Source organism: Sebastes fasciatus, chromosome 8, assembly GCF_043250625.1.
Source record: "Sebastes fasciatus isolate fSebFas1 chromosome 8, fSebFas1.pri, whole genome shotgun sequence".
Classification (NCBI taxonomy): domain Eukaryota; kingdom Metazoa; phylum Chordata; class Actinopteri; order Perciformes; family Sebastidae; genus Sebastes; species Sebastes fasciatus.
The window spans coordinates 14331998-14575790 of NC_133802.1; the positions used below are offsets into that span (position 1 = coordinate 14331998).

The 243793-nt window shown below is 40.1% G+C and overlaps 1 protein-coding gene across 1 annotated transcript; it reads right to left on the reverse strand.

Moving 5' to 3' along the window:
* Positions 1-17926: 17926 nt before the first annotated feature.
* LOC141772572 (metabotropic glutamate receptor 4-like) lies at positions 17927-243208 on the reverse strand. Its single transcript, XM_074643692.1, has 11 exons — positions 242849-243208; positions 181367-182357; positions 94765-94981; positions 68018-68153; positions 63581-63735; positions 62071-62211; positions 44597-44797; positions 35418-35554; positions 32188-33123; positions 26027-26273; positions 17927-20596 (listed from the first exon to the last, which is right to left on the reverse strand). The coding sequence occupies exons 2-11, from the start codon at positions 181889-181891 to the stop codon at positions 20547-20549; spliced, it is 2745 nt and encodes a 914-aa protein (XP_074499793.1). The 5' UTR covers positions 181892-182357; positions 242849-243208; the 3' UTR covers positions 17927-20546.
* Between the last annotated feature and the right edge of the window lie 585 nt (positions 243209-243793).

The following is a 243793-nucleotide window of genomic DNA, read 5'->3' on the forward strand; positions in this document are numbered from 1 at the left end:
CAGTGATCCAAATGGTTGGAGGCTGCTCATTAATATAGATGGGGTTTTTATAGGAATGGCTGTTGGGCTAAATTATTCAGAGGGTTCAGGGAGACATATGGGCTGGCCCCTTCAGTAGCACAGCTAACTGAACACGTAAATACCTACTGTGGGGCAGGTGAAGCAGAGCAACGAGCAGGGAATCTGGTGTGTATGAGAAGAGTAATGGCATGGAGTCTTGACAGTCCTAAATCATGAGCTGTAACAGTGTCACCAGGCTAGCAGCAACCATATACACATACACACAAAACACAATAACCACATTTGTAATCTAATAAAGGCCGGCAGCATGTGTGTGACATCTATGTGTGAATGTGATGCATGCTAATGATTTTGTGACCTGGATCGAGTGGCGGATCTGGAGAAATATTCATGGTGTGGCAACAAGTTTGCATGGAGACTTAAAGAGGTGGCAGAAATATATATAAGCCTATATGTTGATTTAATCACAAACAATTACACTTATCAATATTTGTTTGGAAAACCCCCAAATTAAGATATTTTAACTCAAAAACATTATTTTTTAAAGAAAAAAAGACAAAACCTACATGTCTTTTTCATTGAACATAAGCCTATCACTTATTGTTTATTTTTGAATTAAATTCAATTTACGGATCAGACCAATCTTAGAAGAGTGAGGGATCAGTTTCTGTAAAAATGGGAGCAGAAGAGAACAGCACATCCCTGACTAACGGCAGAGGCCGTAACAGACTCTCTCAGGTACTAAGCTTTGAATGAACACTTTGTCACTGCACTTCTGACTTATGTAGCTGTTTGTTTGGGGCCTGGAGTGAGTGATTTTAGTGCCTTTGAAACTGGGTGCTTTTGTATGCTAAAGTTTGGACATGTTTGTCTGCAGAATGAGCAGTTTCAGAGATGTTGGTAGCTGCAGGCAATCGGGAGACACTCGCAAGCACCGCTGAATATCTGTTTTTTTAGGTTTAATCTGTCCCTCACACAATCGAACACAAGTTACTAATAGGCCTATAACAAAACAGGTTTCAACAAAACAACCGATCGCCACCAGCCATCTGCACTGTTCTATATTTCTACTAGTGGAAGTTTGCAACCCAACACACACATTTAGCAGGAAAAAAAACCGTCAGCATCCGTCATGTGCGGCCGGTATCAGGAGAGGCTGCACAGAAAGCTGCCGGGAGAAAACGGAGCTGCAACCCGGTGCCCGCTGCAACCTGGAACTGCTATCAGCAGCTGTGTGAGTTCGGTCTGGTAACCCTGTGTCCTCTCGCGCATCCTGGTAACCACGCTATGGAGTCTAGGGGTTGGGAGCGTCATCTCTGGCTGCATTCACTTGCACTCGGACGTCGGAGTTTCTCTCTTGTACATTTCTGACCGTTTCCGACAACTCATATTCTACTTTCCACCATCATAGTCTAATAGTTATTGTGAGTGTTTATATTACATTAGGGCTGGGGGCGATTCGTCGATGTAATCATCGTCATTGATTACAAAATTTCGTTGATTTGCCTAACGTGCGTCGGCAAGAATGGCTGCCGCCAGATCAAAGCATGGATTCCCCCTGACAACAAGCTGCAGCTAAATTAACTGTTATAATAATCAGGAATTTAAAAAATAATCTTTAGAATAATCAATAAATTAGTCGTTACATTAATCGATTTATCGATAAAACAATCATTAGATTAATCGATAGAAAAATAATGGTTAGGTGCAACCCTACATTACATACTCACTTCACTGGGCTCTTGAGGTCATTTCTCACAAATATACCTGTATAGACAAACATAAATCAGAGTGTATGTTTACAGGTTACGATTTTATGCATAAATACTGAGCTAACATTATGTGACAGTGACTGTGTTTCCCGAATTTCAGATCAGATTCCTGCTGGAACATGTTCAATTGTGACTATTTCCATTTAGAAGCATTTTTTTTTTTTTTTAATTCACGATGGAAACTCCGGTACACGAGTCTCTGAGCAGTGATTCCCCGACTGCGATGTTGATGCCGATAGCGCAGATGCGGAAGACCGGAAACACTGACCAATCAGAGCAAACTGGGCTTTTTCAGTAGGGCTTGAATAGACAGGCTCTAAAACGATGTTTCAGAGAGAGGGTAAATTTAGGTATATTCAGTTATGAGAAAAATGAAGTGTTTTATGCAATAAAGCATGTAAACATGTTCTAGTAGATACCTAAAAAGTATGAAGGTGAAAATGAACATAATATCTCACCTTTATATCTACAGTTCAACCTTAAATATTGCTCCTCTGTCTGGATGTTCCAGTTAGATGATTATGTGCAAACCAGACAGCGAAGCAGGACAGAAACAGACAGCACAAACAGCTGTGCAGACTGGTTAAAAATAGCAGCGAGAATACTACTAAATTCCTGTCAGGTCATGTACACATTTGATTGACATTTCCTCACAGACAACAGACTTCTGCAAATACAAACACAGACAGTGTGGCTATTACCTGGCTTTTCATCCAACTGGCATGCACTGCACACAAATGCACATAAAGTAGCTCATACACACACACTTGCGCATACTTGGGAGATAAATGATGGGTCTCATCCAGTGATGTGCTCCATTAAGTCATCCTGTCAGTGTGGGCATGCTGTTATTATTGTGCAAAGAGTGATGGTAATGTATACATGATTGTGTCCCTTGTACTGTAACGTGTAAGTCATACTGTGTTGGCAAAATGCACGTAAACTATCAAAAGTAAAAGGACTCATTCTGCAGCAGAATGGAACCTATCAGGGTTATAATATTGGTATATATCGTAGTATTGTATAATTATGCATATCAATGCATTAATGTAAAAGCAGCATTTAAATATTGTGATGAATTAAGTTGACTACTTTTAATTGCTTCATATACTGTGGGGTCAATTCATCATAAAAAAACAGTTCCTATTTTATTAACTGATCACATTTTTGGTATGTAAAATCATCTTCATCTGCAAAGTAACTGAAGTTGTTAAATACATATATTGTAGATAGGGTTGTCAACGTTAACGCGATAATAATGTGTAATAATGTAAAATCGTTTTAACGCCACTAATTTCTTTAACGCAATCGATTTTCCGGAGTCATGACCATTTTCAAAGGGGTCCCTTGACCTCTGACCTCTAAATATGTGATGAAAATGGGTTCTATGGGTACCCACGAGTCTCCTATTTACAGACATGCCCACTTTATGATACTCACATGCAGTTTGGGGCAAGTCATAGTCAAGTCAGCACACTGACACACTCACAGCTGTTGTTGCCTGTTGGGCTTGAGTTTGCCATGTTATGATTTGTACATATTTGTATGCTAAATGCAGTACCTGTGAGGGTTTCTGGACAATAGTTGTCATTGTTTTGTGTTTATTAATTTCAAGTAATAAATATACACATACATTTGCATAAAACAAGCATATTTGGCCACTACCATGTTGATTAGAATATTAAGTACTTGACAAATCTCCTTTTAAGGTACATTTTGAACAGATAATTAATTGCGATTAATCATGGACAATCATGCGATTAATCACGAGTAAATATTCTAATCAATTGACAGCCCTAATTGTATATTATACATATATAATACTTCCCTCTGTGACGTAGTGGAGTAGAGGTATAAACTAGCATCAAATAGAATTACTGAAGAAAAATACAAGCACCTCAAAATTGTACTTAAATACAGTACTTGAGTAAATGTACTTACATTCTTCTATTGGTATACAAATGTATTCAAGTGTGTTTTATATTGTAGTCAGCTTGTATTTTGAAACTTTGGGGAACTGTTTCAGGGGGTTCAGTTTTGAAGAATTTCCAACAACAAATGATAATTATATTCATGAATTACCTCAAGATCTTATTATCACGTCCATTTATATAATTCCAACCTTGAAAAACCGGTGAGAGCTTTAAGTTTGTTGCTTGCACAAACTTGTAGACTGTGTTTGTCTCTGCAGCTTTAAAGAGGGAGCCTTGCTGATGGAATATTTATCTCTCCTCAATAGGGTTCCATTATGCTGTCATGCAGTTAGTTAAGATTATTTGAGGTCCAGGAAGAGGCTGCTATTAAGCATAATGACTTTCTCCCTGGGTGATTTAAGTGTGTTTGTAGTACATATGTGCTCATTTGAATTTCAATTATCAGATTCCAGTGTGGAGGCTTTATCCATCTGATTGTTTGATGGAGCATGTCCATAAACTCTTCAACTTGTTGGGAATAATCACAATAAAGTTGCTGTACACATATAATGTATGCTAAAATATTGCACGTCATCTTAAGATACTCAAGCCCTTTAAACATTCATAAAGAAGCAGGCTGATGCTCTTGTTCAAACAAATTGAACAAGCATTGCTTCCTGGGGGACTTGGGACATGCATTAACGGATAATGCCTTTCCTTCAAGACGAACTGCTTGAGTAACTAATTCTTGTGACTATTATCAGGGTGTTGATGTCTTGTTTCCTCTATTTGCTGCTTTTAACCCCAAAAATATTCCCGTCAGGCTACATACACTACTTTAACAACATAGTTGCAATGTCCAAAATACACGTTTCATGATTTAAACACCGTGGACGGCCATCTGTAATGACTCTGTGCTGTAGCATGGCACTTTCGATTTGGAGGCTGCTGATCTATCACACACATCTGTCCCGCTGCCTCCAGGTGGCTGAAGAGAGAGAGAGAGAGAGAGAGAGAGAGATACGGATGACATGATTTACTATTATTCTTTAGCTCTGTGCAGTGTGTTTCACTGACATTTCTGTTATACTCACATTAAATATTTAGTTATAGATGCTGATTTAAATGCATCCACGGGTTGGAGTGTGTTAAATGTAAATTATTTACATTAGCATTTCCCATAGGGTTTTATAATTACTATGATTTTATAGTATTTTTAGTTGCTTTTAACTTATGTCAGGAAGTAATTTGTTTTTGTATTAATTTTATTTTGACACTTTTAATCGTATGTTTCTTATGTAAATTGACTTAACGTTGTATTGTGATTGTTTTGCCCTTGTTGTGAACCTTATTTTCTCCAGATATTTAGTTCATGTTTGTTGATAGAACAATGATGAATCATGGAGTGATGTGCCAGAACAACCCTTTCTCCTAGAAATAACATTTATATACTTCTAATTTATTTTCCCAATTACGCTGTGGTGAAGCGTACAGCTAGATTAAAGCATATGCCATCAAGAATCTGTTGAGTGCCCACACAAATATTTTCATTGGTCGCGCCAGTGTGTCAAACCGCGCCCTGTACTCCTCCTCGAGCGACATCACAACCATAAAACATACCGGTAATTCAAAATGAAGAGAACTAATGATTGTTTTACGTCAAGAAAAATGCTGCAGTGCCCGTTACAGCTGTTCCCGGCCCTGAACGGTCCAGCCTAGACCCGACATCATCTCCACCGCCTGTCTCCCCAGTCCTCGGTAAAATGCCTAATCCTGATTAGAGGCGCCGGATTCATTTTACAAGTGAGGAGAGTAAAAAGAGTACATGTGCATGTGTGTGTGAGACACTACTGTACGTTTAATAACACAAAGCAACTTTACCGGGAATTTCTTCTCTGCTCAGATGATCGCCAAACAGGTGATCTACTCTGAGCACATCTCTCTCTCTAACTTGACCACTCACTCGCTACGCACACATTACATTACGCTACTCTTATACCAACGTAATATGTAAACGTGGATACGTGACGGTACCGTAGGTAGACTGTTAATCTCACTATCGACACATCCAGGGGACCCACTTTATTTTTTCCCTGCTAATGTTACATTGTGAATAACAGATCCATGTTGAAATCGGCAGGACGAAAGCTTAACGGGAGGTGCCATCGATTCATATTATGATGCATTCAGGCTCTATTCAGTTAACATGAGTGTTGGGATATGATAAATTCTAACGTTATCATGATGTGTTCAAATGTAAAATGTAGTTTTTGGCGAGAAACTTGAATAAATCCAGTTGTTTGAAGGAGATGTTTTCACAATCTATAAAATTGATAATAGAGAGGGAATTATGACCTGTTTAACTTCCTAAAAAGAACAGTATGCAAACAGTAATAAAGGAGTGTAGGTTGAAGTACATGTTTTTTATTGTTTTACTTTTGTTTTTCACCGTGGTATCAATTTGGTATCGAGGATCGTGGAATTTCACTGGTATTGGTATCAACTACTAAATTTCTGTTATTATTACATCCCTAGTGTAGGCCTATATGGGAAATGACAAAACGTTTAAAAAGTATTATTGCGCCACCTAAATGATGTGCTGGTGCACCTAAATGAAAAAGTTAGGCGCACCAGTGCAACCAATGTAAAGATTTTGTCTGGAGCCCTGTCTTGGCTTTTTTCCTGTATTAAACCAAGATCAGTCAGGAACAGACCGGGTTGTCAGACTTTATTTGTAGGGCATCGTCTAAGAACAGATTGTCATCTAAGATACCTAAACGTCACATTGGAATGAACCTTTCATTTGTTTGCATCTCTTCTTCCAAATACCTAACAGATGGGCATTTTACCATCAGGAGTATCTCAAACACAGGAAGAGCTAAATGACATACATAGGACGTTCTAGGCTGATTTTGATTTACCATAGAGGAATAATATGTCCTTACACTGTTCAATTATGCAGATTGGTCACAAGGGTGTTTTTAACTCTATTCAATTTACTTTTTAGTTTTCAGTTAAGTTTTGAGCAATAGCACTGTTCTGAACGTGTATTAGTATCAACTAATTGAATTGATCATCTTTAGCGACACAAAGTTTGCTGCACATATCCAGCTCTCCTTAAAAACAAACTAATTGGCCTAATGTGTTTACAAGTAGAATATATTTCACACAAGACTGGTATTATTTCTTCAAAACCTGGATGGATGCTGCATTGTAACAGTCTGTTCTGAAAACACTCTGGGCCATTGATAACCTTTCAAACTGTTGTGTGTAGTTCAGTTGTGCCTGTGGCGATGAACAGATTGATTTCATGACAGACATTTTGTACCACAGTGCTGAACCACCAGAATCCTTTATGTGCTGGCTTTATAATGAGGTTCACTGTACGCTCACAGCCAGTGTCGAAGGTTAACCTTAGGCGTTTGACATTTTGTTGTATGTTACAGTTCAATGCTACTTTCCCATCAGATAATTGTCATCCTGGAGAAAGGACACGGTGAAGACAGCAAGCCACCCCTTGAGAAGATTATTTCATAGTGATTATTACATTTTTGTGACTAGTCAAGGGAGGTCCCAAAAAAAAATCCTGCTACAGGTTCGCTGCAATGGGCCACAAAACAGTGTATAGGTTGTCTCTGTGATTTATTGTGCTACCTGGGAAAGTTTCCCCCTTGCAGTCTTTTGTTTTATTTTTCCTTCTTAAGAAGTTTGTACAAAAGTAGGTTAAAGTAGGTTACATGCAGTGTGATAGAGGCATTTCAGAGTGATGAATACAATGCAAAAACTTAAATAAATGAATAAAGTAGTATAGTTTGTAATACGGATGTATTTTGGGATGTGGAACCTAATATTTTTACTCAAAATCTATACATTATATCTTCTTTATATCATGAGAATTCACAGCCCTACATAGCAAAGAGGTAGTTCCAACTTGGCCTAGTTTCATTCCTTTTGTCATTAGAGCTTTGCAGCCTTCTTGCTCCATCACTCTCAGTAAACTCCTGTCTAGTTCCAACATTAGTTGACAGAAGCTGCATCAGTCACACAGAGAGAGACACATGTGCATGAAGTTAAGATTAATGGAACACCGCATGCAGCTGTTAGGACGATCATAGTGTTTGAGAAAAAAGGGGACAACCATAGGGTGTTTGACTACAAAGAGACAGGAAAATGGTGTTTTTGACCTCATTCGTTCAGCACATTGTACTTTATGATGCACCACAATCCATCCAGTGTCAATTTTCTGTAACCGCTTATCCTATTCAAGGTCGCGGGGGGCTGGAGCCGATCCCAGCTGACATTGGGCGAATGTAGGGTACACCCTGGACAGGTTGCTAGACTATCACAGGGCTGACACATAGTGACAGACAACCATTCATGCTCACATTCATACCTAGGGCAATTAAGAATCAACAAAACCATTCAGACCGGGCATTAACATGCGTCCTGAGTGATCCAATCACAAGTGGACAGCTTTAAGTACGTCCTCACCTGGCATTAGAATGCGTCTCTATGCGTTTCCAGTGACCACTTGTGATCGGATCTCACTTCCCCGCTTCCTTGCTCTATGTGCAAATAAACCTGCAGTAAACACATGGCAATACAGCAGAAGTTGTGATGTAATATTACATGAATGTCAGTAGTAATATCCTACATATTTGTGAATTCTGCCACATTTATTATTCCTTTTATTAACCTTTGCATGCCTAGTCTGATGAGTCAGTAGATATGTAGCCTATAGATAAGATATATTTTAATAAAATACAGTTGTACCGACAGGATATAAACTGGAAAAACAAAGTTCGGAAACTTGGGTTTGGTTGATTATTTCTCTGTTGTTACAATATTAATTGGCATTGTATTTTACATCGTTGGAAAGCCTGTTTATTTACCTTCGCAATGATGTCCAACTTGTAAGGATCATGCATTTGTGGGATGAGCAACACAGCTGATTATGTGGGTAGCGCCCAAGAATAATTTGCCAAAATGCTTCGTCAATGGTAAACAGTGTATTCTCCTGTTGGTATTGACTTGTTTTGAGTTGTTTTTGGATTGGATGATTGAACTCTCTATCAGTAACAAGGAACAAACAAGACATATTGGTTATTTTACACTTTATTCATTTAACACACCGTCAGGAGCCTCAGTAGCGGTGGAAGATCCATACGCAGCCACAACAGCCTGGCACCTCCTCCTCATGCTGGTCACCAACCTGGTCACATGTTTCTGTGGGATGGCGTTCCATTCCTCAACCAGGATTGGTTGCAGGTCAGCCAACGTGGTTGTGTTGGTCACTCTAACACGTACAGCACGCCCAAGCTGATCCCACAAGTGTTGAATTGGGTTGAGGTCTGGACTCTTGGCAGGCCGTTCCATTCTCTCTACTCCCACATTGTGGAGGTAGTCTGTGATAACCATGGCTCTGTGGGGGGGAGTGTTGTTTCTTGGAGGATGAAGTTAGGTCCCAGATTGTGGAGATATTAGATCGCCACTGGCTGCAGAATCTCATCCCGATATCTCCCTGCATTGAGATGGCCTTCAATGATGACAAGCCTTGTTTTGCCAGTGAGGGAGATGCCCCGCCACACCATGACACTGCCCCCACCAAAAGCTCATCGGTTCAACAATCAGCATAGCGTTCTCCATGTCGTCATCATACTTTGACCCTGCCATCCAACTTTGGCAGACAGAACCTGGACTCATCACTAAACATGACATTCCCCCACATGTTCAGGTTCCATTGTCTGTGTTGTTGACACCAGCGCAAATGGGCCTGAAAGTGAAGGGCAGTCATTGCAGGCTTCCTGGTAGCGTTATGAGAATACATTGTTTACCATTGGCAGAGCATTTTGGCAAATTTTTCTTGGGCGCTTCAAATGCATGATCCTTACAAGTTGGACATCATTGCGAAGGTAAATAAACAGGCTTTCCAACGATGTAAAATACAATGACCATTAGCATTGTAACAACAGAGAAATAATCCACCAAACACAAGTTTCCGAACTTTGTTTTTCCAGTATAGTAGAGCACAGAAGCTGTTTCCATGCCGCGAGGCAGACAAGCGCTCACGTCTGCCTTGTCTGTTCACCTGAGGAGCGCAGTGAGACACCGCGGATCCAAGCCGTTCTTTATGTGGCCCAGGAGATCGGATCTCAATGCGTCCTCAAGAAGTGTTGAGTGCGTTCACACCTATACTTAGAGCTGTCCACTTGTGATTGGATCACTCAGGAAACATGTTATCTGAACAGGGCCACAGTCATTGGACTGTGGGAGGGAGCCGGAGAACCCGAAGAAAACCCACACTGACAAGGGGAGAGCCTGCGGACCACACAGAAGGCCCCAAGCCGGCCAACGGGTTTGAACTAGGTTTGGGCGATATGTTAAAATTTTCCAACCCGCCATCAATTCATTCGAACTTGACAGAAATAAAATAAAACTCACCAAAACCGTCTTTGTTAGTCTTTCCAACAATCACCAACTCTGGTTTCGTCTGAATAAACCCTTATTTTGCCGAGTTAGATTGGAAAATATGCCGGTTCTACACATTGTTTTCCCCCGCCGTATCTCTGCCCGCTGAGCAGCGACTGAGCGGCTCTCGTTCTTTGGAGGCAGACCATTAAATTAGCAAAGTAAAATGACAGACATCGCCCAAAAAATCGCCCAAAAGAACAACCGCCAATGCACTCAGCCAATCGCTGATCACCGATATTTTCGTCCAGTCGTTCAACCCTTGTTTGAACCCGGAACCCTCTTGCTGTGAAGCGACAGTGCTAACAACTGCACTACCGTGCCGCCCCTCACCCACACCACCATCCAGCAGTGGTAAATCCAATCTACCCTCGCCTTTAGCATCTGGGCAGTGTCTTCACCACATTCAGAAAGAAACAAACACCACAGCCACATATTAATGCTTTTCTCCTGGGGACAAAATAAAACACCCCCTCGCTGGTTAGAGCAGCAGAGTGGAAATATTAAAGTGATATTTCAAATGAGGAAAACCTTTTTATTTTCAGCATGTATTCCCAAAAATGATCTCATGAACAGTACTTATTAATTTGCACAATGGGAATGTTGACAGGGTAATATTACATTTAATGGGGAAATGTTCAAAAGATGTGGCGTTTTCTTAGTAATTTGTAGGAAATGATACAGAGAATAGTGCATCCTGGACTGATAAACCATGCATGACAAATTGAACAGGAAAATCCAATTCAGAATCTCATTGCTTACTGTGTGAGTACCATATACAATGGGTAACTAGTGTTAACAGGTTTAGAAATAATTCAGCAGTGGTTGGCATTTAATTCTAAGAATATTAAAGACCTTTATATTAGCAGTACATTCTTCATAGCAACCAAATACGTAACATCTAACTAAGATCTATCTTCTTTTAAAAACAGTGTTTTCCTCTTCCCTAACCCATGCCTGTACCCATCCCATTATATATATGCCACCTTCGTCTTGAACTGATTTCACCCACTCAGACAAACATAAGTGCAAAATCCATCTCTGAGGAAATGTGGATAGAAAGGCTGTGATTTAAGTGTAAATGCTTTTCCTTTGTAAAGACAGGACAGCTTTCAGGACAGAGAGAGAAATAATATATCACCAGTGAAACAACTCCTTGATAAAGCTTTTAGCACAGGAAGCCCTGTGTGACTTCTACTTGACCCCTTTAAGAGTTGCCATTATTTTACTCTGCTTCGGGTACAAATTAGGATGTCTAACCAACACCAGCTTGATAATTACATCTGACATCAGGCCTGTTTTTCAGGCCAGGTAGGTCAATGAGATAGGCCCAATCCCAATGTCCACACTCACAGTCTTGTGTTCCCGCAACATCCGTGAGGGTTTATGGCTGTCCCGCTGCCAAATCGTCAAGTCCTTGAAGGGCTCTCTCGCAGACATTTTGAGCCCTTTGTGAACACTTTCTGTAAGTCTGCAGACTTTGCCTGAGGGAATTACCCACAATTCATAGCATTGTGAAGTTCGTGACCCTCTAAGCCCGGAGGCGTAACAAAAAAGGTAAACAAAGAGGATGGCACAGTGTTCAGCCAGGTATATTTAAATTTACACAGAAACATTAACATTAAGGATTTAAGATCGAAGCCTACATAAAATGAAAACTTGCACTGGACTATATTACTTACCTGGTTTATTCATCAAACATTTCTTTTAATCTTGATAAAAGCTGAAGTAGGCGAGATTGGAGCAAATATGATTAAAAAAAAGTTATTTTTATAAAACGTTTGCTATATCGTGACAGTAGTACATGAAACAGGTAACCTGACAAAAAAGGAGGAAAACAAGCTTATCTGAGGTCCGCTGTCCAGCTGCCGTCTATGAGCGCCGGCTGTCAATCACTCGCGAACTCTGACCAAACGGTCAAACTAGTCAGCGCTGATCAAATATGAATCAATATTATGTTACCTTAATGCCTATTTGTTTGTTTTCAGAATCATCTAGTAGTGCACGGTTTACCTATAAAATGAGAAAGTTTGTGATGCCGCCACCATTGTGAAATCTGGTGAAGGAACGCCAAGTTCTGGTCACATGACCGGAGCACAGCCAATAGGAACGCTCTCTCAATGAAATTACCTGTTATTGGTGATTTTGCCAAATACATCATATGCAAAGTAATTTTTTGTCTGTATGCTCCTCGTTAATACATGTTTGGCTCAAAATCTGGCTTTGGAGTCCGCGTGTACCATTAATTGAAATGTCCTGGGTTCAAGTCTGGTCATGTTTTGTTGCATGTCATCCCCTCTATCTCTGCCCCAAAATGTCCTGTCACTGTCTTCTAGCTTTGACCTAATAAAGTTCCCCAAAGTCATTCCAAAATACTTATATTACTGTGCTAATGTTATGAGAATAAAGCATGATATTAAAGTCAGTTGTAATGTTACGACAAAGGCTGTCATAATTCTACAGAAATAAATGAGTTGCAACAGAATGTCCTACACGTCAGTGGGCGCTAACCATTTTCTGATGTAATGACTCCCGTTTTAATACTTGTCTTCGACTCGTTGGCAAAGCTGTCTGCAAGAGTCCCCACTGAGCCTTCAAAACACATCAGGTGATGAAGGCAGGCATCTGCTAATTGGTTTAATTTATGATGACAAATGATCTCATAGCAGTTCCTAACAGACGTATGTCTCCAATGGCAAGTGGTTATCAGACAGCACGCAGACGGCATGCTAACAGTTGTGTTTGTATTATGGGCTATACCTCTTTCTGTAGTCGTCTTGCATCATCAGTACTTCGGGGACCTGCTCGCAGTCGCAGTGGCTCTGGTCTGTACCTGCTTGACAAGTAAATTAGTGTCCTGCAGTGAAAGTGTTCTACAGCAGAACAGTTCATGCTCAGTCATGACAAAGACGGCAATATGCTATGGCAGTGATGTAGAGTATTAAGCCGGCTGGATGTGGTGTGGCAAGTTCATTCCAATTTGTCTCGGTGGCCAAACATGGTATTGCGACAGAAGTTGTCTTGCAGACAGTTGGACATGTCTTGGCAGGAAAATCATAGGTGTGAGTAATAACCAGTCCAATTGAGGCATTCATGTTCCAGGACCCTGGTATGCATGGATGCTCACTGTTGGTTTCTGAGACACCTAAAAGGAGTGAAGCCATCATTAATGATATTACTAGGGCTGCCAATCGATTAAAATATTATTATATTGCCCATATTTAATCATGATTAGTTGCAAATTAATTGCACATTTTTTTTATCTGTTCAAAACGTACCTTAAAGGCAGATTTGTTAAGTATTTAATACTCTTATCAACATGGGAGTGGGCAAATATGCTTGCTTTATACAAATGTATGTATATATTTATTACTGGAAATCAATTAACTGGAATTCAATATTGACCAGAGATGGGAGACTCATGGGTACCTATAGAACCCATTTTCATTCACATATCTTGAGGTCAGAGGTCAAGGGCCATTCTTAGGTTAGGTTAGGTCCTTAGGTTTTCTAATTTAAAATGATGCCAGTATCGTCACTCTAGCTTTAAAACTGAGCCCGCTACAACTTCCGGAAGATAGTGTTAATGCGTTAAAGACATTAGTGGCCGAATTTGCATTAACGTGATATTATCGTGTTAACTTTGACAGCCCAGTTATAACTTGAACCTGTGTTTTTCCGGCTGTGACAAGTAAAATTGTCTACTGTGAGAAAGTTTTATTAAGTGGCGATATTATTTGTTTTTTACCTAGTCCAATAAACTGATTATATTTCATTGTAGGCTCACTGAATGACACCTTGCTTGCTGCTAAATTTATCTTGGATGGTTGGATCTAATAGAAGAGCTAGACATTTATCACTATATCTAGTTGAATACAGCAGTGCATTTCTAATTTTGTACAGGAAGGTTGCCTTTGATAATCCACACAATGATGAAGCTCTTATTTATTAGTAAAACAGTTCAATAATGAACGGTTAAATAGTTCATTGTGAACTGAAAATTTGAACATTGTAGTTTATAGCCAGAAGCTCGAGGCTTTACTGATTAATTACTTCTTAATAGATGCCATGGGAAAACTGCACGGCTGTTAATATTGAAAAGAAGTGTGTGCCAAGTCAGACTGCAGGCAAATCTGATTTGTTTCTCAAATCAGATCTTTAAGACAGACTGTTCGTACTGTTATTTGCAAGTGATCAGATGGGATTCGTGTGTCCAGTTATCACCAACTTATCTGCATAGGTTGCTGTGGTAACTACGTAGCCGTCAATAACTACGTAGCTGCGCTGGTGACGCGGCTTTCCAATGCGGAAGCACTTGATCTCGAAACAATCACGCTGTCTCCTCCTCCGTCGCACCAGAAACACTCAGCGACGGAGGAGTTCTGCACCACGACTTAACAGCGCGATTGTTTCGAAGACGAATGCATCCGCGTTTGAAAGCCGCATCACCTGGTATTGGCTGGTATACATTGCGATGTTAGGGGGAAGCAGCCGAAAGTGAAAGCAGAGGGAAAGTGCCAGCAGACAATTTATTTCGGCGTCTGTCCGCAGACTGTTGTTCTCCTCCATAGCGCTCTGCTCATAGCAGCATGGATTCTGCTCAGCACTTCCACACTTTGAATTTGAGCTGCCAGAGCGTCCGGACTGAGACGTATCTGAAGAAATCATATTGGAATCCCATTTCAATCCACCTCCAAATGTGGTTTGGAACCGATTTCCAAAAATCCCATTTCATGTGTTTTTTTCTTGCTGTCCAGACTTTCTAAAATCAATCTGCATATGCCAAAAAAATGGATTTGAGCTGGCAGCCTGAACAAGGCCCAAATAAACTGCAGATTAAGGGCCCACCTCTTACCGAGTTGTGTTTTTCATTAATCTTGTGGTCATATTAGCTAGAACAATATACTGGCTTGCAAAGAAAAAGGCTTTTGCTTTCACAGCAACAATCCTTAGTTTGAGGGACCTGTTTTTCTATTAAAATCTGGAAATGCTTCCCAGTTGTCTGGGGAGGGTAGCAACAGGGGAGGAGTGACTTTATTAGAACTTGAGAAATGTACATTTTCTCCTTAGGAAGTCTCCTATATATCACAGCGAAAGAGAGACTATACAATTTTGTACATACTGCTGTGTTGCTAATTGTGCAGGGCAGGGGATTCACTTGGAAAACACAGGGCTAATGATAGTGCCGTATCAGTGATCACCCAGGTGGCAAATTCAACCCTGCAGTAAATGCACTATAAAGATACTTTCACCAGCTCTACTTTTCATTTAGAGTGGCTCATAATTCTGTCAGCTTTTATAGATGGTATGATATTTTCTCAATTTGTTCAAGGCTTATGCTGCAGGTGTAGCTGACCATATTGATCCACCATTAAACCGAGGTTAAGGTCGTGGCTCCTCTGATTACTGGTGCACGGGCAGTATTACTTGTTTTCATGTTTGACAGTTTTCTGTTGTCAATATAATGACACGGGGGCACTTTCAAAAAGAATCTGCTCAATGGCGGCCTTGAATTCCTCTCTGTTACTTTCCAATTTTGTATTTTTGACTGACTGTGAAATCCATTTTTTTCCCAGCCCCCTGACAGCTTCTCCTCTGGCAAATCACATGGCTTTATGATTCAGCAATAAATATGAAGAGATGGAAAATCCTGATTATTTCATGGGACGTACATGTCTTAGCTCTGGGCCATCCCAATGGTGAGATGTTGTATGTGCTCTGAATGTGGCCTTCAAATCTTTGTAAATCATGTTGATAAATTATCCATCAGTCTCCAGGAAGCAGCATCCACATAACCTCAATTTAACATTCCATAAAAGCTATTATGACAACAAGGTCATTTATTCTCTAACACTTACTACAAGTTTACTGTTTATTATGCATTTCATGATCATTTGCATCGTTGATTAATCCGTCAATTATCCTTGATTAAGTGATTAATCATTTAGTTTATAGAATGTCAGAAAATACTGAAAAATGCACGTTAGAGTCCAAGGTGACTTTTTTTTTCAGTGTCGTGTTTTGTTTTACCAACAGAAAAGACAACCAACACATCCTAACATTGAAGAAAAATGGGATTAGAAAATGTTGTGGAGTTTACGCGATAACGCGTTTAACGCAAATTTGTTTTAATGCCACAAATTTCTTTAACACATTAACGCAATCGATCTTTCAGAGGTTGTAGCGGGCTCAGTTTTAAAGAGAGTGAAGATACTGGCATCATTTGAAACTAGAAATCCTAAGGAATCCATTGGTACCAACCACGTCATACTAAGTCATGCAAAGGAGGCTAAATTACGCTCCAAACAGACATGCCCACTTTATGATAATCACATACAGTTTGGGGCAAGTCATAGTCAAGTCAGCACACTGACACACTGACAGCTGTTGTTGCCTGTTGGGCTGCAGTTTGCCATATTATGATTTAGAGCATATTTTGTATGCTAAATGCAGTACCTGTGAGGGTTTCTGGACAATATTTGTCATTGTTTTGTATTGTTAATTGATTTACAATAATAAATATATAGATACATTTGCATAAAGCAGCATATTTGCCCACTCATATTGATAAGAGTACTTAATACTTGACAAGTATCCCTTTAAGGTACATTTTGAACAGATACAAAAATTTGCAATTAATTTGCGATTAATCACGATTAAATATTTTAATCGAATGACAGCCCTACAAAATAATTGCTCTCTGTCAATCGACTAATCGATTGATTGTTTCAGCTCTGATTATAACAAAAATCTGAACACATCTGTCAAGCCTCGTAATTCATTTTCAATGAGATACGAGTGGACAGTTAGGGAGGGGCAGGAGGTGTGGCAGGTGGAGCAACAAATGGGCGCAATCACGTCAAAATGTCATGGTTGAGTTTACTTTAAAACACACCCCCGCCACGACGCGAAGTGCAAATCAATGGATGAGAGACTGATCCATGCCGTTCCCTGGAATATATAATTGTTTTCGGGACATAAACAGGAGCACACAGGCGTTCGAAAGGGAGAGCATCGGTGCAAGAACGAACGTTTCTGGTAACGTTACGTATAGTTTAAATGACAATCCTAATTTAGCTAACTTTAGCTATCAACAATAACAGTCTGTGGTTGGCATCAAAGACTAGGATTGCCACCTGTCAAAACTGATTAGGGATACATACAGTAGTGCACAGAAGCCGTTTCCATGGTTGCCACACATAGCGCCTGGCGTTTACTCGCAGAGCGCTTGTCTTCCTGTCTGTTCACATGAGGAGCGCAGTCAGACCCTGCGGATACAAGCGAGTGTGCAGGCAGAGTGGGCCGCTCTCCATCTGAAAAGCCCTTTTAATTGCTCGTTCGAATGTCCGTCCCAGGACAAACATCATTTCTGTGCTTCAACGTGACAATTAAAATCACATAGCATGCAGTTTCCTTAGTCTTGCATATAGCGTCACCTTGGAGAATGCAGTAATAAGGATCACTGATAATGATGATTGTGATTGTTACCTGGTACTTATGGAAACGCTGTTCTTTGGTGAAACATACTGTTTTGTACTTTGAAATGCTGTTGAAAAATTCAAAATAAGAAGGAAAAGCCACAGTCTTAGCAAAACAGTCTTTTATTAGAAATATCTTGTATAAAAATGAACATGCTCTACACATTTGTATTTTTTTTCTATAGATAATTCATAAATATCCAGGCACTGTAATTCTTTTTTATCTTTTTTTTCTTTTTTTTCTTTTTTTAAATAATTCAGTACATAAAGCAGACAGGATCAATCCATTTTAATAACGTACATTAACTTGCCACTTAATTTCAGTCAGCACTTACATATTCTATTTTGTAACACAGACAAAGTGTTTTTTAGAAAAATAAAGGGGAGGAAGAGGGGTTGTGGCAAAAAAGCAGTAAATTATCATATTCACAAACACAAACAATCCCACAAACAATACTTTATCAACTGATGAGAAAACAACATTTGCGGCAACACCCTAGACTTTTGTTGAAGCTGAGAGCTGAGAGAATCATTGATTAAACCAAAGTATTAGTTATATATAATCCTCTGCAGTAGTTTTCCTTCTGGACATTACACCTTGCTCTCAAATTGTTCACATGACTTGTTATGAGTTTTGACATGCAACATACATATTTTTGCATCGCTGAGGATAACATTTAATGAGACAAATTCCAGAGTTACTGTTTATGACAAATACTTTAGAGACTGGAGACAGAAATGGAGTTTACACACTTAATTATAAATTGTACATTGAGTCCTCTCTTCCTCATGTTTGAACAGAATACACTTGAAAGGTAATGGATGCAACGCAAACGACACCGTGAAGGGTCCATGGAAAGAATGGCAGGAGTAGTTTAATGGGTATGAGGCACAGAATGAAGGCACTGGCCTTTATTTATCAAGCAGCTGTACATCCTCACATTTCATCTAAAAATGAAAGGTTGTCAATATTACTCTGAAAATCAATTAATGTGTGTTAGACAGAATGAGAAGTAATTATCGATTGTAGAAATTTAAATATGAATGCTGCTAAAAGCTGCATCGAGTCGTAGATTTTAGTGTTGATTCTCAGTGGGATCCACACTGTCACTTAAGTCCGCTTTGGCTAAATTAAATGACTATTTAATGTATTTATATGTGGAAATCTGACAATTACCAAAATACTATTCTCTAGGATTGTGGGGAATATTTAAACAGAGCCCTAAAATAGATCGTATTGGGTCTGTTGAAAGGTAAAACACTCCTTAGGAAATCCTATGCATGTCATCCACCTAATTATCTTTGAACATGTATGCCCTTTGATGGAACTGAGCTTGCACCTTCTCCAAATGGGTCTTCATGCTGGGTAGCTGCAGGAGCTTAATTTTGTACCCAAAATACTATTAAAACTCTCATTAATCATTTCCACTGTAGCCTCGAAATGCATGACCCAGAAAAGGAATAAAATCCTAAACAAGGAACAAAGATTACCTGTGCATCTTTCACAAATCATAGAAGGTCCCCATGCGTTACTGTCATCTATGATCTATCATAATGTAAGCTTTAGAAATAATATACTGTATCTGGTATAACAGACTGATGTGTAGTTTTATTCCTTCACAAATCAAGTGTTTAGGGACAGAATATAGTGTCATTCTATAGCTCAGCTGCTATGAAAATTAATATTTGTTTTGAAAATCTATATCTCTAAGCATCGAAGTAGACAAATACAGAAAACACAGGATAATATTGACTTAACCGCTGGTGTAATTTATAGGAGGGAATGACAAATTCAAGTGCGTTGTCATTAGGTCTAGAATTGTACCTTTTAATGTTAGGGAAACAGGATTTCTCGCAATCCAACCAGTTGAATTTGCAAAAGCTTCAACAAGCGCGTGATAAATGAAGGCCAATAAATCAGGGATGTTTAAAATATGCATCAACATGTCTTTTAAATACTGGCTGACATTTATGGAGTATAGTTTAAACTATGAAGGTATTCCATGGTAATTTGCTTTTAGATGTGCTCCTTTTTGGGTTTGAAATTGCTCTTTATCCAGCAGAGGGTAACCCAGTGGGTAATGGTCCAAAATGACATCTCCACTGTGAATGACAACCATGACAAATGTTGCATTCCAAAGACGTTGACAACACAGCACAGTACACGTGATGCTCCCACAAGCATGCTCTGGGACTGTACACTAGGTTTGCCAAGATGATGGCAGCATCATCATCATCATCATCATCATCATTATTATGAAACATAAAAAAACAAAAAACTGGGATGACCCACTGCTTTATTTTTAGGTGTTTTAGATATGGTTAGTTTATGTAGGAATACTGAATGTACTGTAGTAAGGCATGTACAGTTTGAAGAGTACCGCAGCTTTCAACCCCAATAATACCAGTAACCAAAAATACTCACTATTTTTATACCGTTTCATCTTGTTGACTGCATTTGACTTGAGCAAAAACAGAACACATTTCCCTCCTGTTTTTGTTGTAATGAAACGATTCAGCCTCAGAGAGAGCTGAAATTGTGTGCTTTACACTTCAGAAGGAAAACATACTGTAGACTCCAGGAAACGTCACTGCCCAACGCTCACTCGTATCTCAGAAAGGGTGGGAAGAGGAAAATTAACTGTCCAATCTCCCTTACATCTCCCTCCTGCAAATCTCATTTCTCATAAATTTGGCATTCAAGCCTTTACCTGATTCTCTAGAAAAATATGACATGCTTTCTATTCACGGAGTGACGAATTCCCATCTTTCCACCCTAGTCCTCCTCTGCTGTTGCAGCTTGGAAGTCCTCCAGTATTTCCCCAGTATTCCCCAGAATCAGGTGATTTCTCCTCAGGCAGGTCCTGGCTCCGCTTCTACTGTTCGTCTCTGGCTTAGATGGCATGGTTACTGTAGCTTATGTATGTCTGCTTGGAAGCCAACACTGCAAGTGAAGGTGTAGGAGACAGAAGGAAAGGGTTAAAAATGCAACGGGTGAGATTCAAATAGGCGTGAAACGGTAATCTTTCAGAGCACATGTTGTCAAGATTGATGGGTAGTTCTATTTATGGATGACTTCGTCAAATGAGTGCAGGTGGAACCAATCATAATAGCAGGGTGTTGTCATGTGAAAGCTGTATTTACAGGAATGATGTCTCCTTTATCTTTGTATTGCATTTAGATAGAAATGTATCATTTGCGAAGCTGAGAAGCCGTTTCACACCAAGCACGGATTTTAGTCTGGAAAATTGACACTAAAATTTATAAAATCAGATTTTGTGGGTTCTTATAAATGCTTGCACACCCAATGAAATTGACCGATGAAAGCCTTTGTTCCAACTGATTTCCATCATTCTGCATAATAAGTAGCCGCATGCTTCTGTTTGTTGCACCAAGAGTGTGTATTTGGGGAGCAATGGGCCTCGGAACAATGAGCGTTTGTTTTCGGGGTGGCGGACGAATGGGCTTTTTTTCGGTCCAATGGGACATTTTTTGCACTATTGGTGTTTTGGAATAACAATGGGCCGTCCCCTTCTCAACACCCAATAATATACAACAAACACTACTACCTCAACAACCAAATAAAGGACTATTTAACTATATTATATGATATATGGTATGAGATCAGCCCAGCAGCTGGGATACGATGAAGATGGTAGTGTAGCTAATATGCACTTGCCATGTTATATGTTGGACACGTAACGGGCTAGCCGCAACAGCTAGAGTCATCATCAAATTTGGGGTCTGATTAGTTTATGTATTGTGTAGTTAACATTAGTTAAGTGGACTCGGGCACTATTTAGGAGCCTCATTGGCAAAAATGGAACATAATTCACACCGGAACCGCTTTAACATAGTTGTCAGATGCTGTGCGGAAATATGCACCGCATTTTCGCATCGAACTGGTGAGAAACGGCTTGAAGACAGTAGAAATGTGACTGATTCAGAATAAAATATTTCAATGATGCAAAATAATATTGATCTAAATAGATTAGGGCTGTAACTAATGGTTACTTTCATTACTTTTCCCAGAATCTGCCAATTGTTTTCTTGAATTAGTCTATTGTTTAACCTCTGAAATGTTAAAAACAATTGTGAAAAATCTATCATGCTCATCACAATTTCTCAGAGCTCAAAATGATATCTCCAGACTTATGGTTTTGTCTGAAAAACCCCAAAACTGAAAAATATTCAATCTCTACAATCATAGAAAACAGAGAAATCATAATCGAACTAGAGAATATTTGGGATTTTTGCTTGAAAAATTAATGAAACGATGAATCAATTAACAAAATAGTTACTTTTTAACGATTAATTTTCTCCCGATGGACTAAACGATTAAACTAATCGTTTCATCTCTGTAAAATATATTTTACACAACTCCCTATAATTGGGGAAAAGAACTACTGTTGATTGTTGCAACTAAGTGAATCATTGATTGCTATTGTACATGGTAACATTGCAGACATTTTAACAACATATCACCATGAAATATTGGTCAAGACAGTGATGCAGATGCAGTCAGACTCATAGGCTGTGGCAATGGTCATATCAATGTAAGTACCTGCTATCACAGTACCATCAATGAAATCAGGGAAACCTCTGTCAACATGTTTTCTTCACAGCCGATTATATCATTTAATTGTATGAAAAATTGCATAATATAGAGCCACCAAGCAGATCACAGCAGTGGTATGAAATGCATTAGTAACCATTCAAATGCAAGTCCTTTACTACATGCAAAGACCTGAGATTTCTCTGTGCACCAAGCAAAACATGCAGTCAGCGTATTCCAGTGACATTTTCAATTGTAATATTAGACAATATGTGATCTGACTTGGCACTATAAGTGTCGTCATCAATGTTTGATAATAGGGCTCATTATTCTTTAACATCCTTTTCATGTTTCATGGAATTTCATATCAGCTGTGAATAAAACACACAAGACAGATGACCGGAGGGCGGACCGCAGTGACCGTAACAAGCCCAACCCGCTGGTGAAACACGACTGTCATACAATACAGTACCTGTGTGTGCATGTGTGCGGTCATGCTCCGATGCACACATAGTATGTCTGTGTTGCAAGTGTCAGCGTGTATGTGTGTGTGTGGCATTTTTTTTAAATAAAACTATCCTCAGCGAGCATGCTTGGCGTGGTGGTAATCACACTACCAATCTGCCAATCTGCCCACAGCAGCCTTGGCTGATTGAATATGTCAGAGGGGATGAATCCAATCAGAAGACCGCTGAAAGCCAGAGTCGGGGCGAAAGTGCTGTAGAGGAGTGACATGTAATGGTAAATGTTTCTGTGTATTTGTCAGTCGCCGCGTTGGGTGTATGAATGGGGGACGGCGTTCTCACCATTTCATCCAAAGCATCTCTTCCAAGAGAAGCATTGATAAATGAGCCTTATTTGAATATGTATGTGCTGCAAGGCCAAGATAAAGAATAGATGGTCCAGAAAGAATTGGAGCTGGCAGACCCATCTGTCTTATCCTGTTCCCTCTTATTGTTGTTGTTGTCCCATTACCGCAAATTCCTTCTTTTGCAGGGGACACATGGCTATCGCTTGTCTCCTGCACTCAGACAGAGTGGTGTCATCTTCCCACATTAACGGGCTTTGCCATGCTGATTGGCCGTTTTACAGTACCGCACACCAATGTTGTCTACCCAAGTTGATGTCTGTTGGTCACGGGTGGATTTGTGAGGGTGTGATTGCTGCCTGGTGTCATTCAGGGTGATGTAGTTTAGCCAGGGATGCTTTGTGCATAGTATGGGCAAGCACAGGGTGTTGTGGTGAACATTAGCAGAAATTAACAGGAAAAAAAGTGGTCACAGATAATAAAAAGGCATCGTCTAATCAGGTTACCTGAGAGTCTAAAGTCCCTCACAAGGCTCCCCTCCCTCAACACAGTCTGACACATAAGCACAAAGAGCAGTCGTTAGATTGACAGTTCAAACCAGAGGGCGAGAATCAGCACCTATAAATGGGCTCTGTAATGGGCTACTCCATTCTGAATTGACTCCATGTCGAAAAAAGGCATTCATGCCAGTGTGGGCGCAGTCTTTTTAGTCCTAATACACATAATTCTACCCTATTCAGCCTGTCACAGTTTAAAATCAGGACTTTCAGTAATCAGAACATGTGGGGTTTGCTTGATTGGATTTAACCATTCCCCACACCGGGACAGCCTACTCATATACTTTATCTTGGTGATTGAAATATCCTCTTTTCCAACACTGAGCTACCCGTCTCCTTAGTCCCTTTCAAAATCAGAATAGTGTGGGCATCCTGTCACACCTGCTGATTCACAAATCCAGTGTGGTCGGTGTTTGTGAGAATGGAACTAATTTTTTTTCTGTCCCATGTGTGCAAAATACAGGATTATCCTGGTGAAACAGGAAAGTTAATTCCTGCCTTTTTCAAACACATTTTTTTTTGTATTTCGATTAGGGCTGTCAAAGTTAACGCGATAATGATGCATTAACACAAATTGGTTTTAACGCGACAGTGAAGATTCTGGTATTATGAAACTAGGAAACCTAAAGAATCCATTGGCCATGTCGTACTGGCTTGTTAAATAAGGAGGTTAAATAACGCTCCTAGCTTGTGCTAAATTTTGGGGAGGAAAAACTGCAATGGACATTTTCAAAGGGGTTCATTGTCCTCTGACCTCAAGATATGTGAATGAAAATGGGTTTTCTGGGTACCCACGAGTCTCATAGTCAAGTCAGCACACTGACACACTGACAGCTGTTGTTGCCGGTTGGGCTAGAGTTTGCCATGTTATGATTTGAGCATATTTTATGCTAAATGCAGTACCTGTGAGGACAATATTTGTCATTGTTTTGTGTTTCCAATAATGAATATATACATACATTAGCATAAAGCAAGCATATTTGTTCACTCCTATGTTGATAAGAGTATTAAATACTTAATAATTAAATCTTCCTTTTAAAAGGACTGTTTGTAACTTCTTACACGTATAAATCACCCAGGTCGGTGTCCCATGTGCGCTCGCGTGTGGCTACGCTGTTCAGACAAGACTCCAACACAAACTACACGGAAGCACCAAAACCGCAAAGTTATATCTAGTGAAGCCCGTCAAAACAGTGTTGGCCGCGGTCGGATGACGCGGTGGAGACCGTAGCTTTGGTCTCCAGGGCCGGAGTCTCTGCTGTACTCTGCTCCTCTGCCTGCCTGCCTTCACTCACACACCGCGCGCATTCTTGCTATTTCGCTCCACTCTAACATGCATGTGCGCACACTACACACTGCAGAAGAGTTAGTTTAGCTCTGAGAATATCTAGTGAATGTACAGTGGACGTTTGTGCAGAAATAAATGCTGCAGCTCCTCCAGACCAACAGAGGTTCCCCGTGTCTTGTGAAGTGACGGGGCTCTGCAGCGAGTAACGTTATCGTCTCCGACCAAAACTCCTTTGTCTCCCCTGTTTTCTCCGGCCGCGGTCGGGAGGCTGAGGCAGGAATAGCCAACACTAGGATCAGCAGTGATTCGTGGAGACACCTTTGTCTGGTCAGCTAACATTACTGCCAAGCAGGTGAAATATAGAGTGATATTGTGGTTTTAGCTGACGTGTGTCGCCTCACTGTTTTGAGCGATGCTCGTTCATGTCTATGTAGAGCGAGCACAAGCACGAGCCCGACGCTGACTTTCGTTGACTTAACGGCCAGAGGTGTCGCTGTTCACAAGCATTTCTGATTCTTACAAACAGTCCCTTTAAAGGTACATTTTGAACAGATAAACAATGTGTGATTAATCGTGATTAACTATGGACAGTCATGTGATTAATTGTGATTAAATATTTTAATCGATTGACAGCCCTAATTTCGATATAGCATAGTGGAACATACAAAACTTTAAAAAAATAAATATGATTGGATCTTGCTTAATCTAAGAAGAGCAATATGCTGTAGTCTGTAGGCTATAAGTATTACTTTGACCTTTTATATAATGGTGAATTTGAAAACCTCCAGAGCTATGATAGCTAGAGGCTAAGTTGAAATCAGTTCTAATTATTCACACCGTTCTGTTTATGTCATCTGCAATAGCTCGTGTTCAAAAAGAAACCATAATATAACACCACTTTAGTTGGCACTGAGATGGCATCCTAATTTCTTGTATGCTCTCATAAGGTTTGCTAATTTCCAGAACTGCTGAAGTGCAAAATAACACTGGCATCAATTATGTTCACATAAAAGGAGATAATTCTTTTCAAGTAGACATGTGTATTCTATAACTGCTTTAGAAGCAGCTCATTGCATCAGCCTAAAAATCAACTCCTGGTTGAGCTTCTCTGGAACACATTTCATTCTTCCTTTTCTCTTTACTATTCCATGAGGCGCGATACCAACCTTGTGTTTCAAGACTTTCACAGAGTTCAGACTTGGCCTCTCCGTTGGGCCTCAGGCCTCCTTTGGGGTTGAACTTGTTGGACATGGTGGCTGCCGTGACCACAGCCTTCAGGCTGCGCTTGCGCTTGGGTACGTTCTGCTCCGGATGGAAGAGAACCACGTAGACCTTGGGCATGTAGAGCATCCCCAGAGAGACCGACGCACTGAGGCTTACAGAGATGGTCAGAGTTGTGGTCTGGATGTACATCTGTATTATGGAAGAGACAGCAGCAAACAGAATCATTTGTTGAGGCTGCGCCGACTGATGGACAGTGATGCTCTAGTTATAGTATCTCAGGTTAATCTGAGCACACTTACTGTAGAGCCTGCACAGTTTTAATAAGTCCATGAAGGAAAATCAAATTCATATTTTTATTCTGAGAGACAATTTTCTAATAAAGCTGCAGTTCTGGGGCATGTGATGAACAAGAATGTATTGCTTTCAATAGTCTGAAGCAAGGACAGACGTTGCCTTGCAAAAGTAATATATAAATAGTAGAAGGTAATATTGTAGAAGAACTTACAGTATCACATAATAAGACATTTTGATGGCATACAGCACCCCTTATTCACGTTCTTTTATGTTCATGGGCTGGGTTCACCACTCCTGAGCTCTGATTTCATTGCTCTGTTTGTTTATTTATGATACACGACTAATAGAAGTGCCCCCTTGATAGGTGTCTATGTAGTCTGCGTATGGATGTTTTTTTTGTTACCCTGAGGTTTTGCGACAACAGCATAAGGATTGTGTGCCTTCTGAAGCCAGTGACAGCTGCAGCTCACAGCTGGGTAGCAGATATATAGCCGCCGGCAACAGCCATGGAGCGGAGAGAAACATCCTACAGCATATTAAAAGTGCCTGGAAGTGATATTTCATTTATGATAATCATCCCAGAGCTCAGACAGAGTCCATGTTCTCTGATTTGTTGATGTAGGGAATGTGGCGAGTCAGCGCACGAGATGTAAAACCTATAATTGGTAGATCATGTTTGATATTGACACATGCATATGAGATGAAAATATGATTTCTTCAGTTTAAAAGTGGACTTCCATAAACAAACATAATGAATTTGAGGGGCTTGCTTCACAGTGATCCTACTCCATCTTTTCCCAGTAACTCCAGTATGAAACCCATTAATTAGAAAACAGAGAAAGAAAAGAAGAGTTGACTTTGCCTCTCGGTGTAAAATTGCCGAGGTCTTCTGAAGTTGATGAACACAAGGCGAAGAGTGTTCAGTGAAAACACAGCTGGCACGACATCCTTCAAAGAGATTTGCCTGAGGTTTTGTCTGACATTACATTTACAGACATCACAAATGACTGAGTCTTTTGGCATGGGAATAGCCCACAGGGCGTTGAACCACTAGCATGTCAACACTTATAAATTATGTTTCCCAGCATGGGGTCATGACATATGGTGTTTGTTTATCAGCTTGTACCACATTTATCCTCACATCTCAAGATGCTTACAGATTTTCTACAAACCTTTGCAGTGGAGGTCGACCGATAGTGGGATTAGTCCGATATAGTAACGATAGGTTGGAGCAGGAAAAAGCCGATAACCGATTAATCCAACGATAACCCCTATCCCCCCCAAAATAATATTCAACACTGTCTGAAATGAACAATCTTTGACTTTGTTACAAACTATATAACTAACCACTCTTACAAACCATTAATGATCGTGCATATTCCTGGGGTAAGGAGGATCCTAAAGTGTGCATTTAATTTCATGACTGGATAGCTACGTGGCCGGACTATTTAGAAGAGAGAAGGCCAAATTGGTACAGTAAGCAAGTTAAAGTGAAAGGTTGAATGATTTCTTTGCCTCTCTGTCTGCCTGTCTTGTATCGTGGACAAAGACCTGATACTGTTGCGTTCTACAGATATAAGAGAGATAACTTTTTGGTGGAGAAATAAACTGAAAACGAGTCAGATATGACATGAATACCGCTTGTCTGTTTGCTGTAAAATCAGCTGTATCCAGCTGTGGACGCAGAGTTTTAGCCCACCATTTCTAACACTATCGCCAGAATAATGCGTTGAAGGTTTTTTCATGGAGTGGAGAATTGCTTTCTGAAAAAGTAGGCGATCTCAAGCTATCTAAATAATAAATATCTAAAATGTAATTTAAAGTCTGTCGTGTATTTATGGCTAACCCCCCCAACCCCACTCCCCCTCTCCCGATCTCGAAGTGTGAGTGCCATTTCATGGGGTCTTTAACAGTTGTTAAGATTATGATCAGGAGGTAATCATATGCCGCCAAGGAGCCAAGTTTCACCAATAACTATTGTTTGTAAAATGTCCTATCGGCGCCGATTAATCGGTCAACCTCTACTTTGCCGCACCATAACCATCTAAGCTGCAGCTATATATCCATTAGTATTAATCTGACTAAGATAGGATATGATTTTCAGCAGGGCATTTGTGTAGCATTCTTTTCACTTTAGTGTCTATAAGTAGGACATTATCTTGTAGTCGATCAGTCAGTTCAAGTGGGAAAGCAACAATGTATGAAATAAATAGCATGACCTGTCAAACAGTGACAAATATGTTGATGTAATAAAAAAAAAACTATAGCGAGGCCTAGCACAAATTAAGTTCCCTAAAGCCATGTCAGTGAAGAAAACAAGATAACAGTGCAAAATGGAGGCGATAGGGCATTGTATTCTATCACACTGCAACGCTAGCATTCCTGGGTGAAGGAGGGGGAGTCTTGTAATCTCCTGAGAAGATTACACGTGGCCTGTGGTGAGTTCGGAACAATATTGCTTCCCCTCCGGAGTACAGAGCAGAGTCACTCCGCGAGGGGAGCCAAGACCCTTGTCCACCTCCATCGGCCCGGGTGACATAAATTTTCTCTGACACGCCGATATGATTGCCAATCTGCTCCATGGGTACAGCGAGGGAACGGGGCTGGGGACAGGAGCCTCACAAGGCTCAGCCATTATGAAGTTTCTTTGAAGCAGGATTGCTCCTTTTATGTCATTAGGCATCAAATCCCTTGTCCAGACAGCTGCCAGAGCTGTCCCTACCTACACGCAAAGCATGCCAACAGGAACACAATCCCACAGCTCTTCCAAGTTCTTCTACCCAAATATTTTGGCCTTTGATATTCTGAATATAGACAATTTAAATAATTTACCATTTCTTTTGGAATGGGACGACACAGTTAAAGTGTCCAAATTATGGTAGGCCATAATATATCATGCTTTCAGTTGTTAATACACTTTCTATTGAATAATGGGTATTTTAATTTAACTAATAGTCACATTTAACAAGAATGAATTATTATTTAATGGTGTATATAAGAGAATATTTAATAAATAAACAGGATACAATTCATCTGGGGAAATAAAAGTAAATTACTTCTCTGTAAACAGGAAGGGCCTTGTTTTATCCTGATAAGGTGTTCCTTGTAATAGTTTATAGTTTGCGGTGTTCTTTTACAGATAGACTGTATTATTTCACGGTGTAGTGTAAATTAATTTGTGATAACAACACTTCGATTTGTGTAAGCGCCACTTGGATTGGATTGAAACTCTGTTAGACAGAGAATGAGTTCTCCACCTGCTCTTCAATGGCGGAGATACAAGTGAATAATAGAGGTTATTTGTATTTGGATGCTTGATTCATCAATGGCTGTGTTTACATGCATGGAGTAAATTAGTTATTGGCCACAAGCTGTTAACATGCCTCCTGAAAGCCTTAAATTGAGTGTCCCTATGCCATCATGAACCTGTTGACAAAATATTCCTCGCTGCCTGTTGATGCTAAAGGGCTGCAACCAAATCTAGAGAAAACACATCTGGCAAAGAGGACCTAATGGATTCTGCCACAAGCTTATTCCAAATGTATGGGCATGTTAGTTAATGCTAATGTTAAGATTTGAGTTGCTGTGCTGTTTATTTTACCGTATTGAACACGGCAGACAGAGAGCAAAGGAGTTGTGCCCCATTTTTATCAAATTTATTGTTTTAATTTCGAGCTGTCAAAGTTAGCATCATAATGCGTAAAAGCAAATTAATTTTAACGCAATTAATTTCTTTAACGCATTAACGCAATCCATCTTCTGGAGTTTGTAGCGGGCTCAGTTTTAAAGCTAGAGTGAAGATACTGATAACATATAACGCTAGAAAAACCTAAGGAATCCATTGGTACCAACCATGTCATACTAGCTTGTCGCAAAGGAGGCTAAATAACGCTCCAAACTTGCGCTAAATTTTGGCGGGGAAAAATGGCATGGCTATTTTCAAAGGGGTCCCTTAACCTCTGACCTCAAGATATGTGAATGTAAATGGGTTCTATGGGTACCCACAAGTCTCCCCTTTACAGACATGCCCAATGTATTACAATTACATGCAGTTTTGGGGCAAGTCATAGTCAAGTCAGCACACTGACACACTGACAGCTGTTGAGTTTGCCATGTTATGATTTGAGCATATTTTTTATGCTAAATGCAGTACCTGTGAGGGTTTCTGGACAATATTTGTTATTGTTTTGTGTTAATTGATTTCCAATAATAAATATTTACCTACATTTGCATGAAGCAAGCATATTTGTCCACTCCCATGTAGATAAGAGTATTAAATACTTGACAAATGTCCAATTTTGAACAGATAAAAAAATGTGTGATTCATTTGTGTGATTAATTAATTATGTGATTAATTGCAATTTAAATATTTTAATCAATTGACTGACCTAGTTCTAATGCAGATAAAACACTGAGCATCAGCGCTAAGTATTTTCTATTAGGAACTTCAATCTTCTTAGTGATTAATTTGTGATTAAACGCGATTAAATATTTTAATCGATTGACAGCCTTTGTCTTAATATTACTGGTTCACTACATATTTTATTAGGAGAAAAAAGGGTAGTCTATATCCTTCACTAAAGTTTGTCCAAGAAACACTGCTTATATTACATTTTTTTTTTTTAAGGTGTTATGCATTTGTCTCTACTATTACTGTACTAGAACCAAATGTCCATGCACACTCATACATTACGTTGCCTTTTAACAGAGTCTTTTTTATGCTGTTGGCAGTCTAAAGGCTGCTATTAAGTCTATTATTATGCAGCGCCATACAGTAGCACTCCCATACTGATGCTTCTACTGCTATCAGTAGTTTGACTTCTCTGCACTCTGCTTTTTTAATGTACATCTGTGTTGAGCAACCTCGAAAATTAGCACTCGTGAGAGTTTATTTGTGATTCACTTTCAACTGACAAGAAACATCAACAGCCACAGCAATTTTGTGCTACTTCACAACCTGGCGTTATCTATTTCCGCGTGCCTGAATGTGCAGTGATTGAATACTCGGTATTCTCATCCAGTGAAGCTGAATCAAACACACACACACACACACATACAAACACAGAAACACAATTAAAGAAAACATATCCAAGCAAACTTGAGGTGAATGAATTCTCCTCACAAGACGCCTGTTAAAGCCTTGTAATCCCCACAGTGGAGCACAAAGCCCATCATCTCATGATGAATAGTGGCAGCGTCCGCAAACACAAGAGGCTGATGCTACACAACAAACATCATTTGAGTGGCCAATTTCTTTACAATGAGGCGCAAAGGAAATATAAAAGACTCTCCAAATGGAAAACGGACATCCAACATGCACAAGTGAATTTAATTGACTTGCTGCCGTTGTGCTCTTTTTATATCAGTACAATTTGTGAAAGCATAGTGACTGCTTTGGCATCTGTGAACAAATTTAAAATAGGGCTGTCAATCGATTAAAATAGTTAATCACGATTAATCACAAATTAATTATTATCATAAAGTGGTCATGTCTGTAAAGGGGAGACTCGTGGGTACCCATAAAACCCATTTTCATTCACATATCTTGAGGTCAGAGGTCAAGGGACCCCTTTGAAAATGGCCATGACAGGTTGGTTTCAATTGATTCCTTAGGTTTTTGTAGCTTTAAAACTGAGCCTGCTACATCCTCCGAAAGATGGATTGTGTTAATGCGTTAAAGTAATTAGTGGCGTTAAACAAATTTGCGTTAACTTTGACAGCCCTACTTTAAAACAGTTCATTTGTAAAAATAGGGCACAACTTGGTTGGTTATTTTGTACTTCCACTACATTTTAAATGGAATATTTACCTTTTCTGCTGATTGTGAGGTCCCAAAGAAGATGGGGATGAAGGCGAGCCATACAATGCAGGTGGTGTACATGGTGAAGCCGATGGGCTTGGCCTCGTTGAATGTCTCGGGAACCCCTCTGGTCTTGATGGCGTAAACTGTGCAGGTCACCATCAGCAGCATGCTATAGCCCAGCAAACAGATGAGGGAGAGATCCGATATATCACATTTCAGAACGCCACGGGACATTTGGGGATTGGCTGTACGCTGATCCTCATAGTCGATGATGGCTTGCGATGGGTCAACGCCAAACCAGATACACACTCCGAGGAGCTGCACTGATATCAGGGTGAACGTGAGGACTAACTGTGAGGCCGGGGAGATGAATCGAGGGGCACTGACCGACATCTTGCCCTGCTCAAAAATCCTGTAGATACGATTTGTCTTGGTCAGCAGCGCTGCATAGCTTATACTCATACCCAAGCCCAGGAAAATCCTCCGCAGGGAGCATATCACCACATCAGGAGTGGAGATCATGAGGAATGTCGTAGCATAGCAGAGAAAGATACCCGTCAGCAGCACGTAGCTCAGTTCTCGACCCGACGCCTTAACAATGGGTGTGTCATTGTAGCGCACAAAGGTGACGACCACAAACAGAGTAGCCATGATGCCCAGGACGGAGAGAAGGACGGGGATGACTGCCCACGGGGAGCTCCACTCCAGCTTGACAATGGGAATGGAATCGCAGCCAGTGTGGTTGGCGTTAGGCCGCAAATCAAAGCGGCACATCTTGCAGGTGTAAGTGTCTGCCTGATACTGGTAACCGTCGCAATTCTCGCAGTGCCAACAACAGGGAATTCCCTTCACTGTTTTTTTGCGCTGCCCGGGGCGGCAGGGCTGGCTGCATATAGAGGAAGGGACTTCTTGTGATGCACCAGGCCACTGCATTTCGTTTGTCTGGAGGGGAAAGTATAGGAAATGAGAAAAGTTTATTCCACCTCGCCATACTAACACTGTACTCATATACTCACATCCCTGAAACCCAAACAAGGAACATCAATACTGTGCAATTACTCAGTATTATCACATTTAAACAAGCTCATAATCAGAATTAAAAAAGCACCTTAAAGGGTAAGTATAGCAAAAACACAAATTACTACGTATTGTTACACTAGTTACATAATGTATAATGCATGAGGACCCAATTCAATTAACACTTGGTAGATTAGTTTACACACACAAGGGCGTGATCGAATGAACAAACTGTAAATGGGATATTCACCACATGGAGGCTGCAGCCTTTTTATCAAGACATCATCGAATTATAACTCAACAGGAAACAACTTTGCTGTTTAATCACTTTCAAGGAATGCTGCACTTACTGGAGGAAAGAAAGTAAATAGAGTCCGCGTGGTGCTGCAGTCTCAATGATGCAGTAATCGTGCGCCTGTGCTGCTGTTGCACTGACGTTATTTATTTTTATTATAACGCAGTTTGCTTAAGAGGCCTTATTAAAGTAAGATGGGGTGCGGAAAGGGGATAGGGAATATTCAATTATTCAAATAAACATCTGGATGATTTAGATGATTTGGTTTTGTGTTTGAAAAAAAAGAAGAAGCTCCATATGGCATTATTGCTGTTCCTTGGAGATCTCTGCCATGCAGGTGATGCTGATAAGTCGATCAGTGTGCAGCAGTAACTCGGGACCTTGATGTCTACAATAATCTTATGCCATGCCTGCAGTATGTGAAGCAACAAAATAAGAACACCTGGGGGCTCATGTATAAATGATGCATAGCAACAAAAGGATGCATACACATTGTTCCTCACAAAGTTTGGCATTTAAAACAAAGGAATTATGATGTAAACTTATGCAAAACTACAGATTCCATGCTCCATGCATATTTATATATTGAATCAGGAGCTGGTATATTACTGTATCATGTAATGATGGCAAATGTCAAAATAAGGTTAATGCAAAACGATGGCTCTTTACTCCATTGGATACCTACTTATTTGGGCATAATTGTGAGTGGAAACACACTCTGTATTCACCTAAACTATGTGTTAGCCTACGTGTCTAAAGCCAAACCAGAAAAGGGGATGATTTATTATTAATATTATTCCGTCGACTGTTGCCCTATAAAACCTGACATAAGCAAGATGTATTCAGCATCATCTTTGGTAACAGTGACAAGTTATGAGGAGGTGAATAAATGAAGCTCTACTACGTGTAGCAATATTAGAGTTGCTGTAAATGTCAGACATAATGGTTAAGAGGCTGCTTTGGCAGAAAATAAACCCAAACGAGAACATATACTGAATTTCAACACAGTCTCACGGCAGTTAGTGAAATAGTTGCATAATTTAATCTATTTGATTTGTATACATAGACACGAATTTCCCTTTTTCGTTACGCCCAGCACGACTTTCAACAACGTATTTTTCATGCTTTTTCCTACAAATGTCCAGCAACATGTGAAGCATGCGTCAATTTCCGCTCCAGTCATTTCAAAACAAAACTACTTAGTTAGGCTTAGGAAAGGATTGACTTGGTTAGGTTTAGGCAACAAAACTCCGTAGTTAGGTTCAGGGAAAGATCGTGGATTGGGTTTAAATAACACCGGAAGTGTCGTGACTTAAGTATGAAAGTTGCCTGACAAATAAATCAACTTTGACTTCTGGTTTCACACCAGACACGAACACCGGTCTCCTGGGCTAAAGTCTCCTTCCACCCCAACCTCCTCCCTATGTGGCATTCGCCGCTCTTTATACTTCCTGGTTCAAAATTACGCGGATTACATACTTATTGATTTTGTGCTGACCATCATTAAAGAAAATCTGATATTCATGTCTATGTACACACATCAATACATTCAATTTCGTGACTATTTTACAAACTGCTGTGCAACCGGGCTGTATATATTTTGTCCTAATTGATGAAGGGGGATTCCTCCTTTCAATACCTTTCTACAGGACTCATGGTCACAGCATTTGTCTTTACAGTTGGTGAAGCCGAATTACAGTTTTAATACCAAGTGTTTTTGTAGTTTCTTGTCAAGACTAAATGGGTTGAATTGGTAATGAAATGCTAAACAGCCAAATATGGGATGTCTGAAGAATCATATTGGCTGATCGTCAAAGTCTGATGGTGATATTGAGCATGATCACCAGCACAACAATCTGGCAGTAGAAAAGTCAAGCATACAATCTTTTAGACATATTTTAAGTCATATTTAAAATATCCATACGTCTAAGTGGAGCTGATCTGTCCAGTGACCAATGATCTTGTATTCCGTGGTGTTGTTTGTGATCTGGTATTGGTAGATTTCATAGCGACCAGGAGCATCTCCATTCACGTTGAAGACCACCGGGGTGCCAGCAATTCCTGAGGATGACAAAAAAAGTAGTTTTAAAGGGCAGATTGTCACACCGAGGTGAAGTCCAAACAGTGTTGGACAACACAGTACAAACTCAAGGAGTTCCCATAATGCTCTGAGATGAAATGAGGCTGCAGGGGGACTTCAAGCTAATGCTGTTATAGTGTTAATGATGGGAGCAAAATAGATGTTGACAGCCATGTTGTCCTGGTCCTTTGAGGAGGGCCTGTGCTGCTGTCTGTTCATGTTCCCGTATCATTTCACACTCCTTCATTCTGCTTATTGCCCCGCTGCTTGTTATCCACAAGGTCCCCGCTCGGAGTGCTAACGAATGACGGCACTGATTTTGATTACCACTTTGAGGTCTCTGTCATCCCTCTGCTTCCCGTTTCTGTGCCAACCTACAAATCTCTCAAGCTTCGCAACTTGTTATAAAATTGTGGTGTGAGATTCACAGATTTAGTCACGAGAGCCCACCACGGAGCGTCTCTGAGGAAAAGGACCATTAATAGCATCCCCTTCTCCGTCTATTCGCTCCTACCAAATTTACTTTCCTTCAATGCAATCCCCTCACACTTAGCAATTCTGTAACATGTCGAAATGAGGGTTGAAAAGTAAGGGAAAAAATTTTCTTAGTTAAGTTGCAGCTGAAATGTGTTTTGGATGGCCCACAGTTGATATTTGGATGTTGTGTACAGTATATTCTAGAGCTACATCAGAGGGATAAGAGTGCAACAGAAAAAGGATATTCATCATGTCCTGACACCAGACTCAGTGTTTCCCTGCATTAGGGAGAGACTTGTTCGTGTTCCAGGAGTATTGACTGCACTCCTCTGTCATAAGAATAAAAGGAATTATTTATTCGCATGTGTTGTTAACTTGAATAGGTCACAGTATTGATTGTTTTGGAACCTGTGAGTCAGAGTTGGAAACCTGTGAGTCAGATTTATTTTTTCCCTTCTGCAGATTTTTTTGTGTGTCGGAGGTCTGATCAAAACCCATAGGATTTAATTGCATTAGTATAATCCTGCTGCATTATCTAGAGGGCATGTCTAAGACAACAGCAGGCAGTCATGTGCAATTATGAAAAATTTCCTGCCCATCTCAGCAATACCGGGAAATGAGTGGGATGCATGTTTCTACTAATTTGATCGCCTTAATCGATTAGTTTCACCTCTTAACTTGCAAAAAAGGCATCGCAAGTTTCATGCACAGCCAGCAAAAAAAAATTAGCTGCTTGTTTAATAACCAGGTCAGATTTTTGAGGAAACATTGCATAAGAAGTGAACTGAAAAAAAAAAAAATCTACTACTATCAGCTGCTTCTCTGCCCAAATGCACCAAAAATGAAATGGTCACAATACATTTGTCTGTCAATTTAAATGGCTGTTTATTGGCAAGAATCTGGTGATACGATACGTATCATGATAGAAGGGTTACGATTCAATATATCACGATATATTGCGACGTTTTAAAATCTAACTTTAGGAAAACTGTCATAGTATTAAGAACACATGCATACAATCTGAGTAAAATGATCCTCTGTCTGCCGCAAATCGTTGAACGTAAACAATTGAAAATCAATAGTGTTTTTGAGCAAGATAATATCGCGATACGCAAGAGTATACATTTTTTTCTTACACCCCTATAATTTAACTCTAAAGTGTGTAAACTGGGTTTATAACAGTGTGTTTAAAACTCTATATTAATGCTTTGAGAGCTAAATTAACACAACTGTACTGTGGAGATGACAGAGGGAGTGTGTAGGGCAGTGTGTTCGTACTGTCTTTTAACGTGCGTGCAAATTCAAATCAGATGGAAACAAATTAACATATATAAACATGATTCACGTTTACTCATTGCTTTGAAACTGAGCTTTTATTGTTTGTGATCCTTAAAGTAAAATGTTTCTCCATCCTCCCAGCAGTGAGTAGTCTGCTAGTTGAAATTCCAAGCCAGTTTATGTTTCTTCTTGATTTTAAAGCTGTGTAACGCCACTGCCAACACCCGCTCCGTGTCTTTAACCCCTTTTGTAGTGTTTTGCTTATGATAAATAGGATGCAAGGTCTCCTGTGCGCGATTGGCTCTCCCTGCTGAGGCGTGGCTCATCTGCCAATGTCTGACGCGCCGGGGATTCTGATTGGGGCAGCACCTGCTCAGGCGCTCCAATCCAGGGGGGGCAATTTGGGGACTGAAGCATTAAATGTCTGGCCAGCTCGACAGCCGTGGCGGCTGGGATTTCACTTGAACAGCTCGCCAATCTGCCTTTGGTGATTCCTAGTCAATAAATGTTAACTGTGTTTAACTCTATGAATCAAGATTTAAGGTATTCGTCAGCTACCTGGGGACTGAGCCAGGATTAGTTTCAAAAACTCATTACTCTCACTCAGAAAATGATGTGTTTAGAGATCACTAGGTGCTGCTTTATCAATACAACACAGCTAAAGCATCACCTAGAGATCATTAGGTGCTGCTTCAGCTGTGTTTTATTGATAACAAATATTAAACACATCCCATTCATCACATAAGCAAAAAACTACAAAGGGGTTAAACCCACGGAGTGGGCGTTGGGCAGTGGCCGTAACAAGATGGTTTATTGAGGGAGACTCATTTAAAGCTCTACTTTGCTTCTCTTAAGAATTGATAATGTATTCAAACAAAACTAATTTCCTGGATGTCACGGTTGCAGTTAAAAACAATGACCCTTCCACTCCATTAAAAGCCATTAACCACAGCCACGAGAAATCTAATGTGTTTACAAATGTTGCATAAAAACGGATCAAAACAAGCTGCTGTTGAACTCTGAAAGCACAGAGGTGGCTTCAGTGAACTCAATATCTTTAATGAAGGCATTTTGCTAAAAACCTAACAATACAAGTTAAAGGAAACATAATTACCACACTTTCCTCATAAATACAAAGCAGCAATATTCCTAGTTCCCTGAACGGCAAGATACTATTAAACAGTATACACATTAATTTGAAATCCTTTCACAGGCTGGTGTAATGGTTTGCATTGGTCTGAGCAGAGAAATACATTTACCATATAGCATAATATATGATCCTGTGACTGAGGGCTTCCTGAAATTAAAGCAGTAATCAAACCTCTGAAAACAAGCAGATTTAAATGACTGTGTGTAAACCCAAAGTCACAGCCAACCTTTAATCACACTTTTAACACAGCTTTACTATCAGGTTTATATCTTGCAAGGTTACTTTATTAAACTAAATGTCCTCAGGACCACTAGCATTAAGTACCACTGAGTATGCACCATTTCTGAATATAACCAGCGGCAACACTGGGATCACAATCTTAATGCCATGCATCGATAAGAATCACCTTCATCTACAATATCTGTAGTGCTTGGGTTTCCTCTTTCCTTTAGTCAGCATGGACGTCTGAAGAGAATTCCCAGAATACACTTGGATCATGTGGACATTCCTGTCGTTTTTTCCTACAAACCTTTTAAATTCTCCATTCCTCCGTGCCGAAAGACTCTTAAAAGCAAGGCGGCATTCCGGTAATGTGCTGCATTGATTTCCTAGCCGTCCCTGTAGTAACCCCAATGGCTTCAGTGCTGCCAAGCCATCCAGTAACATAAAACCATGAATAAAGGAATGCATAAAGAACTGAAGTTTAACACAAGCCTGCTATACGGTACTTCAGATTGAAGCTTTAATGTTACTCCAGTGCTGGGAGAATCGATCCATCTCGTAAAACTAAACTAATACGACTTCAGGATACAACTCTAAACAATTTCTTCTTCTTTTTTCATTTTACACAAATGAGTACTGACCTGCTTACATAGTAATAAGCACACTCAGTGCAGGTAAACAATGTTTTGACTTTGAAGCCGGGGCCTACAGTAAAACACTGCTGAGCGCTGCAGAGTTTCCTTTCAATATCCATTAGGGAGGAAAACTAGCTGCTGCAAACATAAGTGTCAAGTTAACCTTTATTATCCCCAAAAAATAAAGGTTACGTTGACTATATTATTAAGAGAAATCCATCCATTTTAAATAAATAAATATTTTTCGCTACTTTGTCTCGACTTTAAAACTCTCTTACATAAATCTATAAAACCAAACCACCTCTGAGGAAGTAAATGCCAAATCATGCCTTTTCCTTTAACAGTTTTGTACATTTTCTCAAATATAACCTCAATTTACCTCAATTTATTTACCAACAAAACTGATCCCTGTTGCTGCCATCCCACTAACAATAATATTACCATTAATGTTACTGGCTGCATTCTGAATTCTTGAACAAATTCATTTGTTTTGCTTGATTGCGTGAACACTTGTATGAATCATACATCACTGTAATCCTCAGGATCAGAGGAAGAGAATGACATATAATTTGTTGGTGTCTGTGTCATGTAAGTACCTCAAATCTGCCGTTTTAGGCGACAATAGGATATGCTTTGGTGAAAGACTTTGACAAGAACATAGATTTATTTAGTCAGTGTGACCACAGTGTGACGGTAAAATGTGTAGTTTGACGGCTACGTTTCACCCGCTCTGTCGGTGAGTCGAGGTGCGTTTTAGGTGCGTTGGAGAGCTTGTAATTTCTAGATTCCAACAATATCAAGCATGATATGACTGATGAGAAAAATGATGGTGAATCTTTTGATCACAATCTGTTCTTATATTTACGTAGTTTAAGTCAGTGTGACTTTATTTTATACATAATTTGGACAACATACAGTAGGTTTACATATTCTGAAAGGTAAAGACCTCAGATTCATTTACAGTATATCTTCTATAAATAGATCATCTTCCATCGTGACTTTTTTCTAACTACGCCACAGAGTAAGACCCGTTTCGACCGGGTACCGGGTCCGTTGGGCTTAAGAGGTTAACGTGGTTAATAGAAGCAATAGTTTGTTAAGGTTAAGAAAAGATTGTGTTTAAAAGAAACCAATGTTGACTGTTGGTAGAAAAATGGGAAACAAAGGTTTCGTCAGTCCAAGTCACATGGTTTGTTGACATCCGCCCACGCCAACCTCCTCCTTTACGAGGTTTTGTGCCTCTAGGGTCACTAACTGCGTAATTTCGTTGACAATGACAATTCGTCCCCCAAAAAGATAAAGTTAGGGAATCGCTAATGCAGGACATGATCTATTGCTTCCCAACACCAACACCTCCAGCTGCGTTCATTGGAGCTCTCAGCGAAGCTGCAAACTGATGCTGGCAACTGAACTGTTGTTTCTGCAGCAAGTGTTTTACTTCATCCAGAAGTTCCTTTATTTTTCTCATTTAACATAAAATTATTCCTGTCGTGTACTTGCTGTGGCGTGCCTGCCCCTCACCCAAAGATCCAACCCTGTAATTGTCATACAAATAAATGTATCCTTTACTGTATAATCATCTGTGAGACTGGAGACTATGTCAAACTGCTTGCATGGGATTCTACTTGATTGCATGAACACTTTGACCTTCTACTCATTTGACGTATAATTAGCTCAGGTTGTTATAACAACTAACGCTGACCTATGTTAGACCCCGTTCTGCGTACTTTTCTATTATTTCTTCACAAGCCAGCAGGTTAAAGTCGTGCACATGCTGCTTTCATGACCTCCTTATGCATGTATTTTGCTTTTACCTGAAAGTCTATAATTAATTTTCAAAGTTTCAAGGTGCATCTTACTTGTTGCTATGTTATAATGTTACATATGTATAATTATGCATGTGTTGAGGCTGTAAGTTAACACCTAACTTTCCACCTTCTAAATATCTACATTCTTTAGCTGAATATTTTCTAATGTTCATCATCTTCAAGACTGCCAAAAGCAGTCGTTAAAGATGAATAGCCGAAGACAAAACACTGTGTCTAAAACAGTTAAGCTTACAAAGCTATTCCTGTGCAAAATCCACAAAAAAACGTATGGTCATGGTATGTCAATTATTTATCCACACATACAGAAACCGAGTCCAGTCAGTCTTTGTTCAGTATTTAAATGTTGTAGTTGTTCTTATCCAGGACGATTGTCGATAAACAGTACAAAATAAGGTGCAATTTCAGCCATGAAATGTGTAATTTTAACATTTCTCGCCTTACATTGGCACCACAACACCAGTCGAAGGGCAAGTGATAACGGCAGCACTCAGGACTTTTGCCTCAAACCAAGTTTGGCATTTCTGTACTGCAATTTCTTTTTCCTTATCGGCCAACGTGTACACCGATACGATACATCTGCAATGAGCTGATATAACGGCCTGGCTGATTTATTGACCTAGCTCTAGTAGTGGATGCCAATTTGTCTTACAATATGGAAAGTAAACTCTAGGAACTGGATTTTTTTTTTTTCAGAAAGACTGATGAAAGAAATGCTCAATGAGGGATTGCATTCAGTAACAGAGGCTAGGGAACAGAGGCTAGACACGAAGTGATGTGAAAAACTTTCTTTTGCTAATGCTCGTGTGAGTGACCTGTGTGTACATAAGTGTATTTAAATGATACATATTTGAGATGACCCACTTTATATGACAGTAACACAAAAAATAAATAAATAGGATTTATGTCTACATAGGACAGCCACTGGAAAACTACTGATGCCTGTTTTTGATGGTGCTCTGCGTTAACTGTCTTCCCCCTCTCATTTATGCACAATTTTAACTCTGCTGCCGTTGCACTTCAAGCAGGAGATCTCTTGCGTGGGCAATTGAATGCTGACAAGATAAGGCGGGAAATCTCACAAAGCACAGCTCCTGCACATCATCAACTATGATAAAACGCGCTGTTCTGCTGCTGATTGTCAACCCTCCTACGGATCTCAGCCTCTTGTACTTGTTCAGAGTAATTTACATTCAGCAGCCTGATAATTGGAGACCACTGTACACTCGAAGCCTCTGCATGAGCATGTTTGTGAACCCAAAAATAAATAGGACACACAAGTTGCTTCAAATAGCAGTGCACAAATGCCTCAGAATGATGCAGTTATACAGTTAAGATTGCTTTGATACAAATAAACAGATTTCTTATGATACCATACATATTATAAAATCGATCAGACAGCTGCAGCTGATTCAGAACGCTGCTGCTAGAGTCCTCACTAAGACCAAGACAGTGGATCACATCAGTCCAGTTCTGAGGTCTCTACACTGGCTGCCTGTCTCTCAGAGAATTGATTTCAAAATACTGCTGCTGGTTTACAAAGCACTAAATGGTTTAGGGCCAAAATACATTTCTGATCTTCTGCTGTGTTATGAACCATCCAGACCTCTCAGGTCATCTGGATCAGGTCTGCTTAGTGTCCCCAGAGTCAGAACTAAACATGCAGAAGCAGCGTTCAGTTTTTATGCACCAAATATCTGGAACAAGCTCCCAGAAACCTGCAGGACCGCTCCAACTCTCACTTCTTTTAAAACAAAGCTTAAAATTTTCCTGTTTGCGGGTGCCTTTTATTCTGACACTGCACTATAACTTTTACTCTTTTGAGTTTTATGCAATTTTAGCTTTTATCCTAGCTTTTATTTTTAGCTTGTTTTTATTTTCTAATCTTTAATGTTTTAATGTTTTTATAACTGTTTTAATTATTTCTTGAATGTTTCTGTAAAGCACTTTGAATTGCCCTGTTGTTGAAATGTGCTATACAAATAAAGCTGCCTTGCCTTGCCTTGCCTTGCCTTATGCCGGATACGTGCCATTTTATATACACTACATACTTTCAGTTGAGCCTACCTCTTTGGAGTTAGGGGCTGTTCGCATGTCGTGTCTGTAATTTAGCAGCAAGCCACACTGACTAAACTAGACAACATCAAAAAACGATAAATGGATTTCCAGTACTGTAAATCCCTCACCGTAGCTTTACTGCTTGATTTTCCTGTATCAGTTTGGCTGACCTTTCAACCTGATGTTGTTACGGAAAGGGTGAAGCAAGTAAAATAGTCCGTGGGACAGATGGTAAAGCTAAAATATTCAATTCATTTCTCTTAAAGGGACTATTTGTAACTTTCAGAAATGCTTGTTAACAGTGACACCTGTGGCCGTGAAATCAACGAAAGTCAGCGTCGAGCTCGCGCTTTCTCGCTCTAAATAGACATGAACGAGCATCGCTCAAAACAGTGAGGCGACACACGTCAGCTAAAACCACAATATCACTCTATATTTCACCTGCTTGGCAGTAATGTTAGCTGACCAGACGGAGGTCTCTCTATGAACATGATTTAGATCTGATCCTAGAGTTGGCTTTTCCTGTCTCAGTGCAGGCTGAGGTAGTGGGGCTCTGCAGCATGTCTCCCTGCTCTCTCCGCCCGCAGCCGGAGAGAGCAGGGAGACATCGGCAACCGGTCGGTAACGAGACTACAACGTGTTTCTCACAAGACACGGAAAACCTCTGTTGGTCTGGAGGAGCTGCAGCAGTTATTTTTGCACAAACGTCCACTGTACATTCACTAGATATTCTCAGAGCTACGCTTCTGCAGTGTGGAGTGAGCGCGCGTTCACGTCTAGAGGTGGAGAGCTGAGCGAGAACGCGCGCGCTATCTGAGTGAAGGCGAGCAGGCAGAGCAGGAGAGGCAGCGGCTACACGCGAACGCGCATATGCGAGCGCGCATGTGTCCCGACCCGCTACATATATACGCTTAAAAAGTTCCCTTTAATTTCCAGATATAAAGTAATTTACAACAAAGGTTAAGTGCTGGCTAACAGCAAAACAGAGCTGTATCCATTTTTAGCAAATTGTACTCTAAATTACTACGGTATATTGGTGTATATGTATTAGCATATTGTGGTATGTGTATTGTGTGATGTGTATTTTACTGTATTTCTGTATTTGCAGTGTATTGTGGTTTTATCATGTAGAAAGTTGTATATTTTAATTACACTGTGCATGTGAAAGTCCGACTAGGGACAAGAGTTTACAAAATTTAGCAATAGCTATAAACTCTCTCTGCAGCACATCAGTTTCATGCCTTGTAATGGAACTATGTTAAATTGCATCGTCCCTATCTAATCAAATCTTCCACTAGACTGATATTTACGGAAGAAAGAATTGATTTTGACGGCGCCAAAAATGCAGTATGTGAACGTCCCCTTAGGCGTACTCACCTGTGAAGTTGACATTGCGGATGTACTTGAGCAGCAGTGTGCCGTTGATGCTCTCCATCTTGGGGCAGAGGCCGACTTTTCCAGGGCAGAGATCTCTGTGCATGTTATGTAGAGCATGAGCCATGGCATAAATGGCATCGATCACAAACTGAACCTTCCCCTCTTGCTCGTAGGATGAGTCTTTCCCGATCCGCTCATGGTCTAAAAGAAAACATGACAGAAATACAAAAAATTACAACTCAGAGAAATGATGCCCCGCATGGGACTAACTTGATGAATTCATAAATACAGAACTGCAACAAATATTAAGATTTTAGTTTAACTTATATACAGTATGCTCCCATGCTGTGTTTTACTGGCTGGAACCATGACCAACAATCAAGAAGACTAGAATATTTGATATGACTGTCATAATATTCAGAACAAAAAAGCTGCTCCACAATCAGTCAAACATGTAAGAACAGAACAATGATTGCTACAGTGTAGAATCAAGCAAATTATAGCCTTTCAAGAGCCTTGATTACTCAATTGTGAACCCATCATTTTTTCCACCACATTTAATTTATTTGGAGATTGGCGTTGAGTTGTGCGTGTTGATTATATGCTTTTTTCTTTTAGACATCAATCACAGAATCTCCCAAATGGTCTCATGTGCAGCCTTTCTCATAATGGCTCGTTGATCACTGATAAGACCCACTCAAGATTATCCAACAAGACTCTTTTGGTGTCATATATCCTAATCTGTCTCTCCTGAAAAATAAAACTTTTAAACTAAGCAAAGGTTCAACAATATAACTGGAAATGTGCTTCAATAAGGTTGAGAGCTTTCTCTGGACGCTCTCAGGTCTTGTTTATCTGATCTCTTAGTGTTTACCCCCACAGAGTCACGTGCCACCTCACATCCATTAATCAAGAGTGCAGAGTGTGATAGAGTGGTAGAGGGGGAGTGGAAGACACAGCAAGACAGGCCTAATCATTCTTCAGTATTAATGTAATTAGTTATGACAGGTGTATATTAATCATGGCTGGGTTCCTTCTAATGCTTTGAAAGTGTGTGAACCGCTAAGAAAGGTTTCAATTAGCAGCGTAATGCTTTAGATAGCCAATGGCCCACCTGATAGTTTGAGAGACAGCAGGATACTGTTGTACTGCTTCAGGAAACAGCAAGAAGCAAGATTGGAAATGTTTCATACTTTAGAAGTAGCTTGTGTATTGCTTATACACCCCTTCCAGACATGCATCTCTTTACATTAATTTGATGGCAATCTAACATGTCTGTCACATATTATTCAGCCCACTCATTATTATTCAGTCTTCTACCTTCGGGTAAAAGATTACGCAGCATCAAGACGAGATCATCTAGCTTCCACAATGGCACTTATCCCGAAGCAATCTGCATCCTAAATGCTTCACCGGTGGTACAAACAAGCACATGCACTTTGACTTGTCACTTTAAGGGCATGAGCCATCTGGTTGCACTATTGTACTTATTGTATGGTTACTGTATTGTTATTGTGACAGTGTGTTTTTGTCGTGTGTGTGTTATGTGATTACATGTTTTGTTGTTGAGCGCACAGAAACAAATTCCTAATTAACCTGCTGTTTTTTCCGCTCGCAGTGTGACTGGGGCAAAAAAAGGTTAAAAGAAAAACTCTTCTCATAACCACAGTAATAATCTGACCAGTTTTCATTGCAGCTCCATGGATGAATGAGTCAATGGTATAATAATTTAAGCACCTTGAGATGTCGCTGTATTTTACAGTGTGCTATATGACTCAAATCCAGCAAAACGCAAAAAGCTCATAGAAATAGAAATAAAGCGAGAGAGTCCTAACTTAACGTCCTGTCTTTTATTGCTTGTTGTAAGAGCCACATGAGCATATTTAAATTTGGTTAAATGATTTATGTTGACACATTACATAAGTTCTGATATTTAAGTTTGTGCCACAGTTTTCGTATAGTTTGACTAGCGACTATGTAAGGTAATGTTTAGGGCTTAATCGCATGATTGTCCAGATTAATCGCAAATTAATCACATTTTTCTCTGTTCAAAATGAACCTCAAAGGGAGATTTGTCAAGTATTTAATACTCTTATCAACATGGGAGTAGGTAAATATGCGTGCTTTTTGCAAATGTATGTATATTTATTACTGGAAATCAATTAACAAAACAATAACAAATATTGTCCAGAAACCCTCACAGGTACTGCATTAAGCATAAAAATATGCTCAAATCATAACATGGCAAACTGCAGCCCAACAGGCAACAACAGCTGTCAGTGTGTCAGTGTGCTGACTTGACTATGACTTGCCCCAAAACTGCATGTGATTATCATAAAGTGGGCATGTCTGTAAAGGGGAGACTCGTGGGTACCCATAGAACCCATTTACATGTCAAGGGACACCTTTGAAAATGGTCATGACCGTTTTTCCTCACCAAAATTTAGCGTAAGTTTAGAGCGTTATTTAGCCTCCTTTGCGGCAGGCAAGTATGACGTGCTTGGTACCAATGGATCCCTAATGTTTTTCTAGTTTCATATGATACCAGTATCTTCACTCTAGTTTTAAAACTGAGCCCGCTACAACCTAAAACTTGCAAGTTGCGTTAATGTGTTAAAGAAATAAGTGGTGTTAAAACAAATTTGCGTTATTATCACGTTAACTTTGACAGCCCTAATTACGTTTCTTACTGTTTTCTTATTATAAAGTGCTGGAAAAGGAATTTTATTATTTACAACAGGTAAAATGCTGTAACGCAATTTTTGGTTTAAATGGCCAAACAAGGTTTGGGAACGTGGTGTTTGGAAGATGCCGTGAAGTCTGCGTAAGTCTGGATCACAACAAGTTACAGTTACAGCAAGTTACAGTGTGTAATAACGTTTGATATCGCGTAGCCTATTTTTGGAACATCAAGACTTGCCGGGCGAGATGTAACTTGGATGAGAATCACCTGCCATGACTTTGTAATTAGAAGCTCAAACAAACCCTCGTTCGAGATTCCCTTGCCTCCTGCTGAGAGAACATTGAGTCTTCACAAACTTGATTGGAGTCAGAACTGAGATACTCTGCAGACTAAGTGGCTCAGGAACTCGGAGCATGGTTAAACGGCCACTACACTTGTATGCATTCGTTATCATTATCAAAATATATTGGTGGATTCACTTTGAGAAGCAGAGACGATTGTCTCTCCTCGCAGTCACGACGATGGTCATTAATCAAGGCTTCAACGGCAAAATCGCTTTTAAAATCCATTAGTGAGGCAGACTGTGAGAGAACAGAAAACAGTCTTCTTTGCTATCATAATATTTTTAACTCTCAGCGGTTCTCTCACTCTGGTGTACAACTGGTGGCAAATATGGCACAAGCATTGTGACTCTTTCAGTAAATGTGCTGTCATGTCTGATTGAAGCCGATAGATGAAGTTAGTAGTTCCATGTCTAAAAGGGCTGTTTACATACATCAGTCAGTTTGTTGTATGCAGTGGGATACATTAATATAGGCCTATGTGCATAAGATTTGCTTGAATAACTTAGGTGCAAGTTATGACCTGATGGTTATTTTGAAACTCTCCTTGCGTCATGTCATAATTATAAACACATGAAGTCTTTTTTTTATGGCTGTCAAAGTTAACGCGATAATAACACATTAATGCAAATTTGTTTTAACACCACTCATTTCTTTAACGCATTAACGCAATATTAGCATATTTGCCCACTCCCATGTTGATAAGAGTATTTAATACTTGACAAATCTCCCTTTTAAGGTACATTTTGAACAGATAAAAAAAATTTATTAATTTGCGATTAATCACGATTAAATATGGACAATCATGAGATTAATGAAGATTAAATATTTGAATTGATTGACAGCCCAACTTTGTTTATGTATTTATTTTTCATAACTTGATTCTTAAGGGTCAAAATAACACAATTGTGAGAGAATTGGCAGAACAGGAACAGGATAAACACTCACAAACTCACACCTCAGATCTATCACAAATTTTAGTCCTGGTGCAGCTGTGATGAGGAGGGCTGAGTAAATATAGACACTCTACATGTGCACTGATTTAACCATCTTTTATTTACAACCCATTTGAACATCTCTTTTCCTTCATTCTAATGTGTTGCTTATTTCCCTCTTTCTCAATGAGGACTACAGGATGTGTACAATCTGAAATTAGTTAGCTTTGTTATCTCCCTAAATGTGACCGAAAAGTTGTTTGAGTGACACTTAACAACGTTTTAAAAGCATTTGAATTGCAAGACATTGCAAACTAATTCCCCTTGGAAAAATACAATATATTTTGCAGTGAGAAATAAGGAAGACAAGTGATCGTTGAATCGACAGATAACATTTGACACTTTTTTATTATTTGCGAAAATGTCTTAAGAGCTTATTGAAGTCAAACCAAAAACACTGACACCCTGTAATGAAGGTTCATTTGTATCGGCGCAGCAGATGGTCTGTCAGTCTGTTTTCTTGTGCTTTGAAGGTTGATGCTTTTTTAGAATAATTAAATCCCCTCATTTTGAACCTTACTCATCTTGAGGGGAAAAAAAATGTTTGGTAGTAATGAAGTACTTTGTATTACAGTACCTCATTTCATCCGTATCATCAAAGAATGACTTGAAAGAGTAATTCTAATTAATAGCTCATGTCAATAACACGTAATGTGGAAAGAGTGACCATAATCAATTTGGTGTGCTAATGTGTGTGCTCTAGTGAAAACTGGTCACTCTGTGCTTTTGCAGGCTGTTTTTCTAATTACTGAAATGTTGTTATTGCTCTGACATTTTGTAATAAGCATCTAAGGGCATGCTATTTACCAGCTATCTGTAATGTTCCTATATTTCATGATACTAACTAGCTTTTCATTTGGAAATTACTTTATCAGCTTAGGTTGTGAATAGGGATGGGTACTGAAATCTGGTATAAAACGGACAACGGTGCTAAATTATTAAAGACCGTAGTATTGATAAGCTCTGACGTTATTTGTTCTTTTATCGGTACTTTTTAATGTTTTCGTGTGATTTATTATCACACTGCAGCATCTCCTCTGCTCTCTGTGTTGGGGCTGAGTTCCTCCACACACACATTGAGTGAAGTCAGTGAACAGCGTTGGAGACAGTAAAATAAACCAGGTGAAGTAAACTCGAAGATCACTCCAGTTGATGGCAACTACGCTTGTTTCTCCAAGTGCAATAAAACCTTTGTGAGTGAAAAGTCAATACTTTATCAATACACCTGTTTAACAAACATAAACATGATGTAAACATGTAGACTGCACTACACTGCTCTGTTCACAGTCTCTTATCCACCGCTGCTACGATTTACACAAGCACAGAGCGCTAGCACGGCTAATAGTGGGTCGATACAAACAAGCTCCAACAAAAGCTGTCTGTATGTAGTCTAACCGTTCAGCTTAGTTTGCCACATGTCTTAAAATTTGGCAAATTCTTGTAAACTGGCTGTCACAAAGCTGCCCGTCCTTTGTCTGCCAGAAGTACCTGCAGGCAGTGAATCATATCAGCAGAGGAAGGAGGACAGAGGACAGGAGGGAGGACTGATAACTGATGCCTGTGTTCTTCGCTCTTCATCAACTTCACTCAGAAATATTATTTATGTTATTGACATTTTAGATATGTTTTCAGTGAGATAGTATTTAGTTTATATAGTGACTTTGCTGTTGTAAACATCACTGTTGCTGCTCTAGAAACAATATTTAAAGGACCAAAATGTAATATAGGTATTTACTGTAATAAATCATGAAATCACCATGATATGGCATCAAAGATTAAGGAAACATGCTGAATTGAAATACTGGCTTCTCTGACAACAACGCTATTGCAAGTATGTTCTCCTTTTGAAATTTCCATTCCGGTCCGTAACTTCTGTTTTTCTTTGTTTGTAATCCCGTCCACTGCCCATTTCACATATGAAACAAATTGGCACCCACACACGGCTGTCTGCAGCCACTGTAGCAAGCTCACAAAGGGATCAACAGATAACGTTAACGTTAGATTCTACCCGACCTTAAACGCCTCGGCACATCTCTCTGTGGTCCGTGTGCAGCTGGGTTATCAAGGCAGCGAATATTTGAGACACACAGCCGGGAAAGTGATTCTGACTACTGCTGACCAGAGGCGGTCATGTCTAGAAGGTAATCCTCGAATTACCAAAATTTGCGGCAACTGCTGTCAGTCAGGAGGAGGTGACGGGCAATGGCTCCAATGTTTTGAATTAGAACTACTGTTACCCATTTTAAACGCTTGCTGTCCGTGCTACATAATGCACGTTAACTATATTTAAAATATTAAAACAATTCTAATCCTGTTCTTAATTCTTTTTTTTTTTAAATAATATATTAAAAATAAACTATTTGGTAATGAAAAAGAACCGATTTGTGTATCGATAAGACTAGTAGTAGACCTTTCGATAAAATCCTAATGATACCATCTCTACTTACGAAGCAACCAATGCCAGATCCATGCGGCATAGCTAAGTTACAGCTAGCTGGCTAACCTTTGCTTAGCTTAGGTTACAGTTATCTAGTTGGCATGGCATTGCTCTTGCATTGCTCTTGGCTAGCCCCGGGGGTCTGGATGAATTAGCTGACGGTATCCACTCAAGACAGTATTTTGCCACGTTAGCTACGCACTGTTGGTGCTGTAGGGGAGCTGAAGGCTACGGAAGTGCCGTAGATGAAGCTGACCATCAAGAAAAAAAATGGGATATTTGTGTCTATGTACACTAATAATCAATCCAGTACATTACATTTGGTAACTGTCTCAAAAACTGGGCTGATTATACAGATAGGTGTTTCTGTCTTTTAACCTGCCCTCATTGATATAAATGTTGTGGACAAAATATAGAAACACAATGCATTCAGAAAAAGATGGTTAGGTTTAGGCAGCAAAAGCACTGCAGACTTTTTCTGCATTAAACCAAAGCGATTCCCAACCTTAACCAAGTGCTGTGAGTGCCTAAACATAACAATAAAAAGGTAAATAATGCGGTAGTTGGATTTTGTATTGAAAGATCTGATATTTTGGTGGAAAACAAATTAAATACTTGTCATTGAACATTTTATTGATACTGTACATTCAATTTCATAATTTTTGCGACTTGCCTGATGTTAAATAACAACATTTCCTCAGGAGCGCGCATAAACGTCACATCCTTTGGATTTTCCTGGCAAAACCGAGTCCACAGGCTGTTATAGGTAACTGAGAAAGTCGGGGAAGGTCTTATGTCATGTTACGATCCGTTCACACATTGCCAATACAAAGTGATTAATACATGTAAATTGTTCCATATAGTACCATTATGGTTAAGTTACATGTTACTCAACAAACGCTTCACGTTCTCATTCACGGGTTCGTTGCAAGACGAGCACAACACAAGACGATGTAAACAGTGAATCACGATCAGATAACAAAAAGTGACATGAAGCAGTTGATAAAGTGAAATCAGGATTTGTTTGCTCGTCTTGTGAGACGTCTGTGGCAGCCATTTCTTATCTCGACAGACACTTCATCTTTACAAGTGCTAGCTTTTAACAGATGAATAGTTTTTGTTTGTCTTGTTGTTATTATCTATATGCTCCCCCAGTATTTGCTCGCTAAGAAGAGGCAATTTAACATCAGTGACAAGGCTGTGAATGTTTAAGCAGCTTGAATATCCCCAGTGATTCTGTAAATGTGTGCTATAGGCAAAGTGAAGCATGGACATGCAGTCTGTCTCTTTTTGTGGCTGTCACAGCCTCTCTTATTTTAATGTCTCTCTCTCGCTCTTTCTCTTTAAACCTATCTCTCTTTTACACATAGATATACAAAGACATTTGGCCTATTAATGACAAGATGCCTCAGAGGTTTTCACTACCAGCTAAAAGCCAAAAGGTCCTGTATAAAGTTTGAATGTTTGTCCAAAGACATACAGGTCAGGAAGACCAGTGGTTCCCCACCGTTTTGGCTTTTGGCCTGTTAAAATGAAGCAATATATTCTTGTGATCCCTTGTCATAGGTTATGACATCATAAAGTTTGGGATTTGAAGGATTTTTATGGGCGTGAACAGGTAAAAGTATCCAGTATTTCAAACGAAAAAAGAACACTAACATAATTTTGTAGCTACAACAGAAATGTTTTTTTTTTTCCTTTCTGATTCTTTCAGTTGTGTGACTCCTTAGATTTCAGTTGGGAGCAATGCAGGTAGACTGAAGATTGTAATTTGTATGTTCAGTCTGTATGGGTGTTTTCCCAAAGCTTTTTTACCGCTGCCACATTTTCTCCCACCTTTTTCACTAGCACACCTGTTCTACCACGAAGTACAGTAACCATAGAAATGGAATAGGAGTAGAACGGACATCGTCATGCAAATCAACTTATCGGGATGGTCAGAGCAGCGGCCCTTTTTTATGTGTACCGTTGACATTGCGACCGTTGTCGCGGGCTAACTTCCATATAAACTAAACCCACTTAAAACGAGTCGTGGACTCACTGAGGTGAGGTTTTTGCCGTAACAACCAAACGAGCAGTGGAGTAGTATGAAGCATGAAGGGGCATCTTTTGTGCACCATCTCTGTTGCCTTGCTGCTAGAGAGGAATTGAGGGTCGCTTGATGACGATCAATAAGAGACAGACAAAAGGAAGGTACCGGTTTGTGTGACACACTTTACGACCCCACTGACGTGTGTTGTCACCATAACAACCAACAACGATTGTTTTTGACCTATATGACCACGGCAAACTCTTCAACTCCTATTCTATTTCTATGACAATAACTCTGTGGAGATGAGAGGTGGAATAGTGAGGAAAAGGAAGAATGAATGAGAAAAATTCATGGTCATTTGTGACAATTAATGCTATGGGTCTTTTTCACAGCAGATACTTTGACTTGTAATTGTAGGAAAAGTACACATGTTACTAACAACATTAATGATGGCTCTGTTCTATTCAAGGCTGCCAGTGAGAGTGACAGTGGGCCAGCATCTACAATACCAGGATCCTGAAATCAAAGCAGCTAAATGGAATTCAGACATCATTAATTTTATTATTTACACTTGTGCTTTTTCTACTGTGACAAGTCAAATGTCAATGCCATGAAACGGGCCTATTTTTTTTAATCAAAAAATGGATATTGGCTGTTCATAATGTGGCTCTATCATGGATCATGTTGCACTCCCACTGTAAGCTCTGTAAGCTTTTTTTTAAACTATTTACAGCTGTCTAATTTGTTTGCGTTGTCTGTGTAGAAATATGACTAAATGTTTTTGATCCTACAGTTCCTATGGATTAATACATCTTTAATAAAGTGTCCCCTTTGATGTTTACTTTTAGCAGATATCATCCTTCCACAAACACACTCACGTTTATACACACGCTTTATGTTTTACAGAATTCATTCCACTCAAACGCGGCTCCATTGGCTGGTGGATGGAGATAAAGGACAGTAACTGGATGTTGAGATGGGCCATGGGAAGGTTAGTCAGCACTGCAAAACAAGCATTGATGTGAAGGAAAATGAAACCTTGTGACTATCTTTTTTTATTAGTGTGCTTTTCATCAAGGCAAACCTTGAGATTCTGAAAGAACACAACAATTCAGAAACTCGAGGTCACACTGTATGCTCTTGCTCGCAATATTCCTTTGAACGGAGGCAAATTGGGTCTTTCTTGCGTCCCTTTCATTCGAGGTAGGGGGGGCGCAAAAATGTCGTTTTATTACTCACGCACACTGTGATTTCTTTCTTTGGGGTGCTGAGAATTAGAGGCAAACTCTCCAACTAATGTGCTTAGATGATAGAGCTGACTGGATGGTCCTTTTTGGTAGGTGCACAGTTAAATTGGACATAATGGGTTTCTCTGTGGGGGGGATACGGTCGGCCCACTGTTCAAAATAATGCACAATACAAACATTTGATGTTTCCACCTTTTTCAAATGTTAAGATTTGCTACTTTTGCATGTTTTACATAATAGTAAATGTCTTTTGGGTTTGGGGTTTTGGCCTGTTGGCCGGACAAAAGAAGCTATTTGAAGCTGTCACCTTGGGCTCTGTAAAATTGTGATGGCCGTTTTCACTATTTGGGAAGATCGAATGATTAATCAATTATGAAAATAATTGTTAGTTGTAGACCTCGTCATGTGTATTTAATTATTTCAATCAGGAGAGACCCTATATCGAATGAACAATAATTTATTACATGGTGCATGATACGAAGAATAGCGCAAAGTCTTTGGCGATTAGACTCCATCGTGACGTAGTATATCAAAGGAGGTAATGAGGCTGTGGTGAGATTAGGTATATTTCCCCCTGGAGTCTAGACACTGGTGGTGGTGGTGGAGTAGCTGAAGATCCAATGAAGGGATGTAGAGCAGGACAGGGCACTGAATAGGATGAAGACTTGAGGTGATGGGGTGGAGGCGGGTTGCATAGGTTAGCACTGAAATGACAACTGACATCAGCAGAGAGGAGAACAGTTTTAAAATTTGATTGCAACAAGATGATTGGCTCAGGGAGAGCGTGGCAGAATCTGCTTTGTTATCTAAGAGTGAAACACCCACAGTCAGCTGATAGAGTAGGAGCCAGTAAAGAGAGAGACAGAAAGGTTGTGAATGAATGAGAGTGTAAGGAGGGTCTTCCTGACTGAACTTCAATCCAAAGTCTTAGACTGTCATATCTATAAACTCAATGTTATTCATCATTTTTACCTCTTTTAGATGTCCAATCAAATTATGCCACTTATGCTACAAAGATTACAGTTTTTGCTACAGTGCCTCACTGAACTGAAATTATGCTGATGTATCAGTAAACTGTATCAAAAAACTTACAATAATACAGTCCTGTCAGCCTCTGCATGAAAGTCTCCAAAATAATAGTTAAAATGATCTCCTAATGTGGCCTCAGTGAGGAGTTTGACAAACTTTGGTTGACAACCATTACAAACCCCTCCCATTTTCTTATTCTAATTAAGGAGATTGGGCATCATCACCCAAGGGACAAAAATAGACCACAGTGCTTGTCATCATAGCTTCCAAAGTCACAGTTGCTCAGATGAAGTGAACTCATTGTTGCAGCTGCAAGCTATGGACAGCAAATGAGTTTAAACTGCCTTTAAAAAAGAATTAATTAGAGGAAATGTCTAAGGTAGGAAATTGAGGATAACATATGTGATATATCTTCCCCATTGCTATCATATCAGTAGGGATGCTAATTTAGATTTTTTTGTAGCTGACCATTTTTAACTGATCATTAACCAACAATATTAGTGCCTTGGTTGGGAGTATCTAACAAGCCACCCAGCTGCAATGATAACCCGATGCACAAACAGGTTAAATCCATTATTTATGACCAGCCGCAGTGTATGCTTAAAACAGGCAATTGAGCCTCTAGTTCACCTGTCCGGGAGGGTTAGCAACCATAATGTAATGCAGCCACTTTCCCAGTAAGGCTCCACCGCATCAATTCATTTAGCTACGAGGTTGTCAGCTGTGTGTCTGCCTGGTCTTCTCTGTCAGGGTTTCCGCCACTGTATTGCAAGACCAGCGGCCCGCCGTGTGTGTGACGAAGAGTATGAAGTTAGCAGTGATGTTATAGCTGTGAACGTAGCAGTGTAGTGTGTGTGTACAGTTTATTTGTCGGCGAATTGTCTTGCTTGCTACCTGCTGAATAAAGTGAAGGGGGTTAGCCCTGAAGTAAGCACCAACTTCGGCTCACCCAGGCTCACTTAAAGTGGGCTGACCTTTAAGGTGGAGCAGCTTTACTCAGCTTTTATAAAATGTATTTTTCAAAATATATTTTAACTACTTAAATGATAACATTAATCGGTCAAAATTCGTATTGACGGTTAACAGTCAATTATTAACATCCCTCATACAGAGTAATTATTCTAAACCCCTGCAGGTCAATCATAATTTCTCCACAGTGAAGAGAGCATCTCTTTGTTGTTGTTGTCTTATCTTTTACTTGAACCTTGATATTTGTGTTGCATCTTTAGGGAATCAAAGTGCTGAGAGAACATTGCTTAGTTGCCTTTAGTGTCCTTGATCTTTTCAGTGAGCAATGGACAACAGACAATTGAGCAGGCATGCAGGCATGTACTCCTGTCTGGTAGCCTTGATGACTCATGTCTGCAGGGATGCAGAGCAACAGAGTGACTCAGGCCAGTTTGCTTCATTCAAATTTTGAACCTCAGTGTGTGCTGAAATCACGAGAACAGGAGGCACTGCACCTGCAGACGCTTTCATCTTTACCAACACACCAGTAAGACAGAAAACTTTGATAGGAAATGCTGCATGAAATGGCCGGACTGTTGGCATATTGCCCTACTCACTACGTCTACGTTTCATATTTCAGGATACAAAAAGTAAAGCATTAAACAATCTCCTGTCATGCTTTTATGCAGCAGCTTTTTCAACAAGGCAGTTTGTCTGCTCACCCCAAAGTAATTATGAGTGATGTATCAGCTCTGCTCATTTATGACCGATGCAACTGTGATGAGAGAGGAGAATCTCATGCCACGATACTGTGCAACATTTTTCTATGATTACCAATTTGTCTCTCTTTCCACAAGTTCTCGCTTGTATCAGCCAATTCTCGTTCATGGTGCTCTGCAAAACAGGATCGTGTTTTATGGTTCAGCAGCGTGAAATAGTGTGATGTACGGTGAATGGTCTGAGCAGACCGGATAGCAAACTTGAGAATTATTGGATTCTACACAGCAAACAATTCACATTTGAACCAGTGAGAAGAAAGTAAAACTTCTGTTTGTATTTCCTACCAACCTCACACGTAAAATTGGTACCTATAACCAGGAGTTTCTGTGGATCCGCTTATTCTCCTGTAGAAACCATTGACTGTATATAGAGATGGACGACATAACAGCTCCCCAAAAGTGAAGCCAAAACACCTCGATTGCCCCCTGGTGGCTGGCAGCAGTATAGGTCATAAATCCCACCCCCTCCATGTTAGTAGATGGGACATGGGCCAAACTAAAAAGTCAAATTACATTTCATGATTGACAGCTGCTCTGAGTGAAGTAGTCACGCAGCCAGAGGCTCAGGAATTGTACGAGAGAGGAGATGTAACTTTAACTTTCCATAATTGTCACGAGTCTGTGTAATAGAACATGTGTCAGTTTTGACCATAAATGTAGTTATAGAGATATTATAGTTAATTGTTGTCTCTTTCTAGCCAAACAGTTACCATGTTGCTAACGCAGCAGCTAGGTGGCTCATGCTAACAAGCTGTGGCCGTGCTCGACTCGCGATTGGCTCGGGCGGGTGTGTGGGCGGGATCTCGATACCGCAGCTCCAGTCCTCTGATAACTACTGCGCAGATTCTGGCTCAAAATTACGTAAAAATCTCAAGGTGGCAGCTCCCATATCCGGGATATTTTAGCTTCACTTTTGTACAGTTAAAAGAAGTGGAGACGTGCTGTCTATCTATACATACAGTCTATGGTCGAAACCAAAACCATTTTGTTTTTATGATACTGATAGAAAGGTCTTACTGTCCTTTTGTAAGCGTAATAGCTCAGTTTTCAAAGCTAAGTAGTAGAGTGGAATTGACTGTTCGCTAAACCCCTCCCCCCAAAAGTGATTGTCCAATCATAGCTTAGCAACCGTAATGCTGAATCGGTGTACATGGGGCTCTATTAGAGCGATGTTTGTCATTTAAAGCGTTTTGAGTCTTTCTCTGTTGGATTTGGAGTTCACACTCATGCAACCTCAGCCAAACTTGTTAGCTGAGATAACGCTACATTTGCCAAACTCGGTTAGTTATTATCCTAAAAGCAGATATTGACAGATATTGTATGTTTCCTTATCAATACTAGGACTAACTAGCTCTACACTGCAGTATAAGAACAATGCTGTTTCTTTATTTACATGTCTTCTGCAATGATCATCGACTGGTTAGGATACTGTCTCTTTGCACCTTGCATATACATTTGGTTACCAGTTTACACTTCGCTAAAACTAACACAGTCTATTCAACAGTCCTACAATAAATCCTCCCTTTATGGAGGTTACAATGTTACATTTTTGTTGAAACTGTTTTGGAGAGGTTTTGATTCAATTTTATGATCATTTTGGAGGATGTAGTTTGTGGGGTTGTTGAATTGTATTGCGTTATACTGACAGTTGTTTCTCTTTATTATGCAGTACAGTGGGTGTACTTTAACAAGTAAGGAGGTTATGGTCAATTCAGGTACTTGAGATAGTATTTTTGCAATATCCACACAGAGCAGTATAATGATCCGTGGGTTGGGGGTTACAGTGTTCATCTGAAGCTACAAAGTAAATCTTGGCCTCTGGGGCAGCAGATACAAGAACACTGGTAAAAAGAGCATCAATAGGACCTGAATTATACATCTGCACTGTGCTGTTTTCCCTGCTGTCTAAGTCAGATACACTTTAATGTCTCAGTCCATGCTACATAAATCAGTGACTTGCATTGTGCGATTAAAAGCTTTGATACCACACAAATAGAATAATTACATGCCCATCTAATCATGTTAGTACTTTAAGAATATCATTTCCCAATCCCTGGTGGTTGATTACAGCTTTACACAGATTTTTCAAGACAGGAAATTACTGTTTCCTACTTATTAAGGGTGTTGTTAAATAAAAAAAAAAATAAAAAACTGTTGACATTGTATAGGCTACGTTAATAAAATATAATTACAGGAATTACGATTTTGAGGTTAAAAGTTCTCTTATTTCTATTTCTCCTATTTCTATTATATTCCTATATAATAGAATAACTATATTCTATATAATAAACTATAAATAAATAATAAACTATATAATAGAATAACTATATTCCTATTTCTATTATATTCTCCTACTTGATGTATTATGCATAGTCTATACAATACAGTATTATAGTGGGTAACAGACAGCAGAAGTGGGGACAGGAAATGATGGTGCTTACAAGAGGAACAATGGAGAGGATAGTAGTTCTTGCAAAAGGCTCTTGAGTGAATTGATTGTACCTCTTGCCTGTAAAAAAATGACTATGCCCTGGAGGCTACTCTGAGGAAGAAAAAAGGCCTGCAGCAATTAAGGCCAAGAGCAGCCACCATGACAACTGATAAATACAGAAATCATTTAAGATTACGTATTCTACTGAAACCTGCAAGTGTGGATTGTTGGAAGCAAATCTCTCTTTTGCCAAGGGACGAGCTGTTGTTTTGAGAGGTGACAATTGAATCTTAATTCTTAAGCTTTGCCCGTTCATCTGTTGTACCAATTTAGCATGTCTCCTATGGTATTTGGTGACATTTTGAAGTTGCAGTGTCCAATAGTGGTTGGATTAAAAAGGCAAATATAATAATTCTAATCAAAACAACACAACAAAACAGTAATTTCAGAAAAAAAAAATTCCACAGAGCTACGCCATCTGTTCTGCACATTGTTTTGATAAAACATCTTAATATGAGAGTGCCACAGTATCTCCAGGAGGCTTACTCAGCAACTTCTCGTTTCTGACTATGCTATTCTGTCTTCCTTACGAGGGATCACAAAAGGAATCAAGCACAACTCATGCAACGTCTGTACTCGAAATCTCAAAAACTGTTGGGATTGAAGGCTTTTTCCTTCCAGAGATAAAGGGTTCTTTTATGTACCATTCAAAGTAATTCCTCACCACAAACTCTCAAACTGGGATGAGAACTTTTCTTGTATTTTACATGAATATTATATGGTGCTTAGAGCTGGTTCAACAATAGGCTATGGAACGATATTGTCACCCATATTTTCAACTGAATGTCAGCAGAACTAAATAATTGCAGTTGGGCGGCAGAAGCTATTGGTTGGTAAAACAACTTGAGTATTTCTTTTTTTCTTTTATTCAGATTGTTAGTTTTGGAAGTTGCTATCTAAGATTTATTTACTTTTGCCATTTTCTACTTTTGACCTTTGGATAGTTGATGCTCCATAAAGGAATGTGCTGTAATGATTTATGTTGGATTGCATTGTAACATGGTTGATGAATAGGCACTTTGTTTCATTTCATTTTGGCTTTAATATGATGTTTTCTTCAACTATAACCTGGATGGTAGTGTGTCTGTGTGCAATGTATCCTCATACAACGGTTCATATAATATCTTACGAAAAGTTATTCTTCATTTTTTGTGCATTTTCCTACGAATGTCCAGCAACACGTGACACAAGTGTCAATTTCCGCTCCAGTTTTTAAAAATTAAACTTCCGTCTTCATAGGAAACTACTTAGTTAAGTGTAGGAAAGGATCGTGGTTTGGCTTAAAATGACTCCAGAAGTGGCGTTACTTAAGTGTGGAAGTTACGTGACAAATAAATCAATGTTGACTCCTGGTTTCACACAGGGTAGCAACACCCGCCTATCCAACCTGACCTCCTCCGGCGTTTGTCGCTCTTTATATTTCCTGGTTCACAATTGGATTACATTCAAATTTTTTTTTTGCATTACTTTTTGTAGGTACAGCTACGAATATCTGTGGTCCTCCGATTGGATAATTGAGGGAGCTTCTATGTGTTTATATATGAAACTTTTGTGATGCTTTCTTGTATACCTGATGAAGATCGTAAAACTCCAAAACATCAATAATAAATATTCCAGCAGTAAGCGAGACTTTGTGTCGGGAGTTTTTTCATTTGTATTAAAATATAAATGAACATGAAATTTCTACCCTCTCTTGACGATTGATAGCAAACTCTTCATAACACTATCACACTGGTACTGTGTTTACTGGAAATATCCTCCACCTGACATTTGTTTAGAATAATGTGTATAACTGAATAATATTTTTGATGTTTCTGTAAACAGCACACAGTTTCTGTGGACTTGACTCTTAACACGAGCAGCATTAGTTACCAAGGTTCGGCCAGTGAAGGACAGGTGCAACCCTACAAACAGATCGACTTCTCTCATTAGTAGAGAACATGCTGCTTCCCCAGCAAAGCTTTTTGTGTTGTACGATACTCCAACATACATATGAAGAATTTATTGCCAGGAAACATTACAGGTGCCAGCTTTAAATCTGTCAGTCTAGACTACTTGAGATGCAGCGTTGTACTGCACACTGGAATGAGAGGCAGGCCTGGAGAGCCTACTGATTTTAACGACCTGAAAGCTTGTTTCTAATGGTCTGATTGGATTTACTATTGATTATGTTTTCAGCGCATGCGGTGGCATAGTTTTGTGATTGCTATTGTCGCCCACTGCAAATTGAAGTAGCCAACAGACTAATAATGGGAACATTAATTTCTCTCCGGTGAAATTAGAGATTCCCATTCACTTATCTACAGCCATTACATTTAGCCTAAATTAGAGGAGCGGGATTGTTTTCTCCCTGTTGACTAATACATTTACCAATGCATACCAAGTACACACACGCATAAAGTATTCACAGCAGGTCCAATCAATATACTTGGTCATTGATTGAGTGCTTTCCATTGACCGAGTGCCTTCTCTGCTATGAAGTGTAGACTCACTTGTGCATTTCTTGATGCCGGATCCTTTCTTCACAGCGTGCCGACTAAGCTTGCATTGGAAGTTATTCTCCCAGAATTCTGCGAACCAGATATTCCTTCTGTTGTTCTCTAGCGTTCGGCTGATGAAGTAGCGATCAAAACCTGAAAAAAAAATAAGATGCTGTTAGAATTTAATCTATCACGTTTTTACATTTGAATATGCCAAGCAAAATGTGAACTCTTTTAGGTCTCCGTTCCTTGTGGATACCTTTGGTGATGATTCTGAGTATTTGCTCAAAGCCCAGCTAGAACAGAAGTTCCGCAATCAAAAATACCAGCTATCCAAATTCCCTTTGGTTTGCACTAGCTAAATAGAAAAACAGTTCAAATGAAGTCACATCTTTGAGAAAGATCCAATATCTTTTCACTGTGCTGACTTTGATGAATTATTATGCTATCATAAACAAACATATCAAAAACATTTTTACTCAAACTTCTTCTGCAGGATTTTCTAAAGCAATGCAGGAGTATGTAATCATTCAATGACATTGAAACATACAGTTAAAATATGTTTATATTGTTTTCACATGGCTACATTATGCTATGGTCTGCATAAGGAAAATAGTTGGGGCGGCTGTGGCTCAGAGGGTAGAGCAGGTTGTTCGATCCCCGGCTGCTCCAGGTCACATGTCGATGTGTCCTTGAGCAAGACACTTAACCCCAAAGGCATAGCCACCGGTGTGTGAATGAGTATTTAGATTAGATCCTGATGGGCAAAGTATGCACCTTAGCAGCCTCCGCCATCAGTGTATGAATGTGTGTGTGAATGGGTGAACATGTAGTGTAAAGCGCTTTGAGTCGTCGGGAGACTAGAAAAGCGCCATAGAAATGCAAGGCCAACAGTCCAAAGGTTACCTGATATGGTACAATATTGAATATGAAAGGTAAGAAAAAGCGATGACGCCTGTAAAGGCCTTTACACACAAAATTTTTTCAATTCAATTTATTTTTATACTGTATAGCGTCATAACAGAAATTATTTCGACACGCTTTTTATATAGAGCAGGTCTAGACTGTACTCTATAGTTTAGAGACCCACTGGGGTCACACACTGGGGCATGACGAATAAATGACACGGAAATGCGAAATACTTGCCTCTCTAGGGCTTTTATTGTGAAAGGTAAGAACGGAAGGAGCGGACTGGTCTGCACTATCTTTGTCAAAGACTGTTCGGACTACGGAGCCTCCGTGTTGTTGTTTAGCCGCAACTCAACCAGTTCCGCACAACATGATTGGTTGATGTCTTTATTCACGGTGCGAAAGCACCGAATTTTGACCTTGCCCCTGGTATGTAATGGCCTTACGCAGTAGAAAACAGTAGACATTCTTAATGGTCAATGGAGATAGGATTAGTGTAGGCAAACATACATTACAATAAGCAGAAAAGTAAAAAAAACAAAAACATTAATGTAAGAAAATAAACCATTATGAGCCTTCTGTAAGGTAAAGTTTGGATGTGTGTTATGAATACCTTTAATGGATTGCCGTTTGGGTAGGATGGTAACGGCACCTTCTGCCATTTCTTCCTGGTTCAGTATTGGGGAGATTTTGGAGCCCCAGCTGTCTGAGCCTACCCAGATGAAGTGTCCGGTTTGATTGGCCTTCTTAGCTGCTAGAAGAAGCCGCCTTCGGGACAAAGAAGGAGAGCAATGTTTAATTCTACCATATAATGTTATGTTGTCAGTGTTTCCTTTTATTTTCTGTATTTACATGCACACACAGTGATATATTACCTATGAAAGAAGTCTATTTTAAATACACCATAAAGAAGAAGTGTAGCTGTCAAACAGGTGATTCCATAACTAGAATATTTCTACTATGAGTCTGGACAAAGTTGCACTGAGGCACTTTAATAGAATTGAAAAGCCACCATAGACACACTATCTATTCCCAGTGCAGAGTAGTTCTTCTTGGCTGTGGCAGAATGACACCCTTGCCACATTTGTCCAGGCTTGTTGCCAAAGGAAGTAAGTTTGGGGAGCTGTAAAAAACTGCCAGCGAGCTCTGCTGCAGCAGCAGAGCTACATCAAGAAAGCTTGAGCACAGCCACATAAAATTTAAACACAGCCACCTGGCATGTGATGTGAAGTATTACCAACCGTCAAAGATGCTGGAACAAAAAAATACATATTAAGCATCTTATTGTATTGTAGACACCACATCGTAGACTTTTTTTACATGGCATATACTGTCTTAACATCTCACAAAAGACGTTGTAGTTGCATAAAGAATGACGTATAACTTAGTGAAATAATGACTACAGTTTTTGTAATATGTGAGGTGGGCGAGAAGTGAGTCATCCAACTAACTTTATGTCTCTTTACCTTAGTTTTATGACCCGAGGGGCTTACGTTTGATTGGTAATGATTTTTCGCCGAGTCTGGTCTCTAGAAGTTTAATATAATGAGCATGTCTCGAGATCCAATTATGTGCTCCATGTAGGAAAAATGAGAGAAATAGATTTTCTCAGTCAGAAGATTACATAACAGAGACAGGACTAGACAGGCTGACAAGTTTATCACAGTGAGAAGTAAAGGTGCTGCTTCGAGGTCGTGGATGGGCATATACGATGCATTTCCCTTAGACTTCGACAGCCCTGTTTCAGTCGCACTCACATTAAGTTCTTTGTCTTTACTGTGAGAAAAATTGTAATTATGTTACAAGAAAACTTCACTATAACTTTTGTCACGTTACGGTATTATATTGATTCTTTGGACAATGATACGATATTTGCCGATATCATATGCCCATTTAACGCAATCAGGTACATTTATATCAACTCACAAAAAACAACTAAAATATGATTTAACAATTATATTACTGGGCTCTTTCAGACAAAATAGGCCTGTTGTTGGAGGTGTGCTTGCTGGTCAGTGCTGCTAACGGGACCTTGGCTTGGGCCTTGAGGAGTTGTAGCATTTGTTCACCGACAAAGATCCTAAACTGTACACACACTGCCCTGCAATAATGTTACTGCTACTCACTCACACACTCTTTCTCTCTCTCTTGATCGACCGCACACTCGCCAATGTTATGCTGCTAGCCCCGCTCACTAACGCCGCTTGCACTGCTTGAATGTTTTGGAACCTGGTGTGCTTGGACGGAAATGGTGAAACGTACGTGCCATGGGAATTTTAAAAAATAAAGGCGTATCTAAAAAATCACATATATCAATGTTTACACTTTAGGTCATAATTGAAAATTACATGTGCAATATGTGTAAAATAATCAGGTGGAGGAATAAAATGTTCACATTATGAAAGCGCACAGTACAAGATGTTTCATTAAATTTTCTTAATGTTATGAAACCATGTTTTCTCACAGAGCAAACACAGCAAAGGACAAACCTACCTACCTGGCTAGATTATGAAAAGCAAACCCACAAACATAATGTTTGTGGGTTTGCTCGTCTCTATTCTTTATAATTTTATAACGCTGAGACGAGGCATTATCACATTAGAGGGCTCTATCAATACAGCTCAAATCTCTCATACTTTCTATGTAGACAATTTTGGGTTCTTATTAGCCTGCTGCCAGCTCACATTGACTGGGTTCAAGGATAGAGCAGGCATGCAGCGCTGAAATCCCCCTGGCTTTCTGTAATTACTATATATCCAGACTATTACCCGTTATCAGGACCGGATTAAGTCAATGAGCACTGGGACTTCTGCCCTGGTCATCATCAAGAGACCGCTCCAAATCACTGCCCACTTCCACTAGGAATACACTGGCCTACTAGCTGGTTGCTGGGAAACATTTTCCCTTACAAAGCCACAACAGTGCTGTGTGTGTTGACTCAGCCTACGACTAATTAACTCGTTCTTAATGCAGACTATCCGTCTTATTAATAGATAATGAATTTTAATTGATACATTTGTGTCCCCGCAAGGAAAGCAGAGACACTGTTGTTGTACTTTCATATAGTACGGTCAGATTAGATGGGGACAACAGACTAGATGTCTGATAGAAAGGACACAGGGGAGTGGACAGCAACCTTTCAATAGAATGCAGCTCAATGGGACACCATCTTAGCATATGGCCTCAAACATGTCCATGGAATGCAATCAACCCCTCTCTGACACAGTCTCTACAAAAAATAAAGTTGTATAGCAAAGGTAGTATCAGTGGTCATTTACTTAAAGGACCAGTGTGTAACATGTTGGGAGATCTATTGGCAGAAATGGAATATAATATTCATAACTATGTTTTCATTAGTGTATAATCACCTGAAACTAAAAATTGTGTTTTCGTTAGTTTAGAATGAGTCCTTCATATCTACATAGGGAGCGGGTCCATGTTGCCCACGCCATGTTTCTACAGTAGCCCAGAGCGAATAAAACCAAACACTGGCTCTAGAGAGAGCCTTTCACGCTTTTACGTTACCCGAAGGCCACCATAGTTCTCCTGCAGTAACGTGAGCTGCAGAGTGCAAAACTGTGATGCCGCCAGCCGCCGTCCGTTGCTCCTAAAGTAGTGTTATTATGGTAAGTATGGCCTCTGAGAGGCGAACGGCGTTACCGCGGTTTTACACTTTGCACTCACGTTTCAACAGTCTGGGAAAGGGAGGGGTGAGCGGAGGGGTACTCAGTCCTACACACTGTACCTTTAACTAAAAGTAGTAATACCACAGTGTAGAAATACTGTTAAAAGTAAAGTCTTGCGTTCAGAATGTTCCTTAAGAACAAGTACAGATGTATTATCAGAAAAAGTAAAAGTATGCATTATGTAGAATCACCACTTTTCCCACATTTCCCTCCAAAAGTCCAACTAGAATAAAATGGAAATCCTCAAGTAAAGAGCAAGTACCTCACAATTGTACTTAAGTACAGTACTTGAGTAATGATTTCCACCAATGTGAAGTAATTATTTGCGCAGCTGTCCCTTTTTTATTGTATTAGATCATCACACCATTTCTTGGTGTCTTGCCATGTCCACACATACACAGGTATTTTTGTTGATGTAGCTTTTTCTATGCATTTTGGCCTTTGTCCACACCCAAACTGCCGTTTTAAGTCACTGAAAACGGAGCTTTTGTCAAACTCCGGCCATGGTGAAGATTTTCAGAAACTCTGTTTTCAGTGTTCGCGTGTAGACAGGGAAAACAGAGTATTTGGTTTGTAACGTCAGAGTGTGCAGTGTTATCTCCTTTGCGAGACGTCACTAATGAGGCGACATGTCGTGCAACAGTGGCACAAATACATCCATGAACAGCGGACATGGCCAAATAATGTTGCTAACAGGACATTTTACATGTTTACACGTAAATGTACAGTTACTCTTTAACGATATTGAGGAACAGAGGTGTCACAGAGGTGACTGCTATCCATTACTCCCACGACGCCGACCCCGCCGCAAACGTCGCTAGTGTATTTGTGTGTGGCCCAACCTGCATACTAAACCTTGACAGTGCTTCAATTGTGTTTTTGCGTTTTCATCTGGACAGAGACTTTTTTAAAACAGTGGAAAAACGCTGTTTGAAAAAACACGCACGTGTACATGTGGACTAGGCCTCTGTTTAAAACTACTTCACCTAGCTGTAAAATACCTGTGGCAACATCTTCGGTGACGAAGCTTAAGAAAATGTGAATACACAATATAATCGTATTTGCCATTTATAACTCATAAATATTAACATGAGGGCGGAAGACTGTTTTTCACAAGGAAAAGGCAATTTAATTTATTTATGCACACAGGAGACATGTGCAACATTTTAATGCCAGCTGCAGAGACAGCCTCAGGTAAAGACATTACCAAACAACATTTAGCACTTTAGACAGTGTATTTTCATATAAGGAAAAATGGCTGGTAAATGTTTTAAAGGGAGTATCAGTCAGTGGTTAAAGTGGTTGAGATAAGTCAAGTTAAAAGTTCTATTAACTGACAGCAAATAGGGTTCCACTGCACTCACCTGATGTCATCCTCGTTGGCAAAGATGATGACTACTCGGGCGTTAGGGTTCTCACTCAGCCGGCGGATGATCTTGTCAAACTCTCCAGTTTTTGGTTCACGGGGTATTTTCACCGACTGGGAAATGCACAGACCACCTAATTGGAAGACAAAAAATAAAAGATTCCAAATTAAACAAGTTTAAAGGGACTGTTTGTAAGTATCGGAAATTGCTTGTTAACAGCAACATCTGTGGCCGCTAAGTCAACAAAAGTCAGCGTCCTGTTGCTCGGGCTCGCGCTTGTGCTCGCTCTACATAGACATGAATGAGCACCGCTCCAAACAGTGAGGCGACACACATCAGCTAAAACCACAATATCACTCTATATTTCACCTGCTTGGAAGTAATGTTAGCTGACCAGACGGAGGTCTCTCCATGAATCAATGCTGATCCTAGTGTGGCTTTTCCTGCCTCAGCCTCCCGACCGCGGCCGGAGGGAACAGGGGAGACACCGGAGTTTTGGTCGGAGACGATAACATTACTCGCTGCGGAGCCCCGTCATTTCACAAGACAAGGGAAACCTCTGTTGGTCTGGAGGAGCTGTACATTCACTAGATATTCTCAGAGCTAAACTAACTCTTCTGCAGTGTGTAGTGTGCGCGCATGCACGTGAGGTGGAGCGAAAAAGCGAGAACGAGCACGGTGTGTGAGTGAAGGCAAGCAGGCAGAGGAGCAGAGTACAGCAGAGACTCCGACCCTGGAGACCAAAGCTACGGTCTCCCCCGCGTCCTCCGACCGCGGCCAACACTGTTTTGCAAGACGGGCTTCACTAGATATAACTTTGCAGTTTTGGTGCTTCCGTGTAGTTTGTGTTGGAGTCTTGTCTGAACAGCGTAGCCACACGAGAGCGCGCATGGGACACCGACCCGGTTGATTTATACGTGTAAGAAGTTACAAACAGTCCTTTTTAAGAAATGAAACCTTGTGATGCGTTTTGTTGTGCAAAACATGTGAACATATCTCATTCACAGTTTTTTTCCTTCAGTCTTTTAGCCCACACAAATCTTTTTCAATCCTCTGGACTTTTTTATGATATGTGCACAGGTGCAATATTTCACAGCATGAGGGATGCAAGGTATTAAAAAAAATCTTTCCTTGGACCACAAGGGGCAACTTTGAGACATGGAGACCCATCAATTCAGTTTATGGTCCTGCCAGCGAATCCAGGGGAATTTGGTAGCATTTGGAAGTACATAAATTGTGTAATTGTGAAAACTGGTTCTATTTGTTCAGAGTCATTTTTTCTTATTACATAGTTTTCCTTTTGTTCAGAGTCAAAACTACTGCTTACTAAAATTCTTCTTGCCTGAAGATTGAGCCCGTTTTAAAAGAAACAGAAAAGAAACACAAAATACATTACTTAAATTTCCAATTGTATCAGTCAAATCACATTCTGGTAAACCCACATTATTGTCCAGTGGCATTGATTATTTTAGTTTAGCTTGTTAGGCACTGGCCAGCACAATACCTACAGCCTAATTCCCCATGGACCACTTTAAACAGAGCCCCTTAGCCTCTTAGAAATGCTCTGGTATTGAACACAAGTCTAAAGGCAGCAGAGGACGTCCCCTGGTTACCAACAAGCAAAGGCTTTTTAATTCCCAATGCAACATTTCAGGATAACTCTTTTGTCGCCCTGCCAAAATGCCACAGAGACTATGTGCATGCTAATGAATTTCCCTTTCGTGACCCAGCACGAAGCCAGCCCAATGAACAATCAATGCAGGAATAATACCCTCTAGTTCAGTTCATGGCAGCCAGACTCACACCATAAAACAAAGCCTGGCCCCAGCTCAGATACTAATAGGTTGGGAAACTGGAAATATGAGTAAAGAGTAGGGGATGCCATTAAATTAACAATGATGTGGGACTGCTTCGCTCACGGGTACAAAAAGTCACTTCCGGTTAAGTCAGCGAGGGGCTTCAGTCAGTGGCCTGCAACATTGTTCTGATTGTACACCGTGGATGAATTTAATGATGTTTCCTCTCTCCTCAAACCCGTGCTTTTGCTATTTCACTGGGGCTGTTTTTGTTTTCCCCCAGAAAGGCAGATAGGTTTCCTGTGGTGATTCATGTCACAGCTAGAGCACGACACTTCTGACTTATACGTTCACTTGGCTGGTTAATGGATTAGCAGTTCCTTCACTGGAGGAATAGACTCATTCCTTTGTGTGTACTGGCCCATGTCTGTTGTTGGGGGATGTTTCCTTTTGCACTCAGACAAGACAGTTCTCTCTTTTCATCACAGCTGCATCAAACACCTAATATACTTATTTTTCCATTTCTTAAACCTAACTTGAACATCACAGTTCACACAGATTTCATCAAGAGTCTGGAATTTCAAAGATTGCAACATACATATTATTTGTTTGTTCTATTATTATATATTGCAACATTATACTTAATGAACCGGTGCCAGATGTATAAACCATACATATAAACAAAAAACATGCATTCGCCAGTGCTCGGCTCTGATTGGTTGTTTTGGTTTTGGGGTGCGGTGGAATCTTGCAAATGATATTAGGAGCTCTAGGAGGAGGCAGAGGAACCAGATTTTTTTCACAGATTATCTGTCTCATGCACTACTGTCAGGATATAGTGACAGCTTTATAAAAATATATTTTTTTCACATTTGCTCAAAGTTTCCAACTGCAGTTTTAAAACTACATTTGACAAATGAATGATACGTGTGATATAAATAGCCAAATCCGTACATACAGTAATAGTCACGACTACGAAATTCCTGCTTTTCTCTTGATAGTGTTGAGACTAGTGTCGCAGGCACAATTACTGATATGCAAATTGTGTGTTAAAGGCGTGCCTACGTATATGCATTTAGGGCCGCAGGTGTTTTACTGAACAACAAATTAAACTATGGAAAATATGCAAGTAAACCATTTCACAGTCCACAATATCTGTGTTCTTTTCTGCAATCTGTATTGTTGAGGCTTCTGTTAAACTGAAGCAGAGTTTATCTGTCTACCTCTCTGTGTCATTACACTTACACTATACCCAGACAGGCACATGGGAAATTTAGCAGCAGCAGCATAGCAGCAGCTCTCTGCTCTCAGAGGCTCTATCAATCATTAGAGTCTATGTCTTTGCCTCGCTGGTACTTCAGTCCCACATTCCCCCAACATCTGCTGTGTGGAAACAGAGCACTCATCCCTGCCTTTCCTTCTCTTCTCACATCACCAGCAGCAGGCTGCAGCATTGCTTAACCTCTGGAGAGAATAGCAGGAGGACCAGGGGGGATCAGTTCCCGGCCTGTGGGAGTTGAGGCACGCTGAACACGGCCCTCTACGGACCAAGTGTTGTAACTCTGTTAGTTGAAGGGTGGACACGGCAATTTGTTTTATTGCTAACACTAGCCATTCATCCATACATCTGTCCATCCATTCCTCTATAAAGACAGGATGGTCAAGACATGGTCCCTTGATTCGAGGGCCTTAATTCAAACTCCGTGACAGGGAGCAGCTACGAAACAAGACACTCAATCCCTGCTCCAAGTCTAAATTCCTCTTTTTACAGTGTTTTCACGACACACACCGATACATACAGCGTTTGCATGCTGAAATATCTTTCACACGTTGATTCAGCTACGCTGTGAAAGGACATTTTCATACAACCTAAGTGGCTTTTAATTGGCCATGGTAATTATAGGTGTTGCTCATTACAAATTTTATATTAATTTTAGCTAATGAAACAAGTCTCTTAAGAGGTATCAGATTTTCAATAAAACACTTTGCTGGATTAAATTTTGCCGTCGGACAGGATGCAATTAGGGAGACTTCCCCCTCCTCTTGTCTGCACACTGCTTCTCATCAGACTTCCCTTAAACTGAGCCAGACCACCATCTCCCACCTAATTTTACTATGATTACTATGTTGTAATCACCAGAACATAAAGAAAGACAATTATAAAGCAATTAATTACAAATGTGTAGCAGCCCTGTAAAACAACACCCTTTACCTCGTGTGTGTGTCTGTTGATTAATTACAATTATATATCAGAATTACCTGAAAATTATGCAGATTAACAATCATTGGCTTGTGTAAAACCAAACTGGGTTGTACTTTAGGTCTCACAAAGTGAAAAATGAATCAAAACATTAATAATATTCACGCTAGTTTGATCATTTGCCAAAACCCCAATAAATGATCTGTACATACAAGTTTAAGGGCAAAGTAAAATCTTCTGATATAGTGAAGCATCCTTTATACTGCAGCTACTGCTGAAAACTTCATGAGCAGCATGTTTCTCTCCCAGCACTCATCCTATACCACTCTTAACATCTGAGCCACGTCTAAAACACCTCCTCTAAAAATATCCGTTGCTGAGGAGACTGCGAGCCTCCTCTCTTGTGTCTTCCATTGTCATCCTCAGTCGCTGCTCTGCTAATAGCTCAGAACACTAATATTCCCTCTCATTTGACACCCGTGGGAGAGACGGCGCTGCCATAAACATTAAATATTCCCTGGCACTGTGGCCGATTGCAGCACAGCTCCTGTGCTCGGTGAAACAAAAAATAGTGCAGAAGCACACAAAATACACCCAGGTGGGCGTTGTGGGGAAGGTGCAGGTATATAAATAGTCTGTTTATTGGGCTGCCCTGAGTGGAAATACCTGCTCAAGCAGGCTCAATTTGCAGCTGGAGAAAATTACTATCAACGGATATACAGGGATCTAAAACTAAATTAATGCTGCTTCTACAGTACTGATGGTCAATTATTTTTTAATGCTACAGGCTTGAAAAAATTAAAATTTCTTCAACACTGAATGAAAACATCAACGCCGCAGCTGCGACTTATTTTGGCAGCAAATGAATTGTTTGGGTACAGACACAATCAGTTAAAATGACAGTGTGTAACATTTCAGGGGATCTATTAGCATAAATGGAATATAATATTCATAACTATGTTTTCGTTAGTGTATAATCACCTGAAACTAAGAATCGTGTTTTTGTTAGCTTAGAATGAGCCCTTCATATCTACGTAGGGAGCAGGTCCTCTACACGGAGTGAAGTGTTTCTACAGTAGCCCAGCGCCATGGATGTATAAAGAGAACTGGATACAGCGTCGAAGGTGGGCTTCCGTTCATTCCTATGAGAGTTGCTCAGTGGCGCATGAAGCCAAAATGGCTCGACTGCCGAGTGATAAAGTACTCGTACCATCCATTGATCTTCCGCATCCATTGGGCCAATAACGCAGGCACAGTAGCATTTCCTACAACTCCGCCTCCTAGCCCTCGCTCCAGCCTCGGTCTGGGTCTCATTCACATGAACGGAGGAAGGGAAATAACTCTGGCTTCGGCTATTAGTGCATTTTACAACTTGTAAATGCACTGATTTAAATAAGGGCTAATCAAGTGTTCATACTGGGAAGTAGATTTTCCTCAACAAAAAAAAATCTGCTGAGTTACAAACGTCTCTTTCCCAATGTTAATCTATGGGGAAAAGTCTTTTTGGGCCTAATGGCATCACGTGACAAACACGGAAGTTGTTATTCCACCGTTTGGCCACTACGAAAATTTGCTTCAAAGCCTGCGGCGCTTCCTGTGGGCTTGCCCAAAACGGACAAACCAAACACTGGCTCTAGTGAGAGCCTTTCGTGTATTACGTTACCCGAAGGCCACCATAGTTCTCCGACACGCTTGTTAAACTGCCGTAACGTGAGCCACTGAGTGCAAAACCGAAGTACCGCCAGCCGCCATCTGACTTCTGTTGGTCCTAAAGTAGTGTTATTATGGTCAGGATGGCCTCTGAGCGAGGCGAACGGTGTTACCCAGGTTTTGCACTCGGCGGCTGACATTACCGTAGTTTTGGAAAGGGAGGAGTGAGCGGAGGTGGTAGTCAGCTGGTTGCAATCTGCAACCACACCACTAGATGTCGCCAAATCCTACACACTGTCCCTTTAAGAAATAGAAAAGCCTGTTTGAGCTGCACAGAGCTTTGAATTCCCATCTGTGTTGTTGTTCTATCAATTCATTGATAGTCCCCTATATACAGTCTGGCTGCTGACTGGTAGCTTAATGTACAGAACAGCCTCAGTGGTGTGATCACAGTGGGTCACATGCAAATATTTTCAGATTTGATCAAAGTAATGAGAAATGTGAACCAAAACAAGATAATGTGCGTAGCACTAAATAGAGAGATAAATAACATCCCCCTCTGATTTAGTAAACTATACCAAATGATTTTTGCAAATCAGATGATCAGAGGCCTGCGATAAACTGGCAACCTGTCTAATGTTTCTCTGCCTTCCATCCGATGCATGCTGGGACACGTTCAGGCCACCAAGAGGGAGAGAAAATGGATGGAATTGATTTTTAGGCGAGAAAACAACGGTATAGGTAAAATCCTAACCAATACCTGGAAGCAAAATGTTACCATAGAGGAACTGCAGGAAGTGCGCTGTGTTTTAATATTGGTACATTATCTACAGATTGTGTTTTTCCCCACTTATCAGAAATACAGCTTCGGGTGAGTGGGAGTGAAACACTGGGAGGAGAGAGTGGGCTGAAATCATTAGGGAAACTGACCCTGAACCGAACAGTCCCAGGTTGAGTCCCCTGTTCCAGCAAAACCCCTCCCTGCTAAAGTGTCCCGGAGCAAGACACTAAATCCCCCACAGTCCCTGAGGCTCTGTTCTGTCGCTGACTCTGTGCTCTCACCTCACCCTGCAGGGCCGAGGGGATAAAAAAGAAATGAATTCCTCCTCGGGGGATCAATTACAGTATAATGTGCCATTATAATTATTATAGACTGCTGAGCCACAAAGATAGCCCAAACTACCAAATTCCATCCCTGCAGGATTATGAGGATTGGCTCAGATAGATTTAAAGACTGACCTGCTCCTGCCTGCAACATGGGGAAAACAACACAAATGAAAAAAATATATATGTTGCGTGTAACAACTACAAACTACTTGCATCAGCATTTGGTAGAAGTTGCAATTTATTTGAACCACAGGAATGATTTTCATATTAGAGGGGAGAAGATGAATGACCCAGATTCCACCTATGTATCATTGTTATTTGTCTCAATCAGGCCGAGCATGTGTGTCATCTATAACATTCGATCAAAGAGGTCTTTCCATAGTGTTTTGTACAGTGTATATATGTGTGTATACAGTGTATTTTTCATTTAAAATTGATTTCAAACTAGGGCTGTCAATCGATTAAAAATATTTAATCGCAATGAATCGCAAATGAATCACACATTTTGTATCTGTTCAAAATGTACCTTAAAGGGAGATTTATCAATTATTTAATACTCTAATCAACATGGGAGTGGGCAATAGTCTTGCTTTCTGTAAATGTATGTATATATTTATTATTAGAAATCAATTAACAACACAAAACAATGACAAATATTGTCCAGAAACCCTCACAGGTACTGCCTTGGAAAATATGCTCAGTGTATTGACTTGACTATGACTTGCCTAAAACTGCATGTGATTATTATAAAGTGGGCATGTCTGTAAAGGGAGACTCGTGGGTACCCATAGAACCCATTTTCATTCATATATCTTGAGGTCAGAGGTCAAGGAACCCCTTTAAAAATGTCCATGCCAGTTTTTCCTCACCAAAATGTATCTTAAGTTTGGAGCGTTATTTAGCCTCCTTTACAACAAGCTAGTGTGATATGGTTGGTACCAATGGATTCCTTAGGGTTGTTTTATCTTCATATGATACCATTATTTTCACTCTATCTTTAAAACTGAGTTGCCTTAATGCGTTTAAGAAATTAGTGGAGTTAAAAAGAATTTGCGTTAATGGGTTTTTATCGCGTTAACTTTGACAGCCCTATTTGTGTCTTGAGTGCATTTTCTGCACAGCCTGGTTAACTTATCAGGGACTTGCGGAGTGATGAGCCCTGGGTTCACCGCGAAAATGAGGCTGAACTGCGGTTAAATGTGTGAGGTTGGTGAGAGTTAAGTTTCTCCTCAGATATCACTGAGCAGTACACAAACACATGCTCTCTGTCTGCCTTTGCTCTGCTAATGTACCAGCAGATTAGATATATACTGAGAGACCAGGGAAATAGAAAGTCCTGTATTATATAAGGAAATGCAATATGAATAACTGTATTGAAAATGTTTTTATTGAGTGTTTTGAATGTATTCCATGATGCTATTTAAGGCTGCACTCTGTGGTGGTGCTGAATTGGTCTGTATTATATTGAAAGATATATTTTGCCTCTTCATTAATAAAGAAAAATATTAGAGGACTCGGACAATATAAGGCATGGATAAAGAGCCATACCACTAATGTGGCAAAAAATTATTTGAGTGATGTTTACTCAAAATAAGGATTGCACATTTCCCAAAAGACCACCCGAGTCAGTTTCAAATTTCTCAGCTACAGCAACTTTACAGAATTCATGCTGTATATTTTCATTTATCCTGTTTCAACATCTGTAGATTATATAAAGTTTTACCGAAATGTGTTACGGATCTAAAGTCAACAGAACAATTAAAACATGTAGCACCACTTTAAGTATCATGTAGGTCAAAGCAAATCAATTCACGATGCAGAAGCAGCATTTTTCTTTTATACTTAGTTCCAATTCTATATTTATGACATTTGAGGACACTGTGAAGTGTAAGATATAAGTATAATGCTGTTGTACTGTATGGTAATTGCTAACTTTAACAAATGTACCACAGTCTGATGACCTTTTTTTATTTTTCCTTATCGACAAGTACACTGCACCAATGCTTCCCAATATCTAAATGAAACATAAATAATGATTCTGAATAATAACATGGCAACGTTACAACACAAATGAGTCAAATTAAAAAATGTCTCCTTACAATATGGTTTGAGAATAGCAAAGGGGTTATGGACATCTATATTATTGGTGTGTCCTTTAATTTTCGCCTCTCAGTGAATTTTCTTTAGCATGTAAAGACAGCCGATTAGACTGTTGTCAGGCTATTAAATAGGCGTCATCAGTCGCTATAAGCCCCATAGATGTGGGTCAGTAGGGGCCTACTACACCCACTAGTAGGTTTTATCATCTATTCACATGGTAGATCACCGAAAGAAGGTATACAAGAACACGGCTACGACCTCTAGCGACCGTAGTAATTATGACAGGAGCAGAATTGGAAGTCAGGCGCTGTTGTATAGACAGTTTGAAGCTCCATAAGGGACAGAGGACGGGACGGTGGATGGTACACAAAGACGATGTTTTTCCCTAAACTTCACTAGGTATTTTTTTTTTTTTTTTGCCTAAATCTTAAAAAGTTGTAGTTTTCTTGCCTAAACCTAAAGAGGTTGACATTTTATTTCCTAAATCTAAAAAAGTCAGAATTGTGTTGCCTAAACCGAAATAAAGTTGTAATTTTATTTCCTAAACCTAGCTGTTTTTTTTTTTTTATTGCTTAAACCTAAAGAAGAAGACGTTAGAATGTGTTGCTTTTAACCCACATCTACAGTATGGTGCTTATAGCGACTGATAACGCCTATTTAATGGCCTGATAACAGTTGAATATGGTGGTAAAGAAACCAGTAATCAGTGCAAAGAACATGCAAGCCTTCGTCGTATTTTCTAGCTGTACACTTCCTCTGTAACCTGGCTTTGCTGTGCCATTGAAAGAAAGTGGTGCTGCTGAATATGTGTGTGTCAAAGAAGCAGGAGATGAAACAAAATGAAAGGGAGCAATTTTCTAGCTTGCTGTGTACAGTAGTCATTTATAATGGGTTTCAAATGTACTCATGGGAAGATGATCTGATGTTAATAAGAGAGACATCTGCATGGTGGTGTGTGAAATTAGATTGGATTAAAGATTGCTGTGATGCATCTTCCCATATGTTTTCTGTAAGCCGTTTCTATCAAGAAAATACCTAAAACAAAAGCATGTTCTACAATCATGTACATCTTTGCGGCCATCAATAATTATATGACTATAATGAATGCTTGTTTTCATCTTACCCTCAAAGTACCTCTTAATTAAATGCATGGTTGCAAACATTATTTTGATGAGTTGTGTTGACATAATATTGCTGGTGATTACATCGACTTAACATTGTGTGGAATTTAAACAAAAAAAAATCTGCATTAATTGATTTAAAACAAAACTCAAGTTGTAGTAACTTAATTAAATTGCCTTGACCCAAGGAAGTTCAGTGAGAAATCTATACGGGACATATTTATTGGTACTGCATCATGTACACACTGTATAGTGTATTGAGAGGGAACCCTTACACCGCCGAACGGCATGCTGGTAGCAGCTTGTAAGGAAATGCAGTGTCGAGTGTGAAGTTGTTTGGATGAGCCAAACAGGCCCGTTTTGAATGGGCTCTGCACTGTACAAGGGGCTTCATTGGTTGAGGTGCAGGGCCAGACTGGGAACATAATTCAGGCAGGGAATATAACATCAGTCCAAGCCAATCTCCACACATTCACAAAACATTTTTTTCTGTTTGCTGTTACCAGTAACATAGCTTTAGTTTTAACTACTGCTTCTCCTTTTGCTCAGCTCTACCTTTTCTCACTCTCTCTTTCTCTCTTTGCGCTGTCCAGTTTTTCTCCACCACACTCCACACACTGAATGAACATTGTGTCAATGCGTACATGCATGCACGACCAATCAGTGATGACAGGCAGAGATTATACCATCAGGTTAAAGCAGGCGGGGGGATGACGATCTACAGTGATATGACTGTATCTACCTTGCGTTGTTCTCGCTTTGATTTACCCATTACATTTTTCATTTTTAACACTGGCCATGCCACTGGGAATTGGTCTGGTGCTACCGATGGCCGGCTTGGGCTTGTTGAGGTGTGTTGATTCATGTAGCAGTGTGACAGTGAAATATGAGGTCCAGTTTGAGGGATTATGCTGCTCTAGAAAGTTATCACGGCAACAATCATTTTATCTTTTCATGTGAGGATTGCTAGGTAAGCAGTGCACATACGGTATGTACCTACTGTTGAAATGAATGAGGGGGGGGGCTATGTATTCTCACACGGGGCTTATGGCGCTCTGAACACGGTCGGAGACGTAGCGCCACTGTAATTTGCAAGCCAATCCACATGCAGTTAGTGCGATAATGAAGAAGTGGGGCTGTCTTGATGTAACATTACCAAACCATTAAACATTTAATGGGCAGATTTTGATGTTAGGTGATAAATGTGAAGTTCAAACTGCTACAGCTGACTGACTGTTATCTTAACAGCATTAGTGAGCTCATTACTTCCCATGTGAACTTCTGTCTGTTGGCTCATTCAGTTAAAGCTAAAATTCACTATATTTAGAATTTCTATATTTTGTTGTCAGTAGCTTTTCTACTGGTATTATGTTATAAAAAAATCCTTCCACCAAGAGCTGAGGCGATTAATCTAAGACTGACTACCTGCCTTTATTATAATAAAGGTAAGGAAAGGGAGCAATGAAGCAACTTTAGTGCCCCAACAGGTGCTGTACTCTGAACTAGCTTGTTAAATTGAATATTATGAACTGCATGGGTCTAATCTTTGGTCTCTGAACCAAAAAAATGATCCACTCAAGCTTGTATTGATGACTCCGCTAACAATCTGCGAAAGAGAACACAGCAGGGTGGAGATGTAGTTACACTCTGGCCTTAAAGTTGATGGATCAACTGAAAGTATTTGTTGGCATGGCTATTTTCTTAAGCCAAATGGCAACCAGTCCTGGTATTACATCTGTCAGCAACTCTGCTCCGATATCAGCGCGCTCTAAGTCCCGGAGGGGAAATGGACCCACTCTCTATTTATCCCCACAGTGCAGTGGAAGCTCATGGAGTGCAAGAGGGCCGCAGTGACGGAACATGTTATTTCACACATATTATTCATCCCACACAGTTCCTTCAATTTGGCGCATGCTGGGAATATATATATATATATATATAGTATTTTTACTGAAAGCACATTATCATTTTGAGGGAGATCTGAAATTTAGAAATTAGATATTGGCTAGTTACAGTTGTCAACATCCAATACGACTGATATGATGAACTCTGATTGCATGCTGTGTTTTGTATAAATGATCTGCACTATTTTGACCAAACTCCTTATCCGAAATGGATTCACTTGCAACAATCTGAATATTTATCATGTCGTTACTGTGTTTATTATATTGGCTTAAATCTAATTTTAGGAGGTTTTTAGTTTGCACTTTAAATATTTCATATAATTTGTAACTAGGGCTGTCAAAGTTAACGCGTTAACCCAAATTAGTTTTAACGTCACTAATTTATTTAACGCATTAACGCAACTTGCGATTTTTAGGTTGTAGCGAGCTCTAAAAAAAAATAAAACTAGAACACCTAAGGAATCCTTTGGTACCAACCAACCATGTCATAATAACTTGTCGGAAAGGAGGCTAAATAACGCTCCAAACTTAAGCTTAATTTTGGAGAGGAAAAACTGGCATGGGCATTTTCAAAGGGGTCCCTTGACCTCTGACCTCAAGATATGTGAATGAAATCCCATGCAGTTTGGGGCAAGTCATAGTCCAGTCAGCACACTGACACAGCTGCTGTTGCCTGTTGGGCTTGAGTTTGCCATGTTATGATTTGAGCGTATTTGTTATGCTAAATACCTGTGAGAGTTTCTGGACAATATTTGTCAATGTTTTGTGTTAATTGATTTCCAATAATAAATATAGACATACATTTGCATAAAGCAGCATATTTGCCCACTCCCATGTTGATAAGAGTGTTAAATATTTGACAATTCTCTCTTTAAGGTACATTTTGAACAGATAAAAAATGTGATTAATTTGCGATTAATCGTGATTTAACTATGGACAATCATACGATTAATCACGATTAAATATTTTAATTGATTGACAGCCCTAATAGTAATTCAGATAAAACACTGAACATCAGCACCAAGTATTGTCTATTAGGGACTTTAATCTAAAGAATCAGTCTGTCAGACCATCGATAAAATGCACATAAAATCTGTCATCGTCAGTACAACTGTTTTCCTCAAAATAAAAGATTAAAAAAATAACTCTGAAACATTGCTGCTGCTGAGAAGGATGAGCAATGTTTAATTGACAACCATGACATTACATTAGAAACTATTATTTCAACTCAGCGGTGTAAGCACAAAGGATTTGTCTGCGTAGGCAGGAGCTTGAGAAATCCAATGCCGTCCTATTTTCCAGCAGCTGCAAAGTTCTGAGCCGTGTTAATAGCAAAGACTTTTTTGCACAAATGTGAGTTTGACCTGAGGATACACACTTCACATGCAGACGTTTTGATAATGCTTTTTATATTCTTCAGAAGGGAACAGTAAATGCATGTCATTGTCGACCATTGAGCGGTTTTGCCGGAGAGCATCTTGTTTATTCAGTTCCCAGATCCTGAATTTTAGAAAAGGTACATGACAACAGGTTCTGGGGCAACAATAAATTAGATTTCAAAATGACTGAATGACATTTCCTTCTCAGTGCAAGTGATTTATAAATCAAAGACAGGCCTCTAAGCACTGTGAAATGAGCTTTTCTGCACTGTGGTAAAGTGACTCACCTGACAACCATGGGACTTTCCTCTTACCATGAAGAATCTACATTGCAAAGCTCTTAACAAGAAAATGTTGTTATGTTAAACCTTAGCTGAAGAGTGAAGTGTATACTGCTTCCTCACATGAGGCAAAGCAAACACTAACTGTGCTGTCTACTCAGGCGTGGGCACAGGTGAAGAAGAGCTAGCTGCAGCAGGCCTTGAGGTGCACATTCTCACATTGTCAAAAGAGCTGCTGGAAACTTCCCTGCAACTACATTTGATGTTAGACTGTCAGGCTCTGTCTGTTGATATGTTACCTTCAGTAGCTAGCATACTTTTCTGACAACAGACAAGTGAAATAATGGATGACATTCTGAATTTTAAATCTTTCTTTTTTCATCCCCTACATCACAATAGTTTCTTTATCAGTGCTCCAGATGTGATGAATAGCTCCTTGGCTTTGCCGGCGTTCTTCATTGTAACCTGCTGATACAGCCGGCAGCAACTTCTGTGCGGTCGCAGGCGAAGAGCTGTAGCAGTATAAATGGCCAGTGGCGTTTTTTGTCTTTGTGAATATGCTTACTACTTCAGTTGCTAATATTCATCCTGCTATATGTGACTTGGCTCATTTTGGTGTGGTCCTATTATTTGCGGCTCATATTCCACTATATCACTTCTATTCAATTAAATTAAAGATAAAAGTGCTCAAGAGTAGAGCTGTAACAAATTGAGAGATTAATTGAGAGATTTGCCAGTTTCAGTTTCTCAAGTGTGAGCATTTGATGCTTTTCTTTGTCATATTTAATAGTAAACTGAATATCTACTGTATGGGTTTTGAACCATAAAACAAGCATTTTGAAAACATGGCCTTGGTCTGTGGGAAATTATAACGGGCATGTTTCACTATCGTTTTTTGACAAAATGATTGATTACTCAAGAGAGTAATAAGATTAATTGGTAATTAAAATAATCATTAGTTGCAGTCCCATTCAACTAGAGATGCACCAATTACAATTTTTCTTGGCCGATTCCAATTTTTCAAAAATCTTCAGATTTTTTTGCCGATTTAGATTTTCCTTGTAAGAACTATACTTGACTGTATGGCTCCAGACTAACTATTTCACCGCCATCCCGAAAAATAATTTCAACCTTCCCAAAGTCAGTGTAAACCGTCCTTTGACTTTGTTACTCTAGTCTATAGTGGTTATTTCAATAAAAACACACAATTCAAATGAGTAGGAAATACATGATTGTATTTTTATTTAAATATTAGCTTTGATTAAAAAAATCTTCAGTAGTTTTAATGATGTATTATAAGCTGCTTAGAGCTAGAGCTAGAATTAGGAAGTTAAACAGGTCATATTTCTCTCACTATTATCTATTTTATATATTGCTGTGAAAACATCTCCTTCAAACAACCTCTTAAAACTTAACTGTTAGCTCCGTTATAAGCAGGACTTTGCTAGGGAGAGACCTTGTGCTGTCGGCAGACAAGCCACTTGGTCACTGCGATTATTCTGCGCAGCATGCATGGGAATGAATCACAACATATTTAAGTGTCTGATTAAAGGTAGGGTCGGTAGTTTTCTTCAAAAACATTTTTTGTTATATTTGTTGAAATTCTCATTACATCCCGACAGCAATCAATAAATCAAATGCTCTGACAAAAAAAAAAAAAAAAAAAAAATCCAGGATCTGTGGGTGTCGCACGACTGTAATAAGCTTGTCCAATCATTTCATTCAGCCCAAATATAATGATTGGAAGAATGGAATGATTCCCCCCAGAAAAAATACAGAAATGTGACACACTAATCCTGAAGAGGTTACTCAAAAACACTGTTATACTGTAGGTGTGAAGATGTCTTCAAATTAATGGGCAAAAAGCAAATCTGGCTAATTCACTCTCTGGGGACTTGTGCAAGAGAGCTCTAACTATGAACACCAGTGCAAAGTCTTGTTATTGGATGAAGATAAAAGTTAGTTTCTGGACAAAATCGTATTCTCAGAAATGCATTTCAGGTACATGTTTCAAGTATATGTAACAGATATACTGCCCATTCTTGCCTCTTTTCCAAAAATGTGCTGTGCCATCAGAATGCACCAAGGTTCACAGGTGCCCCCTAAGCTGCAGCAGGATCCAGCTACTTGAAGGTTCATCCATTTTGTGATAAAGTGTCTTCACCTTTAATATTGCCTCCGGCAGGCCCCAGGACAGCCTCCTGCAGAGGCCAGACCAGCCTTACTGGGCAAACCACTTCTCCAAGATACAGTAATGAACAATCCTCAGATGGAGGCTCCATTTTGTTACATTGTCATGGTGCCAAAGTAGTGGTCTAAAAGCTTCTGGCTTCAAAGTGGGCAAGGCTAAATATTGCAGGATCAGCTGGAATTCTTTCAGTAAATAACAACTTAATTGTTTTAACTAAAAATACAAAATATCTTATTTGCACATTTTGCAGAATAGATCACCTTCCCCTAATCACATGTCACAGATAAAAGTGTGTAAACTGCTAAACTGTCAACAGAATATTTAAAGCAAACACAGGATTAGAGAGAATAACTGAGAAACGTTAAGCTAGATCAACCAAACCCACAGTTTTGAGTTTTTATGTTCAGAGCAGGAAGTTTGGGATATTCTGTCTTGCAGTGTTGGCAATACTCTGTGACATGATTGAGATAAAGCACATTATGCAAATAGAAGATCTGTGGCAGAGTCTTGACAATCGTTCTCTCTGTGCACACCTGCAGCTAAAACCCTTCATTGATTTTCAAACTGTCTGAGGAACCAAGTTCCAGGTGGTTGCAAGGAACATAAAGCAATCCTTGGAAGTGTAGCCGTGACAGTTTTAAAGACATGAAACCATTTGCGAAATGCTGCAAACTGCTAATCAAACAAGGTAATGAACAGTGGAAAATGGAAAAGATCTAAATGGGCAGAGCGGCATAACAACGTAGCTGAAGTGGAGAGAGTAAAAGAGGAAATTCAATCAAAATGTTACTGTTTGGGTTTAGTAAATTAACTCTTTTCTATATTTGTAGAAGTCACAACAGGGCCTCAGTTGACTCCCCGCCGGGCTCAAGCATCAGGGAATTATGTATTTTTAAGGATGCTTTTTAAACTAAAATGTGTTACACAAGTAGCAAACTCCTTTAAGGAATAACTCGTAGGAAGTGCATAGGTTGTGTGCTAAACGTTAGGGTCAGTGTTTACGGTTGAGAGAGAGAGAGAGACGAAAAGAGAGAGACCGAGGGAGTGTGTATGGGTGACAGACTGACGATGAGGATAAAGTCTGCAGCAGCCATGAGGGCAGCAGTGCAATGTGTGTACAGTTTATTTGTCGTTGAATAAATGCTACAACTCCTCAAGACACAAGCCAAGTTCCTGTTTCTAGCTTGCCACAGTTTGTTCACTGAAGGGGTTAGCCACAATTTTGGCTCAGGCTCGCTTAAGGTGGGCCAACCTTTAAGGTCAACCCTCTTTATATTTTTAGTTAGTAGCAGTGAGCTACCTCCGGGTCTGAAAAGTGAAGCCAAGTGCGTTAAACTTGCATTCTTTCTAATAGCCAACAGGGGGCGACTCCTCTGGTTGCAAAAAGAAGTCTGATTGTATAGAAGTCTATGAGAAAATGAACCTACTTCTCACTTGATTTATTACCTCAGTAAACATTGTAAACATGAGTTTATGTTCTCAATCGCTAGTATCAAGTCTACTTCAATACAGCATGATGTTCATTTAGTACATTTTTGTCCCATTTAGAGTCAAATAGACCATAAAGCAGGGTATTACCACCGTGTTGTCTGGTCTGGGAGTTGTACGTGTTTTCATCTTACAACTTTAATCCTTTCACAGTGTGTTTTCAGTTCATGAAAGTTAATTGTAACATTTTTGGTCACCTAAAAATGTCTTATTTAGCGTTCAGTTGTACTTAGCTCCACCTTCTCGTGACACTTCTGGTTGCAAAGAACCAAGCTGGCGACGGCCAAAAACCAAGATGGCAGCGGCCAAAATGCCAAATTTTAGGCTTCAAAACAGCAGTCCAAAAAAACAATGGGTGACGTCACAGTGACTATGACTACTTCTTAGATACAGTCTATGGTTCAGATGTTGGCTTTATTTTGACACACGTCTGAATTCTAAAGTTCTAGCTTCTTTTGTTTCGTCATAACATATAACATGTAGCTGTTGACCACGTGAACTGCTCTGAGGCCTGAACAGCAATATCCCCACATGGCTCACAGCTCTATCTGGTGTCTTTTACCACCGGATGGACATGCAGAAGTATGAATAATGCTAGCAGGTGAACAGTGTCGAGGTAATAGGTGAAACACCAAAGATAGGGGTGGCTGCACAGTCAAAGTAAATTCACCTCTCGTCTCGGCGTCTCTCTCTCTTAACCCTCAGAGGCCCAGCACGGCATTCATCAGGACTCAATGAGGCCTGAAGCAGGATGAGCAGCTGTCTGAGCCCTGACAGGGATTTCCTGTGTTTGACATGTTGAGCCAACAGGACATGAACCCCTACCCTCCTTCCTCTCCTCATCCCTTCCCTTTCCTTTCTTGTACACAAAGTATAATTATAATAAGAAAGAACATTAGACAGGAAATTCTATTGAAGCTACACATTTGCATAAATGCTAACACCTTATTTATTGAATTGTTCTGGTAATTCCTTTCATCATTGCAGCATAAGGCTTTAAACATGAAACCAATTCATTACACCGACTACAGTTCTTTGTCTTGATCATTTTTATATCTTAATAGCTACAATATCATAAGCACATAAGGTGCATTTCCATAATAAGTAATTTCCTGTTTGTATTGCCCACACAGAACATTTAAAAATAATACTGAAACCTCTTCTTTCAGATGGTATTTTTTCACGAGCAGCGTTTCAGGTTAATGAGTATTCCAGTCACTCCTCCTGACATTTCCCTCACGACAAAAGGGTACAGTACGCAACCCTCATTTCTAACATTTGCATAATCTCCCTGTCATCCCTGTGCTGCCGCGTGCTATCTTTGCCCTCCGTCTCCACCTCTGCTTCAGCTGTCATTTAGGAAAAGAAAAAATCTGATTAATTACGATTTGTAATTATGCATCCAACAGTTTGTAAGTGTAAAAAAAAAAAATAGAAACAAAACTGAAAAAATGTTGCGGTTTCATTTTATTGGATGTACCTGAGATACTTTCTTTTAATAGTTTGATTTCGAAGTGTGTCGCCACCTGAGACCGTAAAATCCAGTAAATTTGATTACATACTGGGATATAATAGTGTGCAATATCCACTGGAGAAAAAAAAAATCACACTACTTTTTACAAGGTGAGAAAAAAAATGACACGGTGCGTCAGCCTCCATTACTGCAGAGGACCGTACACCCTCTAATAAGGACACTGGAGGCTCCGCAGCTTTTCAGAGAGGAGGACAAACAGAAAGAAAATCTACTGAGGGAGCAAAAGACTTGTGCATCAAGCACAGTCTTGCATTTCAAGGCTGACAACGGCGAGACGTCGCACTGAAAAAGTGTTTTATCCCTCTTTTCTTGTAATCATCTCCCATAATGACACTCCAGCCTTAATCCCGAGGGGCGGTTTGATAGATGTTACACAATGGGAATGACCCAAATGAAAATACAGCTTTTTTGAAAACAGCTCTGCATCTCTTGAAGGTGGAACGTTTCAAGTGGCAGTCCAGCGACTGCAGATGAAACTATGTCGGACGTATTGCCATCTGAAAAACTGTGCTGATGGCGACACCGTTCAGCAAATTCAGGGGGCTGACACACTTTGGAGACCAATGCAAACAGGTTCTGTATGTGAACTAGCTTGCATGGTCTAACATTAAACATTCATGCCTCTCTTCCCTCTTCTGCGTCTTCACTGCTGAGAAATCTTTTACTGGATCTGCTGTTTCTTCTTCCAATGAAAACAAACTAGTAAATAAGCAAAAGCTCTCTTCCTCTCTTGTAGTTTGTGCTGTGTTTTTGTATGACTACACTATTTCCTGCATGGCCTCCTTTTGGAAACAATGTGAATCATCTTCAATACTTAATATTTGAATTCTTAATATAACCAGTTGGATATTTAACCTGACATGACATTATAAAATGAATTAACATGACAAGCCCCCCTAGTGGCGCAGCTCCAAGAATACCAATGTCGGTCTAGCATGGCTGTGCTCTCTCAGTATTCACATCATGACCTACTCAGTCAATAAAATGAGTGCCTTGAGTGCCTTAGACTTGCATTCTTTCTATTAGCCAGGAGGGGGCGACTCCTCTGATTGTATAGAAGTCTATGAGAAAATGACCCTAATTCTCACTTGATTTATTACCTCAGTAAACATTGTAAACATGAGTTTATGGTCTCAATCGCTAGTTTCAAATCTTCTTCAATACAGCATGATGTTCATTTAGTACATTATGGTCCCATTTAGAGTCAAATAGACCATAAAGCAGGTTATGCTTTATGGATATGCTTTATGGCTTTATGCTCTTCATATATACAGTCTATGATTGTATCATATAATGGTTCATACTCAATATGAGGTCAAATGATTTTTTTGCTTTGCCGACGAAATAAATCCAGAGACTTTCAAAAAAATCCCTATAAAACAAGAGAAACAGAGCAGTAGATTGCTAAAATTCCCACCCCTTTGGAATGCAGCTGAACATGACAAAACACAAAGTAAAAATGAAGTTATCTTCTCCTCTTAGCAGATTCCCATGTGTATTAGAATAGTATCAACCACTACACTTCCTGCTGACAAAAAGTCATGCTTTTTTAATCATAGAAAATAAGATTATCTCTCATCCAAGACGAATGTTGAGGTCAGCGAAATTTAAGAAAGTCGAAGGCAGCATTCAGAAAGAAATCCAGTGAACAACAAATGTAGATCATGATTCAACTTCTATTCTTAGCAGAAACATGCCAGTCCCCCCACCCCCCCGCCTGATTGTCTTAATTGTTATTCTCACTCTTTTCAGCTCCAGGTTCATGCTTGTTCTCACAGAACTCTAAAGGTTATTTGCAACCTCCTCTGAGATATCGACTGCCCCAGTGTCAAACTGTTTCCGCTCCGCGGTGCCGATACACAAGTCCAGCCGGTCTGATCAAACACTCTGCAAGTTTCCTGTTTAATTCTGTTTCCACTTGAAAGCCCAGTGAGCTGGGATCAAATGATATCAGTCTTCTCGCCAGCAGGACCTTATGTCATCTTACATGTAACACAGCCCCTCAACACCCCCCAGTATACTTTTTTTAATGTTTATTTGAACAAAAATTAAAGCAATCATCCTATAAGTTGGACTTTGTGGAATGTCAGATTCTCATTATATCATCCTGTTCCCTTTTGCCAGGAAGCAAATGGACAGACAGTAAAACTAAATGGATATTGTAAATGGCCGGAATACTTTTGATATTTGAATAATTCTGTCTTTTTTTTATCACATTATGGGGTACATTTTTACATTGTCCTCCAGCTAGCCTTAAACCGAAACATTAAACTGCAGAGCGCTGTAAAGAAAAGGCCAAATTTAAAAAAAAAAAGAAGCTATAATATCCATTTATGAGCTGTGGACTGTGCTGGAAATATAACTGAATCTCAACATAGAAACACCAGCTGCAGTGTGTTGATGTGCGAACCCCACAAGCATATGGTCTGTGGGTCAACACAGCAATAGATAAAGATAAAGCCCTTAAAGTTCAACTGAAATTCTTCTCACTTTTTGTTCAAGAAAATATATAACGACACTGCAGTTATTGCGCATTCTTAAAATCCATTTTAAGAGGATAAAACAGCTGACTTTTTCCAGTTATATTCAGTTTTCAAGATTTGGATAATCGTTGCCACAACTGTGATTTTTTTTTTTTCTTGCCTTACTTCAACATACTGCCATTCAAAGCTAAAGTCAGTATTCCTCCACACAGTGAAAACAGGACCAGTGTGATATTGGGTGGGCGAGACTGCCGCTCAGTATGGCCTTTGGCTGCTTAATGAGATAGAACATTTGGCCAGTTCTGATCTGGCTGTTTTATTATGTGAGCAGACAACTGCAGAACCCATTTAGCAGCCAAATACCTGTGGCTTTGGTTTTGACAGAGCCGCCTGCCCGTCCTCAGCGTCTCTGTCGTATAATCAATCACAGCCTGAATTGGAGGAAAAGACATGGGAATCAAACAGTACTTCAGCATGTAGAAAAAACAGACGTGTGAAGATGTTTTGCAGCAATCACTCCAGTCGGCAGATATAAACGAGATGTAGGCAGGAAGACTTGACAGATATTTGTCTAAAATTCTTGTTTACAATTGTGAGGCAGTGAAAAGAGTGCAGTGTGTGTTTGACGGTTTTTGCCTGACATGCTGTTTTTGGCTGTCAGGGAGTTCAATCAAGTGGCAGCGGAATTTGAGTAAGTGTTCAAAAAAAAAAAAAAAAAAGTCGCGCCCCATCAAATGTCTATAAAGACAGAGGTTTGACCTTCTGTGCTGAGACAGTCAAAACTAGAAGCCTCCTCTTCTTTTAGTTTATCGTTGTCTTGACATTGCTTTAATCTTTGTGACATTCAGGAAATGTTCATCAAACCAGGCAGGGATGAGGCTGAGGCACCGGTCAAACATATTGCCCTAGAGCCATATATGTATTCTGATATGCGACTAATAGATTACTTTTACCATCACTGCATAATTATTTCTTCAGTCTACATCAGCAGAAAATAGTTTTCTTTTTTTATTTACCGTTTAACTCAACCTGCAAACTGAAAGTGAGTGAATTTGCATTTCAGACATTTGACCATGAGTTGTATCGTACGGCATTAAAATAAGACGTAAAATGCATGTGGATGTACATGAACAGTCATAAGATGCGATTTTAAATTGCTGAATGACTTAAGCGGTTTATCACTCTTATGTGTACCTTGTTTCCTTGCTTTTTTTGGTATCAAGTGGACTCTTTATGCGATATACTATATTGTATTTTGCAATATATTATACTGCCTTACTACTACAGTTACCACTACTGATAACATGTTAGAGTAATTATTTTTATCATACTTTAATCAAAACAATTCTAATGGTTGCACACGCACAGATGGTTAAATTTAAACCCTTTAAGGGTCCTCTGGCCCCAAAAAGTTTGAGAACCCCTGGCCTAAATAGTCAACGTATCCTCATACAACAGTTCGTATGATATCTTACAAAAAGTTATTCCTCATCTTTCATGCGTTTTCATACCAATGTCCAGCAAACCGTGGCGACGTGTCAATTTCGACTTATATACATACAGTTTTTTTCAAAATAAACTTACGTCTTTACTTAGTTAGGAAAAGATTGTGGGTTAAAATAACTCCTATGTGGCGTTTGTCGCTCTTTATACTCCCTGGTTCACAATTACGTGGATTACATACAAATTGATTTTGGATATGTTGTGGAAGTTACAGTGCATTGCTTTTCTTAGGTATAGCTACGAACGGTGTATGAGAACTGCCTGAAATAGTAGTTTGACTATAACTCAGACAAGTAAACACAATGGTAAAACTATTTCAAATTTAGTCTAAAACACCGAAGTTGACAAACAATTGCTGTATTTTGTGAGGAATACTGTTTCTGAGGATACTTTCTAAATGTATCCAAGAACCTACAATAGTTTTTAATTTGCAGAGTAATAAGGCTCCCAAAACACTGATTTAATCCCAACACAACATAACACCCAAACCACCATGTTAAAAATACATGTGCCTAACCAGCATGATGCAACAAGCATGTTCCCCCTTGGATGCTTACAAAACCTGTCTAATTAAGGTGTGACCTCAGGAGGAACGCTAGACTGTGAAATGACATCACTAAGTGCAATAAAATCCCTCAGAAAGCATCAGATCTCTGTAGCTGGATACAGAACAGGTGGAATAAGGATAAGTTTGCAGGGCTTGAAGCATTCTTGACTCAGTTATGGTTTGATTTAATGAAAGGCTGCGCTGAGTGGATTGGAGGCACCTTTAGGGATTCTTCACCTGGGCTCAGAGTGAGACATTTTGATCATAAGAAAACAACAGATCCAGAGACATCTGTGGGTAGCAGGTTATGCTTCTGAGTTTTCACTGTCAAAAATACACAGATTTGTTTATCACTAAAATACATTGTATAATCACAACCTTTAAGGCATAACAAAGTTTTTAAATACCGTTCCTATTTCATAAAAGCCTTATTTTGATGTTTTTAAATCTATTCTATTTTCACATTTCACAGATACCTACATGTGTATAAAACTGCATTTCATTCCTATAAAGCAAAGATTTAAACAGATAATAGAGGGAATCACACCTACCAGTCTGTAGGGGATTCATTTGAGAATCAGCCACCCATTGCTGCCATTGAGTACCAATAGGTTTTCTCCTCTTTGGGCCCTATTTAAACAATTTTTAGTGCATGGTCTAATGTGCATTGCGCAAGTGCATTTAGGGCGTGTCCAACTGCACTTTTGCTAGTTAAACGGTGCATAATCAGGACGCAAAGTAAGGCGCAAGGGGCAAAGGGGTTGTATTTAGTCTCTTAATTAATCATAGGTGTGTTTTGGGCGCAGCATGTGTGATGAGTGTCATCTCCTATTCCCATCTCCCAGCTGCGCCCGCACCTATCACATTGCTATTTAAATGGTGGAATTGGCAAATTGAATTCACATTCTCAACCATTGACTTCAGACCAGGTTTTTCTTGGTCAATGGTGCAATAGCTTTCTGCTGCCTCAAGATAGCAATGCGCCAACAATGCGCCTGGCCACACCTTATTTTAAGACCAACACGCCCATGGACGCACAGATGGGTGCAAGTACATTTGCTACTTACACAACGTGGGAGCTGGGCGTGAAAATGACAACTGCTTCAGTCTGAAACGAGCAATGACGGCTGCACTGCGCTGTGCGCCGAGTGAAAGATAAGAGCCTTTTATGTCTGTCCTTTCTGTGGGAATTTCGGAATTCTTATGAACTGATATGCCAAAATATTTAAATTTATGTGCAAGGTTAGGCCTTAATTAGCATTAAACACCAGTATCTTTAAAAGTAGGGGAATATTTTTTTTTTCAAAGGGAAAAGGCTCAAATCATACTGGAACTGTCATGTTGGGTTTTGAGTCCCTTTTGCATGGGCTGTTAGGCAAATAGGCAGCTGAGCTAGCTGAGCTGGACAGACTGGCGGGCTCTCTCTGCAAGAGTAATCTGCTACTGGTGCCTCTCCAGGACGACTGATGATGGGCAGCAGCTTAGAGCTGGCAGGAAAGAAAGGGACGCAGTGGCACAGAGAGTACTGGACATGTCGGTAGTGATTACATTCTGCTTCAGAAAGGGTCAGGGGTCAGGCTGAGCGTGTGCCGGCAGCTCCCTGTGCCAAACGGACTGTATTCCCAACACTGTACAATGCCATCTCCTTGTGTTGCTCCGGGCGTGCTCTGCAGCCTCACTTTCACACTGTCACTGCTTCGCAATATTTGAAAATCAAGTTCAATTAGCTTTGCGTCACTTGTGTAGCAGATACAAGTATTTCCCTGAAGACGGGAGTTGAGAGAGCTTAGTGAAAATTCAGATTTCAGGGAAAGAATTAAGACTTTAGCATAAATCCTACCCAAGGGTCTCTGTTTTCTAAAAAAAATAATAAAGTTGCAGTGAACATTTACATCTTGAAGTCCTGGTGGCACCAATAAGTGCTACTGTGAAATGTCTTTATAGTGTAATGGAAAATTACATTGTATGTAATGATGTCTCTTTATGCAACAGTGGAAAGTTACTGTCTGTGTGCTCTTCGTCTCATGTAGTGGGAAAGTACTGAGTGTTGACTTTTACTGGGACACTGTTTGAGTAAAACAACTCCTTTTCTCACAGTCCCTGTTGTAGATTTCTATATAGTCACATTGTAATAATCTCCTGCAGAGCACTCTTCTGCAGACTTTGTGTGACTCTGTATAACCAGTGCCTCTTCTTGCAAGAATTAAATACAACAAAGACATTTCATCTGTTTGGGATCTTGATTTCAACGTTCATTAGGACTCATTTTGGAATATTGACAGAATTTCCATTACAATAGTGCAACAGAAGCCAGCTACCTCAGGACTAGCTTCTGGTACACAGGGCTTTTGGACTGCACTTTTATTTTACAACAGAAGTATTGTATGGGCTAGTATTAGCTAAAACAATAGCTTCCTCCATTTTTAATTCTTCAGTGTCATCGTCCCCATAAAGATCAACACAGATAAGGTGCCATTGGTCAAAGTGGAAATGTTTGTTCTTCACAAGTGAAGCCTCTGATTTCTGCGATTCCATTCCAGTTAATTTAATTCCTTCATGTTAGACTGATCCGGCCCTTAGTCTGTACAAGTTATCAACAAAGTTAAAGAACTAATACAGCTGTCCGTTTACTGGCCAGTTTCCATGTGTTGCAGCGTTATTTGCCAATAGGATTGCATGAGCTACTTCTTCATATTCAGTTAATCAAATACAAGTAATGGTTTACATTCCCACATATAAGCACAGGATCCATCAGCAACAAACAAACAAACTGCTTCTTTCTAAATATCAACTCCCAGGTTAAATCAAATGTAGCACTAAGCATAATGAAGTACATCATTGAGTATCTAATTGAATCGATTTGTCTACAGAGTAAGTTCGCTTACTGGATGTTGTTTAAGATGTCCAATCACAGGGAAACACGCAGAATGAGATTCACATAGCAAGAACCTCTTTCACATAAATCTAAATTAGAAATTGAAGGCGTCATCAGATCTGTTTGTTTATATCAAACTTTAGCAAACTTGAAACTGGGCGTTATTTTCCCATGCTTCACTACAATGAGACCATCCTGTGTCGCAATTATTATTAATCCCTTGATATGGTTTGTTTTGTTTGAGTGGTCATCCTGTGCGTGATCCTTTTTATCATATCTTAGTCTACATCAGGGGAGACGTCTCCCTGACCTGGGTACTATTTCATGCTTTGTTCCAACTGTTGTTTCGTCTCAGTTCCTTTCCTGTAGATGCTAATCTTCTCCATCTTAAGTTGACCACACTCTTGTTGACAACAAAATAACAGGATCTCACTCCGGAGCATACATAGTTCATACTTAATCAAAACATACTGAGTACACAGTATGCATTACATAACACTCTTTGCTTCTAAGTTAAAGGAAATCTCGAAAAACTTCCACACAAACTCCAGGATGCTTTGATGGAACGTTTGAAGAAAGACTCACCGTCCTCTCGAGACTTTTGAATGAACGCATCAACGCCACTTTCTCCATAGTTTCCCTCAGAAGCTACAGTGGAGACATAGTTCCAGCGCATTGCTTTGACGATGTCCACCATGGCCTGGGCCTGGTAGGTGTCCGGGGGCACGACCCGTGAGAAGAAGTCGTAGCGGGTGTTATCGCTCAGCTCCGGAGCTGTGGAAGCGTAGCTCACTTGAGGGATCTAGGGTAGAGGAATAAAAAGAGAGACGAAAGATGTGGTTACACACTGTGAAATGTATGAATAATATACTTTGTGTAAGTGCATTATATGTTCAGCAGGCAGGTTCCTTGCAGTTTCACGTACAAACGCATGATTATAATATGACACCTCAAGGAGAGGAAAACATGCACATTCTCAAAATTGTTTGCGGTGGTGCTGGGAGTAGATCCCATAATATGACACCTAACATCTGCTGAATGCTCGTTGGTTTTTATTCACCCTCTACAGTCGGCACACTGTTGCTTTAAATAGTCCTGATGATCACAGGCGTAGCTGTAGCTAAAATATACTATCCACACCAGTCAAGCAACACTAATCTGCTCATGAATTCACACTTGTCTCTAACATAATGTGAGGTCTGTTTGGTGTTGAAAAAACACAAAAGCACAAGATGATCTGCCTCCAGAGCTGCAATAATATCCAGTGTTCTTGTCAGAAATCATTATTGTTTAATGGGACAGGCTAGAAAACATAAATATAATATAACCTTATTGTGTTACTTACAACAGTTGGAAGAAGTTAGGTAAAATGCTCAGGGATAACTTGAGAAGATGGAAGATAAGGAAGTCAAGCTGCTGTATAAGCCATGTGTTTACTAAGTGTTTATTTGCATATGGGGTGGGGAAGTGAGATCGGATCCCAAGTGGCCACTGATGTGTGTGGAGACGCATTCTAATGCCAGGGGTGAACAGACGTACTTAAAGCTGTCCACTTGTGATCCAATCACTGACGACACATGTTAATACCAGGTTTGAACAGGGCCTAAAAAACATGTCACGAACGTCACTAACATAACTTACAAAACAAATGTCACTAACATAACTTACAAAACAAACGTCACTAACATAACTTACAAAACAAACGTCACTAACATAACTTACAAAACAAACGTCACTAACATAACTTACAAAACAAACGTCACTAACATAACTTACAAAACAAAGTCACTAACATAACTTACAAAACAAAGTCACTAACATAACTTACAAAACAAAGTCACTAACATAACTTACAAAACAAAGTCACTAACATAACTTACAAAACAAATGTCACTAACATAACTTACAAAACAAACGTCACTAGCATAACTTACAAAACAAATGTCACTAACATAACTTACAAAACAAACGTCACTAGCATAACTTACAAAACAAATGTCACTAACATAACTTACAAAACAAACGTCACTAGCATAACTTACAAAACAAACGTCACTAACATAACTTGCAAAACAAATGTCACCAACATAACTTACAAAACAAACGTCAGTAACATAACTTGCAAAAACAAAGTCACTAACATAACTTACAAAACAAATGTCACTAACATAACTTACAAAACAAACGTCACTAACATAACTTACAAAACAAAGTCACTAACATAACTTACAAAACAAAGTCACTAACATAACTTACAAAACAAATGTCACTAACATAACTTACAAAACAAAGTCACTAACATAACTTACAAAACAAAGTCACTAACATAACTTACAAAACAAAGTCACTAACATAACTTACAAAACAAATGTCACTAACATAACTTACAAAACAAACGTCACTAACATAACTTGCAAAACAAATGTCACCAACATAACTTACAAAACAAACGTCAGTAACATAACTTACAAAAACAAACGTCACTAACATAACTTGCAAAACACCGGTCTTGAACACCGGTCTCCTGGATGAAAGTCCTGTCTTTATTGGACCCATCCACCTTCCACCACGTCCGCCATAAGCAGTCTTTCTCACTTTTTATTCTATGTCCCTAGTTCTGGACATAGCATATTCAGGCGGATGCATTTACATTGCAGTCAGTACAGACTACATGGCGTACAAATGACATGCAAAAATGCAAGAACGGCATTCTTATTGCAGGCTTTTGCCTTGCGCATTATTGTGTCATTCATACACCTTTTGGTGCGACCAGGCTGGCAGGCGAGTGCAATTTTAGTGTTCTGCTTGTCTTTACATGATGCTGTTATAAAAGGTTTAACTGTTCTTAGAAGTCTTTCAGAAGCTGCCTCCAGCAGGAGAATCTTAGTTTGTATGTAATCTCAACTTTTGCTTGCTCAAGTTATTTCAGATTTATGGCTGTCACAGCTTCTGGGATCTTCCTATGGCTTCTGTGCTGCTCAGTTTGGAAGTTAACTGACCAGATTTTATGACATTCAATAATGTGTTTCATGGTTTAACTTCAAATATGGACACACTTTTTATGCTGATTTTTTTTCTTAGTCCTGATTCTCCAGGGTTAATGAATTCAGGCAGTACACGTAGAAGGCAGAGTCACAGCTGCTTTAAACCAGAATAGAGTTGGACTGCGTATGAGTCAGTGGGTGAACATCTTCTAATGTGCATGACCCAGCTCAGTATTATACTGGACTACTTTTCCTTAAGCCACTCCTGCAGCCTTTTAAAGACATCTTAATCTGAGAAATCGTGTATCTTTTTTTACAGTAAAAACATAAATGTAATACACAACAGAACACTGCTTGAGGATATTGTGTAGTTTTGGGAGTCATGTGAGCATTTCCTAAATGTACATTTAGCCACATCCAGCACCCTCTTATGCTATAAGTTGTGTGTTTATTCTGAATTCTAAAAACATGTTTTTTTTCAATGATAAATGAGGAGGTCAAAGTGGTTGACTTTGACTGTGCTCTTTTCATCTGATGACTGACACTTGAATGAAATGTTGCTCATCCTTTTTGAAATACTATTTGTCATGGCACCTAATCGCTGCTCTGGGGATTTTGACAAATACTGTCACCTTTCTGCATCCCTGCTGAGTTGGAAGGACGTGCTGATGGATAGATAAGCTGAATATGACAATGAAAAACACTTAGAAACCTGCAGTATGACAGAACAAAATTGGTTACAGCTTAGAAGATGCATGCTTTTATGTATATGAGCTTTTTATAAATCTGAATTTGAAAATGTTATGTTTTGGCAAAAAAAAGTTACCTTACAATTAAGGGGGGAGAAAAAATCAATATAGGATAGTATCGCGATATTTTGCGTGGCAATGTTGTATTGATACACGGACGTCAAGTATCAGTCTTTTATTATATATACTAACCTCAGAGTGAAAATGCTGGTGTCATATGAAACTAAATCTAAAAACCTTAGGAATCGATTGGTACCAACCAGGGCTGTCAAAGTTAACCGATAATAACACGTTCACGCAAATTCGTTTTCACGGCACTAATTTCTTTAACAATTCAAGTTGTAGCAGGCTCAGTTTTAAAGCTAGAGTGAAGATACTGACATCATATGAAACTACAAAACCTAATGTACCATAGAGCCTAAATAACGCTTCAAATTTATGCTAAATTCTGTCAAGGAAAAACTGGCATGGCCATTTTTTAAGGGGTCCCTTGACCTCTGACCTCTAGATATGTGAATAAAAATGGGTTCTATGGGTACCCACAAGTCTCCCCTTTACAGACAGGCCCACTTTATGATAATCCCATGCAGTTTGGGGCAAGTCATAGTCAAGTCAGCACACTGACACACTGACAGCTGTTGTTGCCTGTTGGGTTTGAGTTGGCCATGTTATGATTAGAGCATATTTATTATGCTAAATACAGTACCTGTGAGGGTTTCTGGACTATATTTGTCATTATTTTGTGTTGTTAATTGATTTCCAGTAATACATATATACATACATTTGCATAAAGCAAGCATATTTATCCACTCCCATGTTGATAAGAGTGGTAAATACTTGACAAATCTCCCTTTAAGGCACATTTTGAACAGATAAAAAATGTAACCATGGACAATCATGTGATTAATCGCAATTACATATTTTAATTGATTGACAGCCCCTATATAAACCTTATCATGTTTGCTTGTCGGGAAGACCGCTAAATAATGCTCCTAAGATATGATAAATATTTGCGAGGAAAAACTATCATGGCCATTTTCAAAGTGGTCCCCTGACCTCTCGCCTCAAGATATGTGAATGAAAACTCTGAGATGAACAGAGTAAAAACTGTATCTTATTAGATATGTATTAGATATATGATGTTGACAAACTGCATCATTTTCAGTCGAAAAAAGGTAATAAATCGCAAAATATATCACTACATATCTTATCGCAAAATGTTTAAAATCGCAATAAGATTGTATCGTGATTTAAGTATCGTGATAATATCGTATTGTGATTCCCACACCTTCTTTCATTCCACCATGCTACATCGAAGTAAACTTTACCCAGCAACACTTTCCTTTACTTGACCAATGTTTACTCCTCTAACTGCAGGCAGACCGCTGTGGCAGTGATACCGTCCCTTCCTCTCTCCTTCACTTCACACAGCGGAGGCCTTTGATGTGGTCAGCTGTAGCGCTGCACTGATCCTGCTACTACTGTGCTCCCTGCATGTTGCTGAAGCCTGTGTTAGGAGCACAGCTGTTCAATCTGTACCCATGACCTACCGCTCCTAACAAGTCACACAGACTTTCTTTTTGCCACAAGGATCCTCTGGGTAAAGCCTGAACGGGGGGGCAGGGAGCAAGTGCAGAACTTGGCAATGAATGAATGTAAAACATGTACCCTTGTGTCATTTTATTGTAATATGTTAGAGGCTTTTCTTTATACTGTAGTAGGTAGTGACTCGTGATGCGGCAAACATGCCAGTCAAAAGCAGCCTTGTTAACTCGATTCCCTTTCAGAGAAGAGAAGAGAAAAGGGTTATCTTGTGTGTGCGCTAATGGGCCATGTGCATGTTGCATGTCAGCCTCCCGGTCGTCCCAGGCCATCACACTGTGGCGTGTCCGTGCAGCATTTCTGCGTCGGCTGTCTTGTTTTGAGCTTGTGCAAATTGCTCTGCCTCGTGAACTCTGAATGACATCAATGTTGGAGGTTGACATGCTTCATGCACGTGTTCCTCCGGGATGCTCTCAGAGACACGGACCTTGACAGGATTTGTGGCATGTTTTGCACCCTGCGGACTGGCGGAAGTCAACCAACTTGTTGATGTAACACCTGGTGGTAACAGCAGGCTACGGTACACCTGACCCCCCCAAGTTTGCTCACTTTATTTCTGCCTCGATGCCAGCAGGCAGAACTTTTCTCCCTTTTACGTCTGCGTTTCTCTCCCTCTTGGTATCAATTAAAGTGTGATCTTTTCCTCGCACTGCTTTGACGTCATAAGGCAGGATCTAGCAAGTCTGAAAGTGTGTTGTGCAAAGGTGTTTGGAAGGTGTTAATTATGTCTCCTTTTAGAATATTTCAATGTTCTAGCACGCAGCAGCACGGTGATCCTTTCAGCCATTTGCACCTTCAATTCACCCTTTAATTTTTAGTGATACACCTGCTTATATTTGTTAATTTTGCTAAGTAAGTACAGCATGTTCTTTGGAATAAAATATGAGGTGATGGCGCACACATCTTCTTCCCATGGCACCCACCAGCATTATTGAAATTCTCCTCCCAGAGGGGCAGATAACATATCATCACGAATCCCTGCTGATAGGCATGACTGCACCTGCTAGTTCTGCGCCTGTTATCAGTGTATTACAATAGCTGTTCAAAATCTTTTCAAAAGGGCTGACGAAGGAACACTTTTTTTTAGGTTAAATTGTGGGGTGCAAAATTCACTTCAGTTGCTGAATTTGACGCATTATAAAGTAGTAGGTAGCTTAGTAATGGTTTTAAAAAATGTTTTGTTTGTCAGCAAAACCGTGCAATACATTAAAATATCTAAGTAAATGTTTTTCCTGATTTGAGATATCCCTCTCTCTCTTTTTGTGTTTTTAATTTTGCTGCTGTCATGTATTGTGGTGCTGCCGCGACGTGTCTAGTCCCATATCTGCCAAATAAGTGGGAGCCGCAGTGAAGCTACCCCGTGTTGTGTTTTTTTCACCTGAGAGATTTCCACCGCTGTAACAATCACACAATTTCAGCATTCTGTCGAGAACCGGGATAGGCAGAGCTTATCATGTTTGTGTTGGCGAGATTTCTTGCTCGCTGGACTACAGCGATAGTCCTGAACAGTGTGCTTCCTCTAATAGAACACACTCACTTCTTAGCGCTGACTCAAGAAATTAGATTCCTCAGGAAAGGCCCCCTCTCTGATCCCCCTATAGAGAATCAAAAGGAACAGAGATTGCGAGGGAAAAAATAAAGACGTGCTGTGTTGTGAAAAGAGAATATGCCATATGCAGGCGAGGAGAGAAGCGTTTGACGTGTGAAAACCGCACTGTACAGTTGAATTCAGGATGGCTCACTATGCTCACAGCCAGATTCAATGGTAAAGATCTTAGTAGGTTGTTAAGAAATGTTCCTGTGGCTCCATTTTAATGAAACTGTATACAGTCACCATCTTTTCAGGCTGAGGCTAAAGCAGCTGAGCTCTTTGTGACCCCGTCCCTTCATACAGAGTATTCCAATTCACTATGTTCCCCCCACAAGTTTATAGAAGTGCTTTAATCTGCACCCCATCACCCCGGCACTATCCATTTAATTGCTAATGGGCTTGGGAAATATGCTTAATTGCTGTGATGTGAGTCTCAAGCAGATTTTTGATGCAGATTTAATGTTCAAATCGCTTGCTTTAAATAACTGTGCCTTCTTAAAAATTCAATGAGCTCATTTGGCACTGCATCAATGCAGGAGTAATGATGCTCATTAGAACTGTACAGAAATATTGTACATCTGTACTGTTTTCTGGGGAAGGAAAAATCAAAAGCTTTAGTCAGGCTCTGGAAATGTTCCAGTAAATACTTCCTGCAAATATGTTAGGAGTATATTTCCCATCTATGAAAACGGAAAGAAAAAGTTGTGCATGAGTCTTGTTGACGGTTCTGCTGTTGCTGTGTGTGAGGTGTTGATATTTTATCTAAAATAGGGTTGGGCGATATGTTAAAATTTTCCAACCGGCCATCGTCAGCCCAACAACCGGCGATTGAGATGATTGTGTGAGTGTGCGGCACAGCTCACACCCCTCCCCCCTGAGTGGCTCTCGTTTTTCGAAGGCGGACCATTAAATAGGCAAAATAAAATAACACTTTGCACAAAAAAGTCGCACAACAAAACAACCGCGATGTACTCAGCCAATCGCCGATATAATCGTCCTATCGCCCAACCCTTATTTAAAACTATTATGAGGTAAAACGACAATTGAGACATAAAAACCATGCATTGTCAAGGATGACAACTGACGTTCGCAAAAGCCCTCCCCGTACAGTGATAGTCCAATCATAGCTTAGCAACTGTAACCTGTGCCTCGTTAGAGTTACTGCAGCCCCAAGTGGTGTGCATGGGGCTGCAGTAAGAGCAATACGTGTTATATCAAGACTTTTTATTTTGCCTTCCCAATATAAAAAACACAACAAGAAAATTGTAAGGAATGGATTAAATAATGTGTCTGTCTGCTCTAGCGTAGGCTGCAACGTTCGCATGATCGGCTAACTAGCTTGTAGTAACTTAGCATTACTTCCAATGCAAAGGAGGATATCATTAGCTACATTATATTATGGGATTGCAGGTTAAATTCGAAAAATCCCCCTTTATATACCTGTACCTTGCAATACAAGAAATGTATTAATTCTGCATTTTTTGCCTGAGACATAGAGCTTTACCTTTTTTTTTAAGCATTATATGTGTAGCCATCACATACATATTTAAGAAACATTTAAAGGACCAGTGTGTAGGATTTAGTGGTGAGGTTGCAGATTGCAACCAACCGAGTAGTACCCCTCAGCTCACGTTCATGTCTAGAAGGTAATACGCAAATTGCGAAACTCTCGCAAGATGGTTAAGGTTAGGCATTGACATTGAAGGTTGGGATAGGTTGTCGGACAGCGAGTCTCGCGAGAGTTGTTGAAAGTCTACGCAATTTATTACCATCTCGACATGACCTCTGTTCACCCCTCCCTTTCCAAGCGTGTCAGAGAACTACGGTGGCCTTCAGGTAACATAAAAACGTGAAAGAATCTCTGTAGTGTTTGGTTTGTCTGTTCTGAGCTACTGTAGAAACATGGCGGAGCAACATCGCGGACTCCGTGAAGAGGACCCGCTCCCTATGTAGATATGAAGGGCTCATTCTAAGCTAACAAAAACACAATGAATCTTAGTTTCAAGTGATTATACATTAATGTAAACATAGTTATGAATATTATATTCAACTTCTGCCAATAGATCCCCCTAAACCCTACAGACTGGATCTTTAAGTTTAAAACTAGTTAGCTAGAAACACAGAGTTAGCATTGATTAGATTGCTACCTAATGCTGATGACATCAGATCAGTTGTCATTCCAGCTGACAAAATCAACAGTATTTGGCTAAAAATGAGTAGCCAACTTCTGTTGACTTCTGTGTGAAATCTGAGAACCATTGTCTCAAAAATGACTTTACATTTTCAAGTGGTAAATGCGCCACTTTTATCACTGTAAACAGCATATGTACAGTGCTAGAAAGGAAAGCTTGACGTGCGTAGCACCAGTAACTAAGAGGGGCAGGGCTTAACCTGTTGGGTCAGTTCCACCTGACTCCTTCGTCTGTCTGTAGATCCTTGAGGGGAAACTGTACCCAGTAACCCCAATAATGGTGCTGTAGCTTCTAATTTACAGAATGGTTCTCACGTTCAGTTACAGGCAAATGTAGTTACTGTGTTTGCTCCCACAGGAGCCCAGCAGAGCCAAACGGCTGTCACTCGCCAGCACCTTCAGGCACACAGTGTAGACTTCACCGTTCAATTAAGAAGCAGCAGAATATAACACTGGATGTTATCCAAGGTGAAGCCTCCAAGTCAGTGAATCCCCACAGTGTAGATTTCCATTCTCGCCCGGTGATAAGTTAAACAATGCTCTTCCTGGCATACTGATTGATCAAACTATTGTGTGGGTAAGAATTTTTCATGTGCTTTCTTATTTTCAGCCACTCGACAGTTTCAGTGTTTTTGTCATTAAGACACTTTGTTTCTGCCAAGTAAAAAAAAAAAAAAAGGTTGCTTTCTCTATAGCTTGGCCTGACCCTGTGACTAACTGCAGAACCAATTTGCTGAGTCATAAAGCGCATTGAGATCTTTCAACCCATTGTTACTGAGATCAATATGGGGAGACAAAAGTGAACAATGCAAGCTCTGCACAGATGCTTGGGCCAAGGATCTGACCCCCTCCCCTCTCTCTGCAAGGTATCACCAAGGCTAAATTCATATTTTCGCACATGCAAGAATCTCTAAACTTTCCTCTACATTACATGAACAGCCTCTTTGAAATTATTTGTGCAGCCTTTGACCTGCCACGTGTCCTTCATATAGTATAACAGGCTGCTTTCATACACTATTCGCAGCTACGAAAAGTGATGCACTGTAATTTTTATATATCCCACAAAATCAATTTGTATGTAATCCATGTAATCGTGGAACAGGAAGTATAAAGAGTGACAAACGTCTCACAGGAAGGAGGTCGGGGTGGAAGAGTGGGTCAAAAAGTACCGGGGTACCAGGAGACCAGTGTTTTTACCCCGCGTGAAACCAGAAGTTAACGTTGATTTATTTGTCACGTAACTTCCGTTCTTAAGTAACGCCATCTCCGGAGTTATTTTAACCCAAACCACTAACTTTTCTTAAACCTAACTAGTTTTGTTGCTTAAACCTAACCTAGTCAATCTTTTCCTAAACCTAAGTAGTTTTGTTGCCTAAACCTAACCAAGTCTATCTTTCCCTAAACCTGACTAAATCGTTTTTTGCCTAAACCTAACCAAGTTGTTTCCTGTGAAAACAGAAGTTTATTTTGAAAAGACTGTATGCATGTAACGAGCGGAAATTGACACATGCGTCACGTTTTGCTGGACATTCCTAGGAAAACGCACGAAAAATGAGGAATAACTTTTCGTAAGATATCATACGTTGGATGAGGATACGTTGAGTATAAAGCTTAACCCTAAGGTGGGATCCGGATGCAGAACAAACGGTGGAAACCTGCGCCCTCTTTTCACTGAAATCTGCTATTCCAACAATAGGAACCACTAATAGCATGCCAACCTCCATCCATTTTTGTGCATATGTATATTAATATAGGATGAATGGAATTTACTAACAGCAATCTGTCATGTTATTATTGATCAGTAACCAGCTTTAGTACATGGCATGAAATGACCAAACTGTAAAAACTGTTTCTGGACTACATCTAGCAGTGACGGATTGTATCCCACTGCACTGATTCTATCGCGGCCATAAAAAGTGCAGAGTAAATGCTCAGTTCAAAAATGGGTGAAATAACTTTCAGATTAGAGACTATTAACTCTATTAAGTAATGTGTTTATCCTCGTCTTAACAACTCATCCATTCTGCTTTGCTCTTTACACTTCCTTCTTAAACCACCTTTAATTGGGTTCAGGGCAGCCAGTGTCCCTAACTGAAAATAATGAGGCCAATCAACACAAAGGAGAAAAAAAAAATCCATTTGATAATGCTCTCGATTTAATATTGTTTAATATTATTTTATGTTATATTATGAATCATTATACTTCTATATACCAACCAACCTTATTAATACTTTCTTTTGACCCTCCTCTTGACCTAGAAAAAAACTACAATACTCTCTACTCATTATCTTAAGATATTTACAGTATTGCCATTGTAACAAAATTTTAATAATACACCCACTGTCTATTTTCTAATAAAGAGCTGCTACGGGCGCAGGCTTCATCTCTGTGGCTGCTGAAGGGCTTGAGCAACACAACATTTTTCACTGCACCCTGATCTACAAATAATATACATCCAGATAATGTTGTGGCTTGATATGCATGAAATTACATCCTACAGTCCTGCTGGGGACATTTCATCCAGACAGCTTTTCCAAAATATTATACATATATCAAATATATAAAAACGCACATTAATACTGTTGGTAAATTGAAGTTCAGCGCTCGTTGACGCGCAGAAGAGAGAGAGATGTGTGCAACATGAGCTCTTATTCTATTGACCGCTCTAAGTTGTGTTACGCACAGCCGAGTTGGCTTTTACACACTGCGACTTGAACAGTTGTTATAACTGTTACTGAATGAGCGAGAGCGAGCGACATATGAATTAGATCAGGTGGCATTGTACCCTGATGTACTGTATAATGACATCAGATATCTTTGACCATCAGCTGCAAATTCAAAGCAGATTTGATGGAGCTCGAGGCTGACGACGGCTGCTTTTTTCCAAAAGATTTGACTGGATAGGCTTGAAATCTCTGAGTTACAGCTCATCTGTCTGATTTGTTGAAAAGTGCAGGATGTAATTTGCCATTAGATCCTGACCGATCCTGTCACCGTAAAGGGATAATTAATATTTATAAATTGTTAATGAAGTTAAGTGTTGCTGTGCCACTGTGCATAAAAAAAGGCCATTCTTAGTTTGGAGAGATTCGTATCGTTCATGCTGCTGTATGATGGGTACAGGTATAATAATTCATATATACTGTACATAAATAGATTATTGAACATAATATAAATATGTGAACATAATAGGTTTATTAGATAGACTGTATACAAGAAGTAGACGTAGTTACAGTAACGTCACCCATAGATATGTGGACTGCCTTTTTGAAGCCGCGCGTTTGGCATTTTGGCCGTTGCCATCGTATTTTTTTTGCAACCATAAGTGACACAAGAGGATGGAGCTAAGTACAACCGAACGCTGAGACATTTTCAGGCAACCAAAACGGTTTAAATGAACTTTCATGAACTGAAAACACACTGTGAAAGGGTTAAAGTTCTAAGACGAAAACACGGACAACTCCCAGACCGGACAACGTCGTGGTAGCAACCTGTCAATCACAAGGTAGCCACGCCATAAAGCATACCCGGCTTTATGGTCTATTTGACTCTAAATGGGACCATAATTTACTAAATGAACATCATGCTGTATTGAACAAGACTCGAAACTAGCAATTGAGATCATAAACTCATGTTTACAATTGATAATTTCATCATTTTCATAGACTTCTGTACAATCAGATTTCTTTTTGCAACCAGAGGAGTAGCCCCCTGCTGGCTATTAGAAGTTTAAGGCACTTACGCATTGGCTTCATTTCTCTGACCCGGAGGTAGCCCACTGGTTTATTATCTAAAGCTTTATAGATTGTGAAATTATAGAACGTGTAGAAGTGAACGAGGCCAAACTCAACATTCAAGACAAAGTGATTTTGGAGAGGTCTGTGTGTGCAATTCCACCAACTAAAGCCATGCAAATATTGGCTTTTGTCTTCGAGCTGGAATGTGGAAAGGAGCCTGGCGTTTAGGTGTATTCCTGTGTGAGCAGGCGCTCCAGTTAACTTCTACAGCTACTGGACATTTTTTATTAAGGTTTAGTTTTGTGGCTTTGTTTTGGCAGAGCGAGAGACATAGCTTGAAAGCAGGTTTATCACAGTAATAACAATATTAAATCGAGAGCACAAATCACTAATTTGAGAGCACAAATTAGTGATTTGACTCCATTAGCCCTCCCTGCAGTCAGCAGGTTTAGCTGGCTAGCAGCACAACATTAGCGGTAGATGCCTCAACTTTTGTGTTCTTAATAAAATTCAACTCTTTATAGATTCAGGAGACACTAAAGCCCCAGACAGACAGAAATTGTCAGACATTACCGTCAACAAATGCATTTATTGTTCTCAATGGATGGAAGCAAAGCGGAGACATTAAGAGCTGTGTTAAAACACTTTGGCTGTGCTCCCAGCTTCAGTTCACAGTGAGAGTCCACTGACAACGCTCTCAGAGCTTGACTGCGGATGTGGATGTTTTGTGTGCGTGGAAGTATTGTGTCTATGAGAGTTAAACCGTGTCCGAAATCACTCCCCGTTTGCTACTTAGTGCAATACATTTACCCTTCAGCATTTTATTTTAGTTCAAAAGTTAGTAAAATAAGTGAAAATGGCCCTGGCATGAACACTACTATTCACAACCACACAGTTATTTGTGTCACATTTGATGGATATAAATATTAATGTTCTACACTACACCTGACAGTGATTATGCAAAATGGTGATTCATCTCAATTTTCTGCTCACTGTAGAGTAAAATATTGAGATTAGTTTACGTTTAGTTTTAATTTAGTTTATTTGCACAGTAATGAACTTTATATCCTAAAAGCTGGCAAAGACGATAACGATTTCCGTGTCCTAGTCAGTGAATTCCATAACTGTGGACCTCTACATTTGATACAAAATGAATGTCTTGATGTATGACCATAAGGTAAATGGAAATCATTGCTAATCCAAGTTGAATATGAGTTAATATCTGAAGATAAAATAAAAGAATTATAAAATGTATCAGGGAGATCTTGCTTTCCATGACAGAAGTATATATATTGTCTAAACAGAGGTGCAGATGTGTTAGAATGTGAAATCATTCCCAAAGCCTCTTCTGAATTACAGGTAATTTGGTAAGATATGATGGATATAAAACATCCCAAACAATATTGCAGTAGTTGATCTTGGGAAAATTAGACTATAATAAAGAGTTAAATGAGAAAAAGGATGAATCAAAGAGCAAACTTTTCTCATACCAACCATCTTTGTGGACCTCTTGCATACATGTTGAATATAGTTTTTCCAGTTTAATCTTTCATCTATAATAATTCCTCAGAATTCTGTATGTGGTACTTGGAGAATTTCCGTTATGAATATTTTAGCTTCATCCTTAGATTAGCATTTGTTTTTGTTGCAGAAAATCATGAAATTATATTTTCTGACATTGAGAGTAAGCTTATTCGTGTCCTTGGGCAAGATACTGAACCCCAAATTGCTTCCGAAGGCTGTGCCATCGGTGTGTGAATGAGGATTTCGATTAGATCCTGATGGGCATGTTGGCACCTTGCATGGCAGCCTCTGCCATCAGTGTATGAATGTGTGTGTGAATGGGTGAATACTGACATGTATAAAGCGCTTTGAGTGGTCGGAGGACTAGAAAGGCAATATGTAAATGCAGGGCCATTAACCATTTATTCAGCTGAAACCATTTGAAAACAGCAGACATTTCCTCAGTCACACACTCTATTAGTGTTTTGAAGTCATTGTGTGAGGCTATATGATTAGTGTCATCTGCAAATAATAGGCCTATAGGGAGTTGATTTGTACATGTCTTAAAAAATCATTATTGCATATCAAAAATAATAAAGTGTCTGTTATAATAGTGACTTTTAGAGGGTATTATTGTTCACTCCAATATCATTTTGTTGGATGTTCTGAGATCATGATGCACTAACAGCATGCACATGAAAATGAGAACTGGCTGGCATTTAGATTAAAAATAAAAAATACAAATGGATTTCTTAACGTATATTTGAAATTACAAAGAGCAGAAACATTTCTCCACAGTCTACTGTTAAAGCCATTACTGAGCAAGCTTATCACTTAACCATGTTGCATTAACTTTATAGTTTCATGTCTTTGATGCTCTGAAATTGGGTTTGAAGTTGTATATCTTCACGAAACGTGGTTCATAAGACCCAGACACACATAGAGGCAGTATTCACAAATGAATGGCCAAATACTTTACTACTTTATTCCTACTGTTCTACTAACACAAACTACATTTCCTCTCCATACTGTAGCTCAGAAAAAAAAATCATTCAATCAAACTGGCAAGCTTATTATGTATTCATAAATGTACTGAGAAGCACTAAAAATAATGTGCTACATCTCAACGACTCCCTGCTTCTCTCTCCTCACACAGCCCTTGGCACGTATGATGTTTAGATCCATAAGTGTGACATTCATGTTTACAGGGTACAGTAATGGCAGATGTTCCTATGTGCTGCATATTAAATAAGGGCCTTTGATGAATCTTCTGCCAAACTGAACTCGGTGGGATTCAGTGGAGACGTTTTAGAGACCATGACAGTAAAACACGAAAAAAGTTAGCTAGGTTGAAAATGCTGTGGTTCATTTATGGGCTTCAATAATGACTGCCAAGAATATTAGGCTCATAATTTCAATTATTGAGAACAAAAGTAAAAATGGCAGATCATTTGTCCTCTTTGAGTGTGTGCCTCAATATGAAAAAATGAGTGGAACTTTTGAAGCGGTATTTTAAAATGCGGTTGGTGGCTTGTCATTGACGGTGATGTATATCTGTTTGTAATGTCCTCCGTGTCACTGTTGCCCTTGCGGTTATATATTGAGTTGCAGCAAATGAGCCCCAGAGTTAGATTTAAAAGCTTTTAGTGATGACACATGAATTTAAATGGTAAATGGGGTGCACTTATATAGCACTTTTCTACCTTAATGGACAATGCGTTTTACAATTTGCTTCTCATTCGTCCATTCACAAACACATTCACATACCGATGATGGCGGAGCCGCCATGCAAGGCGCTGGCTTGCCCATCAGGAGTAACTTGGGTGTCTTGCTCATGGACACTTGGACATGTGGACAGGAGGAGCCAGGGAATCAAACTGCCAACCCGGCAATTACAGCCGCTAGCCACTTCCATTCAAACAGTCTTAAATAACCAACCCTGTCTCCTACAAGATTACGTTCCAATACAACTAAACTGCATTCTCAGTTTAAACGATTTTAAACACTTGGTTAACATTGTAAATTGAAACAAAACAAAAATGCAACAAAACTACTTGGTTAGGTTTAGTACAAAAATAAGTGAACGTTGGTTTTTAATTTCACCTGGGTGAAAGTCCTGTTTGTTTGACCCATCCACCACATCTCCCACCCGTCCACAGCAGACTTTCTCACTTGTTATACTCATTATTATACCACATAACTTTCAATAACGTTATAATACCATGTAACTTTCATTAACAGTAACAACAAAATATGTTTTACTCCAAACATCATTGAGGATAAAGTTTAGTTGTATGGGAACGTAATTTTTAGGAGACAAGGCCGTAAATAACACCAGGTTGCGAAAAATTTCTAGATTAATCAGTGAATTTGTTGATAGGGAAAACAAATCTGAACATGCTTAATATTCAGAACAAGTGAAACATGTTGGCTTTTGGTGTGCCTTTTATTTTTTCTGGAGAACAGCACATTTTCTTGTTTCGGGGTTGGAGCTTAATTGATGAATGGGGCGATGTGTAAGCTCCACCTTATTCTCCACATTCAAACTAACAGTCGTTTCACAGATTGATTTGCATTCTGGCACCAAACCTCCTCAAGCTTCTTCCTCTTCAGTGTTCCAAGACCTGATTTACAAGTTTTGCAGCTGTGAAAGCCCTGGATGTGATATGACATACAAACCAGTCTACACAACTGTTTTTGTCATTGTTCGTTTATTCAGTTGTACACACACACACACCGAACGCAGTGCAACCGAGTAGCCAGCAGCCATTTCTGCATCGTTACAGTTTACATAAATCTTTGTATCTCTGGAAAAAGAGAACAGACAGGCAAAACTAGATTAAATGTATTTCCTATTCCTGCAGGGGTGGGCTGTTCCATTTCATTTTCAACCTTTTGTCACAAATAGGTAGCTCATTTTTCATACTTTGCCTTAAAAACAAAACAAAACAATGTTGCGGCTGAATTAAGTATTTGATTTGCTCTGGCACTTATTGTTTATCCCATATTCTGAGAGCCACTCTATGCTGTTCCTGCACAGGGCTGTTATTCTATTTGTTAAGCTGTGGCAATCATTAATTTGGACAGTGGCAACTGTGATTAATTATCTCATTACAAATTGAATTATTACTCGCGTTAAGCATGCAAATGATCTCAACTAAAGGTTGAGAATGTTGGGAGATTTGAACGAAATGACGTTTGTGATTAATGAGTCAATGCATAAACAATAATGCATTCGTTCACCACAGAATTTGGAAGGAAGTTGTAAAAAGTGCAATTAATTTAATGCTCAGGTCTGACTGATCCTCCCCTGGTTGAACTGAATTAGCATTATAACCCCAGCATTAATAACCACACAAAAAGTTGAATATGTGATCAGAAATACCATTGAAACTTTTCAAATGTGGACACAAGAATTCATCTTCGTCTCAGGTGTCAGTTTTATCAAGTAGCACAAAGCTATGAAGAGCCAGACTCGAGTTGAGAGAGAGCTCTGGGAGATCCACAACAGATGATTAATAAATGTGAAATATAATGAAACGTCTGGATGTATTTGCAGTTAACACAATGGATATCTCTTTCTTATTCAACATCCCTGAACCGGTGCCCTCCTCGTCTCCTCTCCCCAGGCAACAGACATTTTCTACTGCATTGGTTCAAAAGACATCAATGAAGGGAAAAAAAGGGAAATCTCAACAGTGCCTTGGGATATGAATGGATTTAATATTTCTGGGGAAGATTCAGAACGAGTCTTCCACGCTATGTCAGATTAATACTTAATTCATCGATGCAGGCCAATCTTGAAAGTGTCTCAAACATCATGAGGTCAGTGGTCCCCCTAACCCATCTACACCATATGGGCTGCCTGTTGTTCCAGCATGCAAACCATAAATTCTTGAAGAATTTCGTATAAAATTTATGACAATGCTTCACCCCAATGAGCGCTGCCAGTTTTGTTTGATGGCGCCAGGGGTTGAACCAATGACGCCTCAGCAGGGACTGTTTTTTTCCCCTCTCTAGGCCAATTCACAACTTCTTTGTGTAATTACATGCCTGATTCATTCTTCTGTGTCACTGATTTATGACCTAAAAGAAATCCGGCCCGAGCCAGTTCATTAAAGTTTTTGTATATGGGGCTCTAGTTTGCTAGCAGTAGCAATAATAATCATCAGCAGCAGGCACAAACACGTGTTGACAGACAGCAGGGTTATCTGTAGAACCAGTGATAACGGGCCGAGAGGACGGAGCTAATTAAAAATAATGAGTTCACATCAAATCACATTTTCCCAAGCATGCACCCTATAACCTGATGGGAAATAGCATGTTTAAAAAGAAGAAATGTGTCTCCTACACATTAAAATAGGCTAATTTATAGTATTTAAGTTCCGATGTGGCTTATTTAAACCAGTTCCATTTCCTCCTGCATAATAAGCATGAAATGTATTCTGAATTATTAAATGTCAGTGTTGGAAAAGTAGCAGCGCATATGTTTTATAATACAGCAGGACTGAGTTCAAAAAAATATATTTTCTTAATGTCAGTAACCAATAGCCTTTATAGCCAGTTTTCCAATATTTGGATCCATCCAGTGAAGAAAACATTTTTACAGGCACATATTAAATATTAAAAAAAAATAGCTGATTCAGTTTTTTGGTTAGAGGCAAGCATTAAGCTGGTAGCAAATAACAATTATTGTATTTCGAATACATTTCTTTCTGGAGCTGCACAGGATGGGGTTAGTTTTAGAGAAGCAGTTGTATTAGTATGTTGGGCGAGTCCCTACACTGGCTGGGAAACAGTGAAGCAATCACCACTGATCATCAGTGTGGTTGCTAATATATACAAAACAACACTATCTTGCCTATTATTGCTTTCTAACAAGATTATTTAAAAAAAAATATTTAGCCATGCTGATTGTAGGGATGACACCGTCACCATCAGGCTCATACATCGTTGGTAGCTATACCTACGAGAAATAATGCACTGTAATTTGTATATATACCATGAAATCAATTTATATGTAATCCATGTAATCATGAACAAGGCAGTATAAAGAGGGACAAATGCCATGTAGGGAGGAGGTCGGGGTGGATGGGTGGGTCAAAAAACACCAGACTTTCACCCAGGAGACCGACGTTCGTAACCCGTTGGAAACCAAAAGTCAACCTTGATTTATTTGTCACGTAACTTTCGTACTTAAGTTACGCCACTTCCGGAGTTCTTTTAACCCAAAACACAACAAGTAGATTTCTTGCCCAAACCTAACTAGTTGTGTTGCCTAAACCTAACCAAGTTGTTTCCTGTGAAAACAGAATTTTATTTTGAAAAGACTGTAATGTAATGAGCGTAAATTGACACCTGTTGCTGGAAATTCGTAGGAAAAATGAGGAATAACTTTTCAGGAGATATCATATGAAGTATGAGGATACGTTGTGTCCATCCATCTGCCAGTTTGGTTGGTCCACCACTTTGGTCTAAACTGAAATATCGCTACAACTATTGGATGAACTCATGACATTTGGTACAGATATCCATTGTGCCTAGAGGATTAATCCTCTTTTAGGGATCCCTTGACATTTCCTCTGGCGCCGCCAGCAGCAGTTATAACTTTGGTGATCCTCTGACTTTCCATCGAGTGCTATTATCTGGTCAAAATTCACTGTGTCCAGTTCTTTGGTTTATGACTTAATACCTGCGAAATCAATGACCGTTGTATTGACGCTAGCATGCTAAAATACTAACCTAAGATGGTGAACATTGTTAGACAAAGTTATTCTTTAGCTCAAAGCACTGCTGTGACTAAGTACAGCCTCACAGAGCTGCTAGCATGGCTGTGGACTCAAATTTCTGTTCAGATGATATATGCAAAAAAAAAATCTTCTTAGTGGTTTCCATGTTTTAAAGACTGTTTGTAGAGGTTGAAATGTCTGACTGTGATGCCCCCTAGTAGTAGTTTGAAAATACACTGTAGCAGACAGCTGCAAAATACAGTACACAGATGATACCGTCTGTTAATATGGAAAGATGGACTCCATGAATAATTCATAACTCCACCTCGTATGTAGAAAAGTGACACCATTCATCCAATTTAGAATAGATAAAGACATCACCATCTAAAGTGATTGGACATTCAGATAAGTTTTCCCTGCAGGTGGACCACAGGGAGCCACTAACAGAATTTGGCTTCATCAGCTCCATTTAGAGAGGGTATGTCCCAAATCTTTTCACTATCGCGCCTTCCTCCTTTCTCTCACCACCACTTATTCGGTTTCAGGAATGAAGTCGGGCGAGACGAGAAAAAGGTAGATGAGAAAGAGAGAATGAGTTAACTTCTCTGCTTTAGCATGAAATATGAGATGTCATTTAATGATGTCTATGCTTCTAAAGAGCCTCTAAAACATTTTATTCAGTATATATTTAGGTACGTTGCCAACAATGTTCAAGTTTATGTGGAAACTCTTGACTTACAAATGTCTCATTGATGTCTATTCAGCCATATGGACGTATTTTAAACACAAATAACACTGCATCTACTTATATGGAAAATATCCAAGTGTATTTAAATGCTTTATATTTTTATGCCTCTGCACCGGTGACACTTTGGCATGATTTGGGGTTTTCTGTATTATACATACAGTATATGTACGTCCCATTCGTCCGTCCTATTCTTGTTAACTCAATATATCAAGAACGTCTTGAGTGAATTTCTTCAAATTTGGCATCGTCCACTTGGACTCAAGGATGAACTGTTTCGATTTTGGTGGTCAAAGGTCAAGGTCACTGTGACCTCACAAAACACGTTTTTGGCCGTAACTCAAGAATTACTTTGCCAATTATGACAATTTCACACAAATGCACACGCGCACCTCTACCCAAAACAAACAGCGATATCCATCTGAGAATATCTAATAATAATGAATGTTGAATATGAATAATATTACGGTATTATTCCTTATTTCAAGAGCTATTTGGGGATTTATACATTATTATTACATACTTATATATATATATATATAAAAAAACATTTTTAAAAAAAGCATTCGAATACTGATTTAGAGGTTGATTACCATGGAAACGGTCAAAGCTTCGAAGCATTCAGGTCAGCCCTAATTTACTGTATGTCTTTCGTAATGAACTGCTGTACATTTTTATTATTTCATCAAATGATGCCATTCATCACTGGAATTAGCTGATTGATCATCTATGAAATGTGTCATTGTATGGAATAATAATGAAGAATTCAACATGGTAGCATGTTTTTGTTTTGTTTTTTGCCTTTGACTTTCACCATAATAGTTGCTCAAAATAACTGTCTCTCTGAGTGGGTGTTAATCCGCACATGTGAGCAAATTACGTTGAATTTTCTTTTTCCTCAATTTTCATGCACAGTGGGATACTGTACCAGGCTAGGTGAGGCTATGTGCGTTAGTTACAGTTACAGACAAACACTGGGGACGGCGCCCATGAAGTCCATTTTAAATTTGAGTGCTATTACAGCTATACAATTTTCAATAGATGTAGAACCTTAAATATATTTCCATTCAGTCTTTTTAAATCTGCTCTTCATTACAGTACAGATACAGTAGATCTGAATTCAGATTTTGCATATTCCTTGTGTAAATAATAAACTCCTGTGAACTCCGTATCAGCGTAATGATCAGAAAGTATATCCGTTCCATTATTCGTGTTTGTCTAAGGCAGCATATTCTATTCATTAAGTTTCCCAACAGGCTTTGATCAGTCAGTTTATGACTGGGTAAACATGTAAAATGTGTCAGAGAGCCATTTCCATAGAGGAGAAAATGATCTGAGGGGGATAGAAGGCTCATTTCAGAGGGAGGACTTAAGACAAATAGAGGTCAGAGAGAGACCACTGGTGCCCAGTTGTTTTGTTCACAAAGACACACTAAAAAGCCAAGCAAAATTGAATCTGGGGTGTAACGGGAAGACATGTCCCAAGCGAACAAGGTAAACAAGTGTTGTTGTTGGTGTGAAGAGCTGAAATTGGAGCTCAGTTCTATAAAACAGCAAACCCGACTCAAGCACCTCTTGATACAACTGTATCAGCAGGGAAATGTAAACCCCAGCAGAAAATAAACAAACAGGAGAGGGCTTACTATACTGACTTAATTATTCCCATTAGTGGAGAACCAGATTTTAAAACAGCACATAAGGTATTTCTATAATTTCCCACCTACATTTTAAACTAAAATCATTCACCGCATAATTGTACCTGCTGGATTCGGCAGTACTGAGGTCAGATATAACGAACAAGTGCACTATATTTTCTGTGTTGATCTCATCAAAGATTTATGTAGACCTACAGTACATGCCTTATGCTGCAACTTTTAAATCTGTAAGGGAACAAACAACACGGTTTTGATCTAATTTAGTTCTGTAATTGTGGGAACACTTAACTCCAGGCGACTTCCTGCTCCTTAAACCATTACGTTAATTGTGTTTGCTTTGCACTGCAGTAACCTAAAACCTTTTGCAATTTGGGAGTTTGTTCAAGAGAGGCTGTGCTTTAGTTAAGTGTACATATAGACAATAAGGTTCACTTTATTATCTGGGATGTATCCCCATGGAAATTATGACATGTTGACGTGAAGATTAAAAGAATAATGCATCACCTAAAAAGCGTCTGAACACAGTCCCTGTAGCTATGAATCTATCTTAAAAAATGAGTATGTCCTTTTCATGATCCTTACCTAAATGTTCAGGAAGGAGCCCAGACTCAAAGCTATTTAACCATAGAGTGGTTATTATGCAGTATATTTATGATGTTATTCCACTTTATTTCCTCTTCCCCTGTCTACATATAAAACAGCTCCCATGTGAGGTATAAATTAGAGTTCCTTCAGAGACGCCAGACAGATGACTACAGTAAGAACAAAAACACTCTTTTGAGGATATGGCTTCACCGGTGTAGTCATATCACTTGTTTCGTTATCCTCTGTTAATGGATGTCCACTGATGAAAGATACTAAATCAAAACCGAAGGATCTGATTTAAATCCCTTTTGTAACTAAACCTCGCCCACATATTCCATTTCACTTGGAAATGCAGTCAGTGCCAGTTTATCAGGTACACCTGGCTGAAAGTGTTGCAGTCTAATACAACAGTCCTGTAATGAATCCTACCATCATGAAGGTGATGATGTTCAGGTTTTGTTGAAACTGTTTAAGGGAGCTGTTTTTGGAGGATTTAGTTTGTGGTGCTGTTGAATTGTATTATTATATTATACTGACAAGTGCTACTCTGATTCTTTGAATCACACAAAGAACACACACCTAGCTATCCAACAATTAGCTATAAATAGTCAATTACTTGACGCAAGTGCAGGGTTCCCACACGTCCTGAAAAACAATTGACCAGTTTTCCAGTCATTGGAAACACATGGAAAATGAGAGAAAAAGAAAAAATGTTCCGCAAAATCTTTTTCATCGATCTCCTATTTTCTTTTAGCTGACAACTTTAGGCTTCCTATCAGAGCTCCCCAAAACAAATGTTTAAAAGTTATGTTCAGGATCATATTAAAGGACAACTGCGTCCATTTTCAAAATTAATACATGTTATTCCTATGGTCTTAGACAGTCCAAAAAATATTAGTAAACATGAACAACTCGCTCCCAAATCCAAAAAGAATGCTAAAACTCAAATTTGTGATGTCATGGGGTGTAATGCGTGGAACTGCTCCATAGACAATGAATTAGGAGAGATGTTATACAGTAGGTGACACTGAGAGCACCCAGGGGAATGTTCTGAGTATATATGTACATTTCTGTATCAGAACAATACAATAGAATAAAAAATGACCATGGAAATAACATATTGGAATTCTTGATTTCCCCCTTTAATGTTCAACGCTGCTCTCTGTTATGTTGTGGAAACGCTGTGCATACACCCCCAAGTCACGTCACATGGTAGTATGCAGATTGGATGACATTACATAACGTTGCTTTCTTCTCACCTTGTTTTTGACGGTTAAATAATGTTAAACTGGTCAACATGTTTGGTTCAGTTGCTAAAATTGATGTGTTTGCTTGCTTGTTTTTGTGATTCAACTCCGGCTAGGAGCAGTGGTTTCAAATGTGTTTTGGGAATTGTTGACAGAGTTGGTTAATAATGAATGAGAAGCCAGGGTCAAAACAATGAATGGGACCCCAAAACACCGGCTAAATACTGGCTAATGGTATTTTTTTTTTTGCTAGCGTTGTCTCTTCAAACGCAATGTCATAGACTGCACATCTTTTAAATCAGACCTCTACAGAGAGGAACACATTAGTGTATGGAGTGGGAGCCCTGAAGTGTCTCTGAGAAGGACTCATTAGCTGATTATATATCTCTTTTAGCACTATTGAGACATGTTTTATCACCCTCTACAGCTCCATTGGAGAACAAAGCACTAACCTTGTGTTCATAAGATCACTCAATACCTTTTACACGGAGACCTGTGTTTCTCATGTTGTTTCTCTGTAGATGAATCTGGAAATATGATGATTGGATGTTTGACGGCTCTTTGTGGTTGCTCCTGAACAGAAGTAGTATCTACTGTTACAGTGTAGTTATAGCCAACATCACTGGTCTCATAGAAACCCTTTTGAAAACATAAAATCATAATCTGATATTTAATTATTTTAACCTTTAGACACATATGTTATTAGTCATCACTGAGCAGTCCTCATACATACATTAAATTAAAGGGAAGCTCTTCATTCTTTGAAAATGTAGATGAAACGTTAACGTCTTCAATAAAGTGTCTTTGTGCAGATTTGTGCTGAGGATTTAGAAAAAAATGTTTAGATGGATGTCAGCAATCAGTCGTCTGGGCTCCATGTCGGGGCTAGACGTGCTTTATTCTCAACTGATTATTTGATATGTAATGATTAGGGCTGTTGATCGATTCAAATATTTAATCTCGATTAATCACATGATGGTCCATAATTAATCACAATTAATTGCACATTTTTTATCTGTTCAAAATGTACCTTAAAGGGAGATTACAACATGGGAGTGGGCAAATATGCTTACTTTATGCAAATGTATGTATATATTTATTATTGGGAATTAATTAACAACACAAAACAATGAAAAATTGTTCAGAAACTCTCACAGGTACTATACTATATATGTATGTATGTATGTATATATACGTATATATAAATGTGTTTATACTGTAAAAGTATATATCTATGTGTAATTATATATATACTGTATGTATATCAGTTATATATTGTTATATATAATTAAATGTTTTTGGGACAAGGATATCATTATATCTCTTTCGGCACTATTGAACAATTTTTCAAAATCATATTATTAATTACAGAACACAGCGGGTGACGAGCCTTTCCTAGAATGTCCCCAAGCAATTAGGTGTTTATTCCAAATTCAGGTAAGATTTTGCTGCAATTAACAGACAACTGTCTGATCAAAAGCAATTTCTTATAGCGAAAGAGACACCGCCATTCAGAATCTGAGAACAGGATCAAGGCTATTTTCAATTAAAAAGCACATAAAAAGCATTAAAAATCTCGTCAACTTGCTGCTATTCATATGTTCAGAGTGTTCTCTTGACTTACAATGAACTCAAGTATACATAATAGTGCATGTAAATAACAGTAACTTGTATACTTGCTAAAAATTTCAAGACAAAAAACAAGTAAGCCAAACCCTATGTGCTTTTGCCTACACTAAAAATAATCAGGTGCATTTGTTCCTCTGTATCCATTAAAAAATCTGATAATTGTAAAATCAAGACAGCTGACTGCAAAGCATCAGTCTCTATAGGGAACTAAAAAAATCATTAATTGTGAAAAAGAATATTAGCAGTATACAATCATTCCACAATGTACATATGGAAAATCTGTTCTCTATTTTAAGCCTCCTATTCATGTACAGAATGATCAATATTGAATAAACCAACAATGAATGTATCAAACACACTCACAGCAGCTTCCAAAAAAGACCCATTGACCAGTAGCCGGTGTCACAGACCAATAGATGCAATTATGTTGTTCAGCCAAAATATTTTAAGTATATTTTGTTACATCCATCCAATTTAGCTTTCAACGTCAACAAAACATTTCCTTTTTCTCGGCTGTGATTCATTCTGTGCGTAGACGAATACGGTGTCTAAAATCAGGTGTATTAAATGCAGGTATCATACGTTTTGTGATCGTCACACTGTCCTCTGTGACATGCAAATCCCAACAAATGATGCATCTTTCTACAGATGGACTATTCACCCCTCCAGGGCTTTCCAATTCGGGGAAAACTCCCTAGCTCAGCAAAAAGCAGCCGAGATATGGCTGTAAATAAAAAAGTAATGCAGAAACAGGGAGGAGGGATGAGTGCTGATGGGCAAGCACAAGCTTCTCCTTACAAGACAGTTCATTAAACACCTTTCACAGCCACCGTGGCACAATGCCTGGAATGAAAAGCACGATATAAGCTTGTGCAGGTCAAGGGGTCAACCTACTATAGGAGTCCGCTGATAAACGCTGAGACAGGAGCAGGGAGTGAGGAGCCACACAAGAAGCAACCCGAGGTTATCAGAGTCACAGGCTGCAGTACATTTATCTAGAGACCACTTTATCTCCACTGAAAAACATCTGGCCCTCCACCTTGTTCTGTCCCTCATATCTTATCTCTCTACACTTGAACTGAAGGGAAGTAATGAAAATTAAAATAATAATAAAAAAAAATCAACATATAAGACAAGTGGGCTTTGTCCTATTTTCCATAGCAGCCAGATATAAAATGTTATATCACTGGAAACACTGTTATGGGATAATTTCATTTTGTCTGAACTTCACACACAAGAAACAAAAATAAAGAGGGTCATCTGTCTTATGGGCTTCTTGCGGCATTTGTCATGACACGGTAATTAAATGACTTCTTTCTAATGAGAATTCACTCGGCTATAATTTCTAGTGTAGCAAATGTAGCAGTATAGATAAGCAGCCTGCAAGTTTTGATGGACTTTTTGTGGGGCATACCACTGACAGAGAGGCAAATTAATGACCTCCCTGGAGAATAGGGCTGGTGTATGGGGAGGCTTATAAATAGAGCAATGGTATGATGGAAAGTCTGTGAGATCTGTGTGTGACTCCCACTGATTGTAGACGACCCACTAAGTGAGACTGGAGAAAAACTCCTTTTGGGCAGAAGCAGGTACGCTATATACTGTATCGTTTTTTAGAGTTAGTCATAGCTCAAGAACCATAAAATTCCTGTTAATCTCAGGATGGTGGATAGAGGAAACACATTTACTGAACCAACAGAATAACTAAGCATCGAGGCCTGATGATAACAACATTGTTTAATTAGGCAAAATGTTGCAGCAAAATCATCCATTTCATTAGAATTGCCACAATCAATCGATTCGCTCACAGTGGTGAAATAAAAGTCGTTTTGCACCAAGCACGGGTTTTGGTCCGAAAAACAAGTTCAATTTTGGTGAACTTTGACTGGCCAGAGTCAAAAATGGAGGAAACTATCGTAGCTTATTGTGTAGTACCATCAATTATGTTTAACCTCCTCTGCAGAGTATAAATAGATCCACAAAAGATGAATGGTTTTCCAAATATACATCTTTTGAATTTAAACTATATGAACTTATTTCCCCGTTGGCAACCAAGCTAGCGGGCCTGCTAACTGATGGCAAGAAGAGGAAGAAACCTTTATATGTCATATGCATACAGGTACATACATGAAATTTGACCTCTGCATTTAACCCATCCTAAGTATTTTAGGAGCAGTGGGCTGGTGTAAGAGCCCAGGGAGCAACTTGGGGTTTTTAGTGTCGTGCTCAAGGACACTTTGACATGCAGTCTGTAGGAGCCGGGGATCGAACCGCCAACCTTGCGGTTAAAGGACGATCCGCTCGGAGAGTTTTTTTCCCCTGTTTAATAAAAGTCTTTATTGAACTAAATGATGTACAATCCTGAACACAAAATACTAGAGCTAAATCAGAGTAAATGGCACAGTACAGAGAAAATAGAAAGAAACTCTGGGAGCTATTGTTACTGACAAGCGCTAGTATGTCTCAACTGGCTAGCGCGTTAGCTGACCAGCTACATTAGTTTTCACCATCTAGCCCTGTGGGTCGTCATTAAACTTCTAGACCCATATATATTGTGAAGACTTTCGGATGAATTTGTCTGTACCACTCTCTGGTGTGACCAGGCCTTTAGGATTCATGGATGGTTTCATTTCTATCTGATCTGTTGTCAGTGGAAACCGTGTCTGACACTGTGTAGACTCACACAACAGTACAACATGGTGTGGGATTGCCAATTCATCTGTGTGGTAGTACTTCAAGCATATTTTGTCGACATGTCTCACATTACAAGCAGGAACACTCCCCGCTCCATTTCAAAAAGTCTAAAAGAATCCAAACCCCGGCGATCTTAGCCAATTCAATCTGAGGCTCTACTCTTGTGACGAATCAATATACTTGAGGGTGGAGGACGGAGACAAGGGGACTGGCAGTTAATAGGAAAGTGAAATGAGAGTCTCCTTAAGTACCTCGGTAACCCTGTGTGCACAACAGGACTAAAGTGGTCCCCGAAGAAAGGTTGTCAACTTTTCTGTGCCTTCTTCGGTGGGTAACAGCTCAAGAGCTTTTACTGATATCCTCCAGTCCTCATTAACATGTGTATATGGTTCTGCATTCATTAGATAGGAACAAACACACTGAGTGTAGGCTTTGTTTTTGTGTTTCATAAAAGTAAATACTTCTTACCTCTTGGGTCATTGCATTTGCATAGCAATTTGTTTTACTAATATTAATTTCGGTGTGACTAAAAACACAACAAAATCACGAGGCTTATGCTGCATTAACATGGAATCAGGCAGACGGTCGACGGTCAACCAGATATCATTTAGTGGACGAGAGCAGGATGGTAAAATTAGGTGAGACAGGCAGAGAATCCCATCAACAATAATGGTAGACGGCATTGCTGTTTGTTATCTGTAACCGCTTATGCTAAACGGGGTCGCGGGGTGGCTGGAGCCGATCCCAGCTGACATTGGGCGAAGGCGGGGTACACCCTGGACAGGTCGCCAGACTATCACAGTGCACTGCTGAAACAGAGACAGACAACCATTCACACTCACATTCATACCTACGGGCAATTTAGAGTCAACAGTTAACCTAACCTGCATGTCTTTGGACTGTGGGAGGAAGCCAGAGAACCCGGAGAAAACCCACGCTAAAACGGGGAGAACATGTAAACTCCACAAAGATGGGCCCTAAGCCGGGTTTGAACCTGCAACCCTCTTGCTGTGAAGCGACAGTGCTAACCACGACAACATTTACAACCAGATGTTACCTAGCTCCCTTACACAAGTAGAGTTTTTAAAGTTTGCAATAGAATATTAAGAGAAAGCTGCATTTTATAACTACATGCATTACTAGAAAAAATATTAGAATTATAGACATACGATATACGACATCACCATAGCAACATATCGTCATGCGGTTTCGTTTTGCCGTCCTGCCATTCCGTTGTACTGTATGTTTGTTTTTCCTGTGCTGTTCAGAAGGTGTTGTCCGTCTGCCGTCTACCGTCTGATTGCAGTATTATTCAATTAAATACACTCATGATAATGTAAATGTATTAAGATTACAATTTAGATTGGTAGAAAAGGAAACTTTCTTTCTTTTGTTCTTGAGAGTTGTCTGCTATTTGAACTAAAATGGCACAATGGAAATGCAGAGTCAAGTTAGAGCAAGAGTCTGGGATTGATATGAAATAGGTGTCGTATATTTCATATACGGGTGTCAGATAGTGAAATGGGATTGTCTTTCAGGTATATTGTCTTTATTATTCAATGACTATTTTTAGTAGCGTAACAAGCAAGTCTTCGCAAGAATTACTTTCTGAGTCCTTCCTGCAGAAACAAGCCAGGGACCAGGGAGCTCTAGTCTGGAGCTTGTAACAGGCTTTGTCAGCAGTTGGTGGAGCTTGTTACCCTGCATACTTTCACCTTCTGTAGCACAAGTGGGGTTGACAGTATCAGTATCGTCGAAATACAACCAAAGAGATTTGTACAAAGTTTCTTGCAAATCGATCTAAGGCTCACAAATCCTTTACTTTGTGAGGACGGTGTAGTGTACAGTAAAATCTGAAGCAGGGGGGAAAAACTATAATTAAATCCACTGCGTTCTGTCTGATATTTACTTTCCTAATATTGGAATGGATCAAAGCTGGCATGAAGCACAACCAAAATCAATCTCCTCAAAGTCACAGCCTTGCCTTATCAATACTTAAAGCAAATGCAATGTGCCATCCAATAAGAGCCTTTACAGTATGCTAAGGAGCCCAGCTCTTTACCAAAGAGTCATTTAAGTAATGCCGTTCATTGTTCTGCTGCAGTTGATGGATGTTATACAAACGATAAGTTAAAGATCCACAGTGAGAGTAAAGGAAATGATGCACAGATAGTTCTCCCATGGTGCTGGGATCTCTATCAATGATAATCTGTAGTTCAAAGCATTTTCAAAGGCATATGTGGGCAGTCTAAGACAGAGCGCACACACACACACAAGACAAAACCCACAAAGCTGCAGCGCGTTGTTTACTTTAATGATTTTGGTTAAAGATACAGATGAATACATGGTCTGGGACCCACACTTGATAATCACTGCCATGAAATATGAGGAGGTAGACTGAGTCTGTCATCTGTAATTTCAAAAGCAGGGTTATTAACTGTGAATGCTGTCAGTGAAAGCCAAGGCAATCATTGTATTCGGATTACTTTTGCTTTTGACACGTTTCCATCAGCAAACAGAAAAACTGCAAGAGAAATCAGAAGCTATAATCCTGCCAGTCTTTTATAACGCGTTGATCCTTAATGGAAGAGACCTTTGTGTGAACCTCTGAACATTTCCCTCTCCTATTCATTCCACACAACTACACTTCAGCGAGTCATATCCCTTGATATGGTAATTGGCCATCAGTAAACATTATTTATAATGTAGCTGCATTTGGGGAAATTGCAATTTGAGCAAATCCTTCTCTTAAAAATCTGTTTTCATTGTGCGGCTTTGTTGGGGGAGAAACACGACCACTGAGCTCAAACCACAGTTAAAGGGCCCACTGCATCGAAAAGGACTGAGGACAATGAGGACTCATTTCTGTCTTTATTTCCCTCCCGCTGTTGGAAATAACAACCTTTTTAAGCCCAATTCCCCCTTTCATAGAATGTCTGTCTCTCTGTGTGTCTGTCTGTGTCTGTCTCTGTCTGTCTGTCTGTCTGTCTAGGCTGCAATCGCTTTCTGTCCCTGGTGGGAAAGAAATCTTGAGCCACATAACTGGTAAACAGGCTTTTCTGGCAGCTGCATAAGAATATGAGGATTCTTATTTCACAAGGCTGAGTAAGAATAAATAGACACATTATAGGAATGCTGAAAGCACTCACATAATCATAGATGGATTTTGTTAAATAGAATAAAATCAAGAGTGCAAGGAAATGAAACCTAGCAGAATTTAGGAAGTTTCATATGGAAAATATATGTTCTGTTACAACTTGATAGTATGTCTCTACAAAATTTAATTGAAAGGAAACTGTATTTTTGTCTTTTCAGAAGTCTGGCTTTATGATTACACAACTAGTATTCAAGCCACTGTGCTGCAGCCTAATGTCTGATTCATGCTTGTTGATTGCTGGCCCAGTAGTTGGACTTTGATGGAAGTGACTGGTCACTGATTAAATTCACCAAGCAGCCAATGTACTGAAATGAAGTGTTTTTCTTTAGCAAAGCAATATTCCCCAAAACTAGTTATGTAAGTAAAGGCATTTTTCACACCGGGGGCGTGACGAATAAACAACAGGAAAATGTGAAATACTCGGCTGTGAATTTTTCATCAAAACTATTCATACCGGCAACGATGTGAATTTTCGACAGTTGCAACGCTTTTTTAATAAAAGATTTGAATAGATTCACGCAGGCAGAGGCCAAAACCAGTAGTTACGGCAGTCTATCTGAGGTAAATCCACGGTTGTTGTGCACTGTATTGTACGTTTTGAATATATCCGCTCCCCACAATGTGATTACTTAATGCCTTTATGAGCAGCGCGAAAGATCAGAAAAATGTACATAGTTCGGAAAAAAATTGTCGCTTTTTCACCACTTATTCGCTTTCTGTGTGAAAGTACTCATAACAACAACAACGGTTCAAAAAAATAAATTGACTTGCAAATTAATCAAACAACATAAAAACGCCCCCGGTGTGCAAAAAGATATTTTGCATTAAGTCCCTTTATGCTCTGTACCTGTACATGCCTAAAACATTACCTTTTTATGGTGCATTTCACAAACTAACATTGTATCTACACTGGACATCATCGTCTATATAACATTTGTGTGATGGAACACATCACTTCTATTTTCAGCATAGCGGCAGATGTCTTCACCTGGTGTGTAATCTCTGGCGCTTTAGCTCTGTCGAATCTATTTAAAACTTTAACACAGAAAAAAGAAACATTTCACCCCATTCTTCCTTGATTATCCTCGAAAATATTTAGATTTTCCACATTTGCCCTTGCTATCTTCTAACTAGGGCTGGAAATCGATTAAAATATTTAATTGCGATTAACCACATGACTATCCATAGTTAATCGTGATTAATTGCAAATGTATCTGTTCAAAATGTACCTTAAAGGAAGATTTGTCAAGTATTTAATACTCTTATCAACATGGGAGTGGGCAAATATGCTGCTTTATGCAAATGTATGTATATATTTATTTTTGGAAATCAATTCATAACAAAACATTGACAAATATTGTTCAGAAACTCTCAGGTACAACATTTAGCATGAAAAATATGCTCAATCATAACATGGCAAACTCAAGCCCAACAGGCAACAACAGCTGTGTGTCAGTGTACTGACTTGAATATGACTTACCCAAAACTGCATGGTGATCAAGTCTGTAAAGGGGAGACTCGTGGGTACCAATAGAACCCATTTTCATTCACATATCTTGAGGTCAGAGATCAAGGGACCCTTTTGAAAATGGCCATGCTAGTTTTTCCTCGCCTAAGTTTAGCCTAAGTTTGGGTTTCGCGACAAGCCAGTATGACATGGTACCAGTGGATTTCTTAGGTTTTCTAGTTTCATATGATACCAGTATCTCCACTCTAGCTTTAAAACTGAGCCTGCTACAACCTAAAAACTAGGTTAATAATGATAATGTGTTATTATCACAGCAGCCCTACTTCTAACACATGGTAAAAAAAAAAAAAAATACTTGTCAAGAGAAAACACTATTTCCTGAAGAGTTGTTTTTGTAGTGGGGCTGAAGAAACTTTTTCCTTCAGACTAGTTGACACGACGTCCTACATGACACTTTCTGATGGTTTGAGACCCATTGTCCAGCCAATGGGCTTTCATTATACATCTCCCTCCATTCTAGGACATATTTTCACACATGCTTTCAGACGTGCACAGTCAAAGCCGACCATGTGGACTCCAAAACAACACCATTGTTCTGAGATAGCAATCCCCACGCACCGCCTAGTTGTCAGCGTATTCCAAACACGCCTACAGAGAGCGTTGAAAACAGCTTCAGCGCTAGTAGTGTCTTACAAATGGAGGGCCCGTTAATCAATACGCTGCCATGCTTCTGTTTTCCCAAGAGATGTAATGTATGCTTGGTGCTGAGGTGCTCAAAGCAGAGCGCTGCACATATAGAAGATATCGACAGCAGCAGCCTGTCTGGGTCTTGTCATCCAGCAACTAATGCCGCCCTCAGCCGTGTTGTTATCTCAGCCACTGGAAAACCATATGTTCTGTGCATGCTCTGTAACATTAAACATGGTAAGAACAGACGCATTACAACATTTGATGTACCGTATCAGTTCAGCCTTAAAGGATTAGTGTTATTTTGTGTGACATCTGCATGACCTTTTATTTAATGTGAGCCAGTAAGATAAAAACAGGATTATTTTATCAAACAGAAGCAATAAAGTGGCTCCCATGTGCACTTTCTCAATATACACTCACAGTGGCCTTAACCACTCTGACTGTTGTGCCTTTGTTTAATGGAGTGATGAGGGGAGAGCGAGGACTAGAGAGAGAGAACTGTAAGTCTGTGGTCAGAGAGATCCCTCTACGGCTACAAAGAGCGATGACATGTTTGATTACATTTATGTTTGATTGAGTTCAGTGCTCCCTTAAGGTAGCTTGGAGAAAATTAGATTTTCCCCTCCCAAAATATTACTCTGCATCCCTCTTCCAAACCATCCATCAAGGTCCTATACAGTTTACCACTTTGCCAGTTTTACAGATCCCATCAGGCACTCTCTGCCTTATACCTTCTCTCATTGCACCGATGTGACCAAAGAAAGCCACCAAGACATAATAATGATCACATTCCTCGCTCGTGCAGCGTTACAGACTCTCCACGTGTTCTTGAGCGCTGTAGAACAAACAGCTCTTTAATTATTTACATAGCAACATAAATTCCAGCCGTAACGAGAGGCTGTACGCACTTACAGCTCAGCAGAAATGCATGCCGCTGTGTTGCGGTAATACATTACAGTCCTCACTGTGCAGCAGCAATGTGTCACAGCTTGAATGTGGCAGCCTACTCCCAACAAATGGCAAGAAATACTACACGCCACTCACTCGCTGTTATCTGCCATTAAAATGAGGTAGAAACTGCCAACGCAAATAATGAGGGAAGGAAAATCAGATCTTTTAGTGCATGCTGTGTTTATTTTTTTTGCTTTATTTGTACTTTTACTTTTGCCTTTTGAACTGTGAAGGGAAGGGTGCAAAGCAAAGACAAAAGTATATTGCCTTTGCTTGCATCAGGCAGCATGTATGTGCTCTCAATCTGTCAACCTTATTGTAGACATCCGTCTGTCTCTTATCTCATGGCTGCAGATTGTATACTTGTATGAAAAACTCATCGCCTTTTTGTATATATATTAACCTGTTTAAACGTGTTCATTGATTCTTCAGTTTAAATCTCATTGTGTTTCATCATTGAGTTAAACTGTGTACATGTCTGATGTTTACTCCCACAAGTACCCATAAGTACACTCATGTACCTGGTTTGTACAGAAATCAGCACTGTTTCATTTTTGGCTCTATCTCACTTTGGCAACATGTTTCCCCTCACCGCACAAGAGGATTTATTATAGTGTTGCTTTCCACTATTACATAATGGTCATTTCATTGATAATATATGTGTAGGTATAATTTATTCTCTCATATGTGCATCATTGTTATGCTACCATGCTGTACTGTATATATGTTGGTAGCAATCTGTAAAGTTATTTACTCTTAAAGACAAAAAGTTGTTAATCAAATCCACTTTAATGGTTACTATCATTTAATTCTTTTGAGACCCAATAGGCTACTAACCATAGACTGTATACAACAAGTGGGCGTAGTCACCGTAAAGTCACCCATTGGTTTGTGGACTGCCGTGTTGAAGCCTCGAGCAAAGAGTATAGAAGCAAAGAGATGAAATTCCAGTGTTTTTTTACAACAGCCGCTGCCGCCATTTTGGACTGAAAACGCTTATATTTATAATATTTTTTTTTTTTCAACATAGGCCATTTTGGTAGAATGTGTCAATGGAATAGAAAAAAAAGTTTTACTTTTGTACGGCACTTTTTAGGCGGATGATTTACTTGCGTCCGGTAGTCGCTTTCAGTCCAAAATGGCAGAAGCACAGCTTTGCTGCTGGGAGCTGATGTTGCAATGGAATGAACAATTGACTTTCACTTCTTAGCAATATAAGTTTTTTGCCTCGAGTTCGGCATTTTGGCCGTCACCATCTTAGTTTTTGGCCATCGCCAAAAATAAGTGTATACAGTATGAGCTGTATGTAAGTGGATGTCGTCACCCATTGGTTTTTGGCCTACCGTTTTGGAAACCTCGAGTTCAGCATTTCAGCCGTCGCCAACTTGGTTTCTGGCCGTCACAATCGTGTATTTTTGCAACCAGAAGTGACACAAGAGGGAGGAGCTAAGTACAACAGAACACTGAATAAGACATTTTTAGGTGACGAAAATGTTAAAGTTAACTTAAATGAACAGAAAACTCACTGTGAAAGGGTTAAAGTTGTAAGACCAAAAAACACAACTCACAGATTGAACAACACCGTGGTAGCGAGCTGTCAATCACAAGGTAGCCACGCCCTAAAGCATACCCTGCTTTATGGTCTATTTGACTCTAAATGGGACCATAATTTACTAAATGAACATCATGCTGTATTGAAGAAGACTTGAAACTAGCGATTGAGACCATAAACTCATGTTTACAATGTTTACTGAGGTAATAAATCAAGTGAATAGTAGTAGTAGTATTTTCTCATAGACTTCAATACAATCAGACTTCTTTTTGCAACCAGAGGAGTCGCCCCCTCCTGGCTATTAAAAATAATGCTAGTTTAAGGCACTTCCTCATTGGCTTCACTTTTCATTGCCCACTGTCACTAACTAAACATGGGAAGAAAAGATTAACTCTCTAAGGAAAATCTTTAAACAAATGTTTTCCTTTGACGTTGTCACTCATTTAATTTGACTCACAGCATCTGTGTGCATGCTGCAACATATGCTGTATGGTTTTCTGCACATGTTTTGTTTGTGCATATGACCAAAGGACGTTATGAAGTCTACATGACCACCTTAAATCAAAGGAGAGGTATGAAAGAAAACGTCTCTCAAGGGAGAGGCTCATGTTGGGCTTGTATCTGTGGACTGGCATGTGCTCTCAGTCATGTTGCCAGCCCTTACTCGACTTTGTTCTTCCTGGACTGATGCGTCTCTCTCCACCGATAAAGCCAGATGCTGTTGGTTACCTTGACACGAAGGACGTACATAAAAACACATTAGTCTTGGTTATCGTTTTCTGTTCTGTGTGTGCCATTGCAGGTAGTGTGGAAGTCATTTTGACATTTAGACTCCAGAGATTGTCTTCACATGGATGAAAAGGAGTCAGTAAAAAGGAGTAAACAGTACTGGTATCAGTAAAAGAGTGACATATCCGACTTGGGTTCAAAACAAGGGCAAAGATTAAATTTGGAACTTTTTTTTCAATTTTACATTTCTCTGATATATACCATATATACAGTATGAATGCTGAAGGTTATCTCTCATGGACTCATCCTCTCACCAGTGTTAACTGGTGAGTTTCTTGTAGTGTTTAGTGCAGCTCCTCTGCCTCCCTACAGCAGCACAGTTTGGATCTCTTTGATCATGTCTCAGCTGAGGCTCCTTGGCTCTCTGCTAGAGATGCTCACAGATTGTCATCATATACAAACTCCCCCTGGACTACTTGGGCAGGGGATTTGATTAGCTTATCATCTGTGTGGAGACTGCCATGCAAGTTGGTGTGATTATGCCACATCACAGCAACAGCCCCGGGTGAGTCTAGACGTCAGCATCACCTGATATCAATGAGGAGTAATCAGATGCAGCTCACATGCTGCAATATAACGTTTCCATGTGATCTTCACATTCATGTCAAGACTTTTTAATTAACCTGGCTTGATACAGAAATAACACTGACATTTAATAGAGGAAAACCTGTGCGAGTTCAGGGAGAAAACCCAAGCCCACAAGAACCGGCTTTAACATTATAACTCGTCCTATTAATCATATCCAATTCCTGTTCTGTTATTTTGCAGTTCTACAGAGGCGAAATAGCTCTCACAAGACAGGCTGGGTAAACAAATGACTCCAAATTACGCAATCTATCAATTCAAGAGGGACCTGCAAATACCAAGCTGTCAGATCCAAATGAAAGCCATTAGTTTGCAGCGATTTGAATACCTCCGACATAGACGACCTGCCGGAGTGCAGTCAGCAGCGATTCTATTAATAACATCTGTGATGGCACCTGCCACACTGAGACAGCGATCAAGGTCATGGAGCTTACAGGTGTTCATTGTGATCTGTTATTAAGTCTGTCTCAGTGTTATGCTACATATCATTTCTGATTTCATCATTGGAAAAGTGACAGAACTCCAAAAAATGTCCACATGCATGCGGACTTGAAGTTTCCAATTTCTTAAAACAATATTTTCAAAAGAAGAATTCTTGGTGTAAATATTAGGGCTGTCAAAGTTAACGTGATAATAACTTTATGATAACGCGTGTAACGCAAATTTGTTTTAACGCCTCTAATTTCTTTAACGCATTAATGCAACTTGCAATTTTTAGACTGTAGCAGGCTCAGTTTTAAAGCTAAGCTACGTGAAGATCCTCATATGAAACTAAAAAACCTAAGAAATCCATTGGTACCAACCATGTCATTCTAGCTTGTCGCAAAGGAGGCTAAATAACGCTCCGAACTTACGCTAAATTTTGTGGAGGAAAAACCTTCTTTTTTTTCCCAGCCGTTTTCAAAAGGGTCACTTAACCTGAAAATGGGTTCTATGGGTACCCACGAGTCTCCCCTTTACAGACATGCCCATTTTATGATAATCACATGCAGTTTTGGGCAAGTCATAGCCAAGTCAGCTCACTGACACACTGACAGCTGTTGTTGCCTGTTGTTGCTTGAGTTTGCCATGTTATGATTTGATCATATTTTTTTATGCTAAATGCAGTACCTGTGAGGGTTTCTGGACAATATTTGTAATTGTTTTGTGTTGTTGATTGATTTCCAATAATAAATATATACATACATTTTCATAAAGAGAGCATATTTGCCCACTCCCATGTTGATAAAAGAATTAAATACTTGACAAAATCTCCCTTTAAGGTACATTTCGAACAGATTCAGATGAATCGCAATTAACTATGGACGATCATGCGATTAATTGCAATTAAATATTTAAAATGATTGACAGCCCTAGTTTATATACTACAAATGCTAAATATGGGAGTTAACAAAGTGTCACTTTAGCAACATTTAAAAGGAGTCCTAACTGTCCAGCTACACATATTATCTGAAATTTAAAAAATCCCTGACATAGGGCAGACAGAATAGTTTTTTCAGTCCTTCTCTGTTTTTCAGAACCTGCTTTACCAAGAGTGTGTGCTGAATACTGCCAGTATCTTCCACACTTAAATCTTTTAAATCACCTGACTAGGGATTCACATATAGGAAAATATTTGACTCTATTTGAACTCATCTAATTAAAAGAGGGAAGCGTGCATTCTTTTCTCCTTATTGAATGAGCGTTAATTAAAAACTCTGTATGTCAAACCCACATTTGAATCCCTTGGAGCATCCCAAAAATAACTATCTACCGTCACCCAGAAACCATCCTAACCGTATGTCTCGAAGGTCTCCGGGGCTTTGCTGTTCAGTATCCAGTTCACCATTTTGAGCTCCTCATCTAACCACGCTCCTATTTTCTTTCCACATTGTTTGATTTAATTATGTTATCTATATTTGTCTTGTCTGGATTTTTGTGTGCGCTGCAGAAGATAGACTCTTTGTTAAAGTAGGGCACCTCTTCTCATTAGACACTCCCAGAAAAAAAAAATCATTATCATCCTTACCAACTAGAAAGTACTCTTCTTTGTTCCTAAATGATTAAGCAGGGCCTCTCTGGCTCAGCGTATTTAACTACAGCACTTTCCACTGGTTGTTTGGGAGCCATTAGTGGAGGAGGAGAAAAAGTGGAGCTAACATTTAAACAAAAGTGGTGCGTCATGCCGTCTCTTTCTCCGTGCGTCTCTAGCAATGTTCTCATCACTCTCAAGTCGCAGTCCCTCATACATTCAATTTAAAAGGACAAACCAGAGTGACACAAGCTCTAATTACAATACACAAGATTCCAATTTGATATGTGGTTACGTATTCAATGAGCAAACTGTTGGCGTGAACAACATAAGGAGAGAGAGACACGTGAGTGAATCTGAGTTACATTAAGGACATGGAAAGAGAAAATTTTAATTTGATGTTAATATTTGAGGATTTAGATGTGAGAATGTTGACTAGTGTTTCAGTGAAATCAAGGAAAGTACTATGGGGTATGTCCTCAAAATATTGCTGCCTTAGTATGGACTAGTGACACAGAGAGAGAGACAGGCATTACAGTTGCTCCACATTGACTCCAGGCTACAGGGACTGGCTGTAGAATCATTGGATTTCTAGATGACTGTAGCTTGACTTATAGATTAGTCATTGTTATACAACGTATATAAGAGAATGATGTGTTGTGAAAATATGGTCGAAAAGAGAGAAATTAGCTTTTTTTGTGTTGAAATATATAGAGATTCACATAAACTTATTGTTAAATATTAAGAGTAAAACTCACTAAATTGTGGACTAAAGAAAGCCAAAGTGAAACTGGAACATCTCCATTCTGTTACAGACATAAGTGTACTTCATTGAAATTTGCAACAACTCTAATAACTAAAAATCCCTCTTTGGAACAGAGCCTTACTCAACAGTATGTCGTGGGATTATCTCCATATGTCTAGATAAGGACGGTGAGTTGTTGTTTTTTAAAGTGATCTGATATAGTTGTTTTTCTTTTTTAAAGTTGTCCTTAACGAAAGCAGTTTCCTGTAAGCCCCAGACCATTGTGTGTTGAACGTCATCGTTTGACAAAAGAGGCAAGTCCATGTGCGAGTGGAGTAGCCACAGCTAGACATGTCTGTAATACCAGCAGGACAGAGAGGATGGTCTGGTGTAGAAGCAGAGATTACAGCTTCAAAAATGAAGCTGTAAAATGAACAAAATGACTTTAAAAGAGAACATATCCATTTTATGGATGTGGACAAAACCAAGTTATGACATAAGTCATTTTCATGGAAGTTAAGTGAGTTAAAGGGGAACATTTTCTATTAGCAGAAATGGAATACAGTCTTCATAACTATGTTTTCATTAGTGTATAATCACGTTACCGAAGTCGTGGAAAGTGAGCTGAGGGGTACTCAGATGGTTGCAATCTGCAACCACACCACTAGATGTCGCCAAATCCTACACACTGTACCTTTTAAGTAAAAATGTTTGCATGCTCACAAAGTAATCATTGATTATCTTTGTTTACAAAGGTCCTAATAGTACTTTAAGTGCTGCGGTGGATGCCGATTTGTCTCAGAATATGGAAAGTAGACCTCAGGAACATGTTTAATTTTTTCATGAAGACCAATGAAAGAAATGTTACAGAAGCTGGTGGAGATGGCTCTCTAATAAACTGTAAATGAGCCTCCTGAATAATGGCAAGATGAAGCCCAAAACGTTTGTTTAATTCAAGAGTTGTGCAATGTGTTTAAATATGATGGACACTGAAACTCACACCTCACTGTGTGTGCTATGTTAGACACACTGCTGTAATGAAGTCAGGGGAAGGATTGGTTTGTTGTACTGCAGGGTGATCCTGGATGTCCTTTAAAGATTGCCTGCCTTTGCATGGAGCAGTATTGAGCCACAGGGAACAGAGAGAGAGAGAGAGAGAGAGAGAGACATTCCTGCAGCCAGGTCCTTACAGTTTCTCTATATGTGGGTCTGATACACACAGCAGCACCCAGGGCTAGAGAGACTGGCTGTTAGATCAAAGCATCACTGTGTCAAACTGGGCTCCAGGATATCCGTCCCCTCAGCCACATATCCCCAGCATAACCAAGCTAATGGGACTTCCCAGACAGAATCATGTGAGTTTGAAAACCTCTAAATGATGGGAGTAGCAGGGCCTCTGCACCGCCGTCTGAAAGGTTTGGGTCCCTGCTCCTCCGCCAGAGATTTAAATTCCAGCAACAGCAGCATGCTGAGTCAAAAAATTGGATGAGTAGTCGCCGTTATCTGAACTTTGGTAATACCCCTGTGACTGTGACTCAAACTGTATCTTCACTTTTTTTTCCAGCATTTTTTCATCATACTGTGTATCATAAAGTCCCTTACAGCTAATTTGTAGATATGAATATCCCTGGGGCAGACAAAATGAAGTGCATGCATTCATTTCCTTTTCATATGTTATCTGTGCGACTATCAGAGTGACAGATCCTGTTGTAAGTACTGCGGATATAGAAAATGATACACACAACATACAATAGTATCCACTGCAGCAAAGATTTCTACAGTATGTGATTCTCTCTCAGGCTCTCACCCCTCTCCCTCTGGACACTCCTATTTATTGGGCAGAGTTCCCTGTGTACACAACCAGTTCTCATGAATATTAAGTATGAAGTAAACAGGGACAGGAGACATTTGTCTGAACGTTAACAATGGCAAAGATGCCTTTAAATAAGAGGTTTAAGTGTTTATTCTGGATCTCAGAAACAACCACCCTCTAGGGAGTTTGTTTAAGTTGTATATTTTGGAGTTTGGTCTTTATGTTAAGAGTTTTTAATAGTATGAAAAACAAAATACATCCAGTTATACGCCGTCCAGTGGATGCCTCATTATCTGGAGAGGTCAGGGGAGAGGCAAGACCTTTGCTATCAGGAAGGCTATTGGCTATTCCGGTACTGTAAGATCTCAGTCCAATATACAGTAGGTGCACAGAAAGGCAATTTAAGTCCAAACACTGGGTCAGTTCTTTTCGCAACTTTAGAATCCACAACTCATCAGATCTTGTAGTAGATGTCCCAAAAAATACCAAAACTTTAGATTGACACTGAGATCATAAAGTGGTTTATTGTTTTAATGGCATGTATCGATTCTGAGTGGTATGGCACTAGCTTATAGCACTAATAAATGGTATGCCACTCATGTGGCATGTCACTGGCCTGTTATATTCAGCTCATATCAATAAGAATATTGTATGCCGGTGGGAACATAAACTGTATATAAGTGGACGTAGTCACTGTGGTGTCACCCATTGGTTTGTGGACTGCCGTTATGAAGCCTCAAGTTCAGCATTTTGGCCGACGCCATCTTTGTTTTTTGCAACCAGAAGTGACACAAGAGAGTGGAGCTAAGTACAACATAAGGCTGAATAAGACATTTTTAGGTGACCAAAATGTTACGACTAACTTTCATGAACTGAAAACACACTGTGAAAGGGTTAAAATTGTAAGACGAAAACACAGACAACTCCCAGACCGGACAACGCCGTGGTAGCAACCTGTCAATCACAAGCTATCCATGCCCTAAAGCATACCCTGCTTTATGGTCTGAACATCATGCTGTATTGAAAAAGACTTGGAACTAGCGATTGAGACCATTAACTCATGTTTACAATGTTTACTGAGGTAATAAATCAAGTGAGAAGTAGGCTCATTTTCTCATAGACTTCTATACAATCAGGCTTTTTTTTGCAACCTGAGGAGTCGCCCCCTGCTGGCTGTTAGAAAGAATGCAGGTTTAAGGCACTTCCTCATTGGCTTCACTTTTCAGATCCGGAGGTTGCCCACTGGGTGGAAAGTGGTTTGTGACAGTGGAACATACAGTGGCATACACTCTATAAAGGCCATAGGCCAGTAGAACAGTGACATATCACTCAAAATCGACATGCGCCACTAAAACAAGAATGGCATACCATCAGCCACTTTTCCATGGCCACACTCCAAGCTTTTAAAAGGGATACCTCTAGCAGAATAATGTGCATTCCGTCCACATTCAGTCCGTTTTAATGCAGCCTCCTCTCGCTGTCAGAGTAAATGTCAGACGCAGGTGTAGGCAGACTGAGAATGAGTAAATAGTGAGAGAAACCCACAGAGAATTTAATTATTCAGAGATAATGAGCCCCAACCGTGGACATTGTTAGTGTTCACTCACTACTTAGTGTTGACTAGCTTATGAAGTACAGAGCAGTAAAATAAACTATGAGCTAATGCTCCTTACTCAATCTGTAGCACAGTTTATCCAGTATATCAGAACTGCCCGTCTATTTTGTGCTCAACATGTTAATTTCTCTTCAGGGAGATGAGTTGCTCGGTTACCGCTAGGCTAGCAGGTGCTGCTGCCCATCATCATGGCTGACTCAGCCACCCCCAAAAACCCTCAGGAAGCCACCATGTTCGTCATGATGAGAAGCTTTTTATGCTCTCCGAGTAATTTCTGGAAACCACCATTAATATACATTTTCCCCTGAAATGAATCTTTAGGCATAAGGTCAGATTTTATTGTATTACAGTGGTATTCAGAGTTCAGCACAGCACTGTTACGATAAGGTGTAACAGGATGTGTGTGAATTTGCTGTTGAGCAATCTGCTGGAGTCAGCACTAACCAAGATCCCTGAGGAACATATCCAGCACCTTGTTGAATCTGTATCAGGCTGTTTCCGAGGCAACAATGGGTCCTGTTTTCTATAGGCTACTGGCTAGGTGGGTACAGGATGTAGAGATAGACATAATGTGTGTGAAAATGTTTGTTATAAAGACACAGAAACCGGAAAACTGATGTATGTATGTATGTATGTATATACAATATATGTATGATATATGATCTACTGTATATGTATATATATATATATATATATATATATACTGTATATATATTTATGTGTATATATTTGTATGTATATGTATGTATATATACAGTATATGTGTGTGTATGTATATATGTATGCATATATGTATGTATGTATATGTATATATACAGTATGTATGTATATATGTACAGTGTGTGTATATATATTTGTATACATATATATGTATATACTGTATATATGTATGTGTGTATACATACGTATATATGTATATGTGTATACATGTATATAAACAATATATGTATGCATATATATTAATGTATGTATGTATATATGTATGCAAAATATATTAATGTATGTATTTATGTATGTGTATATATACATATATATATATATGTGTGTGTGTGTGTGTATTAAAGCATGATATATACACAAAGCATAGTCAGTCACGACTCTACCTTTTCACCTTCAATTTTTTTATGTGGTCCTCCAATAGAAGAAAAACAAATCATAATTAAGTGAATAAAATTGTATTCATCTGCTGTGTTTAAGGTTATAATATTTAACCTAGGCTAATTTGTTTTTCCATTGCATTCATGTTTGAGTACACTCTTATGAGTATGATGGCTTTCTTCAGTAAACTGCGGTCTGTTGTTTGATTAATTGATTTACATGAAGAGATTTACTTCCTCCCAGCTGGTAAATAGTGCACTGGGGAGGGGAGAAAAACAAACGATAGCTCTGCTGATATTTCTGCTGAAGGGTAGAGAACATAAATCCCTTCCTTGGGATGCATGACTGCGCATATATTTCAAATCATAACTCAACACTGCTTACATTTGTTGAACCTTGCTGTACACTCATCAATAACGCTAAGGGAGAAACATTAATTTATGGAAATGAGCTGATTATCAGTGTAGGAACAAGTCATTACTGTGTTTTGATAAGCTAACCTCCTTCAAACTTTGCAGATAGATTTTTCTCGTTTATCTCCTGACAATTATTGCATTTAGGATTTGGTGCCTTTTTGAGGTTGCAGGTGCCAAAAGATTTTTTTCTTTTGCACAGAAGCTCGCACACTTGCTCTCTTTGTGTCCTATTATTTGAACAGCAGTTAACAATTTTGTCACAATGTGCTGAGTATTCACCCACTTCAGTTCAGCTCAAAATCTGGGAAAACACATGCCACCCCTTATCTCTCTTTGAGCCCCACTGGTGTGGGACGTCTACTCATCAGTGTGCCATTGTTCGAAACAAAAGAGATGTATGTCATGCACGTTAAGTCTCTTTCTGAGATCAGTCCAGATGAAAAGTTGGGACGTTAGATGGAAATGCTGAATTTAGAAAATGTGTGCTCTTGCCAAAAAAATCTGCCAATCCATATTTGTAGTGAAGACTAATATCAGGACTTAGATAGCTTTTCGGCACACCTCAGAGTTCCTCTAATATTCTGCATTTTTTTCATTAGCCTACTATTTACTGTATGTCTGTTGACTTCTCATTCTGAATTTTAAATCTCGTCTTTGCCCCAGGTGTGTAAACAGTGATGAAATCGCGTCTAATTTGGTGAAATAAGATTCGTCCCATGCCCCGCGGTGTTACACCCTCTGAAATTCTAAGATCGACCGCCATCTTGAGATGCAAGCAGGCATTTATGTTTTAAGTTTTCAGATGTGTGTAACTACTAAGACTATACGGGCATTTTTGCATAGTTTTCATGATTTTGTTTTGGACAAATACCCAGAAAAGTTACGGCAATGAGTGACACCGATGAGTCAATACCCCACACCTGCAGAGATTAATGAGACAAGAAATGACATTTTGTTTTTGAGTAGCAGTTTGTTGTTGAACACTCAGTACTGTTCACTGTGAAAAACATGTTTATTGCTGTTTGAATAAAAGGACACAACAAGAGGAGGTGTAGGAGCTCTTATTCAAAAGAAAATTCGATTTTGTTTTTTAAAGATACATATCTTTATATATTGCCCCCAAATCCTAAAAAATCTTCGGAAGAAATTTTGGGATTTGAGGTCATAACTGGGTGCTGCAACAAAATCATGGCATGTATCTTTTACGTTGAAAAATAGTCACACCTTTATTACAACTGTGAAAAAACATAACATTGCTGAAAGATCAAAACAGCGTACATCCCAAAAACATCCCATTTTATAGAAAAGATTCTGAACCATGAACTCAGGATATTTTTCAGCAGTCAGCACGGATATGTTGTTGTCTTCTGTCCCCGATAAAATATGAATATTTAAAGTAGACATACAAGACAAACCTTGGGATTTGAGGATTGGCTAAGTAATAGAGACATATTAAACTGTACCACTCAATTACCACCACATGCAGCTGCATATGTGATAGAAGGGCCCTTTAAAAACAGCTGATTCAAATTAGTCAAATTATAACTTTTTATAATTTAAAACCTGTAATTACATGGGCCCCAAAGGAAACCAAGTATGCAGGACAACACTACAGATGCACCTTCACAAAATGAATGTGAAGATGAGCTCAATATAAACATACCAACTTGAAGGTTTAAATATCGCATCTGCAGTTTTCCCATCTAAATGTACTGTATATTTTACATATTGATAGGTTGTGAGTTATTTTGATGCAGTGTAGTATAGTATATAATTAAGCTACCCAAAGACTGAAGTATCTCAACAGCTATTTGATGGGTTGCTATCGAATTGGTTCAGACATCCATGCCCCCCTCAGGATGAATTGTGATAACTTTAGTGACTCCTGGCTTCATTATCAGTTATCAATACTTTAATTTGACCAAATACTTGCAAAGCATTCCCATCAGCCTCAGGTGCACTTTGTGTATAGCGCTCATTTGCATCAATCAAATGTTATTTGCATAGCACCTTTCATACAGGTAAACTAAGGCGGTGACCATGTTATACATTAAACAAGCCAACCATCAGCATGTTGTCATTTTGAGTGTGTTACCATGCTTACTTTAGCATTTACCTCAAAGCACAGAGCCACTGGCATGGATGCTGACCCTTAGGCTTGTTGTTGACTAAAAATGCTTTAAGCTTAGTTAAAACAACAGCAATGTGATAAATGTGACATCAGTTAAATTTGCCTTTTAGTTGCAAGACCAACACAAATAGCAATTTGTTTTGTGTCCCCAAAAATAATTACATTGTATTGCCCACTTCTTCAGTGTACACACAAACACAGACATTAGTTTTACTGCGCTATTCCACTTGACTGTTAGCATGATGCTGCCACTTGACTCGAGGCTAATTTTCCTTGCTACTGCACAAGAGAAGAAAAACAAACAAAGAAAAGCTACCCAACTGGCACAGACAAACAAAAAAAGGAAAGGGAAACGAAAGCATTTCTGACAACTTTTTTCATCAAAGAATAAACTGCTGCTAGTGTTTGCTGCTAACAATATTCACTCTGCGTCTCAGCTTAATGAGCCCTAGTGAGGCAAACATTAGCTCCACTGCCGGTGCCAGTGCTACAGAGATGGTGTGTGTGTGTGTGCTGCCATGCCAGCAGATGCCCAGAGCCGAGGGCAGGTGTATTTCAGAGTGATGGTAATAAAGATGAGAAGGATGACGAGCAGGCGTCAAAACATGATAAATGACACCGTATCAGTTTTTAGTCAAGGAGCATCATTTAATTTCTCAAGCCGGATGAACAGCTCCAGCGTCCAGGCACAGCTGTTACTGTGTACCTTTGGTCCTTTTCATTCACACACCGTTCACACCAAAGCTTGAAGGTATGTTCGGATCGACAGCTATGAAACAAGCTACACGATCTTAACTTTGAAACCACTGTTGCATGGCATTTGAAGCAGAAGTGATTTGTATTGTAGACCATCTCCCTCAAGCCATCCCTACATAGCCACCCCAGTATCCAATATCCAACATCCTTCTGTCACACAGATGTCCCCATCCATGTAAAACACACTTTAGAAACTGTTCCATTGGTCATTTCGTTGTTTTAAGAAAACAATGTATGAAATATGTTTGGAATGCATATAAGGCAATACTTAAGAATTAAATAATGTTATTTAAACTCTAGGGCTGTTCTCGACTAACACTTATACGATTTTGTCGACAAAGAATCACACAGAAGCACCACTTTAAATCTTTTGCTTACCAGAGATGTGCTCATTAGGTTCTTAGAAACAAGTCATTCAGCATGAAGCTTAAAAACTGAGAAATATTATTTGACTCAGATCAAAACGACCCATTGCAGCCCTAATAAACTTTTATAGATGTTTAGTGTAAACATAGTTCCTACAATATAAAGTGTTACATTTTGAATATAGAGATTGACTAAAACTGTGTGGTGGAATGGCCCATTTTACTCATAATGAGAAGTACTACCTGTTTCTGTACTGCAGTTTCTCATTATTTATAGACATTTTGACATTTCACAGTAGGAAAAGCACAGGCAGCAAGTGTTTAGCAAAAGTGTGCTATTAGTAGAGCTGTGGAAATTGTAGGATCCAGTGGGACTAAAAGTCTGCATACCTCTGCTGCGTCAATTTTGACCATTCTTTTGCTAGTGGTGTCGGTTTGTTGGTTGGTCTGTCCATCACTTTACAGTCCTGACTGAAATAGCTTATTAACTATTGGATGGTTTGATAATAACTTGATAGTTTGCTAATAACTTGATACAGACATTCATAGTTCTCAGAAGGTGAAGCATACTGCCTTTAGTGAGTTTTCCTCTAGAACCACCGTGTGGTTAACATTTTGGTTTTTCAGTGAAATATCTCAACAGCTACTGGGTGGATGCCCATGACATCTGGTACCAACATTCATGTTCCCATCAGGATGAATTGTTATAACTTTGTTGATTCTTTAAGTTGTCATCTAGCACCATCATCCAGTCAAAATGTTGATGTATCCAATATTTTGTTTATACCTGTAAAACAAATGACATTCCCATCAGGCTTTAATTTGTGTTTAATGCTAATTAACAAATGTTAGTATGCTAACACACTAAACTAAGATATTCAACATCAGTATGTTATCATTGTCATTGTTAGCATTCTGATGTAAGCATTTAGCTCAAAGCACCAATGTGTTTAAGTACATACTTGGCAACCCTCTCGCTTTTCCCGGGAGATCCTTTCGTGGTTTCCTACCATTCTGCCATATTTCTCCTGACCTTTTTTTCCTTTTTGTTATCTCAACCTGTTTTCTGGCACTGTACAGCATATATAAGCCCTACTGTTTCCACTCTGACAACAATTCATCTACACCAAATGTTGTTTCCTGGGATAAGAGAGCTGCTTGCGACAACTTGCTCACTGCTGGGTCGGAGCACATCACAGCACGCAGCGCCCAAAGTTGGGCTTTGCTCGAGGCAGTGAAAAGCTGCCGTGGTGCTGCGCAAGCCGTTGGAAACAATGGGTTTCAGAGCACAGTGGTGCCATTGTCACGTTGTGTCTGAAAGGGCCTTCAGTGAGTGAGAGAAGGAGAGAGAAATGGAGAGCACTAAGAGAAAGAAATACTCAAGCAGGGGCAGGTTTTTTCCTTCTATCACATGTGATATATAATTTGTAGCTTTACATCCTACAATTTCACATCTGCCAAGCTAAGTGGAAGTAACATCTCTCTTATGAGCAACAGTCAACTGTTAACTTGCAAGCTTCACATGACATGTTGGACATTTGTTGGTATGTCTTTGGGGAAACTGACTCTGAAACTGACCCAATGAGTGCATGCCACTTTACATTTTATACAGACTTTCCACTATGATGGCATGCATTCTGGGGCCACCATCCATCCAATGTGTTTTTCTTTAATTCATGAAGAAGCGGATCTACTAAATAACTTTGAATCAAGATTAGCATTTGAATAGAAAACAAAATGTATCCTTCCTGGATTTAAAAACATATATTCTGTTTGGTAAGCATGAGAGCGATTTGAATGTATTATACTTTGTCTGCGGATAAGCCCATCTGATTCATCAAAAGGGTATCCCTTCCTTTTGCCTGTGTAAACTCCATCAACGGTGAGCAATCCCCTCAGCCTCACTGTAGTATAATCCCCATTCACCTCCTGCAGTCATTCCACCCAATCTCTCTGGAATTCACAAATGAAACATTAAATGTCTCCGAGAATATAACTCACACTTTGTCCTGAAATCCAGAAAACACATTAGCGGAAGCAGAAAGTCCTTAAGTGTGCTGGACGCCCGCTGATGAATTGAGAAACATACGGTATTTAAAACAGGATCTATTATTCATGAGGCGACAGTAATTTTAGTTTCTGCTCCAAAACAGACTGCAAGTTTATTAAATCCATAATTAGAACAAGGCTAAAGACCATGCCAAGACATTGCATCCTATTAATAATCGAACAGCGCCTGAATGATGTCGTTCGTCTTGTATGAGTGTAAAACTAAGCCTCCCATTCACAATGACACACACAGTGCGTCTGCTGTTGTAACCACTGGATGTTGTATCGTTGGTGACAAGGATGTCGATGCTAATTAGGGGAAAATGGCTAATTACGCCCCGATGCTTACCTTTGTGCAATCAGGGTATTTAATTTTTTCAGTGTCCAGAGAAAACCAATTCACAACAAAGTCAAGAACCTACATTCATCCAGCTGTGAAGTGGCAGTGACTGACAGATCAAAGCTGATTGGATTATCTAAAGGCTTTACACAAAGAATAAAAGAGAAGCACCCACTTCATGTGTCCATAATGAGTAGTACAGATGTGAAGATGAGTGTTTCAGCAATAAAATATCTCTGCAAATAGTTCTAAATCACCTGCTAGTTGATCAGGATATAGAACCACTCAAACCCCCTCTTTAGTGGTAGTTAGTGGTGGTGTTGTATCGGCTTGAATCCTCAGCAAAGGGAAAGTCTGTGCTGTCAGGTTATGAAGACCACCTCATTGACTCTTTTCAATGTGATTGGTGACTGTAAGAGCTAATACTGATCGCCTGATGGAGTGCATGATTGCAGTGTTCTGCCTGAATAAACGTAATGCTCCATTTCACCCAGAAACGGATGAATTTGGCAGATAGGGCTCCGCTCTCCAAGAGGCTTCCCCAGTGACTCCAAGCTGCAGTGTGAGAGTCCATGGTGAGGCAACACGTTCTCATCCCACCTCGTCACATACTGATGCTTTGTCAGACCCCTCGGCGCGCTTTACGGCCGCAGTAAACATGTGCTTAACGTTGTGAATTCAAACAAAAACACTTGCTTAGGTTTAGGCAACAAAAGCACTTAGTTAGGTTTAGGAAAAACATCATGATTTGGCTTAAAATTACTACGTTTGTAAAGTGAAAATGAAACTTAACGCTGTAAGCATGGGACACAAACGAACAGCTGATTGTAAAGTGAAAGTGAAACTTGAAGCATGGGACACAAACAGCAGTCTCCTGGATGAAAGCCCTGTGTATGTTAGAAGTCACCACAGGTCATTTTATAAAGTGAGGTCATTACAATAAAATTACTACTATGGAGACTAACATCATCACACATGAATACAATTAGCCTCACTGGATCCACAAGAGTCTCAGCTTTACAGACATACACAATTTATGTAATTGGAAGACTCTTTAGGGACCCCAGTATGCAGAAATATGCAAACACACCATTTTAGCATAGGCGAAAATAACATATTTGTACTGCATGCAAGAAACTGCATTGTTTTTACCCCACTAAACTGAATGTGATTATCATAAAGTGGGCATGTCTGTAAAGCCTCGTGGGTACCAATAGAACCCATTTTCAGTCACATATCTTGAGATTAATGGTCAAGGGACCCCTTTGAATATGGCCATCCTAGTTTTTCCTCGCCAAAATTTAGCGTAACTTCATAGCGTTATTAAGTGTTCTTTCTGACAAGCTACCATGGCATAGTTGGTATCAATGGATCCCTTAGGTTTCACATGGTATCAGTATCTTCCCTCTACCTTGAAAACTGAGTCCGCTACAAACCCTGAAAGACGAATTAGCGGCCGGGCCATCGGAGTTATAAGGGGTTAATACTCCCGTGGATGGGTTTACATTGTAGTTAATTGGTGTCTCATACAGACGCCAAAGGGTGCCTTGTGCGTCGGTATCAGATGCCTTGGGGTGAGATAAAGCGTTGGTATTTTTTACCTTGGGAATGAGAACAGGCTGGATGAGCAGCTGTGTTCTGTCTCCTGATTTTGCAAGGAGCACCTTGGAAACCGCCTCAAACTATCAAGTCAACACCACAATCTTCATCTTTGTAGTTCATACTGTACATGTGAGGGATCAGGCATGTTGTAATCCTTCGTGGATGCTTACCAATCTTTTCACTCAAGGTATGAGCTCAGCAAGCATCTTGGATGCCCTCAGATGATTAATATTGCAGCAGTATTTCTATACCAGGGAAAAGTTCTGGACAACCTCTGAGCTTAAATATAAAGTTGCAACTTTGCAACTGAGGTGTTGTTCTCATATTAACCATAAAATATTTAATGTTATCAGTAGTTTTCAGTCTTGACCCAAAAAGTTCAATTCATAATCCTGCATATTCAAAAGGCAATTAAAATGTTCTGCTTTTCAGATCAGGGTTAAGGTCTATGTAGTCTGTGTCACAGAATAAAGGGCAACAGCATTTTTCAAAATTGAATAGTTGGGACATTTTGGGAAATATGCTTATTCGCTCTCTCGCTGAGAGTTAGAAGAAAAGATCAATACCACGCTCACATCTGACAGTAGTGTCAATCTTCTCATCTAAGTCTCGGCAAGAAAGTGAATAAGCACATTTCCCAAAATGTCAAACTGTTGCTTTAGTATTAGACAAAAGCATTGTTGTTGCTTTTTGAGCTTAGAAACTGACTGAACAGACTGAAACCTTGTGATGTAGTTGACGTAGGTTAAATGGGGGTTGATGGAAAAATGGAGTCCGTCTTTTACATGTTTTTCTATCCAGCACCTGGTATTTATTGTCTGGATGTGCACGCTTTTGTAAATATTTTTATGGAGGACTGCATGTCCCAGCAGTCTTTTCTGGTGAAGAGACATCTTTTGTGCCCAAAATTCCTTTGGAAGTGACGGCCCTGGCATCTGATGAGTTCAAGGGAACGCGTTCTCCGTTAGGAGCTCCGAGACCCAGTGCATGTGTGGCTGGCGGTGAAAGGAGCAGGATAATGAGCGCTTTCCAAGGCCTGAAGCAGGACTTTATGGCTGAGTGAGGCCTTGATATAATGAAAGGCCATTGGCTTAAAGTAATCTGAGTTTGGACTCTGCTTCTTAGCGGGTGTCGCGACAGCCACTGGCAGCAGCTTAATTAGTTACAGTGGCATGTAGCAACGCAGGAGCAAATCCAGAAATAGCAGGAGTGGTGATGAAGCATCGGCAGAGTTAGTGTATGCTGTTAGATTTTAAAGACCACCTCATTGATTTATTTGAATTGGGTTGATTGGTGACTGTTCGATCAGTTGATGTGTAACTTAAATGGCTTTTTGAGCAGCTTCTTTTAAGTCCGAGTTAATGCCGGTAGTGATTTCCTACCTCACTTCATTCAATAATGATCCCAGTCAGCGACCGAGCAGTGAGCTGCTGTCTTGTCGCGTTAATTAGTTCGGCATTAGCTCTCCATTTGCTTAACTCTGGCTCATATGCATGGTCTAGGCGGTCTAGGGGGTCTAGGGACAGCTGGATTTTCATTGTGAAAGGCTTAGCAAGGCCTCTAGTTCATTTATCATTTCAAGGTCTGAATCCTTTTATCCACTACGGACTGTCTTATTTTGAACATCCATCCGTGCAAGTCCGCCTCTAAGCACCAACATATTGATGCTCTGCTTTTCTCTCTACATGTGGTAGAAACGTGTTTTTGTACAGGGTGTATTTTTAATTGGAATAGGAAAAAAAAGTCAGTTATCAATTATATTTTTCAGTATAACATGTATCTATTTTTAATAATAGTATTAATTTTTAATTTGTATAAAGTGATAGGGGATGCCTGTAGAGGGGAGACTCGTGGGTACCCACAGAACCCATTTTCATTTACATAACTTGAGGTCAGAGGTCAAGGAGCCCCTATGAAAATGACGCATTATAATCGCGTTAACTTTGACAGCCCTAATTTTTATATTACTAGAATCAGTATTTTTCAAACAATATTTTGATGAGCCTATCTTTGGCACATTGTTTTGTCTTTTCTTTTAACTCAAGAGTGGAGACAACCCTTCTTTGTCTATGAGAATGTGCACAGTGATCGTATTGTCAGAGAAGCAAGAACACACATGGATGATGATTACACGCTGCATTAGATTTGAGCGACACCTGCCCACTTTGAATCCAAGGACTGGCGCTGATTCACAATTTAAAAGACAAAGCAAAGCTTGATACAGTATGACTAAAGCTGCTTGTAAACCCTGTGGTAGAGAATTTAAGGCTGCTATAATCAATATTTTTATATTACCCACGGAGAATTATCGCCCGGCTCTTCAGTTTCCTTCAGCTTATCGTTTTTATTCTCTCACAGCTCTCATCAGCATTGTTATTAAGGCAGCAGGCAGCTGTTTTTACCAAAAAAGCTTTAAAACCCCCCTCTGCACTTTCCTGACCAGCAACAACAACACAGTTAGCGACTAGCTGGTGGACACATGGGAGCATTTAGCAGCTGAAGAGCCAGATATTTCCCTGAGGAGTTGGTGGAGAGTGAAAGAGAGAATGAAAACTGGACTTATATTCATCAAGTGGCCAGAAACCCGACTTCTAAAATATGCTAATGTTGCTCCATGTATGTAAATAGGGATGCGCCAATACCGATATCAGACCAATACTGACTCAAATAGCTGAATTGGGTATTGGTGACAATGAGGCCGATCTATTCAATTCTGTGTTTATATATTATCCACATTTTATACTGGGATTTTTTGACCAATTTGTTGCTGCAATAAAAAGATTTACACTTGAATTATAATTCCTGTTAATTTTGAAAAAAATTTACCAAGTTGCTGGTGCACTATTTATTTTTTATTATAAATAACAATTCAGTAAATATATATCTATGTATTTATTTGTTACCTTTTGTTTTATACATTTTGGAAAGCAATGTTAAATTCAAGCCTGATGTTTCCTTACACATAAAAGAGTGACCCCATTCACTTCCACACAGTGAGGCATACAGCATATTAATTAAACACTGGTATCGGATCGGTACTTGGTATTGGCCGATACCCAAAGCCCAGGTATTGCTATCGGGACTGAAAAAGTTGGATCAGTGCATCCCTATTTATAAATAAGCAACTTAGTTTGTCATATCAGCTTTATATGGTTATAATATGCTATTGTTGTGTTTACAGTTTGTTCCATTGCCCCAAGTAGTCAAAAACTCTGTTATTTAGGTTTATGAATAGCGGATATACAACCAATATGCACATAAGTGGCACAGAACCATAAAATAAAACACATCAAAATATGATAAGAGGTGAGACCTGTCGCTAAAAAACGCTGGAGACATAAATGCAAGATCTGTCCTGATTATAAAAATTATGGAGTGAAAAAATGAGGCTTTGATGACAAACTATCTCTCTTATTGAACATCCTTATAGGCTCCACGTGGATTTGTGATGGTCTGGCATTTGGGATTCTCCATTGAGGTCTCCCAAATTGGGCTCACAAAAATTTATCCATCAGCTCCAAGTGTATGTGGGTCTCTAAAGCCTCTTTCACACATGCACTGCATTGCACTGAACTTATGTAGACATTACCCGGAGGAGCTCTATGTGAGAACGCAAATTAAAGACATTAAACGGACTGTACCCTGCCAGCTCCCTTGTCCAAAGCCTGTGTAATGTTCGTTTAAGTCCATGTGTGAATAGGAACAGTAATATTCACAGCGTGCAAGTGGGCGTGTTGATGACGTTTTTATAATGTGTTTGGCGCAAAAGAAGAAGAAAACAAACATCTGAGGGTGAAGAAGAGGGGTCATTTACACGAAGAAGCTGACGAAAATTACTAACTGGAGAGACTGCGAGATTCGGGAACTTCTGTCAGTGATAGGGGTGGGCGGATCCATCCGACAATATCGATATTACCGATACCTGCATCTCGTTTTGAGAATTGATTCTAGCGTCCGTAGCATCGATACAAAAAAAGGGATCAGTTTCTCTCTTCTACACCTATTTGTAGTTCATCAAAGAGTAGAATTGTCTGTGTAAACAATGTTCTGATGTACCGTTTGCTTCTCACTGCTGTTGTGATGTTACCGGCAGGTAGTATATAGAATACCCGCCAGTACTATTGAATGTTGGTGCACCTTGCTGCATTTTGTATGCAAGATAAATCTATATTTTTGCAGGCACAAAGTAAGGCTAATGTTAAATCCTCCCTGGCCAGCCTGTTACTCCACCGTTCTTCCACACCCTCGGGTTTGCCGGTGTTGTTGCACTAAATTATACTCACACTGGACCGCCACGCCACGGGGCATATCAGTAACAGCCTAACTCACCAGTGAAATGCACAGCCCTCACATGGAGACAAAGAAACTCTGAAATATGCAGTTCTTTCTCAACCATGATATCACGGGCACCAGAGCTCTAATCCATTACCCTAGACGCCTACACTGGAAGGGATCTGTGGATGCCTGATAAACACAAACAGAAACAAAGCCTGAAGACTCTGCCCACATTTACTGTATGCTTTCCCTGCCATTATCGCTCGGTGGTTTAGTAGGAGGCGGTAGAATACATGCCATTATATACAACCTCTTGGAACAATTTGAGGTTACACGACCCCGGGAAGCCATTCACAAGCTGAAACGGCACTTGATGATAGTTTTAGGACTCGAAGCCAGCGAGTGTGGCACCCTTTTTACCCTGCACCGCTGGAGACTCTCCATCTCCTCAAAACCCACTTCAGTTCCGCCTATTTTGTGCTTTTTTATTGCACTTGTCTCTTTTTCTGACAAATAATTCCTCAAAGATAGCCTCAAGCGACAAACAATTGAGAGTCTCCCCCGTTCTCCAAGGCAACTAATTATCCGACCACTTTATAATTGGTCAAGAGCCATTACAGATAGCTAATAAAAGTGGAAGTTGATAACAACTGTTCTGCCGTGGAGTGTCGGGAAATTAGGTATAATTGTGGTCTGGAGTTGGGAGAAAGAGGTTGGAGTTCCCGGCTAAGGAGCGAAAGCTAATTAGATCTTGTTTCCCCGAGCTCCGGCTGACAAGTCGCAGTGTGTCAGTCTTTTGGAATAAATGGGAACAGGTGTTGACTTTGAGTGGAGCTGTGTGCATTTTTGTGTCGTCTACTCTCCTGCCATCATCTCTCAAAGGGTTTTCATCAAACACAGTCAGTTCATTGTAACAGTAATTATATGGATGCAACAGAATTTCAGAACACTTCCTGTTTGAGTAATGTACGCAACATAAAATCAGTATGTCAACTACTTCATTATTGCACTCAGTGCTAAAATGCTTCCATTATGGAAACGTCACACTGTCTCCAGCTTTAAAGGGGACATATCATGAAAGCACTATTTTTCAGTAATTGTGCACATACATTTGGATATCTGGATATCTACAACCCCACAGACTGTGAAATAAGACAACCCAGTCAGTTTTTTTTTGTGGGCTGTAGATCAGAAAACATGTGATTCAACAAGCCATTAAAATTTGTCTCCCCTTCCTATGTCATTAGAATATACCGCCCCCTATCTGAGTATCTACACCCACAGCTTGAGAACTACCTTTGCAAAGCTGCGCCATATTTTTCTTGCAAACCAATCGGAGCAGACTGAGCTTTTTCAGGAGGGGGGGTTTAAAGAGACAGGCGCTAAAACGGAGCGTTTCAGACAGAGGGTGAATACAGGTATATTCAGACACAGTATGAGAAAAATAATGTTTTTTTAACATTAAAGCATGTAAACATGTTCTAGTAGAAACCCAAAATACAAGTATGAACCTCAAAATGAGCATGATATGTCCCCTTTAAAATATAATACCCACATTTTTATTTCCTTTCTGCGCTATGCACAAAAATATATATATTTTTTTACTTGATGCAAGTTGTTGTGATACAACTATTTTCTAATGAATGAATAGATCTGATGATTTATTTATTTTCCAATGAGAGTGAATATCAATTTGAGTTGCACATATTGGCAGCAGAGTTCAGCCATGAGTAACACAGTAATCACATCCAACATTTAGTCCAGATTAAAGTTGTTGACTGCCTTCATTTACTCTGCCGTTAGATATTTTAAATTCACCAATATAAAAAAAAAGATTTCAGCTCCTGCACATACTTTTTCAACTAAATTTATTTAAATTCTGTTCAGTTTATTTTTAATTCCATTTTCTGCTCAAACACATAAAACCAATTTTGTTTCCCTCTTCAACTACAGAGTACTTTGCTTTCTGCCCATTTCTTAAAAGTGGAAAATGACTTACGGCGAAATGGGCTCAGAAATGTGATTGGCTGTTTGCAGCTAATAAGGAAGTTTTCTCCACTCATAAGCTGTTTGAGTTTCCAAGTGTCGCCCTTGTTGTTTAGCTCAATAGGAGATGAAAGGTACTCTGTGACTTCGTCTTCTTGTTGCTCACATTGGGTATGTTTATAATTTGTAAAAAAGAGAAAGATTTTCAATACCAATCAATGTCAAGGTGAAAGACCAAGAATGCATTATATAATAATAAAGGAAGGAAACCTGCTGTAAATGTAAAGTAAACACTATTTTAATTAAAGTGTGATTATGATTAAATAAAACACATACAATATATTAACATATTCACAGTAAACACTGGAGCTGCACTACTGTAGCTATAGTAGCTAGCAGCTTGTAAGTAACCGAAATGATTTGACTGAATTAAATGTTTTTTAACAGCCAGGGCCGGACTGGCATAATAACATTCAGACATATTTTTTTCTGTTTATTGTTTTGTTATATTACTACACACAAAAAACTGCAGCCATAATTACTTCGATAATTAAGGCTACAGGAATAAATATTAATATACATTGCGGGCACTTTTGGAGTGTTTGTTTTGCACCTGACATTTCCTCAGAGCTCTGTTGATCATGAAGCTCTGTTCGCTCTGAGTAACTAGCTGCCTGTTGTTGTTTTCGCTTTGATTTACCCATTTAATTTAGCATTTGTAACACTGACTTTACACTCTGGGCCAATCAGCTGGCCAGGCCATAGGTGATTCTCCTGGTGCTCCTGATGGCCGGTTGCGGACCTGCTAATAGCTAATACTCTAGAAAAAAAGAACAAAGCACCTCAGCAGTGTCATTAACCTGCTCCTGCATGCTCTTCCTGCTGTTTTCAGAAATCTGTCACGTTGAGAATGATTCCTGCTTTATGCCGCGCTGTCATGACCTCGACAACATTCACAACCTCCTTTTAATGCAGACATAAGGACCGTTTGGCAGTGCAGACACCCTTAAGCTGCCTTCACAAGACAGTATGCTCTTCACTTACCGCAAGGTAAGGCGCACAGCCTTGCAGAGGCAAAGCACAGCGCAGGTATAATATGTCATCGAAAGGTGCGCGAGGAACGGCATTCACTGTTTCTAGGCAACAACAACAGTTGAAGCTATTCTCATTGGTTGCGCTCATTGACTGTATATAAGAAGTGGACGCAGTCTCCATGACGTCACCCATTGGTTTGTTGATTGCCGTTTTGAAGCCTCGAGCCTTTATGGTCTATTTCAATCTAGATGGGACCATAATTTACTAAATGAACATCATGCTGTATTGAAGAAGACTTGAAACTAGCGATTGAGACCATAAACTCATGTTTATAATGTTTACTGAGGTAATAAATCAAGTGAGAAATAGGGTCATTTTCTCATAGACTTCTATACAATCAGACCGAGTCGCCCCCTGCACTTAATTTGAACTTTGAGCGCAGCGCTCTGTGCCAATTTCTATCTCTCCCCATATAGGAAAACAATGGCACAGCCAGCGCAGAACGATTTTACCACTGATCATGTGGGCGGCGTCACATGTAGTGAGGTGTGAGGACTAACAATAGGTTGCAACTTGGTGGTACTATAGGCTACTTATTTTCTCTTAACCTTCTTGTTTACTTCTACTTCAGTTAATGGTAAAAATATATTTCCCAGAATGCATTTTGTGCCTTTAGCTGTAATTTCCCATAGCTGAAGCAGTGATTGCTTGATATTAAATGGTTACATTGTGAGAAATGTACTCTAAAAATAATGGTTTAGTCACTTGAGTAGGTCCACTCACTCCTTAGTAACACCCATACAGTGGAGGAAATAAGTATTTGATCCCTTGCCGATTTTGTAAGTTTGCCCACTTACAAAGAAAAGAACGGTCTATAATTTTAATGGTAGGTTTATTTTAACAGTGAGAGACAGAATATAAAAAAAAAAATCCCGAAAATCACATCATATAAAAGTTATAAATTGATTTGTATTTTATTGTGGGAAATAAGTATTTGATCCCCTAGCAACCAGCAAGAATTCTGTCCCCCACAGACCGGTTAGATTAGTCCTCTCGCTTTAAGAAAGTACTCCGAATCTCAACTCGTGACCTGTATAAAAGACAACTGTCTCAACTCATTACCTGTATAAAAGACACCTGTCCACAATCAGATTCCAACCTCTCCACCATGGGCAAGACCAAAGGGCTGTCTAAGGACGTCAGGGACAAGATTGTAGACCTGCACAAGACTGGAATCGGCCACAAGACCATCAGCAAGCAGCTTTGTGAGAAGGAGACAACTGTTGGTGCCATTATTCGGAAATGGAAGAAACACAAAATGACCATCAATCGCCCTCGGTCTGGGGCTCCACGCAAGATCTCGTCTCGTGGGGTATCGATGATCATGAGAAAGGTGAGGGATCAGCCCAGAACTACACGGGAGGAACTTCTTAATGATCGCAAGACAGCTGGGACCACAATCACCAAGAAAACCATTGGTAACACACTACACCGTAACGGATTAAAATCCTGCAGCGCCCGCAATGTCCCCCTGCTCAAGAAGGCACATGTACAGGCCTGTCTGTTTGCCAATGAACACCTGAATGATTCAGAGAAGGCTTGGGAGAAGGTGATGTGGTCAGATGAGACCAAAATCAAGCTCTTTGGCATCAACTCAACTCGCCGTGTTTGGAGGAAGAGAAATGCTGACTATAACCCCAAGAACACCATCCCCACCGTCAAGCATGGAGGTGGAAACATTATGTTTTGGGGGTGTTTCTCTGCTAAGGGGACAGGACGACTTCACCGCATCGAAGGGAGGATGGACGGGGCCATGTACCAGGAAATGTTGGGTGACAACCTCCTTCCCTCAGCCAGGACACTGAAAATGGGACGTGGATAGGTCTTCCAGCACGACAATGACCCAAAACATACGACCAAGGCAACAAAGGAGTGGCTCAAGAAGAAGCACATTAAGGTCATGGAGTGACCTATCCAGTCTCCGGACCTTAATTCCATATCAAATCTGTGGAGGGAGCTGAAGCTTCGAGTTGCCAAGCGACAGCCTCGAAACCTTAAGGATTTGGAGATGATCTGCAAAAAGGAGTGGACCAAAATCCCCCCTGAGATGTGCGCAAACCTGGTGACCAACTACAAGAAACGTCTGACCTCTGTGCTTGCCAACAACGTTTCTCCACCAAGTACTGAGTCATCTTTTGCTAGGGGATCAAATACTTATTTCCCACAATCAAATGCAAATCAATTTTTAACTTTTATATGATGTGATTTTCTGGATTTTTTTTTTATATTCTGTCTCTCACTGTTAAAATAAACCTACCATTAAAATTATAGACCGTTCTTTTCTTTGTAAGTGGGCAAACTTACAAAATCAGCAAGGGATCAAATACTTATTTCCTCCACTGTATGTGTCCCTAGCTGTGTATTTATATAATGTCTGTTACTTCACAGACTGTATGGCTGGAAAATCGACCAACCAGTGCATCCATTATGTGAAATGCGGCTTCAATTCTGTAGCCCAGTGGCTGCCACGCCTTGTCGAAGTACAAAAATCTGTTTAAACATGATTCAAAACAGCATCCACTGATGAGCCCTGGGTCCATTTTGTTATTTGATGGTGTGTTTTACTTATTGCTGTCATCATGGGGCAAATTGAGTCGAATGAATGCTGAATGTAATTTAGCCACAGGCATGTTTTGCACAGGAGGCATGGGAGGCTCATTTTCTCCATCTGGACAGCTAGCGATATCATCCTACGTGTTTTGACTCAAATTAAATGTATTTGACGTATGTTTTTCTGTCCGGTTTTCTCTCGTTACTTTGAAATTAATAGCTTGCCACCCATAAGAAAACATATTTCTTGAATATAAATGGTGCGTTATTTCTCTTCCAGGTGTTGACCTCAGTCAGATGAATAGTTCTGAGTTTATGACGTCTGCTCTGATATTTAACATCATGGTCGCAGCTCTTTTACATGTAGCTGCATAAACGGTCCGGTCAACGCAAAAGAGACTGATAAATCCACAGCACCATTGAATAATTCAAAGCACTCTGCCATCCATTCATCCTGCCAGCTTTTAAAGCCTCTGACTTCACTATTGATCTGTGTGCTTTGGCTGTGGCCCATCGGATGTGTATTGAATGACCAAAATGAAATGAACAAGAAAAAAAATATATATATAAAAAAGTTTTATGCTTTTAAAATTATATAGGAGAAAAAAAGCATTGCAATATTATTAAAGTCATAAATCCCAATGCCATTTCTCAACTCAAACTTATGTAGATCATGTGTTGTCATTCTGTGACTCTACAATGAATCTAGGGTAAGTTTTATCTGTCCTTTTAATATATTGGGATTTGAGTCCCTTCAGAGTATCCCTTAAGTACTTGAAGGCAACTGATTAGTACCACTTAATTATCTATTACAAAGCTATTAAGACCCCATTCCTAAATAAAACAGATTTAATGGGGTTATTTCTTTCTTTTCTATGACAGACCATAAAAAAGATCTGTTACATTAAAGCAAAGGATTTTTTAAATTTAAACTAGTTCAGCTCTTTAAGGTCAATTAAGAATATCTTAGTAGAACACCGCAGCACAGTTTACACAAGAAGAGAATACTCTCACTATCAACTCACCACACAAGGAAAGATCATAAATGTTTAAATCCTTGTTCAGATGCTTTGAGGGTCGACACAGTATTATGGATGCTGTGTGTCGGGGGTGGCCTTATCTCCCCTCTTCAGAAGCATTTTAATTGCAGACAACTACAGTAACTGTGCTGAACTGCACAAAAGTGAATGCAAATGACATTTCATTTGCATAGATTGTTTAATCAAATTAGAGCCCATCCCACAGAGACAAATTCAATAGAACCTTTTGGCAGCGATGTCACAACAGTTGAAACACTGATGTAAACAAGTGGGAGAGGGTGTTCTACCTTGAGTTGTGTTTCATTATCTTGAATTAAATCAAGGTCAAACTACACCTACATAGTGGGGCAAATAGGCAAACCATTTTATGACCTAAGCAGGAAACTTTCAGGTTTTATTTCAGATATGGAGGCAATTTGTATCTTACCTCCGGGGACCTTGAGAGGTCATTGACCTCAGCATTGCATTTTTTCTGTTTTTGCCCCATCGCTCTCCATTATAATCATGTATATCTTTGCCTAATTTGTATTTTTGTTCTAATAAAGATGCAGTTTGATGCTAGAAGCCTCAGCCATGGCCCCATTATTAAATTCCGCTCGAGCACCGACTATCGAGGTCAGGACTATCTGTATTTACTTCCAGGTGTAAAGGTAGCTACAGCTTGTTAACTTCTGGTCTCATTCAACCCAGATCTGGTTTTATTCTACCCAGATCCGGTCGTCTTATACCCAGATCTGGTCATCTTCTACACAGATCTGGTCGTCTTTCACCCAGATCTGGTCTTATTCTACTCAGATCTGGTCATCTTTCACCCACATCTGGTCATCTTCTACACAGATCTGGTCATCTTATACCTAGATCTGGTCTTATTCCATCCATATCTGGTTGTCGTATACCCAGATCTGGTCATCTTCTGCACAGATCTGGTTTTATTCTACTCAGATCTGGTCGTCTTTCACCCAGATTTTGTCATCTTCTACACAGATCTGGTCATCTTATACCCAGATCTGGTCTTATTCTACCTAGATCCGGATTTATTCTATCCATATCTGGTTGTCGTATACCCAGATCTGGTCATCTTCTGCACAGATCCGGTCTTAGTCTACCCAGATCCGGTCTTATTCTACCCAGATCCGGTCATATTCTACCCAGATCAGGTCTTACTCTACCCAGATCTGGTCTGATTCTTCCCAGATCTGGTCTAATTATACCTAGATCTGTTCTGTGCGATCTATAAGTAATAAGAAGCATGAATAAGAGCGTAAAAATAAAACACAATTGATGCATACCACCTTTATACCTGCGAAAAAGTGAAAAAAAAAAAAAATTGACAGCCTGAAATTAGCCTAGTCCCAGAGGTCTGAAATGCCTCCACGTCTGAAAATAAACTTAATTTTTATCGAAACACTGGAGAAAGTTCCATGTAGAGCTGCAACGATTAATCAATTAATAATTGTCAACCATTAAATTAATCGGCAAATATATTTTAATAATCGATGAAAATGGAAAATTTAAGTCTCAATATCGTTGAGTTGTGGACAAAACAAGACATTTGAGGATGTAATTTTTCACAATTGTATTATTTTTATTATTAATAACAATAATAATAATAATTTAAAAAATGATAATTATTATATTATTATTACATTTTATAGTCCAAACAAAACAGGAAATAATCAACAAATTAATCAATAATGAAAATAACAGATAGTTACAGCCCTTGTTTCACGCTTTAGTCATGAAATACCTTCCATGTAGGAGCTTATCTGCTCCACTAACATTTGCAATGTCTCTGGGACTTGGTGAGAAAGAAAGGCACTCCTCTGCAAACCCCAATACTTGGATTTTAAATATTTCATTACAGCTTTTTTCAGCTTAACTTGCAGAAAAGAGAAGTGGGGCGGTGAAAAGCATTGATAGCACATGCAGTGTGCAGCAGTTATGAGACAACAGAGTGGGCTGAGTGAGTGTGCCTGCAGTCTCTCCCGCTCAAAATCAAGCTGCGCCTAGCTAAAGTCTGTAAGCAGTGCAGGCTGATTGCCTGAGTGTTTCAATCTAGTCATTCCTGTGTGCGCTTTGACATTGATGCCAACAGACAGCCAACTTCTCCATGTGCAAGCAAACCAGGCTTTTCACCTGAGGCAGATCTTTGATGTTTACGACCTGCAAATGGAAATAAGATGAAACATAGGTGTAATGCTCTCGATGTGGCTTTTACAAAGACTGACGGCAGCGTAAAATATTTACAACAATAAGTAAAAATTGCTGAAAATCATAAAACTCTACCGACTTGTTTTTTGCAGTGCTTCAAAGTTACAACTGATTCATTATTTCAACAAACCTGTCACAGTTCATTATTAAGTCCTGGTGGTAATGCTTTTAGCTGACTTCTGAAATCTGCCAAATACACTGAGGTTGTATCTGATGACATGACACAGCATTTAAAAATGTATCGCTGTTGAGGGCCTCATGCTACCCTGATATCCATTAAAGCTGCAGGTGATGGACACGTGCACTTACTCTCTGATGCTCCCTCTCAGGCCAAAACACAGGGCTGTGTATACTTTTTTCCGCAGCAGGTCCATATTGAGCCACATACAACTCATTCCCTTTAGCAACAGTGACATACAATATTAGAAAGAAAATTGGAATTTGTTTTTTGGTGCTTACAGAGTGTAGAAACACAAGAGCAGCTTGTCTTTCTGAAGGTTATTCAGGATTTACAGAGCTCACTGAGGACCGTTTTTAGCATTTTCTACCTTTTAAAGGTGCTCTACACGACATTCAGAGCATTAATATAGCATCAAACAGCTATTTGCTATGTAAAGATATAGAGGCAGAATGTCTACCTGAGCAGACAATGAAGTCATTCTCCCGCTGTGTGTGTTGTAATCAGAGCTTCTCTTTGCTTTGTTGACATAGCTGGTCCAGTCGCGCGTACCTTTCATTGCATGTGAGCATGCCCTACTGGCTAGCTCCCGGCCGCCACTCTACACTGCGCACATATGGCGGTTACAGCTGAACGCCGTCCCGACCGACGGCGTCGTCACAAAAGCATAGCATCCACCCTCCAGTCCCCCCCCCCCCCGCCGCCCCCGGTAAACACTGTTAGCCCTGTCAGCACTGTTGCCATCAGTTGCACTGTTAGTGCTGTTATCGGGCTTTTCCATTAGCACTTTTTGCCACGCCGAGTCAAACCATGCCGCGCTGATTTGCGTTTCCATCACTAGTTTTAGTGCACTGAGCCATGCTCGAAATGGACCTTCTCTGTAGTCGGACTAAGGTGCGCCAAGGTGACCGCCGCGGTTGTGTGTGTTCAGCTCTCAGTACTTCTGTAGCTCCTAACCAAATATCTGTGGTTTGAGGTTTAGTTTCTCTCCTGCCTCCCTGTTTGTACTGTCAGATAAGTGCTTTATTTTACTGTTTTGCTTTCAGCTGTAGGCTGTAAGAGTTGTATTAAATTGCTGCTGATGAAAACCCAACAATCCAGCAATTTTGTTGCTTCATAATTAAAGCTTTAAAAAACAAAACAATGGGGGACTTTTATTATTAAGAATTTCTAGAAAATTAAATGTTTACCTCCGAATTAACGGAGCTTTGTTAGCGATATTCTTAGTAAAAACATGTCTAATACTGCAGGGAGGAAGGGAACAAGCAGCAATAATAACTTTTATTGTGAAGAATAAAAGAAATTAAATGCCTATTTATCCACCGTTTTACAGTCGCTCCTTTGGCCATGGTGTAAACCTCAAGCGGGTAGCCATGTTGTAATGGATGTGCAAATCCCTGCCGTGCCGAGTCAAACCGAGTCGAGCCAAGTCAGCACATGTGTATGGAAAGAGCCTATTAGCACTGTTAGCACCGTTAGCTGCGAGCCGCCGGCTCAGCCGTCGCCATTGTGAGAGCCGTGTGGAGGCAATAGATATGACGCACGTTTAATAGTTTCCAATCTATGAGGTGAGGTTTGTATAGTAGATAATCCTGTGCAATGAGGATTTTTCAATGTTGTAAGCACAACAAAAGAAATTGGACATACCTCCCATTGTTGCTATCATGTGCGGAGAGGAGAAGGGAATTTTATTATGCGCCTCCATGTCACATGCAATCCATATTGTTTATTATGAAACATTAAATCGCTGGACAGTGTATTCATGCATGAAGCAAACGTGATTAATGCGCAAACCACTTGCCAAAACAATTAGCCGGTCACGTCTTGTTGTTTGCAATACATCGCCGGTAAATTCGCTGAGCTTTTTTGCATTACCACCATTTTAGCTGACCGGCGCAATCTTTTGTTCTTTTAAAACATTTAACAAAAGTGAGGTAAAGGGGCAGAGGGGGGGGGTTGAGGGGGAGGCACTCTGCTGCAGCTGCAAACTCACTGACGGTGTCTATGTCGGGATCTGACACCTCCATTAACACTGACTTGTTGATTAACTGCGAGAACAGTACACAGGCAGGTAATGTATTCACTGAGTCGATGGCAATGGCTTTTACACAAAAGTGTCATTGGCTGCACAGGTAATCTGTTTGAGAGGAGACACATGCTGTTGGGAGGCAAGTAACTGGCTGAATGAATTTGCTGCTGAGGACTGCTTTTTGTTATTGAAAGCATTTTGTTTCTTGTTTCAAATTGCGGCTAATTTCATACATCATTTCATAGCTTCAGACAAAAATAGATGATTGTAAACTGTGTTATCCTCCTGATCCAGCTATGACCTTTATCCTGTGCTGCTGATCCAACCATGCAGTAAGAAGGAAAAGAAAATCGCTGATTAAACCCAAAGTTTCCACAGGGTTTATCTAGAACACTCTAAGCACCATTGGAACTAATTTGTGTTTGTGGAAAAGTAAGTTTCACACTCACATTGGGCATAATTACCTGCTTTCCTTAATTGAATATACTTATCTAAAGCTGTTTTCCTCTTGGCTGCTTAATTACGTAGAGAGGAATGTTTCCTGTTATACTTTAAGAGCTATTGCTACGCTTGCAGGGAATATTAGAAACGTTTTTGCCCCTTTTGCATGCACCAAAAGTCATTTCCTATGTGAAGTATACTGTATCTGATCTTTTATTCAGGAATAGTAAAAAGAAAAATGTTGTGAATATTGCTCTTGTGATTCACATAATATGTAATTCTGTACTGCAATAATCCATCGCTTCATGTTTTTCCATTCAAACACAAAGAATAAATACTCTAAGTGATTTCATGTTCCTCCTGAGGTGCATAATAGATGGAAACTCAACTATTTGTATCAGCAGCATTTGTTTTCAGAACATATCAATGACAGAATTTATAGAAAGTTTAATTTGTTATGCTCATTCACAGATATTGATTTCTCACACACAGCCTGCGCTATCATTTAAATCTAACGGCACAACACCTTTGAATGACTTTGGAACAAGTCCATCCGCTCACTGTATTCATCCCCGTGTCGATACTACTCGGGTTTTAAGTAATGGTCATGCTCCAGCACGGGTCAATGGGATCTTGTGGGGTTTACCATCGGTACTCTCGACTTTGCAGCGTCATTGAGACACATAAGACAGTAAATCTGGGGTCATACAAAAGACAGGAGGTTGTAATATAAGTCATGCATGACAAAATAAGGAATGTGACGTTGTTAATGTGATTAAACTGCCGCTCTGTTGACATTTCATCTCCTGCGAATCAGCAGTGTTGGAAGCCGCCGGTGGCTCACAACACTGTTGAGGCTGTGGATCATGTCTCAATTTATGGGGTTTTATCGAGGAGCCAAACAGGGTAAAGATCCTCACCCTGAGATGATATCATGGTATGTGAAAGCACTAAATGTAGCTTGAGATGGGAAATTGCAGCATTCTTGGCAATGACCCAGGAGCTCCTGGAGTCAAATCTGTATACACTACAAAAGTTATGTGCCGACAGACGGGGAGAGTAAAAACTCAGAATCACAATACTGTCTATGTGAAACCGTGTTCAACTCTAAAAATACATTATTATCTATGTAGATGTGTCTTCAAAACATATTCCTTCCTTCCTTCACACATTCTTACTGAGACTTTAACTCAAGAAAATAACTGCATCACCACTTTCAACATTTGCCTAAAAAGTGACAAAGCCCTCCAGTTTGTCCGAAAGAAGTAGAGGAGGAAACAGTGTGATGATGTTACAGAGCCACAAAATCTGCAGAGGTTGGACCATAGAATGTATATAAGAAGTGGACGTAGTCACCATGATGTCGCCCATTGGTTTGTGGACTGTTATTTTGAAGCCTCAAGTTTGGCATTTTGGCCGTTGCCATCTTGGTTTTTTACCAGAAGTGACATTAGAAGGTGGAGCTAAGTACAACCGAGCGACATTTTTCGTCGACCAAAAAGGTTACAACTAACTTTCATAAACTGAAAACACACTGTGAAAAGGTTAAAATTGTTAGATGAAAGCGCAGATAACTGCCAGACCAGGCATACCCTGCTGTATGGCCTATTTGACTGTAAATGGGACCATAATTTACAAATGAACATCATTCTGCATTGAAAAAGACTTGAAACTAGCGATTCAGACCATTAACTCATGTTTACAATGTTTACTGAGGTAATAAATCAAGTGAGAAGTAGGCTCATTTTCTCATAGACTTCTATACATTGTAACCAGAGGAGTCGCCCCCTGCTGGCTAGAGTACCAAAGAATTGAAGTTTATGGCACTTTCACATTGGCTTCACTTTTCAGACCTGGAGGTTGTCCCAGGGTTGGACCTTGACACGAGAAACCGCTGTTCACATCCTGTTTCCGAGCAACAATCATTGTTGATTTCTTTTAACCATGATCATGATCTTTCCCCAATCCTAAACAAGTCGTTTATGTGCCTAAACCTAACCTAACCTTATTTTGTTGTTTAAATTTGAGGACTTGTTGCTATAACTTCACAAATCTGAAAGCTAACGTAAGAAATCTGACCACCACTTTTGTGTGTACATTATCTGCACCTGTACTTCTGGCCCAACCCTAATAATTGTTGTTTCATACTAGGTTCATCTTAGAGTTAAATAACTTTTGTTCACCAACAACCATTCATCTACTGTAGCAAATCAAGTTCTGCAAAAATCAGTTCTTAATCCTCAAATGTGTCTTCAAAAAGATAATTTGAGTGCAAATCAACAAAAAGGTAACACTAAAATAAGACTTTTACACAAGGATTTTTGGCAACATTCATACTTTTTACAACTCGTCCAACTTGTCAACACGACACAGAAGCGCTTTCTGATCTGACGCCCCGACGTCATTTTTCTGTTGTTCCTTTCAAAACCGTTGAAAAATAGCAGTTTCATGATGTGACAACGGTATGGTTAAGGTTTGGTAAAGTTTAGGCACAAAATGACTTGATCAGATTTAGGAAAGCATCATGGTTTGGGTTAAAATGAGTACTTTGTTAAGGTTAGGGGAGCTTCGTAGTCATGGTGACAATAATAAACACATGTTTAAGGCTAGAGTTCGGTTGTATGCCTCCGCCAATCAGTCAAGTTGCAGTTTACATCCACACTTGTCCAAAATGTCATCACTTCATCTTTTTATCCAATTACACATTTGTGTGAAATTGTCATAATCAGCATATGAATTATTGAGTTATGGCCTACAATGTGTTTTGTTTTCACAGTGACCTTTGCCCACCAAATTCTATTCAGTTCCTCCTTGAGTCCAAGTGGACATTTGTACAAAATTTGAAGAAATTTTCTCCAGTCGTTCCTGAGATATATTTACGAAAATGGACTGGACGGATGGACGTACAGACAACCCGAAAACATAATGCCTCCGGCCATGGCTGTGACGTGAAGGCATAAAAAACGTTGATCCGTGGTTGGAAACGAACACCGACTGCCTGTTAAAGTACGGCATTTTATCGATCTCATCTCCCAACCTTGTCCTCCTTCTTTGCTTCCGTCATAATTACCACGCCAGCTAGAAGGCTTTCTCACATGAACATGAACGTATGTTGCTTTGGGGGCACTTGTTGAAACGACTGATGGCGTCATTTTTCTTGGGATGAGAAACCTACATCCAAAGTAATACAGCCTCAAACAATGTCCAATTATACAAACCCTCCTCCGACATTATTATCATTGAGGCCTGTGTCGAATTCCACTTTCACACATAAAGTACTTAAATACTTCATCGGTAGCCTGAAAGCGCAAAACCATCATCTATATCGCAACTAAGATTAGATAAGATGACCTACAAGATATGTTACATCAGAGGGCAAACTGCATGTTTAACTGTGTAACAAATGGTATTATATGAGACAGATCAGCGGTGACTAATACAAAATACCTCAGGATACAAAACACTACTTCAGCGTGAAATACAAAATGCTGGTCCCTGAGAACAAGATTTCACAAAGAATCTGTGGCTGAGTGGCCTCAGGAGAGATGACTATTATTCTTTTTTATGCTTATTGCTGTTATTGTCCGGGCTACTAAACACAACTAAGGGTCTATTGGTACCATGGAAGATTATACTGGATTTTAAGCATTCAAACTGCCCACAGATTGTATTATTATTGATATACCATTCCATAATGAGGATTTAGGGAATCATCCTCAGAGAAGGAGTCAGGGGGCAGAGAAGTTTACGGCTTGCCGCTATTATGTAATAGTCATCTAAAGGTTAATATCAACATGTCACCTTTCTGAGAAATCAATAGCAATGTGTTCCAATTATGCTCGGTACACGTTCAAACACCGACTTCCAGACGAGGTAAACATGTCAGGAAATGAGTCATGTTGTCACACCAGCTTGAAGACGCTGGGTCAATATCCAGGTGTGTGTTTGTAACGTAAGGTCTTCTTATCTTGATAGCTTGATGATTGCAGGTTAAAGAAACAAGGTGACGGGCTGGTGACAAACGGACAGCTAGTCCGTGAGGATTTATCGAGTGAGGAAGCCTTTGAGACGATAATTAGCCTGTAAATGAGAATTGATCCCTCTTCTGCCAGCTGGTGATGTGAATGTGTACAAATATTTGGAGAGCATGCATGATTGGCTTCCGCATTATGCCGCAGCCAGTCTCATTGGACGCTGGTTTTAAATATCAACTGACTTCGTAAAATGGCAGCAACTGTAAAGCCATGCAAATAGTCTCTGTGGCAGCGCTCCACCTTTGCACTGCTGTAGAAACAGAAATCTGGAAGAGCTCAAGGGAATCATAATAGGAGAAAATGTAAACAAATTCACGAGACTAGTGGGACCATCTGGTGTAAGAACATAGAAATTTATACTGGAGCTTCAGGACTCAAGATGTAATGAGTCTGAATATTTAAAAAATCTGAATAGATGAATAGTGTCCTGCCACTATAGAGCTGTTTTTCCTCATCTCATCGTTGCCTGTTGGCATACATACAGTAAACTGTCACAGTCACTGAAACCATTTCATTTGTGTCTTTTTTTGTCAGCTTGTTGTGGTTTTTTACATCCATCGGCGTTTTGAAATAGGAAAACAACTGCATAATTGTTTTTCTTGGCACGTCTCTAAAAATCTTTTCTAAAAGAGAGGATGAGCAAATTATTCTCGAGCTAATCAAAGCCCCACTCATCGCATGGATCCACCGCTTTAAAAAAATGAAAAGTTAAATTATGTCTCTGGAGCATGTTTTGAATATATTTCGAAGCATTGGGCGAGATTAGGTTAATCAATTTCAATGATTTCTGCCGAGAAAATCAATGGCATTAATGTAGACGTACTTTAGTAGAAATTCCTGACACCAGTACTACATCCTCATTAGATCGTCCTGGTGCTACACTGCTAACTGCTGCACATTGATAGAACTGTGGGAAATTATGGTTTTGAAGTCTCTTGCATTTCACGGAGTTTATATTTGTTTAATTAATAGATTTATGACATTCTAATTAAATATCACTGAAAGCAAAACGTAGCTAGGTCTTGGTATCTTGTATCTTTTCTAAAAGGAAGTATGACTATAAGTCTGGTTGGTAGATTGTGGGCAAAACCCTCATATCCAGTATCGGTATCAGTGCATCATCCGCATGTTGTGGTGGGTGTTAGTGAATTTTTAGCCATGCTAGCGGCGCATCAAGTAAAGGCAATGTTGGTGAGTTGGTCACTTGGTCAGCAACTTTGGACCCGACTGAAATATCTCAACAACTATTGGAGGGATTGCCATGAATATGTGAGCAAACATTTGTGTTCTCCAGAGGATGAACCCTAATAACTCTGGTGTTCCCCAGATTTTTCTTCTAGCGCCACAAGCAGGTCAAAGTTTTCACTTATCCAGTGAATGATCCCAATATCTACTGGATGGATAGGCACAAAACTTTGTACAGATATTCATGATTCTCACAAGATAAATTATATTAACTGGTGATCCCTTAAAAGGTAACTTTGGTATTTTTCAACCTATTTTCACATGTTTTTGTGTCGAAGTGACTAATAGGGACAACATTTTCTGAAATTGGTCCAGTATTGAGGGAGAGCGCTGTAGACAGCAGCTGCTCACGGGCTTCAATATGGTTCTATTGGGGCAAACTGGCACTGTCATTGACGTCCACTAAAAGTGCTTGTTTTTGCCAAGACAGACTCTGATTGTTAGTGTCTGACAACATTATGGAAAGAGTCCTACTCGAGGAGAAGTCTCGTTCTGAAATCTGGCAAGGTGACGTGTTGCCGGAAGACAACGGTGGAAACGTGGAATACATCCAAGGTGGAAACGCTGCGAGTGCCAGCCGGGCAGAGTTTGTTGTGTTGGAGTACAGAAAGCGTAGCTTAGGGTTATCTAAAAGATTTACAATGTCATGGCTGAATATTTAGATGATTTCAACAATGTGGATGAGGTCTATGAATTCGATGGCTGTCCGTATTTATTCGAGCCAGAGTATACCGATATTCAGATTTCACAACAAGACTCCTCCTTAAGTGGGATTTGGACACAATAACAGTGAAAAAAAGGTTTTATTTTTCTGTAGGGTCCTTCCCATAATGTTGTCAGACACTTATAATAACAATCTGAGCCTGTCATTGGCAAAAACAAGCACTATTAGTGAACGTAACGTTACATTGATGCTGCTCACTTGCCCTCGCAGCTCGTTTTACAGGGTTATCTTTCAATACTGGAACAATTTCAGATATTGTTTTCCCCATTAGTCACTTAAACACAAAAACAGGGGAAAATAGGGCCCAGGTTGAAAAAATACCAAATATATCCAATACTTTGGTTTATGACTAAATAACTGCAAAACTAAATGACATTCTGATCCGCCTCAGCTGTACTTTGTTTGTTTGTTGTTGTTTTAGTGCTAATTAGCAAACATGAGCATGCTAACATATTAAGCTAAGATGCTGAACAAACATTATATCTGCTAAATACCAGCATGTCAGTCATTAAGCATGTTAGCGTGGCTGTTTTTTTCTGTAGGGCTGTGCGGCAAAATGCATTGTATGGACGATCAAGTTCACTGAATATACAGTAGAGGAAGAAATAGCAAAAGATCTTGTAAGGAGTGCCACAATAGCACTCTTTGCTCACATCAATTGCTGCATATGAATTAAAATGTAGATTTGTGTCCTTACTGGGGCATTAAGTACTCTAACATTCACAATAGCTGTCCCTTTACAATGTATCACAGTGCTGCTGAGCACAAAACAAAATGTTAAAAGAATAGAATTTCAAAATCATAGCTTGAATGTTGTGTTTTCATGGTGAATCCCAACCGCCTCTGACCAGAAAGCGAGTCCCTTTGTGTGACACAGCGGTGACTCATGGGAGCCTCCATGTTGTTGTCTCATGGGTTGAGGGGCTGGATGATGTCCAAGCTGCTTAGCCTGAAGGCGGCCAAACTTTCTCTTCCTGTCCCCGCTGCAGGGTAGGCTCAAGATATCGGCTGGCATTAAGCTGACAGAACAATCCCTTTAAGAGCTCGGGCAACTTTACAGTGGCCGTATGAAATCTTTATTATACTGACCTTTTCTTGCTCGTGTGTTTTATATTTATTAGTAAAGAGCAGAGCACATAAACTGCTGCTGTGCTGAAATTAATACATAAGTGAGCTCTCAGCTCATCACTCATATTTCCCCAGCTGACACCGTCACTGCTCAAGTTGAAGAAAAAGAAAAATCGCTCTCCCACAATCAATACGGAAGCTGTCATGGCACCATTGATTACTTCTTATTTAAATCTGCTTGAGCTACTCAAGGTTTTTTCTGTTTTCTCTTCCTTGTGGTGTCAAGCCTTTGTTTGAGTCTGAGTAAATTTTAAGCAGCACAGCCTCAACACAGCAGGACAGTGATGGATTGTTGGGTTGATGGTGAGATTATGCAGGTGAGACAGCTCCAAGCCTTTAATCCCACGCTCTTTTCAGGGAAGCGTTGTGATGCCTGTGCTCTGTTTGTTCTGTTCTGAGGATGCAATTTTTTTTTTCTTCTTCTTCTTTTAAACTTTTAAAAAGTCAGAGCAGGGTGCCGGATGCATCTAAATGTTAGACATTGGAGGATTGCAACCACTGTGGTATAGCGACAGCTCCGATATAGAGAGTATAAGCAAACACTGTTGGTGTTTATGTTGTGCTCTTAATTCGTTGTCCCTCTTGGCTTTCACAGCAATGCTCAGCCGAATGAAATAATACATTTAAAAAATAAAAGACATTGTTCCCCTCCTGCCAGCATCCCCTCAGTGGGCCTGCTAGTGCACACTAATTAAATGCCAGAAATTAATTTGAGAGAAACCTAACATATCGAGAAAGAGAATGCACAGGAGGAGGCAGACACACAGTAGCTTATTGTCGCTGTGCTTGGTGATTACCAGCAGTGGTTCGGGTTGCCTGTAGAGGGATTTGCAAACGGCAGGAGAAAGGGGATAAAGTAGTGCCAAGAATAAAAGGCAAAGGCTCCAGGCAGTCTTCACTCATGACCGTCCATGAGAATTGACCGCCCGGGCTTGGGCGGGCAAAGTGAGTTGAGTCGAAACTAATCCTGAACTAAAGGAGTTGCTCCTTTTGTGGCCAGAGCATGGTAGATGGGAGACGTCTGCAATACGGGGTCAAGTTAGACAGCTCATGGAATTGGTCTGTTCAGTTGTAAAAGTCAAGTTGAGGGGCACAGATAAGATCATGGAAGCCCACTGGTCTGTGAACAAACTGAAAACAACTGCTTGTTTTTAAGGCATTTCTTTTGATTCACTTCCCTGTTTGTTTGTGTCGGATGGATTCTCCGGGTGTGGGAATTTCATGGGTTTTTGTTGGGCATGGGTGGGTGGATTTCAGGGAATAGGCTGCGTGAATGAGCTAATGTAGCGTAGTGCGCACCAAATTACACTTTGCACAGAATGGGAGCTTAGTCAGAATCAATTCTCCCATCCAGACTTCTCTCTCTCCTCAATTACCACCCAGTTCCACTTTGTTGAGGCTCTGTGAAGGTGACAGGGCACACCTTGAAGCACTGTCCAGGTGTGATAAAGCACTAACAAGTCAGAGTGTAGCGTTTCACTCAACTACACTCTGACATATGCCTTGCTTATGTTGTGATTACTGAGAGTCAGTGGAGATCTGACCACACTGTAACCTCTTCTTGAAAGGAGGTCAGGTGGTTGAACCTTTGCCATCTTAAAGCCACCAGACCTCTGATGGAGTCTACATGTCCATTAATCCAGAAGACATCCTGAACTGATTGATATTTTTATATGAGCAATGGGTCAAATGACTTTGTAACAAACTTGCAGAAGTATTACCAAGCTCTGCAGTCTCGCCCAGCAACTTTACTGTTTTGATTAAGACTGATCGCTCTCATCAACCTCATCTCCAGCAGGCAGCTATTTTCAGCAAAAGAAAGCTCGAAAACACACTGTAGGCTATTCTAAATCTTGCCCAGCAAAAAACAGCAGAGTTAGTAAACTAGCTGGTGAACATAGTGGAGCACTTGGTAACTAAATAGCCAAATATTTCACGCAGGAGTTGGTGGAGACCAAAACTGAGCTAAAAGAAGAGTGAATATTGGACTTGGAATGATGCTAATGTTGCTCCGTCTCTGCGGGATGTGTAAATAGGCAACTGATTGCCTATTCTACCTTCATGGCAAGACGAATAGATGGAGCATGACGAGTGAAAGTAAAAAGCAGATGTGCGCATATATTTGATAGCCTCTAAAGCTTTCAGCGTGTCTTCACTCAACATGATCTCATCCCTACTCGTCATACTTTGCTGCTTTTGCATAGTATCTTGATGAAGAATGTTCGCCCATGGTTGACATTGTGAAACGGTCACAGTTAATGTTGTAACACGTGGTTAACGTTGTGAAATTGTGGCGGTCAGGTTTAGGCAACAAAACGACTTGATTAGAGATAACATCATGGTTTGGCATAAAATGAGCACATTTGTAACGTAACTTAAACTACAGGCGTAAGGTCATGTGACTCAGTGTCGTAGCGTCACATGACTTAACGTCTTCAGTAAAAATCCCTCAACTCGGGATTTCACATGGGATGCAAACTCCGGTCCCCTGAGTAAAAGTCCTGTGTTTGTTTGACCCATCCACCACCCCTCCCACAACGTATCCTCATACAACGGTTTATATGATATCTTACAAAAAGTTATTCCTCGTTTTTTTGTGAGTTATTCTTTGAATTTCCAGCAACGTGTCAATTTCCACTACAGTCTTTTCAAAATAAACTTCCGTCTTCACAGGAAACAACTTGGTTAGGTTTAGGCAACAAAACTACTTAGTTAGGTTTTGGAAAAGATCGACTTGGTTAGGTTTAGGCAACAAAAATGCTTAATTACGTTTAGGAAAAGATAGCGGTTTGGGTTAAAATAACTCCGGAAGTGGTGTAATTTAAGAATGGATGCGTTACGTGACAAATAAATCCACGTTGACTTCTGGCTTCACACACGGTACAAACACCGGTCTCCTGGGCGAAAGTCTGGTGTTTTTTGACCTACCCATCCACCTTGACCTCTTCCCTATGCATGGGTTTACATTAGAGATAGTTCAAAGCCCGGTGCATCTCATACGGATGCTAAAGGGTGCCTTCTGCGTCGGTATCAAGTCGCCGAGCACCACAAACCTTGGTATTTGACGCCATGGGAGTGAGAGCAGGCTGCTTCACTGGAGGCTGATGAGGCAATCCAACACAGTGAAATGCTGAGGAGGAGTAAGGCGCTGTGCCTGAGGGCCTCTGCCTCCGTCTCTTAATGAGGGAAGAGAGAGGCGGATGCAAGGTCTCCTCTTCACAGACAGCACACCAGGCAACTAGTCAACCCTCTTCTTTCTGCTCAGTCTATACCTCGCTACCACCTCTGCTCTCCTCACTCAGTCTGTCCCCACAGTTTCAAGCTCACTCCTCCTCAGAGCAGATACTTAGTCCTGTAGACCGACTGTGCCTGCTTGTACCTAATTTAGAGAGCTGCTGTGTGGAAGTTGCCCGAGCTACCACCCTCTTTGTCTGAAAGCTTATGATTGTCTCAGCAAGGCAACTATGATACTTGAAACACACAGTGCATGCTCCTGCAGTTTCTGACTGCCGCAGCAATATCCCTCAAGCCAGTCAGTGGAGCTGTTTTCAGTGATGTATAAGAGACACAATCAAAAGCCCGGGGCTTTAATTACCCTCGGCCCGTCTCGAGTATCATAAGCAACCAACCACTAATCACCACACAAGTGCTGGTGCACTTTGCTCCTGCTTATGTAGCAGTATAAAAAGCCAGCCGATGAAAACAGACCAAGAGCTGGACGCAGTGATGAGGGCATGCAGAGAGGGAGCTTTCAACCCCAATCCCTGAGCGTAAATTACGTAACAATATAGTAAAATATTCATGACACACCATGGGGACGGAATCCTGCCTGCTCTGAAGTGCTGAGCAAACACTTCGCCCTCAGCCACTCTAAGACTGTGAGGAGGATAAGGAAAAGCCCCAAAGTATAGGAACTGGAAAACAATTGCGAGTATGAAGCCAGTAACAGTCGGGAAATAATTGTTTTTCACATGAGGAAGGCAAGCTGCGTTAACAGCATTGATACCAAAATGATATTGGTATATTATGTTTATTGTATGCTTTCATGCGTGTGCTCTTTGTGTTTATTAAAACATAAAATAATCATGAAAATTTGATGAAGCAACTTTTAAAGAAAAGCACACACACAGCATGAAAAGAAACAAACGGAGCTGCAACAAACCAGCAGACCTACTGTAAAGCCACAAGCAGCTACTGACCAGCACATAAAACCTCATATCGGCTTATTAATGTTTTAAATATTTTTTTTCTACAAAAAAATCTAGTGGCTGTAATATAAGCAAAAACAATCCTAATCTTGAGTTTCAATCCAGCGGTTCAGGTGATGAAAGAAGCCATACTTTTGAAGTCATTAGAGGGAAGTGAACAGTGAGACTCTCCTCGCCACTCAAGGGAGTCCTACTTATGGTTTTATGCGACTTTAACGATGGAGAAAAGAACCGGAACCTGCCGAGCCGCGCCATGGAAGAGTACAACCTTAGCTTTACTTATTAGTCAATATCCTTACGGGTGACGGCAAGCACAGAGGATTGCACGTGATTGCAGCGGTGGTTTCTGATGGGTCTTGCTGACTTTTACACTCTGGAATTAAAATGTTTGTTCGAATTGAAAGCTTGGACAAATCCACCCTAGGATATTCAGATGTTGTTAATGTCATCAATCTGTTTTCTGCATCTGTTATCTGTAGGACAGGGGTGTCAAACTCATTTTAGTTTATGAGCCGGACCAGTAAACCATTGCATAATAACCTATAACCTCCAAATGTTTGCAGTTCTTTTAGTGTAAAGAGGTACAAGTAGGCTACATTCTGAAAACCTCCTCAGTTAATGAACAGTCCATTTACAAAACAGATGATGAACAACCTGAGATGTCTCGATCTCTCGGCTACTCTCGGTTTCCTGTAACCTGCCAACAAATCATTTACCTTCTCTGTTCTCAGTTGTACTTGTAAGTTCTTGTATTGTTTGCCATGATGAGTCTGTTAGTGGCACCGAATATTATATTCCTTGAGCACTGAACGGTGCTGTGAACACACCAAGCACACTGGCTTCCCGTTTACCTCTGTGAACAAATAGGAACTGATCCATTTTTCTTGGAAAACCCAACACTCTGTGTACACTTTTTCTCCTTTTAGATGAAGACATTTTCCACCGGCGGCTCCTGCATGAGCAGTAGCCTACGCTTGACAGTGATGTGTCACGTCGCCTGTATGTAAGCATGGTGCATTTTATTGAAAAATTGGAATTTAGGACTTCTCTGCAATTTTCACACTTTGCACACTCATCCAGTGGGCCAGATTGGACCCTTTGGCGGGCCGGGTCTAGCCCCTGAGCCATATGTTTGACACCCCTGCTGTAGGCTATTCTGTGAGATATTTTATTTTGAACATACCCACTCTCCCTCAGCTCATCTTCCTCTGCTTCACTCAGTGAGTACCTGCATTTCCCACAATGCCTTTGGACAATTTGCCAGAGAATGAGCATAAACTTTGCTCCCAACCCACCAGGAGTTCATGCATTTCCACCAAAGAAAATGAAAACTCGGCCAACTTAATGTCCAATACGCTTTATCACTCTAATTTGCATTTTAACAGTGGGAGAAGCTCTAAATAGCCTACTGTTTTGTGGGTTCTTGTTTTTGCAATAATAACGCATCGCCTCGGAGCACAGCCACCACTAAAATAATAACGTAAATGTAACTACAAAAGGCTCATTCTTCTAAAAAACATCACCTGAACAAAATACCAGTATTAAATCAAACAATGCAATCAAGTTAATTCCAATATAATGCAACACAGGATGGTGTATTTTAGAGGTAATGAGCTAAATTAAGCACAGTGGGAACATTTTATCAACTTGTTTACATAATTAAAGTTGTTCACCTGAAGATTAAATCCTGAAGAGAAAATTATAGAAACAAGAGCACAAATTTACCAAAACAAGGAGGTGATATGCATCTAGTTCACTACAATAAGCTGAAATACAAGCACAAGATCTTCCTCATGCATATGCAATATCATCTTGTGAGTGTAGTCTTAATAATATTAAGAATATTAAACCCAGTATTACTCTTTTCACCTGGGGCCACTTCTGGGCCCCATGCAAATCACATTTCAGTGTGATTCATGAAAAATTGTTCCGCCTGTTGAGTGCAAAACAGAAGATAAGTCGATTAAAGGCTTTTAAAGCCCCACAGATCTCTACAATGTTTATTTGAAATACTACAGGTTTGAATATCTAAAGAACGATGTTTTAAGAAAGGTCGCCAGCAGTGTTGTGACTGGTTCTGCTTTTTATTCGCAATCATCTACTTGGCATTTGGTGTAAGATTATGAAAACCAACACTGAGCAAAGAAAGAGAAAGAAGGAAAAAGACGAGCAAATCGGAAACCACGCTGACCTGTTGTGTCTGTTAGATACAGTATTTTCAGTTCAGTGACACAGTCGGGTGTCTGATGAGGCCTTTGTCTCTCAGATTTTAGCTGATTTACTATTCCTTTAGCTGATTGGTGGTGTCCTCAACTCATTGCTGTTGTACATGTCATTATTACAGTGTTACATATTGAAACTGGAGAAACCCTTACATAATGTTGGGACAATTGTGGGAACAACATGAATCCGGGGAAGTACCGGGAGTAAACAAGTCGCCATTACTGCGGTGGCGTCTCCCTACAATACTTGCGAGTTTGAATGCAAGTTGTCCTAAATGGCGTGCAATATTCTACTTATACCTTTACTTTCTATGCAACGTCACTTTTGATAACAATGTCTATGGGTTTGGGAAGAACCTGAACAGTTCTCAGCTGCCTAACGTTAGCCTGACATGGTGACACAAGTAACATCAACTAAGTTAACACTGCTTCTAGCGTAGCTAATGTTAGTGGGCTAAGACACTGCGCTGCTGCGGTGGTCCCACAGAATAAATTAATTCAGTCAACTAACTGTGGCATTATTGTGAAATATAACGTTAGTTGCTCTAACCAGGGCAACCTAATGACCACAAAGTAAACATCATTAATCGGTCGGCATTAGGGCTGACCCGAATGCTTTGAAGATTCAAAGCTTCGACCATTGCCATGGTTATTGACCTCCAAATCAGTATTCGAATGCTTCGTTGGTGTTTTATATAATAAAATGTATATAAATCTCCAAATAGCCCATGAAATAAAGAATAATCCCACATTATTCATTATTCATATTCAACATTCGAAGCCCAAAACAATGGTTTTCGGGAAAGCTCTAGTCGGCATCACAATCAGAACACGTACAAAGTGTCTGCTAACCGTATTAACTGGTGACGCCGATTGAGTCGTGGTTGCTCGTAGTGACGGCAGCTGTGTCCTCGTAAAAGCCATTTTACTTTAATTTAAATACATACTCATCTGTGTTTATTATCTACGCTGACCATTTACGTACGTTACCACGAGCAACCACGGACGCATTCGTCCTAAAGTCACCAGTTAAAATGTTAGCAGACACTGTAGTAATGGCGGCGTCGCTAGATGGCGGAACACACAAAGCAGTCGCCAGATTCGTCTATACAGATAGCGCCACCATGACCAATCTGCCTGATACCATCCATGTTTTATCCTGGATGTACTGCCAGATCATGTTGGTGTTCCAAATCAAGTCTGAAATGTGTCAGCAATGTTTCATCATCCACTGACTCAGGACTCGAATGCTGGGATGATGTGAACTGTTCATGTACAGACTGAACACCCTGTGATTTTTCTCTGTTAGCCAATGACAATCCACCGTTGGAGGCGGATGCATTTGCACATACTCTATTACCCAAAAGCCTGTTCTTACGCCTTTCCCTCCTTCCATCTGATCCCACTGCTGATGCAGAGCGTCATACAGGAGCAGCTTTTGGTTATTCTGCTGCAGCGCTGTGATATGAAGAACATGCTCAGCTAATGGCTGCTCTCAATACCTCTCAGTGCTTGTATCATGTCAAGGACAGACTGGAGATTCTGGGATTTAACCCAGCAATGGTACATGCCATTCAATGCTCGCGTGACCATCCAAAATAACTTCCTACTGTAGGTAAAGAAAGTGAGGCATGAACTCCTTTGACTCCTGACTTGATTGTCAGCTGCGGATATCAAAGTGCACGTGTCAGCTATCTCTTGCCATGAGTGGTTTGGAGAGCAGTAGTTTTTCTGTAACCATCTTTTGAAATATTGTGTTTCCTGTTTGGAGTGAAGTGGCAGCATCCTGCAGCATTCTCCTCTGTCCCCTCAGTGGGATTTGTCCGTGCTGTGCTCAAGGCTGTTCGAGCCCACTGAGCAGATACCTTTTAAGGCCATTGTCCATCAAAAAAAAAACTATTCCTGCTTGCTCTGACCTCAGCCCAGAGGGAGAATATAACTTGCACACACTTTCAGAGTCTGTTCAGCACTATACTTGCACAAAACTCATTCTCTGCCCGAGAACACTGAGTCTTGTATGGAGCAGCCCAATGCCCTTTAGAGGAATTAATTTGTCCCCACTGCAGGATTTGGAACACACATCAACTCATTGGCAAAAGTCTACCCAAACAGAGGCTTGCCAGTTAGCTGCGTGAAGACGACTCACAAGCCCGTGAGTAGACAGGCCCTCCTCTGGCGATTTCTTGTGCCCTCTACAAGGAGTCTGGCAGCGAGCCTCGTCTGTTGGAAGATTTGGAGTTTTGGGCCTCTGTGGATACATGAGACCTGTGTGTGGACTCTTCTGCTGGGAGTTAAAGGTGGCATGGTTGGGGTATTCTCACTTCTTGGTGATGTGTTTATGTCTTTCATCCTGCCTGTGCTTGATGCTAAGAATAGAATCAAAGGTGTCAAGACTTTCTGAGCCGTGTTGTTGTCTCCCACACCCTCTGCTTGAGCAGAAAGGCTGATTGTGGAAACATTCCCCACTGACTTAGTACATATATGAAATAGTGATGTGACGGAGAGGACATTTTCCCACCGGTTAATAAACTTGTGACAACATATGTGTTACCGATCACACCGGACATTTTACAAGAAAAGTTGATGGTCACTATGTGTAGCTCGCTTACTTTGATCTCTACCGTTGGATGGCTGTGTGTCACTCCGGTCCAGCTTTCACTGCGGGGCCGCAGGGGTCTACCTGGCGTCGCTGCGCTGCGCACACTTCCGTCCTCCTCGCAGCGATAACCTCATTAACATTATGGTTCCCTTATGTCATTGGGTTTAAATTTAAAATATTGCCAAATTGGCGCATTGGCTTTTCGCTTCGACACCAAATCCTCTGCCATCTCGCAGCCTGTCAACTCTCTCTCGTCCCGTGTGTGTGAAATATGACATTTGCTACCCTGAGCTGAGACGCCGTATGGAGCAGATGCATTCACTTTAAGTTTATAGCGTCCAAAGCTATACAGGAAACACGGGAAAACCCACTAAAAATAGGCCATAGACTCCTTTCCAATTGCGAGTATGCCGTGCCGTTGCACTGGCCTTTCTGTTTTTTATCCTGCTGTGTCACTTTCAGACGCGCCGTCCGGCACCAGAAGCTGGGTTAGAAAGACCATGAAAATGTTTTACTTTTTTTTTTTTTATATCTGTTATGTATTCAGTCTTTCTTTCAAACTCTCAAACCAGAGTTGGTGATTGTTGGAACAGTGGCCTAAGACTAACAAAGACGATTTTGATGAGTTTTGTTTTGTTTCTGTTGAGTTTGAATGTTGTATTTTTTGTTGAGTCTGGTGGCTTTGTGGAGAGCATATAACAGCTGTTTCATTTCACAACTAACTCTGTGAATTAAGGGTTTATTTTGCCCAAACCAGAGTTGGTGATTGTTGGAACAGTGAAAACACTAACAAAGACAATGAGGTCTATTTAGTTTCTGTCGAGTTTGAATGATAATTGTCCTAATCCCTGTTGATTTTATTTATTATATATTCATGTCGCATAGCATACCACCAGAGAAGGGGCGAAAATTAGCGTGTCCACTCGGGAGTCATGTTTCCATCACTGCCGATTGGAGCTGGAACGGATAAATACCTGTGACTACTGCAGACTCATTTGTTCTCAGGAATGAAAATCGATTGTAACCTTTCCCACTGAAGACAAAAGCCAGATGTTAGTGGGTGTTAGTGGGTTTGTTGTCAAGTGGGATAGGAGCTTTAGAGTGCTGTTTCAGCGTGCTGACCAAACTATTTTTGTTGTGCTGAGCGATGAGACACTTCCTATGTGAGATATGTCACCAGGTTCCTCTTTGCTCAGCTGTACGAATAATTGTGTGCATCCCCCTGATGGTGAAAGTTGTGTCAGTGACAGGCCTGAGCATGGCACCAGTAAAAAAAACTTGTGGATGTACAGGATGGCTGGATACTTACGCCAGCCTTGTGTTAGGTAGTTCATCCACCACTTTCTAAAAAACGTATTCACCCTCTTGCCCTCTGCTGAGCAACTACTTGGCCCCAGAGTGGCGGCAGGGAGGTGGGAGATTGTTCAATGAATGTAACAGCAGGGAATTCAGGCTTCATCTTCTATAGGGCCCTTTTAAAAAGATGAAGCCGGCGTGAATAGAACAATGCTACATATTGTATTTCTTTGCTATTTGAACAACCAATTGAAGCTGTAGTCGTGTTCTCTGCCACTTCAGGAACAGGGAAAGTAAGAGCATTATATACGTTATGCCCAGCCCCTATACGGTTAAATAGATTCACATACATGCACCTTTTATGTCAACAGATTCATACAAGCCCTAGGAGCCCACGGGTTACAATACGTAACCGCCGTCTCCTTACTGCAGCCAGTCTAGCATGAATATTGGTATATTATGGAAAAGAGACAACCTGTTTTGACACAGTCCTTATGCTCATTAGTTCGGCTGTGGCCTGTAGTTTGGTTGGTTTGACAGCACTGAGCAGGTATTACAAAAGCCCTGTCATATATTGTTTATGTGTTGCTCTCATTTGCACATTATATTTGCATCCGCTGAGCCGACACAACGCAGAGGCTCATTTTATACATTATATTCAATAGCGGCGCAATGTGCTCGTGGTGCCATGCATGGCTTCCCTGAATTAATTAGAGGAAGGCAACACTAAGGACTCTCGGCAAATTAATGTCATTAGTGAGGAGAATTATGGTGTAATTATCAGATCCGGGTTTTCTGGACAGTGGGGGGAAAAAGATGTCTGAAACTAATGTGATTCAAGCTTGTGAGGAAATTAAAAAGGTCATAAGGAAAGCAATAAGAACACGGACTGGGTAATGCTGAATGATAAGTGTTTGTGTGTGCATGTTTATTCCATTTAAGTGGTTACAATGTGGTGATATTGACTCGGCGTCAGATTCAAAGTTTGCTATTTGTTTATTATTGTTTCCAACTGAAAGTTCTCCAAAAAATATGTTGCTGTGAATATCCTGCAGGGAATACTTTAATATATCCGTGTGCGCTACAACCATGATCAGAAAGACATTGAAGAAAAAGTAAAGTAGGAAGTAGTTGCCGTGGGAGACACTGACCTTGAATAGTCGCAAAATGTTGGCTACCATGATTGACACGGAGCTGGCAGACGCACCAATCACTCCCACCACTCTCTCCGGCTTAGTGATGATGGGCGGCCCTCCGCTGAGACACTTGACATCGGTTGAGTCCTTCTCAATCAATGCCTGGACGAACGTCAGCGACTGCTCCAGAGCATGGGTGTCCCGGGAGCAGGTGTCCAGAATGCGAGCCCCCAGGGTGATATTAGGCAGCAGCTCATTGTCATTATTGATACGATCCAGGGCGAACAACATGGCCTCCAGCCTGTGGATCCCTTTCTCCTTCTTCAGCTCGCCGCAGGCTTTGCCGTCGTTTCCCCTCGCGTGCACTGGGAACAGCCCGCCCAGAGATATGTCCCCATCAATGCGTATTGAATTTAGGTGCGTGTGGCCCGGCATTTTGGGTTTGGCTGCCAAGGCGATGGAGGAATAACAAGCCAGCAGCAGCAGCCAGAAGCAGACACCTCTGTTGCAGCCTCTCTCAAAGCCTCCTCGCAGAGTCATAATGAAAGGCTAAATCCGCATCCAAACACAAATTCAAGTCCTTTGAAAATGAAAGACACACATATACCCACACACACACACACATACACAAATGTCCTGAAGGTTAGCCGCAGTGTTTTTCAGAGCACAGTCGTCTTCAGAAGCCTCTTCTCATGGTTTCTAGCTCTGACACAAACGCGGTAATACTAATTATGCAGCCTCGCTCTCTCTTTATCTCTTTCTTCTCTGCTCCTTGTGTTTTACTCGTTTTTCCTGCACCTGAGAGTGGCAGCTATACGCGCGGTAACTAAACAGCGCAGGGGTGAGCCGAGACGGGAGTCCACAGAGAGGAGCGTTCTCGTAAGGCGAGAACAAAGGTGGAGAGTTAGCCTCTCTTCTCTGCTTCTCCAGGATCACTCGGGTGCATTCGGCGCTCCTCTAGGTCCTTCAGTCATGAGGCGACCCGGCGGGTTCCACAGCAGGGCTCCTGAAAAAAAAGGAGAGGAGAGGTGTTAGACACTGAGGAAAACAGCAGAAAGAGCAACTCTGTATTTTCTACAGAGATGGGAAGTGAAAGATGAAATGGAGTTGCATTGATCTGATCAGGAATAGCAGTTGGTTTGCCTTGTATCGGTCTCAAACACAGTCCTACTTATGTCAGCAGGTGGGACACAACCTGCTATGTCACACACTCCATTATTTTAATTGATATAATATTCAGAACCGCACATTTGCAAAGGACCGTCACAGAGTTCCAAACTAATTTCCGGCTCCTAAAATTCAAGCTGAAATAATACCATGGACCCAGCACTCAACACAGGAAATCTGTCCTGTGTTGCACCCATGCATCGGCTGCTTTCAGAGCACCGCGATGAATTATTTCTATGTGCCTTGAGCATAACTGATTCGCTGCTGCCTGGCGCCGTTCCACTGACTTCATAACCGCACACCGCTCTCCTCATGTAGATCCTCTCCCGGAGTGTTTTACCAAAAAGGTTATGAAATATATCGCTAAATTAAGAGCAGGGGATTCTGATAATGAAAGAAACAATACTCCTCGGGTTAGGAACACATCTGCTCTTTGCACATCTGATCCCTCATAGTCTCACCTACCCCTTGTATCAATAGTGGTAATGGGTACTCTCTATATATATATGTGTGTGTGTTTGTGTGTGGGTGTTCTCTCAACAGCAGGCTCGCTTCCCCCCACAGTGCCAGACTAATAGAGCAGAGGATCTGGACATAGTGGGAGAGTCCCGCAGCGCTGCCTCTCTTTCTCTCTCTCAATTGACCATCACACACACCACATATCTGTCAGGCTTTACTTCCTGCTGCTTTTGTATGCTAACATACAGCCTCCCGCAGTGGTGGCGCGGCCTGGAGCAGAGGACACAGAGGGCAAAAACTCGCTCAGGATCAGAAAGTTGCGCTCCCTTGCAGCAGCAGCTGTCCCACCCATCACTGTGGAGCAGTGCAATTATTTGTGTAGTGGCAAGCATCTTTATCCTCTGTTTGAGTACATATTTGTAGAACTACCTCTCATTGAGGTGTCAAGAGATTTGCCACCACTCATGAATTAAAGACGGCGTTGCCGTCTGTCAGTCGCGTGTGCGTCTTTTACTTTGGACATCAAATCAAATAATAAAGACGCGCAGTTCTAACGCTACACAGTGCTGCTCCCCCCCTGTATCCTGCTGGGAACCAAAAGGAGATATTTATATCATTCTGCACAGATCACCCCCCTAAAACACAGTATCCATAATGTATGACCAGTCGCGGCAAAAACATCTCATATAGGGGAAAGCTTAGAAGAAGAGAAGAAGGACGAGGGAAGGGTGGCTAAGCAGGCTTTTGTAAAAAAAAAAAAAAAGGCCAACCTGCTGCACTTGCTCAAAGCGGCGCCACGGGTAATGGTGATGGAGCGACACCTGCTTTTTAACCACCATTACAAAAGCACCATGTCGGAGGAAAATGTTGCGTGGACCGTAATGATACTCCAGAGCAATACTTTGAAAAGATTTGCAGCATGGGTGGCCCGAAAATAGCTTTTTAATTTGACGATTGCATTTCTCTTCGTGGGCATTTGGATAATAATGTTGTTTGATAATTTTCAAAGGGATCATAATCTCAGCCTGGAAATGAAGGAGAAAAGCTGCAGGCAAGGAATTTGCTTCTCATTTCAAAATCACCTTATCCTTCATCATTGTGATTACAAACTACCATCGGGATAATTGCCGTGCCCCGCTGAACAAAAACAACCAGATGAATGTCTTCAGTGCTGGACAGCGTTGTGGTAATTGAGTCAGGTTTTAAGAACGAGCTTTGACACCTCAGATGAAGTCCTCGCTGCCTCTCAAGATCCTTTCGGAAAGGGGTGGACAGCAGTGCCCTCTTCGCTGTCATCACTCTGTGAAATACTGCGGCAGCTTTACCAGATGTTTAGTTACAAGGCCCAGATGGGCAGAGCAGATAAACATCAGCTGTCTGCAGAGAGCAGGAGTCAGGGGAAATTGCAGAATCCACACAGCAACCGTCTCCCCTCACTGTGACGAGGAGGAACTCCGGCTTCCTCTGCACTCGACCACAGTCCCCCCGCTGTTGCGTGCGCTGCTGCGTGTGCTGCCATGCTGACGGCTGACAAAGCTGTAGGGTTTACTCCTCTAAGGGTTTCTCTCAAATGGAATCACACGTTGCCATGGAGTAAACTTTTGAGTATAGTCTTTACTGGAGTTTGTCTACAATATATGAGACAGGGATGCCTTTTTTTTGCTGGCATTTGTGTGCTTTCCACATGGTTGAGTGAGCGGAAACCATTCATTAATGCTACACTATTAAAGTCTGTTTGCTTGTAGGGCGAATTAATCCGATTTCCAACGGTAAATAAAGCCATTTCAGCTATGCTCAGTACATTTTTTTTTGTACTTTAAATTGAAATTGAATATTTCATATAAAGCATCGTCATTGTGGAGAAAGACATCAAGATTTATTTTTTTAGATATTTTAAAATCTATCTTGGTAATTGTTTCCAGAGCAATTAGCTGCATTGAGTTTTTTTTTTTTAATAAAGGCTCTTTTTCAGCAGCGCCACACACTGACATTTTAATTGAATGCAATTTACTTAAATTTGTTACAAGCATAGGAAAGTTTTAATGCCCACTAGGGAGATTCTCTCGGGGATTTAACTAAGTATTGGAGAGCTGTAAAAAGATTAAGTGCTAAAAATTAAGGGACACAACTGCCTCTGAAACTGTTAAAACCTCCTCTCTGCCAAACGATCAAAGATTGCCGACAGAATTCAAAATTTTGAATCAGCCTTTGGCGACTCGCCAGCCAACACCGAGGCAGAAAGACAAGCAAACTCCCACCAAGTCAGACTGTTGCTAAGGCAACTCGGCCAACAATTAGCAACAGTGTATAATTTCAGCTATATTATACAGCATCAAAGTAGGAATGCACGATATTGGATTTTTGCCTATATGCTAATATTTTTCAAATCATTTTAGCCGATTCTGATACCAATAGACGCACATGTTTTTCCACCTAATTGCAGAGAAAAGTCTCTCCTGCAGTGGAATTAACATATTATTATACCTACTGTTATCATGATGGCCCACTGGCAAATGCAGACATTAAATACAAAGCTTTTCAAAGTGTACACATTCTCTGGGCAAAATAAGAAATTACTTCAACTTCAGTTACATATAAAACATGCCAGATTTATTTTTATGTTCAACCAAAACTGAAAAAATCATCCTACTTTAACAGTCTTGGATGAAGCTGTCCCTGAGACAATCCTGATAATAAGCACAACCAGGGTAAATGTGACCTATTTCAAAAAGGATGACGGCTCTCAGATGGGTAATTCAATTTGTAGTGTTGAAGGTATGCAATTTGGCTCCTCCTCACATGACCGACGCTGAGCAGTCGTTGTAAATTGTAACTCTGCTACGTGCTTTGGACACTTTAAAAAACCTCCACAACGCAGAAATTTTTTTTTTGCATTTTAATCCGCCAATGCAGATATTTTTAAGGCCCTGACGTACCAAGCCGACAGTCGGCTGTCGGCTTTTGCGGTTGTCAGTGAGCGTCCATCGGCCTAGTTTTTTTGGTGTGTCCCGCACAGTCGGCTCTAGACTGCCTGTGTCGGAGGTTTTTCAGCCAATTCATCATGTTGAATCAGCCGCGGAGCTCGTCGGTGAGAGAAATCACTCTGATTGGCTGTTCAGCTTAAACAAATCAGTGCATGAGAAGAGAAACGGAAGTGAGGAAAGCAAGCCAACGAGTAAAGTCAAGAGGAAAAACACAGACTGCTCTCCATGTTTCATCTTCATCTCATTTCATCATTCCAATACACAGATATTTTCACAACGACATGGCCGTCTGGAATGAAGCTAAGTGGTGAGTGAGAGTGGTGTGAAAATGGTTGGCAAACATCGCTTTGTTTCATGCACGCATCATAACAAAGGCTTGTATATCCGCCGTCCTCGGTCTTCCAGTTTCCCTTTTTGAATGACGAATACAGACTACTGTGAACTGCTAGTGTGGAGAGGTATTTTATGTCAAGCAGGTGCAGAACGTACATGGTAGTTGGCCGTCGGCTGTAGTGTTTGCGATGTGTTCAAGTGCAACTTTTTGGCCAAGATAAAGATGACTGGGGGCGACGCAACTGGTGGACTTCGTCGCCGCAGTTCTTTGATGTCGGGTTGGTGTGTCTGGGCCTTTTAAAGCATTTATCTGCCGATACCAATGGCGTGCCATTGTCGTTGTGCATCCCTATAATCAAAGCCATCTTTATAGTTGGTGTTTACACAGCAGGTGTTAAGCATCAACAGTTAATGTCTCCTATTAACTCCTCCTATTCCGATGAATACTAGAAAAGCTTTAACACTTGAACCAAGCACTGACACCCGCAGGTGCTGCAGCTGATATCTGCATCCACACTGATCTAACAATGTGTAAAGCTATGTGCAACCAGATATGTTATCTTCAGAACCACTAAATAAGCTTTACACAAAAATACTGGTGCTACAGGTGTACTGCTACTGCTACAGTTTAGTATTTGATGGTGTCATGTTTTGATGTTTAATTTATTTTCTCTAAACTCTGAAAAGCACCAAAGTAATGCAGAAAGACACACCCCTCGACTTTACATACTGTCGCCTCGGCAAAGCCTCCCAATGACATGCGTCCTGCTAATAGGTCTGTCACAGTGGAGCTGGGACCGTCTGACAGTGATGTCCTAATCCGACAGGGAACTGCTGTTTTGGCCGTTCTGCTTCAGCAGAGGAGATACTTAGGCCCAAAAGACCAATATGATCACGGTGGAGAATGGAGATAAAGTCCTCAGTACAGAGAGTGTTACACTGTCTGTCTGCTAGGATACATGGATATGTTTTTGTAGCTTCAGATGATCAGGTACTATATAAGTTGACCTGCTTATGAGAAGAAAATGAAGGCTGGAGAGAGTGGAAATCGTTGCAGTAGCTCCTCGTGACTCAATGCACAGCTGTTTTAAAGTAATTGTCATTTTAACATTATTGTCTCATTTTTTAAATCCCAGCAATCCATCAGAGGACAGAATTGTAATGTTCAGTTGCCTCGGTATAATTTTTTTCTGTGACATAGACTGTTTCTGTGTCAGTTTCTGCTGAAACACAAAAGATGCCCGGAGCTTAATTATTATTGGCGTCAAACTGATGACTGTGACTATTGTTTTTTAGACAATAAAGGCAGTGGGGGAAAAAAAGCCTGTCCTCATTGCCAAGGAGAGTAGTGACAGATCCTGTAAAAGAAGTGACTCACCGGCTGTGGTGTTTGAGAAGAATGTAGTTTATTTACACCTCAGTATATTGGAGGAGGATATTGTAATGCAGTCTGCAGCATGTTAGAGATGTCTTGTAACCCTTGTAAAATGTAATTGACATTTCTTTTGTTTTTCTATACATGCAAATAGTAAATTACATGGATGGAATAACATATTACGTTAGGGGTGGCTATGTATGTATGTGTGTTCGCCTACTAGAAAAAATATATTGATAGTGTACCATGAAAAAAAGTGGATTTTAATGGTTTTCGTCACACCTATTATTAGTCTTTGTCTTACTTTGACTTGAGGGATAATCATCCTTTATGTTTTGGAACTACAGTTTCCATAATGCTTTGGGATAGCTTTGGTAAGCCTATATTTGTTTACATTTTGGCAAACAGACACCATTAAAAGTATGCCGAATTAGCAATTAGCAGTCACTGCATTACTTTGATACTGAAGAAAACTTAAATACAGTACGTGGTGATTCTCAGGCAAGTTCTGGACTCATGAGTAGCGTCTTTTTTCTCTGATCTCTGAGCAAATGTATGGATGTTTATTCGTGATGGACAGCGGAAATAGTGATATCCTCGGTTAGGGATGTCATGAAAACTGATGCTTTGGTACCAAGTCAATGCCAAAATTCTGAAAATGTGACGGTACTCGTTTTTCTACAGTAAGCTACCGCAGGTACCGGGGATCAGGGTTCGAGACTTATGGCGTCCCAGAGACAATAGAAAATGTTCCTGATAATGTTACATTATGAACAACCAAACCATATTGAAATCTGCAGGAGGAGCTGCTAACGTTAGCTGTTAGCAGCCGGTGGGCAGCACAGCATGCTTGGATAAATAACAGCCAACGTACAGAGGTTACATTGAGTTACATAATGATGCATTCAAGCTCTATTCAGTAAAAATAAGCATAGGTAAATTATAACGCTATCATGATGTATTCAAATGTAATTTAGTAAAGTATAGTTTTTTGGCGAGAAAACCTTGAGGCTGATTATCAGGGATTAATAATAAATTTGCAAAAAACAGTATGCAATCGGTAATAAAGGAGAGTATGTTGAAGGACATGGAATTTGTTTTGTTTTTGTTTTTTACTATGGTATCAAATTGGGTATTGAAAATCGTGGAATTTCACAGGTATTGGTATCGACTACTACATTTCTGGTATCGTGACATCCTTATCCTTGGAAAGTATAAGTGAATCTAAAAAATCTGTTTGAAAACCCCTGTGCTTGACAATTTTAAGAGTACAGCGCAACCTCTGTGGCAAATATTACACAAGTCACCACGGATGCTTCATATTCTGAGTCACTGTCACATTAAATCTGTGTGAAACTGTCCTTGTATGATGAGTCAGATTCAAGGTAGTGAAGACAAAAAAAACAAGGATACAAGGGTACGGCGGCATAGAAAGGGCTGGAAAGAAATGGAAAGCAGAGGGGGGTTTTTCAACACAGCTTCATTACATGCATTGTGACTCTATATACGAGGCTATCTGCATTCATCCCATCTCCATTACACACATCAGACACCCACCTCCAAACGAATTCCCCTTTTCTCCCTTACACTCCACCCCCTCTCCAGGACACTGTCCATTAGCTCGCTCAACCAGAGCTGGAGATATTCATATTCGCTCATTAACACTTTCTTTATGCGGTATGCAGATTCCATTAACAAACAGTCTGTGTTGCTGCCCTGGGCTAACAGGGAAGATGATTCAAGACTTCTGTGGAGAGCGTCTGATGGGGAAAATGCAGAATGAGTCAAAACAATTCTTTAAAGAGGTCATAGACATAACAATGAGATTATAGATTCACAAGACTATTTCTTTTGTGTTTATACCTGAATCATACGGGTGTCGTTGTTACAGAAAATGATCCCAAATGTGATTTTTTAAATTAACAAATCTATCAATACAGGCTTCATGCAGACAGAGTACAAGAGTATCTTCTGAACAAATATCCTCCTCTCAGCTGGAACGCCTTTGTTACCTTTATAGATCAAGATGATAGAAATGAATCTTAGAAATGAACTGTTGGTTGGATGCAGTGTTGCAGCATTTAAATGACTCTTTATACAGATTCTGTGCTACATGACGCAATTTCCACTAGCTGCGGTTTTAAACCATGACTCCTCCTCACTGCATGTATGTAAAATATGAATTATTCATGGCTCAACCCTTCAAGCCTCTGCCAACATATGCGCAATTAATGCTATAAGGACCGTAGGGGTGAAGGGAAAGATACGACTTTGTCCTGGTGTTTCCTCTATTTTTAATTCAAGATGGAATTTTTTTTGAGGGAGGAAGAGATAAGAAATGTTTGTCTGAGAGGCAGCGAAGCAATGAACAAGAGGCACTAGCTGAGGCTTTATGTGTGTGTGTCCCACTTTGCTTGAACTAATTTTTCATGTCGCAACACAGTTTACAACATCAACACAAAAAGCACCCTTTGAGCTTTGCTGTTGAGGGAGCCAGACGCCGTAGTTCATATAAGTGCTTGAATCAGGATGTCCTAAATGTGCCAAATGAGACAGACTTAAGGAGTGGACAGTATGAAGAGTCAGCTACAGTGGAGTGCTTTTTATTTTTTACAAACTAGGCTGCAGACACGCTCAGCATTAGTACAACAACGATGTAGATGTTGAACATGGGAGAGTTTCTCACAGTTGCTCCATATGTGGCACATTCAGAATGAATAGAACCGATCGAACTGATTGATAGTCAAGCCAGATGATGCTGTGACACTCTGTATCCTGCAGATCGATAAACTGGTGTCATGTATGGGGAGATGAAGGATTAGAGAGACAGGAATGACACTAGAAGTCAAAATGAGAGGAAGGACGAGAATCTGAATTTATCTTTCACATTAAGGGCAGCGATTTAGACAGGCGGCAACCTTCGGGTCTGAAAAGTGAAGCCAATGCAGAAGCAAAAAGACGAAACTCCGGTGTTTTTTGACAACAGCCGCTGCTGCCATTTTGGACTGAAAACGCTTATTATATTTGTAATATATTATTATTATACAATACATTTCGGTAGAATATGACAATAGAGATTATTTTGTTTTACTCTTGGCGCTGATGTTGCAATGGAACAAACAATTGACTTTCATTTCTTGGCAATATACGTTCTTTGGCGGAAGTGCCTTAAAACTTGCATTCTTTCTAATAGCCAGCAGGGGGCGACTCCTCTGGTTGCAAAAAGAAGTCTGATTGTATAGAAAATGAGCCTACTTCTCACTTGATTTATTACCTCAGTAAACATTGTAAACATGAGTTTATGGTCTTAATCATTAGTTTCAAGTCTTCTTCAATATAGCATGATGTTCAAAATAGACAGATAAAGCAGGGGATGCTTTAGGGCGTGGCTACCTTGTGAGTGACAGGTTGCTACCACGGCGTTGTCCGGTCTATGAGTTGTTTGTGTTTTTGTCTTAGAACTTTAACCCTTTCACAGTGTGTTTACAGTTCATGAAAGTTAATTGTAATCTTTTTGGTCGCCTTGTACTTAGCTTCACCCTCTCGTGTCACTTCTGGTTGCCAAAATGCCAAACTTGAGGCTTCAAAACGGCAGTCCAAAATCCAATGAGTGACGTCACTACGTCCACTTCTTATATACAGTGTATGGTTTTAGACTAAAAGATTAAGAAATTATTTTAGAGGTATACAACCATTCTTAGGTGGCACTTCTATCTTTTAAGTACATTTCAGCCGATTGAGTTCCTACACAAATTGGAAATTAGCTCGCTGTAGGAGAAGAAACAACAAAGCTAAAAGGCAAATTTCTTTCAAGCTAGAATGAAACATTTCTGGTGGCTTCTGCACACAAATCAAATGAAGGAAGACTGTGGTGGCTGCCATGTAAAGCACTCTCTGAATCCAATAAATCTCTCCCTGAGAGCGGCGCCCTAATAGTCAAGTAATAGCTGGCTAACAGCGCTGAGCACGTCTCAGAGTGTGCAGGCAAGATAGTTTTGTCAGAGAAAGCAAATGCTCCGAGTGCACCTCCCCTTGATGGTGACAATAGGGGGGCAAAGACGTATTTGCGGGGAATCACATATTTCAAATCGCGCATTGAGCTTCTAAGTATAGCCCGGGTTTATCTGCGCTCCTGGAGACAGAAGCGACTGTATGAATACTGCATCCCTCCGGTTGCTGCCACCCTGTCAAAGAGGGTTTCAATGTTGAGGCATGCTTGAATGGATAAAGTGGAAATTTTAGCATGAGAACACCGCCATTCACTTCTATTCTGTGTTCCTTTACATATAGACGTGGGATGCAGAGGGGGAGCTGACTGTTCAAGAAGGACTCAAAGGCAACATCGTGTCTGAGGAAGAACGAGAGAGAGAGAGAGAGAGAGAGAGAGAGAGAGAGAGAGAGAGAGAGAGAGAGAGAAAGAGAGAGAGAGAAATCTTTCCTGAAAACTGTAAACGTCAGAAAGTGATGTATGATTGTCTCCGCAAGCCAAAGTCCCAGTTTAAAATGAGGTCCAAGTGTTCAACAGGGGAATCAGGGGCGGGAGGCAGTCTGTTTACAGCGACTGTGTCTCTTTCAGAATGTAATTGTTATTTCCATTTTTTTCCTCTGGACCAAAGAGTTACCTCCTGGTAAAAGCAAGCAAACCGACTTCTATCAATTCAAAGAGGCACGGCTCCCTGCCATGATTTCACTGTTGAACACCTGGACCTCATTTTCACCGGCACTGGCACTGTCATTGGTGGAGATAATCATACATCCCTTTCTGATATATGGTGTTTTCAGGAAACTCAGGACGAGCTCCAAACCCTACCGGCACAATGCTGGTTCGTGCCAAATGGGTGTGGTTTCCACTCCATTTACATTTGGCTCACAAAATGGCACGCACCGTATGGAGACTGGAGACCAGTGAACACATGCGTTTCACACATTGCCCTACCTGATATTTATGATATTTACCTGATACTTAATGCAGCTTGTTTACCCCGAGAAGTGTTCCCACAGCTTTATCCACACCACCTGCCACTGTTTGATCATCTTGTTTGATTGCCTGCTGTAGGGGTTATACTTTGGTAGGTTTTGGTTATTAGCAAATTAATTAATAAATAATAATAGAATTATTAATATTAATAAAGATTATCAATAAACATCAATAATAAACGGGGCACCACCCTGGAATCAGGGACCAATGACCAAAACGTTAATATAGTCTCATTATATATGCTAAACTATCAATTTGGAACGTTGATTAATAATTAAATTAATAACTATAACCAAAATAGATAGTAAAGGTTGAAGGATATCGGAGTTCTTGACATAGCAGAGGTTGGCAGTATTCACTCTTGTGCAACATTAAAGAGACCAGCATGTATATTCCACAAACATTTATTTACAAGTTAATAAAGGTTCAAAACACAATATTAATCTAACTAAATAACTAAACTAAACAAACCAAACAAAGTGTGTGTGTGTGTGTGTGTGTGTGTGTGTGTGTGTGTGTGTGTGTGTGTGTGTGTGTGTGTGTGTGTGTGTGTGTGTGTGTGTGTGTGTGTGTGTGTGTGTGTGTGTGAGAGAGAGAGGGGGGGGGGGGGAAACAAGATGGGTTCTTGTCTCAAAATGTCTGTATGGCCTACAAACAAGATGGCGGGCACTGTAAAACTACAAAGATGGCTGAATCAAAGATGGCGGAATCAAAGATGGCCATCAGCATGTCACCACATGACCTCTTTGTTCTTCTGAGAAGAAGGACAGAGAGGGGGGTGATGTGGGGTTAAGATTATCTGAAGCTGTATGTTTATGTTTAACTAATTCACAGTTTGTGTATGTGATCTTTATGTGTGTTAGATATGCAGTGGGTTAGAAAAGATGGTTAGTTTGCATGCAAGACCTTGTCTATGTGAAGCATAAACTAAACACATCAGATGTGGCGAAGCCAGTTACCCAAAAATCAAATACAGATAAATCAACACAGTCAAACTCAATGAATAACATTAAACCAAATCAATACAAGTACTTTCTAGAAATCAAAGTTGAACAGTCTTGCTCAGCCCTGTGCGATTGCTAATGCTAAGGCCCAGTACGTTACCAATCCATGGAAGAAAAGGGTTTGTGATTCCATGTGTTGAAGTTGTGGTTCCAAGTCAAAGAGGTCGTCTTTGCTGTTAGTTTGGTGCTAACTTCTTTGCTTGATAGCTTGAAGTTAGCTGGTGGAAAGGGCAGAGCACTCGCGTCGTCTGCCGTTTGGTTCCTTGGTTGCAATGGATGTTTCCTAACAGGCCATTGATCAGAACCAGAAGTGTTTTGCAAGTTCTGGACTTGAGAGCCGTTCACCTCAACCAGGTCAGCCTGGGTTGAGTAGATGAAGAGCAGAGAGAGCGCAGCAGCTCACCTCTCACACGTCAGGAGAGATGAGCAGATGAGAAGAAAGAGTCGAAAGAGAAGGAACAAAGAACATTCCTCTGGTTTTGTTCTGTGTGAATTTCACACCTAGGTGTGAAATGTTACTGTAGCCAATGAGGACTGAGATGAGTCCTGTGGTCAAGGATCAGGTTACTGAGGTCATGAGGTCACTTGAAACCAGCTAGATGCTGGGTCCCTACACTGCCAATAGGGATTCAATGTAATACCTGTCACTTGTCCTCTAAGTAGCTTCCCCCAGCCCTGTCACTACACAGCATGTGGCGTGCTGGCAGGGCCAAATGGAGCGTACTCTGAGGGATTTCAATGAGTGTCAGGAGGTCACAGCAGTAGGGCTTTAATAACACATTTCTCTCCCAGCGCTCAGAGAAAAGCACCGACGCTCTTGTTTCATTCGTCCTCTGTGCAAAGAGCTCAGCCGAACTCTCAGGAATTTTAATCGCTGCGTACCTACCCGGTTATATTCATTGCTTTATTGCCATATTTATCAGTTTTAGCGGTTTCTTTTTCACCAAGATCACGGCTTCTAGTGATTTTATTGATTTTTAATGTTCCTGTACTGTATATACATCTTTTATTTTTAATGTTTCTAAAACGCCTGCACTTTGCTCGTCGTCTGTGGTGTTTTGTGATGTAACCTTTGCTGCAAAAACTAGTCATCCCTGTTGGGAACAATCGAATTAGAGAAGAGCTGCTCAGTGACAAACACTAAAACAAGGTTGTATGGGACTGGTGGAGCAAATGGTGGCAGAAAAAAAAAGCATAGAGACTCTTCTTATTCTGGAGAAGGATGTTAAATACACATTACTATAATTAACCTCATAGATAAAATCCAATCAAGTTTAGGACTAATAAATAGTCACAAAGGAGAAGCTAAAACCAATTTGCAATAAAAGATTACTGAGCTGATCAATCGATTATCATAATAGTTGGCAATAGATTTTCTGTATCTGCATATCTCTTCCACAATAATTTCCTTTGACGAGATGCTCTCACAGGTCAACGGTAGATTGATATTGAGCTGCTGGAGCATCAGGCCACACACTACTTGGCGCTCCTATCAAAGGTCCCTGTCAACATCACAACCAGCGATGTTTCAAGCACACTCACTTCCTGGCGCTGTCATCTTCCCTTTTTAGTGGTATCATTACTAAAAAAAACTAGTGAGCCGAGCTCAGCGTGCTTAATGCTATCTGCCAACACTGAAATCTCTCCTCTATTTTGCCATTCATCTCTTCTTAGAGGGATCTATCCAGCTTCAAAGGATACCCAGTCAGCCTTTGGTCTCATGACATGGATTTAATCCCCAGACTAAAGATTTTTTAAAAGTGATTTTTTTTTGCCCTTCTTCATCTTGTCAAATGTGCATGCTGGGCAGCTGGAGTGTGGCTGAAAGAGCATGTTATGAGCATGCCAAGAGGAGTGGAACGAAGTGTTAAATACAGGGATACAAACAGTGAATCAAAGGGTATTAGGTTGTAAGCTTTGCATCGTTGCTAATTGAGCTGCCAGTGCGCTCTTATTCAAATCTGCCACTTTTTTTCCCGTTCCAAGCCTTTCTTTTGCGATTCTTGGCAGAAAAATGTCTCGCAAACCATTAGAGAGGTACAGTAGAGTGCTGAAGGCAAATAGTGCATGGTGATTGTTACAGTCAAAGGATGTTACAGTAGCTTGGAAACAGTATTTGTGTATCATCCAACTGTGCATAGAATATAGAAACAGTAAAAGGAAGTTGAAGATTTTCTCGATGCTTGTTGGCATTCTTCTCTCTATGGCCTTTCCCTTGCCATTTCAGTCTTAATTGATGTTTTCGTAGGAGTTGTTCTCTGCACTCTCAGTTGATGGTTTAAGGTTATGATGTGGAGGGGTTGTCCTTTTCATTTACTGTTTTATGATCCTGCTATTATGAAGCCTTTCAAGGTTGTAACTGCGATTAACAGCTATGTAGACACACTTCACTTGACTTTGCGAACACAGAATCTAAAATCTGACGTTAGAGCAGCATTTCAAGTCAGTCGCGTTCCATGCATGCATCCGTCTCTCAGGCCAGGTCCAGCACATGGCTTTGTGACAATGGCCCCCAGCCTGGCCGCAGGGCCTGTCAGCTGTGATCCCGCCGCCATCAGAAGCTTCTGACCTGTTCTGCCGCAGAGGCTGTTTGAGGACGGAGAAGTAACTGCCCTCTGACTTTATAGAAGCTCCTTTCAAGGAGCTTTGAGTCACTGGCAGTGAGCTGCAGTGATTGAAGGTGCTAATGGCCAAATGAGACATGATGGCGGCGGCCTGTCCAGCTGTCCATCAATCCCACCAGAGCTCAGTGTCCAAAGCCAAGTCTCCTAACACAGTCCATATACTGTACACTCTATAATTAGCTTGACCTAATGCAAGAATACGTCCTTGCACTTTTCTATTCTGTATTTGTCGGGAAGGAATGTAGAACAGAGCTGTAACATGACATAAAAACCTTTTATGAAACATGAATGAATGAAGGGCTTTAGAAAACTACAACTCTGGAATTTATTCAGAATTTAATGCTGATACTTGGTTGCAAGATATACCTCATATATTTAGAGCTGAAACAATTCGTCAATGAATCAAAAGGACCATTTGTATATCAAATACTCACTGCATGTTACCTTGAATTCTTGAAGAAAACCTTTTCTCATATGCCTCAATGATGAACTGAGAATCCAAAAACAAAGTTAATCTTTGATGAATTGTATAAGTGTATGGAGTCCAGGTTTAACAACAGCAAAACTATATACAAAATCTGTATACAAACTCACACACAACTCGTGCAGTATAATCGGAGTCTTGTTTATCCAGTCGTATGCTCGCTACTTCCCAAACACATGCATCTTTGCCAAAATTGTACTATTTAAAACACTTCCTCCTCTACCGTCTCATAATTGCGCAGGCGTGCTGCGAGTCCAGATGAGAAGAAGGATTTACTCCGTTTTTTGATTCTGCGTTCATCGTGGAAGCATGCGAGAAAAACAAAGTTTTCTTCAAGAATTCAAGGTAATATGCGGTGAGTAATCGATATACAAATGGTCATTTTGTGGATGAAGTATTCCTTTAAGTCATTTTTTAAAGATAAAAATGCCCCAAAAAATGGTTTCTCAAGTGTGAATATTTGGTGTTTTTCTGAGACTTTTATGATAATAAATCGAACACCTTTGGGATTTGGACTATTGGTTGAACAACACAAACTATTCAAAGGCATGCCTCTTGGGAATTTTGCACTATTTTCTGACGTTTTATTAACGATTAAATCAGTTAATCGAGAAAAAGAACAGCAGATTAATTGAATGTGAAATAATAATTAGTTGTAGTCGTACATATAGAGCAGGGGTCACCAACCTTTTTGAAACCAAGAGCTACTTCTTGGGTACTGATTAATGCGAAGGGCTACCAGTTTGATACACACTTAAATAAATTGCCAGAAATAGCCAATTTGCTCAATTTACCTTTAACTCTATGTTATTATTAATAATTAATGATATTTATCTTTGTGAAAACACTGATCATGTTAATGATTTCTCACAACAAATATATAGAAACAGATAAATATCAATATGCAACACTTTATTTTTATATTTTCTCTAAGTGCACATGTTTTTCAAATTTTTCAAACATTTGAAAATGATCACTTCTACGACAGTCTTGTGAAATCACAATATCCCATTTTAACTAGCTAGCCACTAACATTTTTTAACAAATCATGAATTACTTTGCACCATGTTTGTACAAATAATAACTCATGTAAAATACAAAAATCAACTCTCAAATTTTTAAATAAATCATGTCACACTTTGAACTGGACACCAAATCTGTTATCTGTTTCTTTGTCAGTTAGTGGGAAGCCTGGCATTGCATGCTGTTAACCAGTGTGTTGTACTCTGGTGTGTAACTTGACACTGCAACTCTGAGTGAGTCTTGCAGATGTGCATCAGTGAGGCGTGTTCTGTGTTTGTTCTTGATGAAGTTCATGTCAGAAAAGGCTGATTCACAAAGATAAGTTGAACCAAACAGGCTTGCAACCTTCATAGCTGCTGCGCATACACCACTGTACTTTTCTGTGTCAAGAAGGCACCAAAAGTTTGGTGCAGCCTGATGGGCTTTGAGGTGGAGGTCATTTTGCAGTGTTACAATTTCAATCTCCACCTGTTCAGCATCCAGGCTGAATGTTGCACTTAACTGCTCAGCAATACATGATATGTCCACGTTCATGAAAGGATTAGAAATGAACGACACACATGGCTCAAGCTGATCCAGGTCACAAAACCTGTTCTCAAACTCTTGCCCAACTCTGTTTATGACCTGAGAGTACTTTTCTGCAACTTTGTCAAAAGCCTCAGATGCAGAAGCATTGTCTTTCAGCACCATCTGCACAGAGGGAAAGTGCAGCACTTTTTTTCTCTGTAAATGCACAGAGAAAAGGTTCATCTTAGCTTTAAATGCATTTAAAGCACTTATCATATCGGCGACAGTTTTACCTTTGCCTTGCAGCTCACAGTTCAAACTGTTCAGTTTCCCAGTAATGTCCGTTAAAAATGCAAGGTCAAGTATCCACTCAGTGTCCTCCAGCAGCACGGTGTCCTCACCTCTGGACTGCATGAACTCTTTGATTTCACCCAAAAGTGACAAAAAACGTTGCAAAATTCGTCCCCTGCTGAGCCATCGGATTTCTGTGTGTAGTAGCAGGTCATCATATTCAGCTGACAGCTCCTCCAAAAGTACCTTGAATGTTCTGTGCTGTTTAGCTCTGGAGCGGATGCTGTTTATGATCTTCACGACGGGAGTCATTACGTGCTCAAAGCAGATCACTTTTGCACATAAGGCCTGCTGGTGTATGATGCAGTGGTACTGCAGAAAGTTTGGGAACTCTGGGTCAGCTTTACAGTGAGCAACGAATCCTGTGTGTCGGCCGATCATAGCAGGAGCCCCATCCGTAGTCACTGATACCAGCTTTTCCAGCAGCACCTTTTTTTCCACCAAAAACTCCTTCACTGCGTTATAAATGTCAACTCCCCTCGTAGTTGTCTTCAGGGGCAGTAGTGTCAGAAGTTCTTCTTTTGTGGAGAAATCATCAAACACCATCCGGATAAAGACCATCAGCTGAGCCGTACTGCTGCTGTCCACCGACTCGTCACACTGGATGCTGAACCACCGGCACCTCGCCAGATCACGGTCCAGCTGGTCGGCCAAGTTCCCAGACATCATCGACACTCTTCTTACCATTGTAGTTGCCCCGAGTTGAACATTGGAGAGACTGGAGAGTACATCGGTTCCATACTTCTCGTCTTCAAGCACAGTTTTAGCAATTATCATCATTGCTTCTTTGACAACCTCCCCGTCTGTAAATGCCTTCTTTTTCTTCATCAAGAATTGCGTAGCTCTAAACGAGGCTCCGGTTGCTTTTTGGGAGTTTTTAACCGGTCTAGTGAAAAAAGACTGCTGTTTGCACAAAGCTGCCTTTAACTCGCGGGCTTTTTCTGCTCGCAGTGCGCTGCCCGGTGGGTAGTTAGCATGGTAGCTTGTGTGACATGTAGTGAAATGTCTCTCCACATTGTGCCGCTTTGCTATCGCCACAGTTGCCCCGCAAATGAGACACACGCACAGTGGTAAAAAAAAACTCTACCTCCCATTCGTCGTGAAAATGATATGTTTTCTTTCTTTTTTCTGCCATTTTTTGGGGTAACTCTTCTCCTCATTTTCGTTGCGTCTGCTAGCTTGTTTGTATGAGCGCAACAAACGCTACGTTTTGGTCATGCGCACAATACTGACCTTTGAACTATACTAGGTCAGAGTTCATTTATATTAAACACAAAAAACATTTTAAATTTTAAGTGTTTTTATATATATATGTTGTCATTTGTAAGTTACATGCAAGTCTGATTTAAACAACAATAGCAAAAAAATAAAATTTAAAAAAAATAGAGGCAGCTCACTGGTAAGTGCTGCTATTTGAGCTATTTTTAGAACAGGCCAGCGCGCGACTCATCTAGTCCTTACGGGCGACCTGTTGCCCGCGGGCACCGCGTTGGTGACCCCTGATATAGAGTATTAAAGAGGACCTATTATGCTTATTTTCAGGTGCATACTTGTATTTGGGGTTTCTACTAGAACATGAGAAAAGCCCAGTCTGCTCTGATTGTGTCAGCTGGACCACTGTTGTGATTGGTCAACCAAATCACACACTTCGGTCTCCGCTCCAGCTCCGCTCCAACTAGCTTTGTTTGAGGGTATGCCAAACTAGCCCCTAGGCAGGCATTATGCAAATGTGTTACTTGGTGACATCACCACGTTACAGAAGAAAAGGCGGGACTTCATGCAAGGCGTTTCAGGCAGTTTAGGAGCAGTGTTTCTGTGGGAGAGAGTAACTCCCTTTGGCGTGGACTTTGGGCTTTGTAACTTTGCAGACCTTTAACAAGCACAAAAAACTATACAACACACAAAAGGAACGGGAAAAAGCACAAAAGCATAATAGGTCCCCTTTAACATCTTGGTTAGGCTTATTTCAATAGGTTTAAGTGAGAGAGATCAACTCTGCTTCAACTTTATATCCAAGAAAATTAGGTTTTGCAGCCGGGAATTAAACGCATAATCATAGGAATGCACCAATGACAACAAACTACAAAGCATTGTAAGAATATAAATACTATGAGACAGAGATGGTTAAATGTTCTAGGATGTTCTGAGTGTGTCCGTTGAACACTGTCAGATTTATTAATGGCCACAGAAAAAAGCCTGTTATTATAATAAAGAGCTTCGAGGTTGAGATGACTGTGTCTTCCATGTCAATACACAGAAACAGTAGATGCTCCGGGCTCAGCCTTGTGGCTCTTTTGTGGCTTTCAGCACATTTGATTCCAGGGTTCTCTCTCTGTATGGTCTCGCCGCTGTTAAATCCTTGTGTCAAACTTCAAGGTCTTTATCACAAACATCATTTTTGCAGGGATAAAAGAGGGCACCTCACAATTCAGGGTCCTTTGACATACTTGCATTTTTCAAATTCCTTCTCTCTCTGCAGCATCCATATTTACAGGCTTGCCTTTTGCATCCTGGGTTTTCACAATTGAATACAACCCATTAATTATTCACCCTTCCCTGCTCTATCACAGCCTCCTTAGTCCTATTTATCTCTCCCCTCAGTCTCTTTCGTCGAATTCTCCGCAGCATATAGTGGGAGAATGCGAACCGCTCTTTGTAGCACAGCTTAGCATAAACCAAGCTAACTGTGTGTAAGACGGCCCTTTAAGTGAAGCGTGGGACCTGATAATTGTTCCTTTCATCTGTCTTGTTAATTCGTGGATCAAAGAAGATGAGGCAGAGCATGAATGGGACATTGATTGCGAACCACACAGCTAAGAGTTGGACGGGTTAGCAGTCCCGCAACACCACCTTCTGTGTTTGGAGATCAAGGCAAAACATTTTTGTGAAAAACTCTGTTTCATGTCCTTCTTGCAAAAACTCACAGATTGTGACTCAAATATGCTGAAATACGGTTGCAGCAAAAAAAACAACGTGTAAGTTTCCAGGCCTTGCGTGTGCCTCTGCAGTCATCTTGCATAGCTTAATTCAAAATTTTTGTTCTAGTAATTGTGCTTAAAAATTAATGCAGGTTTTGAGAGCCGGTCTACTGCTAGCATTCATCATGTTCTGACAGCTTCCCCTGAAGATTAAGCATTCACCCTCAACGCCAGAGGAAAACAGGGAGGAGACCCAGATGAGAAACAGGGTCATTAACTTGAGGCTCCTCGGTGGAAATAGGTGTCTGATTGAGCAATTGGGATTTTCAGAGAAGAAAGCTTTGAGAAAGACTTTGATCCATAAAAGGATCATGTAAAAAGATTTGTGTGAGTGTCTTTGTAAAATATGTTACAGCTGGATACTGGGGGTGATGCTGTGGTGAAGATAATCCGTCTTCTAGTGATGATATTTTGGTTCTGGATGAGATAAACAAAAGCTGATGACTAAACCCATCAGGTGCTGTCTGTGTGGTAATCTGAGGTGCATTTGGAATAGATTCAATGCACAGCAGTTTATTAGTCTAGCTTCACACCGTAGTCAACTTATTTGGGAGATAAGCTGCTAAAGAGTGCAATGATGACACTTGAAACAAGTACTTTCCTGTTTCCACTTTGGCAGAGATGAGTATTCAAATTTATACAGGATGTCAGAAGCACGATCCTCGACTTTGCTCTCAAACATTTATTTTGTTCCTCCTTACTTTTTCTAAATTGTGTCGGCTTGTCTGAAACTTTTTAGTCTGAGCACCTTGCCAAGCAGCAATTACAATGCAATCGTTTTTCAACAAGGTCAAAGTCATTTGTTCGATTAGTACGATTTGTGCCTTCATTATTCCAAGTATGTACCCCGAGTGAAAACAGTTTACCTGTAAACAATGATGCAAATATCAGCCTGTACTAAGAGTTTAGCATTTTCCCATTTTTCTCACTATGTAGAGTAGAGTTGTTACTGCTAAATCACACTCTTGGTGTGGGAGGGATGTAGGCAGAAGGGCATAATGATGAAACCAGTTTCCAGTACATGGTCCCTCACTGGCTTCCCACTTGGGAGCGAGGGGTTTTCCACCTGTTTGATAAACTTGTGACAACACCGGTGTTACCGATTACACCAGACATTTTACCAGAAAAGATGATGCTCAATATATATAGAGTGCTTTTTTTTATCTTTATCGTTGGATGGTGGTGTGTCTGGCCTCTCCGGTCGAGCTTTCGCCGCACACACCGGCATCGACTGCCCGTCTTCCGCACGATGATTGCCTCATTAACGTTATGGTTCCCTTATAGCATTGGGTGTAAATCCGAAATATTGCCAAATAGGCACTTTTGTTTTCCACATCGACACCAAATCCTCCGCCATCGTCTTGTCTGTCAACTCTCTCTCGTCCCGTTTGTGTGAAATCTGACTCCTGCTGCTCTGCGCTGAGACTCCGTACGGAGCAGACACTTTCACTTTCAGTTTGTAGCGTCCGTCGTCCGACTATGAATTGATGACACAGTGCTGATACGCGAAAATGAACCAAATGGGTTTTATTTCTATTAAAGAAGCAAAACAACAGTGGGGTGGTGGGCAAGTAATGTAATCGGTGTATGCCCAAGCATTGATTGTAACACCGGTAACACCAACTACCGCGGCAAGCCTATTGGAAGATCGACCAGTAAATGAACCTTCAGCCTGATATGGTTCACATTTGGATATGTTTGGACATAAAACTATCAGTACCGACTGTGTGCCTTTATGGTGGGTCAAAAGATATAAATCCAGACCCATTATGTGCCTGTTATGGTAACATTTTCAGTATGCAAATTCTCCTGTACTTTTGAGTATGTAGTTTAGCCGAGCATGAGTGTCTCTTTTTTGCTACGCCTTGCTGCATACTCTCACAGTTGCACACAATCACAGCTGGAGGCTGCACAGTACACTCACAGTTTTATTATCTGTTGGTCACTGAGCAGCCCCTCTGGAGCTGTTGCCTTTGACTTACTGCTCTTACTACGTCTCAAAGTAAAACCTTGGAAAACAACTTAAAACAGAAGCTTGGACACAACTTTTTTTGCCAAGCTGGCTGCACGGTGGTGCAGTGGTTAGCACTGGCGCCTCACAGCTAGAGGGTTGCAGGTTCGAATCCGGCTTGGGACCCTTCTGTGTGGAGTTTGCATGTTCTCCCCGTGTTAGCGTGGGTTTTCTCCGGGTACTCCGGTTTCCTCCCACAGTCCAAAGACATGCAGGTTAGGTTAATTGTGGACTCTAAATTGCCCGTAGGTGTGAGTGTGAGCGTGAATGGTTGTCTGTCTATGTGTCAGCCCTGCGATGGACTGGCGACCTGTCCAGGGTGTACCCTGCCTTCGCCCAATGTCGGCTGGGATCGGCTCCAGCCCCCCCGCGACCCCTAACGGGATAAGCGGTTGCAGATGGATGGATGGACACACCTACAATTATTGTTGTGAAACACTATCTATATTTAAAATATCAAAATTTCTAGATGTACAAGTCCTTTAGTGCTTAAATGTAAAACAGCCAGATTGTTAGTGTTATAACCAAGTTTATCCTAGCATGCAGACAGGTTTCTAGTCCTGCTCCCATCTTTGTTTGTATCTTGTGCTCTTCTAATACACGAGGGCGGATATGATGCACATTACTGCCGACTAGCAGACAAGCTATAGATGACGGTTATTACACTGATCGACAGTCGGTGGCAGAAAAGAAGAAGACTGATAGCCAAACAATGCAGGTTTGAAAGTATTCAAAGAATTCAGCTTTTTTGTTATAGGCTTCAACAACACAATTCAATATCCTTTTGATGGGAAACGCTCCACAGGGTACCTTTAACATATGGGTGGTTATATAGAGAATACATGTATGTAGTAGAGATTTAACCACACGAGTTCACATTTAGAATAAATTTACACTATTTGTGAAAGCTGCAAACTGCTCACGCTGTGTATAAATAACCGTGGCTACGCTCCAGCTTTGTTTCTTAATATACTGTACTGTATATGCAGTGCGTGTCTTGTTGCTAATAAAGGTCCTGTCAAGCTCCGTCTATGTTTGCCAGGGGGCTGCTTTGCTGTGCCAGTGCATAATTGTACAGGTCTCCCTTGTCAGCTCTCCAAAGCTCCCTGGGCTCGACATGAGGCATCACAGCAAGAGAACAAGGGTCACAACCACTAGACATATCATTAATCACAGAATCTGGGGGTTTTAGCCTGGGATTATCTGTCCCTAGGGGGGCTGAGTCACTTATGGAGTCCCCCGTAGGTGCTGCAGGTAGAGGGAAATGTCAGCCTGGTGGTGCCTGATAGACTCAGCCCTGGTTGAGGCAATCTGCAGAGAGGATGAAAGGGCTGGAACATTGATTTCAGGTCAAGAAGCAGGTGGGAGGAAAAGGGAACAGGAGCGAGTCTGAAAAGCCTTCGAACTAGCAGTCTATCTCCAGTCGAGGGAAATGTAGTCAGATTAAGTGTAGCGAGACCCATGTGGGTGCAGAAAAAGTCAGTCAAGACAAGTCTGGTCACTTTCTTGTCTCACATGAGTACCCCCTGATTTCATCCATTCACCCAATATTTGCGAACATTTTCAGATGTACAGTATATAGCACATTGTACGGTATGTAGAAATGTTTACAGATGTAAGCTCACTGAGGATTTGTGCCTTCGTTTTCCGACGGGAGCGACAGGATAATTCCAAGTGAAACAAAAACAAGGTGCCAAGAGAAGGATTATACACATACACGTATTCAGAGAGAATTAAGGATTAAATTCAGTGCTGCGCTTTTATTAACATCCTGTTCTTTTCTTAATGCACTCTTCTCAAGGTGCCGGCCAGGCACGCTCACAGAACCCGCTGATGAGCCGGCTGGAGCTCTCTCTTGAGACGGGACTTGTGGAGGCACCTGCGGGGATTGTAGCGTTTAGGTTTAGAAACCAGTAGCCAATTAGAAGCAGAGTTGGTATACTGGGTAGGCGCGCCCGCATATGCGCAGAACGTATCCGGCACTGACAAGGGGGAAATATGGGTGAATACTGTACAATACAGAATAAAGTGTCATATCTTAAAAGGTGCTAAACGCGAAATTGAGAGCATATCTATTGCCTCTCAAAGGCTCTCAACATGGCAACAGCTGAGCCGGCAGCTAACAGTGCAAACAGCGGCAGCACTGTTGACAGAGCTAACAGCGTTTACCTGAGGGTGGGAGCTAAATTTCCGCTACGGCTCAATCGGCCGGGACAACTGCCGTATGAGAGCAGTGCAGCGCGGCGGCCGTGAGCCAGCCAGTGGGGCACACTCACATGCACTGAAAGCATGCGTGCGCTATGCACACGCTATGTCAACAAAGCCAGGAGAAGCTCGGATTACAACACACACAGAGGGAGAGTGACTTCATCCTCTACTCAGGTAGACATTACTCTTCTTTATCTTTACACAGCCAATAGTTGTTTGCTGCTATATTAATGCTCTGGATGTCGAATTGAGAACCTGTAATGCCGCTATCATGTGAATACATTTTGCTCCGTGTTGCACCATGCGGTACGTGGTCCGGGGCGTTCCAGGTGGATTCGATAAGCGTCTTGGACAAGGACAACAGGTGCCCAATTTTCTGACCCGTCCTCCTAAAGAGAGGGGGGTCAACTGCCCCCAAGGCTGTTGTCTTAACCTGCGCGATTAATGGTGCATTAATGAGATGGCAGGTCTTTGAGCACATCACGGCTCTCACACTGCCTCTGCATTATTAATGCCAGCACAAAGGGCCTGTTTAATGAGCCAGAACTCTCTCAGTGGATGTTGATTAGGCATGCAATGGGTGTAAAGACTCAACCCTCTGAATGTATCTACATTTCAGGGGATGAGATTTTTTATCTTATTTTATTTTTTGGACTAATACGTGATCCTTTTTTTTGTCATTTTCATTTTTATTAAGCAAAGTCTGAAACGCAGGAAAGTCTGGGCGAGAGACAGGGGATGACGTGTAATAAAGGTCCTGGTTCAAATTAGCCCACTAGCATGCCCCATTAACTTTCACTTTTATCTTAATGCAAATATTATTTCTTGAGTTAAACAAATGAAAGGTTCAACTTATTTCATATGTAGGCTAATGCTGTGAAATTACTGTAAAGATACATTTGAGGAAACGCGCTTATTCGCTTTCTTGCCAAGAGTTAGATGAGAAGATTGATACTAAAGGTCGAAAGTGGTATCAATCTTCTCATCCAAATCTCCGCAAGAAAGCGAATAAGCATATTTCCCCAAAAAGTCAAACTATTACTGCTTTAACACAAAAGGAAAGAAGAGGCAGCCGTTATAATCACTGTGTTTTGTGTTTACATTTAGTCCGGTGTGTGAATTCTGTGGATTCCCCTCTCATTAAAGTGACATTCAATTTATTCTTTGACATTCATTATAGCTACTCCTTCTCTGTGGGGAAAGCAATATAATGAGAGAGAACAGGTCAAATTAAAATGACAATTCAGAGCAATGCGGTTACCTGATTTTTACCACTAACTTGTTGACTGAACATAGACTAAAGGAAAGCTGCAATTACCAGTGTGCATCAACTATCATCAATGATGGATTTTTTTATCATTTCTGTCCGGAAATGTTTTGAACTTCACTTAAAGCAGCAGTGGGTAGAAATGGAGCAAATGTGATTAAAAAAAGTCACTATATCCTGACAGTAGCGCATGAGACAGGTAATTCTTAAAAAAAAATCATGTGCCTCTGTGCCCTCCGGTGCTCCTAATGGCGTCTGCAAGATTTCACAGACCGGAAGAAAACAACCAATCAGAGCCGAGCTGGAGCCTTGCCGTCTCTGAGCAGCTGTCACTCACTCGCTAACTCCGATCAAACAGTCAAACTAGGCAGCGCTGATCAAATATGAATCAATATTCTGTTACTGTAATGCCTATTTCTCGCAGAAATTTATTTTAGTGTACTGTTTAGCTGTAAAAGGAGAAAGTTTGTGACCCGGCAGCCATGTTGAGACCAATTGAGGAAATACCAAACACCGCCCACCAGCCGGAGCAAACTTTCTAATTTTACAGCTAAACAGTACACTACAAGATGTTTCTGAGAACATTTGAGACGAGAAATGGGCATTACAGTAACAGAATATTGATTCATATTTGATCAGTGCTGCCTAGTTTGACCATTTGGTTGGACATTGCGAGTGATCGACAGCTACCTCCGTTGAATGAAATGACCTGTGATTGGCCAAAGTCTCCCGCCACAGGCTAGGTTAGCCTGAAAACAGAGACATGAGGAGGTGCAGAAGTCTACTTTTCTCTCAGAGCACTTGAATTACAATATGCTGAAAGGTTATTATGGGATTTTTGCCCAATGATGCTAAAAACATTCTGCCTACTGCAGGTTGAAATCCACTAACTAGATCAGTGAAAGGAGAAATACCAATGTGTAATAAATACTTAGCGGTGTATGGAGACAACAATAAAAGATGTAGAGAAAAGTGCACATGGGCTCTGTTTAAAAAGTCTGAGGGGAAGTAAAGATTACCGTCCAGGGAAGTGTGTGATATATAAATATTCATGCTTTGTTACAAGCCTAATAGAGAACACCCTGTGTGTCGACATTGTATGTGCATGCCCCTGCATTTATAGCTTTTACCCACAGTGTGCCAAATCTGCAGCAATCCATTTTCCACTGATTAAAACAAGATAGATTTTTTTTTCATCTGCTGTCACTGAGTATTTATACGATGATGTATGTGTGTGGTCGTATACGCGGCCTACAGGAAAGTGGTTGGTTTATCACGGTTTTCTGACGGCGCGGGACGATTGCAACGACTGGGTTATCTTTGCCGCTGTTAGGTTAGTAAAACATGATCACAGCAAGGCCAAGTAATGTGTGGTGTCTCATTATCTCTGCTGCTCTGACAGGAAAGGCGTAGGAGGGAGAACCACAGGCACTGTAATCACTGTCATTGACCAGCATATCAATTTCAGAGGACAAGATGCAGGTCTTCGCTCGCCTTTCACAAGGAAACGTCAAGGTGTTTAATATTTGCATTGTGCTGTTGTGCCTTGTTTAATTCACAGACACAACCAGAACCGTTTTCCAGGTTTGAATTGCAATCTCTGAAATCCCAAGACTCCGTCCACATTATTACCTCATTCATTCATATGAACTGAATTTCCTGCTGGAGCATATTCCCTTTTTTTTTGTCATTCAACATAATTTAGCAGCATCTGTGCGACAATGCAACAGCTTTTGAGTGCAGAACAATAACCAGTTTCTTGGGAGAACCATCCAGCACAATTCAACAAATGAATTCATAAAGCAACAATTACTTCGACCGGCTGTTATCATCCTTTCAAACGGCAGCAATGTTGCAACAAAGGTGGCAATTAGGAAACGTTCTCCTTAAAGACTGGGCGACATCTCTGAGCGGCTCTAATTACTACAGAGAGTAAACCTGTTCTATCTGTGGCGTTCCTGTTCAAGGTCCACGCTGGTGTAACCGCTGCGAGGGCTAGAAAGGTTTCCACGTTACAGTAATCACTTTCATTTCCTTACATAATCAGCATAATCAGAGCACTCTTTAGTTTGTGTGTAACGAGGTTGAAGAAGCAATTATTTGTCACTGACATGGTAATAAGACCATACAGTAAAGCTGCTTGATGAATACAGAACCATATGTGTCAAAGCTTCAGTAGGCAGTATATTTTTTGCAGCATTGGAAAAAAATTCCATGATAACCTTTCAGCATATTGTAATTCAAGTGTTCTGAGAGAAAGACTAGACTTCTGCACCTCCTCATGGCTCTGTTTTTAAGCTTTAAAAAACTTATCAACGTTGGAGTGGGCAAATATGCTGCTTTATGCAAATGTATGTATATTTTTATTGTTGGAAATCAATTAACAACACAAAACAATGACAAATATTGTCCAGAAACCCTCACAGGTACTACATTTAGCATAATAAATATGCTCAAATCCTAACCTGGCAAACTTAAGCCCAACAGGCAACAACAGCTGTCAGTGTGCTGACTTGACTATGATTTGCCCCAAACTGCATGTGATTATCATAACGTGGGCATGTCTGTAAAGGGGAGACTCGTGGGTACCCATAGAACCCATTTTCATTCACATATCTTGAGGTCAGAGGTCAAGGAACCCCTTGGAAACGGCCATGCCAGTTTTCCTCTGCCAAATTTTGTGCAAGTTTGGATCGTTATTTAACCTCCTTCGCGGCAAGCTAGTATGAGATAGATGGTACCAATGGATTCATTAGGTTTTTCTAGTTTCATATATCAGTATCTTCACTCTAGCTTTAAAACTGAGCCCGCTACAACCTACAAATCGCAAGTTGTGTTAATGTGTTAAAGAAATTAGTGCTGTTAAAACAAATTTGCGTTAACGCGTTGTTATCATGTTAACTTTGAAAGCCGTTTTTAAAAAAGTTTAAATTTATAGACAATAACAACCTACAGTGCATGTGTGTGTTCATCTCCCTGCATTGTTCTCTGGCGCTTCATTAATGGCCTACTGATGGTGCTGAGAGTCGAGACGGGCACAGTGACAAAAAGAGAAAACGCTCCGAGCGTCGTTGTTCATCTCTTTGAAGTGAGGTTGCTTAGTAATTCTCAGCTCTTAATGGTTTCTTTTGTCCTTAAGCATATGGGCTGCAGTTATTTTTTCCTCTTTTGTCACTTTCCACTGGACACTGGAACCTCACCATCAGTCTCAGTGACGGCAGCAGATGGATCAGCCGTCTTGTGGCACACAAACAAACTAAATGCTTGCTCAGTCAACCAGCGCATCTGATAAAAATGCAGCTTTGTCTATGTGTGGGTATGTGCATAGGGAGTGTGTATCTCTCCCTCTCAGACCATTCAATATAAATCTAGACACACAGCCCACGATCTAATACATAAAGAATACAGATCCATTTGTAACGATCCACATTATTCCCAGCGCTATATATGATATATTATGGGCTTCAGTTATTCCTTCAGTTAGCTGTATAGTATAGGCAACTTCTCCTTTTTCTTAGAGCTTTTTGGGAATAAATAATGTAGGATCACAGCCTTTCACACCTTAAACTGGATAATGTGATCATAAATCTGCCCTCTACCTCCGAGAGATAAGAGGACAACCTGAACAAGTGGCCTCAGATAGCTGTTACAAACTAAGTTAGCTTGGCATTTTCTAAAATGTTACAGAGTTCAGGGACAAGTTGTGTTGTTGGCGGCTGCACCAACAGTGAAGCTGAACTAAATTTGTGGCTTAAATATCAGCGTGTCAAAGATAAACCGATACTGAAGAGGGTTTGTTCTGGTCAGTAATGATACAGTTTCCATTGTCTACCAAAACACAATGAATCCAAAAGAACTGACTTGGCTCAATAGCAACATTTCCATTCAATTGTCAAGCGAATTTTAAATGAACTTTTGAAATTTCGTAAAAAGGAAATGCAAATTAGGCCCGTTTCCATCAACTGGTTTGGAGCGAATAAACTCGGCTACGGTGTAGTTTGGTCAGAAGTTGGCGCTTTAGGCTACGCAAGGCTGTAATCTACCTGTAAACAAGAGTAGAAGAAGTAGAGGAAAAAAAGCAAGTTGCCTTGGCCCATGTACGATAGAAAAATGGAGTGAGGTCTTCAAGAATTTGTTTCAATTGAACAACTTTTGATTGTTCTTTCATGCCAGCTAGTATTGTCCATGTTTCAATTTGTGCAGAGACAAAGACAAGCATTCGCGCAGTATGGGAAAATCCGAGAAGACGTCGACAGCAGAAACAGCTAATCAGTCATGTGAGTTGTTCGCTACGTCAGTATTTATTCGGCAATAGGTGTTTTGTATAATCCATGTAGCACATCAACTCTTTTTCGATGATGGCAAAAAAACCTGTGCAAACATAAAAACTTTTTTTTGCGCAATTGAGGAAGTTTTATCAAATTTTGTTGTTTCCATACAGCTTTTGTAATGCGATACTTCAAAATGCGTAAAAGTACGTGAATGGAAACGTGGCTAATGTCTGCTTATAGATACACAAGGTTGATTCCCACCTCCTTTAATAAAACCTGATTGACCGCATTACTGTTGGAGTACTGATAAGCCTCTGATAAGAACTTTTCAGATTAAGAATAACTGTATGGGCGCATTTCCCTGTAGGGGCCACTTGGAGGTAGCATTAGCTGCAACCTTATATTGACTTCCCTTGGTTACGTTCCTGTCAGCACACATGTTGCCCTCTTAAATTCATTCTTTATTAATTTTTCTAATCACTTCAGTGTGCACTTCCAACACAAAATATAAGCGTCAATCTGTAACAACAGAAAAGACACAAAAGGCATTTTTGACTAATGCTAACACACGGATCACAAATGGTGGCAGTGTGATGACAAATGATTTCCGTTCACAAATCGCAGATAAATATTGATTGCCAATGTAATGTTAATATTTCAGGCAGTGCTTCACACGGGGGTCCTGACATTTCTTTGAGTGTGGGAATGTCGGTGAGAGAGGGAGTTACTCAGAAATCAATTTTATATCAATTTTTCATCTGAATTTCATGTGTAATTTGGATTGAATGATGGAGCCTTGTATCAGTTTTCTATAACTATGAGTTCGTCTTCACAACCCTAGCCTATTTATATGTCAATGGGTAGACCATGTGACTCAACACTGCTGGCTTTACTGTAATGTAATGCCTTCATGGTACGATACAGCATTTTGGATCAAAGTTGCCACCAAATGGCATATATTATATTCCACCTTCAGGGTTCTCGCGTTGACTTGAAAATACAGCAGTTAAATCCTTCGTTTATGTGTGGAAATGTGTGTGAACATGGCTGTTTGAATATGTGCCTGTCACTGAAGCAGCCTTGGCAATACTGTAGTTGCTTGACGTGCAGTCAGTTCATCAAAATGAAGCGTGGTTATTTAGGTGATTCTATAAAGACTAAAATGACACAAGCGCCTGTATAACTTCAACTAACTTATCTTTAAGTGGATACGGCCAGAGCGCTGAATAAATATTGGTATGGCGACACTATGCAGTATGTATTGTAGCTATCCATATGGGAACTGCAAGTGCTCATGCTTTTATTTTCAAAAAATACACAATCCACTCTTGGTTATGCCCAAAGGCTTTTGGAAATGTGATTTAAACCTTGGAACATACATGCAGCATCTGCTCCCCCTCCACAGGGACTACAAACCCTCACTGAAACTTGAATGTTTCATTAGGTCGTATGTGAGTTAGCATGTATTGAAAGAAACCACATGCACACAGGGGTTCTGCAGAGGACTCGTTTAAAATGCTACAGAAGCACCGTGAGGCCAGCATGGCATGCTATAGCATTATTGACATGGATTTCTGGTTATTAGCATACTGACATTTGACAGTAGACGCGAGAAGAGCAGAGAGCTAATGTGCCCACGGTGACATTTCCCTGTGGACCTGTCAGACGAACTCTCGCAACCCCTTTAGCTTTTCTCATCTCTCAAGAGCACTGGGTCAGGTCACTTCTTCCTGATCTGTCACGGAGACGCAAGAGGATGGAAATTGGCAAACGAGAAAAGTATTCTCTGTGTTTGCACTATGTTGTGATGGATCTTCTGTGTTGTTTTGCTAGACGACTTTCAAATGACTTATGTAAGAGGCACAGAAAAAGTGCTGCTTCTATGCACGTAAACTCTCAACAAACACATCAAAAAACATCATTTGATCACGTTACTTCTCTTTCAAGAACTTCTCTGAAGTCAACAAAGTGATAACACAGACTGTAATTTTTTTTTTTTTGAGCTTTACCAAGTTTTCAGCGAGGCTAGAAGCTTTGACCCAGAAAATGGAATATCCACACCCCTGTGAAAGCACTGTGGCTGTCTTTGGGTGACATCACAGTTTCCAACAGGGGTGTCAAATTGTGTGCTCTGGAAGGCCAAGAGTGTACTGCTTTCATTTTAACCATCGCTACACCAGAGGCTGCTCTCACACAGCTTTCAAGGGATATGTTAGATGTGCCAGTGAAGTAAATATTACATCTGCAGAAGGCAGAATATTTTTGGCATCATTGGGCAAAAATTCCATAGTAACCTTTCAGCATATTGTAATTCAAGTGTTCTGAGAGATAACTAGTCTTCTCCACCTCCTCATGGCTCTGTTTTCAGGCTTTAAAAAATCTATCATTTCAGAGAGAGAGCGTTCCTATTGGCTGTTCAATCAACGGAGGCAGCTGTCAATCACTCGCGAACTCGGACCAAACAGTCAAACTAGGCTGCGCTGATCATGAATCAATATTCTGTTACTGCAATGCCTATTTATCGCCTCAAATGTTTTCAGAAACATCTTGTAGTGTACTGTTTAGCTGTAAAATGAGAAAGTTGAGATAAGTTGAGGAAATACCAAGCACCGCCCACCAGCCGGAGCAAACTTTGCTGCCTAGTTTGACCATTTGATCGAAGTTTGCGAGTGATTGACAGCTGCTCAGAGACAGCAAGACTCAAGCACGGCTCTGATTGGTTGTTTTCCTCCGGTCTGTGAAATCTTGCAGATGCCATTAGGAGCACCGGAGGACACAGAGGCACATGATTTTTTTCAGATTATCTGTCTCATGCACTACTGTCAGGATATAGTGTTTTATAAAAATAACTTTTTTAAATCATATTGGCTCCAATCTTGCCTACTGCAGCTTTAAGGTAAGGTAATAGTGAAGATTGTTTGTATGGGGCACAATGGTTAAGAGTGAGAAGGAGGTGTTTTATTGATCGTTGGATCTTAAAGATAGGAGAATTGGCTGCAGGACAAACAGAAATATGCTCCAAACCCTCAGAGTAACCTGGAGCTATAAAGGTCCTACAGATTAGATTGTACATAGGTGATATTTGTTGTGGATCTTCATCTCATTAAGGACGAGTTTGTATTGCCCTCTCAATAAATCAATGCTATTATACCATTAACACTGTTCCACAGCTTCAATTAATTTCATTACCATAAGATGTGTGCCCCTTGTGAGCCAAACAAGCAGCATTAATCGATAAAACAGACTGCTCTAGTGTTGTTGGAATCACTGATGAGGCGCACGTCTGCGTCATCACACGATGAACATCTTGAACATGTTTATGTAGGCTTGCTGCTGTACTCTAAGTGATATCATTCGGTTAAAGGCGTGACTCGTTTTCATCCCCTCCGATGTCACAGTACAATGTGTGTTCGTGTCCTATTGGCCCCATTTACACTCGTCATTTAAAGTGTCTTGTATCCAGATAAAATACAGAGGCTTTACTTTCATAAACATTAATGTATACATCTCTGTAAGCCAGATCACAAACCTTATTCAATTTGTCTTGGTCTTTCAGGGCAACATGTAAACATGTAAATCAGGATCAGTCCTACTTCAGTCCAGATGGTCCTGAAGCTGTTTGGTAAGTGAAACTTGTGCACTTACACAGTTTACATCCATGGTTACAACAATAACAGTTAGCTTGCTAATAGCTACCCATAAACTAACAGGCACACATGGGTGAATCTCATTTAGGGACTACAAGCGAGACAAAGGTGTTGTCGCCTTCACGGCTCTCAGATCACGTGGTTGAACTGATCGGGGATCAGATTCCAACAGCTCGATGCACTTTCCGTGTGACCAAATGTGTTGAAATCACCGGAGCCTGACGCTTTAAAGAGACGGAGAGGAACGATGGCTAATTTCAGTTTAATTTCCGAGTCACTTCAGCTGTCGTTATCACAGAGGACAGATTTTTGTTGAGTATCCGATAGCTACATCCAATAGGCCCGAAACATATGAAGTGAAGTGTAAATGGGGTCTTTGATGAGAAGTGTCTATTGTATATTATTGTTCATTGCGAGTTAGTGCCTCCCCCACACACCTGGGGACGATTGCTTATTCTCTATAATAAAGTAGGAGGATATTCGGCTTGTTGTCTGTACGACATCAGTATAATGGCTGGAACCTGCTTCTCTGGGCTGCATGGAAGCAAACACACACAGGCGTTGTTTGGAGACGTTCTCATGGCTGTTCTTTTCCAGACTTTTCCAGATGTTGAATATGATGTTTACAATTTCTTTTTTCCATTTCAAACCCACCTACGAACTAGGGGTGTAAGGAAATATTGAGTATTGCGATATTATGGTTTGTGATACTGTATCAATTCTCAAAAACACTATCTTTTGATTTTTAATGAATAGTTTACTTTAACTCAGTCAATACTAATATTTTATTTGCAAAGACATGTGCCCTCTCAAACTAGTGCAATGATGTTGGATGTTACAGGGACTGTGATAAATGCAAATGCAGATTCCACTGTTCTGATTGCATAAAAAGTACACTGTTTTCTCAGATTTTATGCATATGGGGATGTGTTCTTTATACTAACAGTTTTCCTAAAATTTGATTTTAAAAATCACAATATATCGCAATATATTGAATCATAATCCCTGTATTATAAGTTATTTATCAATTTATTTGACAGGGACAATACATGCAGGCAAGTTTTTAATATGTATTGTATTGCCAGATTCTTGCCAATACACCGCCAGTATGATTACCTAATTACCTTGCTTGGGGGTCAGGTCCGTATTGATGAGATTTGGGAGAGACCAAAGATGTTTAGAGGAATCTTCAGAGAACCATACTTCCAGACAAGGAAATAGTAAACTGAGTGTTGTGATTTTTGGTTTGGTTTTTGGAGTTGCATTCCCATTCAACATATCCTCATACAACAGTTCGTATGATATCTTACGAAAAGTGATTCCTCCTTTTTCATGCATTTTCTTGCGAATGTCCAGCAACACGTGTCAATTTCCGCTCCAGTCTTTTCAAAATAAACTTCCATCTTCACAGGAAACAACTTGGTTAGGTTTAGGCAACAAAACTACGTAAATTTGGGAAAAGAGGTCGTGGTTTGGGTTAACATAACTCCGGAAGTGGTGTAACTTAAGTATGGAAGTTACGTGACAAATAAATCAACGTTGACTTCACACAGTGTACAAACATCGGTCTCCTGGATGAAAGTCCGGTGTTTTTAACCAACCCATCCACCTGAACCTCTTCCCTCTGCGGCGTTTGTTGCTCTTTATACTTCCTGGTTAACAATTACGTGGATTACATACAAATTGATTTCGTGGGATACGATTTACAGTGCATTACATTTCATAGGTAAAGCTATGAACGGTGTATGAGAACAGCCTGTCTCATTTCATAAGCTATAGACTTCATCACTGAGATAAAAGTCTTTTCATTGCTCAGAGTCAACTTTCCTAAATCACCTCTAATCTGAACTGCTCGCTGTAAGTTTTTTTGCTAAAGAGCTCAGAATTGTCATAATGTTTGTGCATACATCCTCAATCCATCCACTCAGTGACATCGCCAGGTATAATCTGAAAACTCTCTGCCCTCCATGGCACATGATTCAACGTATTAGACTCTCTGTTAACCTGTTTCTAGCGATGGGAGTGTTCATGTGCTTAAACACCAAACTGTTCAAAGTAGTGGGAAGAGGATCCCGTGGGAGCTGCCTTGGAAAGTCTGTAACACCCCTGTTTTGCATTTCGAACATCACACTATGCATTCTCATGGCATAGCGTGCCTCAAAGTGTGCACTACTGAGGAGCTCTGTTGCTTTAATATTTGATATTTCCTATGGGGTCCACTGTGTGACGATCAAAGATGGAGACAACCTTGAAATGCCTCCCTCAATTTACACATGGAGGGTATCAATGAGAGAAAGTAGGCTTAAATGGAGGAGGGGGGGCAGAAAACGATTGAGAGAGAGGAGGGGCAGGAAGTGGGGAAGAGAGTGAGTTGTGTCTTAAGTAGTGGGAGGAGGATTCACAACATCAGACCCCATACTGACAACTAATTAAAGCTGTTAGGCCGTTATTTATCACTTTTGAGTTCTATTACAGTAGAAGAGGATAGGCGGCACGTTGGGTTTGTGCTTTAGACCCAATTTAAAAGGCTTGTCTGTCGTTCTTCCTTATTAAAGCAAAAACACACTTACCAGACGCGCTTTACATCCTGGCACCCTTAACTTTTCAATTTGAACTATGTTTTCATCCTGTTTTACTGCAACGTGTACTGCAAAAAAATAAGTGCAAAACATACATATATAGTAGCTCTGCATACAGAAAGAGGATTGTAAAAAGAATGAAAACAATTCAACCTTATTTCTAATACACTTGATGAGAAATAAAAGATTATTATTTGTCTCATAATGCGCGACGCCGTTTGACTGATCTTGTTTTTGCCAGCAAGGAATTTTAGAATGACTCAGAGTGCAGGTTGTCTTTTAAATCACTTTTAAAAGCTTAATCCCTTTTAAGACATTGAGTACATACAGTAACCTCGCTGGCATCAGTTATCTGTTTAATTAATTGTTTTTTTGTCATTCAGACGTACGTATAGGTGTCTTTTTTTACGTAAATGTTCCTTATGACTTTATTCCAACATGACATGAGCATTAGGGACACTCGTCCACCTCTCACAATGAATCCTACGATACATTTTCTCATCAATTTCCTCATTTATTAGAGAAGTCTGACACATTCTGACTGTTTTATAAAGTCTGACAAAGCAAATACTAGCTATAGACCAGTGGTTCTCACCCTTTTAAGTGTCAAGGACCCCTAAATTGATAGACATTAGGTCAAGGATCGCCGTTTGATAATATTTTGCTTCAGGGACCTCCATCTGAAAAAATTTTTGGTTGTTAGATTAGTTGTGGTAACACTTCATTTTACAGGTCTGCAAATTTCATGGTAATTAGGTGATAATTAGCAAGTTACCTATTGGAAATTTCTTTGGAATTACTGCCAAATTATCCCAATATTTACCTCAAAATGTATCAAAAATTACTTTATTTTATTTTTAGGGCATCCCCAGAGCCCTGGTTGAGAACCACTGCTATTGACGTTAAAGCTATGGTCGGTAGTTTTCTTCAAAGACATTTTTCTTATATTAGTTGAAATTCTCCGTACATCCCGACCGCAAAAAAAAGACTGTAATAAACCCGTCCAATCGTGTCATTTGGCCCGAATGAAACGCATCTCACCAGAGTCTTCCACAAGCTGCTAGCTTGGCAGCTGTGAGTACTAACAATAGCCATGTTCGTTGTTTACGTTCAGTATGATCATTTTGGGGGATTGGCTTTAGAGGGAGGCCTGAAACGACGGATTGTCAGTGTTGCCGACTTGGTGACTTTCTCTCTAGATTTAGTGATTTTTGGAAAAAATCCACTTAACTATATAAAATCAGCTTATTCAGAGCATTTTGTAGTTAATTGAAGAAATTTTTATTTTTTCATCATATGAGATGACACTTGAGTGAGATATTTATGACAGTGATCTTAATCAGGCGTGCAAGACATGCATTTAATGTCTGTCGGTGTATTTAACCTTGTGCCTCTGCAGCCTTTACATTCAGTATTTTGGTGATAGGAAGATTGCCATTGTGGTTTATATGTAAAAGTGGCTCAAGTGCTTATTCAGACACACTCGCATAACAGGGTTTTTGTCATCATTAAAGCCACATTCTGTAAAACACAGAAATATATGAACATCAGGTACCTAGTGAGGAGTCAGGCCGACATTTTGCTTCAGAGCACCTTCAGTCTTCTGAACGCTGCTATACCTCTGCACAACTGTGTGTAAGCCCCCAGCTGTTTGTGGGTGAAGGAGGAGGGTTTCTGCTTCACTCTCATAAAGGTTTCATGTGTTTGTGGAGCTCATGGAAGCAGGTTGACTTCATCCTGGATTTGCTGGAGGTGCTGCTGAATTTGTTTTGCAGTGTGTACGGTGACATTATCATCTTAGATTATTGGACAGGGACAACAAGTGTGTCCAACATTCATCCCTCTTAGTGTTGTAAAAATAAAAAAGAAAGCCTCATAATCCCTGGCAGTTGTGCTACAATGCTAAACAGTCTGTCTGACTAAATGGCTGCCCAGACCATCACTCATCCAGCACCATTTTGAACATTGTGGGTTTAAAATCATTGTTTTGCTTTTTGTAAATTTGCACACATTGTGATTAGAGCTTTTCCCTCTGTTTTGTACTTCATACATATTATCCACCCACACGTTTTGGTTGTAGATGGAAGCAGTTTCCAAATAGCTGTCAATCTGTAAATGTCAAGTTAGCGTATAGCTCATAATATGCATAATCTTTTTTTACTGCATGTTTAAATTCTGTGTTATTTAGGCCACGGTTTTATAGGCTTCATAAACATTCCTGTTGACTCAGTGAAGTTTAACTGAAGGCTCCTATTGGATGAAACAGTTTTTCCATTTTTGTCATCCTGATCATTTGAAACTGTTGCCCTACTGGAGCCACAATCTTGGTTTTGAACATTGAGTCTCCAGTAGGACGGTCACTTTTTATTAGAAATTCAAACCGTCATTTGATCTGTAATCATCTGTTCAAATGAAAAATGTGCAGTGTACAGTGGTCTGAGCCAGTGCATGCTCTGTTGTAGTGGTCGATATACAGTATAACGCAGATACAATTTTTTTCTTTTTTTTTTTGCATCTGATAAAATACGTTTTAACAAATTTAACAAATTTGCTGAACTTAAATGAACATTTATCTAATACTATTATTGTCTGCATTGTCTCTGTTTGCTTAAAGGTACAGTGTGTAGGATAAGGCGCCATCAGTGCAATTATTTTGAATAAAAAATGTATCAACTAAATATATACATACAGGTAATCAAAAAACGAAACTTTGTAAAAAGAAATTGATATATACTTATGAATGAAAAAGCATTTTAGTTCACTTAACAACAGAATTTGTCAGCAGTTAGCGGCATCTCCTTGTTTCTTAGAGAGAATGAAAATTTGCAAACCTACATAAATAAAAAATATATAAACCACGTTAGTTTAGTCATCTAGATTTAGACATTAGACATTTTTAGTTTTTCAGCCTCATGAGCACAGGCATCTGTTGCCCTGTCAGTAAAGGTTATTTTTGTTCTATTTGCTAATGCAAATTGATAATAAAGACACCAAACAGTCTGAGAAGTGATATGAAAACACAAAAGTGTGGATAAAGGTAAAGCTGTCCCTCTCAGTAACGTTAGCTTGTCACTCAAGCAAACGAACGCAACCACTTTCAATCTACAACATTGTTTAGATTGTCTACCGCGCTGTGCAGGTTTGTTTTTCATATTGCTTTCATCATTTGTTTTAAAGTAGCGACTGTCAGGCTTATGCCAGGTTTATTTCTTTTTAAACTGACACATGCAGACTTGTGTTTGGTACTCAGTAGTTGTAGTCGCCTTGAAGTTCTGATTTCTTTTTTTCAAAGATAACGACATTTTTCATCCGGTGTTTCAATTATTTTTGCCCTCCCCTTTCTATTACAGTGAAAATAGTGCAAATAAAAGAGGTTTATTCTGAAAACACCATTAATGCAGTTTAGACATTTTATCATTGAGGATTCTGGGTTTCCAGAGAGTAATTGTTCCTCCTTAGTGTGAAATATACTATATGGCACTTAATAGTGACAAATTGTGGATACCCTGAGCTGAAACCGTTATATAACTATTATTGAATTAGATTGGAACTATGCTTGAAAAGACTATATGGGCCCTATCTTACACCCGGCGTAAAACATCGCAGAGCAACTGTCATTGCTAGTTTCAGAACGACGCAGTTCTCATTTTCACACCTAGCGCCCACGTTGTGTAAGTAGCAAATGCACTTGCGCCCATCTGTGCGCCCATGGGCGTGTTGGTCTTAAAATGAGGTGTGGTCAGGTGCTTTGTTGGCGCATTACTATCTCTAGGCAGCAGAAAGCTATTGCTCCATTGACCAACAAAAACTTGGTCGAAAGTCTGGTGCGGTATTTATTTAAAGGACGCATTATTCATCATTCATTCATTCATTCATGTAATGAATTTTGCTCCCTCGTGCCACCTGTACCGGTTAAATAGGTTATCGATGCATTTGCTCATATGCAGTCAAATGGAGTTGTTGATGGGAGGCAGAGGGTCCACCGGCCAAGCACCACATACATCTGCTCGTGCACTTTCACTTCGCACACGAGCAGATCCGTTTCCTCAGCAGAAAACAGCTCGCTTCTCCAATATGCTGAATCCGCCTTTTAAATAGCAATGCGCCAATGTACAGGCACCTGGCTTTTAAAGGGAATGGGAGATGACGCTGTGATTGGTTTAATTCCTTTTACGCCCAAAACACACCTATGATTAATTAAGAGGCTAAATACAACCCCTTTGCCCCTTGCGCCTTACTTTGCGTCCAGATCATGTGCCGCTTAACTAGTAAAAGTGCAGTTGGAAACACCCTAAATGCACTTGCGCCATGCACTTTAGACCATGCGCTACCATGCTCACTGAGACAAACTACATGTTAAAATGAGTGACAGCTATTTTCAAACTCCGTATTTTGCTTACTTGTTTCACAGTTACACAGTGAATAAATGGATGTATGAGCCCGGCTATAAACGGAGCAAAGAGATAAGGAGGAGAATATAAGAGAGAAACAGACAGGGGACAGATCCGCTAACTCTGTCTTCCGACTTTTAACCAGCACGGCAAATGGCTCTGTCTCTGTGGCACCCCTGAAAAGTCCGACTCAATCCGTTAAACTGGCAGTCGGGTGAACTCTGTCCAGCCCTCAGAGCTTCAAAGCAAAAGATATATCCTGATACTCCCTCGAGGCTCCGAGTCCAACTCCTCCAGTGGAGCGCTGCTGCTGTTGGAGATGCTGGACGTCCCAAATACAAATAACACAGGACCCTCAATTAGGAAATGCAGGCGATAACCGGATTAGAGTGTAAAACAATAAAAGACTTAACAAAGCGCCACTCAGCAGATGATAACTGCACTCAGTCCTCTTGACAGGCACAAACACTTTGCTGGTGTCAGACCTCTCAGCGTTCATTTGCAGCACAGATTGGTGTAAAGAGTGCGAGAACAGGAACATAATGTTTTTGAAGTTTTTTTAAATGCGACATCAGGAGTCTGCCTAAAACTGAACATGACATGATACCCCGAAGAGCGCTTGTGGTTGAGGGTTTAACTGCCCTGCCATTTTTAATCACTGTAGGCGGCCCGGGCGGAGACAAGCGACAGACTGGTTCGAGCTCACGTCGCCCCGTCACCGCTCCCAGCCAACTATTCAAGATGACAAGTGTCACTGTGCCACGCTGATATGTTTTCCCAGAAATCGCAGCCTGGCCGCCTACAGGAATATACCGAAACCTCTGTCATTTCTGCAGGCTCTTTATCGGAAAGGTTAGCAGAGACACACAATACACAAGTACTTCATATCAACCCTGAAGTACTTCACAGACCTGTGGTGTACTGTAGCCCCTTAATCCAGATAAAAGTCCTGCAATAAATACAGTATCTCTCGCTCTTGTGAGGATGCTGTATTCACTCTTGATCATTCAATCTCATATAAAGCTTTTGGGATTTGGAGAGCGGGCGTTTACACTCTTTGCCTCCTCCTTATAACCCTAGGTTCTCTGTCTTGGCACTCACTCAGAGATGAGAGCATGCAGAGTCCCTTGTGTTAGCAACAACCCCTGGCGACAAGCCTCATTACATAACCACTGGCACTAACTGAAATATGCAGCAAATCTACAATAGCAAAGAAGCAGATATACCGCCGAGATGAAAGATAGCCTTTGATACGCCAGGCATGACGTATAATATTTAAAAATTACAACATTCACTGAGATGTGGTTTGAAACTGCTAGATATGCATTGACTGTCACATGGTATTCTTTCTGCTGTATCCTTTTTGCATTGATGTGTTTTTTTCTGCTTTTTGTCTCCCTTGGATGTTTCATTTAATGCTTCACATCAAATTGCAAATGAAAATTAGCCTTCAGGCCAAATTTAGCACATTTACATCACATTGATGTTAACCCTTAAATGGGCAAAAACACAGAAATTATGAAAAAGATTAAGTCATTGTTCAAATGCACAAATCATTAGAGTCTAAATAACCCAAATTCATGATTATTTTCCAAAATATTAACAAATAAATGAATGAAATTTAAATGTATTTAAGCCTGTAAATAAGTACAAAAAAACCAAACAAATGACAATTACGTCAAGTGACAATGTCTCACTTTGCATTTACACGCGATAGAGGTCTGTCCAGTGAAGCACATCCTGCATCAACTCTGAATTGCATACAGATACAGATTTCTCCTCCACATGATGTTTGTTTTTACTAACTACCACCTACTGTATATACCTACAGCTATACTGTGCAACCACTTTAGTGTGCTCCAACCTCATTATTAGAGTCATTAGTGAGCCACTAATAAGTGATGATGCTGCTGCAGATAATGGACTATAGAACTATGTGAAAGTAATTAAGAACATCATTATAAACTTAGTCTCAAAAGCAATATCTTCAAAACAAAATCTCTTCAACATGTTGTAATGCTGCTGCAAAAATATTAACACAGGAATAGGGATGTTTTCACTGCAAGAAGACTTTTTGAATTTAAAAACTATATAAATTTGATCGCAGAGTGTGGCCACCAAGTCACATGATTACAGTACCCGTACCAATGCCCTCCGTCAATGCTCCCATTGAAACAGCAACAACTGTTTTAGGGTTAGTAAGTATGTGCTGTCCTTGATTAATACATTAAAGAAAAGTAAATCAAGTTAAGGGTAACTGCACCAATTGTACACATCAAAGTCTGTTTACAGGTCTTGGGGAGTACTACTACATATGTAAAAAAAAATAAAGCTGTACAAGCGATTTGTGACTCCAGAGGTAGCTGCGCTAAGGCTGATAAACTGCCTCAGGTGACATCATTTGAGTCAGCATCAGTTGGGGCTGAAGTTTGAAACTGAAAATAATCTGGAGGTGTGGAGTTTGAAAGAAGTGAGCTTAGACCTCTGCAGTTTGGGTGCATTGTGGGCAATGTAGGCACCTGGTTTTGACAATAAAGAAGAATGTATGGAATAAGAAAAAAATGGTATCTCTGTTTCTGGTGCTTCAATTTTGATACTTTAAAAAAAAAATGTTTCCATCAATTTTAAAGGAGTGTTAAATGTTAAATCGGTGGAGTGCTCTTTTAAGTACCACTGTGGACAAAGACAGACAAAGAATGGGTTTAACCATTGGTGCAGATACAGACAACAGTCTGAGCTTTGATTTGATCAATTAGCACCCTTTTAATTTGAGAGCAAGATGAAAATATCGGCTCCTTGTTTGTTAATCAGCACGGTTACGTAAGAAGGCCGGAGCCATTTAATCAAGTTAATTATCAGCCAGTGCCCCATGAAGGAGAGGAATGACAAAAGGAGCAGGAGGCATGGCCAGTAACCTTGCCAATGGATGACGCTATAAAGCCAAGTGTGGAGCAACAGGCGGGTAAACTGTTTTGGTAGAACCACGAGACCATGAATTGGCCAACAAACACCCACAGACAACGTTTGTGTGTAAGTTAGACCTGAACTCATCATCTGATCTGCACAAAGGAAAGCACTTATTGTAGCATCGAGCCATATCTTAAGTAACTGAAATCTAAAGGTCAGGCTAAAATAATGATCCTTTCTCTTTGCAGAAAGACGTTTCTTGTCTATAGAGAACCCTTTTTAGCTGCAGCAGATGAGTAATAGGAAATGACAGTTTATAGTCACCCTGTGATAATGGCATATGACGTTCAAATACTGTGAGTGTCTGTAGAGCACAGAAATGAACGGAAAGGCTTTTTACTAGCGCTGTTGACGTAGCGTATTCATAATAGTAATGTGACAAGGACAAGAGAGTGAAACAGGAAACAGATAAGAAAAAGCATAACAGTGAGGGTTTTCATTCAGATGGATAATGACCTTTAAATTGAGCTTAAGTATCTGACATGAAAACATCCTCACATATTTTGAACTCGTCTATTCCATTATAACTGTGATTTACTGTGTAACAGTGTTGGCGAGTTGTGTTTATGGTCCTCCCGGGGCTCACTCTGCTGCTGCTATCTGTCAGAGAACAGTAAGCGATATTACCCTCACAGATGAGACAAAAAAATAATGACCCAAATGTGGGAAAGACCTTTGATAGTAATGAATAAAGCGAGGGAAGGAAAAGAGAGGAAATGGGAAAAGGAGACATTCTTTCCTTTCCTCTCTCCAGCCAGGAGAAGTGAAGAAGAAGTGTCAATCTGTCAGAGGTTGGATATAATCTTCTACATTGAGACGCATTGGGCGATCATGGTGCCCTGTCACCGGTAGTCCTTGTCGTTGATTAAGGCTTTTCATCCTCCGTTGAGCTTAGCTGTGGGCCGCACGCACTTTGTCTTGTGTCATACGTAATTTCCTCTTCGCCGTCTCCCCATCTTGATAGTGAGCTAATAGAAACTCTCTCCAGATCCGCTCTTAATGAAGACAGATCCTCAGATGGCCAAGCAGTCTCATTTATATCACCAGTGTATCAACTTGTTTTAAGTAGATTAGGCATGTGCTGTGTGACAAGCAAAAAGGGGGAACAAAAGTGTATAAATATAATTTATTAAGGGATTTTACAGAGCATTATTTTCGTTTAAGCCGTATCATAGCTCAGCTGAAAGTTTGCTTGATCTCTAGACAATGAGGAGATGAGAGGCCTGTCAGCGGAAACTGAAGATGTGATCAGATTGTCAGCAGATTGTGTTTAGGGTGGCTGGATAGTTTAGTGAATGGTCGGGCTGCAACTCGAGATTATTCTCATTATCAATGAAGGAGCGGATCTGGTCTGTGCTGTCTTTGGTTTGGAGTTTGCTGTCCTTGTTTGGAATACGGAGCCTTCGTGTTGTTGTTTTTATAAATATAGGAGCAACTCAACTAGTTATGGTTCGTTGCTTTCATTTGGTTTCATTTTCTCTGCAAAATTCTTCTCTGTGAACTGACAACAAAAAGCAGGATGGGAAAATACAGAAATCAAACACTTACAGTAAAAGCAGTTCATAGGGACTATGGAGTGTAGGTGGTTGATGCAACAATATATTAGACAAAATGTAGAGAGTCAATCCTACACGAGTTACCTCTAAGCTTTGCCATGTCGTCCTTTTGAGGTTGTATGTTTTCATTACTACAGCGTCTGACCTCAAACTGACTGACATTAGCCTCTAATGATCCCGAGCATCCCACTCAATAAGCTGGAGGGAACAGACAACTGTCTCTGGCAGAGATGCTGCTTTTATGGGCTTTGTTAACTATTAACAAACATTAATAATTCAGTTCAACCCCTTAAAGGGTAAATATTTGGGTATAATAATTGCATGCGTGTCTTCACAGTAAGTACTTAAACATTTGTTGTTTTTGTGATGACATGATGTCTGTGAATGCCTCATGCAGACCAGTAGTGAGCTGTTGATGTAAGACACTGGAACACATGATGCTAATGTTGCTAGTGTGTATTTATTTCCTTAAGATTAAAATGGATGTGACTAGAAGACATTCCAATTAATAGTTTTATATATTTTGGCTTCAATTTTCCTTTGTTGCCCAACCAACTCCAAAGATATTAATGATATTATACAGTTTGAAGGCAGCAATCCTCACATTTGAGAGACTGAAATGTTTTCAAGCAATTTTTCTGCTTGAAAAATGACTGAAAACAATCAATCGATTATTAAAATAGTTTATAAATTGTCTGCTGATCAACTGTCTGATCAATCGACTCATCATTTCAGGTCTAGTTTCTTATGTTTTCCATCTTTAGCAATTGCAAAAGACTAAAAATGTCTGAAATGTAAATGAATGTTGAACACTTAATAAAACATAAGGCCACTATCTGCTCTCAGAAGTCCTTTAATCCTCCCTGGATCGCTGTCAAAGAGAGCTGAACTGTGTGCAGTAGTGGGATATTAGACTATTCTTTAAAAAGGAAAGCCTCCAGCTCTTTGCCATGAATGTTCGATGATATATGATTATGGAGGATATGGAAAGTGTTTGACCGTGTTTTGGTTTTATTATCTTTGAATATTGGAAGATTGTGAAGTAAACAATATGCTGCATAATGGTCTCATCGTCTTATGACCACAATCAACGGAATAAATGATGAAATGCCTTCCCGTGTCGTAACTTATATTGATACATACCACTATATTTAACCACAGATGAGACTTTGGCTTATTCAGAATGTAAATCTTTAGATTGAAAGCTGTCAGTAATAAAAATCCCCAGACCATATTACTCCTGGATGGCTCACAGCTTCAGGTTTTGTGCTTTATCGGCTTTGGCAGCTTAACACATTCTGGTTACTTGCTGTCTAATTTCAGGATGAAATATGATATTTGGCTTTCAATTTTATTGTACCCAGTGATGCAAGAAGTACTCAGATACTTTGGTTAAGAAAAGTAGCGAAACAAAAATGGGAAAATACTTCATTGCAGGTAAAAGTCCTGCATTCAAAATCCTACTAAGGCAAAAGTCCAGAAGTGTTATAGTAGTATAGAACAGTAGTTCCCAAAGTGGTGTCAGGGGACCCCCAGGGGTCCTTGAGGAGGTTCCAGGGGGGCCCTGCAAAAAGGGGGAATGATTTATTTTCACTATAATACCCACAAGCAAGTACCACTATGACCGAATGTATGACTATTTTGGTCATGGGTTTCATACACTTTCTGTAATAAAACCCTGGAACAAAATCTGGTCTAATTTGTGTCAGTTTAGAGGGCCTTGACGTGAAAAAGTTTGGGAACCACTGGTTTAGAACATGTACTTTGACTGTTATATATTCAATTATTATTATTATATTTTTAATACCGATGCATCAATGCATGTGTTGCATTTTGTTGTTGTAGCTGGCCGAGGTGGAGCTAGTTTTAACTCCAAACTCTGAAGTCCAGTGGTTTCCAACCTCTGGATTAATTAATCGGAGGGGTCGTGATGTGATTGGTGGGGCAGTAAAGAAGTAAAAACAAAGTTCTGCTATAGACAAATGTGTATTTTTGGACTTTTCTCTATTCTTTGCTTTTTGTGCAATATTGGATCAATTTACCTCCTTGAACAGATTTTTTAAATGAAACAATCAAGAGCAGAAATGTCCCTTTGGTGGAACTGCTAACAACTCACAAGCATCTGAAACATGACAAGGATCCCCAACTAGACGCTGATTTTATAAGGGGTCCTAACCCAAAACGGTTGGAAACCACTGGTTTTAACTTCAACGATGCATTGTATTTTACAAACCTATCTAATGTTTTTTTGTGTAAAATCTTAATCTGAAAAGTTACCAGTAACTACAGCTGTCAAATAAATGTAGTGAAGTAAAAAGTACAATATTTCCCTCTAAAATGTAGTGGACTAGAAGAATAAAGTAGCATTAAATGAAAATCCTCAAATATAATATAAGTACCTCAAAGTCATAAGTACAGTTCTTGAGTAAATCTATTGACTTTCCACCTCTGTAGGTACCAAACTACATATTGCCATTGCAATTTAGATTTGACACTAGGCGAGGATGGAAATCATATATTTTTTTTCCGTTATTGCATCTCCATTTACTCTGGAATGGTAATATAGTTTAGTTTACTTACAATTAATTCATATTCCTTAGCTTTTGACCTTTTTTAAGGAGACCAGATATATGCATATAAGCCTTATGGTTGAGGAGCTATTCCTGATAAATTTTGGGTATGTTATTTTAGATGTTTCAAGGGACAGGAACAGGGACAGGGCTTCACATGTTAAAACAACTTAATATTTACTAAATCTTATTTTGAGGCTTGTAAACTCTTATTTTTGGTTCCCTAAGTTGTCACACTGGATGAGCCAAGTAGTTGCATCATTTTGCACCTTGTGGGCAAATATAGTGGTCTGAATTCCAATAAACATGTAAGCTGTGCCATTACATGCAGCCCCACCACCGATAACTCCATAACTCAACCCTGTGGTCATTTATGTGGCATGAAACTTTATAGGATGTGGTGTGTTGGATTTGGTAGATGATGCTAAACCATGCAAACACATTAACATCAAAGAAAACTAAGCAATACGCATACATTAAACGCCAGTCACAGATCCTCAATTTGTACAGAGGCAAGGCGACCACACGAGATGGAAAATCACACAGGAAGTCATCTTGAACTCCTCTGAGAAAAAAAAAAAATCCATAAAGTGGAAAATCATGATATGACTTCCTGATGAAGCTTCAGCAACGGCACCCCTCCTCCTCATAATTGAAACAATGCTGCAGGATAGCAGAAGTCAATGGCACATAATGCATAACAGTGCAATGAATGTATGAGGTTTAATAGATCGTGAAAATGGCGATCTGATGACAGAGATGGAGCATTTCATTAGAAAGCCTGTTCGGGTGGCTGCTGTTGCACTGTGATAAAAGACACTGTTAGAGTGCCCGCGCACTACACCTGGAAGATTGGCCTTTTGTTCACACGATACCCTTAATTAGATGTTCTGAGAGACGGCGCTATTTTGGATCAAGTTTTAACTTCCTGGACTTGTGCACCCAGTCTAAAACGTAATCTTTTATCCTCTGGTATTTTATTGTATGGAGAGATTTAAAAATCATTAAAGGAGTCATTCATCCAAATAGCCAATTGTCACAGTTCAGGTAGAGGGCAACTAGGAGACGATCCAAATGCAGACGCTAAGGAAAAGGAGGCTGAATTAAAGGCACTTCACTAGAATCGATAGTCGAACAAAAAGAGCAGGCAAACAGATCGGACAAAGTAAATACAGGAAGGCGATTCAAAGATCTAGCAGGTCTAAAACACAGATAGCATTAAAACAGGATGTCCCTCTAAAAGCCCAAAGCAGCTGTAGCTGGGCCAACGGTTTACAAAGAGCAAGCATACACAGGCAGGAATGGTAACAGGAACAGGCAGTAATAATAGCTGGACCACTATGGCGACTAAGAAGCAACACTGGCAGTCTGAATAGCAAAGACAATGGTGCATGGAGGAGCAGGGTGGTCAGGTGTATAGCCCAACAATAAATCAGCTGATATTAGCTTATTGCAGAAGTTATTGTTGCATTGGAGACCAAGCTAACGAGTCTGCTACCTAGCAAGCTATCCATCTTTTTTCCTCCTCTTGATGATGTACAATCCTGAGAACAAGATGCCAAGGTGGAGTAAACAGCCCAGGACAAAGAAAAAAGAAAGAAGTGACTGACTACAAGGCATGTTCCCGGCTTACAACCGTGTTAGCCGTTAGTACACCAAATAGCGAGTGTTCCCTATGTCACCAAGCCTTAAGCATCGCTTATTTCAGGATGATGTGCTTTGCTGTGCCACTTTCTAGTGTGAGTCTGAAGAGGGAAACAGGGCAGGTGTAGTCATGACTAGGCCTGTCATGATAAATCATTTTATTGGAGGATATATTGTCCCAGAAATAATATCGATGAAAGATATTATTGTCATTTTAAGACCATTTTATGCCACTGATATAATAATAACATAATAGCATAATAATACAAGTACACCCTTTAAAAGAGCATTGAACTTTGAATTCCTAAAGTAAGGCTGTAAAAGTCAACGTGACAATAACGCTCTAACGCAAATTTGTTTTATCCATCCATCCATCCATCCATCCATCTGCAACCGCTTATCCCGTTAGGGGTCGCGGGGGGGCTGGAGCCGATCCCAGCCGACATTGGGCGAAGGCAGGGTACACCCTGGACAGGTCGCCAGTCCATCGCAGGGCTGACACATAGAGACAGACAACCATTCACGCTCACACTCACACCTACGGGCAATTTAGAGTCCACAATTTAACCTAACCTGCATGTCTTTGGACTGCAAATTTGTTTTAACGCCACTAATTTCTTTACAACATTAACGCAACTTGCATTGTTTAGGTTGTAGCTGGCTCAGTATTAAAGCTAGAGTCAAGATACTGATGTATGAAACTAGAAAACCTAATGAATCCATTGGCACCAACCATGTCATACTAGCTTGTCCCAAAGGAGTTAATATAACACTCTAAACCTGCGCAAAATTTTGGCGAGAAAAAACTGGCATAGCAATTTTCAAAGAGCTGCCTTGACCTCTGACCTCAAGATATGTAAATGTAAATGGGTTCTATGGGTACCCACGAGTCTCCCTTTACAGACATGCCCACTTTATGATAATCACATGCAGTTTTGGGCAAGTCATAGTCAAGTCAGCACACTGACACACTGACAGCTGTTGTTGCCTGTTGGGCTGCAGTTTGCCATGTTATGATTTGAGCATTTTTTCTATACTAAATGCAGTACCTGTGAGGGTTTCTGGACAATATTTGTCATTGTTTTGTGTTGATAAATGATTTCCAATAGTTAATATATACTTATATTTGCATAAAGCAAGCATATTTGTCCACTCCTATGTTGATAAGAGTATTAAATACTTGCAAATCTCCCTTAAAGGTACATTTTGAACAGATACAAAAATTTGCGATTAACTATTTTAATCAATTGACAGCCCTATCTTAAATATATTCAGACATTGGAATTGGAATGCAAAAAAAATATATATATATATCCAAAATAAATAACCATAAATAAAATAAAACCACACTACCAAAACAATAAATAAAATGGACTCTCGTTAACAAAAAAGTCTAATGTCCAAGCCTTAATATTGGGAAGGAAAACACTGCTGTTTAATCTGGCATCATGTTGGCTAAAATGTTGTTGACATTCTTACATAAACAAACACACATGTAAACAAAACGGGCAATATCGCAGTCAGCAAAAAAGACTGACTTCATGTCCATAAATTATACGATGAGTCGATATAGTAATGAATGTTATCAGAGTAAGAAGATACAGGTGAACAAAAATGTCATTCAAGCTCATCCAGTTATTTCGCTCGACTGACTCAACAAAGCGGAGCACTTCCAACTACCTAAGTAGGTCTGATAAAGGACTCGAACTGATTTAGATTCAATAAAATCCACTGAAGCCTGAACCCAGCACACAATATTATATGACATGTATGTCCTATGATATGAACTAAGACTGCAGCAGCTGAGCGTTGGAACGCTACCAAGTGAATTCAAACATTTGCCTTTCATCTGGCATTTTTAATAAAGAGGCCATATATTCTTACATCCTTACAGCCTACAGTATGTTGGTGGCACAAGTAGAGATAAATCTAGTGGAACGTCGCAATACATCAAATGCGCTCCATGCCATGTACTAATATCTCTCTACATGGATAAGACATCCAGAGAAGAACAGCCTAAGGCACTCTAGCAGTGCCGCTGTGTGTGTGTGTGTGTGTGTGTGTGTGTGTGTGTGCGCGTGTGCGTGTGCTTGTGCGTGTGTGTGTGTGTGTGTGTCGCCAGGGGTCGAGAATAGTGTTTGTATTGACTGAGGAAAGTCTACAGAGCCCCCATTACAGCCACGCTGTAAACAAAGACAGGACACAGTGTGCAAGTCACACGGGGAGTCGGAGGTACCTTGAATCATGAAACAAATATGTTTCCCAACAGCTCACTGAAGATGCTGCAGTCTGTGTTCACACAGCAAATCTGTTGGAAGTACAAGTCACATATAATGGTTTCACTAAAGCTTTCAAACATTGGAGTAGTATTATAACTGAGTACATCATTTTTTCTTTAAATTTAACAGATTATTTTAGGTCTTTTGTGATGAATATGCAAATAATCGACCCTGTCACCTAGAAATGATGTTCACATCATTTGCTACAGCAATACATTGTGAAAGAAACGTACTGCCACTTGGATTCTGTTTCTTATCAACATAATAAGGAAACAGTTTTAATGAACGTATTTATAAGAGTTGCAAAATGTTTCTACAGAGCCTGAACGCGTCTGCAAAACGTTCACTGTGCAAACTAAAGCATGATTCATGTTTTTATGTTTATTAGTATTTGGTTAAAGAAGTAAGCATTCTGGGAAATATGCTTATTTGTATTACAGATAATTAAATGAGAAGATTGATGCCACTCTCATGTTTGCCAGCTTAGATGCTGGTGGGCAGATTTTGTTACTTTTGGCCGGAGCCAGACCAGCTGTTTGCTCCTTTTTTTCAGTCTTTTTCCAGCCAAACTGAGTTAGCTGGCTGCTGGCGGTAGCTTCATACTTAGCATACAGATATGGTGATGGGTGTCAATCTTCTCATCTAACTCTTGGCAAAAGAGCAATTAAGCGTATTTCCCAAAAATGTGGAACTTTCCCTTCCAGGTTAGGGGACGATTGTGGTCTTGGTTAAATATGTTTAAAGCCTACATGAGAAATGATACGTTTACTTTTCCAATTTTTAATTGGATAGTTAGAAAAATGCGGATGTGTTCGAAATGGTGAAAACCTGCCGCAAAGAACCCTGACAAAGGGCCGTGTCTGATCGTGTGACATCACTTTGTCCGTGCGGACACAAGCATAAATCAAGCTTTAACATAACATACATCATACATCAACATAATCTCTAGCAGACGGGGTTGAAATGATTGGGTGTTTTTGTAGTAATTCTCACTACAGGTTGTATATTTATATTTATATGCTTTATACTTTATATACTTCCTCCTTCAGTTGATATGGCCCACCAGATCCGGCTCCGTGTGTCTGCATGTTTGCAGCATGAGCTTTTTTTAATCCCCCACTTACAGGTGTCAGACAAGAAAGCTGGGAGTGGTAGACATGCTATCCCATATCGCTGCCTCTGCATTAGTAATCAGGACTTGGTGTAAATACAGACATCTCATTACTGGTGAGCTGAAGTGCAGTGCTGCGGAAGGGCAAGGGCAATGACAAGGATTCTCTGAGTAATGGGCTCCAACCGATCAGCACACCATTAAGTGGACCCGCGGTGCACGTAGTCGCCCTACAGGCCCATTATAAAGCCAAAACACATCCAAGGGAAAGAACTGAAGCCTCTAATGGCAGTCTCCCTTTACAATTTAATGTTGTTAAACACAACTCTGTGGATGTTGTCGAGGAGCGCAATATGATTGCCATGCTGAACTATTGACAACGAGAGCAGGAGATGAATAAAACATTATCCTGCATGTTTATCTTTTTTTTCAATTGATTGATAACTAATTTGCGCCAGCCAATCAACAGTGACCTGAGGTAACTTGCATGCACTCTTGCAAAGTCAATACGTTAATGCATTTTGCCGAGAAACAATGGCATTGTGCTTCCTCGCGAGCTTCCTCTCATGCTACGTTCATATTCGATTGTGGAGATTGTGGACTCGGGCAAAACGAGGAGAGCCTGGGATTGCAATTAATCATGTCCAGTGTCTGCCAACAGTGATACCTATATTGGTCTTTGAACCAGCGTAGGTTATAGGGGGAATGCTTTTTTGCATCCATTTTTCTTTAAGGCGCTGGCAGGCTTATGAGAAAATTGGATCTGAACGACAGATCCATAAGCGTTCACTGTAGAGAAGAACAGGAGCGAAATAAGATTACCATCTTGGTTCAATGTTTGTACAGGACTTGCTTTGCTTTTACAACCTGTCACATCATAAACAATGACCGAATTAAGAATATTTTTTTAAAACTGTGTACAACTTAATGTTTAATTACAATTTGCCAAATATCTGCAATAAACTCGCCCATCCAATCCAACTGCACATATAATTTAATATCTCCATATGGCCCTTTCTGTGGTGGAGCCAGCCTCTGTGGCACACACACTGTAATCAAGGCCAGGAGTAGTGCACAGAGAGCTGGGTGGCTGTTGACTGCAGGATTTAGGAGCTCGGTTATGCCTTCCCACTGCTGCTGGCAAGAGATTTCTGCCAGGCGCTGGTGTGCAGAACAAGAGCTAATCTGGAGTGGTCTGTTGCTGCTAAAAGGAACTGGCCCTGAAGTCATGCATTATGGGGAAAGTGGGGATAATTTTCATTTCTACGACTTTCTGCTGTAGAGCTATGTAGAACATTTATGTTGAATACCGGACCTGATTAAGAGTTGTGTGTTTCCTTGCCTCCACTCCTCAATGGATCACATTCAATCTGAATTTTATGGGCTATTATTTTCATCATTGCAAACTCATTACCTCATATTATCATTACAATCAAGACGGTCCTTTTTAAATGAGCTGGGAAACTGTTTCTATGTTTATTTATCCAAATAATGTTTGTGTACAAGTTCCCAAACGTACTGTAACACACATAGAAGTTGCTGTGTTGTTTGTTTGGACTTCTTAGCCTTAGAGCATACTTTATACTTAGTTTTTTCCCTTAAAAAAACCCTGCCCTCTTCCTGGATTTTCTTATTTTCTTCTTATTTTGCTGTGTGTATTTTGACGTTTCTGGGCGTGAGCCTTTGGGCACTTGGTGTGTAGCCCCCACGCATTTGCAAGCATGCATCCAAAAGGAAGCTACGAAAATGGCAGACACACGACACAGCGCCCGAAAAACGCAAATAGAGCGAGGTGAAATGGCAAGCGGACAAAGCTCGTTACAAAACGAAAGTGACAATTACTGCATTGTATGCCCAGTGCCTGAATTGGACCAAAAAAAGTACAGCACCTGTACAAACAGTACCTTCATTCAGCAGTTGCATGACATGATCATCGCATGTGTCTTTGATATAGTTATATTTATACGTATATCTTGGTAATATATCACACTTCAAATGTATTTTTGTATCCATTCATTACATACATTAGGCCTACATATGACACACATACACAAATAGGCCAAGGTGGATGGATGGGACAACAAAAAGATTTTAACACAGTCCATTTCCCATTTCAGTCAATGTGGGTTTCTTTTAACCTTCCCTAACCTGTAACCACGACAACGAAGGTCGCCTAACCTCAATGAAGTAGTCATTTTAACCAAAACCTGACCAAACCTTAACCATATCGTTGTCAGATCATAAAACTGATATATTTATTAACAGTGATAAGCCAGTTCCTTTGGTTGTTGAAGGCACTAACAAAAGTAGATTTATAGTCCAACAGATCAGATCAGAAATCAGTGATGCGTGACGTTCTAGAGGGCACACGATGTATTTTGACGTTTAATTTGGAGGACTTTTTGCAGTAACTGAATGAATGTCGACCTATATTTTACTGTGCATGTGTGTATTCAGCCTCAAGGGAAGGAGATGAACACATTAATTTTGTTGATGCCAACAACCTACTTAAAGCTAATGTCCACCCAAAGCTGCAGCATTAACAGTAAAATATGCGTGCTGTTGCTTAATTAATGTAACGTTAACATATGCTACTGTGTCACTGCCAATTACGGTGTCCCGTAATTACCCGTTAGACCCCCGTTTGTTTTTGTTTTTGTTTTGTTTTTATAGTGAAAAATCCAGCCAAATCACAATCTGCTCCTGTAGAATTACACTCCAATCCAAAACTAATCAACAAATCTGTCAATTACACAACAAAACTGACGCCCGAGGGAGAGCAGTATGCCATATTTAGAAACTCTGTGACAAAGAAAAGTGAGCCGCTGAACCAGGAAATTAAGAAGAAAACATTAAAGGGAAGCAGTTGTTGATGTCATTTATAGCAGCTGATGGCAAAAAAAACAACAGCACAATTAACAACTATTTAGTTAAAATATCTTACCAAGTGAATAAACATATTGGGTGATTAAATATAATCATCCTGCTTATTGATCTATAAAATAATCATCCTGCTCTTGATAACTGAAGCCAACACAAAGAGGAACTAGCTAACATTACAGCCACATGTAAGAAACATAAAGGTGCTTATTCACTGCGTTGAATATTTATTTCTAGTACTTTATCTCACATAGGTGACTCCGTAGGTTAGACCAAAACAATACACTGTCTGAGTTATAACAGATGTATCTGTGATATGGATCCATTATGCTCTTGACTCATTTGAATGGACTCTGCCTGTCAAGAGGGACCAATTATTTAAAATGTGAGTCGAAGCCAATTTTTGCTGAGGACAGCATGCGGCACTATAACCTCGGCTACGAACAAAGACTAATTCGACACCTCGTCAAATGTGTCTCTGTTATGAGGGACTCTCTCGCTGTGATGGAGAGATTAGATGCTTCCTTTGTTTGTGTTGTAAATCTTGTAAATTAACTAGAGTGCTAGTGGATGTCATCTCTGATTAGTGTCAACAGGCCTCTAATGAAGATGTTCAACCTGTAGGCGTGTTGCAGCTCTCATGTGACAACAAGCAGCGGTGGAGGAAGTACTCACATCCTTTATTTTAGTACAGGTACTAATACACAGGTACAGTCCTGCAATGAAAATGTTAGTTTAATCAGGGAAATGTACTTGAATTACTAAAAGTAATTCAGTGCAGAAAAATATGTATATTATATTATCATTAGATTATTATTAGTCAGGCATTCATGAAAATCAGGATTTTACTGTTGTACTCTGTTGAGTTAATTTTTAACCATTTTGTATCGGCCTGCAACTAATGATTATTGTCATTATGGATTAATCAGCTGATTACTTTCTCAATCAATCAAGTCATTGTTTGGTTTGTAAAAATCCTGAAAATATGATGAAATGGTGATAAATGCTGTAACAATTACCCAGAGCCCAAAACGACACCTTAACAACCAACGGTACAAATGGCAAAATTATTAAAAAATACATTTAAATGATTAATATAATTAAAAGTAAAAGCAGCAAATGCTCACAATGAAAAAATGACTTAACGATTATCAAAATACTTGCCATTTAATTTCCTCTCAATTGGTTATCAACCAATCGTTTCAGCTGTACTCGTATATATTTTCATGTTTTCTGTGCAAAAATCTTAATTTGTGGAGTAATTAGAAACTAAAGCTGTCAAATAATTGTAGTGGAGTTAAAAGTTCGATATACCCTCTGAATTGTAGACGTATAAAGTGGCAGGAGAAGAAAATATTAGAGTACAAGTACCTCAGTATTTGTGCTTAAAGGGACAGTGTGTAGGATTTGGTGGCATCTAGAGGTGTGGTTGCAGATTGCAGCCAACTGAGTACCCCGCCGCTCACACCTTCCTTTCCAAGATCGCGGTAATATGAGCTCCTAACACCACTTTAGGAGCAACGGAAGTGAGGCGGCGGCTGGCGGTACCACGGTTTTGCACTCTGTGGCTCACGTTACCGCAGTTTCACAAACCTATCAGAGAACTACGGTGGCCTTCAGGTAACGTAAAAACGTAAAAGGCTCTCTCTAGAGCCAGTGCTTGATTTGTCCGTTCTGGGCTACTGTAGAAACATGGCGGAGCAACATGGTGGACTCTGTGAAGAGGACACGTTCCCTATGTAGATATGAAGGGCTCATTCTAAGCTAACGAAAACACAACGATTCGTAGTTTCACGTGAATATACATGAAAACATGGTTATTAATATTATATTCCATTTCTGTTAATAGATCAACTGTTACACACTGTTCCTTTAAAGACAGTACTTGAATAAAAGTGCCTAGCTACAATCCACCACTGGTGATAAGAGAGTCTTCTTACAGCATGGCGGTTTAAACAAGAGCATCTGGACTTTAAAACTTTATCCATAAAAAAAAAAAAAAAAAAAACTTCCAGAAGTCCCGAGCCTGCAATAAAACTATTTTACAGAAAGACACATATGGCAGAAATATCTAAGCCTTCTAAAATGGAAAGCTTGTTAAAGGATCACTGAGGAGCAGAATCAGCAGTTTGGAAAATAGGATTGTGTTGAGGAGTGTGAGGAATGGATCTGCTGTTGTTTTGGAGATCATCAGACTGCGGTCAGAGCAGCAAGACCACACATACGGCCCCCCCCGACGAACAGACGGACAGCCAGGAGGAGAAAGTAGGGGAGCTCATCCAGAATGTGGACACTCCATGATCAGGAGGCAGTGATAGGGAACAACAGAGGACTGGATATCTTAAACTCCTCCAACACAGAGAAAAGACTCTCCGACTGTCTGTCTGTCTTCTCTGTTGGGTGCCTGTGTATTTCAGCGCTGACGTATATATGCTCGCGCTTTCAGCACGGCCTGAAAAGAAGAGGAAGAGGAGCCGACAGAGGAGAATGATTTATACCGCACTGTTCCTATAATGTCACACTAACTCGCAGCGGCATGGAAAATGAATTACCAAAGATGGAGGAAATGACAGTAAACACATCCTGGATGATTTTCCGGGTATAAGGGGAACATTATCAGGTCTGGAACAGATTATAGTACAAGGAAACTCGTTTGGATGTAAAGGTTAAAAGTAACAGGCTTTGTGCTGACAGTCAATCTCTTACTCTTGTTTGTTGGAGCTCCTCCAAGCTTTGCATCTTAATGAGATGCTTTTTTTTTCTTCTCTCTGGGAGAAAGTCGTTAATGAGGGGAAAACACTGAATAATGTCTTGTGCCATTAGAAACCTACATAATACTGTTGGTACGCTCTTAAATGTTCAGGTATCTCCTTCAAACAGTAGACAGTTTTTTTCTGATGTAAGCTGTTTTGGGGCTGTAAACAATACATTCTGCAGTAATTGTTTCTTTCCCTGAACTGGGCCTCTTGGTCAGCACTTTCTCCCATCCCACCTCCGATTGGCAGACCCTAAGTTGAACTATGACCCAAACCCTAACCTCAATATCCTAAAAACCAAGCACAGTCATTTAATTGGTGAATCTTGGTGGGGTGGTGCACAGTTTCAGATAGGAGGCCTATAGGTCAGGGCACAAAAAAGGTGATCTTTGCAAATTTATATTTCTTCGTCAAGGAGAGTGTACTCCAGAAACCTTGATGTGCTGTTTCAAGAGGACCTATTATGCTTATTTTCAAGTTCATACTTGTATTTTGGGTGGTAACATGCTTTGATGCTCAAAAAACGCTTTATTTTTCTCATACTGGCTGTGCTTAAGCACTTCTTTTCACCCTTGCTCTGTTTGAGCTCCCGAAAAGCCCAGTCTGCTCTGATTGGTCAGCTGGCCCACTCTGTTGTGATTGGTCAACCGAACGAAACTTTTGGACTCGACTCCAGCTCCTCTCTCACTAACTTTGTTTGAGGGTGTGTCAAGCTAGCCGTTATGCAAATTTATTACATGAATGCTCAATTCTGATTGGTCAGTAACGGGGTTCTACAGTCTGTTATTCCTTTATAGCAGACCGTTGCTATGTATAACAGACCGTTGCTATGTATAACAGACTGTTGCTATGGGCGCAGTTCTGATGTCGGATTCTGGAGGACCATTTTTGTGTCAAATTATTGATTTCTTAAGTAAGGAGCAGTAAGCAGTAAGTAAGCGGGATAACGTACAGCTATCAGGTCATTGTTGTGAAATAAACCTCAACGGGGCGATGTGTTACTTGGTGACATCACCACGTTACGAAAGAAAAAATAGGACTTCAATCAAGGCATTTCAGGCAGTTCATGAGCAGTGTTTCTGTGGAGGAGAATAACTCCCTTTGGCATGGACTATGTGTTTTGTAACTTTGTTTGCAGACCTTTTACATGCACAGAAAACTATACAACAGACTAAAGGAAAAAACACAAAAGCATAATTGGGCCTCTTTAAAAGCAGCACAGCCAAGTAGTGACTGCAGGGCAGATGAAGTTGAGCATAAATAAAGGAAGAAAACCCAGTAAAAGCAGCAGAATAATGAATTACAAATATATGTTCTGATGAAGGAGCCAAAACATGAAAGCCAGAGTGAACTGTATCATGGATTTTAGATTAGCAGGTTTGCTGTTTGACAGATATCATGAAAAACGTGTAAACCTGTGAATGTGTACTGCCAATAGACTGATAGTTTTCGCTATTGCTAACATGATAAGACATATATAATTCACCTGGCTTCATACCAGAATTGATTTGTCTACAGTGGCACGTAACAAGCTACTGTGAAGGTTGAGAAAAGCTTTTTTCTTTTTCTCCTCCTTGATAATCACTAATGCACACGTACTGTGACTGCTGATGGAGATTTACACTCCAGACAGTGTGATAACGCTCAGAGGATACAGACTGGGTGGAGAATTTGTGCTGCAAAGATGTGTTGAATCTGTTCTCCTGCTGTGAGAATGAATGACCAAAGAGAAGGCGACGTGTTGTTCCAGCGAAGGCTTCTGATGGGTAGTTAAAAAGCAGTTGTTTTAGAGCTTCAAATCATTCATATGCCTGTTTTGTTTTTTGTTTTTTCAAAAACAAAATGAAATCAAATTAAATTTTTAGTTGCTCAGTGAAACATTTCTGTGCGAGTGCAGGTGTTTTTAAGTAGCGTTTATGGAGATTTGAATGGTCCAACATTGTTTAAAGTATTTCCACTGGGGGTTGTTGTCATTTGCTACTAGTCTGATTTCACTTTTTTGTATTTTTGGCATCAAATGAAGTTTTGAATTTGAAGAGCATATCAACACAATTAATGCACATGCTGCACTAATTGAAATCCAGTGAGGCATTTGAAGTAGATTTGGATGTTGGACTCTGGAGGAGATCCAAACAAATCTTCAGCAAAACACATGACTGCCATGAAAAATAAAAAAAAAACAGTGAAAATGGAGTGGCGCAGGAAATCTTAAAAAAATATGATGCCTCATATCACTGGAGGATGTGTGTACAGATTTAAATCCGGAAGAAAACTGCTCATTCACATCACATCAATTGCAACATTCCTCAAGATGTATCCTTTGAATGTTCCAACACATGAAACCAAACATGATGCATTCAACAGCCCGGCAGAAATATGAGCAGCAATTATTCCCTGACAGGGATGCATAATCAAACTGAGGCGTCACCACCAAACCATCATGTCTCACTTGAGATTGATTAAATGCAAAAGATGGATTCATACAAAACAACCCTGTGGAAGGTGCAAAGCTTTCATCCACGGTCTCCAGTTGAGCCACATTAGTTTAGAATGACCGTCTGTCTCAATCTGGGCATTGATCAGACCTACAGACTCCTCTGTAGTGTTGTGTGTGAGGAACAACAGCAAGCCAAGTGGAGCTGAAAGGAACGAGGGGCTTTGCAGAGGGGGCTCCCATAGACACACACACACACACACACACAGCTGATGAAGGGCTTCATTGTGTTGTCACAGCTCCACCAGGAGACGCCTCGATCCTGCTCCTAAAGCCTCTCAGTAAAGGTGATTCATCTGTTGATCAGCCACAGCCCTCCAAAACCAGGCACATATAGGCTACACACTGATATAGGAGATGGTTTGTAAACTCAGTATGTGCCAAATGCCACCAGAAGACAACCCTTAAATGTTCATCCTTGTTTTCCCTCATGTGACCATAAGAATCTATTAAAGTGCAACAACATGCCTCCAAGTATGTTAATAGACAGATTTGTGCAGCATACTTTCACAGACACAGCTGCATAACTCTGTGGACACACACATTTACCACTCATAAACTCACCCAGCTACAGTATAAAACAAGGGAGACACTCGTACCTTTTGAAATCCTCCTGGTGCAAGTGAGCCTATAAAGTGGAGAAAATGAACTTCTTCTATCTATCTCTGATGAGGTCCAGTTTTCTTCTTTTTTCTTCCTGCGTCTTTGTTTGGCTCCAGTCAGTCAGTCAGTCAGTCAGTCAGCAAAGCTCTCCTCCTCGTTTTCTCGCCAAAACCCGCCACACGGATGAGATTTAAAGGAAAAAAGAAGAAGTGAAGGAGTGGAAAACGCCGGTGTGAATCAGTAAGTGTTGTTAGTTGCGGTGTTGTTACTCCCAGACTCGAAGGTTTTGAACAAATCTCCCGTTTTCTCTCGATCAACTCCTCCTGCTGCTCCTACTGCTGCTGCTGCTCCTACTGCTGCTGCTGCTCCTACTGCTGCTGCTGCTCAGTCGCTGTCCAGTAGCGAGTGGTGCTGAATGAGACTCCAGGGGTTGCAGAGATTTCACACTTTTTTCCCTCCTCTTCTTCTTCTTCTTCTTCTTCTTCTTGTCCTGCTGCTTTCACAGCACAAGCCTTCCCCTCCCACCGCGCACAGATTCAACTATCTCTCCTTTATTTGTTTTTGGTATAAAACACATTCCTCCACTACAACAACAACCACAACAAGAAGAAGATAGAAAAGGGGTTACAGGAACTGACTGCGCAAAATTGATGCTTGAACCACGAGGTCGAGGCTATCTTTAATTGGGAATTAGAGCCCCCAAAAAAGATGGAGTTTTTTTTTGTTTAAAATCAGCCTTCATGTGGTTGTAAAAACGTGGATTGATGTGAGAGACGGGAGATTTCAGGGAGTTTTTTTGGATGGAGAAGCTTTAGACATGTGAAGGAAGCTGGTTGTTCATCTGAGATGTTGCAGAGATCACAGCCTGGAGAATTTTTTTTAGGTGTGTGCTTCTGGGTTTGCATCGGTGCAGCGGTCCTGTGTGTGTGTGCATTTGAGAA

Coding starts and splice junctions, on each gene's coding strand:
- LOC141772572 (XM_074643692.1), bottom strand. CDS start 181,891: ATGACTCTGCGAGGAGGCTTTGAGAGAGGCTGCAACAGAGGTGTCTGC. Junction 68,154..94,764: donor TCAAAAGTCTCGAGAGGACG/GTGAGTCTTTCT, acceptor TCTTCCAATTAG/GTGGTCTGTGCATTTCCCAG. Junction 26,274..32,187: donor CCTCACAATCAGCAGAAAAG/GTAAATATTCCA, acceptor TCCATAATACAG/ATGTACATCCAGACCACAAC.